This window comes from Ceratotherium simum, chromosome 5 (assembly GCF_057802395.1).
Source record: "Ceratotherium simum simum isolate JZ-2026a chromosome 5, ASM5780239v1, whole genome shotgun sequence".
In the NCBI taxonomy this organism is placed as follows: domain Eukaryota; kingdom Metazoa; phylum Chordata; class Mammalia; order Perissodactyla; family Rhinocerotidae; genus Ceratotherium; species Ceratotherium simum.
The window spans coordinates 46,230,540-46,511,068 of NC_141904.1; the positions used below are offsets into that span (position 1 = coordinate 46,230,540).

The window sequence follows — 280,529 nt, forward strand, 5'->3', positions numbered from 1 at the left end:
TAAAAGTCACACTTCTTAAATGCCACACGACCTGGCTCCCACTCCTCTCAGGCCACAACACTGGCCACTCACACATCATTTGCTGTGCTCCAGCCACCTCCTCACTGTGCCTCGAATAGGAGCGGGCAGGCATATGCCATCTCATCTGGTGCCTTTGTTCTAGCTCTTTCTCTCTGCAATACTGAATTCTTCCCCCAGACAATCCTTTAGCCAACCACTCTCTCACCTCAGTTCTTTGCTCAAATGTCACCTTATCAGTGTGGCCTCCCCCATCCTCTCTACCTCCTTCCACTCTAGAACCTTCACTTCCCTTTATTTTGCTATACAACTTCTTTTTTCCATAAGAAAAAAAAAAAACCTTAAACTTACCACCTTCTAAACATACTACGTTGTTCAGTGGTGGTTTGCCCCCAGATCAATCCCCACCATTCTCCTGCCCTGCTGTGTATCACAGGGAATGATGTGTCCCAGGCTCACTTGTCTTCTGGCTTCTGAGAGGTTCAGCTAATGGGAGGCACTGGCAGAAGGCTGAAGGATGCGAAGAAGGGAAAAACGGATACTTCTCCTCTCTCTGCTTCCTGGCACCTCCAACAGGATCTATGTCCTCTCCATGGCTCCATCTCCCTCCTTGTACCCCCTCTTTGTGGGATCCAGTGCCTTCCAGGCTGTCCCCACTGAGACTCTAGCCCCCACCAATAGCCTCAACTTCCAGGTTCTGGTAAAACTGCCTCTTCCTTTTGACCCTGTGGCCCTAGAGGTGGCAGCAGCTGTTAGCAACTGTTAACAGTAGCTTAGATCCCATTTGGTCCCCCAATTCTCTCGATACTTGTATTAATCCCCTGTATAAAATTCCTTCTGTATGAAAATTCTAGAGTGGTTTTGATTTTCTTGGCAGAATACTGGTTGACACTCAACTGTATAACTTATTTATTACATTTATAATTTGTCTGCCCATAAGCTCCTCAAGGGCAGGGATATTCATTTATTTTGCTTACTGATATGCGGCAAGTGCCTAGAATGGCCTGGCACGTAGTAGATGCTGAATAAATATTTGTTGAATAAATGTTCAGCTCTGTGCTGGATGCTGGGATGTGACCCCCAGATCCCTCCGTCATGACTGAAGAACTTACTCCCCCAGCAGCTGGCGCTGCTGGCAGACACATCTTAGCTTTCAGCCTTCTCCAGAAATGGCCCTCAACTAGAAAAAGCTGCCTCATCCAAGGCTGCACCCCTTTCCTGGGGGCATCCTGCATCTGATGACTGGTCCACGTGGGGTAGAAAGACCCCGTGCTATGTGGGACAACTCTGAAGGCCATCCCACCTCAGAGCTCCCCTTGGAGTCATCTGAAGCCTTTGCCAGAGCTTCATGGCAGCCCGACTTTTTCTTTCCCTAATCTTGCTTCCTTCCCTCCCCACCTCCCCCAGGTGTTGATCCCTAATAAAACTCTCTTATGCTAAGCTCCATCTCAGCATCTGCTTCCTGGTGCATGACCTGGGGCAGTTTTTTGGGGGTTTGAGTCTAGGTAAAAGTTCGTTTCTTTTACCACTTTAAAGCTGTGGTCCTATTGTCTTGTTTCCAGAGATACCGACTAGAATTTTAAAGATTTTATTTATTTAATTTTTTCCCCCCAAAGCCCCAGTAGATAGTTGTATGTCATAGCTGCACATCCTTCTAGTTGCTGTATGTGGGACTCGGCCTCAGGATGGACGGAGAAGTGGTGCCTCGATGCACACCCGGGATCCGAACCCGGGCCACCAGCATTGCAGCGTGCGCACTTAACCACCAAGCCACAGGGCCGGCCCCCGACTAGAATTTTAATTCCATCTGATTCTAGCTCTTTGATAGTGTGGCAAACGTTCAGTTGCCTTTCCCTTTTCTTTGCTGATAGAACCAGAGTGTTGCTCAGGTTTCTGATGGCCAGCATACCTTGGTCTTCTATCTGGCCCCAGGGGGTGAAGGTGAATTACTCTTAGCCATTGCTTCCCATCCTTTTTCGCATCAAGGCCCACATAGGCTATGCTTTTTATATGGCATGTTTTAAATGCTTCTATTTATCCTGGAGGCGACTAGCCTGGGAGGCTCTAGGCACTCCAGGTCCCACCCAGGCTGCCCTAAGGACTGAGAGGATCAAAGTCTCAGAACTGTCACTCACTTTCAGCACTGGCCCACTAGCTACAACTCTGGTCCAAGCCAGTCATTCAATCATGTAACTCCATTCCCCTGTCAGGATTGCTTTGGTGTGGAAGACAGAGTTGCCTTTTCTTGCCTTTGGCCATCGTTGTATAGATAAGCGATGTGTGTAGCTGTACCATCTTGTAACCATGGGGTAATAGTCTAGTAACAAAAAGCAAATACTCTATGGGAGGTAAAGCCAAAAAGTGAAAATAATCTGGAAGTCTGATAACATTGAGCCACTGAATTAATACTGGAACTTTCCTGCTTCGGGACTTATATGTAAAGAATTTTCCTCATTTTTTAAAATTTTCTTTCAACTGAGTCTTCTGTTGTTTGGACCAAAAGGCATCCCATCTGATACAGTAGGCAATCTTGTTTGTTTCCAGTAGCTTTTTAGATAGGATATGAAAAGAAGTCATTTGGCTAAAACCAATGACAAAATCCTTTTTGTACTTTTCCTGCCGTCTCCTTCCTGAGGCCAAGAATGTGCATGTCTTCTCTGAAGTTCTAGTAGCCATTTGTAACCGTAAGACAAAGGCCAAGCAAATGAAGACAGCTCAGCCCTGAACCAGTGCCAGCAACCTACTCCCTCTGGACCTATTACAAAAGCAGACAAACTCTCAAGTCTTTGAGTCACTACAGGCAGGTCTCTGTAGCCAGCAGCCAAAAAAAGTCCTGACTGATTCAATATCCTTTGCGTATCTGCCTAGCGCATTGTCTATATCTTGTCAAATTTTACGAGCTCTTTACATATTATAGAGATTTACCCTTAGCTGCACTACATTTTCTCAAGCTGTCTCTTGCCTATTAACTTTTACAGTATTTTGCCATGCAATGTTTTATGTTTTCACATAATCAGATTTTTCTTTCTTTTATAGCTTCTGAGACTGTCCTCTTGGTTGCTGTGGTGGTGTTAAAGATGTGCCCACAAATTCTGTGATAGTCCTCCCATCAAGAGGGCAAGTGCAATTCCCTTCCCCTTGAGTGTGGGCTGAGCTTAGTGATTTGTTTCTAATGTATCGAATATGGCAGAAGTGATGAGATGTCACTTCTAAAATTAGGTTAGAAAAAGACCGAGGCTTCCATCTTGGGTGCATTCATTCTCACTCTCCTTCTCTCTCTCGGCTCTCTCACTCTGGGGGAAGCAAGCTGCCATGATGTGAGCAGCCCCGTGGAGAGGTCCACATGGTGAGAAATGGAGGCCTCCTGCCAAGAACCAGTGAGGAACTGAAACCTGCCAAGAACCACAGGAATGAGCTTAGAAGCAGATTCTCCAGGCCCAGTGGAGCCCTCAGATGACTGTGGACTGTGACCTCACAAGAGACCCTGAACCAGAACCACCCAGCTAAGCCACTCCATGATTCCTGATCCTTAGAAAGTCTGTGAGATAATAAATGTTTGGTGTTTTAAGCTACTAAGTGTTGGAGTAATTTGTTATACAGCAATAGGTAGGTAATACAGTTACAAACCATTCCCGTTATCCCAGATTATACCTGTACTCTCCTACATTTTCTTGCAAAGTTTTAACTTTTCAAAAAAACATGTTTTGAGTCTTGACTCTATTGGATTTAATTTTTTTATGTGGAGTAAAATAAGTCCACACACTTTCTCCAGTGTGAGCACCATTTATTATAACTTATTATATAAATCTATTAACTCTTCAAAATATTAAATTTTTATAGAAATAAGGATCTCTTGATGAATTTTCTCCTGGAACAGAGAGAGAACTTGTATATTTGTCAACCCCTAAACCAATAGAAATTATTTGATTACAGTGGCCATAGGTTGGAGCTAAAGGCTCAGCAGGGGCAGCCTAGAGGGTACTGGACCACAGAGAGAGGGGATATATTGCATGGAGGGAGATAGAGACATGGAGGTGCCACAGGAAGCAGAGAGAAGAGAATAAGGACCCTGGACTTTCCCTTCCTCTCGTTCTCTATTATTCTGCCAGTGCCTCCCATTGGCTGGACCTTCCAGAAGGAAAGAAAGAAGGAAAGGAGGAAGGAAGATTGGGGAGGAAGAGCCTAAGGCTGCAGTGTAGTTCCAAGAAAGTTCCGGCCAATGGGGAGTCCTCAAGCAAAAGCTGTCAGTTAGAGAAGCCCCACACCCCATTAGGATGCCCTCCGAGTGTGGTTATTGGCTGGGAGCAGCCCAGGGGAAGCAGGATTTCTGTGCAAACACGGTGGTGAATCCGGAAGAGTAGCAGCTGGAGCTGCCAGTCAACTATGTTCCCCTCGGCAGGAGGTCTGAGAGGCGCACTTCCACAGTCACCGCCTTTGGTTTTAAAATTCAATATACATTTAAATCACTAGAACAGAACCACTGGTGGTCTCTAACTGCAAAGCATAGGATATACTCTCTGGCTATATAAATACTTGGCATCGTGCATTTGTCAAAATATCATGTTACAGGAAAAATGCATACCATACTCCAGTTTTGTCAATTGTCACAAAATAACTACCTTTTATATCTGAGGGAAAGTAAAAATATATTTGATATGTTCAAGTTGAATGGCTCTCATGTTCCAGGCAATGTTCTTAGGCACTAGGGGGACACAGTGGTAAAACAAGAGAGATCCTGCCCACACCAGCTTACATTCTATAGGCAAACGTGGGGTGCAAAATAAAAGAGGGTAATAAGGTGGAGATCCCTGATTTGTAGGGTGGAGGATACCCAAAGGGAAGGAACCAGGGGAAGACATTAGACATTAGATAGAGTTCAGGCAGGCCCCTGAAGAGGTGACAATTGAGATGGGACTTGAATGAAATCACTTTTGGTGTCTCAAAATGTTTCATAACTTATGTTCAATCCTTCACATGCTTTGGGATAGTCTTGATTAGTGACAAATAGAAGTCAAGATACTAGATGTTTAGAATTCTTGTATTTTGAAATAAAAAACAACTGGCTTCTTTTTATAATATTCATGATTTTTTTTAAAGGACAAATTTAGAGAGAAAGTTTTAGGCTGCTATTTGCAAGCATTGCTCTACAAATAACATTACAGATGTGGATAGTATTTATTCCCAATAAATAGGAAGCCAAATTGGAGTAATTTTCACCATATTTTCTCTTTAACACCGGTTGCTTAAGTAAGAGAGACATGTTGATCTTCTATATAAAGATCTCGATCAGATAAATGCAACTTACAGATCTGGGAAGAACATCTTGAGGCAAACGAGGAATTATCACTTATCTTCTTAAATATATATTTCAACATCAATGTTCTTCATTTTTCCTACCTCCATCAAGTGTCCATCACGGCTGTGAATTAAACACTATGACTTAGAATAAAACAACTTAAAACATATAATGGTCGGGCCGGCCCTGTGGCTTGGTGGTTAAGTGCGCGCGCTGCGATGCTGGCGGCCCGGGTTTGGATCCCGGGTGCGCATCGAGGCACCACTTCTCCGTTCATCCTGGGGCCGAGTCCCACATGCAGCAACTAGAAGGATGTGCAGCTACGACACACAACTATCCACTGGGGCTTTGGGGGGAAAAAATAAAATAAATAAAATCTTTAAAACATATAATGGTTAAGGCAATTGCAATGTCCACTGTGCTCTTCCAGAAACAGTGGACTTGGGTTCAGATGGACAATCAAATTCACAAGACACAATAGGCCCCACCCAGCACCAAGTTTACTCAAGGACAGAGGACATACAATATCCTGGCATGCACAGCAATGGCACAGCAGAAGTCCCACAACTCCCAAGCATAGTCATTCTGAACTTGGGACATGTGCTCTCACAAGACACAAGACTGAGTACAGATGCCCTTAGCTGAAGGAAGCCATCAGATCTGAGCCCCCTTCAGATTTATGCCAGCTGGCCATGTAGCCCCTCAGGCATGTGACTACCCGCCCATTCTTCAGGGCAGCTGCATCTCATCAATGTCAATTACTCATTACTCAATAACCAGTTTTGACAACAAGCATGTACAGACTAAGCACATGTACATAATCCTCAACCAGATTCTATTTAATCAATAGCATATCATCCCAATAATCCTTTGAGTTAATGTTGCAAAGAGAAAAGACCAAGAGGCAAATCCTCAGATATCCCCGAGGCTAGAGAAAAGACCACAGAACCAGCTGTTAACCACTTCCTTCCAGTTCACCTCCTGAACACCATTAAAACCTCCTTGATACATATTTGAGGCATTTTCTTATTCTTGGTACAGCTATTTCTACAATATTTGTTGTACAAAAAATAAATAAATATGCTAAAATATAGACAACCACCAAGACCTGTATCCTCCAATAAGAAGTTAGAATTCTCTCCGCAAAACGAGTTAACAAGATTCTGCCCCACTTACGAGTTTCTGATATATATTCCTTTACCAATTCCTCCATTCCTCCCTCCTCCATTCTCCCCTCTCCTTTCCACTGTTTGCCCCTTTTTATAGATGTTGATAGAAGCCTTGAAATCCATAGTGTCCTCTGGCAAGTTTCCATGAGAATTACATCAATTGAGGGTCTTCAGTCAACTTCCCAAAACATCTTTTCATCTTGAAGACCATCTTCTACGTTGGTTTGATTTTCATTTAACTCTATACGTGAAGCTAAAAATCTTGTATTATACTCTGTAACTATGGCAGAGATTAAAGTAATGCTTAACACATCATACATCAGTTAATATTATGGTGTCATTTTTCCAACTTTTCAAGCAAAAATATCCTTTTTCTCATATACTACTTATTTCCCTTAACCAAGGTGGTCACTAGAGGCCTCTACTCAGAAAACTCTGGGTTCCATCTGGTGTGGGGCATGAGCACATCCCAGCCACCAGGAAACAAGTTTCCACTAACCCAGGCTTCCAGGTTTTACTGAGCAGCACCGCTCATCTGCCTTCCCAAATTCCAGGGGAATCAATGGGGCACGGCCACCATATCACACAGATATTCACTCTCTTGGACATGATTCTGCTTCCACGAATGCTTTCATCCACATTCACATCTGGTGTAGTCAAACAGAAAAGCAGATTCTGAGATACTGTGTAAGCACCAAGCAGCTCCTTTTATAACTTTAACACGATGCCACCCTGGCTCACAACAATATAATGTATCAGCTACCAGGCACAATAAGACAATGTGTCCATTGTGAGTTCAAAGACAGGATTTCTCTCAAGGATAAAAAAGAACCAATATTACAAATATAACCAAAACAAACAAACAAAACAAAACAAAAATCACCCAGATCCAGCCTGCTGTTCAGGTAGGTTATCAGAGGGCACTGAGTGATGTCATTTCTCTAAATCAACCGAGTAGAATTTAAAGTATAGCTTGTATTCTGACTTCAGTCCAAATCTCCTTCCCAAGGAAAGCAAATCCAGAGGTTTCTCCCAGCATCTGCCATGGTTTGGCACCACAAACATCTAAGAGTATTATTCTCTTGCTCCAAGATGCAATCTTGGGAAAATATGACACTATCCTTTCCCAGCATCGTTATCCATTTGTGTGCTCCATTTCCATCTACCACAATTACTCCTTTCATCCATTCATTATCTGTCTCAAACCAGATAATGAACCTGAATCTCTGGATTCAGCCATACTGCCCACTCACAGGGCAGATAGCAGGATTAGTCTTGCCATAATTTCCCCTTCTGTCCATTCCCAGGAAGGAGGAGGAATAGAATTAGAGAAGCAAAGGATGAAAGAACTAAACCAGCAGGCAGCTGGGCAGCACTCGGAGTCAGTCCTAGTTTAGACACATGGTGAAGTCACTATCCAGCACTTGTTGCCTTTGGAAAAAAGCACAAATTCCAAGAAACTGAAATAGTATCCTGAGCAGCAAAGTCTCTTGTCTCTATAGTCTTGGCCCAAATTATTCTCAAGGATTGAACTGATTGGGCCCTGCATTTTAGCCAGGTGAATTAACCATCTTTAGCTGGTCATATGTGCTATTGGAGTTCTCCAATCTTCCCCGCTGCTTCTTCTGAAAAGGAGACCATCATAATACCAATGTGAAAAACAACTTAACTTTTGATGGCCGTCAAATCCAAGTCTCTTCTCATGAGGCTGTGATCATCTCCTGGAGACTTTGCGTACCCTTGCGGGAAGATTGAATGCATTCTGCCTTCCTTCCAAAAGAAAATGAATTGTGCCTGGCTCCCTTCCAAAATTCATATAGAAAAGCAAGCATTAGTCAAATCTGTCAAATTTTAGCCTGTTGGACTTCCTAAACAGTTTTACTGTGTCTGGCTTGGGGAAAAGCCATGATAGCCAACATTTAGTCTCCAGGAGCCACCTGCTTTATTCATAGGCCAAATAGGACAATTATGAGAGTGGAAAGACTATCACTCCTGCTTCTTCCACTTATTTTATTAAAACTGAAATGTCTTAATGCCTTCCTGTGATGCAGTACTGTTTAATATTCAGTTTAAAGTGGGTATAGTGAGGGGGGAGGGGGGAACCATAGTATACGGTGTGAATTGCCAGGTCTGCCCAATAGCAGTATATTCAATAAGCTAACAAGCACATTTGATCTCCCCCGAGGTAGGAGCACACTGGAATGGTCACTGTCAATAATTGTGAAGGGTCTGAGATTTTCTCCTTCTTGTGAGCTAACAAATTAGCTTGCTAGTTTTATGGTGGAAGATACAAGACTCTTGGATGAAAGGACTTTATTACTAATGGAACAAGAAGCATAAGCTGCAAGTTTGCATGGTTCCCCTGGCACCAGGTGGATGCTGCACTGCAGGTATCAAAGTCCCAAGGTGGGAAAAGCATTAGCATGTTTAAGAACAGAAAGGATACAAGTGTGCCTGGAGTCTGGTCATCCAGGGGAGAAGTAGAATGAAGAGACTAGCAAGGTAAGGAGAAGCCAGATTGTCAGGGCCTGTGGATCATGGTAAGAAGTCCTGAATTTTGTTCTTGAAGAATAGGGAGCCATATAACTCTTCAAAACAGGAAATGCCATAATCTTATTTATGCCTGAAGAAGATCATACTGGCTGCAATGTGGAGAAAAGATAGGAGAAGGTCAAGAGTGAAAAGTTGAGTCCAAATGAGAGATGAAGATGGCTTGATTAGAAGAAAGACAGAAAGTTGTAGATAGATTCAAAACAATATGGAGTTTGAACCAACATGTCTTGCATATGGATTGGTGGGGAATGGCTCTGTTTTGCGGGTAAAGAACTGAGGATGATGTCTAGGTTTTTGGCTTGAAGGAGAAACAAGCATACAAGAGGTAGGTAGAGAGGAAATGAGGTTTGGGCAACCAGAGAGGCACCATAAGAGCTCCTTTTGAACAAAAGTGACTTGAAATGTACATAGATTTTGGATTGTTAGTATCAGGATAAAGGCATGACTAAAGGCATGAGACCAGACAAGATGACTCGGTGAATAAGTACAGAGAAAAAAATCAGACCAATACCACGGATGTGGGCAAAGATTTAGCTACAAGAGTGGACATCACGGTATTTATTATAAGAGAACAAAACAGTAGCCCAAAACCCATTAATGGGAAACTTATTAAATAATACTATGCCGTCAACTAAAATTGTGTTCTAAAATGTATTTTCTCATGTGGAAAGAGGTTCTTGATATTAACAGAAAAGAGTTATGAGGCTACACATATCATAATCTCATTTTTATTCAAGAAATTCCCCGTACATGTGCATAAAAATAAGAGTAAAAGAAATATACACTAAAATATACATAAATTGTTAATAGTGGTTCTGAGTGGCTAGATTATAGATTTTTTTGTCACTATTTTCTAAATCTTCTTCAGCGAACACGTATCACTTGTATAATAGGGGAACGGCTATGAAAAAATAATCTGATTTCTCACAGATATCTTTGGGACTAAATCCTGCTTCTAGAAACTCACATGTGGGCATTAAGCTAACCCCAGTGGATCAGGACACTCAAATGTATGTTATTTCTTAGCATCATTTCTGTAGCCAGTGGTTCTGAACCTTGGCTGCACATTAGAATCAGCTAGGGAACTTACATTTCTCTGCCAGGGCCCCACCCCTAGAGATTCTGACTTACGTGGTCCGAAAGCGGCCCAGCTGTAACTATTTGGGGGCCCAAGGTGATTCCGATAGGCAGGTAGTGCTGGGAACCACTGGTAAGCCCCGGCTTGGTCTCCAAAGCACAAGTTGTGAACATTTAGAGAGGAGAGGAGAGTAAAAACTAAGCTAAAAATGGGGGAACTGTGGAAGAAAGGAGACTTGGAAATAAAGGATTAACGAGAAATTAATCAGGACACAAAATGCAAAGACGAAAAGGTTGAGAACTCCTCCCACCTCAAAATAGCTTTTATTTCACACCAGGCACTAGTTAGCTGCAAAAATCTGATCCCTGCACAGAAGTTGATAATAAGAGGCCGTTCCCAAAGCTGCTGGAGCAGGTGTTTCCTCCCGAAAGAGGGCGGGCCAGAACTGTAAATCTCATTTTGGAAGTTTCAAGCCCTGGGGATACTATTCTGTGTCGCTGCCACTCTCGCTGCCATCTGTACCGAATCTCAGCTCCCGTTTCTGGGGCAGCCCTCGATCCAACTGGCAGCCCCATGGTTTGCATTCTTGCACAGTGTGTGAATGGAGGGGGAGAGCCTTTGGCAAGCCAGCCCCGGGGTCTCTTTCCCTCAAAAGATTCGTCAGTGATCCTTGCCCTGCTGGCTTCCTCTTTAATTGGCCCACGCTGTGGGGAGCAATTGAGATTAAATGGCCGCTTGCTGGGTGGCTGTGCTGTGCTAGGCGTGCGTGGACCTATTTGGAGCATTTGTTGTATCCAGGATTGAATGAAGCAAGCGCTGCTGCCGAAGCTTGCGGGGTGTTCCTTGAAGCCATGTCAAAGCAGGCTCTTAATTTTGCAAAACAGCCTCCAAAGTCAAACTGGCTCTGTACCGGAGCCATTCTAGACAGAGGGATGTCACGAGCAGAAGCCAGAAGGCACAGAAAGAACTAGGCAGAAGGAAATTTAGGGCTATGAATCAAGAAAATAGGTTATTGGACAATTGCCAGCTTGCCTTGACTAGCCAGCAAGGAACAGGGAGGGATCCCCCTCCATTCATAGAGGTAACACATTTCTCTAACAATGCTGGGCAGCCTCTGGGGCAAGGGTCATCCCAAGAGAGTCCAGCAGTTCTGCATTTTGGGTGCTAAAGGCCAGAGCAGGGCACTACTGACTCTGAACTTGGGCAAGTTGCTGAGCTCCCTGAGGCCTCAGATCACAGGCTCTGCAAGGGGGTGACAGGAAAGCACAGGAAATCAAGGTGTGTTTACATCTTGTCTTGGGAGTGTTCTCAAAGGTGAGCTTTGAGCCCTGTTTAGCCCCATCACGCAGGATGGACTGGGGACCTCATTTAGATTGAGCCAATGCAAATGCCGATCCCTTGGCAAACCCAGAATCTGACCATTTCCTATCACCTGCAGTCACACCCCAGCCTCCTGTGAGTTCTCTGGTGTCATCGCCTGCTAATTTTCTCTTTGCTTACTTTGCCACCCCCCCACACACACACTCTTGCCCCAGGGCCTTTGCACTTGCTTCCCTAAATCAGATCCACATTGGAGAGTAAATTGAACTTCTAGTAGAGAAAACAAGCATTTCCATCTAATAAGGATTTCTTTATCCCCTACTGAAATTACAAAATGTATATATCAAGACAGACTAACCAGGGAAATTGCTGCCTGGAATTATTAACTATAAACCAACTATAAATTGGGAGATGTCTACCACACAGAAGACCTTGCTTACTTAGCCCTTGGATTCTGGGTGAAATTAGCTGACAGGGCCTATTGTTTAGTAAGGCCCTTCTTCGTTTTTAATATGTGGATGACATGGTTTTAACTTTCTTCTGCTTGTATTCAGTTCAGCCCAACGTGCTAGGCAATCATTAAATGGAAAAGAAGAGCATCCAGGACAATCGGCCTGTGAGAGGTGAGGAAACTACCCAAGAAACCAGAGCACGAGTCACAAACACAGGTCTAGCAAGTGATGAGGAAGGGCGAAGTGGGCAGTTGCCGACTGGAGAGAGCAGGACCATCAAAAGGGGCAGCTGCTGCTCAGGACCCGTCGATTGTTATTCCATGGGAGTGGGAGCCTGGTGCTACCAGATATGATTTTTCAGTGCAAGCCAGAACCCAAGTTTATGTGAAACCCCTCTGTTTTTATATGTTGGCAACTCATTCAAATTAAAAGCAAAAAGTGGCATGGGCCAAACTACATTTTTGGGACAGATTCAGCAAACAGACGACCAATTTGTGCTCTCTGAATTGACACAGAGAACGTAACAGCAAATAAGGAATGAGACCAAGAGAGCTCTAGAAAATGCAGAGTGAAGAGTGATGACCCCTGAGCTTGAGGTCAGGAAAGGAGTGGGAAAGCAGACAAGTCTTAAGACGGTGCCTGAAGAACATGACTCAGAGAGAGTTGCAGGCAGGCGTGTATGATAAGCCTGCTAAACTTCTAGACAGCCAGCAAAGGCAGGCAGGTGGGATGGATGATGTGGAGTCCAGCCAGCTGAAGTACAGGGGGCATGCTGGTGTGGCAGTGTATTTAATCTTCCCCCTTTCTTCCTGTATTTTCACCTTTCAAAAATATAGGCAGCCCTGTGCTCATCACCTCAGGGCAGAAGTCACAAGCAACCTGGAACTCCACAGGGCTTGTTTCCAAAGTCTGAACCTCTTGCGTCTAGGGTAGAATTCTCAAGAAAGGTATTTTGATCATAAAATGAAGAGACTATCCTAGAAAGAGCTTTCCCTGGGTTGTGGAAGTGAAGATAAGCAGAGAAGTTGGGGGTCCCATGACAGAGGCTGTTCATAGCCTGCTCCCATTTCCCAGGAAGAACCACCTGGAATCCCAGAAAGGAAAGGGACATGGTACATTCAGGCAGATGAGATTCTACGTGGCTGCCCAGATAGATTCCCAGCTACAGTCTGGAAGCAGCAGTGAGTCTCCGGGAAAATGGATATCATTGTAGGAACAGGTGTTGACAAATGCTTCATAACCAGGGAGGTCCCTCCCAATACTTTGACTCCCCTGAGAAAGAGTGAAGTTAAAGTTTCCTAAGACCCAGTAAAATGGAGGCTCAAAATAAAGGTGGTTTTATTTTTCATACACCTGGGTTTGTGGACTGAGATTCAAACTGGCTGCCTTACAGAGGAGCTAAAGGTGAAGGCAGATAGGTCAGAAGCAGTGTCTGAACTTGAGTGTAAGCTCTTTTGCCAATGGTCACTGTGGTAGACGGTTTCCAAGATGGCCCCCAATGATCCCCACTCCCTCTTATTCATACCCTTGCATAGTCCCCTTCCACATGTACCAGGATTGGTCTGTGTGTGACCAATAGCATACAGCAGAAGTGATGTCATGTCACGTCCAGAACTAGGTTATAAATAGACTGCAGCTTCTGTGTTAGGCTCACTCTCCCTCACCCCTTGCTCCCCACATCAATCTCTCTGGGATAAGCAAGCTGCCATGCTGTGAACAGCTCTAGGAGAGGCTCAAGCTGTAAAGAACTGAAGCCTCTGGACAACAGCTAGTGAGGAACTGAGGGCCTCAATCCAACAGACTGCAAGTAACTGAGGCCTGCCAATGACCACATGAGCGAGCTTGGAAGCAGATTCTCAAAGAGATGACTGCAGCCTTGAGGTGACTGCAGCCCAGGGGACAGCTTGACTGCAACCTCATGAGAGACTCTTAACCAGAACCCCCTAGCTCAGCCATTCCCAGATTGCTGACCCTTAAAAACTCTGTGCGGTAATAAATGGTTGGTGGTGTAATCTGTTAAGTTTTGCGTCAATTTATTACATAGCAATAGATAACTAATATACCCCTACCTCAATAGACAAAGTAGATGCTGAACCTAGTATATTAGGAATTTGATGATTGGCCAAAAGCTAAGTAAAGAAGTGTTGTCTTTTTCCTGCCCAGATGGTGCTACCAGCCCTCTGCCTAGGTAGACACTCAGCAATGGATCATGACCTTGATCTGATTCAAGAGAGAGGAGTCAGGCAGACAGTCAGTACAGATGCTGAGCCATTCTCTGTACTAGGCACTTCGGAGTATTATAGAACAAATCTTGTACAGAAATTGTATGTCAACAAAGAGAAGTTTGTCATCATGGCTTACGCCAGTTGAGAAACCAAGTGTTCTCAGGTGTCCTGGCAGCTTCAAGTCCACGTCCCACAGGCTGGGCAGCTCAGGAACTCGTGTTGGGTGATTTAAGGTGAAGAGTAATTTTGAAGAGCAGCAAATCTTTGCAAATCACTTCTTTCCTCCCACTCATTTTTCACACAGAAGGGGAACATTTGCTGTTTTTTTAGTGCCTAGGGCCTTAGCATCTGCCCCCTTGTCATTGGGAATTGGGTATTACGGCGCTTGCTGATTTTCAAAGTAGCCATTAATCACTGAGCTCTGCAGTCCCTCTGATGACAAGCCAGAAATGGTTAAAACTGGAGCATTGAAGGGTTAACCCAACACTTTCTCCGCTGACGTGCCTGACATTTGTTATCTGTGGTCTAGGAAGCTACTGGGTGCAAACTGGAGACCCTAGAACCCAGGAGAGAAACGGGGTGGGAAATCCTGGAATCCAACCATCTCTGGAGAGAATTCCCGTGGTCTTTCTTCCAGTACCTAAGTCTTTGCCCATGTACCCTTCTGTCTTGGAAGACATCCCACAGAAGGATGCTTCCAGATGGTTCCAGTGAATTCCCTAAACCATGGGTTGTAGGCAGCTCCACCACTACTAACTGTTTCCATTAGAAAAGTTTACAATTCTAAACAAATTCACTTTGGATCCTGAGACTTAAAATGACTCCTCTAAATTAGCACAGGGCTTTCTGTCAAGAAGGTGTATTCACATCACCTTCATACTGATAATTTTTAATTTTGTGATAAGGCATCCTCTCACAAAGGACTGAGTTTAATTTTAAACTCTCTTATCTGGAGGCTGGAAAGTAGAGAAGTACTGAATGTGAGCTTGTAATATCAGGAGAAGGGCAACTCCTAACGTGCAGCCTCTGTCAAGTGTTAAGAAAAGGTCAAAGTGAATGACCAGTGGCCTCTATCACCGGGCATTTGGATGGGCTGAACTGGGCTAACAGCCAGAGCAAAGCTTCTTTGCTACCTTCTGTCTCTCTTTGCATCCATCGACATGTAGGGTCTTCTGCTTCCTAACCATAGGAAGAAGAAGAGGTTTGGGCAGGCAAGGAAAGAGTTGAGAGAAAGCCAACCAAGGCAGGGGCTGGTGGTGGTGTGGAGACAGCTCTTCTCTTGGCCCTATGGATGGATTTGAACACCTGTGTGTAGGGGCATAAGGGCCAATGAGAGTAGTTCATGAGAAGCTTGATGACACTCTGGACACAGAGCTGATTCAGGGGACAGAGGATGGAGTGGGACACGGATGTTGGAGAAGGTCATTCTCAGCAGAGCTGAGCTTGGCTCTGGTCTCTTAAGGAAGGGGAATTCCGGAAACCATTTGCATCCCTAACTCCATCTGCCTCTCATAGAATCCAATCTGTGATTTGTACATACCGGCCTTGTCGCACAGAACCTTGTTCCACACAGAATTAGAATAATTGCAAAAGATTTGAGAAAAATGAATTTCTGTCCCACGCATGAAGACAAATAGAATGGTTTCACATCACTAGAGCGAGTGTAGGGTCCTGAGGCTTTGGAAGGTTGATTCTCTAGAACAGCTAGTCCCTTTCCTTCAGTCTCCTGGTGTGGTGTCTGCAACCTGTTTCTTTAAAGTTACCATGGGCACTTTAAAGACTGGGAGGTGGTACTTGCTTAGCATGAGGCTTAGGCGGGCTGTCAACAGAGGTCATGGGCCGTTTCAAGTCTTACCTCAGCAATAACATATCAGGAGGTTTCCAGAGGGGCCTCTTCCCTCCATGGTCTGACCACACATTTGGAAAGACGTTTTCAGGAGCCTCCTGTAGATATCCATTCCAGCCTCTTGACACTTGAAGATGCTATTTCTACAGGGCAGTGGTTTCTAAGCTTATTCTAAAGATGAGATTACAAGACTCCCAATGTATAGAAGAGGTGAAAGTAGAACTTTTGATTAAGTGAGGGGACATGGCATCTGGAGTCCCACAAAATATGCTTAGAGACCATGTGGTAACATTAAATGGTATCTTTGAATGTGGCCAAATGGGTCCCCTTTGTTTTGTTGCCCACTCTGGTGTCTATTTTGTTTTTGTAGAATGATGGCCAATTGTAGGGGACTCTACAGCTGTGCTAGGGCAAACAGTGCTGCTGGGGCCAGCTAAAGCACCATGGGGAAATGCCAGCAGGGACCCAGCAGAATTTATTCTGATGCTGATACTGGCAGCATGGCAGTGGTTTAAGTGGCTGCAAAACTCAGGGTCTGCTGCAGTGCAGTTTTACACATTGCCACTTGTGTGTCCTTCAGGGGACCAGTTCTATGATGTCACTTGTATTGTTCCTGACTAGGGAGCCTCCATTCAGGTATCTGGCTTTTCATCTTTCCTGCAAATTACTTTCTTTTCTGCTTAAGTTAGCTAAAAACCTGACTTTCAATAGCCTCCAGCAAGAGACAAAGGAAGAAAGGTTATTTCAGTAGAAAAAGACTCAAATGTCTCCCAAAATGGAATTTTACATCTACTTGATGAGTTCTTTCCCCCTGTTGGGTACCCTCCATTTCTGGTGGCTTAGGGTACATTTGGTGTGTTGTTCTTTTCCTTTGAGCCATGAGGATGGGACACAAGCCTGGAGGAGGTGCTCTGGCAGAGACAGAAGAGCCATGGTCCCTAGGGGCTAGCCGAAAGGTAGAGGGTGAGCCCCCTCGATTGCTAATAAAACTTCAAGAATGGTACAAAATAGCCATTTCCCTCCACACAAACAGCCTTCTGCATTAAGTACCTCAGGTGGACCCCGGCCTCGGTGCTGCTCCCTGGAAGCAGAGCCTGACACAAAACTTGCTTGCACGTACTTGGCTTGACAAGGCCTCCCAGGGAGCAGCAGGGAGGGAAAAGGGAGCAAGAGCTAGAGAGGAGGGAAAGCTATCACCGGATGCCTTGTCATCATTGAGGTGGTCACCACTGTGGGCCACTGGGGGTCAGCCTTCTGAGAAGGCGAGTAAAGAGCACCCCAGAATTGTCCACCTGAGGGACAAAAGAGAGAAGCATTGACAATAAGCTCCTGTTGTCCACTGGCTGAGGGCTGCCCCATGGGCCCTCACCCCTACACATCCGGATTGCGCACGCAGCCGTGTGAGGTGGGCTCCCTCAGCCGCCCCACCTAGGGTGGAAGAGCAGCCCCAGGGCAGGTGTGGCCCTGCCAGTGGAAGGTGTTGACACCTGGGAACTGTGTGCTCTAGGCATGCCTGGAATCAGAGGCCAGACCCAGGGGATGTGAGGCACTGTGCAAGGCATCCGCTCCCAGTGCTACCCTCTCACAGCATAGCACTTCATGCTTTCCAGGAGGTTAGTACCATATTGCCTGCCTGTTTAAAATGATTGTTGCCCAAGTTTGGCCACTTTCAATGTTATTTTTGAAACATGCCCCACATCACTAATGGAAGCAAAAATGTGGATCCCTCCAGGTCTTGGCCTCTCTTCCTTGCACACACTCTTTAGCCTATGCATCATTGCTTTGGATTTGTTACCATGAGGCTGGGCAAAGGGAACAGGTTCCTGAGATTTGAGTTTTGGGCTTAGGGAAGAGACCGTATTCAGGCCCCAAGCATGAGTCTCAGGCTCCAGCCCAGCTCTTTCAGACCCTGCACTGGGGGCTGGGGAGTGTACGTCACAGACTCAGCTAAAGTGGCGTGCCGCTCTCCCATGTCCTATTGTTCCTTGTGTGTGGAGCTTCCTTGAGGATGTCTTAGGAAAGGTGAGACTGAGCTAAGGCATGACGCAGCGTCCCTTGCCACTTTGATGGCAGCAAACACCTGCCTTCGGCCATGACATTTACCTAGACAAAGGCGTGAACAATGCATTTATCCCTGATAACCTGAAGCTCTTCTTTAAGTTTTAGCTTTTTCCAGTTACCAGAACTGTTTATCTTAAGTTATTTCCAAATATATTGAAACCCATCTCCTCATCCTCTCCTAGGGAATGCCCTTTATCAAAATTTCCAGCACGTAAAGCAGTAGCAAACAAAGCCTGGGGCGGGGTGGGGCAGAATTCTGGCATATGTAACAACATCTCTGAATATATTATCAACAGAGTGTGGATGGATGCTATGAATGAGGTAAGGAGTTTTAGATTCATTTGTTTCTTTCTTATAAACTCAAATTTATATTAACTTAATTCTTCATTCCTAGTGAAACTGTAAACTTACAGTCACTAAACACTTTGTCAGCAAAGAATTTATATGTAAGTCTAAAACAAACCTTACTCAGTTAACTAATTTCTTTCTCAAATCCATTAAGTGAACATGAGCTGCTACGGTATTTTTTTTCCTACAAGGATAGTGATTCAAAGAGCATTAGTGAGTCTGAAGACATTAAAGATGCTAGCTATTAAAGTGTATATCTGTGTCATACATCCATTGCATATGCAAAGGTTATAAGCTGGTCTCAGTATAGGCTAAACTGTCATTGGCAAATAGTGGTTCTAACTCAAGGAAGAAGCAGCCTAATCCAGTGCAAGGGTCAGAAACCGCCCCTCACGTCACCCTGAAATTCAGCCCACCCTGAACTTCAGCCCATGTACTCTCTTCCTTCCAATTGTTCTTTTGCCCAGAGAGAGCTCTTCAAGCAGCCATACTACAACATATCAAAGCATCTTGCATCCTAATTTCAGCTTTGATATAAGTGGTAGCAAACGCCCAATGTTCACATCTGTACCAGAATTAGTTGGTCTTTTTGACACTCATAACCTTGTTTTCTCAGAGATTAAAATTTAGTTAGGGGAAATAAAATTACTCCATGTCAGACTTTAAAGGACAAAGGCATATTCTGTATTACAGCACAAACATACGATACAAAAGAGTACTACGGGAAACATAGTCAGGCCAGTAGATTTGGCAGTTGCCAGAAAAGGAACAACGACTGTGTATTGATATTTTGTTACAAGTAGTCACCTCTCTCCTCTCCTTGTGGGAGATTGCTCCCCCACCCGCTCCAGCCATACTGTTCTGGTCAGCCTGCCAATCACAGGCTAAGCTGCTCAGTGATTCGTCACATGTCCTTGCCCCGACCAAGTTCAGGGCAGTCTGAATCCCTCCCTGGGATTCTTCTTACTGAAGTTGTCAAAGAAAGGCTCTTTTTCCTCTTTGATCACATGGCTGTAAACTATGTAAGTCTGGAGCTGTGTGATGCTTCAGTTCCAGCTTCCTCTACATGGGAGCCTGGGATAACAAGATCAGCATGCAAAGAGAGGTAGGTATAAAAGCTGAGGAGTACCAATGACATCCCAAGTCCCTCAGTCTAGTTATCCCTGAGATCAGCTCCACCTGCACCTCTTCTTGGGCAAAGGCTGGCACTTGCACCTGACCACGTCCTAAAATAGAGTGCTTCACAAATGGAGATGCAAGTTGAGTCTTGAAGGCAGGTTAGGCCTTGGGTTCATGTTAAGGAAAAGGAGCACAGGGGGAAGATAGAGGACAGAGGGAGGTACAATGATCAGACTAAAGGAGAAACTGTGCTATTCAGGAATGGGAGAGACAATTAATCAGAAATGGGGACAGGATTGTATACTTTAGGGTACTGTTGTTGCTGGAATAAATACATTCTAAATTGATTCAAATTTGTAAAGTGAATGTTGAAAAGTTTCCCTCCCATGCCTGTTTCACAACCATTCAGTTCCCATCCCTAGAAGAAATCAATACTGTCAGTCTTTTTTATATCCATACAGCAATTCTTTGCATATATATGCAACATGAATAACTATTTTAGAAAGCTTCAAGTGCTAAGATAAGGCATTTGCTCCGTATTTAGTAGGCAATAGGGAGCCACTATAGTTTTTCTTAAGGTATAATTTATATATAATAAAATAAAATGCATACTTTAGATTCTTAAACAAAAGACTTAAACAATGAGAGTCGTGTTTTAGGATGATTTGGCTAACAGGAGGGGTCAGAATTTCACCTGGTCGTCTTAATAGCAGATTTGAGATGACAGAAAAAAAGATGACCTTTGGGGAAAATGTCAAAGGTCTAACATTGGTGTGATTGGAGTCCCAGAAAGAGGAAAGATAGAGACAGGGTACAAAATATTTGACAAAATAATAAAACAAACTTTCAAACTTAGTGGGAAATGTGACTTTATAGATTGAAGAAGTTTATTGACTCCTAAGCAGGTTAAATACAAACAAACCACACCTAGGCACATCATAGCCAACTGCTGAAAACCAAAAATAAAGAGAAATTTTTGAAAGGAGCCAGATGAAAAGGATGCTTTACACATAGAGGAGCAAAATTAGGAATTATGGTTGATTTCTCATGAGAAAACAATGGAGGCAAAAAGCCAGTGTAATGATATCTTTAAAAATGCTGCAAGAAAACTGTCAGCCTAGAGTTCTATATCCAGCCATAGTACCCTTCAATAATTAAGGCAAAATAAAGACATTTTCAGACAAACAAAACCTGAGAAAATTCATCACCAGCAGACTTGTTCCACAAGAAATGTTAAACAATGTTCTTCACACTGAAGGAAAATAATAGCAGATGGAAACTTGGATCTTCAAGATCTGTTAAAAATAGAATACATGGGCAAACATGAAATAGTATATTTTTCTTAATTTTTTAAAAATACATATGACAATATATATAAAGCAATACCTATTACACTGAATTGTGGGGCTTATGATATATATATCCATTGTATATATAAGGTATATATTATATATACATATATTACATCCACATATATTATAAGCCCCACAATTCAGTGTAATAGGTATTCCTACATTATATATGTATATATGAAAGGAAGAACAGAGGAACAAAACACAATTAAGACAATTAATGAAGAACAGAGGAACAAAGCACAATTAAGACAAACAACACAATCAGAAAAATGGCAGACCTAAATCTAACCATATCAATACTTACAATAAATGTAAATTGATTAAATGTTCCAATTAAAAGGCAGAGATTGTCAGACTGGTTAAGAAAACAAGACACACCCACGTGCTATCTACAAGAGACATACTTTAAATATAAAGATATAGATTAGGTTTACTTTAAACCTATGCAAGAGCATATACCATGCAAACAGGAAGCTAGAAAACTAGAGTGGCCACAATAAGATTGGATAAGATACTCTAAGACAAAGAATTACCATCAATAAAGAGGGACATATCAAATTACAAAAGGGTCAATTCTTCAGGAAGACAAAACAATCATAAATATGTGTAAGCCAAATACCAGAACTTGCAAGTACATGAAGCAAAAATGGACAGAACTAAAGGGGAGAAAGACAAAAATTTCCAACTGCAGTTATGGATTTAACACTCTTCTCTCAGTTATTGATGGAAAAAATAACCAAAAGCCAAAAATCAGTAAGGATAGAGATTTAAAAAATACTATTGACCAGCTTGACCTAAATAACATTTATAGACTACTCCACCAATGACTGCAAAATACATGATACATTTATCAAGATAATTTATGATCTAGCACATGATCTGAGTCTCAATAAACTCAAAAGATCAAAATAATACAATATATTCTCTATACACAATAGAATTAGGAATCAATAACAAGATATCTAGAAAAAAAGAAAAATATCTGAAAATCAAACACACTTCTAACAAGTCAAATAAATTGAAGAAAATTATAAAATATTTTGAACTAATTAATAATTAAAATAAAACATTAAAATGTGTGAGATGCAGCTAAAATAGAGCTCACAGGCTCAGAAGAAAATTATAGCTACAAATGTTTATTTTAGAAAGGAAGAAAGATCTTAGATCAATAATCTAAGTTTCTATGTTAAATAGCTAGAAAAAAAGAGCAAAGTAAACCCAAAGCAAGTAGAATATAAACAGGAGAATAAATCGATGAACTAGAGAAAATTAACAGACAAGAGAGAAAAATACAAACATAGAGAAAGATCAAAAGTTGGTTCTAAGAAAAGATCAACAAAATTGATAAAACTCTAGCTATCCTAGTTAGGAAAATAAAGAGAGAGGACACGAATTACCAATATCAGGAATGAAAGACGTTTAAAGGATAGTGAATATTACGAACAACTTGATGACAACAAATGAAACAATTTAGACAAGATAAACAATTCCATGCAAAATATAACTTTTTTAAGCTGATGCAAGAGGAAATAAGAAATTTGAATGCTTATGTCTATTAAAGAAATTGGCTATTATCAAAGTTCCTCTCACAAAGAAGACTCCAAGTCCAGATGGTTTCATTAGCATATTCTATCAAACATTTGAGAAAAAAATAACACCAGTCTTACACAAACTCTTTCAAAAAATAGAGTAGGAAACACTTCTCAACTTATTTTATGAAGTCAGCATTTCCCTAATACCAACGCTAGATAAAAACAGTATAAGAGAAGAATACTGCAGACTAATACCTCTCATGAATATCTCATACATGAAAATCCTTAGCAAAATATTAATAAATCTATACACTGCGAACAAATGGAGTTTATGCCCAGAATGCAAAGTTGGTTTAAGATTTGAGAACCGGTCAACAAAACCCTCCATATTAACAGAATAAAGGAAAAATTACATGATTGTTTCATAGAAGCAGAAAAAGCATTTGTCAAAATCCAACATTTATTCATTGTAAAAACACTCAGCATACTAGGAATAGAAGGGAATTTCCTCAATCTGATAAAAGGCATCAACAAAACACCTGCAGTTAATATCATACTTGATGTTGAAATACTGGATGCTTTCCCCTACAGTTGGCAACAAGCAAAGATATCCATTCTCACCATGTCTATTTTAACATTGTACTAGAAATTATAGCCGCTGCAACAAGGTAAGAAAAAGAAAAGCCATAACAATTAGAAAGGTAGAAGTCAAACTTTCTCTATTCACAGATGACATGATTGTTTATGTACAAAATTTCAAGGAACCTATAAATCAATTAATAGAACTAACAAGTGAAGTTAGTAAGGTCATAAGATACGAGGTCAACATTGAAAAATTAATTGTGTGTCTATATATGTTTGAAAGACTGAAATTTAAAAAGCAATACCATTTACACTGACTTCAGCCTCCCGGGCATTAACTGTGGCCTGTGACCAAGCTCTGGTCAATGGAATGTGATAGAGGTGATCTGTACCCCTCTAGGCATGGCCCAGAAAATCCTCCCAGCTGCAATCTTCAGTCCTTTCTCCCCCTCCTTATTACTGGAAACCTTGGTTTGAAGATGACAGAGCTACAAGATAGGTGCCTGGGTCCCTGAAGCTCTGCTTTAGAAGAGAGATGCCTGCTTTCAGGAATAACTGTTTTGATACTCCTTGTAATAAATTTATCATGTTTGATCTATTAGCTAATATTAACTGATAGAGTGACCACCACTAGGGGATCGGATAAGGAAAATATGGTGGATGAATACTCTAGAACACCATGCTGCAGTTAAATGCCATGAATAAAATATATCCACATAGCCGTGCATACGGCTTAAACAAGCATTGAGTGGAAAGACTGAGATCCATAATGTGGAACCACTTATGTAAATTGGAATACATTCCTTGTACATTGAAGGAATCATACGTATGTAAGGAAATATTATTAAATGCATTAGAAAGGCTAGGGTAGAATGGGAGTGGATTTTAGGGACAAGAGGGAAAAAACACATGGCCATGAAGTGATTCTCAACTCAGCAATTGCAAGAACATGAAGACACAACATATTGAAAGATGGGGAGTCTAAAAGTAGATGCTCTTAGGAGAATATGTATGAGCAGCCCACAATGTTAAGGATTCTAGACATTTGTTTAGTAGGAAGTCCGGTGTCATAGTTTGCTTCCCAAAAATAGCAAATAAAAGTATACTATACTTAGTGGAGGAAAGCACTTTAATATTCATCATCACATCTTCAAAATGGGATGGTGGATATTTTCTGGTCAATGCAAAAATGTAAGATAACAGTGCTTGTCCGTGTTTCAAAGGAAAGGTTGTTGGAAACCGAGTCATCTGATAACCCAGGTGCTGTTAGTGGGAGCCTCAAAACAGGAATGTTGGAATTGAGACTTTCTTCCATTTAACCAAAAACTCTGCTACGGATCTGCAAAGGAATTGCAAAGAGCCCTGAACACACATCACATGCAATGATTCATACTTGGCCTTTAGTTCTTTTCTAGAAACAGACAGCTCAAGACTGTGGGACAGTTTCATCAGGTACGTGTGAGAAGGAAGAGTATCTGACCACTTAATAATCCTATTGTTTTAATTTCCTACGTAAGAGAAGAGGCACAGTTCCAGTTTCACCACTTAGTATGTGAATTATATATGATTTTAGATGAGGCTCTGTAGACTAGAGACTCATTTCAGTGTCTAACAGCTGGAAAGAGAGCAATAAAAATACATTTAAGGCCCCATAGAAATAGCAACAGCCATTAAAGTTGTACTACTACTTAAAGAAAAATTCATAATTGAATGAGATTGCTTTGGTCTCACTGTAGTACTCACATATAGCTTGAAAAGGGCCAGCTCCCAGCGATACAAAATGCATTTTGGTTGTGTACCTACATTTGAGGAGGGGTCTACTGATTACAGCAGGATTTCATTTAAGAGGAACATGATAGAGGATGATAGAGGAACATGTAAAGGATCACAACGTTCTTGTCTCATTACTGATTTCAGCAATAAAATGTTTTTCAACACATGCTTGTGGGCTCTGCACTACTGTGCATCTCAACATTTCAATGTATTAGAACCTAAGAACTTTGTAAAGATGTCCTCAAGAGGTCAAGATAAAATGCCTTAACCATCACCACAAAACTTTTATAACTTGCAGAGGATACTGTCATCAAACCTGATGCAGATGCTCTGCAGATGAAAACCCAGAATTATGCCAGGGGACAGAGGCAGGTAGGATACATTATTTAAGAGATGCATTATTTAGCCAAAACGTGAAACATTCCGTTTGAACTGTTCTGGAGCAAAGTGGGTGTGCGGGGAAGAGTTTAGGGGAGGGTCCCAGCTCGCTTCTGAACTCTTCTTTCAAACCATTAGGCAAATTTTTACACCCCAGAGCAAAACTTATATGCATTCCTTGGCAGTTAGCATCCTGGTAGGAAATAGCCTTTGGCACACCGCCATCTAGTGGTGTCCCAGAAGAACTCGAAAAGCTCCATTTACTTTCTTTCAAGTCATTTATGTAGCATAGGAACCTCTTTTCTTTGCATTCTAGTTTATTCTAGAGGGGGACTCCCTCTGGACTTTAATAATGGCAGGAAATCCTGCTGCCGTTCATCATCTCAAGTGAGGATAATAGTATCTATTCCTAAGTTTGTTGTGAAGCTGAAAATGACTCACATATGCAGTGCTCACAACCATGCCTGGTGCAGAGTAAGCACCATCTCAAATATCTTAGATCCAATGACATTCCTTCATTTAAAAACTCAACTCACCACTGCTTACAGTTAAACCCAGCCATCTAGGCTTACCAAGTTGCCCTACCACAAGCATCCACAAGTATAGGTGGCCAAAAGCAGTAGACAGAGGCCGCAGCTCTTCCATCAAGCAAGGATAAAAAGTAGATGAAGAAAAAGCTTCCATTCTTTCCCCTATTTTTAGGACCATTATTCTTTTCATGACCTCCAAATAGAATTATAATTTTAACCATTTTTGGTTTCACCAACACCTCTGGGAATCTGGTAAAACATGGAGTCACCAGAAAAATGCACACAAAACCTTACATTTGATTTTGGGTGGGCCACTGACCCCCAGAGCTTATTCCCTTGGACCCCAAGGTTAACACTCCTCATTTAGAGACTGCAGGGTCATTGGAAACAGGTGAGGAGGGGCTTTTCCTCCAGCCCCTTTTTAAGCCCCTTGCTTCCAGCACTGGGGAAGAGTTATTGGTAAATACAGGGCCTGCTCGTATATGTGTTCTCATCTCTGCCCTGCCACTCACTCACTCACTGAGAAAAAGCTAACTTTGATTTTTCTTTTTCCCTGTTTAAGGTCGCAGTAGGCATTTAGGAGTTTTCTCAAGGTTTACTCTCTCCTTCCTCCAAACCAGGAAAAGGCATTTGGGGGCTGCCCTAGGGCAATATGACAGCTATAAGCAGAGGATGAAAGGTCTGTGAAATACACTGACGTTAAGACTTCAGCCATCTGTTAGGTAATTCAGGATTTTAAATGATAAAATTAAAACACCGGCTACCCATATCTTCCAAAAGCCATACCTTCTAAAGAAGTGCATAAGTAGGGTGACCAGAGTTCTTGCACACTGGAAACCACAGGGCTCTCTCTACTCCTATCAACAATCATTCTTGGACCATGACAGCTGTTTGTTGGATCACACTATACCTTCTCCAAACTCAGAAGTTGTGCATAGTCCACGGTGCGGGGGATGTCATCTAATAGTTTTATCTCGTTCAATAATTTTAGAGAGACATTATCTAGTCTGGATGGGGGATATGCACAAACATTCTGTCCTTCCCAGGTCAAATATATCACATACCCAACTGGGCTGTAGGATGAAGCAGAAAGAATAAAGTTGGTTTTAGTGGAGGTCTTTTGATTTTCTTTTTCCCCCAAGAGAAGCTACAATTCCATTTTATAATTTTGGTCTCAATTTTCCTAAAATATATGCAAGCCAAACTATGCCTCTGTGGATAGTCATGCCACACTAAGCCTAGCCTCCTCTCTGATCAGCCATAGTTCTGCCTTTTCCTTTTGTCTCCCAGACATCGGAGCCATCTTTCATATCTTGCTTTTCCTTTCATGCTTTCTTTATACTTTTCTGTTGCTTTCATCTGCTCTTTCATCTTCTTGATTCATTCTTCAGCTATATCAACTGTCCATCCTATATATATATGTGCTCTTTATCTGTACTTTTATCATATTTCTACTTGGTTCTTTTATTTCTTGCTGTTGCTGCATGTCGTTAACACTATTCCTTATCTCAAGCTTATTGATCATCCCTATTTCAAGTCCTTGACCAATCTGTTCCGATAGTTCTGCTTCAGAGGGTTTGTGTTTTCAGTTTGTGGTCTTTTATGCAATGGCACTCTTCAAGTGTCTAGGTGTGGAGACTGTGGGCTTTTTCCTTGAGGGTATCTGCTACCCTGCCTGGTAATAGGTCCTGGGAAGGGCTGAGAGTCAGGTTCTCCTCTGTTTCATTTCTGATGAACAGGGGAAGAACCCCAGGCACCACAGAACTACCTTTAACCTCTCTGCCAGGTAATTCCCACCTTTGAACTCTTAGAAAGACATGGTCTTGGGGGGATCCTCAGAGCCCCCACCCCTGGGGTTAGAGGTGGGAGAGCAGACACAGGACCGCCTGTGGGTGACTGGTCAGCCCTCTTCTTATTTCCTGAACTCACACCAGCAGGGATTTTTGTCTGTTTGTTGTCCTGATATTATGTGGCCTTCATGGGGGCTGGGTTGCTGCTCCCAGTTCCAACAAGGAAGGAGCAGGTGGTGACCATCACCAGGCAATGTAGAGAAAATGCGCGAACAGAACCAAAAAGTCTTTCTTCTCACAATGACCCCCAGCCACCTCACACTTGCCAGCTGGGGCTGCCTTTCTCCAGGGGTTTCTCAATTGTTTTGTAAGTTCCCAGATTCTACTCTTCCTTCTTACTTCTCTGGGGTTGATTTTTCTTGAGGGGCCAACAGCCCACATTGTTCATCTGGATTTGACAGGAATCACCTACTTATTGTTAAGCAAGCCTCCTTCCCACACTTGCTACCTGCTTAACTCCTGCAGGCTCTGCTCTGGATGACTAAACAAAATCTTGAATAAAAGGCCTCAGCAAGAATTTAGAAAAACAAGCACCATTGTTTCCTAAAGGTAGTGAAAATATGATTTTTAATCTAGAAAAATAAGACCTTCGCCATCCCACCACGACCCCAGGGTTGTTCTCCTAGGATTGTAGAATGGAAGAACAGAGAAAGGAGATCAGATACAAGGGTGCTCATCTAATCTGTGTCTTTTTAAATTAGTCTCCTCATATTGGAGAAATTGAGGGCCTCGGTGGTCAGCAGAGTGCAGAAAATGAATACCGACACACATTCTATTTGCGGAAGAGGTGATTCGTATTTTGATTTAAGAATATTGAGAAGACCCAAAAATCCCAAGTACTCAGGAAAAATCTAATGTTTTTGAAATAAAATTTCAGTCATTGACAGATTTCCAAACACCTTTTGGATTCTCCAAAAATTTAGTCTCATTTTCTAAAACATTTGATAAGATTTAAGGAAATTACAGACAAACAGCCAATACGGTGACTGTATTGCTGGCTGGCTGTGACTCTCAACAGCCTGCCCACTGGACAAGAAGAAGGAATGTGACTTCCTACTCTCTGGCAGCAGGTGCCAGACTTTACTGAGGGTTTCCTCCAGGATGCAGTAACTGCCAGTGTGTGAGTACTTCCACACAGCAAATTTCTCTATCCTGGAGGTTTACCGGGGTACCAAAGAAGTGGTGTGAGTACTACCAGCAGAAGAAGAAAAAGAGGGAAGGGAGAAAGAACAAAAGAAGAGAAGAGGTGAATACGCAGTCTACTTCTGGGGTATGCTTGGTTACAAATCCATCTCCCATCAGGGTGTGAGAGTCTTAGGAGCAAGATAGTCTTAATTTTACGGCTCCAGGCTCTGCCACAAAATATACGCTCAACATATGCTTGAATAAAGGATCCAACCAGTGCATAATGAATTGAATCAGTAACTCAACAGTTTGCTACAAATTCTAGTGCCTTCCACTCCCTAGATTCTAGTTTTGACCAGTTGACAAGCCTCAAAGTTCACTCAACTTACAGTCTTGATCTTAATGAGACTTACGGCCCCCGAAACTCCATTTCAGGACCAACATAGCCACAGCCAAGGATTTTAAGCTCAGCTCTTGGTGAACAGATCGCCAGTAAACTCAACTTTAAAACCAGCAACCCTAACAGTGTACCTCTTGAGAAAAGAGAAAGGAGATAAGTGGAAAATTTGGTTTCTATTTTATGTGCTCTGGTAATAATCTAACGTTTTCCCATAATCAGTTTTAGAAATGCAATAACTACAGGTAGACAAAAACTACATATATCATATTACACTGTTCCCAGAGGGATGCCATGAAAAGAATGTGACTCTGGATGATTCAAACCTCTATGAGCCATAATTGAGAAGACACGTCAGACAGGGTTGTAAGGATTAAAGAAAATGTGTCTAGTTTAGCACAGTCCTGGCAGAGAGTAGGTACTAAACAAGGAGTTTCCTTCCACAACCTGCCTCAGTCTTCTTACTCATGCTATTCAGAATGGCCTATAGATATCCAGAAAAAAATACCCAAGGATCAATCCAATAGTAAAAGGAAGGGTGAGGACTCTGTCATTAGCAGTTCTATGTTACAGAAAAGGAGATGGAGAAAAATCGTACATCTCACATGTAGTGTTCGCCATCTTCATGGATGCATAATTCATAAGGTTATAATTAAAAGGTGATGGAGGTAGATTGAAGCTCCCCATAGAGGTGCCACTCAAAGCACCTTGGCAATGGTCATAGGAACCAATGCCAAGAATGTGGTCGAATGCTTTCTGCCAAAAGCAATGATAATGTAATCAACATGGAAAGGCAGACCAAGCTGGGCTCCTCCACCAACGCAGCCTATGGGATCACAAAGGAGTCTTTTAGGCTTTTCTGAACATGTGCCAGGTAGAGACAAGAGAGATAGACGGAGCCACTGCTGGAGAGTGGCCAGAAGGAAATGACTACCTCTGAAAGAGAGACGATGTGGGGAAATAACCAGCCAGTTGGGCCCCTACCACCTATATCTGTAGATGAAGCATCTGATTGTTAAACAGCATGAAAGTACACAAGCTAAGAATTGGAAATAAAATCCAAAAAGGACTGTTCCCACAGTCCAGGTTGTTGGCAACCTTCTGAAGGAAGGTATGAAGGAGATAAGCTGAATAGCTCCCTGAACTCATCACAGATGTCTCTGCCTTAGGAAATGGACGAGATGGAATGGGCAACATGATCAGTATCAGGCCAGATCCCCCAATCTCCCACTACCCTTAACTAGTTATGGAAAAGTCTAACTTCTGGTTTTCAATTGTAGAGTCTGTGAAGGAAAAGAGTATTCTTGTCACTTGTGAAAGAATAAACATTGTAGGTTAGACTAGATTATCACTAAGCCCCTTCCAGCTCAGTTTCTCTGGGGTCTCATTCACCTGGCACCTTAAGCATATTTTAGCTTCTTTTCAATCAGGATCATGCACGGTCTACATATTTGCTGTAGCAGTCATCATAGATTAGGGTCCTCTCACAAGCATACCTGGAATTTTTTGAAGACTTTCAAATGCCAGAGAACCTGCATTTCATTTTCAATCAACACTTTGAGTAGCTACTTCACGCTAGGCACTAAGTTCATCAGTATGAGCCATGGGAATGTACGACCTGTTCCCTACTGTCAATGCATTTGGCCATCTGAAGGAGGAGGAGTCACAGTGAAAGAATTAACTATAGATTAAAAATTAGTAAAAAAAAATAATTCCCTTTATCAAAATCAAACAGCATTAAAGACTTTGGATCCATATCCTAAGTAAACGCGGGAAAAGCCAAGTTCTTTGGCTGCTTCATTCCCACCCGCCTTTTCCTGGATTGGGTACAGCCTCATAAGCCAATCCAATACTGGTATAAAACAACAAGGACATCTCCAGGTTCAAAGTCAACAGGGTTATCTCACTGTACATTTTCTTCAGAGCAGCAGTGGCCTACCACGGCCAGTGAGGTCTTATATGTAGATGGAGATACAAGGCAGGACTTAGACAAGGCACAGTGTCATCTTGGTTTGGGTGCCTTGGCAGGCTGCACTGATGACCCAGGCTGGGTGGCCAAAGAGAGAGGTGTTCCAGAGCAGGTACCCAAGGAAGAACTAGCTTTTATTTAGTAATGCTTACATTTGACAGGGCTCAATCCTGGCTTGTCTTCAGATACATTATAACCATGAAACAGAATCAAATCCCAAGACCTGAACTGAGTTGAAAACAAAAACTCAAGAATTTACTATAAATTAAAATAGCATACATCTGGCCTCTTCATAGCCACAACCAAAATTAAAACAACTGGCTGGTGTTGTCATAGCGATTCAGTTGTTACTATTGCAGACTGGCCTGTCCCTTGGGTAGGGCAACAAGGTCTCTGTCAGCCCTACATGGTCCTGTACTTCTTTTTTTTGATTATTACAATTCAATTTCTAACTTCTGTTTCTAACCAAAGCCTCAAGGACCCATGAAATATACCAATAGCCCAACCTCCTTTTAAGTGCTATTATCTTGGGTAGCTGCATGGCTTAAATAACCCCGGGCCCTACACCCTTCTAGGGATGATCCTAGTGTTAGACGTGGGGTTTCCATTTCAAGTCCTAAGTAGGACTTGAAAACAAAGCTAAAGTTCAAACTCTCAATAATTTTAGAAAAACCATAAAGCTAAAATAGAAAAGAATAGCTTGGAACCAAAAGTTACTCCACTAAGGCAACTGCGAATTACCAATCCCTAAGGTGGGGTTCCTCAGACATCCCACAAAAACAACTGTTGGCTTAGGACCCTGCTCTTCCCCTTCGCAACTACATAGAAAACCATGGTTCTTCAAAGCAAAGTTTGGATGGATGGGGCGGTGCCTGGAGGCCGTAGTCTCCAGAGAGCAGATTAAATGCAGAGAGGAATTCATCTCTATGGAGACAGGGAGGCACATAGCTGACCTTGGTTCTCCTCCACTGCTAGAGACTCAGCTTTTTTTTTTTTTTTTGAGGGAGATCAGCCCTGAGCTAACATCCGATGCTGATCTTCCTCTTTTTTGCCAAGGAAGATTGCCCTTGAGCTAACTCCTGTGCCCATCTTCCTCGACTTTATATGGGACACCACCACAGCATGGTGTGACAAGCAGTGCGTCGGTGCGCGCCAGGATCTGAACCCGCGGACCCCATGCTGCCACGGTGCACTTAACTGCTTGCGCCACCAGGCCGGTCCCGAGACCTCGCTTTTTTTACAAGCCCATTTTTTCATCCTGGGCTTACCTTCCAGAGGTCATAAAGCTCTCGTCACAGCTACCCAAGCAGCAGGTTTCAAAAGGACTCTAGGCACAGGCTGGATTCCCAGTGAAGGCAGAGGCTACTGGCCCAGAGAGAGCTTTCAGAGCCTCTGGCTGGATTTCCTGCTCAGGAGAACCTGAGAGAGAGGGGTTCCATAATTCCAATCAGCTGCCTCACACGAGAGAGGCTTCATTCGAGTAACAGTACACTATTTCTAACCAGCAATCAACACTTCTTATAACTACAAAGAATATGCTGGGTGGGTTCTTAAGAAAACTTGGAGTGGCTGTATTTTTCGGGAAGTACGGGGTCATTCCCCAGAGTCTAATGTGCCATTGGGAGAAACTACAGCCCAAACAGCATTTGGAAGCATGGGTTAAGTAGGTGGTTCTCAGACCTCATGGTTCAATGGGACATACCTGGGGATCTTATTAAGGTGCAAATTCCTGGGTCCCACCTCCAAGAGATTCTGAGTCAGTGGTTTGTGACTCTACATTTGTATCAAGCACCAGCTAATAACAATGTAAGTGTTCCATGGCCCACACACCTGAAGGAGCAACATGCAAACCCTCAGTCAGGGCCAAGGTCCTGCACAGCCCAGCTGGACCTTACACTTCCAAGAGTCCTTTTTATGACTCCAAACACAGGTAGTCTGCTCCCTGATTTGTCTGGGATATCACCCTACACTCTAACTTCAAGCCTATGTCTGCGCTATGAACAGTGGCAGCTCCAGAACCTCACCATAGGGCAGGGATTCTGGATGCTGTTTGCAGGGACTGGGGAACACTGTTTGGGCTCAGATAACGTGCTTCTTTGGGGCAGCTTGGGAAGGGGCTGGTGCTGATTGTTGGGCAAAAAACCCTGACTTTATCATTGAAATGGCGATAGTCCACAAAGATGGCTGAATTATATAATAGTTGTAAGCATTGATTTGTCCATCTCACACTGGATTCTAAGCTCATTGACGACAAGGACTATGTGTTACTCATCTTCATGCCCCCAGAAGAGCATTCCATGCAGTATGTGCTCAATAACTTATTGTTAAATTTAATTGCTGCACCTGCACATCCCCTAAATCTCACCCTAATGTCTACAGACACGTGCAGTGGCTTGCACCTTAAAAGGCACATCACAAGTATTTATAGATCTGACTTAATACTAGGCTCTCCTAAGTCAGAGCTGCCACACAGGATTGCATAGGGTGTGCACTGCAGAGAGATACCACACTGAAGAGGCTGTCATCCACACTACAGCCATCAAAGACCTAAGTGTAAGAGCTACAAACTTAAAAGTCAAAGGAAAACATAGGTGTAAATTTTCATGACCAGGGATTAGATATGTCACCAAAGGCACAAGAAACAAAAGAAAAAATAGAAACATTGAACTTCATCAAAATTAAAACTTTTGTGTTTCGAAGGACACCATCAGAAACTGAAAAGACAATTCTCAGAATGGGAGAAAATTTGTGTAAATCATATATCTGATAAGAGACTTGTATCTAGAATATGTAAAAAACTCCTACACTTCAATAGTAAAATGACAAATAACCCAGTTTTTTAAATGGACAAAGTATCCGAATAGACATTTCTCCAAAGAAGGTATGTAAATGGTCAATATGCACATGAAAAGATGTTCAACATAGGGGCCGGCCCGGGTGGCACAAGCGGTTAAGTGCGCGTGCTCCGCTGCAGCAACCCTGGGTTCGCCCATTCGGATCCCAGGCACGCACCGATGCACTGCTTGGCAAGCCATGCTGTGGCGGCGTTCCATATAAAATGGGGGAAGATGGGCACAGATGTTAGCCCAGGGCCAGTCTTCCTCAGCAACAAAAAGAGGAGGATTGGCAGATGTTAGCACAGGGCTGATCGCCTCACAAAAAAAAAAAAAAGATGTTCAACATGATTAATCATTAGGGAAATGAAATCAAAATCACAATGAGGTATCACTTCACACCCACTAGGATGACTAGAATCAAAAGGACAGATAACGAGTGTTGGCGAGGATGTGGAGACATTGGAAAACTTATACACTGCTGGTGGGAATGCCAAATGGTATGGGTACTTTGTAAAACAGTCTGGCACTTCCTTAAAAAGTTAAATATAGAGTTACCATATAACCTATCAATCCCACTCCTAGGTATATCCCAAGAGAAATGAAACACATGTCCACACAAAAACTTGTGCACAAATGTTCAAAGCAGCATTATTTGTAAGAGCCAAAAAGTGGACACACCCCAAATGTCCATCAACTAATGAATGGATAAACAAAATGTGGTATATCCATGCAATGGAATACTATTTGGCATTAAAAGAAATAAAGTACTAATACATGTTACAACATGGATGAATCTTGAAAACATGCTAAGAAGCCAGACACAAAAGATCATATATTGTATGATTCTATTAATATGAAATGTCCAAAATAGGCAAATCCATAGAAAGAGAAATTGGTAGTTGCCTAGGGCTGGGGTGATTGGGAGGAAATGAGGAGTGACTGCTATGAGAATAGGGTTTCTTTTGGGCGTGATGAAATGTTCTAAAATTGATTGTGGTGATGGTTGCACTACCTGAATATATTAAAAACCATTGAACTGTACACTTTAAATGGGTTAATTGTATGGTATGTGAATTATATCTCAATAAAGCTTTATTTTATTTTTTTTAAAACCCATTGCAATAATACTGACAAGAAAAGTTCCAAGGGAACAAAGTTGTTCTACATTTTGAAAATCTTTCTTGGTAGACTTGTTTACAATCAGATATATTCAATAAGAAATTCTGCCAAGTGATTTCATACAAGTCAGGCCACTGGGTATGGCTGGACAGGTTGTACACTCAGCAACATACTCGGTAGTATGTAGCAGCCCCACCCAAGGGGAACACCATCTCAGACTGTGTGCTTTCTATCCTGGGAGAGTAGAGCTGACCTGTGCCCTTGACCCTTCCTTGTGTCAACTGTCAAACAGTGGTTATTCTTCATTTCCACTCATCTTCCCCCCTTTGAATGGCCTGGCTCACCTAAATTCCCAAAATAATTCCCTTGAAATGCATGGCACACAAAAGAAAGCCAGAGCCAAGAGCAGAATGGATGTGAAGCTCTGGCCTTCCTCCTGGTTGGGTTTGAAGCATTTCTATTTACTTCCTGAGACAGCACTGACCATCTGGGGACTCCATCTGTCTCCTCCCGGGCCCTGCAACCCTGGATTGTGATTCTTGCTAACAATTGAGGGCTATGTTTCCATTTCAACAAAATGATTTGGAGTTTTACCTTGAGTGCTGAAGAACTCTTAATTATTCCCTAACTATTCCTCAACTGCTAAAGAAAATTGAACACTGACTTACTGACAGTTTGCTACAACATTATTTTGAGAATAAAATGAGATGATACGTGGAAAAAACTTGAATGTTTATAGAGAACAAATGATTTGTAGCTAGAAAGAATTAGGGAGACAGTAGTAAAACACTTTAAGCTGTGTCCTTAGGCTAATTATTTTACCTCTCTGGGCCTCAGTTTATCCATTTGTAAAGTGGGCATAATGGTAGTACCTTTTTCATAAAGTTGTTGTGGGGATTAAACGAATTAATATATGTTAAGAACTTTAGAAAAGTTCTAGTATCTAGTTCACACTTTGCTATTATTATAGTGTTTGCTATTATTATCATTTTTGTACATTCCAGATTTTACTTTAAATGAATTTTGGAGGGATCTACTCCAATGTGTTGGCCAATAGCTTATGGGTTTCCTCTTATCCTGATGAAAGCTATATTCCAGTTTTTCTAAATAAATAGTAGTTGAACAGCATAATTTAGTGGTTAAGAACCTGATTCTGGAGCTGGGCATCTGGATTTTGAACCTGGTTCTGTCATTTTTCTATGCCTCAGTTTCACCATCTATTAAATGGGGACAATTGTAGCACCAACCTTATAGGGTTTTCGTGAGGATTAAGTGAGTTCTTACATGTAAAGACTTAGAACAGAGTCTGGTACATAGTAAGCACTGCATAAGCATTTTGCTATTATTATTGTTAGATTAAAACATGAAAATGTTATTGCCGGTTTTGTGATCAGAATTCCTTACTTTTTAGGGTTGCTGTTAAAGTAAAAAAAAAAAAATTTTTTTTAAAGATCTCCAATGATAATAGGGTACAAACTAGGTCCACCCTCTTATGCCAAGGCAGATCTCACTACAGAGAAGAATCCCAGCGTATCCATTCTGAGTTTAAAGCCCAGAATTTATATCAGGTTAAACATTTAAACAAGTTAAGCACAAAAGAAAACAACTAATAGGAACCATTCAAGGTGATTATTTCTTCATGCAAATTCAGATTTCAGGAAGAACACAAATGACCCATGCATCTGACAGACAGAGAATACAATTTGTGCCCTCTGCAGTAGGCCAGTAAGTTTGCTAGGAATGTGTAGGGAGGGCTGCAGTTGATGACAAAACAACTGAAACAATTTATCACACTTTTTTTTTTGGCAGGGAAAGATTCACCCTGAGCTAACATCTGTTGCCAATCTTCCTCTTTTTTTGGTCTTCCCCAAAGCCCCAGTGCATGGTTGTATACCGTAGTTGTAAGTCCTTCTAGTTCTTCTATGTCAGCCACCACAGCATGGCAACTGACAGACGGGTGGTGTGGTCCTGCGACCGGGAAACGAACCCAGGCCGCTGAAGCCGTGAGAATGCCTAACTTTAACCACTAGGCCATCAGGGCTGGCTCATTAGTCACACTTTTAGAACTGCCCAATGACTGCCATTTTTCCCATTTGTGCTTTCCAAGGACCTGTTCACACTGTGGTCAGGGTGAAATCAGTTAGCTGCAAGGCCGTAAAGTCCAGAGCTGTGAGCTCAAGTGCTATTGGGCTAGTCCTGACCTGAAGTGCCACTAGGGAGCAAGCTGAAAAAGTACACTTGAAAGCAGATTATTTTTAAAAAATCTTCATGGTATTGTGCTGACAAGTCCTAGGAATAATGATTTCTTACCATAAAAAATGAATGACAACAGTCCATATTAAAGCCCAAGCCAGTGTAGGACCCCAGTCCTACCGGAGTATGGTCATGAATCCTGCACTTCAGATCCTAAAAATAGGCAATATTCTCTTGTAAATATTGATTAGTTTGGTTAGATTAGAAGTCAAAAGATCAGTGGGAATTTGATAGAATATGCACCTTCAAAGTGTTACCTCTGAAGAATTTCTTACTGATTCACATAGAAATTATTTAACCATCTAAAAAATTCAGTGAATCACAAAATCAAATGATGAATGCTAATGTCAGCTGATGATGAGCAAAATGTATATAAACATAAAAAAAATTAATCTTGACATGCTATTATGTGTCTATAGCACACGTATGAGAATTTGGACCCCCAAATTAAAATATATGGGAAAATTCATCACCATCCTACTTAAGGTCCTCTTTATTAGCCATAAAATAACTATCTCTCAGAAAGGTGGCCTCCTTCCTCAAGATCTCTCTTCTCATAGGACGGGGGTTCTTATTAAAACCAAGTGTGGGAAGGAAAACACTGACAGATTGAACACATAAAAATCCAAATTTTTTGCTGAACAAAACAGAAATAAAAGACAAGTTACCAATGGGAGAAAATACCAGTAATATACATAAACAGGAAGATAGTAATATCCACAATATAGAAAGAGTATCTACAAATGCATAGGAAAAAAAAAAAAAAAAAATTGGCGATGAATATGAATACAAATTCACAAAAGAAACAATAACTAAAAATTCATGAAAATATGTTGAACCTCAATAATATTCAATGAAGTACAAGTTTGAGATAGAATATGACATTTTTGTCAATCATAAGATAAAAAATTAAAATATTAACCATAACACTAAGAATATAATTTTATATTGTAGTTTTCATTTTCATTAAAATAAAGAGAAGTTGAAAATCTCTTCATGACTAACTCCATTTATTCAACCAGTATTTATTGAGTGCTACTAAAGCCAGTCACAGCGCTAGACCATGTAGTAGTTACTAAAATGAATAAAAGACACCTACACATAGACTGTAGTCTAGGGAGAGAGATCAACATTCAAGCAACCAAATGAATACAAGACAGAATGAAGCAGGTACAAGGGCGATTTGGAAGATCAGAGGATTCCCAGTGGGAGATGTCCTCAAAAAGGGCTGGCGTTTGAGCAAAACTTGTAACACTGAGCTGAAATAATATAGACAGAAGAAGGAGGAAGAACGTTCAGCCAGAGTGGGGAAAATAAAAAGTGAAATCACAGAAGTAAGAAAGGTCATGAGGAAGTCTATAAATATTGAGGCTGCTGTGAACATGGTAGCCAAGTTGCTAGTGGTGAGACTGGCAAGTAGAAGATGGTTCAGTAGTTTCCAACCTAGAGTCTACAAGCCCCCAACAAATCATCCTCATGTTTGTGCAAGTATTTGCTTCCAAACTTTTATCTAAACAATGATAGAAGAGGGTTATATCATCAGGGTAAGAATGAACTAGCCATCATTTGGATATGCAGCCCACGTTGCTATAATCTGGATTAAATGGACAAATTGCTAGAAAAATATAATTTACCTACTCAAGAATAAGTAGAAAACCTGAATAGTTCTATGACCATTAAAGAAATGGACTCAGTGGTAAAAAAAATTCCCCACACTATGGAGGACATAATCATAATCTAGCCCTAACTATCCCAGAGTATAGAAAAAAGAAAGTGCCTAAATCATTTTATGAGGCAAACATAACCTTCACACCAAAACATGGCAAGGACTATACAAGAAAGCAAAATTATAAGCCAACCTCATTCATGAACATAGATATAAAAATCTCAAATAAAATACAAGCAACAAAAATTAAGGAACATATGAAAATGATAATACACCATGACCAAGTTAAGTTTATCCCAGGAATGCAAGTCTGTTTTAATATTTGAAAATCAATTAACTCATCACATTAATAGATTAAAGGAGAAAAATGATGTGATCATTGCAATAGATATAGAGAAAGAATTTGATAAATTATTTTGTAAAATATATGAAAATGTAAAAGCCAAGAGGATCCAAAACAGGCTTGAAACAGAAGCGTGTGATGAGTGGACTTGCTCTACCAGATATCAATTCTTTTTATAAAGCTATAGTAATGAAGAAAGTGATATTGATACAGGACTAGACAAGTGGACCAACGGAAGAAAATAGAGAGCCCAGAAATAGAGTCTCAAATATGAGGACACTATTTATAATAAAGGCACATTGCAGAGTATTGGAGAAAGGGTGATTTTTGCAATAAATGGTGCTAAAACAACTGAGTACCATATGGAAAAAAATGGTGTTGGGACCTATATATCATGAACCTAAATGTGAAAGGCAAACCTAAGCTTTCAGAAGATAATGTAGAATATCGTCCTGACCTTTGGGCAGGGAAATATTTCCTAAACAATACAAAGTACAGTGACTTTTAAGGAAAAGCTTAATGAATTCATTACATTAAATTTAACAACTTCTGTTTATCAAAAGACACTGTAAAGAGAGTGAAAAAGCAAACTAGCCCTAAAACTCAAATTCAGAATATATAAAGAACGTCTACAAATCAATAAGATTAAGATGGCTACATGTCATTATAAATTTGTCCAAACCCATAGAATGTACAACACCAAAAGTGAACCCTACTGTAAACTAAGGACTTTGGGTAATGATGTGCGATGTAGGTTCATCAACTGTAACAAATGTACCACTCTAGTGGGGGATGTTGATAATGGAGGAGGCTATGCATGTATGGGGGACATATGGGAAATCTCCGTACCTTCTGCTCAATTTTGCTGTGAACATAAAACCACTCTAAAAAACAAAATCTATTTTTAAAAGATTGTTATGAGCCAAGAGAATGTTTTTTAAAAAATGGCCAAAAGATTTAACAAGCACAGCACATAAGAGGATATCCAAATAGCCAATAAATACAAAACAAGTGCCTCAACTCATTAGTAATGAGGGAAATATAAACTAAAACCTCAATAAGATAGCATTGTAGATCCACCAGATTGGCAAAAAAGTGGAATGTCTTACAATTCTAAATGTTGAGCATATGTTATGATGGAAACACTCACATTCTCCAGGTGTGAGTGAAAATTGGCACAATCACTTTGTAAGTTCACAGCTATTGAAAGTCCAGCTTTATCTAATAATGTAGAAGATACATATACCCTATGACCCAGCAATTCCACTCTTGGATCCTGGAGAAATTTGTAGACATACGCACCCAGAAGACAATGTTCGTGGCAACGTTATTTATAATAGTCAAAACCTGGTTGCAAACCGAATGTTCATCAACAATAAAAATGGATAAAATTGGGGTACATTAATGCAAAGAAATATTATGCAGCAATCAAAATGACCAAAATGGAGCAACAGAATGGATGAATATTGGCGACATACAAGTGAGGAAAAACAGAAAAATTCATACAGTATGACTCATTTAAGTAAAGTTCAAAAAGAGCCAAAACTTTACTAGGTCATTTAAGAATAGATGCATACAGAGGAAAAGGAAACAAGAAATGGTTATCGCAAGAGGCAAGAAAGGACGGGAGTGGAGGAAGCGTCTCATAATCTGGCTGTGTTCCCTTTGTTGGCCCCCCACAGTGGTCACGCAGGTGCTAGTTTTACAATTGTGGAATAAAATATTCATTTTATCTAGGAATGCTATATTTCACAATTAAAAGCATAATTTTAACAAGTTTTTTAAAAATACAGATTTGGTTCTCCTTTGTTTTCTAAACTATTTGAAAAGATATATCTTTAGGTATTCACATGAAATAGTTTATGACAGGTAGAAATCAGTCCTTCTGCCTTTATGAGAATTTCAATATTAAACTATGGAACGCAATTCAATTTTATGGGTATCAATACTGAGGGAAGGAGAAGGGGGAAGAAAGATGAGCTCAAAATTATGTACAGAGCCTCTTCCCCCTTAATTCTTAATCACTTCAGTCAAAGCTCACAACGCCCAGCTGCTTTCTTGGTTGGGACACTATGGTATTAATAGTCTTTTTTCTTTAATGGACTTTGCTCTTTGTGAGGTATTTTGAGACTTCTCATATTCCTCAAAGTGTGATCAGTAACCAAAAAGATGTCTATCAAAAAGCCTAGAAAGTGGACAAAAATTTGTGACCAAAAACAAATAAATAAAACCCAATTTTGATCTGGGTTCTGGCAATATACTGTACTTAAGAACTTGTCATCTCTATGCCAAGTTGTCTTGAATGTAGAGCTAACACTAGTGTGAGGACTTGCCTTTTAAACATCCCTAATGTTCTATGCACTAAGGGGAATCACTTCTCTAGTCTACCTTCTTCCCGAATCTTCTCCCACTGATGGTATGTTCTTGCTCTATATGCACTGATTCTTCCTTTTGACGATCTCCAGCTTCTCTTATAGGGGCACCTGGACAGTGGTGGGTGTAGATGGATAACAAAAGTGTCCCATTTATATCCTTCTGTGAGTACTGCCTTTTTGTAATATTCTCACTTCAATAGATGAGGGATCATTATAAAAAAATAATACAGGATGGGGTAGGAGAGAGTTATGGAGATTTTAGGGCCTCTTCAGATTTTTGGAAGCAACACTTGCCATGTTTATAAAAATCATAGTATCCAATAATGAAAACTAGATTTCTTTCTAAGAAGTTTTCCTTCATAAAATCTTGCTCAAAGGAACCAGATGCCAGAACTCTTCATTTCCTTTTTCTGAGAGGGAAAAAGTGATTCTTAGGGAGGAGATGTCTGTCTTGGTTTCAGGATTTCCATGGGGAAGGATGCAAAATGCTGCCTGAAATGTCCATCTCGCTGAGCTATGCTGAATTGGAGGTTAACTAAGAAATCTAGCAGGTCAGGACCTGTGGGGTGGGGGAGGCAGATTGACAGGTAGGGGCCGTGAAATAATTTTCTCCTCCCTTTAGGAGCCAGCTGTTCCCCCATGAACCCTAGCTGAGCCCAGAGGTCTAGGGGGCAAAATCTGGCAAGATGAAAGACACCACTTCTCAGGCTTTCTAAGAAGATAAAGAAGAGAAGATATAAACAAGTAAGCACCTCCAAGTTATTCCAGTTTGAACCCCAACTCCCCATTCCTTTGGAGTTCCTAATGAACAATGAGATGACAAGGAGAAGGCAGATCTCCGAGGAAAGGACCAAGAGCAGGGATAGGCTGGAGGGCTGGGATGCAGAAGCTGATGTTTATTTACAGGAGCATGTGCTTAAAGCCTGCCGTGTTCGGGTCACAACTTGCCAGCTGCATGTGTCTCTGCCCCTCCCAAAACTTCTACCATTCTTTCATTGATAAGACAAAGAGGGCATAAAAGTAACTTCAGGATAACCACCTGGGAGTCACAGGAAATAGGAAGAAAAGTACACATCTTATGACAACCTTTGGAGTTGCTTCCCTGCTGCACGTGCTTCCCATTTGAAGGGACTGAGAAGAAAAATTGGTCGGGGAGAAGGCACAGCTGGTGAGCTCAGGGACAATACCTGATGTAGCTTGTTGAATGGGGTTTGAAGAGCAATAAGGCCAGGTGCCCCTCTGTTGGTTTCCTGTTGCACTGGCCTCTCTGGCAGTAACTGAGTAGGTTCAGTGTTCCCCCCCAAACTTAGAAGTCTACTTGCCTCACTACTTGAAACCAGAAGCTTGGACATGTCATGCTGGGGCAGATGAGGGCTTTGGGGGCAACTGCAGCAGATGGCAGAGAGTCACTGAGGGATGTGACTGTGGCTGCAGTGGCTGTGGGGGAAACCAGGTCACGCTTCTTAGGAGATGTCTCCTAGCTGCACGGGTAAGCTATGCAAAGGGGAGCAATTGCTAAATGATTTAGGTTTGGTCTGTATTTTCCTCTGGTCACGGCTCCAGCTGACTTCAAGGTGAATCATAGGGCGGGTAAGCAGTGGAGACTGGGGTCCAAGCCAATCTTGGGAAAAAACCACAGACCCACAAAGTGTGGATGTAGCTTATCACCGTGACAGTGCAGTGGATAAAAAACTTTCTCTGGATTCTACTCAGAGAGGTGAACAAATGCTTCTGGAGCATATATATGCCAAGCATCCTACAGAATCTTACCTCGTTTCATCTCCCAAGGAATGCAGGAAGGGATTTGTCACCCAGATCTTAGACCATGGTTCTCAGACTTGAGCCTGCATCAGAATCCCCTGCAGGGTTTGTTAAAACACAGATGGTAGGGCCCCATCCCGGAGTTTCTGACTCAGGAGGTCTGTAGTAGGATCTAAGAATTTGCATTTCTGACAGGTTACCAGGTGAGGATGATATTGTTGGTCAGGGACGTTTCTAGATATTTCTCACTGGCAGAAATACTGGGCATAGGAAAGGCTAGTAGTTTAAGTAGTGGCTTGGGTAGGGCTGCGAGTGAATACAGGTTTCTTGCTAAATTTTAGTGTCTGCAAAGATCATTATATCGCTGAAGCCACTGATTATATAATAGGCAGAAGACTTCAGTTTTAACAAATCCCTAGCTCTCTGAGGTGAACTGTGTGCCCCCCTCCATTGTGAATACATCTGATGAATGTTGTGGTTGTGTCTGCCTGAAGTCAGAAGTTTTCTATTAACTGGAATTGCTGACCTTTTAGGTGAACAGTTGTTTGGAGAAGTCAGAGCAAGTACTAAAGACTCTGTAGCAGGTGTTTAAGAATGAGAACTGCTGAGCTGATCTTTGCTTTGTCTAATTGATGTAATAATGAAATGAACGAAGGACCCGTGTCAGCACCACATAGCCGAATACATCTTAGGTAAATAAGGGGGTTTTGCATGATTAATTGATCTCACTTCCTGAACCTGATTGCCTGTTTCCCTGCCACTTATACCTGCGTAACCAAATGCACCGTTGTGGGGAAATTGTTGCTTTGCTTCTCTACAGGTGGAGTTTGCATTTGATGACCGCATTGTATAACTTACAATACTCCAGTAATATCCCGACAGCTTCCACTTGTGGAATGCACCACTATATTTACCAAGACATCTGAGTTGCATTTTCATGGTTCCAAGTATAGCTTGTTTGTTTCTTCTTTACTGAAATGACTTTGAGAATGTTGGAAGTTGTGGTGGAAGTTATGATAAAAAGTAACATAATCAGAACTGAAGTTTTAATTGACAGTATGGAATTCCAACTTTAGGAGTCCTCTGGGTGATGTGAGTTTGAGTAATTTTTTTAAAATATATTTCTATATTGATGGAATGTTTAACAAAAGACATGTATTTTTTTTTCAAAAAAAGACACCAACTTTGAAAACAAGATTTTGAAAGTAAATCTTGGTGTACTTCCTCCAAGAATTGCCTTTCATTTTGTAATCCTCCAAACTATAGAAGCTTTCTGTATATCTGTTATTTCTATGCTTCAGAACCTGGAAACAGCCATGACTGTTACCTTACTTTCTCGTTCTTCATGCTAACAGATCATCTAGTGAGATTATTAGAATTAATTGCATAACCCAAATGTCAGTTAAAGGGAGGAAAAAGTGTACATGTTCACAAAGATGAAAATACATGTATACAACATGTGAGCTTGGTTGAGTGTACTTCTCTTTTCTTTCATTTGAAATCTTTCTCTTTTAAATATGCGAAAATGCACTACAAAGTTCTTGTACACAGGAGAGGCTCAAGTGTCAGTTTTAGCCTAAGCAACCCTGGGTAAGCTTTTGCTTATGGAATCAGGACTATAAGGGAGAGAATATAATGTGTAACAGCTATTCACTCTGACACTATAGATACACAAACCATTAAAAGCAGAGAGGGGGCTGGCCCAGTGGCTTAGCAGTTAAGTGTGCACACTCCGCTACTGGCGGCCTGGGTTCGGATCCTGGGCGCGCACTGAGGCACCGCTTCTCCGGCCATGCTGAGGCTGCATCCCACATACAGCAGCTGGAAGGATGTGCAACTATGACATACAACCATCTACTGGGGCTTTGGGGGAAAAAAAGGAGGAGGAGGATTGGCAATTGCTGGTCTTCCTCAGCAAAAAGAGGAGGATTAGCATGGATGTTAGCTCAGGGTTGATCTTCCTCACACACAAAAAAATAATAATAATAAAATAAAATAAAAATAAAATAAAATAAAAGCAGAGAGATTGAGGAGAGCCCAGGGAAAAGTTAGCTGTGCCTATCATTTTGGTGGTGGTAGCAGCATTGGTTTTATAGCTCTGAGTATAGTGTGTGCCATGTGGGAGAGCAAATGGGAAATTCTAATCTATCATCCTGTATTCTTGAGAACCAGGATTCTCTATACGGAAGAAAGGAGATAACAGACATAAGATGAAAGAAGTTAAGTAAAAATCCTGCAGTCAGGAATTTGAAATAGAAGTATTAGTATGAACTCAAGGTATTTTCATTTAGCTTCCTAATTCTGTCTGCTGAAGAGGCCTAGAAACAATGACCAACCTGTCAGCAGTGAGCACCGCTAGCACCCAGACTATGGTCTTGAAACACCATTTCCTGTTAAAAGAAACCAGGGTTTCTGGGAGAAATGGATGATTCCAGGGGCAGGATGGGAAATTTATGAGATGAGCCTGGGATATCTTGTCATGTCAGAAAGTAGGGAAGCTATTAAAGTTATCAAAGATTAACAAGATTGTATTTCTAAGGACTTGATGAGGCTCCCACCAGCCAGGGGTGAGAGAATTTACACACTAATAAAAAAAGATAATGGTATAAACAGAAATACTCAAATATGTAAGTCATCAGTAAATCCACCATGAAATGGAAAATGGAAGAGAAAAGTCACCTCTGGAGCATATTAGAGAACAAACTCTTTTTAAAAAGTAGTAAAGTAAATTGAGCCAAACAATTTCCCTGATTTTGCTGTACAGATGGAATCGCTAGGTAACCAACTAGTAGATGAAGGGAAGTTTCTCCGTGTAGAAGTAACTGTGCAGCTACTATATGAAAGAATGGTAGATTAAGAATGTCACCATTTTGCATTCCCTAATGAATTAATGCATGTAGTCTTTGAGCATCAGGGGCTAATAACATCACAGAAGGAGAGATGACCAGATATTATGTGCCTCACAATGCAAAAACACATCAGCACCTATGAAATTATCTTGCAAAAAAAAGGAACCTGAATAGGATCAAGTCTCAGAAAATCCAGAGGACAGAAAAAAATGACAAACTGCATTGTAGAGATGTAATCACTAAAATCCAGTCTATGGGAAACTTTAGAGGACAAATGACTCAATTTCTTCAAATTGCCAAAGAAAAAGGGAGGAGGGGGAAACCTATGGATTAAAAGACTCTGAAGACATTTATTTTTAAGAAGCAAACCTAAGCTATTGCATCCAAGAATGCACATTTCCGGGGTTAAAACTATAAAGATAAGTGAAGAAGTGATGACTGTTGAAGTCTGGATGGTCATTACTTTTAAGAAGGAGATAAGGGCCTGTGATTGCACACGGCACAGAGGGGCTGCCAAAGTGGTTAGCAAAAGTCTATTTCTTGACATAGATAATGACTGCAAGGGTATTTGTTTTATAATAATTTATTAAGCTATATTTTAAGTGGTTTTCTATTCTTATTTTACAACAAAAAAGTAGTGGGAAGAAGAGTGAAAAGTCACGGAAGATATTTGCAACACACGTAATCAACAAAGGGTTCATATTCTTTGTCAGAGAAAATATCTCCCAGAAAAGAATAAGAAAAAGACAGCCAACCTAACAGAAAAACGAGCAGAAGACGTGAAGGAGCACTTTGCAAAAAGAGAAAATTCAAATAGCCGATAAGCAAGCCAAATACTAAAGGGAAATGCGTTAATTAAAATAAATTAAAACCACAGTTAGAAACCACTATATGCCGACCAGAATATAATTTAAGTGTCGGCAAGGATGTACAGGAACTCTGAAATTGCAGGTGGGAATGTAAACTGGTACAACTACTTTGGAAAACAGTTTGGAATTATCTGATAAATTTGAAGACACACATCCATTGAGAGCTGCTAACTTTTTAACAACCAGCTCTCTAGGAGGAAATCCCAGATTTGTAGTGTTTGCTGATCTCCATGGTATAAAATCTAGGAAGTGATGAGTCTTTTTAAAAAATATAATTAATTACAAGTTTATATAATTTAATTTTTCATAAGAGCTGTGTTAATTTACTTATAAAATTCCTGAAGATTTAATGTTTGCCTCTCAGGGGCCAGCATGAGCCAGCTCTAGCACATGTACTCCCGTGGCCACATCCTATAACCCAGAAATTCCGTGACACCCTAGAGAAATATGTTCATATGTGCACATATGGAAACATTCCCAGTCTTCTCTGTAATAGTCCAAAACTGAAAATAACTCTATTACCCAATAATAAATGGATTAAATAACCAGTAAGCTCATACAATGAAATTTATTATACAGCAATGAAAAAAACTAGAGCTACATGTAGCAATTGAATGAACTTTTAAAACAACCTGAGTGAAAAGTAGACACAAAAGAATACGTCAATACAAGTCAGTCAATATAAAGTTTAAAAACAGGCAATGCTATAGTGTTTAGAGACATACACATAGGTAACAAAACTGTAAGGCAAGGCAAGAAAATGCCATAAAATACAGGACGGTGATTACTTTTGGGCAAAGAGACAGGGTTGTGTTCAGGGAACACAGGGTTTCTGGGGTGCTGGAAAGTTGCTTCCTGAACTGATGGTCGTTACCCAGACCTTCTCCTAAGCTAAACATATGTTCTAAATACTTTTCTATATGTGTGTTGCATTTCACAATTATAAAGTTCAAGTCAATAGAAAATTGTCTCAGAGCATAACTTTTAAAGTGCAGCAAAGTTAGTATCTTAAAGATGCCCTAGAGAAATGGAGAAGGCCCAGCAGAGAGCAAGAATCCAAAACCTGGCCATAAAGCCAGGGGCCATGAGCAAGACTTTGATTCTCTACAAATCATTTCCCTTTGTGAAACTGGGTCTATCACAACCCACTGGCCCACTTCATGGCATGACCATAAAGATAAAATGTGCTGATGCCTTAAGCCCCAGGAAGCACTAGAGAAATGCATTCATGGCAGGCACTGTGGTGCAGTGATGAACTTCAGGGGCTAAGGAGCTGGGCAAACATTATCTAAAATTCAAATTTAACTGGGTGTTGTTCAACATAAGCATAGACACAAACTCTTCCCAAGTTTCCCTTGAATATCCATAGAGCCACCATAAATGTTAACTGACCCTTATTTCTAAGGATTGACCGGTGGCCAGGCATCACACCAGGTGCTGGGAGAAGAGAGAGCAATAAGACACTCTCTTGGCTGTCCAAGAGGGATTTTTCTTCCTCAAGGTCTCTTGAATCTGTCGCTTGCTTTTCCAGTGTTTCACTTTAACACAGGGACTGTAGAGAGGGCCCTCTAGTTGGTTTGCTCCTTCCTGTGTTCCTGCATAGCCCTTCCAAATCAGCCTTCCTGAGCCTCAACTCTGAGAGTCCTACAATTCTACAAGCCCTAAAAAAGAGAATTTCATTCCCTGTGCATCCAATAAATGTGTACTCAGCACTTGCTCTGTGCCAGGCACTATTTTCAGTGTTAGAAATACTGCTGGGCATGGAGAAACGCCATGCTCTAGCTAGGGGTTGGGGAAGACTGATAATGAACAAGTACACTGTATGGCACATGTTGAAAAGTGCCATGAGGAAAATTAAACCAGGGAAGTGCATGGGAGGAATCTTCTGTCTTCAAGTGGTGACATTGTTGAATTTTACCTGAGCCCCTGTGATCCTGGAAAATAGACAAGGTTAAGAAATTCCCCTATCCTTTGTGTTCCAGAAAATAGCTTCCTGCAAAGAACCACCTTTTCCTATATAATGAGATAAGACTCACTGGTACCTCTCTTATTCACCCATGACAAGGCGGCACACAGGCTCTCAAAATTTTCTTTTTTTGCCTCATAAATGATTAGCTGAACTGCTTGCTCCCACTGATCGATGGGCACAAAATGCTTGTTAACCAAACTTTGGTTAAGCTTCTCTCCTTCCTCCAGGTTCCTGAACTTTAGCCTCACCCTGGGTCGGCATACAACCCCCTGCGAAGAGGCTGGCCTCGGGGTCAAACATTCTCTGATCTGCTATCCGATCACACCACCCTGTCATCCTGCTACCCCACACCTGATTCTTCTAGCTTTATTTTCTCCTCTCTATAAAATAAAAACTCTTTTTGCCTAACTCGGTCAGTGCTTATAGATCTTATGGTCACAGCATTCTCCCTATGGCAATAGTCTCTTTCCCCCCTTGCATTAATCCTTTTAAACAGAAGTCTCTCCTCACTAAATCCAGATTTGTTTTTTATTTGACAGTGGTCAGGGAGGGTCTCTCTCTGGAGGAACATTTGAGCAGAGACCTGAAGGAGGTCAGGGAGTGGAGCATATGTATTCTGGTGGGAAGAAACGTTCCAGGCAGAGGAACAGCAAATGCAAAAGACTTGAGGAGAGAGCATGCTTCGCATGTTCAAGTGACAGGAGAAGACCAGTGGGTTGGAGCACCATAAGGAGGAGGAGAGTGATAGAATATTAGGGCAAAGAGATTCCAGGTACACGATTATTCAGGGCCTGTGGACCATCAGAAGGAATTTGGATTTTATTTTAAATGAGAGGGGTAACCATTGAAGGGTTTCTGGGCAGATGCAACTGCAATTTAATGAATCAACTTGACTATGTGTAGAGAATAGTGGGCTAAGTTTAGAAGTAGGGAAATCAGTTAGGAGGATTTTATAATCGTCCAGACAAGGAAGGATGGTGGCCTGTCTAGGGGACAGAAGTGGTAGAGATGATGAGAAATGGTGAGATTTAGGATATGTTTTTAAGGTAGAGCAGACAGAGTTTGCTGATGGGTTGGATGAGGGTGGAAGAGCAGACTGGTGAGAGAGAAGATTCCAGACTGAGTCTAAGGTTTTTGACCTAAGTTACTGGAATTATGGAGTTGGCATTTACCGAGCTGAGGAAGCTATGGGAGAATTGGGGGAATCAAGAGTTATATTTTGGGCGTGTAAATTTAAAATGTCTAATAGATATTGTCTTAGCTTGGACAGAGCTCAAGGCAAAGTCTACATGTAAGTAGTTTATTTAGGAGGTACAGGGGCCAGCAGTAAGAATAGGGAGAGTGAGACCAGGAAGGAGGAAAGGCCAATAAAAAGGTATGTTATCAAGGTTGCTGCCATGTGCAATGAGGGCTTAAATCTTCAGAGATATCTGATAAAATATACAAAATGCTTCCAGGATTGTCTGTCTAAAGGGCAGGAGGCAGGAGCATTTATCCACTAGCTCCCACACCTGCTTGAGGGTTTCTCCAGGCACGCTAACAACACTGCACTTTCTAGTTGTCCATGCCCTGAATGAAGCCAGCTGTTGATTCTGGGGCATTGGGGGAATCCCTGGGGCAGAAAGGGAAAACTCTCAGTGAATGCTCTCTGCTAAATGAGTCAAAGCCTGCAAGGAACTGTTTATCCCAGTGACTTGGATCAGAGGTATGGACAAGTAGCTACAAAGCAGGACATAGGGTTGGAGATATAAATTTGGAAGTCATCAGTGCATATATCTTGAGTAGGAAAGAGACTAAATAGGAGGAAATTTTCCCTGTCACACTTCAAATCAAATCATTTAGGCAACCATCCACTTATCCCTTGGTAAGCTAGATTTTGATGTAATAGCCACTAGCACAACCCCCTCCTCTCTGAGGTTATCCTGTATTGGATAGTGAAATGGGGATTCCCTCCTCCACAAACAAAATAATAGACTGCAATGATACCCCTAATTCAACTGGAAAATTTGAGAGGCATGAATATAAGATCCCTTAGAGATGCCAGAGAGTGGGCACATGCACCATAGGCATTCTCAGATAGGTTTGCTGCTGCACTCAGAAGAAGCAGAATAAATTCGTGCTTGTTTCAATCTCTCTCTCAGGATGGTCACTTGGAAGTGCAGACAATTAAGTAGCAACCAGAGGAAACACAGGAAGTGATTGATTCACAGCACTTTTAAATTCCTTAGCTTCTCATGCCTCTCAGTAAAACAAAGAGGTTAGACTAGATGATTGCTAAGATCCTGTTCTGTTCACATATTCCTCTTGTATTCCATTTTGGACTTATTACACTGAGTAATTGAGTTCTTCTGACTCATTGACACAATCAAAGGCTCTTAGGATTTAAGAGCATGGAGTTCCTGGAGTCAGAGGAGAGAGTGGTGCCTTTCATCCTTGGCTGCTCTAGATCTGGGGCCCTCTAGTGGATAGAAAGTTAATTGAGAGTCTCAAGTCTGAACTTTAATATCTGAAGTAAAATATTTGGGGCCAGTGGCCGATTTTGATACCTTTTTTTTTTTTCTAGAGGTAAAATAGGATCATTGATTTTTAACACTTAAAGGGCACCAATATGTTATTCTTTGCTTAACATCAAATTAGATGATATTCCTGGGCAGAAGATTTACAGTCTAAAATTGAATGAGAAGCTAACCCTGGAGAAAATATTGGAAATACTTAGGAGAAAGAAAAGTGACCATGTCTTGGGAGAATATCAAATTTATTCTTGCTTTATTTAGGCATTCATTTCAAGATTGTTAAAGAACATTTCTTTTTTTTTTTTTTTTTTTTTTGTGAGGAAGATCATCCCTGAGCTAACATCCATGCTAATCCTCCTCTTTTTGCTGAGGAAGACTGGCTCTGAGCTAACATCTATTGCCAATCCTCCTCCTCTTTTCCCCCAAAGCCCCAGTAGATAGTTGTATGTCATAGTTGCACATCCTTCTAGTTGCTGTATGTGGGACGCGGCCTCAGCATGGCCGGAGAAGCGGTGCGTCGGTGTGCGTCTGTGTGCGTCCGGATCCGAACCCGGGCAGCCAGTAGCCGAGCGCACGCACTTAACCAGTAAGCCATGGGGCCGGCCCCTAAAGAATATTTCTTGACACTGGTAGAATGGAAGTCTTTCCTTTCTTCCCCTTTTCTTCCTTCCATCCTCACCCTTAGTTACACAGGGGGTCTTCTATCAGGAAAAAATAAATTACTTTAAGCATTTTAAACAGAGGAATGTAACGCAGAGGATGGGGTGGAAGAACTGAGAAAACAAGGTTTGGTGAGGTGCCCAGGGATTAGTAACAGCAGAAACCCACTGCCACCCCTAGGCTGGAAGGACAATGGGACCTCAAGGCACCTGGCTGAAGCTGCACCACAGTGAGCCTGGCCAGCAAAATATGGAGTCCCAGAGGAGATGCAACTGCTGTCTGATAGGCATCCTGGAGCAGAGAGAGATCTGGAGAAAGTCTCCCTTCTCCGTTCTCCTACCATTGTCGTCCATTGGCCAAATCTTACCCAAAGCCAAATGACCCAAGAGCACAGCAAGTACAGACTGCAGGAGCTGGCCCCCATGATACAGAGCAGGGCAGAGGAAGGGCGTGGAATTTCTCTGCATGCAAACTGGCGAAGGACTGGCACAATAAAGAGTAGAAGTTAAGATATCAGTGCTGATAAATATTAGCAAAAGAGAGGTTTGTTGGTCTTACAGATGTTATAGAAGTAGACCATGGATCTATAGGGCCGGCTTCATGGGCACACAACCTGTGTAGTTGTACAGGGCTTCATACTTGGGTTAATGCTCTGCTATATCTGTCTCGAAATCCTTAATTTTAAAAAGGGCCCTGCATTTTCATTTTGCACCGAGCCCTACATATTATGTAGTTGATCCTGTGCATCAATAATCTACGATTTGTAGTCGTGGAATATAGAGAACATGGTTCTACTGTCATCTTTCCAGGATAGAGCTAGGACCTGCCATGTACAAGGGACATTGGAGAAGGGGTGACCCTGAAGTTGACTTCAAGGGCTGGGCAATAGTGTTAGCCGGGATCCAAGGGCAAAGGAAAGGAGTGGAAAAGAAAAAGGGAGGAGACTAGTGAAGAAGGGAACTCCCAGGCACCCACATAGGGCCGACTGTGTGTGGACTGAGGTGCAACCCAATAGGTATGGGTAAATAAATATTCTCCTCCATCTTCTGGACTCCCAAGTGTGTGAGATCTGCCACTGGGAAGATTGAGTCTCTTCTGGTAAACAACTGTGCCTGCCCTTTCCAGACATTGTCAAGCACAATAGTAGAATTATGATAATCATTTCACGGAAGAGAATAGAAGATCCATAAAAACTTGTATAAACATACCTAATCTCTTTAATTTTTCCGTGAAAGCAGTTTGGTATGGGGAATTTAAAATCTGTAATAAAGATTATAATTTTCTTATTCAGAATACTCAACGTGCTTGATTTTGCAATTTCCTATGCTACTAATCTCTTCCCATTCCTCTTTTACGCATTGCTCAACAGTTTGGGGCACAAAAGTTTTTAAATTCCTGGGCCTGTAGCCAACTTGAAGACCATCTGTTTTCATTCAGACCAAAGAAGCTGGACTGAATTTTTATCTTTACTTTACTAAGACCTTAGTAGCAATGTTTATTTTGAAGGGAGTAAACGTCAGAATTATGTAGAGTTTATCTTTCAATATACATTGAGGTTTCTATTTAACAAATATACTTAGTACTTACAATCTGCTAGGCATTGTTTTAAGTGATTTACAAATATTAGCACATTCTCATGAGAACTCTATGAGGAAGTAGGGGAGGCAAAACTTTACCTCTACCCATCTTAAGTTCTCAGCTGGGGCTCTTTAACATAAAGACAGATTAACAAGAGAAAAACAGTTTGTTAATGCATACAGTGCACATCACACAAGAGAAACCTCAAAGAAGAGTAACTCAAAGCGATGGCTTAGAACTCCAGATTATATAGAATCTTGAACAAAGGACAATAAAATTTGTGTAGAAATGATAGGACAGAAGAAAGCGGTTTTAGGCTTCCAAGGATGGCAAAGTGCGAGAGGGAAATATATGGGAGGAAACTAATGGAGTAAGGTTTATTTGGAGATTCCTCTAGTGCCATCTCTAGGCTTATAGGAGTCTAGAGTCTTCTCCTGTAAAGGAGAATTTATCTCCTGACTCTAGGCAGAACAGGGCGAGAGGGTAGAGAGAGCTTTTCCTGCATTTTCTGCTTCTTAATTGCCTTCAGCTCAAAATAATTTTTATGTCAAAAAGGCATATTTTGGGGTGACATATTCTAGTTTCCTTCAGGAGATACTGTTATTATTTCATTTTACAAATGAGGAAACTGAGGCATAAAGTGAACTTGGAATGAGCATGTAGCCTGAAATCCCTAAAATAACTTTTTCTAAACTCTGCTATTCTTAAACTTGTTTCCCTTTTACTGGGAGTATTTACAAGCAGAAAGAAACAAGAAACATTTCTAGATTCTTTACACCTCCTTTATTTACTAAGTTCTGTTTTATAGAAGCTCCTAAGGATACTTCACTTAAACTGCTCATCTAAACTGCCGCAATACTCACTCTCCATGCATCATACCTACCATCCTTTAATGCATAACACACATTGTGTTCAAATCACCAAGTTCTTCTTTAAACACACAAAACACAAAGATTAGCAGGAGATATCTGCCCTAAGGGAGACACACAAGTAAACAACTGAAAGGAATGTGTTAGCAGACAGGCAGGAACACCTGACCAAATGTAAACACAAGGGTAGCAGGGAAGCTTCCTTGTGGGGTCATCCCTGCACTGAATCTTGAAGGGGAATATGTAGTTCACCAAGCAGACAAGCAAAGGAAGAATTTCCAGGACTAGCATGTAGAGAGGCACAGGCATGACAGAGCATATGAAATCTGGAGAACTCTAGTCCAATGTGGTTTAAGTGCAGGGTATGTGCAGTATTAAAAGACAGTTTTCCGAAAAAAGATAAAATCATGACTCTTACATAGAGGTAAAAATGAACATGTGTTAAAGATTTTATTTCTCTCATCAGGCAGATTTTATAACCACCAGTTCAAAGGATAAGTCCAAAGAACAGATACATTTATAGATCAGGAATATTGAAATGAATATGCAAATAGAGGCAAAACTGGCTGCTTCCATAATGGGAGTGGGAAGTCAACTGAACTTCTATAGGACAGAATTTGTGTGTCTACAAGCCATTATTTTGCACTGCTACCACTTATTTATGACTTAGAGTTGTAAAATAGCTCCCACAGAATCAGAACCAGATAATGCAGAAAGGTGACTCCTATACATAGTTTTCCATTGAAGCACAACTTTTCTGCTACAGAGGCCATAAGAGACAAAATTAAATGTTTAGGGGCAACATCAGAAAAGAGCTGCAAATACTACCCTAAAGAGTTTGGACTTTCTATTAGTTTTAATCTTTGAGCTAAGGAGGTTCCTGAAGGGTCAAGCTCGCAAGTGCCAGGATCCCTTTTCACTGGAGGGGCATGGCCTGGCAGCAAGTGGAAGCTTGACTGAAACAGCATAAGGAGGAAGGCATGAATAAAATTTAGGAGGCTGATGCAGTAGGTCAGTCAAAGTCTGAGAGCCATAGCCAACGTTATGGCAAAGAGGAATGTGGCTGACAAACACAAAGTAGAATGAAGCAAATCTTAATGACTGTGGATGTGGGGGATGAAGTGGAAAGAAGTTGTGTCCCTGATGGTTTCTAGGTTTCTGGCTTAAACAATTGGGTGAATGGCGGCGCATCCAGCAACACAAGAAGTGCAAGCCTGTGAAGAGAGACCAGCTCAGTTTTGCACATTCAGAGTCTGAGGTGAGTATAGGATATCCCGGTGAACATACGGGGAAGGCAGTTGGAAAAGGATCCCAGGAGATTTGGGGTGGAGTTAGAAGCCCATTGTCCGACAGTGGTCTTTGCGAGCAACCAGGAGTGAGGGGCAGCAGGTGGGAAACAGGGCCCTGAAACGTTCTGGGAGGTTCCGGCCTACAGGAAGGCGCGACGGCGGCCCGGGGAAAGCCCCACCACAGCCCTGCGCAGTGACTCGCCAGAGGGCGCCAGCGCAGGGGATCGCGGTCCTTCCGCCCGTTGGGCGCCGCTGTGCCCTCCCGGGCCCGGCCCGCAGGCCCCACTTCCGCTTCCGGCCCCGGGCTGAGGTGGCGGGCGGCGCCAGGCGGGGCTGAGGGCAGCAGGTTCCTGACAGCGGGAGCAGCCTTCGTGTGGCTGGTGGGCTCCTGCAAGCGGGCACGGCGGCCCCCGGCAGGCAGGGCGGTGGGCCCCGGGCGGATGCAGCGGTCGCCGCCCTCGGGCCTGGGGCGTGAAGGCGACGCGCGAGGCCCGAGGAAGCGAGGCCAGCGGCCAGGGCCTGGCGAGGCGGGAGGCTGCGGCCCTGAGGCCGGGGGGCGCGAGGAAAGCAGGCAAAAGAGGAGAATGGTGGCCCGGGCGTCTGGGAGAGAAGAAGTGGAAAGTGACCAGTCGGGTGAGGCGTCCGGGGCTGGGAAGGCCAGGGTGAGGCAGTGTGTGTGGAGGGGCCGGGGGGTCAGACGGGTATCCGAGGGGCCGGGCTTGGAAGCCGCGAAGGAGGCGGAGTTCCCTTTGCAATCCGGAAGACACAGTGAGAAAGCGCTCAGGGGTCACTCCCTTTTCTAGGCTTTGCACCTCAGCCTGCTCCACCGTTGTTTACCAATAGTTTTTAACTTGAATCTGCTTGTCTGGGCTTTACTGATGTACGTGGTTGATCAGGAGAGGGGAAAAAACAGGAATTCTCGTAACAGGTGTATGCCCCGTTAGGAGCCCTTGCTTAGAATTACGGATAAAAGGAATTCCTACTAGTGATCCATTGTGGCTAGCGTGAAATGAAGATGTTAGAGGTTATTTAGCTGCCTTAGAATTTACAGGTTTGTATGTAGTTCCCTAATAGAAATTAGGTCTTTCATTTAAAAACAAATGTATATTTCCATGCAGCTATTCAGGGAAATAAAAATGGATGGCTTCACAATTTTTTAAGTGATAATTGCTTTTTCCTCCTCAATATAAAATCTTTTCCGGTATGTTTTGTTATTTTGACCAGCCAAGGAAAAAAGAAAAGTTACTGAAGCCTCAAGTGAAGATCCACAGCCAGGGATTGACCTGGTAAGAAAGGAATCATTAACCAGTTCGGAATCTTTCCAAACAGTGGAGTGTGGTGAATTTCAAAGTATGGCTTTCTTGCACTCGTTGGGTAAGGAAGGTTTGGTAGAAGGTATTAAAAGAAGAATTCAAATTAAAAGCTTAGAAAGCCCACCTTCCAAAATAACTGAAAATAAGGCTACACAAAATATTAAGGTTGAATTCCAAGATGAACTGTACAAGAATACTTCGAAATATTCTTGTAACAGCTTGTCACCTGGAGTAGAAAATAATTCCATTTTACAATTACATGATTGCAATTGTTTCCCCCATTCCAAGGGTTGTAATGATGAAAATAACCTTGCATATAAACCAGATGGTGGATGTGTGCATGTACCAGAAAACTCTTTGAAGATGAAGAAAGAAAACCTTAGAAGTCTTGCAGATACGAGTGACACAAATAATATTCCTCAGCTTTTACAACCTGAAGAAAACTCAATGGGAGTAAATAAGTTATTGCTTGAAGGAACTGATTTATACCAGAGTAAAAATAATGGCTTGCTTTCCTGCCTTCAAAGTGAAGAAAATAAATGCCCAGTAGAGGAGAGTGATGTTGAGAGAAAACTCAGGAAAAGGATGAAAGTGTCTGAAAAAGGAGATGAAGTGCTTATTGGGATGAACTTCTCTAACGTGTATAGCAAGTCTGAGTTGGTGTTACAAGAAAACCAAACAAGTGCTGAGGGCAAAGCAGCAGAGACTTTAGAGGATAAAAAAAGTCCTTTAAAAGTTTCGAGAAAAGTAAACCATAATACCCTCTCTCCAATGGATCATTTATCAAGTCTTCCAGAAACAGGAAAAAAAACAAGTCCTGAACATCATATAAATACTATGTTTCAGACAGCTCCTGAGCCACTTTTGAAAGAAGAAACAAAGAATGCTTCAGAGCCCCTAGGTTGTAAAAGCCTAGAGCCGGAAGAGTATTTTAAGTCGATGAAAAGCTCAATAGTGAAATCACCTAGTGATTGCCATTCTATTGAAAAGAAATCTTCTCAAGAAGATGTAAGAAATGAAGCTGAAGAATCAAAGTTAAGCTGTCGCCGAACAATACCAATGACTGGTAAAAGAACTTGGCCTTGTTATTCATGTGCTAGAATATCTGCTCAGTGTTGGAAAAAGGCTTCATTGCCGCAACCAAATTACTTTGTTCCGAAGTCTCAAGAAAGCTTTAGGCCGGGTGATTTTCTTAAACACCAAACGAATCACACTCATTTAACTGACTCCAAATTATTGTTACAAAGTTCTATAACAGAAACAAACAGTGAATCTTCAAGTAAAGAAAAATTGGATTCTAATTTAAATTGTCTGTCTTCAGTCTCTGCAGTAGAACCTACTTTAATGGTTGTAAAGGAACCTATAATCAATGATGATAAAAAGATAAAGTCAGAGGAACTGAGCAGAAGTGGGTCAGAGGTAGTTTCTAATACTACTGAAGATACTCAGTTAACTAATGTGACTCAGAACTTAGGAAGTAAAAAAAAAGATAGAGGGAATTTAACAAAACTTAATGTGATGGTGGCTTCCCGGGATGGCCAGGAAGCAAATAACTCTAGGGGCAAAACTATTCATCGAAAAGCATGCGTTGCTAAGCAAACACTTGTGGTTCCAGACTTGGTTAAAATATTGAACACAGGACGGCTCACTAATTTTAAAATTCCATTGCTTAGGAATAAAACAGAAAAAAGAAAAGAAATAAATGCCAAATCATCAGAGAGAGAAGCATATAGTCCCCTAGAGCTTCTGGACAATTTATCTGGAGTGGAGGTAAGACAGAATAGAAGTAAAGAAAATTCCTCCATAGTAACTTCAGGACCTCAGTCTTTGAACATACAAAAGAGTGTAACTCCAGTGCAAGCTAGTTCTGACTCATACTGCAGTAAGAATTCCTGTAGTATTTCTCCAGGCTTTTTAAAGGAAGGTAATAATAAACCATTTAACCACATCTCTGAACCAGGCAATATTGTTGCTAATAAGGAAGCTGTTTCTCTCAGAATTGAAAATAGTGCTTTTTCTTGTGATCCTGGGTGTATAGAGAAAAGTCCTGCCTTCTGCTCTAATGAACAAGAAACATTCAAACGAGTTTCCTCTGAAGTTAATGGTAGAAAAATGACTAAGAACTTTTCAGAAGTTAAAGTGGGGTTTCCAGATATTCTTAAAGCATATGAAGATGATGTCCTCTTAATTGATGTAATTCAAGATGACCCAGACCTCTTTGGAGTCTCCAATGAAGGGGAGCTCTCATTTACTTCAGAGGTCCCCATGATAAGCCAGGAGCTCAATGTTGCTGAAGAGCACCAACCAACAGACTCCAAGCACATGGAACTTCCAGAAAAAAAAGAACCAACTGATGACTTGAGGTATGCATGTTCGAGTATGCCTTTTGGTGCAGATTGTTATTGGGGGTTTCAAAAGTGCTTTTTGCTCTTAGGTATCACTAAATTTATTCAGTAATCATTGAAGCTCCATTATTATTTTAACCCGGTTGTTTATTAAATGTAATATATTTACATATTACAGCATATTATTGCTGAGACCTGGAAATGTCGTTATGCTAAAACATAAGAGTTGAAATAGAACAAATATGTTGGAAATGTTAATGGAGCAGGTTAGCTGTTCAGAATTTAACATGGTGGTTTATAAAGTGGCTTTTTAAATTACTGAGATTGCTTCTTTCAAAAGTAGATTAAATTTATTTTTATATATTCTTTAATTATTATAAATATACATATATGCTTTTATTTCAGGCAAGTTACTTATTAAGAATAGTGCTATAGATTTTAACCCATTTTCTGTAACTTCCTTGTTAGATAAAAAATTCATTTTTCAGGGAACAGAAGAGCCTTGGAAAGGTTTAAAGTAATTAGGACTTGAGAGTAGAATCAAAAGTTAAACTAATTTTCAAAGCATAAAATTTCTTTCATGGTTTTACTTTTAAGTTGATGGTTTTAAGTGATAATTTAGCCCCAAAAGAGGGCAAGTTTGCCTGAGGCAACTTTAAATGGAGCCAAGTAGTAATCTTCATGCTCAGGAACTTGATCTATTGTGGTTGGCCCAAATTTTATTTACTATTTTGTCATATTTTACTAAACTTTTATAATTCTTCAAGCTCTAAGTTATACTTGTATGTTACAATACTTGAGTATGAGAATATTTTGTGAACAGACTCAAAAGGAAACATGAAAACACTTTCTACTAAGATTCAGTGGTACGTGACTTAAATTTCTTTGATATTTATAAATTTTAGTTAACTTTTGTGATATCATATTCTTCTTGATGTTCTTAGTGATTCTATGTGTCAAACGGAGGACTAAGAGCTTTATTATTTATTTTTAACGATATAATGAGGTAGGGTGGTAACCTGCCCATTTTGAAGATGGAAAAAATAAAGATGACGAGTTGTCACTTGTCCAGGGTCATACGGCTAATAACAGAATCTGAATTTGAGCTCAGGCTTGTCTTACTTTAAAATTAGTGGTTAAGAGCTTGACCTTTATCTGACCCAGGTTTTTGAATCTTCTCCTTGCCACCTAATAACTGTGTGACCTTTAGGCAAATTATTTTACCTTATCTGTAAAAAGGGAAGGTACTTGCCTCAGGATTGTGAGGATTAAATCAAAGAGTGGATGGGAAAGGTCTTAGCATAGCACTGGGAGAGTAGTAAGGGCTCAATAAAACGTGGTTATTTAAGGTAATTTTAACTCTTGTTATACCATGCTTCCTTTGAGGAGTACAAAGGGAAATTAGAGCAAATCCTGCATTCAAGAGCAAACATCTCTATTACCTGACAAGATGTTGATAATGAGCTACAACCAAAGGTAGAAAGAGAGAAATGTGAATTGGCCAGGAAGTTTGTTTTTTATTCTTTTTTTTTCTCTTAGAATAATGACTGATTTTGTAAAAACGATACATATTCATTATATTAAAAGTGTAAAAGGGGGAGAATCCCACCACCCAGAATAACAAATTAATTGCTAACAATTTGTATTCATCATTCCAGACATCTACCTAGGTATTTACATGGATATAATTTTAGAAAAATTGGATCATGCCATTTTTTTAGTAAAAACATTTAATCTTATTTATACTTAATTGGGGGGAGGGGAGATAAAAATGAAACTAAAGGAATTGCTGAATCAATATATGTCTCTACCACAAGAAATTAGTTCCTAGAGGGCTCTGTCAAGTTAATAAGAAAGATTATTTAAAAGTTTGAGTTTTGTTATCATGACTTTTAAAAGTTGTGTTCTAACTTCAGACAGCAGCATTTGCTTTCCTGACATGAAAGATGAACATGTCAGTACACATTCCCTTTTTCTCCCAATCTTGCCCCCCACATTTTTGTTAAAATTTTTTTGTTTTATATTGTTAATCCTTGTGCTGTTTATATTCTCTTCAATAATCTGAATTCCCAGAGACTTTTGCTCTTAGTTCTGTATTTAAACTGATTCAGTCCTTACCACCAATCCTTTTTACTTTCCTCTAATCTTGACTATTTTGATTGATTTCTTAGTTGGCTAGATTTCAGAGCAATTTTTTTTTCAAGAAGGGTTCATGATTGCTGTGTTCCCTAAGATCTTGTGTATGTAGAATGACTGTTGTCTAAGGGGAAATTGGGTGTAAAATTCTTAGTTTACATTTTTCCTCCTTAGAACTGTGTAGTCATTCCTCCCTGCTTTCTGGCTTTGAGTGTTGTAAAGTGGAAAAGTCAGGCCAAACTAATTCTCCACTGCCCCTCTCTATACTGCTTTCTTTTTTTTCTTTTTCCTTCCTGCTTTCTGTTTTGGGATTGGGAATTATGTATCAGTTTTTCCTGGACAAGGTGAACCATTTTGGTTTTCAGTATCAAATTTACTTCAGATAATTATTCTATTATTGTCTTTGAACTTCATTTCCCTTCACTTCAAAAGGACCAATTATACTTTTATTGGCTCTTCTTTTTCTTTCCTATCTGCTTCTGAAATTTTGGTTTTTAAATGAACTTGGAATTTTCCTCAGTAGTAATGTTAATATTTTCTTTTTTTTCCTGCACTGGAAATACCAATTTTACAGTCATCCACAGTGCTAGGATAAACCTTAACAGGGAAAAATGGAAGCATGATAACCAGAAGGTCTGCTAATAGTTGCACAGAAAGTTGTTAATGGTTCTAGAACTAAATGAAGCTTAAAATATAATTTCAAATTTCACCTCTGTTCCTTTTACCAATCAACTGCTAGTTTATATATTCCTTTTTCTTCAATCTAAGACACTAAGAGGTTGGAGCCTATTAGAATGAGTTTCTATTTTACAGGAATAGAAATTAAAGATGGGAAGATTAGATATTGTCTGAAGCTCTGGACTGCCTCTTACTGCAAAAACAGGTAGACAAACCTGAGTTGATTTAATTGTTAGGGGAAGTATTCTCAGACCTGGTTAGGGAGAATTTGTAAAGTGGTTAAGTTATGTTAGAATGCTTATTCATTGTCGATCTCCACAGTGGGGAAAATCTATATTAAAATCCAAAGCATTAGAAGCATATTAGAACTAATTCACTAAGACTTGAACTGATAAGCTTAGAAATGTATGATGGGTGGAATTGGTAAAACTTTTGAATTAGCCTGTAAGTATAGTTGGAGATCCAAGAATGTCTCTAACAGTCGGTGCTGGACAGTTCATCTTTACTAGGACATAGGATTATCTTCAATCACAATTTTATTATATGCTAAAACATCAGTTGAGTGATATTATACAGTGGATCATTGAGATTTTAAGAATCTGCCAAATATTCAAGGGAATTACTATATAACTAGGGGGGAAAAACCTAACATGTTGGAAACAAAAATATGTAAACTGAGGTACTAAGAATACTAGTAGTATGTAAAAGAGCGATGAAAGGGAATCTTGGAAAAGCCAAAATTTGTACAGATCCTTGAAATTTGGATTGATTTAGATTGACAAAGGGGAAGAAGGAAAAAAGTTTGGTGGGGGAAGAAAAATAATGAAAATGTAAGCAAAAGATAAATATGAATATGGTTGTGTAGGGCATTTTGATTATGAAGCATTTCCCAACTCCTTCAGGGAGTAGTAGGAGCCCTTCTCTGTTCCCATAGCGCCTTTTGCTGCCTCACTTATGGCACTGATTTCATGATAATATAGTTTACATCTCTCTCACCTGCTAAATTGTTGGATTTCTTGAGGGTAGGAAATGTCCATGTCTCATTTACCTTTGTAAACTCAGTCCCTCATACATTGAGGGAGTGGAGAGAATTAACGTTTCAATTCCTACTATATTGTAGGCTATTTCTCAAGCATCTAGATTAGAATATATGTAAATGGAGACAGTGGATCCTTTCTTTCTAAAGCAAATAAATGTTGAAGAATAGTGGGAAATAAGATTTGATAAGTAGGGTGATGCCAGATTAAGAAAGTTGGAAAGACATCAAAATTTGAACTCAGTACAGAATTGATGCTGGTGATCAGTGAGGAGCAGTTATAGCGCCTTTGCGACTTGGACTTAAATCCATAAAGAGCCATTGTACATTCTGGAGCTGGTAAATAATAAACACAGATTTCTAGGGGGAAAAATTCCTGGCACCAATGCCCAGAAAATAAAAGCCTACCACTTTTGCCCAGGTTTGTGAATCCCATTAGACCCATGTCTAGCATGGATCTGTTCTGGGCAAATTATGTCGTCTCAAGTAATCAACCCCACTTACTTTCTCAGGATCTGATTTAACCTCAGTTTGTTTCCCAAGAGATTGGTCTTCTAGAGTAGAGTCGTGTAATCACCACGAAAAAAACAGGTTTCTTCTAAAAGTAAAGGTCATTCTCCTGCTCTCATGTATTTAGATTCCTTGGCCTGCCTTTCAAGAGGCTTACCTTGCTCCATTCTCCCTTTTCGCAGAATATCTGAGGCACTCTAACTATAGTGCAAAATTTTACACTTAATTGTAAGAACTAATATTTGGTGTCTACCCTATGCTAGATAAATTATTTATATTATTGCACTTAGTGGAACAATTCTGAGGTTGAAACTGGCCCTATTTAAAACTGAGCCAAAGTAATTAACTTTCCAGAAGATACACAGCTAGTAAGTATCACAGCTGGGATCTGAACCCAGGGCAATCTGCTCCAAAGTCTGTCTCCTCTCCCCAAAACAGCATGCTGGAAGAGTGGCATTTTCGTTCTTTGTATAGCTTTAATTTGATTACTCTACAGACTGACACAGAACGTTATTTTACTTTTGATCCCTTTCCTCTCTCATCTCTTCCTCCCCTTTAAAGTAGCAGGTGGGGCAGTATGAACAAGTGTCATTCTGATTTTTACTTTTTTCTCTTTTGAGCCACGTAAGCCGTTGTTTCTTGTCTTTGCTGGAATATATGGTATTGTACTTGATGGAGTAATCATTTGTAATATCAGGAGACCTAGCACCTCACAGCATGGCCTCGGGCTAGGGAAACTGGCCCAGTGAATTGGATACTGCAATATTTCTCTACTTTTGGCCACTGCTGTCTGCAGAATAAGTGCCCTAGTAAATTTGTGGCAGTCCGTTTCAGAAACAGAGTATGTGAATGTGTAAATAAATGAACATTAACCACAGTCAGCTAGTTAGCATCTGAAAAGGAGTAATAACATTCTGAATTTTTCTTGGGCCATAGTTTTCAACCTTGCTCTGCTAGTAATTATTCTAGAGCAGTTATCTTCAAACCTTTTTGTCAATTACCTGTGGTACAGATACATTTTACATTACAGTCCAGTACATACTTAGGAATATGTGAAACAATAGATTTACAAAAACTATATTTTCCTTACTACAGGTGATGTAGTAACATCGTTTGTATTTTATTCTGTTTTATTAAAAAAAGTCCTGGGGCCAGCCCAGTGGCGCAGGCGGTTAAGTGCGCACGCTCTGCTGTGGCGGCCAGGGGTTCACAGGTTCGGATCCCGGGCATGCACCGATGCACCGCTTGGCAAGCCATGCTGTGGCAGCGTCCCATATAAAGTAGAGGACAGTGGGCATGGATGTTAGCCCAGGGCCGGTCTTCCTCAGCAAAAAAAGAGGAGGATTGGCAGATGTTAGCACAGGGCTGATCTTGCTCACCAAAAAAAAAAAGTCCTGGTTGAAACCCATTAAATTTCATCATCCCCTTGAAAAATGCTCTGGTAGAGGATGAATTTGATGTAATCTGTGTAGTTCCTCGGAAGCCTCTTATTCCCCTCTCCTTTTTGCTCGGATCTCTTTGCTTCTCTGTGCTTCTGTAGCCTCACCCAAATCTGTTTCTGTTTCTCTCCTTTCCTCCTTCTACCCTTCATTTTTTTCACTTTTCACTCCATCAAGGCAGAACTAGAATGTTCCACTCCAATACAAAACTAAAATATTTATGTGGATTACAATTTTGCTTACTTTATTATTTTTTGTTTAATTTAGGTGAATTCAACCTCTCTGTTGTCTCAAATTCAAAACAAAACTAAATTACTTCTAACAAGAGTGGCATGTGCAATTTTACCTTCCTTGTAAGTTAGTTATTCATGGTAAAAAGTTTCTCACACTTATAAACTGTACCAGCAGTATTAAAAATACTATCTTAATACTTTGAAATTAAAGCAATACACTTGCTATACCCATTTATGTTTTTTATTTTGTTTTGTTTTTTCAGGAATATCCTCCTGTGTGTCTGGAGCTATACCTATTTATGAATGAAACCACAGAAACATCCCTCAATTCTTCTTGATATATTGAGTCACTTAATTCTATTCATGCTATTACCTTAATATCTCTCACGGTTTTTCCTTCCTCTCAATTCTCACTGCTACTATCTTATTCATCTTTCTCCTAGCATATTGTAATGAGCTCCTGGTTAATCTTCTTGAACTCTGTTAGTATATCCTTCTCCATAGTAATATTCTGAAATAGAAAGTGATCTGCTAGTGACTGCTTACAGTGTTTTAGTCGCTTTTAGCCACCTGAAGATAGAGTCTAAATTGTTTGGCATTGGTTTTTAAGGCTCTTTAGTGGCTCTGTATCCATTCTCTCTTTGACAACTATGGTGGTGGGGGGACAGAGAAAGTGGGGTGAAAGGCTAATAAAAGATAAGCACAGCAAGCAACTCACTGTTTCCATAGTATGTCATGTACTTGAATCCTTTTGCATATGTTTCTTTATCTAGAAGTCCCTTTCTTTTCATTCAGTTATCCTTCAAATCACATCTGAGGTGTTATTCTAGGGATTTTCTCCTTTAGTTCTCTTGGCATGTATCTCAGTATATTATGTCTGCTTGTATGTGAGCCTCTCCCTACACTGGGAGTTACTAGACAGGAGAGAAGCATCTTCATTTGGGTCTCCCTAGTGTCTGGCCAGGAGAATGTTAGGTGCTGAGTATATGGAGAGCAACTAGACACACATGGGCCTTGTCCTCACCGAGCTTTTAGTCTATCAAGGGAGGCAAATAATTAAGCAAATACAATAAAATATGATGGGAGATGTGCAAGATGTTAAAGGCTTCCTGGTCAAAGTGACATTCAGGATGAACACTGAAGGATGAATAAGAATTAGCCAATAGGTGAACAAAAGTGACTAGAATTTTGTCATAGACAGGAGGAATAGGCTATATGAAGGCCCACACGGAAGAGCATGTCACAACTGAGAAACAGAAACAACGTCCCATGGCTTAGAGTTCAAATGGCAAGAAATGAAGCTACAGAATGTGCAGAAAGCTCAGTCATGCAGGGCTTTACAAATAGGATGACCTAGCATTTATCTTCTGAATTGCAAAACTTTTGAGAGAGAAATGGGGAGCTATTAATAATTAATCTGCCAGGATAACAGGCATAAACACCATCCTAGATAAACTAGAATTCATGAGTTTGAACTTTATCCTAAGAGCATATAGGGATTCACTGAAGGACTTTTAAGCAGAGAGAGAATTTGATCAGATTTACATTTTAAAAATTATTACATCTCTGGTGTGGAGAATAAGTTGGCAAGGAGCTGTTTTAATGATTAGACCAAAAGGACATGGTGACTTCAAACAGAAATGGGAGTGGATTTGAGAGAGGTTTAGGAAGTGAAGATTGATTAATCAAATGGAGGGGAGGCCAGAGGTGGGAGTTAAGGATGATACCTGGTTTCTCTCTTATTTCAAAGAGAGGCATTACACTCCTCTGACACAGAGGGGCAGGACTGGGGAGAGGTGCTGGTCATGAGGTCAAATTTAGGCATGTTGAGTTGGGGAGACCTTTGAAATACTGAAATGGAGATATTCTAGTAGACAGATATGAGTCTAAAGAGGTATGAATTGGGGGAGGTATGAATTTGCATATGTATGTGTCTTCTGTTGTATTATTTTCCCATTTAAACTATATACTTCTGATTGTTTGTAGGGTTTATGTTAGGGGAAAAATACCTCATGTTTTCCAAAGACTTCAAAGAATTGTATATATAAAACGTTTTGTTTAGTGTTCCTCTTTCTTGGCTAGGAAGTAAGCCTTAACTAATGAGCACTTATAGAACGGTAACATAGGTTTAATAAACAAGTTTATTAAATGAATAAATGGTGGGATTATGGGTGTTTATTATATTTTATTCTATGTACTTTCATGTATTTTTGTCTAAGTTTCTAAAAATGGAAGTGTTTGGTCATTTGTTTTTGAGTGGCTCCTATAGATGTAGTTTTCATTTGTTGAGCCTATGCTATTGGTTTTGAGAACATTTTATCTTATTTAATCCTCACAATAACCTCGTCGGTAGGTGGTATTCTCATTTTACAGATATGGTTAGCCTCAAAGAAGTTAAATAATGTTGACAAAGTTGACACAGTAAGTGGCAGAACAATATTTGAACCCAGGTTGGTCTAGCTCTGATCTCCATAGCCTTAACTTTTTTTTTTTTTTTTTTTGTGAGGACGATCAGCCCTGAGCTAACATCCATGCCAATCCTCCTCTTTTTGCTGAGGAAGACCGGCCCTGAGCCAACATCTGTTGCCAATCCTCCTCCTTTTTTTTTTCCCTTTTTCTCCCCAAAGCCCCAGTAGATAGTTGTATGTCGTAGTCGCACATCCTGCTAGTTGCTGTATGTGGGACACGGCCTGAGCATGGCCGCACAAGAGGTGTGTCGTTGCACACCCAGGATCTGAACCCGGGCCGCCAGTAGCGGAGCACATGCACTCAACAGCTAAGCCACAGGACTGGCCCCTCCATAGCCTTAACTTTTAGACCATGTGTTGTCTTCAGAGACTACAAAAAAGACCTCACACTGCCCTCAAACTGTCTTCCTTTTGCATTGGCAGTAAGACATACACATACATGCTTGAGAGTAGAAATTAAACATTATCTTGTATTGGTGTAATACTTCAAAATTTTTTTAAATGCTTGGTGTGGGTCATCAGGCTCTCTCTGAAAAACAAAGTTTGAATGGCAGCACTCCCTAACAGTTGTGGCACATGTGATTAAAGAACCAAATGAGGAATCTACTTGAGTGTGCTGTGTTCTGAGTCCCAGTACAGTACTGTGTCCTTGGAGGACTTGAGCTGATGTTTACCAGCTGCTAAAGCTGGTATTATATAATGTGTAGAGAAGCGATAGTTCTGCATAGACTATGTTATAATGTTTAAGCTCTGTTTGCTTTATAATAGAGAACTTCCTGTACTGGATCCTGGATTCATGAAGTCAGAGATCTGTGCTTTCTTGTCAGCAGGTAAAATTTGACATTTTCAGAATATGCAATATAAAAAGAAGTATCTTTTTATATCTCTATTCAGGCCTAGTCAAAATAAATTCATTAAAATAGGAAGCTTTTCATTTTAGAGTCTGTTAACCATATGTTTTACAGTTTGTCAGTTTTTCTCAGTTTTAATTGCCTGGTTGGCAGATCAGATTTTGAGAAATTTTCCATTTGATTATATAATAAATAACTTTGTTAAGCTTTATCTACAAAAGATAGATAATTGACGGCAATTTTTATAGCCTTATTTTGAAATTGAAATATATATTTAAGCTTTACCACATGTTAAATCTGAGTCCTTTTTAAATTTTTTTTATAATTAATAGCTAATCATAAGTTTAAATATATGGATCTTTATTTCACAGGAAATAACTTAATTTGAAAGTTAATTTTACTTTGGCTTTTGAGTTTTAAAAATATATTGAAAGTAGCTGGATATGGTCAAGAAATTTTCTTAAGTTTATCTTGATATGTCGTAGTTTTGCTTTACTACCAATTCTTTTTATACTATATAATGGAGTTATTTTGATAGAGAGGGAGGAATAATTGTGTGATTTGCTGAAAACTCTATTTCATATTTGTTACATTGGACTTTAAAAGAGTCTCTGTATTCTAACTCATTTTTAGAACTATCTTTGAATGACTTGGTTATTTTGTTGTTTAAAGTTTCTACAGTTGAATATTATTTCTTTTCAGCAAATGAGATAAAGCATGATTTCAAAGGTGCAAACATTTCTTTAGGAGAAGTGACTAATGAGATCTCTGAAAATGAAAAACTGGGAGACTTCAGTGAACACATAAAAAGTTCAGACTTGGATGAAAAGGTACTAGGGAATCTTTAGCATTTTCTTGTTTCTTGGTTTATAGTGGTAGTACAGAAATTCATCTCAACAGTGCTGTCAGGTGACAAGTGTTAACTCCTTTTTATTGAGTAAAAGAATCACACAGTCCTGGCTCTGGGATATATTGCTTGATGCTTTGCATAAGCATAGTATTAACAGAGTTTCCCTTGTCTAGGAAAACAGGGTACTGTTTAATTATATATTTAGCATTTTTTTAGTATCCTGAAAAATTAAAAAACCTCAAACCTGTATAAGTCTTTCTAAATTGTTACATATTTTCCTGCCTCATTAAACACAAAGTACTGAATATCATTGGATCTTTGAAATTTTAGAATATCATAGTACCTTAGGGCTATGAATATAAACATCAGTTATTCAACCACAGACGTAGAAGGCATAGGAATTGTCACTAAACCTAACTTGATGGTGGAACATACCACTGGTGTATGATATGGGGAAAATTTGAGGTATCAAGTTTGTTCTGTCTTCTGCCAGATAATGTGTATGATTGTCTTAACCTTTTGCATAATTAGGCAACTATTTAATATTTTCGTCATCCTTATTCCTCCTGATTCATCCTCACAGCTAACAACCTAGTTTCCTACTTCACCAAGAAAATTGAAGTAATTAGAAAGGAACTTCTTAAGTTCCCACCAATACATTAGCTCACCTACCTGCATCTGCTCCCAAAACTCCAGCTTCTCTTCTATTACAGTGGATGAACTAGCCAAGGCTTTTCCCTCCACCTGTGTGCTAGAGTCCATCTCCTCTCTCTCTTAAAATATTACTCCAGTAATTTAACATATTTAACATATAAATGTGCATTTCTCCCATCTTCAAACAAAAAAACCCTTTCAGGTCCCATGTTCCTTTTCAGCTGTCATCCTATTTCTCAAAAGTCTTGTCTGTATCCACTATCTCCCTTTCTCTCCTCCGGTTCTCTTGAACTCATTCCAAAGATATTCACCTTCACCTCCACCAAAACTACCCTTCTTAAACTCTCCAATGACCTCCTTGTTGCTGAATCTAATGGACATATCTCAGTCTTAATCTGACTTAACCTATCAACCGTATTTGACACAATTGATCACTCTTTCCTTGAAACACTTTTTTCACTTGACTTCCATAAACATGCTTGCCTGGTTTACTTTCTGCCTTTCTGTCTGCAACTTCCCAGTTGATTTTGCTGGTCTCTCCTGATCTCCCTGACCTCTACATATAGGAGTGACCCAGAGCCTAGACCATGAATCTGTTCTTTTTTCCTCTCTAGATTTGCTCCTTAGATGGTCTCATCTAACCTCATTGCATTAATTACCATCTGGGTGCTAAGACTCTCAAATTAATCTCTCCAGCTCAAGCTTCTTCTCTGGCCTGCAGACCTTTATGTCTAGTTGCCTACCTGATTTTTCCACTTGGATGTCCAATTAGGCGTCTCAAACATAACATGTTCAAAACTGAACTCTTGTTATATGTTGCTACCCCTACCACAGACCAGCTCTTTCTGTCATCTTCTTCTTCTCTCTTAATGGCAGCTCTATCCTTTATAATTACTCAGGCTCAAAACCTTGAATTTTCTTACATTTTCTCACACTCCATATCCAGACGTAAGGAAATCCTGCTGGCTTTACCTTCAGATGTTGTCTAGAAACTGTCTATTTTTCATCACCCGCACCAACACCATACAGGCCCAGGCTAATATCAGCTCTTGCCTGAATTATTGCAGTAGCCTCCTGACAGATCTCCTGCTTCTAACCTTGTCCTCTTGTAGTTTATTCTCAACACAGCGTAAGTTAGACCGTGTCATTCTTCTGCTTCAAACTCTCCAATGGCTTCTAATGTCATTCAGATTTAAAGCCAAAGTCCTTACCGTAACCTCCAAGACCCTGTATCTGTTCCCTATACCCCTTCCCCCCTTGTTACCTCTCTGATCTCTTCTGCTACTCTCCTTATCCATTTCACTCTGACTGCACTAGCCTCCTTGCTGTTCTTGGAACATACCAGACTTTCTCCCACTTCACAGCCTTTGCCCTTGCCATTTTATCTACCTGGAATGTTCTTCTTCTGAAAAACAGTACGGCTGGTTCTCTTATTTCCTTCACATCTTTACTCAAACTTTATGTTCTCAGAGAGACCTTCCCCAGCCATCCAACCTAAATTTTCAATGTTCTCCCTTCTCCCAACATTTCATATCCCCCTTTCTTGTACTTATCATGATCTAACATCCTGTATATTTACTTATTTATGTTTGTATCCTCCACTAGAATGAAACTCCATGAAGGCAAAGATTTTTGTCCATTTTGCTTGCTACTGAATCTCTAGCACCTAGAGCAGTGGCTGATACAGAGTAATAACAAATAATTGTTGAATGAATATTGAATGTGAACCTCATTTGAAAATATTCTTTGAGTGCTGGAAGTGTCCTGTAACACGAATAAAAATCTCACAAAGTGCTTACTTAATGGTTTGATGATGATAACAGCCATTGTGTATTGAGCCTTTATTAAATGCCAGCTGGCCACTGCTGAACACCTAGCACTGGTTATCACATTTTATCCCTATAATGTAGTGAGTGCTGTTCAGGAGTCCCCAAGACTACCCTCAGGTTCAGTGATTTGCTAGAACAACTCACAGAGGTTAGCAAAGCTGTTATACTGGAGGTTACAGTTTGTTACGGTGAAAGAACACAGATTAAAATCAGCAAATGAAAGAGTCACATAGGGCAGGGTCTAGGAGAAGCCAGGCACAAACTTCCAGTTGTCCTCTCCCAGTAGAGTCGTGTGGACTACTTGCTTCACCCAGCCATGATGTGTGGCAACACACAGAATATTGTCAGCCAGAGGAGCTTACCCAAGCCCTGGTCAGGGTTTTTATTGGGGTTGGTCACATATGCATGGCTGAACACCTGCATGGCTGACTTTAGTCACTCAGTCTCCAGACCATCCAAAGGTCAAGCTGATACCACATGGCCCAAGGCCCCCACCATAAATCGCATTGTTAGCATAGGTCCTCTGGAGTGGCCAAAGACCCCCTACCATAAATTACACATTGTTAGCCTACACTATCTGGTCCCAGACCCCAGGTAAACAAAGACACACTTATCAGGCAGCATATTCCAAGGGCTTAGAAGTTACCTCCCAGGAGGAAGTCAGACGTTTAATGTATAGTTTGTAGACAACCCGGACTTGCTGAGTTAATCCTTTACTGCACATGAGATGTGTACTGTTATTTTCTTTTACAGATAAAGAAACTGAGACTTAGACTCAGTATCTTGTCCCAGGTCACACAGCAGAGTCCCTTAACTCTACAGCAAAGGTCAGCAAGCCTTTTCTTTAAAGGACTAGATCATAAATACCTGTATGGCTTTGTAGGCCATAGGGTTGCTATTGCAACTGTTCAACTCTGCCATTGTAGCAAGAAAGAAGCCATACACAATATGTAAACAAATAGCGATTGCTTTGTTCAGATGTCTTTATTTACAAAAACAGGCAGCCTGCAGGCCGTAGCTTGCCAACCCTTACTCTAAAGTATTAAAAAAGAAAAGAAACAGTTTGTACTCTATTCTGCTTAAAGCTGAGGAAAAGATTTAATCCATTCACTCCTGCAAGGATAGATTTTAGGAGATGTTTGTCAGAATTCACTGAGTTCTTAATACTATAAATATTTTAAAGATATGGACTATTTTCAATATTAGCTCTTTTAAAAATAATCCAAAAAATTGTTCAGCTTCTTCCTACTATGGTAAGATTTCTTGGATTTGTTTAAGGGGAGAGGGATGATACATTTTTACTTATACCATGGTAAGCTTCAAAGTACCAACTCTTTAGAAAATACATGACCTAGTCAATAATATTTGTCTTAAGATATCTGTCCCCCAAATTTGGGAGTTAATAAACTTGATCCATTTCTCTCCTACCTTACATTTTAGTAATAACTTTTCTGCATTTATATATGGTTTTCTGTGAATTTGTAGAAATGCTTCCTTATTGATCTTTTTGATCTTTATAATATAATAAAGATCTTTTTAATCTTTATAATATAATCAAATTGATCTTTTATATATATATTATATATATTCTATCTTTTTCAGAGACCTTATTTTTTCTTTCTTCTGTGTATTAGTTATAGCCAGAATCCATACATAATAATTTTTAGGTTTATCATGGTAGTAATTGCTTAATGATTCTAGTTTTGAGCCCCAGATAGTTTAAATACAAGTGTACTTTTTTTTTTAACTTTTTATTCTGAAATAATTGTAGATTCACAGGAAGTTGCAAAAGTAGTACAGAGAGGACCTGGGTACTTTTCGCCTAGTTTTCCCCATGATTACATCTTTTTTTGTGTGTGAGGAGGACTAACCCTGAGCTAACATCTGATGCCAATCCTCTCCTTTTTTCTTGAGGAAGATTGGCCCTGAGCTAACATCTGTGCCCATCTTCCTCTACTTTATATGGGATGCTGCCACAGCATGGCTTAACAAGCGGTGCGTTGGCACGCACCTGGGATCCGAACCTACGAACCCCGGGCCACCGAAGCGGAGCGCACGCACTTAACCGCTTGTGCCACCAGGCCGGCCCCAACCCTATGATTACATCTTAAAGTACAATATCAGAAGCAAGAATTTGATATTAGTACAGTGAGTGTATGTAGCTCTGTGTATTTTATCAAGTGTGTAGGTGTTTATAGCTACCACTGTAATCAAGATAAAGAATTATTCCATCACTATAAAGATCTCCCTCTGCTACCCCGTAGTCACACCTCCCTCCCTTCCCCTAACATCCCTAACCTTAACAATCATTAATCTGTTCTCCATCTCTGTAATTTTGGTATATTGAAATAAATGTAGATTCACGGGAGGAGGCTAGAAGATTATTAAGATTATTACTATTCCAAAAGAACTGGCTTTGGATTTTATTGATTATTTTTCTCTCTTGCTTTGTTGTTTTCTATGTCACTGATTTCTGCTCTGATCATTATTTTCTCCTTTTTTCTGCTTACTTTGTATTTAATTGGCTTTTAATTGTAGTTTCTTAAGGTTGTAGCTGAGGTCATTGACTTGAAACATTCATTATTTTTCTAAGAGTCATTTAGTGCTATAAATTTATCCATAAATACTGCTTTAGCAGCATCCCACGTTTCTTTTAATTTTGAGATAATTATAGATTCACATGCAGGTGTAAGAAATATAGAGAGAGCTCATGTACCCTTTACCTAGTTTCCCCCAATGGTAACATTGCAAAACTATCATACAATATCACAACCAGAATATTAGCATTAATACAGAATAGATACAGAACATTTCCATCGCCACAAAGATCCCTCATGTTGCCCCTTTGTAGCCATGCCTACTTCCTTTCCTCCTACCCCTTATCCCTCCTTAACCCTTGACAACCACTAGTCTCTTCTCCATTTGTATAATTTTGTCATTTCAAGAATGTTATATAAATGGAAACATACAGTATGTAACCTCTTCAGATTGGTTTTTTCCCCCCAGCATACTCTTCTGGATATTCATCAAGTTTGCTGCACGTATCAATAGTTAGTTCATTTTTATTGCTTAGCAATACTCCATGGTATGGGTTACCACAGTTTATTTAGCTATTCGTTCGTTGAAAAACATCGGCATTGTTTCCAGTTTGAAGCTATTACAAATAAACCTGCTATAAACATTCGTGTACAAGTTTTTGCATGAACCTAATTTTTAATTTCTCTGACATAAATGCCCTGGTATGCAATTGCTGGGCTATATGGTAATTGCATGCTTAGGTTTTAACTTGGGTGAACTCAGCCTCCACAGTACTCCCCTGCAGTAGCAAGCAGTTGAAATCTTTGTTCAGTTCTTTTAGTCTTAGCTAGGCTGTTTGGAGTCTGCCTTACGTAGGTATAGTTCAGGGGTCAGCTAGAGATTTAGACCAAGTTTATAAGCAGATTGGGGGGTTTCCTTTTTTTGTTGTTGTTGAGGAAGATTGACCCTAAGCTAGCACCTGTGCCATTCTTCCTCTATTTTGTATGTGGGACCACCTCAGCATGGCTTGATGAGGGTGTGTAGGTCCACACCCGGGATCCTAACCTGGGAACCCTGGGCTGCCAAAGCAGAGTGCGTGAACTTAACTACTATGCCACTGTTTTCTTGGTGTTACTATGTTTAAATTTTTTTATCAACCTAAATCTGAAATTTATTTTGGGACAAAAAATGTAGAAATAATGTAACCTTTCTTTTTTAGTTTTGACAGATGGCTTTTGTGTTCTTTGTATTCTCTTGGCATATGAAAACATTTAAAATGTTTGTATTCAAACTTGTTGATACTATAATTCATAGTTTCTGCCATACGTAGGCTTTCTTCACCCTCCAAATTATATAAATACTCACTTTTATTTTATTTTTGCTACTTTTGATATTTATTTTTTACATTTAAATCTTTAATGAACCTAAAAAGTATTTTGGCATATGGTGAGTTGGTACCAAGCTTATTTTCAATCCAATTGACCAGCCTGTTGTTCTACTACCATTTATTGAATTATTTCCTCACAAATTTCAAATGCCATCTTTAATATTTTCAAATTTTTATGTATGGAGCTATTATTCCTTTACTTCTTTTTTGTTTCATTGGTTGTTCAGGTCCTGTACGAATACTACACTGACAATTATTTGAAAAATAAAAATAGTAAGGAAGGCTTGCTTCAAAAATTACTAAGATGTATTGTATTTAAAATATTTTTAGCTATTCTTATAGTCTTCTAAGACTGCTTTAAACTCACATTGTAGTCTTTAAAATGTATAAATTAATTTAGTGGGAATTAACATCTTTATCTTTAACATTCTCCTGCAAGAACATGGTATATCTTTTTATTTGTTAACGTTTCATGTTTCTTAGTTGATTTTTGTGGTTTTCTTCCTAAGAGTTCTAATAGTATATACAGTGTGTACCATTATTGTAAAATATGGTTATTTACTTTATAAAAGGCGAGTTGAGGGGCCAGCCTGGTGACGTAGTGGTTAAGTTCATGTGCTTCACTCTGGCGGCCTGGGGTTCATGGGTTGGGATCCTGGGCATGGACCTACACACCGCTCATCAAGCCATGCTGTGGCGCCATCCCACATACAAAAAATAGAGGAATATTGGCACCGATGTTAGCTCAGGGCCAATCTTCCTCACACACACAAAAAAAAGACTAGTTGTTAATCCTAAGAGTTCTCATCACAAGGAGAAAATTGTTTTTCTTTTCTTTTCATTGTATCTGTATGAGATGATGGATGTTAGCTGAACCTAGTGTGGTAATCATTTCATAATATATGTAAATCAAGCCATCATAGTGTGTACTCTAAACTTATACAGTGATGTGTGTCAATTATTTCTCAATGAAACTGGGAAAAGTTGTGGTTTTTTTTTTTTTGTGAGGAAGATCAGCCCTGAGCTAACATCTGCCAATCCTCCTCTTTTTTTTTTTTTTTTTTTTTGCTGAGGAAGACTGGCCCTGGGCTAACATCCGTGCGCATCTTCCTCTACTTTATGTGGGGTGCTGCCACAGCATGGCTTGCCAAGCGGTGCGTCAGTGTGCGCCTGGGATCTGAACCGGCGAACCCTAGGCTGCCACAGCGGAGCGCATGTACTTAACCGCTTGCGCCACCGGGCCAGCCCCCATGGAAAAAGTGTTTTAAATAATAAAATAAAATAAATACAAAAGACTAGAAATATACAGAGTAAAATGTTAAGTGGTTATCTCTGACTGCTCAAGTGATGTGTCATTTGGGGTTTCTTTTGTTGGTGCCTGTTTTTTCAAAAGTTTAATATTTGAGCATGTATAGCTTTTTCATAATTGGAAAATCACAACTCCCAAAACACTAATTGTGAAATGTTTTAAGTATAGCAATGTTTTAAATACGTACGTATAAATATTTCTAATGAGAAATAAATTTATGTTCATAAATACCACCTAAAAATAAGAACCACTCAAAGCTTTTTTTTTGAATGAAAAGAAACATAACTTTAATTGTCCATAATAATTTGAAACATTGGCTTGTATAATTAAAAGTGATATCAAAAAGTGAGAAAATGTATTGATTTATATTAGTTTTTCTCTTAAGCAACAGTAGAAAATTTTAAGTCAATATTCAATATTTTAAATAATGTAGAGTAGAATTGTTTTCCAGGTTAGCCATAAGCTAGTTGTTTAATTAACATCTTATACATTCTAATAAATCTGGTATGCCTCATAGCTTAATATGAAATACAGAGATACTCACTTGTACTTTTTAACCATATTCTCTTCACAGTGTACATTTTCAGACAAAGTGACTATTACAGAAGAAAAAGAAAATATTTATGAAGTTTGCAAAAGGTCTGTAACAATTTTTAATTATGTAACTTTAAAATAGTCATTCATATAATTGTATAAAGTCATTCATATAATTTGTATCTTGAGTATGTTTTTCATTCTCTGCTGTATGTGCCTGGGCTATTATGTGGTAAGCCATACATGAATATTATTTAATTAATGTGTCAGGTATATGCAGATATCAGGGATATTATAAGTTACCTTAAAGCTGTCACTAACTTTTGTTTTTTTTGTGTGTGTGTGAGGAAGATTAGCCCTGAGCTAACACCTGTCACCAATCCTCTTCTTTTTGCTGGAGGAAGACTGGCCCTGGGCTAACATCCATGCCCATCTTCCTCCACTTTATATGGGACACCGCTGCAGCATTGCTTGACAAGTGGTGCGTCGGTGCACACCCGGGATCCAAACCCTGGGCCGCCACAGTGGAGCCTGCGCACTTAACCACTCCACCACCAGGCCGGCCCCTGTCACTAAGTTTTTTAAGCCATTAAAATATTTTTTGAGGAAGGAATAAGAAACAGTGATAAAAGAAAAAAGAATGTGTACATGACTTTTATGAAAGTAAGAATGGCTGAAATCAGATGAACATTGCAGTTTGCAGGTATCTTAGATGGCTGAAGTGATTACTAGTGAGAATTACAGTACACTCACTAGAACATATACAAATACCAAACTTAGAGTTGCAGGACAGCTTAGTGTCATTGCAGTATACAGAGTTGTATCTTCACCTTGGCTCTACCATAATGACCAGGAGTTTGACATTGGGCAAGTCATTCTATTACCCTGGGCTTCAGTCAACCAATTAAAAATAAAAGAATTTTACTAGGTAATCTCTTCCATCTATAATATTCCATAATTGCTATTTGTTTGTTTTATGTTACTGCTTTTGTTTTGTTTTATTTGGAGGGAGGTTATGCTGATTGCACATATCAGTGATGTCCCAAGTTGGAGAGAGAAGTGAATATCCTTATTTTGTGTGTAATTTTTAAACTTCATCAGTGCTACCAAGTTTCAACTGTTATAAATGTGGGACCCTCTTCTTACTATTTTTACTCTTCTCTGACCCAGGGAACCCCAGCTGAAAAACCTTATTAGAATTGTTTTTAAGGTAAAATATTATAGTATCTGAGTGATCTTTCTCCTAAAAAGTAAATTCATTTATATGTATTAGTCAGCTCTGAGTTACTTCCCACCCTCCCCCTTGCTTAAGTTATTTATTTTTCCAGATAAGTGACCTCCAGATTAAATTTTTCTAGAATTGGTTATATAGGATCTCACATATTAGAATGTAATCAAAGCTGTTTAAATCAGCAACCTAGAAGAGTACATTTTATTTATCCTTCTTTCCAAAGGAAGCTCTCAAGTACATGTGTAAATTTATTCTATATACTTGTCCTAAAGAAGAATTTATAATTGATTTATTTCATTGCACTATCAATAGAATAATTAGATGATCTTTTCTGGATTAGAACGCTAGCTCAGTTCCTCCTCAAACCTTTCATCTGGCATGATCAAAAATATTTTGCTCTGGTTGTAACCCCACCACCTCACTCCTACCCCTACCCCAGCCATTTAACATGTATTGGTTTCTATTTAAGAAGGCAGGAACAACCTATTGAAAATACTGAAGAATCATAGTATGATAATAGTATACAGCATAGCATATAGTATATACATACATTAGGTTATGTTTCTACTTATTTGATTCTCATTACTTTAATGTTTTTAGAATAAATTTAAATTCTGACTTTGGTTGTTCTGTTCACACAGCAAAGATTCTAAAAATGCAGAGATTGTGGTTGGTGAATGTCAGTTAGCAGCTCCGGACCCAAAACCTCTGTGCCTATCAGTGCCACCTTTGAATCTAAGTGCTCAAGAAGACACACTACTAAAGCCCTGGATGAATGGTACTATTCTCTTAATAAAATTCTGTTGGCCTGTGATAGTATAGACACTATATAGGAGATTTTTCCACCAAATACAAAAAAGGTAAAAAAAAAAAAATCAAAACAAGCATAGAATATGTTCAAATTAGAAGGTTTGTATACCTTTACTTAGTACTTTTGATGGAACGATTTCTGAAATATCTGTATTTATGTGATAGTGGTAGTAAAGGTAAATTACAGGTTATACCTAAAATATTTATATTTCAGTTGAGTATTTTAGAATATATTTTAGAATTTGTGTCAGTTTTTTTGATAATTCATAATTCTTTGAACAAAATAAGCTAGATTGAAGAATAAATTTAGAAACAATAAAATCCCTTTGTGTAGCTCACACCTAACTCTGCTGTACCTTCCCATTACTGACTTCATGCCACCTGGTGTTGTGTACTATAGCAGCAAACCCGTGATGGTCACGTGTTTTATCTTTAAAAACCTTGCAGGTTCATAATGAAAATTACTGCAAAGCTATGCAGCAAAAACTTCAGCTTGTTCTAAATTATATCTGGATGCTGCCAAAGTAAAAAATGAAATTATTTAAAATAAAAATTTTTATTACTTTATCTTGAGAGAAAAACATTTTTGAATCTCCTAATTCCCATTTTTAAAAACCAGCATTGGGGCCGGCCCCGTGGCCAAGTGGTTCAAGTTCTGCGTGTTCCATTTTGGTGGCCCAGGTTCTTGGGTTCAGATCCCTGGCGCAGACCTACTCCACTCATTGGACATGCTGTGGAGGCATCCCACATGCAAAGTAGAGGAAGATTGGCAATGGATGTTAGCTCAGGGCAAATCTTCCTCACCAAAAAAAAAAAAAGAAAACCAGCATTAAGGTGTATGGTGCCTGGTATATTAGTCAGCTTGGGATGCCAAAACAAAATACCACAGACAGGGTGGCTTAAACAACATAAATTTATTTCACATGGTTCTAGAGGGTAGAAGTCCAAGATCAGGGTTCAGGGTTCAGTTTCTGGCTCTTTTCCTGGCTTATAGATGGCTGCCTTCTTGCTAAGTCCTCACATGGCCTTTCCTTGGTGCATTTGCATGGAGAGAGAGAGAGAGAGAGAGCAAGCTCTATGGTGTCTCTTCTTAAAGGACACTATTTCTATCAGATGAGGGCCTCACCCTTATAATATATATATATATATATATATATATATATATAAAAAATCCCTCTTTAGCCTTAATTACTTCTGTAAAAGGCCCTTTCTCCAGATAAAGTCACACTAGGGGTTAGGGCTTCAACTGTGAATTTAAGGGAAGACACAGTTCAGTCTGTAGCGCCTGGGTTTGTCAGTAGTTTTCTTCCCTCAGAAAGCTTTATTGTGTGTAGTATTTGTCTGTTTAACTTACAGTCATTTGAATGCCGTGCTCAGTGCTGCTATGTAAGGCTTATAAGAAAACATCTTCAGCCTATAATGAATTTAAAAATTTAAATGCCAGTCTAGAAATACTTAATGAGCTCCCAAGATGTAAATCATTCTGTATTTCACAGGAACACACCATGCAGCACAGTCTGTGAATTGAGCATGAATAGTCCAAAGTGAAACTTTAAAGCAGTTAGTAGTGGTCATCTTTCTCATTGTCATGAAGGGAATAAGCTGTAACATATTGGTGTAACGTCATAATTGTCTCTAGATTTCAGATTTCCAGGGAAACATTCTCTCCTAAAGCTGCAGAATCCTGAAACTTGTGAAATATTTAAGAGGGAAAAAAACGTAGGGGTAAGTTCACCATTTAAAAATATATTAATAATCTTATAAAGCACATACTTTGGGGCTTTCTGATTGTATTTCCCTGTCATTTTTTAAGCAGTTCAAGACATTATGCAGATTTTGAATGGGGGTTGGTGGTAAGAGGCAGGAAATGAGTAGTGATTCAGAGGATTTTCACAAATAACAGGTTGAAAGCAGAAGAGGGGGAGGTATCCAAAACAGAAAATACAGGGTGAATAGTTCCCTATGATGAAAGAGAAAGCTAGTGATATAAAGCAGTTTATAGGAAAAGTTTGTTATAAAAAGCTTTGAGTCTGTCATTTGCCTTTTTCTGTTAATCAGAAAAGCTAAGAGAAACTTTGGTTCTAATAAATGCATCTGAATTATGATGCATATTATAATAGAACTAACTTTTTGTAAAAGCAAAAAAGGCAGGTGTGTGAGGAGGAGTAGGGAATGTATAAGCTTTTAAAAACATGTAAAGTAAAACAGTAGTAACTTTGATGGAATATTTTACACTAAAGGAAATTGCAAAAATTCAGACAAATCACTTTAAATTGTTTTAATTATTTTTAAAAATATAAATTGTTTGGAGTTTTGGTTTTTATCAAGTCAGCAAGCAATTTATCTTGATACTGTTGGGGGTATATAATATTTCTGGTTGCTTCAAATACTTTCTCACTTGATTATAGTGTTTTACAATTAACACAGAAAGGGAATTTTTCTAATTTTCTAGGTGTTCCAGAAGCCCCTAGGGTTGATGATACCCCATAAATATTGCAAATTTCATTTTAATACATTACGAGGCTGTGAACGATCACAGTGCAAGTTTGCTCATGTGCCTGAGCAAGGGAATGAAAAGGTAAAATATGTAAAGTCTTTGAAGTAGAGATTGTTTTAATAACCACCTCAGTCATACATTTTAATTTATATTTTCAGTGACTCCTAATAGCATAGATGAGCTTTTCCTGGTTTTATGCTTTACATAAATGAAATCATACAATCTATATTCTTTTGTTTCTGGCTTCTTTTCTCAATATTTTTGAGATTCATCTTTTTTTTTACTTAATTGTAGACGGTTCTTTCTCATTGCTGTATAATATTGAATATTCCATTGTGTGAGTATATCAAAATTTATTTTGTTGACAAATATTACTTTTGATGGGCATTTTGGTGCTTCTAAATTTGGTAATTATAATAGTGATGTTATCAGTGTTCTGCATGTCTTTTGGTGAACATATGTACACATTCTGGTGGGTTATCCTTAAAACTAGATTTGCTGGGTCATAGGGTCTGCAGATGTTCAACTTTAGTACGTACTGCCAAACAGATTTCCAAAGTGGTTTACCAAATTACACTCTCACCAGCAATGTCAGAGAGTTCTAGTTGCTTCTTATCCTCACTTGCTCTTGGTATTATCAGCGTTGTAATTTTAGCCATTCTGGTGCGTGAGGAGTGATGCCTTCCCTGATTATTGATGAAACTGAGCATTTTGCAAAATCATTATTGGACATTTAGATATCCCTTTTTTGGAAATATCTAAATATTTTGATTATATTCTATGAGATTGTCTTTTTCTTATCCATTTGAAGAATTCTTTATTCTGAATACAAGTTCTTTGTTGGATACGCATATTGCAAATGCCTTTTACAACTTTACAAGTTACCTTTTCACCCTCTTAAAGCTGTCTTTTGTTAAACAAAATTTCTTAATTTTTATATAGTCCAATTTTGTCGAATTTTGCTTTTGTGGCATTAACTTTTGCATCCTATTGAAGCAATCTTTCCCAAGATCATGAAGATGTTTTCTTATGTTTTTCCTTTAAGAGTTTTGTTGTTTTGTCTTTTGCATTTAGTACTTTAAACCATCTAGAATTGGTTTTTGTTTATGATGTGAGAAGGTCAAGATACATATTTTTTCCCATGTAGATCCCCAGGTGACCCAACACCAGTTAAAAAGACCATCCTTTCCCCATGGCACTGCAGTGTCACCATGTCATAAATCAGCTGATTGTGTATGAGTGAGTCTGTTTCTAGGCTCTCTGTTCTAATCCATTGGTCAATGTGTTTATCCCTGCACCAATAAATGGTTATTTTTTAAATGACTTAAATAAGTTGTTTTTAATTATAATATTCAAGGATTTCCTCCCTTCCCCAATTGCTTGCTGATCTTGACTCTGTTTCCTTATTTCTTTGACATAGCTTGCATTTCACATCTGTGAGTTAACCTAATATCAACTTTAAGTTTTAAGTTTAAAAGTTTTTAAGCATTAAGTTCACTTTAAAAAATTGGAATAAGCAAAAAGATAGGATTGAAATTTGTTTGGTTTTTATGAAATATTAACAGGTAATTTTACCTTTTTCTGACTTTTGCAGGTTTGCATGGATGTGCTTAAGAAATATATAAGTATCAACGAACTGTCTTTGCTACAACGTGCAGGTATGAGACAATGGAATGATTACTATAAATCATTAATGTGAGTGTTTCAAACAATGTGCTATTGTGTCTTATAGTTTGAAAGTAAACTCAGTACTTTAAGTATGAAAACTGAATGCCTTAGAGTTGCTTTGTTGGTCTTAGAAAGGATTAAAAATGTGTGGCATTTTGGTTAATAAAAAAATTATAATCCATCTAACACTATATTCCCTTACATACTAACACTTTCATGACGTAGAAATTTTATTTACAGGTTAAGACAGAAAAAAGGATATTGTTAATGGGCTTAAAATCTTTCTGAAGGGACCTTTCAGAAACTGGATCTTCCCTATTTCTTCATGCTTCTCTTTTTACACTTACCCCTTGTAGCCGTACCATCCATACTGAGTTCTGTGCAGTTCCCTAAAGAGTCCAGGCTGTGTTATAATATCAGTGACATTGCTGCCACTGCTCTCTCTCCTGGAGATGCCTTTTTTCCATCCCCCTTCCCCGTAGCAAAGACCTATTCACCTTTCAAGTCTTAGTGATAGGAAATAGGATTACCTCCTCTATTAGACCCTTATCTGACTCCACAGCCTCATCCCATTCTCTGCCCCCATATCCCCCACTACATCATGAATCCCAAGAGGAAGGGACCAAGCTTTATTTATATTTGTCACCCTGACACAGCTACCAAAGCCACATTGTATGTTGGTAATAGAGCACTTTAGCTTCATATTCATCTGCTTGAGATCTCATTTGGCTAAAAATGAAATCTGCAACATGTTTATTATTTGTTTTGCTGATGATATCATCTCCCCAAGGATTAGAGAAAGCATCTGAGGGAACTGCTAGTCTGGACTTAATCTATTAACTATGACAAGGAGGAGGTAGTTAAGGTAGAAGTAATAGGAGCCTATATAGGAAATACACTCGTCACCTGAGGGGTTGTGATAGCCAAGGAGGAGAAGCTGCATATGGGTAGTTGTAGGTGAACATTTATACTCCAGAAATAATTCCATAACATGAGATGTGGAAGAAAAGAGGATGATGTGGAAAAAATGCAAAACTCCCAAAAATGCAGTTCTGATTGTGTAAACATCCAGTGTGGTAACAGGAGAAACATCTGAATTTAGTTTTAAAACAACAAATACCTGGGGCTGGCCCAGTGGCATAGTGGGTTAAGTGCGCACACTCCGCTTTGGCGGCCCAGGGTTTGCAGGTTCGGATCCCAGGCCCTCACTGATGCACCACTTGTCAAGCCTTGTTGTGGCAGCGTCCCATATAAAATAGAGGAAGATGGGCATGGATGTTAGCCCAGGGCCAATCTCCTCACCAAAAAGAGGAAGATTGGCATTGGATGTTAGCTCAGGGCTAACCGTCCTCACAAAATAAATAAATAAATAAATAACAAATACAGAAAACAAAAATAAAGCTCTGTAATGAAGAATGTAGGAAGTTGGGAAGAACCTGTGGAAATTATGTTTGGTGTGAAAATGGAAACTTAGATCAGTGGAACAGAATAAATAGCTCAGAAAAGACTCAATATTATGTATGTATAAAGAGGTTTAGTGTTTAGAAAGACCATCGGGTTTAGGAAAGGAACACTGGTTTAATGAATGATGTTAGGATAAGTGGATAGCAACTCAGAAAGAAACTGTGAATAACACTGGTGTAAGGTATAGATCTAACTGCTCAGCTCTACAGAGAGGTCTCAGGGACCACCCTGGTGCACAAGGGGAGGTACTGAGTGAGTGGGGCTCTCCATCCCCCAATTTATCCTTAGGTCCTCTTTTATTTGTGTTATATTTGAATTTACACATAAAATTCTCTTTCCAGAAGCTTTTTAAAATTTTTATTTAGAAATAATTTCAAATTTACAAAAAGTTGCAAAAATAAAAATAATACAAAGAATACCCATATATTCTTACTTTATTGTATACACTCATTCTCTCTCCCTATCTCCCTGTCTCCATACATGTGTGTCTGTGCATGTGGGTGGCTTGTCTTTACACACATGCACACACACACATTTTTTTCCCTGAACCATTCAAAGGTAAGCTACATACGTCATGGCCTTCAACCCCTAAATATTTCAGTGTATATTTCCTAAAAATACCATATCCTTCTATATAACCATGGTACATTTATCATCATCAAGAAATTTAACATGAGTACAATACTTTTGTCTAATCTACATTTGTATTCAAATTTTGTCAATTAACCCAATAAGGTCATTTATATCATTTTTCCCTCCAGTTCAGGATCAGGTACTACATTTAGTTGTCATGTCTCCTTACCCTTCTTTAACGTGGAACATTTCCATAGTCTTTGACTTTTGTGTGTGTGAGTGTGAGATAAAATATGCCTAAGATAAAATCGACCATTTTAACCATCTTTTAAGTGTACAATTCAGTGGCATTAAGTGCATTCACAGTGTTGTGTAGCCATTCCCATTGTTTCAAGAAGTTTCTCATCATCCCAAACAGAAACTCTGTATCCATTAAATAATAATTTACCCCTTCCCCCAGCTTATCATAACCACTACTCCATTTTCTGTCTCTATGAATTTGCCTATTCTAGGCATATCATGTAAGTGGAATCATACAGTCATTTGGCCTTTTATGTCTTGCTTATTTCACTTAGCATAATGTTTGCAAGGTTCATTCATGTATCAAAATTTAATTCCTTTTTATGCTGAATAATATTCCATTCTATATATTTACCATATTGTTTATTCATTCACCTGTTGATGAACACTTGGGTTGTTTCCACCTTTTGGCAATTGTGAATAATACTGCTATGAATATTGGTGTACAAGTATCTGTTTGAGTCCCTACTTTCAATTATTTTGGGTATATAGCTAGGAGTAGAACCATAGGTCCTCTTTTATTCATTTTATATTTGAATTTCCACATAAAAATTCTCTTTCCAGAAGTTTTGACTAAAAATATTTGGAAACCTACTACTGCTTAGCTTATGTCAAAATGAATTAACATCATATATTAGCAATTTAGTAGAAAGAATTCAGTTTTCTATCAGATTTTTTTGAAACGTGATGATTTCTGGGGTTTAAAATAATCAAAGGAAGCACAAAAGATATAAATATGATCATATAAATTTAAACGGAAGAAAGCTATTAGCTTCAAATATTTAGGTTTACCCTTGGTGATATACACAACATATTCCAATTTTTAAGAATAACAAAACTTCAATCAGCTATTTACAAAGGCATGAATATTATTTCTTCTTGTGAGAATTAGAAACAGATCTGGAAAAGAAAATCCAGCATTACTGGTTCACCAGAATTGTATGCGCCTAATCAAATAAAGTAGTAAAAGTACCCAATCTGGTAAGTTATTGAAGTGGCATTATGAATTGACAAAGCCCTTTTAAAAAGCAGTGTAGGGGGGCTGGCCCGGTGGCGTAGCAGTTAAGTTCACATGCTCCGCTTTGGCAGCCTGGGGTTTGCAGGTTCAGATCCTGGGCACAGACCTAAGCACCGCTTAGCAAGCCATGCTGTGGCAGCGTCCCGTATAAAGTAGAGAAAGATGGGCACAGATGTTAGGCCAGGGCTGATCTTCCTCGGCAAAAAAGAGGAGGATTGGCAACAGATGTTAGCTCAGGGCTAATCTTCCTCCAAAATAAATAAATAAATAAATAAATAATAATGATAAAAAGCAGTGCAGGAAGATGGCAGAGTAGAAGCACCAGGAATCTGTCTCCCCTCCTAGACAGCAATCGCACTGGCAGAATCTGTCTAGTACAACTATTTTGGAACTCTGGAGTCTATTGAAGGCTTGCAACTTCCAGGGGAAGACTTGAAACATAAATTGTGGTTAATTTCAGTCGATTACAGCTCTTAGCACAGTAGCAACTACCCATCCCCCACCAGCCAAGGGGCAAGCAGCTGTGCATGACTTCCTGAGCAGCTTGCACACAACTTGTGGGAGTCAAGGTGAGCAAAAAGGGTCCTGTCCTCCAAATATCAGGGATCTGTGCTCTGATTGCTGATTCTGATTGCCGAAGTGCAAAGAGGTGGGCAGCCATTGTTGTTGAACTTCCCCCTATTGTTGCAAGCCCCTCTCCCTCCTGCTGAAGTGACTTCCAGAGGATTTAAAGGACTAGTGCCCTTTTTGCCCTCCCCTTCATTTTTCTTTTTCCCTTTTTGGGTGCCAGACATTAGAGACTAGGACATTCAAAAACAACTGTGTATAAAGAGACAATTAAAAAGTGACCACACATGGCCCGGGAAAGGCTGGGAAAAGACCTGAGAAGACCTTCAGTTTACACTTCAGGCTGATCCTCCCCCCAGAGATAGACTACAACACTCAAAAAAACAAAAGCAGTAAATAAAAACAATAACATAAACCAGCAAACCCTGAGGAAGGGAGAGAATCTGAGCTCCATAGTTACCACATTATTAGATTCAAATGCTCACTTTCAACAAAAAGTCACGAGGTATGCAAAGAAACAAGAAGAATGTGGCCCATTCAAAGGAAAAAATAAATAATAGAAATTATCCCTGTAAAAGACCTCATGGCAGATATATTAGACAATGACTTTAAAACAACAACTGTCTTAAAGATGCTTAAAGAACTAAGGAAGATGTGGAGAAAGTCAAGAAAATAATATAAAGAACAAGATGAAAGTATCAGCAAAGAGATAGAACACCTAAAAAGAAACCAAAAAAATTCTGGAGCTGAAAAGTACAGTAATTGAAATGAAAAATTCACTAGAGAGATTCAAAGGCAGATTTGAGCAGGCAAAAGAATCAGTAAACTTGAAGATAGAAAAATGGCAATTATCACATCTGAAGAACAGAAAGAAGAAACATTAAAGAAAAGTGAACACAGCCTAAGGGACCTATGGAACACCATTAAACAGAGCAATATACACATTGTGGGACTCCCAGAAGGGGAAGAAAAAGGAGCAGAGAGAATATTTCAACAAATAATGGCTGAAAACTTCCCAAATTTGATGAAAGTCATAAATATAAATATCCAAGAAGCTCATCAAACTTCAAGGGAAACGAACTCAAAGAGACCCACGCCAAGACACGTTATAATCAGACTTTCAAAAGACAAAGAGAGAATCTTGAAAGCAGCAAGAGAAAAACAAACAAGCAAGTACAAGGGATCCTCAATAAGATTATAAGCAGATTTCTCATCAGACACTTTGGAGGCCAGAAGGCAGTGGGCTAATATATTCAAAGTGCTAAAAATATCTGTCAACCAAGAAGCCTATATCTACCAAAACTGTCCTTCATAAATGAGGGAGAAATTAAGACATTCCAGTTAAACAAAAGCCAAGAGAGTTCATTTCCACTAGACCTGCCCTGCAAGAAATGATCAGGGAAGGCCTGCATAGTGAAATGAAGTGACACTAGAGAGTAACTCAAGGTCATATGGAGAAATAAGAATCTCAATAAAGGTAAATACATGGGAAGTTATAAAAGTTAGTATTATTGTAACAATGGTTTGTAATTGTACTTTTTGTTTTCTACATGATTTAAGAGACTAATACATTTAAAGGAAAAAATTATTAGTGTAAAAACAAGTGTTATTGTAAATTTGGTTGGTAATTCCAAATCCTCTTTTCTACATAATTTAAGAGACTAAATGCATTTAAAAGAACTATTAGTTAATGTTTTGGGGCATACAATACACAAAAATGTAATTTTGTGACATCAACAACTGAAAGAGATGGGGATGGAGTTGTAAAGGAGCAGAGTTTTTGTATATTATTGAAATTAAGCTGGCATAAATTCAAATTAGAGTGTTGTGACTTGAGGATGTTAAATGTAATTCCCCATAGTAACCTCAAAGAAAATAGCTATAGAAGATACGCAAAAGGAAATGAAAAAGGAATTTAAACTTTCACTACAAAAAATCAAGTAACTGCAAAAGAAGACATACAGGAAATGAGGGACATAAAAGCTATAAGACATATAGAAAACAAATAGCAAATGACAGAATTAAGTCGTTCCTTATCAGTAATTACTTTTAAAGTAAATGGATTAAACTCTCCAATCAAAAAACAGATTGGCAGAATGGATAAAAACACATGATCCAACTATATGCTGTCTACAGATGTTCACTTTAGATCCAAAGAAACAAATGATTGAAAATGAAAGAATGGGAAAAGATATTCTATACAAATAGTAACCAAAAGAGAGTAGGGGTGGCTATACCAATATCAGACAAAATAGACTAAATCAAAAACAGTTGCAAGAAACAAAGAAGGGCACTGTACAGTAATAAAAGGTTCAATACAGCAAAAAGATATAATAACTATAAACATTTACACACCTAATGACAGACTGTCAAAATATATAAAGCAAAAACTGACAGAAGTGAAAAGAGAAATAGATGGTTCTACAATAATAGTTGGAGACTTCAATTTCCCACTCACAATAATGGATAGAACAACCAGATAGAAGATAAGTGAAGAAATAGAGGACCTAATACAATATATCAACTAGATCTAACAGACATATGCAGAACACTCTACCCAACAACAACTGCATAGACATTCTTCTTAAGAGCACATGGGACGTTTTCCCATATTAGGCCACAAATTAAGTCTCAACAGATTTTAAAAGATGGGTATTATACAAAATATTTTCTCTGACCACAACAAGATAAAATTAGAAATCAATATCAGAAGGAAAACTGGAAAATTTACAAACTGTGGAAATTGAACAACATGCTTTTAAACAACCAATGGATCAAAGAAGAAATCACAAGGGAAGTTAGAAAATCTTGGAGACAAATGAAAATGAAGCACAACATACCAAAATTTATGGGATGCAGTGAAAGCAGTGCTAAGAGGGAAATTTATAACTAGAAAGGCTCACATTACAAAACAGGAAAGGTCTCAAATCAACAACCTAACTTTACCACTTAAGAAACTAGAGAGGGGCCGGCCCCGTGGCTTGGTGGTTAAGTGAGCGCGCTCCACTGCTGGCGACCCGGGTTCGGATCCCGGGCTCGCACCGACGTGCTGCTTCTCCGGCCATGCTGAGGCCGCGTCCCACATACAGCAACTAGAAGGATGTGCAGCTATGACACACAACTATCTACTGGGGCTTTGGGGGGAAAAAATAAATAAATAAAAATCTAAAAAAAAAAAAAAAAAGAAACTAGAGAAAGAAAAACAAACTAAACCCAATGCTAGCAGAAAGAAGGAAATGATAAAGATTAGAGCAGAGAAAAACAAAATAGAGAATAGAAAAACAGTGAGAAAAATCAATGAAACCAAAAGTTGTTTCTCCAAAAAGACCAACAAAATTAACAAACCTTAAGATAGTTGGACTAAGAAAAAAACAGAAGATTCAAATTACTAAAATAAAAAATGAGAGTGGGAACATTAATATGATTCTCCAGAAATAAAAATGATTATAAGAGAGTACTATGAGTAATTGTACACCAAATTGGATATCCTAGATGAAATGGACAAATTCCTAGAAACACAAAACCTACCATGACTAAATAATGAAGAAATAGAAAATTTGAATAGACCTATAACTAGTAAGGAGATTGAATCAGTAATAAAAAATCTTACAAAGAAAAGCACTGCACTCAATGGCTTCACTGGTGAGTTCCACAAACATTTACCAGTCCTTCTCAAACTTTTCCAAAAAGTTGAAGAGGAGGAAATGCTTGCTAACTAATTCTGTGAGGTTGAGGCTACCATTACCCTGGTACCAAAGCCAGACAAAGACACTACAAGAAAAGAAAAAACAGATAAATATCCCTTATGAAAATTCTCAACAAAATAATAGCAAACCAAATTCAGCAGCATATTGAAAGGATTATATACCATGACCAAGTGGGATTTATTCTTGGAATGCAAAGATGGTTCAACATACAAAAATCAATCGAAGTAATACACCATGTTAACAGAATGAAGGAGAAAACCCACATGATCATCTCAATGCAGAAAAAGCATTTGACAAAATTCAACACCTTCTGATGATAAAAACACTCAAAAAACTAGGAATAAAAGGAAACTACCTCAACATAATAAAAGCCAAATATTAAAAACCCACAGCAGACATCATACTCAATGGTGAAAGACTGAAAGTTTTTTCTCTAAAATCATGAACAAGGCAAGGATGCCTACTCTCACCACTTCTATTCAATATAGAACTGGAAGTTCTAGTCAGAGCAATTAAGCAAAGCAAAGAAGTAAAACACACCCATTTTAAAAAGGAAGGGATAAAATTATCTCTGTTTGCAGATGATATGATCTTATATGTAGAAAACCCTAACAAGAAAACTGTTAGAATAAATGAATTCAGCCAAGTAGCAGGATACAATTCAACATCCAAAAATCGGTTGCATTTCTATACCCTGACAATAAACAATCTGAAAGGGAGATTACAAAAACAATTCCATTTACAATAGCATCAAAAAAATATAAAATACTTAGGAATTAATTTAACCAAGGAGGTGAAAGACTTTTATAGTGAAATCTACAAAACATTGCTGAAAGAAATTAAAGGCGGCATAAATTAATGGAAACATTCCACATTCATGGATTGGAAGACTTAATATCGTTAAAATATCAGTACTACCCAAAGCTATCTACAGATTCAATGCAATTTCTATCAAAATCCCAATGACATTTTTTGCAGAAATAGAAAAACCCATCTTAAAATTCGTATAGTATTCCAAGGGATCCCAGAACAGTCTTGAAAAAGAAGAAAACTGGAGAACTCATACTTCCTAACTTGAAAACTTACTACAAAGCCACAGTAATCAAAAAGAGTGTGGTACTGGCACAAAGACAGACATATAAGCCAATGTAATAGAATATAAAACCCAGTAATAAACCCTCACATATATGGTCAAATGATTTTTGACAAGGGTACCAAGACCACTCAATGGGGAAAGGATAGTTTCTTCAACAAATGGTGCTGGGAAAACTGGATATCTACATACAAAAGGATAAAATTGGGCCCTTACCTAACACTATATACAAAAATTAATTCAAAATGGATCAAAGACCTTAATGTAAGACCTACAACAATAAAACTCTTAGAAGAAAACATAAGGACAAAAGCTTCACAACATTGGTTTGACAATGATTTCTTGGATTTGACACAAAAGACACAGACAACAAAAGAAAAACATAGGCAAATTGGACTTGAAAATTTTTGAAGTTAGTGCAGCAAAAAACAGTATCATCAGAGTAAAACAGCAACCCACAGAATGGGAGAAAATATTTGCAAATCATATATCTGATAAAGGATTAAAATCCAGAGTACATAGAGAACTCCTAAAATATAACAACAAAAAGACAACCTGATTCAAAAATAGGCAAAGAACTTGAATAGACATTTCTCCAAAGAAGATATACAAATGGCCAATAAGCATATAAAAAGATGCTCAGCATCACTAACCTTTAGGGAAATGCAAATCAAAACTATAATGAGACACCACCTCACACTCATTAGGATGGCTACTATTGAAGAAAAGAAAACAAGTGTTAGTGAGGATGTGGAGAAACTGGAATCCTTGTGCACTGTTGGTGAGAATGTAAAATGGTACAGACACTGTGAAAAACCATATGGCAGTTCCTCAAGAAATTAAAAATAGAATTACCATATGATCCAGCAATACTTCTGGGTATACATTCAAAAGACTTGACAGCAGAGTCTTGAAAGATATTTGGACACCTATGTTCATAGCAGGATTATTCACAATAGCAAAAATGTGAAGCAACCCAAGTGTCTATCAACAGGTGAATGGATAAAGAAAATGTGGTATATACATACAATAGAATATTAGCCTTAAAAAAGGAAGAAAATTCTGACATAGGCTAACACATCGATGAACCTTGAAGACATTATGCTAAGTGAAATAAGCCAATTACAAAAATACAAATACTGTATTATTCCACTTATATGAGGTTGCTTGGAGTAGTCAAAATCATAGAGACAGAAAGTAGAATGGTGGTTGCTGGGGGCTGGGGGAAGGGATAAACAATAACTGTGGGGAGTTATTGTTTAATGGATATAGAGTTTCACTTTTACAAGATGAAGAGAGTTATGGAGATGGATGGACAACATTATGAGTGTATTTAATATCACTGAATTGTACACTTAAAACTAATTAAGATGGTAAATTTTATGTTATGTGTATTCGACCACAATAAAAAAATTTGAAAAAAAAAAAACCAGAGCCAGCCCTGATGGCCTAGTGGTTAATGTTCAGTGCTTACTGCTTTGGCGGCCTGGGTTCATTTCCCAGTCGTGGAACCACACCACCCGTCAGTCAGTTGCCATGCTGTGGCAGCGGCTCACATAGGAGAACTAGAAGGACTTACATCTAGGATTTACAACCATGCACTGGGGCTTTGGGGAGGAAAAAATTTAAAAAAATAGGAAGATTGGCAACAGATGTTAGCTCAGGGCGAATCTTTCCCTGCAAAAACACACACACACACACACACACACACAATGTATCAGTTCATGTCAAAAACTATTAAAATATTCAAACCTTTTTCACCCAACAATTTAACCAGTGGAGATCATTTTAAAAAGAGAAATTATATTAATATTTTAATAATTTAAATTTAAAAAGTACTTAATGACAAAAAGAATGGTTGCATATCAGTTAGTAGACTACTTAAACACTAGCTAATGTAAATTCTTTCCAACTATGCCTTTTTTTAAACATCTGCAGTTCAAGTTTTATTAATAAGTTGTAGCAGACGCTGAATTTCCTATGTTATCAGTTGATCTGCTTCTTATGTAGGCAGCTATGTGGATAATGCAAAGTGAATAGCAGAAGAAATTTATCTGTATGTGCCCAGGACAAACTATTGTAGTATATAAAGAAGCTTTAGATTAAGTTGAATATTATTATGCTGTATTATTAAAGTTGTTAAAAGTTATTATAACTTCAATATTAATTTTTCTGTTATGCTATTGAATGTTATCAGTAGCTACTGACTTTCCCAAGCAACACCAAGTAATCCAGATAGTATTAAGTATTTTTTGCAGAAATAATTAACACAAAAATAAAACCCAAAGTAAGTTTTACTAATGTAGTTTCTGCTAAGGTATATAGATTTTGACCTGGGAAATTTTGGAATGGAGAAAAAAATCAATGAAGTGATCTCAATTAAAATAATTTTAGTAAAATTAATGGGGAAAAATTGGAAATGGTTTAAGTGCTGTATAGAAAATAGATGAAGAAATTGGAATAGATATTAAGAAATTACTTTATCAAAGGAAATTAATCAGTGTTTTAATTTTTAGTAGAATGTTCATAGTCATAAACTGAAATAAAAAGTATCCCCAGCTTTACCTGTTGGTGGGGTTAAAACAAGAAGAACAGGTATGTGTCAAAGTCTGCATCCATCCCCAAATTATAGTTTCTCTTACATGACCAGGCCACTGCCTGAAGACTTCCTGGGAGTGTGGCTCTCTAGGAGTTCATATTGAGACCGTGATGTATGAGGCAATTTGGACCTATTTTTTGTGGATAGCATATAAGTTGCTCCCAATGCATAACATCCCTGGTTGACTTCAAATGTTATTGCCATTAACTTTTGCTTTAATTTATTTTCGTCAAATATTTCTGATATTGAAAATATACCTTTCCAGACAATGAATTTATTACTCGATCTTTAAATATGGAAAAATGGTCTAATTTAGGAAAGATGAATATCTTAAAAGCAGCAAATGACTTTAATGTATATTTTTTCATTTTCAGTAAACATGTTTATGGAGTACTACAGAAAGTTTCCCCCGGGTATACACTTTGATTTACAAGTGCTAAATGACTTTTTAAATTCTTTACTCAAACATTGTTTATTGAAAGAAGTATTTCAGGTAGTGAACCTCAGCGTAATGGTTAAAATGTTGGTAAGTAACCTGAAAATATATATTTTTTAATATTTTAATTTAATTTCTCTGTTATATTTCTCATTTGTATAATTAGCAGTTAAGTGTCTGTTTGTTGAATGCTTTCTAGAGAACACTTGTGTTTTTCAGCATAAACGAATTTGAGAAACTTACTATACTAAAAGAAGATATGAAAATGAGTGTAATTTTTTTGTTTTATCCAGCCTGCTCTGAAAACATTGCTAAAGATATTTGAGCATGTGGCAACTATGAAGTTAAGGAATGCTGTACCTGTTTTAATTGATATCTTTTGCAAGGTATGATTTTATCTCTTTTATTCTCTGATAGTGAATAACCAAGAAAAATAATTATTTCCATTTGCACTCTTAAACTGTCCACATTCTTGATGCCAAAAAATTCTGTTTTCAGAAGTGTTCTATTTTCTCCTGAAACAGGGTTTATAAACAGACTCCAGTGACTGACAGCCCTTCCCCTTAAATAAATAATTCCAAGCGCTCCGGGTCTCTTCTTTCTGGTTCGTGAACTATCATCATCTCTACATCTTAAGGATGATTAAAGAAAATTCTCTTTTTCAAAAAGATTTGAGATCATTTATAACAAAAATAAATATTCAAATCAATATGTAAATAGAAAATCATGACCAAAACAAAGAAAGTACATGGGGAGAAATATGGTGGCTAGAAATTAATTTTATATTTGGCACTAAATAAAAAGAAAAAATAATTTTTATGGCTCTCTAAAAAATATATTAAAATTTTTGCTTTTGTTGAATACTTCCTAGTATTTGGTACTACCCAGACATCCATTTCAGAATAGGCCTAATAGCAGGAAAACACCCCCATTTTCTTTAGGAAGCAGCACTGGAACCACTCTAGCAGATGAACAAATATTTCAGTGAATACTTCTAGTTCCACATTACAAAACTTAACAGAATTACTTTCCTTGAAGTGTTTTGAATCAGAAATTACTGATCCCCTATAGTAGTTGTAGAAAACCTCAGTTTGATACTTCTCAGGGAATTTACAAACAGGCATAAGGTATAAACACCAGTGCTATACTAAAAGATGTGTATAAGTGGTTGAGATATCTTGGAGAACAAGAAGAATATTCAAGTTTTGAATTCAAAATTATTATTTTTATTTTAGCTTTAAATTCTTGAAGTAGGATGTCTTATTGTGGTTCTCAAATATTTGAAGAAAATCTGCTTCAGTTTTGTGTGTGTGTCTGTTTTTCAGCATAAACAAATTTGAGAAACTTAGTATACTAAGAGAAGACATGAAAATGAGTGTAATTTATTTGTTTTATCCAGCCTGCTCTGAAAACATTGCTAAAAATAGCAATGATTTTTGGTGAGGAAGATTCACTATGAGCTAACATCTGTTGCCAATCTTCCTCTTTTTTGGTTTTTTTTTTTTGCTTGAGGAAAATTAGCACTAAACCAAAATCTGTGACAGTCTTCCTCTATTTTGTATGTGGGTCACCGCCACAGCATGGCTTGACGAGTGGTGTAGGTCCATGCCCAAGATCTGAACCCACGAACCCAGGCTACCAAAGCAGAACACGCCGGACCTAACTACTACACCATGGGGCCAGCCCCTCAGATTTTTTAAATGAATTTTAATTCAGCTTGTCTTCATGTTTCACTTCTTCCATCAGTCTCTTAGTTTCACATACATTGGTTTTCAACTGTTTCATGTATTTTTAAGAATGACTCCTTTTTTTTTCTTCTACAGCTTGTTGAAGCTGGGATGGTGCTTGACCCAGAACACTTGAACTATATTGTTAAGCTCTTAAACCAAGTACAGGCTTCCAAACAAGAAATAACTGTAGTTCTGGAAATGAAATCCAGGTAAGAAAAATCAGTATAATTAAGGCTATATATATGTTTGGTGGGGACTTATAAAGGATGAGGCAAAGCACTTATCCCTGTTCATGTGTCCAGGCAGGAAGATAGTTGCCCACCATAAGCTCTTCTCCCATCTCTGGCTGTGTCCTAGTCACATTGTCATTAGTTAGGCTCCCTCTAGCCAGCCCTCCTGGCCAGCCTCCCCAAATCTTTCTTGGTGCCTGATTTCATCACAATGCCTGGCGCATCAAATGTAAAAGAAATCTCTCTTATCTTCTGTTTCACAACTTACTTAATTCCATTTAATGCACTCTCTTATACGTATATAAATTACCTAATTGTTTTTTCTCTTTCATTCACTTCTTGTTATGTTAGCTAGATCAAATATTTAATGTCTCTCCTTCATTCGTTCTCTCACTTGCTCACTTTCTCTGTTCAGCTTGTGGGCCTCCAAAGGCCTCTTTTTAAAAACCTGTGATAATTGTAAGAGTGGTACCATAGTATACCTGTATTGAGAAAAGGGAAAGCCATGAGTTTTACAAAAATTTTATTCAACTGTTATGTACATAGAGAAAAGTACACAAATTATAAGTATTTAAATGAACCATAACTTTTTAATGAAATCAGATTTGATAAAGTGCAAATGGTGTCAACCACCAAAGTCCTTGCGAATGCCCAGAAAGCTCCTTCAGAAAGCTTCCACAGCTGTTAATCTCATTTCTCGTTATCCTCTAATACAGAGGTTTCCAAACTTTGCTGGTTCACAGTGTCTACAGGCCAAAAGAAATACGTTAACAGTCCCATTTATTAACTAGTTAGATCCAAACAAGTTAGTAGTAGTTCGACAGTGTCTATCAGAAGCTGCTTGAAAATTTAAAACAGCCTGTGGGGTCCTGTGAGTTTGCTCTAGTGCCCTGGATGAATGGCGCACAGTTAGGGAATTGCAGTAATTCTACTAAGTAATTCTACTTCCCTCCAAGCACCAGCATTGAAGATGCATTTCAGTTCTTCGAGTTCTGTGATTCTTTTCATTTCTTTAACTATTGATAATTAATAATATTTATGTTGTCTGTGAAAACTATGACACTGTTTAGATTAACATTGTTGGGACTACCTAGGAAATAAATTTCTTTGAGAAAAATGCAATTTGTCTAGCATAGAGTTCTGGGATATAATCCATTTATAAGTAGGGTGAGTTGATATTTTCTTCCAAACATGAAGTCCTTCTTCCCCTGAGCTATATGCTAAAAACTTCACATTTTGGGCAGTGGCATCTATAGCAGAGAGCTCAAATGGGTAGCAGATGTTAGTCTCCTGCCAGAGCAGCATGCCCTTGTGCCCAGGATAGCTGCACAATTCCACCCTTCATGCAATGACTGGGAAAAGGATCTCTTGGCATAGGAAGACTCTGGAACAAACCAGCCTTCGTTTTCAAATTTTCAAAGTCACATAATCACACAAATATTTTTACAGCTCATTTTACACCCCCTGATTTTGAAAATTGTATCCTTATACATTCTGCACCTGCCTATGCTCCTGCTTCAAAACAATTATCTAGTATTTTTTAAGAGGTATTAATATTGGTGACCTATGATGAAGGAGAGAATAGGAAAATAACTGGGTAACTAAAGGGTGTGGATTGTGGTTGAGTATGTGGACCTGGCCTCAAGGCAGAAAGAAAAAAAATTCAGTATTTATTATTTTATATTTGAATTTTCCTGATACTCTTTGAAGTAATTACCCTTTTCTGGACTAGGGAAATGAGTTTCAGTGGACACTCATACTTTGATTTTGATTATAGGTTTTAATTAGGTAGTTTTTAGTTTGTTTGAAAGGCTTTTACTTTCAGTAGATAAAGCTGCAACAAAGAATTCTGATATTTATATTCAGGACATCAGTGAGAATTTAGGTATGTCTATAATCTAGGAAATTTGTTAACATACATTTAATGACAAAAAAATTTTTATTTTGAAATTTTTGAAATAAATTTATAGAAATGTTGCAAAAATTAGTATAGAGATTTCCCATGTACCCTTCATCTAGCTTCCTTTCATATTAAGAGCCTACATAATAATAGTGCAGTTATCAAAACCAGGAAATTAGCTTTTGAACGAATCTATTAACTAACTACAGATCTCAGTGCATGGTAGTAGGGGGTACATGGTGTCAGTATATCTTATTACTGGTTAAGTTAATCTTGATCACTTAGTTAAAAATGTTATCTGCCAGGTGTCTACACTATAAAGTTACTGTTTATCCCTTTGTAATTAACAAATATCTTGGGGAAGAGAGTTTAGCATTATGCATTATCCTGTTTCTCCTCAAACCTTCATTTGTTAATTTTAGTGTTCTTCAGTGGATCTTTCCTGCAAAATACTACTATGGTATTTGCCAAATGGTGATTTTGTATTTTCTCCATTTCTTCTACATTTATTAATTGGAATTCTTCAGTAGAGAAGAGCTGTCCCTTCTCCTCCATTTACTTAATTATTTATATCAGTATGAACTCACGGGTATTTATTTTATTCTATGGCTTATATATAATCTGATACTACCATTATTCATTTTTTTGCTCAAATTGTTCCAGATTTGACCTTTGGGAGTTCCTTCAGGTTGGTTTCTATATCCTTTCATCATGTTCTCTTCATTTTTCTACCATTTTCTTATTTTTTGGAGCCACAAAGTTGTTTAAGTCTCATCTTCTGTTTTCTCTGCCACAACATTGGCAACAACCACTTCTCCAAGGAGCTCTGGTTTCTTTTATAGGAGAATGGTATCTAAAAATCAAGATCTGAATGTGTTCATTGCTGCTAGAGTGTCATTACAGCCAGGTCTTCTCAGTGGACAGGGCTAGGAAATATATGTATTATATATGTATATGAAAATATATAAATACAATATATATATAGGAAATATATGTATATATGTATACAAAACACAAATACACAAAAATATATTTATTTCTCTATTTGTATGTATATTAAAAATACATGAGGGACCGGCCCGGTGGCGCAAGTGGTTAAGTGCGTGCGCTCCGCTGCGGCGGCCCAGGGTTCACCGGTTCAGATCCCGGGCGCGCACCGACGCACTGCTTGTTAAGCCATGCTGTGGTGGCGTCCCATATAAAGTAGAAGAAGATGGGCGCGGATGTTAGCCCAGGGCCAGTCTTCCTCAGCAAAAAAGAGGAGGATTGGCATCGGATGTTAGCTCAGGGCTGGTGTTCCTCACAAAAAAAAAAATACACGAGTTCATACTGATAGCTTGATTCTAATTGAACACCACAGGTTCATTTTAGCCTTCTCTTTTTCTTAAGTTCTTTCTCTGACAGTGAGAAACCTGACTCTCACTATCTACAATATGTTAACTCATTTATTCAATCCTATTACCCACATAAAGTAGTTTCAGAACTGCTAACCCATACCGCTGTGGAAAAAATTTGTCCAGTATGGTAATAGTATAAAGGTGTTTTTTTCTTTGGCCTTACGGTATTCAGCCAAAACACTGTTTCCTAAGTTACTTAGTTCTTTTCTTTTCCCACTCCCATTCAATATAGTTATTTATTTGTAGACCACTTAGGTTTATTTGTTACTTTTTGTATTATATTTCGAGTTCCCCCACATCCTAGTTGGTTTTAATTATTTATTTAGGGAGATATATGAAACATTATTGTTTGTTCTAAGAGTCAAAGCTATACTAAAAGATTTGCAATGAGAATTGTTACTCCTCCTTATCCCTATTCCTGCATTTCCATTCCCTCCTTCTTTCTGCTCCTTTTCCACCCACACACCGGAGGTAACCAGTCTTTTAGTTTCTGGTTTATCCTTCTTATAAGGAGCAGATGTATATTTTTTCTTATATTTATTTCTTACATAAAATGTAACTTACTATAAGTACTCTTCAACTTTGCTTTATTCACTCAAACAGTATATCCTGGAAGTCAGTCTAAATCAGTTCATAGGGGGCCGGCCTGGTGGCACAAGTGGTTAAGTGCGCACGCTCCGCTGCAGTGGCCCGGGGTTTGCTGGTTTGGATCCCGGGCGCGCACCGACACACTGCTTGGCAGGTGGCATCCCATATAAAGTGGAGGAAGATGGGCATGCATGTTAGCCCAGGGCCAGTCTTCCTCAGCAAAAAGAGGAGGATTGGCAGATGTTAGCTCAGGGCCGATCTTCCTCACCAAAAATAAATAAATAAATCAGTTCATAGAGAAATCATCATTCTTTTTTATAACGGCAAAGTACTCCAATGTGTGGATGTACTATAGGTTTTTCAACCAAGGTTTGGGTATTTAAGTTGTCCCCAATATTTTGCAATAGAAACAATGCTGCAATGAATAACCTTGGGTATGTGTATTTTTGTATTGTGGGAGGTATATTTTCATGGTACATTTCTAGAATGGAATTGCTAGGTCAAAAGCTTGCACTAGAGCAACCACTAAAACAAACTATACAAAGAGAGATACTCAAGATACTATAGATAATCAAAATGGAATTCTAAAAATGTTCAAGTTACCCTAAGGGAATATAAAGAAGGAGAAACAGAAGAAACAAACAGAAAACAGATAATAAAATGGCAGACTTAATCCCTAACATATCGATAATTACTTTAAATATAAATGTTATAATTACAACAATTAAAGGACTAACTATAGGATCTCTACAAGAAAAAGAGCATGAGTGGCTATATTACCATCAGATAAAGTGTACTTAGGAGCAAAGAAAATTACCAGGGACAAAGAGAAATATTGCATAATGATAAAATGGTCAGTACACCAAGAAGACTTAGCAATCCTAAATGTGTTTGCACCAAACAGCAGAGCTTCAAAATATGTGAAGCAAAACTGATAGAACTAAAAGGATAAAATAGACGAATCTGTAACTATAGTTGAAGACTCTATAAAATCAAATCACAGAGGAAGATAGCAAGAGAGGAAGAAAGGAACAAAGGAACTACAAAATAGCCAGGAGACAATTAACAAAATGGCAGTAGTAAGTCCTTACCTATCACTTATTACTTTAAATGTAAATAGATTAAATTCTCCAATCAAAAGACATAAAGTGGCTGAATGGATAAAAAAACAAGACCCAACTATATGCTGCCTATAAGAGACTCACTTGTGCTATTAAGGACACACATAGGCTAAAAGTGAAAGGATAGAAAAAGATATTCCATGCAAATGGAAACCAGAAGAGGGCAAGCTGTACTTTTATCAGAACAACTAGACAAATAAGAGACAAAGAAGGTCATTATATAATAATAAAGTAGCCAATTCATCAAGAGGATATAACAATTATAAACATATTTGCACCCAACATCAGAACAGGTAGATATATAAAGCAGATATCAACAGATCTGATGGGAGAAATAGACAGCAATATACTAAAAGTAGAGGGCTTTGACATCCCACTTTCAGCAATGGCTATATCATCCAGACAGAAAATCAATAAGTAGTCATTGGACTTGAACTACACTTTTGACTAAGTGGACCTAACAGACATACAAAACAATTCCATCCGACAGCAGCAGAATACACATTCTTCTCAAATACACTCAAAACATTCTCAGGATAGATCATATGTTAGGTCACAAAACAAGTTAACAAATATAAGAAAATTGAAATCATATCAGATATCTTTTCTGATCGTAATGATATGAAACTAGAAATCAGTAACAGGAGGAAAACTGGAAAATCCACAAATATGAGGAAATTAAACAATGTAGTCCTGAAGATCCAATGGGTCAAAGAAAAAATCAAAAGGGAAATCGAAAAATATCATAAACAAACAAAAATGGAAACACAACATACCAAAACTTATGGGATGTGGCAAAAGCAGTTCTAAGAGGGATATTTATAGTGATAAATACCTATGTTAAAAAATAAATATCTCAAACAACCTAACTGTACATACACGTCAAGGAACTAGAAAAAGAAGAACAAACTAAACTCAGTATTAACAGAAGGAAGGAAATAACAAAGATCAGAACAGAAATAAATTAAATAGAGACTAGAAAAACAGTAGAAAAGATGAACAAAACTTAAGAATTGGTTTTGAAAAGATAAACAAAATCGACATATCTTTAGCTAGACTAAGAAAAAAAGAGAGAAGGCAGAAATAAAATCAGAAATGAAAGAGGAGACGTTACAACTGGTAGCACAGAAATAAAAAGGATCATAAGAGACCACTGTGGACAATTATATGCCAACAGATTGGACAATCTAGAAGAATTGGATAAATTCCTAGAAATACATAACTTACGAAGTCTGAATCATGAAGAAATAGAACATTTGAACAGACCAAGTATGAGTAAGGAGATTGAATTAGTAATCAAAAATCTCCCAATAAAGAAAAGCCCAAGACCAGATGGCTTCGCTGCTGAATTTTACCACCAGTTAAAAAAGAATTAATACCAGTCCTTCTCAAACTCTTTCAAAAAATTGAAGAGGAGGAGACACTTCCAAACTTGTTTTTCAAGTCCAGCTTTACCCTGATACCAAAGTCAGACAAGGGCACTACAAGATATGAAAAATTATAGACCAGTATTCCTGATGAACATAGATGCAAAAATACTCAACAAAATATTAGCAAACTGAATTCAACAGTACATCATACACCCAGATCAAGTGGGATTTATCCCTGGCATGCAAGAATGATTCAACATATACAAATCAATAAATATGGTATACCACCTTAATAGAATGAAGGATAAATATCATATGAGCCTCTCAAGAGATGCTGATAAAGTGTTTGACAAAATTCAGCATCCTTTTGTGATAAAAACTTTCAACAAATTAGGTACAGAAGCGGGCCGGCTCCGTGGCTTAGCGGTTAAGTGCGCGCGCTCTGATGCTGGCGGCCCGGGTTCGGATCCCGGGAGCGCCCCGAGGCACCACTTCTCCGTCCAACGTGAGGCCGAGTCCCACGTACAGCAACTAGAGGGATGTGAACCTATGACATACAACTATCTACTGGGGCTTTGGGGGGAAAAAACTGAATAAATAAAATCTTTAAAAAAAAAAAAAATTAGGTACAGAAGGAATGTACCTCAACATAATAAAGGTTATATCTGACAAGCCCACAGCTAACATCATACTTAACAGTAAAAAGCTGAAAGCTTTTCCTCTAAGATCAGGAATAAGAAAATTATGCCTACACTCACCACTTCTATTCAACACAGTACTGGAGGTCCTAGCCAGAGAAATTAGGCATGGCAGAGAAATAAAACACATCCAAATCAGAAAGGAAGAAGTAAAATTGTCTCTGTTTGCAGATGACATGATCCTATGTATAGGAAACCCTAAAGACTCTACCAAAAACTGTTAGAGCTATAAATGCATTAAGTAAAGTTGCAGGATACAGTATTAACATACAAAAATCAGTTGTTCTATACACTAACAATGACATATTCAAAAAAGAAGTAAAGCAACCCATTTACAACAGCATCAAAAAGATAAAATACTTAGGAATAAATTTATCTAAGGAGGTGATAGATCTGTACACTAAAAACTATAAAACATTGATAAAAAGAAATTGAAGAAAACACAAATAAATGGAAAGATATCCTGTGTTGATGGATTAGAAGAATTAATATTGCTAAAATGTTCATGCTACCGAAAACAATGTATAGATTCAGTTCAATCCCTATCAAAATTCTAGTGACTTTTTTCACAGAAATAGAAAAAATAATCTTAAAATTCATTTGGAACTACAAAATAGCTGAATAGCTAAAGCAATCTTGAGCAAGAAGAACAAAGCTGGATGTGGTTTATATATACAATGGAATATCATTCAGTCTTTAAAAGGAAGGAAATCTTACCATTTGCAACAACATGAATTAACCTGGAGGACATTACACTAAGTGAAATAAGGCAGACACAGAAAGACAGATCTGCGTGATCTCACTCATGTGGAATCTAAAAAAGTCTAATTCAGTAACAGATTCCAATGGTGGTTGCCAGGGGCTGGGCAGTGGGGCAAATGGAGAGATGTTGGTCAAAGGGTACAAACTTGCAGCTGTAAGATGAATAAGTTCTGGAGACCTATTTTACAGCATGATGACTATAGTTAATAATAACGTATTGTGCCCTTGAAATTTGCTGAGAGTAAATCTCAGGTGTTCTCACCACAAATGAAAAGGTAACTAGGTAAGGTGATAGACGTGTTAATTAGCTTGATTGTGGTAATTATTTCACAATATATACATATATTAAAACATGTCGTGTATCTCAGGCCAGCCCAGTGGTGTAGTGGTTAAGTTCACATGCTCCACTTCGGCGGCCCAGGGTTCACAGGTTCAGATCTGGGGCGCGGACCTACGCGTCGCTTGTCAAGCCATGCTGTGGCAGGCATCCCACATATAAAGTAGAGGAAGATGGGCACAGCTGTTAGCCCAGGGCCAATCTTCCTCAGCAAAAAAGAGGAGGGTTGGCAACAGGTGTTAGCTCAGGGCTAATCTTCCCCACCAAAAAACAAAACAAAACTGTGTTGTATATCTTAAATATATACAATATTTATTTGTCAGTCATACCCCAATATAGCTGGGAAAAAGGTGTCATCACCAGTGCTGGCAAGGATGTGGGGAGTGGATCATACATTGTTGGTGGGAATGTAAAATGGTACAGCCATTCTGGAAAACAGTTTGGTTGTTTCTTTAAAAACTGAATATTCAAATACCAAATGCAGGTATTGAACTACTGGGCATTTATCCTGGAGAAATGAAAACTTTTGCTTACATAGAAACTCACGCACAAATGTTCATAGCAGCTTTAGTTATAACAGCCCAAAACTGGAAAAAACCCAGATATTCTTCAACAGGTGAATGAATAGTTAAACTGTGGTACATCCATACCGAAGAATACTACTGAGCAATAAAAATCCACAAACTGTTGAAACATGAAACAGGTTGAATTGATCTCAAGGGAATTGTGCTGAATTTAAAAAGCCAGTCTCAAAGGCCACATGCTGCACAGTTCCATTTATATAACATTCTCAAAATGACAAAACTATAGATATGGAGAACTGATTAGTGGTTGGCAGGGGACAGGGACGGGTTGGGGGATGGGTATAAGGGATAGTATGAGGAATTTCCTTTGTGGTGATGGAACAGTTGTGTGTCTTTATTGTGGTGATGGTTACATGAATCTGTACATGGGATAAAATTGCATAGAACTACACATACACACACACACACACACACACACACACGAATGAATACATGTGAAAGGTGATGAAAACTGAGGAATATCTGTAGTCTAGTTAACAGTATTGTACCAATATCAGTTTCCTGATTTTGCTGTTGTACTATAATTATATAAGATGTCATCATTGGAAGAAGCTGGATGAAGGATACACAGGACTGTGTAATATTTTTGCAACTTCCTGTGAGTCACTAATTGTTTCAAAATAAATTTTTTTTGAAAGTAAGTACATATATTAGATATTGCCAAATTTCCCTCCAGAAGGGCTGTACCAATTTGTATTTCCCCCAGAAATATATGAGACTGCCTATTTCAGCACAGCCTTGCCAACATAATGTGTTGTCTTACTTTTTAATCTTTTCTAATTTATTAGGGAATAAATGGTGTTTTAGTGTTAATTTGCATTTTTTTCCTTATAAATGAACATTTTCTTTTCGTATATTTGAGAACCGTTTTTACACCTTTTGTTGTGAATTGTCTGTTCATGTCTTTTTCCCGTTTTTCTATTGGGTTTTTAGTTCTTTGTTTCTTAAGTTTTACGAGTTCTTAATATATTATGAGTGTTAGGCCTTTGTCTGTAGTATATATTGCAAATATTTTTTGCCAGTTTGTCAGTTGTCTTTTGAATTTGTGTATGGTGTTTTTTGCCACGCAAAAACTTTTATTTTTATTCAACCTAATGTATCAATCATTTTTTTATTGCCTCAGATTTGAGTCATAGTTATTTTTTATTGCATCTGGATTTTGAGTCATAATTTCCCTACACCAAGGTTTTAGAGGAAGTCACCCATTTTTTCTTCTATTAATTTTTTCATTTTTTCAGTTAGGTTCCTAATCTATTTGGAGTTTATTCTTGTGTATGATGAGAGATATGGATCTAGTCTTATCTTTTTTGCAATGGTTGTCCAATTTTCCCAGCACCATTTATTAAAAAGTCTATTTTTACCTCCAGCAATTCGAGATGCCACCTTTATCGTATACAGAAATACCTTGGAGATATTGCAGGTTCTGTTCCAAACCACCACGATAAAGGGAGTATCACAATAAAGCAAGTCACACAACTTTTTGGTTTCCCAGTGCGTATAAAAGTTTATACTATACTGTAGTCTATTAAGTGTGCAATAGCATTATCTCTAAAAACCAATGTACATACCTTAATTTAAAAATACTTGATAGCTAAAAAATGCTAACCATCATCTGAGCCTTCAGCAAGTCGTAATCTTTTTGCTGGTGGAGCGTCTTGTAAAAAATGCAGTATCTGAAGCACGATAAAGCAAAGCACAATAAAATGAGGTATGCCGCACTAAATTTCATATGTACTTGGGTTTGTTTCGGGACTTTGTATTCTATTCCACTGGACTATTTGTCTATTCCTGCACCAGTACCACACTATTTTAATTATAGAGGCTTTAGTAGTATGTTTTAATATTTAGTAGGGATAATTCCCCACAAAGTTTTTCTTTTCAGTGTTTTCTGGCTATTCTTGCATGTGTGCTTTACTACATGAACTTTAGTATCAACTTCCTAACCCTGTATATAGTAGCTTGTTGGTATTTTTATTGGAGTTTCATTAAATTTATGAATTAACTTTGCAAGAACTGACATCTTTATAATGTTGAGTTGTCCTTTTAAAGAACAGGGAATGTCTTTCTGCTTATTCAGATTTACTTTTGTGTCTTTCAGGGGTGTTTTAGAATTTTCCTTGTATAAGTATTTAATTTTTGTTGCTATTGTAAGTGAAGTTTTCTGTACCGTTATGTACTCTATTTCTTATTTCTTTATTTTTTGTATATATAAAGGATATGGACATTTGTTTATAAATTTTGTATTCTATATAAATAAAAAATTCTATGATAGGTATACTATCATATCATCTGCAAATAGAGATAATTTTACTTCTTCTTTACCATTATTGTGCCTCTAAGTGATTTGTCTTTTCTAATTGCATTGGCTCATACCTCTAGTACAGTGTTGAATAATAGTGGATATAGTGGACATCCTTCCATTGTTCATGATCTTAGTGGAAATATCTCTAGAATTTTCTCGTTAGATACAATAGTGGCTTTAGGACTGAGGTTTATATATTTAATCAGTTTAAGAAAGTATCCTTCAGTTCCTATATTCTTAAATGAATTAATGTTGAATTTTATCAAGGGCTTTTTCAGTATCTGTGGAAATAATCATGATTTTTTTTTTTAAGATCTGTTAATATGGTATATGATGTTGATGGATTTTCTAATTTGAACTTACCTTGCGTTCTTGAAATAAATACCACTTTATCATGATGTATCATTTTTTTAAGGTGGTCTTGGATTCTATTTGTCAATATATTTTTTTAATTTCTTATTGTGGTAAAGTACGCATAATATAAAATTCACCATCTTAATCATTTTTTTTTTAGCATTTATTTATTTATTTTATTTATTTTTTGTGTGTGTGAGGAAGATCAGCCCTGAGCTAACATCCCTGCTAATCTTCCTCTTTTTGCTGAGGAAGACCAGCTCTGAGCTAACATCTATTGCCAATCCTCCTCCTTTTTTTTTCCCCCCCAAAGCCCCAGAAGATAGTTGTATGTCAAAGTTGCACATCCTTCTAGTTGCTGTATGTGGGTCGCGGCCTCAGCATGGCCGGAAAGCGGTGTGTCAGTGCGCGCCCGGGATCCAAACCTGGGCCGCCAGTAGCAGAGCGCGTGCACTTAACTGCTAAGCCATGGGGCCAGCCCTTAATCATTTTAAGTTACAATTCAATGGTATTAAATACATTCACATTGTTGTGCAACTGTCACCACCATCCATCCCCGTAAATCTTTTCATCTTGTAAAAGGGATCTGTTTGTTAATATTTATCTAGTTTTTTGCATCACCATTATGAGTGATAATGTTCTGTGGTTTTCTTTCTTTGTCCTGTCTTTATCTGGTTTAGGTATCAATGTTATACTTAACTTCATGAAAGGAATTAGAAAGTGTCCTTCCCTTTTAATCCTCTGGAATAATTTATAGAGCATTGGGACTAATCACCAAAATTGACTCCAGAGTTTGCTGTTATACAGTATTCCTAGTTTAATGGCACCCTCTTCTTTCCCCTTTCTCTTCTTTTCCTCTTTCCAATTGCCAAAAGGTGCTTCTGCATTCATCTTTGTCTTTTTTCCTGTCCCAGAGGCTATGCATTTCACAGATTGCCTTCTTTAAATCACACAAACTTTTAAGTTCCTTCTGTTTGGTTTGTGTTCTGATCTACCTAGACACTTTTTTTTTTTTTTTTTAGCATTTTCAGACTTAGTGTGGACTCAGTCTTTGTGGTGGTACTTTTTAAATCAATGTTAAGTCCCTCTGGTAGTTTCCCTTTCTGGTTCTCCCTTCACAAGTTTTTTTGCTTTTTTTTTTTTTTTGTCTATCTTTTCTTGCCTCAAATCCTTGTGGAGCAGTGAGAGTGGAGTGGGAGCAGTAGCGATCAAGTGCTGGAATTTCATGTTTTTTCTCTTTTTATTCACAATTATTTTGAAGCTTTGGCATTCTCTGTCTTCAAATTAGGCTGAAGGTATAGTTTCATGTGGAATTTGCTTTTCCCTTGTTGCCTACAGTTTGGGTTAGAAATAGTGTGAGGTAGCTATCTCTGCAGTTGCCATTTTTGTCAGCTCTAAAGAATATTAGCACATTCCTTTTTCTCCAGTCTCTTAGGTATACACTATAGAACAAATGAATTAGGAACAATGGTAACTTTTGGGGGGGTGAACACATTAACCCTTTTCTATTATTAAAGGTTACAGATGAGGCAATTTAAAAAGAACTGGAAGTGTGATGTAGATTCAGCCTTGAATGAAATAGAGGTATGACACTTATTTTTTAAATAAATTGCTGGGATCTCTGAAAAACAGTAACAATAAGGAAACTTTGAATAGTAACCCCATTTTAGGAAAAGTTTTAGAAATGTGGCTATTACACAAAGAAAGCGCTCAAGGAAAAGAAGTTTAATTTTTTTTATACTTTGAGATGCAGACGTAATTTCTAGAGTTGTGGACTAGTCTAAAAATAATTCTAGAAATAATTGTTTAGTTTCAAAATTAACTTATATTAAGGTATAATAATCTAAAGCTTAGCCTTTAATTCTTGTTGCTGGGAAGACCCACTCAGTGCATAAGAAAGTTGTCTTTCTTTTCATGATCCATGGATGGCTGCAGTACATGAAGTGATATGGGAAAGTCAAGATCAGCATGTACTTTCCAAGCATTTACAGTATAAGAAACAGAGGACTTTCGGGATGCTTTTACTTTTTAATTTAATATCATTTTTGTACTCATCTAATAATTGTTGGTCTAGTCTTAATTAGTATTTATAACCTTGAAACAATTTTTTGTTGGTGTGGAAAACTATTTCTTAGTTCATAATAGAAAATAATAGGAAGATAGTAAGTTTATTGAAATGTACTTTGTAGCCCCTTTTGTAGAAGAAATGTAATACTCAAAAGGATATGTGGGCAGGCACCACATCATAAATGGCCAAATAATAGTAAAATGCAATCTCTAAAAGTAATAAAATAATGTACTGCTGTGGAGACAGCTCAAATCATGCTGTTAATCATCTGTTTTCCATAAAATCTGTCTCCACTGTCTAGTTCAGGTTTGGAGGTGACATCATTAAGTATGTTAGGAACTAGATAATTAAAACAAATGTACATTGCCATCTGGAACTTATAGAGGCTTTGCTATAGTCAGAAAAGCAAATTTTACAATAGCATGTTATTGATGTTGTAACATTTATCACTAAGTTTATAAGATTTGCAGAGATTATATCTTATTAATTTCTGTATATCTAATGCCTGCATGTGCTTACTTCATGTTTGCAAAATATGTTTTTATAAATGACAGCTTTCTTTCTTTCTTTTTTTTGTTTTGTTTTTAATAATTCTGAAGCATTGTAAAGAAAAAGGTGACTGGACCAAATTGGGAAATTTATACATTAATGTAAAAATGGGCTGTGAAAAATTTGCAGATTTCCAGAGATTTTGTGCTTGTATTGCTGAAGCACTAACAAAAGACTATAAAGAAGAGAGACTAGCTGTTCCATTTTGTGAATTTGCTGAAACAGGTAAAATACCACTGTTTTGGTCTGAGTATTGTATGTTATGGTGATGCTCTGTTCTTAACAGGAATGTAAAGCTCTTAATATTTTCCATGTTGGGAATAAGTTAATAGTATTGCAGGTTTAAGATACTTTTCTTTCCCTTTATAAATTTTTCCATCTATTATTCTTAAATTACATTATAATGATATAAGGTCAAGAGTTGGTGTTTTAATATCAGATGTTTCATATTCTTATTCTTCTTTTCATTCAGATTGGTAAAACTATTACTAGCAAATTATACTGGAGCACCTGAATTTTTGAATCATTAAAGTTGTTACTGTCTTCACTATTATAAGTCAACAAAATTCATATGTTTTTGAGACTTTTTTTTTTGACATGAGCTCTTCACTGTTATATTCTTTATCAGGAGTCGGCAAACGTTTTCTGTGAAGGACCAAATAGTAAATATTTTAGGCTTTGTACACATCACATATGATCTGTGTTGCATAGTTTTCTTTTCTTTTCAAACAACACTGTAAAAACAGAAAAACGAGGGGTCAGCCCAGTGGCACAGTGGTTAAGTTTGCGCGCTCTGCTTCGGCTGCCCGGGGTTCGCAGGTTCGGGTCTTGGGCGTGGACCTACGCACTGCTTATAAGCCATGCTGTGGCAGGCGTCCTACCTATAAAGTAGAGGAAGATGGGCACAGATATTAGCCCAGGGCCAATCTTCCTCAGCAAAAAGAGGAGGATTGACAACAGATGTTGGCTAAGGGCTAATCTTCCTCATCAAATAAATAAATAAATAAATAGAAAAACTATTCTTAGCTTACAGGCTATACAGAAACAGGCCACAGGCCAGATTTGGCCAGTGGGCTGTAGTTTGCCAACACCTGGTCTTTGTGGTAGTATCAATAATTCCATATTAATTTTCCTTTTCCATCATTTTAAGTGACTATTTCACTTTCTTCTATATGCCTACTTTGTGTTTCAGTTAGCAAAGATCCACAAAATAGTGAAGTAGATAAAACTTTGCTGGGAAGAATTGGAATCAGTGCTATGTACTTCTATCACAAGCTGTTGCAGTGGTCCAAGGTACTTGTTTAAATTTTTGTTTTGGCTTCGTATAGAGAGTGTTAGTTTTAAAATTTTGAACAGAGTATGGGTTAACCTTTCAAATTAGGAATTTGCTAATAATCATTACATGTGGCAAAATGAGTCCCAGAGTATTAAGTGAATTATTAGGTGGTATATTAGGCAAATGTGGAAAGGAGGTGGCATGAGACTGACTACTATGAAGAATCTCAGTATAGGGAACACTTAGGAAGCTGTGCTAAATGTCATATTTACTTGAAGCAACTGTCAATTCAGAATTTATTTTGCCAGCTCCTGAGTATTGGTAGCATTGTAATTTTGGAAGAGTTCAAGATACCTTTTTTAAGATGAACCCAGGATATTCACAATTATCAGAACTCCTTAAAAATCACCTCTTAGAATGCTCTGGAACACTATATACCATATATCTTGATGTCTACCTTTGAGGTTTAGCTCACCATAGAAGTGGTTTAGTGATTCTAGACCATATTGTACTGCCATTCTTTAGATTTCCCTGAGGTGGCGGGTGGAGTTATAGATTCAGTAAGGTTAAAGTACAGGATAGGAAAATCCAAAATAGGGAGGAAGTGCTGAGGGATGGAATAATACAGAGATTGGAACAGTTGAGAGTAAGGTCACTATTGAATCAACTATTAAAATGTATCTTTTATGACTTCCTTCTTTTTGTAAAGAGGTTATTTCATAATTGAATGTGTTCAATAACATTTAAGTACATGGTCACTCATAAACATGCAAAATTCATGATTTTTTTTTTAATTAAAACAACAACAGAATCATTGTACAGAAGGTCTCCAGTCTCCAAGGTCTCCAGGAGGTTTAGCACTTACTGTGTGGTAGGCCTGGGATGGGCAAAATGTACCTTGCCCCTGGTCTCACAAGCTAGGTGAATGTTGGTCATAGCATTAATTTCTTGGATATTTAATGCTTGAGAAATTGAGGACTGCCTAACAAGATGACCCCTTTTGAAAACTCAGACTGATTTTGCTGAAATTTTAGAGTCTGTCTTAATTTTATTTGGTTATTATTTCTTAAGAGGTTGGTGAATTTGTGCCTGTATGTTAATTTAAAATTTTCACTACCTTATTTAGGACAAATATTTTATTTATTATCTTACTTAGTATGAATTTTTTTAATGATACCTATTCCCTTTTGAAACACAAAAGTAAAACCACTGAAATTAAACTAAAGCTATCCCTTGAAAAATGCACTCATTTATGCAGTCAAATTGAAAGTATCTTGACATCATAGTATGCACCTGACTCAAAATAGTACAGAATATAGTATAAAACAAGGGTCTGCAAACTAAGGGCCAAATCTGGCCCACAGCCTGTTTTTGTACTTCTCAAGAGCTAAGAATGTTTTTTGCATTTTTAAGAGTTAGAAATTAAAATCAACCACCAGGGGCCGGCCCAGTGGCATAGTGGTTAAGTTCGCACCCTCCACTTCGGCAGCCTGGGGTTCGCAGGTTCGGATCCTGGGCGCGGACCTGCACACTGCTTATCAAGCCATGCTGTGGTGGCGTCCCATATAAAGTAGAGGAAGATGGGCACAGATGTTAGCCCAGGGCCAATCTTCCTCAGCAAAAAAGAAGAGGATTGGCAACAGATGTTAGCTCAGGGTTGATCTTCCTCAGGAAAAAAAAAAACAACAAAAAGAATGTGCAACTAACCAAATGTGACCTGCAAAGCCTAAAGCATTACCTATCTGGCTGTTCATACAAGAAGTTTGCTGACCCCTGATATGAAATAATAATAAATGTCCAATTTCTGATGTCCAGACTAGAGACAATCTCTATGTAGATTATGTGAAATAATTAGTCTATTGAATCAAAGAAACAATTTTCAGCCAACAATTTATTCTTTTTTCCCCACTATCATTCTTTATCTAAATTTGATAACAAATTATCTTCAGTTTCACTTGTCTCTTCCTCCTGGATCTCAGGGTGATCAACAAAAGAAGTGCAAAAATTTATAATCAGTATTTTTCCACATTAAGGCATAAAATCCTTTTGCCAAATGACATCTTTAGGGGAAGCTCAGTGTATCAAAGGAGAACTGCTGAAAGGGGCCCGGTAGTGGGGGGTGGCTAATATGAGGCAAAGCCCTTCTTGCTCCACTTCCCCTTCCATCTTTGTAGCTGAGCAGGAAAGGGCTTAAGGAGAGAGTCTTGGAGCAGTTTGAGAACCATCAGTCTAGAATGATGATTCAAATTGGATAATTGGCTTCTACATAATTATCACTGACTTTGTATCTCTATAATACTCTAAATAATTGATACTCAATTAGTGTTCTTTATTTTTACTCTAGGGAAGGAAGGTCTTAGATAAACTGTATGAATTAAAAATACATTTTACAAGTTTAAAAGGCCTTACAGGGCCTGAGAAGTTAGCACCAAGATGTCAAATTGTGAATACTGCAGCAGAAATTTTTCTAAAAAGTGGAAGCCTAGATGGTGCCATTTGGGTATTAAGGGGTAAGTTCTGGTATATGCAACCATAAAATAATTTGTTGTTATAAATTCTTGTCCATGTAGTTACCTTAAGTTGATATTGAATTGTGGGTGATAATTTGTTCTAAACCCTAGTGATCATGTGGGTAGGAAAGGTGGTTGTTGTATAAAATGAAAGGAGAAAGTTAACCTAGCTTTAAAGAAGAAATTGTATGAAGCTTTATTGAAAAGCTAGTTCTTATTTTGGCCTAGGCAACACACTAATTCCTTTACCTGGATTATCTCAATTAATCTTCATAGAAACACTATGAGTTTAGAATTATTACAATCTTCATTTTATAGATAAAAAATGTTGTCAGAGACATTAAGCAACTTGCCCAAAATGAAATAGCTAGTACGAGGGCCGGCCCTGTGGCTTGGTGGTTAAGTGCGCGCGCTGCGATGCTGGTGGCCCGGGTTCGGATCCCGGGTGCGCATCGAGGCACCACTTCTCCGTTCATCCTGAGGCCGAGTCCCGCATACAGCAACTAGAAGGATGTGCAGCTACGACATACAACTATCCACTGGGGCTTTGGGGGGAAAAAATAAAATAAATAAAATCTTTAAAAAAAAAAAAAAAAGAAATAGCTAGTACTGAGTAGAAGCCAGCTTCAAACCCAGACAGCCCAGCTTCAGAGCCCAGGCTTCAGCTGCTCTCTGAGACAGGGAAATCCTGATTGCATAAACTCAGTCTTTGCATATACAGGCAAATACGACTTCAAACCAAGACAAGTAAAGCTTACTTTCCCTAGTAAGCCAATCCATCTAGCAGAAATTACAATGAAATTAAGCCAGCAGAAGCAGTTGAGGTTAGTTTGATATGAGGTAAATAAAAGTTTAGGGAGCACAGTAGTAGCACAGCATGGTGTCTAGTGGTGGCTCTGACTACTTGGACCATGAGGCAGATTTTATTTGATAAGATGGGGTAAGAATGAAGAAACCTCAAGAGTCTCAGAGTTTAGGTGGAAAGATGGAATATATGCACAAGTAAAGCAAGTAGATAACCTTTACACTAACACACAAACACATACTGATACACATACATATTCATATATATATATAAAATACCTCATATTTGTGCAGTGCAGAGAGTTTATGGAATACAGAAGTTGTGAGTGGAAAAGATTCTTCTTCAACTTAACAAACATAGCCAATGAGGTTTGCTAAGTGGGGAAGAATAACCAAGAACAAAAATAGAAATTAATGAAATGCAAGCCAGAGCTCACAGCTCTGTTAGCAAGAAATGGAAAGGTTAAAATAGTTGATAAAAATGTGCTTGGGTCATCTTGTGACAGGAAACTTCTGGCTAAAAGTTTCTGGCAAAACTAGTCTTTCTTAAACTAGAGATTGGGGGAGAGTTTGTGGGAGAGACGTGGAGTGGTCTACGGAGATTTAAAATTTTTACAATTTTGACATTATCTTTAAAAATTCTATAAGTTATAAACACAAATTCTCTTTTGCAGTGACAGTTTCAATTGAAATTCATTTTTATAAATTTTATTTCTTCCAAAGAACGGCTCTGGAGCTGGTCCAGTGGCATAGTGGTTAAGTTCACGTGCTGTGCTTTGGCAGCTGAGGGTTCGTGGGTTCGGATCCCAGGCACGAACTTATACACCGCTCATCAAGCCATGCTGTGGCAGCGTCCCACATACAAAATAGAGGAAGATTGGCACAGATGTTAGCTCAGGGACAATCTGCCTCACCAAAAACAAAAAAAAAAAAAAAAAGGGGGGGCTCACAGAAGTATGCTAAGTTCTCCCCAGAATTTTTTTGTTCACTAAAAGGGTTCTGCAGTGAACACGCTATTCTCAAGAAAGGAAATACAAATGGCTCAATCTCACTTGTAATAAGTATAATATGCTTTGCATGAGGGTAGAGAGAAACAGGCATTCATGTACATTATCTGTAGGGGCTTTTTGGCAAAATATCTTTCAAAATTTAATAACGCATTTTCCTTTCATCTTTTAACTCCATTTCTAGGAATTTCTCCTATGAACACATTTATATCTATATACAAGGGTATGTGCTGTAAGTTATCTGGAATCTTTTTTTTTTTTACCATCAACAATGATAACGAAGGATTCCAGAGAACTTAAGTGTCCATTAAGGGAGTACCAGTTAATTAAACTGTGTGATAGCCATATGATGGAGTAGAATGAGGCAGATCTACAGAAACTCATTTGGAATGATCTCCAGGATCTATTGCCAAGTGAAAAAAGGAATGTGTAGAACAGTATACAGTATGCTACCATTTGTGTAAAAAAAAAATAAAATGGATATATACATATTTGCTTATATACCCTTAAAATATTTGTAGAAGGATGCACAAGAAACTAGTAATAGTGGTTGCTTCTGGGAAAAGGAATTGAGTGCTTGGAGTATAGGGATGAGAGGCAGATTAACTTTTTACATATGTTTTTTCTATATTTTTTCCCTTTTAGAAAAATGTGCATTTATTACCTACTAAACTTTTTAAAGAAAGGGTTACATACATTATTCATGTCTGAGAAATGCAGAATATTTTACACATTTTTGGTTTAGTGGGTGGCAGACTTTATAGTGAGAAGAAATCTATTGTTTTGGCTTTTCACTTTGACATTTAAAACTCTTTCTCAGCACTAGTAACTTGTATCCTGGCAAATGAGCAACAAATTCCTACCCTGCCTTCTCCCCTTACCAGCATAAAAAAAGCCTTAAACCATGATCATGGTTTGGAGGCTGAAAAATAAGTGTCTTAACACTCTAGAATATAAATTTTGTAAAAAATTATGCCATTTATTGAGAAACTGCCCTTGAACTTAAAATAACTTTTATTGCCTTAATATAAGGAATACATATTCATTATAGAGAAATAGGAAAAGGTGGATAAGCAAAACTGATGATAAGAATTCCTTATTCAGTCACCCAGAAATCACTATTATCCTCCTTAATGTTACTATACAGTGTCTTTTTGTACCTTGCATTTTTTTCAGTGAACAGTCTTTCTGTAGACATCTTTCTAGGAAAAGGAATATTCTTATACAGCATTACTTAGTGGGTTGCATAGTTTTCCATCTTATGAATAAATAAATATCTATAAATATAATCTATATTTAAATACAGATACATAGATATATCCACGAATCCACTTTTCTTGAACCAGCTTGTTTTCAAATGTCTATAAGAGTTTTTGTGAGAAAATCCTAGAGAACTATTACACAGGTATATCTTCTATACAGACATTGTCCTTTTAAGTGTCACAGGTGCATATAAACAGTCCAAGTGTTAGTGAACAATATCATGGTTTTTAGTTATCAGACAGACTGGTGCATTCCAGTCTGCATTCAGTTTGCATTCAGTTTATGCAAACCCTAATCTGGCTATTTAATACATTCCATTCCAGGTCTTATATCTGTAAGTAGAATACAAAAGTACTCTACACCTTTAGAAAGGTTGTACTAATTATAGTCTTCTTACTAGTGTGTGAAGATGCATGTTATGAAACACCCTCCCAATGTTTAATATTATTATTTTTCTTATCTCTTTGCTAGTTTGATAGGGCAAAAGTGATATTCACTGCATTACTTTGCATTTAATTGCTTATTAGAAAATTTAACTATTTTTATTTTTTTTCCATTTGTACTCATTCTTATGTGAATTACCAGTTCATGTTCTTCGTCTGTTTTCGAATTTTAATATTTCTCTTCATTATTGTTTAACAATAATGTGAGTATTCGCTGTATACCAACCATTGTGCTAAGTGTGTTAGTTGTGTCATCTCATTTAATCAACACCAACCCCATGAGGTAGGTGATGATATCCCAAGATGAGGACACTGAGGTTCAGAGAAGATCACACAACAAATAAGTTTGGAACAAGAATTTCATTCCAGGTCTGTCTGATTGCAAATTCCCTATTTTTAAGCCCTACACCAGTACTGTTATTTCCCTAGTCTTTCCCTTAAGTAGACTTGATAAAATTGCAACTAGAGCAGAAGCACAAACCAGACAAACAGATCCAGGTCTAAGCTGGTCAACCACCTGAGCAAAACAGTGATTCTGATCTTGTTTTCGTAAATCTATGACAGTGGTTCTCAAACTTGACCGTCAGGATACTCTGGAAGGCTTGTCTTGGCCCACCCCCAGATTTTCTGATTTATTAAGTCTGGGATGGGTCCTGAGAGTCTGCATTTCTCACAAGTTCTCAGATGTTGCTGATAATGCTGCTGTTCTGGGGACCTCACTTTGAAGACCACTGCCCCATGGCAGTGACTTCTCACACCTCACCTGTGTCCCTAAACCACACTTCCTCAAGTCACTCCCCCAGTTTGTTAACCACTGCTATAAGCATTACCATTTTTATTATGGATTTTCTCCATTTAACTATCTTGACACCTTGCAAGGGAGGAAATGACTGGAGGGTTTTTGGGTTTTTTAAGATTTTTTTTCTAGTTTTAGGATATAATTGACATATAGCACTGTATAAGTTTAAGGTGTACAGCATAATGACTTGACTAACATATGTTGTAAAATGATTACCACAGTAAGTTTAGTTAACATCCATCATCTTATATAAATACAAAAAAAAAAGGAAAAAAAAAGTGATTTTCCCTTGTGATGAGAACTCTTAGGATCCACTCTCTTAATAAATTTCAAATATACCATACAGCAGTGTTAACTATAGTCACCATGCTGTACGTTATATCCCCAATACTTATTTATCTTATAACTGGAAGTTTGTACCTTTTGATGACCCCCATCCAATTCCCCCACCCTCACATCCCACCTCTGGTAACCAAAAATCTGATCTCTTTTTCTGATCTCTTTTTCTATGAGTTTGGTTTTTTTTAGATTCCATATACAAATGAGATCATACAGTATTTGTCTTTCTCTGTCTGACTTATTTCACTTAGCATAATGCTCACAAGGTCCATCCATGTTGTCACAGGCTGGAGTTTTTGAAAGCATGTATGTGTGTGTGTGTTTTGTTTTGTTTCTTTTTTTAGAAAAGTGTTAACTTTTTTATACTAGAAAATTTAACATAAAGGTTAGCTGAAACACCTGGCCCAGTGACTGACACTATAGTACTAATATAAGCATAAGCAATTTTAATATTTAAGAAAAACTGCATTCATTTTCAATCAGTGGATGGCTCTCCTCAGCACAGTGTTGTGTTAGGCCAGGTCATCTTCAGCCTCTGTTTCAATACCACAGTTGCACTTATATTTACTTACCTGGGCATAGCCACTATTTAGGTCATTAACACCTCTTTTCCAAATAATTTTCACCAAATATGAGCACTGGTCATTTTCAGTGATGGGATATTAGATTTTTGTTAATTTCTTCTTTGTACTTTTCTATTCTGCTTGTGTTTTTTATAGTGATCGTTTATGTTTTAAAAAAAATAAAACATTATTTTAAAAGGAAATCAACCAACTGGGCCTCATCCTAAGCAATAATATCTATGAAATCACAGGTTTAATGTTATTTTTATATTTAATGTGATCTTTATATTTTTATAATACACAAATTAATTACTAAAATTATAATGTAACATCTAAAATCAGTTCAGGTACCATCAATGATGTAAGTATCACAATTAGGAAATATCACACTGTAAATTATGCCCCTTTATTTTATAATAGTTTTATATTAAAGATATTAGTTCTTGATCTGTTGGATATTTGCAAATTTTTTCTTAGCTTTTAATTTTCCTTTAACCTTATGATTTTTTTGCATTTTTGTTCATTTTCTTCTTTTGCTCAACTGACATTTTTTTCTATTTAACATAAACTATTTTTTAAATCTTTAATAATTTTTGGTTTTTTCATGCTTTAGGCAGTCCTTAGCTATCTCAAAATTACATATTCACCCATTTGTTCTTCAAATTTTTGGATTCATTGTTAGTTTTAAATTTTGATATGAGGTGGGAACCTGACTTTATTTCCCCCAAATGTTGTCCCAACTCATCCTTTACTCACTTATTTTAAATGCCACTTTTATCATATATCAGAATCTTGTATCTGCTTGGGTCTGTTTCTGTACTTGTCTTCTCTCCCAGGGATCTCTGATTCTGTGCCAGCACCAATACCATTTTAGTTAATGTAGCTTTAGAATATGTGATAATATCTATCTATTTAGGCAAAACCACCCTTTCTCCTCTTCTTTTCCAAACTATTTTGTGCTATTCTCAAGTGTTTATTTTTTTGGATGAATTTCAGAATTATTAAGTCAGGTTTTAATACAGTTCTGTGGGAAATTTGATTGAGATTATATTAAATGTATACATTACAGGGAGAACAGATATCTTGAGATATTCCCCCATCACACTATTCACTATGGTAAATGATAGTTATTTGCTGGTCTCACTGACTAGCCTGGAAATTCATTCACTGCACACTGTCTTAATAGTCTTTATATTCTCAGTGCCTACATTCAAAATCGTGCATGAGTAATGACTGAATATGCATATGTTGGAAGGTAAGTGGATAAAGAATGGCTGTTACAGAAAATTTGCTTGCCTTTTTACTCTGAGATTTCTAGACAAATGGAAAATATTCCCCAACTGTGAACAGAGAAAAATAGGAGGATTAATGCAAGAAGAACTTTTATTGCCATAAAACTCTAGTATTAGGGACACTAGTAAACTGGTTTTTATTCTTGAGAATTTAATTCTCATAAGAGTTCTTATAAAATTTCCATAAAAGTATTTATGTTGATAGAATTGTGAACTGGTTGGATTAGTTAAAAGCTATTAATTTCCAAATGACTTTCCAATTATTAATTTCAGTTAACTTTGGTACATAAAATAACCAACTTATTCAGATTTTTTAATATATCTACACAATTTGGTAAGATTTCAAAACGAATCTCCTAAAATAGGATATATTCTTTCAAAAAATGCAACCATTGTTCTACCTTAACAATAAAGAATGAGTACTAAAGAACAATGCAATTTTTATGAGAAAAGCCTACATAGTCTACTTTTTATGTGTGTGGTATATCCACCAGATATATGATTAACAAAAAAATAGAACTTATTTGATCAAAATAAAATTCACTTTATAAGGAATGTTCATTTACTTTTTATGGGAAGTATGTTTAACAGATGATTCATGCAGTCTCTCAAGACCTTAAGTTCATTTAAATTTCTCTATATAGTAAAATTTAAGCAATTTAGGAGTAAATTAATGAGGGTATCTGTCTAAATATTCATAAAGCACTAATATTTGTAAAACATTGCCTACCACCTAATATAAATCAATTCAGTCAATCAATCGGGCTCTAGTAATTTAACAACAAGCTCTTGTTTTAAAGTTATGTACTAGATACTTTAAGGCTTTATTTTAGGACTGTGTACTTGAATTATCAAATCTTTTCTTTAAGACTTTTTGTATTCACTGTGCTGGGAAGGCCACAAAAGAAAAAGATTACATGACTTCTGCACTTAATCCACTTGAAAAAGAACATGGAGATGATTTGAGTGTTCTATAGCAGTGTTTCATTATGTGTCTCATTATGTGTATGATGATTGAGGGCCTTAGATAAATGATAAAATGTTGACATTTCTAACATTTTATCACCTCAGTGTTCTGTACTACAGTCTCCTATTGTTTTTCTCAATGTGAAAATCAGGGCAAAAATTAAGGAACTTCAGCATTATAGGTAATATTCTCTTTTTTTTAAGCTGTGTCATGGGTACATAAGAGTTCACTTTATTATGCTTTTATAACCTACATATGTTAGATATTCTTTGGTACATATCAAATATTTTATAATAAAAATTGTTTTTAAAATAGTAATTGGAGGGAAAAGCTGCTCCCCAAGAATACCAAAACTAATTATGTATTCTTTATTATAAAATTGTTGAACTTGTCCACACAAATATTTTACCTTATAACAAATACTCATGATAATTGAACATTTTTGTCATATAAAGAGAAACATTAACTTCAGAATCAATGACTGATTAATACACATAGAAAAATGAAGAATTAATTTAAAAAATAAGTATAACAAAGTGGTCATTAGTTTGCATCTTCTTAGGATGATGATCATCACTATACAAGTTGTTTCTGATAAATTGAGCCATGGTTATCTTTTCTGAGTACACATATCTAAGTTTTGCCACTTTCCAAAAGATATTTCAAAACATTAGTTGTGATTATACTGTTAAGTGTAATTTTTGTAGTGTAAATAAAGTATTAGTACTTTTTTTTTTTTGGAAGAGTCAGAATGGATAATCAATACACCACTGTGGCCTTGTGATAGACTGGATGTACTCAATCGACATAATCTGCTCTGTACAATTGCACATGAAATCTTAGCCAAGAGCCTTTACAGACAGACATTTGAAGTTTTGCAAAATCTACCAGGTTTTCAAAATTCTCAAGGTATGTTTTTTAAAAGTCTAGCTTAATTATCTGTTGCCCATCTGGTGTTTAACTGTTAGTAAGACACAGTTCTCTACCTGTTTTGGTTGAGTTTTGTATTCAGCATATATTTGTAATGAAGTTATTTTCTGTAAAAGGTGTTCTCTGCAAATTGAATATGCTTTCCTGATGGTTTAAAAGAAAATCAGAGATGCTTGTCTTTTAGGTTGTTTGTCAGCAGTTCCTAACAGAAGCATTTTCATCATTCCCCTTTCCCTACCTCTATCAAGTCATCAGCAAACAATATGTTAAGTGCCCCAGCAAGCTTCATATCTTAAAAGAAGTCATTGCATTGGACTAATGAAGAATACTTTTTCTTTTATCAATTAACAAATATAGAACGTAGTTTCCATTACCTTGGAACATAGGTAAACATGGAATAAACGGAGGAAATTAAGCAGATGACAAGTTCAAAGAAGGAGAATACTAATATGGAAAATGGTAGGGAGTGCTCTAAATGCTAAAGCTCAAGTCATATATGGACAGGAAGAGGGAGTCTATGTTAGGGAAACATGAACAAAAGCTTTAGGTCAGAAATGAGCTGAGTGGTGAGTTCAGAGGGATGGGTTAACATTTAATGAAAACGTTAATCTTAGGGCTTCCCCTTAGTGCTTTATCTATCCTGGTGTTTTAGGAAAGTTCCTCTGGAGGTAGTGTTTACGGAAGAGACTAAAGGTAAGGAGATCGATTTCCTGATAAGGCCTGGACCACTAAAAGATCCTAAAGTGATAAAGGCCTAGGGTCTAGGTCCTACATCAAACTGACTGAATATAGGAAATAAAATACTTGGGAATCTCCAAGGTGACTTCACTTTCTTCTAAGTGAAGAATAGAAATACCCAATAAAGGATTTTTTTAAATTTGAGACTGAATATTTATGAGGGGATGATTTATTTTGGGTCATGGGAAATATAAGTCTGAGGTCCGAACTGTAGCTAGAATGCAAACAGAACCATGCAGTCATTCATGTGAGACACTGACATGCAGTCACCTGTGGGGATCATAGACAGATGTGTTAATGCAGCCTCTGAAATCATTGTCAAGCTTCCTTTCATATTCTTCATTACAAAGTAAATCAACTGTTCTGCTTTTGTTGAATGCTTTTTTGTTTGTTCCTTAGAGAATATGTAAGATGATTGCATTTTAGTGACTGTGACTCCTATAGTGGGTAGGAAAGTGCCAAGGGGAGCAGAGGGAAAAGGAAAGTAGTAAGAGAGAGAAGTTTGAGAGACTAAGATAGATAAATTTCATTATATAAATTATTTTTTCTTTTCAGAAACTGTGGCGGTCTCACAGTATAGCCTTCTTTTTAATAAACTTCTAGATGCCTGTATAGAAAGCAACAGTCTTGGTATGTCATCCTCCGTAGCAGAATTTATGATTTCAAAGAGCATCCCTATTGATTTTTCTTTTCTTAGAAGATTAATTACTTCTTTAGGAAGGAGTTGTTTATGGCTCAAAGCCAGAGCCCACTACAAAAGTAAGTTACATTTAAAAATTTTTAATTTAATATATAGTTTTGACTTTGATTTTCTAACCCTGAATTCTTGTGTAATATTTACAACTAAGCATTTAAATATGTAGAAAGAGCAGTTGATAACACATTCAAAGACAGTGGTCTAAACAGATTTGTGCTCTCTTTTGAAACCTTATTTCTCGTTTCTAATTACTATATCTTTATTTCTTTGCACATAAGCATGTCCACTGGAGGATGCACAAAAGAAATAAAAACAGAATTGGAACCAGTTTGGCATATCTTAAATATATAGGAGTAAAACAATTGGGTAGAATGAAAGTTTAAGGAATATTTACATATTTTATTTATCCCCACTATATCCCTGATCTTTATAACTTAGAATATTTTATAGCAGGCCACATAGGAAGTACAGAGGCTGCCATCACAATGAACATGATACATAACAGTTTTCACATGGCTCCTAGTAATAGAACTTTGTTAATCTATTTACAGCTGTTTCTAACAAGGAAGCCTGGAAAATTAATAATTTTTCTAGTCCCAACCACCTCACAGTTTTTTTAATTAGAAAGTAATTCCGTATAGAATCTACATCTAGAAAACAATTCTTTTCTGCCTTCCTGCAGTAATTTGTCTTAAATTTCCATTTCTACCATTGTCATGTATATAACAAACATTTGAGTGCCTACTATGTGTCACCACTGTGCCAGATGAGTCAAACATTCCAGCCACCCCTACCAACACAAAAACCTCTCTTAACTTGGAAGTGAGAGTTTTCACATTACCAGCTATGATCAGTTTAGCAGGTGGAAACTTTTTTTTCCCAATCAAATGAGAAAGAAAATATTAGCGTGCATTCAGATAGTAATGTTAAGTATGATTTGATAAAATTTTCATTTCAGTTACATATATACATATATGTTTACTGGGACATTATGTAAAATTATTTCTTATTGCAGGTTACAATCAAAAGAAGTTTTGAAAGCAAAATTTTTAAAAAAAGGATCAGAAATTTAGAGGAAAGGTGGAATTGTTCATAACACCTCATTTTGATTTTGTGGTTGTGTTTCAACTCTTTATACTATTTCCCTGCTATAAATCACACACACAAAGTATATATGTACTATTTGCTATAACGTCTCGATTTTAGTGTTTAGAATTGATTTTAATGGGGTTGTTTTTCAAAGAATTGTGCAATTTGAGGAAAATGCCATCAGAAGGTTTTTGTATGCCACAGGGAGAAACTACAAACTTGGAAACATTTAAATGAGATTTCTATGAATCTTTCTATTTTTAGTTAGAAATAAAATTTTGTATTAAAGCAACTAAACTTAATCATTTATTTTAAAAATTCTTATTAACGGCCTTATTGATATATAATTCAAATACCACACAGTTCACCTATTTAATATGTACAATTCAATGGTTTTAGTATATTTACAGAGTTGTGCAACCATCACCACAATCAATTTAGAACATTTTCATCATACCAAAAAGAAAACCTATACCCGTTAGCAGTCACTCCCCATTCCCCCAAATTCTTCCAGCCCTCATAATAATTTAAAGATTTTTTTTAACCATGTGTTAAAGTAATTAATGCCGAGGTACAATTCAGTACCTTTATTATTAGCACTTTCCCTTTTATCTAAATACATCTATGCCTGATTTCATACACAGTGAAACTTCTGGGACTTTTGCAAGTGAAATTATAGGGTAAAGAGTATTTTTATTTTTTTTTTAAATGTACCTGAATTATGAAATGAAATGAGTTATTTATAGTCACTGATCAGTCTTCAGAATATCTCATTTCCTGACAATGTTGACATTTAAAATATCATTGGAACTCCCTTTAGATTTATCTTCACACACAGCTTAATGCTTGCTAGAAAAGCCTTTAAATGCCTTATAATCACATCCCATAGTACTCGATTCTGGGCTTACAGCTAATTTTTCATCAAGGCACTGGTTTAGGCTGTGCTGCCAGTGCCTTTGTTTTGCTTTTTTTAAAAATATTTTTTACAGCTTTATCGAGGTAATTTCACATACCGTAAAATTCATCCATTTAAAGTACAGTGCATTAGTTTTCATTGTATTCACAGAGTTGCACAGTCATCACTACAATCTAAATTTTAGAACATCTTCAGCACCTCCAGAAAAAGAAACCCTAAACATATTAGCATTAATTCCCCATTCCCTGGATGTCTCCTGCCCAGGCAACAACTAATCTACTCTCTGTTTCTATGGATTTGCCAATTCTGGGCATGTCACATAAATGGAATCATTCAATATGTAATTTTTTGTGACTGGCTTCTTACACTTAGCATAATGTTTTCAAGCTTCATCCATGTTGTAGCATGTAACAGTACTTCATTCCTTTTTATTGCTGAATAGTATTCCATTATATGGAATTTGTTCATCCATCCATCAGTTGATTTGAGTTGTTTCTACTTTCTGGCTATTATGAAGTACACTGCTGCAAACATTGACATATAAGTTTTTGTGTGGACGTATATTTTCTTTTCTATGGGGAGCAGAATTGCTGGCTCATATGGTAAATCTATGTTTAGCATTTTGAGGAACTGCCAATCTGTTTTCCAAAGAAGCTGTACCATTTTATATTTATATTCCCACCAGCCATGTGTGGGATATCTAATTCCTTCACATCCTCGCCAACACTTGTTACTGTGTTTTTTATTTTAGCCTTCCTAGTGAATTTAAAGTGATATCTCTTTGTAGTTTTGATTTGCTTGCTCCTAATGATGTTGAGCATCTTTTCATATGTTTATTGGTCATTTGTATATCTTCAGTGGAAAAAATCCTTTACCCACTTTTTTTCTTTGCACATTTTAAATTTTTTTTTATTGTTGAGTTGCAAGAGTGTGTGTGTGTGCATACCTATACACACACATATGTACATATACACATAGTATACATACATATACACTCTGGATACAAGTCCCATGTCAGATATATCAATTTCAATTTTCTTTTTCCATTCTGTGAGTTGTCTTTCACTTTCTTGATGGCTTTGCTTTTGTTCCCAAACTAATCAGAAGGAAATTGTCCAGGGACAGTAAAGTTGCCTTCCTGATGCTCCTAATTTGCTCTCCCTAGTCCTAAAAATACTGCTTTTCTCTCAGAGCTGAAAAGTCACAAAGGGAAGATATTATTAGTGTGTCTTTCTATTACTTTCCCCCTGTTAAACCAAATGGGAGTATTTTTCTTTTCATGTTTGATTTTAGGGAGAAAAAGTAATGTTAGTAAATTTCTATTCAATTTGTTATTTTTTGTTTTCCTCTTCTGGTCAGAAAAGTAAAACAGGAATGCACATAAATTGTACCTACCAACAGCTAGGAAAGTGAATGAGTCGATAGTTTGTTGTTAGTCCTGGAAGTGACCTAGGGAGATGGGACTACCTAGTGGTTAGGAATCCGAAATCTGGAGTCAGAAGGCCAGGGTGCTTACCCAAAGCCCCTCATCTATAATATGGGAGTCGTTGTACCTAATTTCAAAGGTAGTGAATCGCCAGGTTAAAATTAGATAAAATCTATATGTTTAGCACAGGTACCTAGCTCATAGTAGGTCCTCAAAGATTAGCCATCATCATCCACATTAGAAAGATTTCTTGAAGAAACATAACAAAACATTTTAAACACATTTTACAAATAGATTTAAATTGGTTTCAGTAAAATAATATGCAATATAATATTGCCTATACACAATTTGGATGGCCTAGGACTTAAGGGGATTTCCCTATTTATCACTTGTAATGAGCATTTAAACAGTTTAAAAGTTAAATCTCTTCTCTTGAAAAGTAAAAATCTTAGAACATGAGTTGGTGAGTACAGCTACACAACACACTGAGCACCTACAAGATGGAAATGTATTTTATTCACTTTTATATCTAGTGCTTAGCTCAATGCCATAGTAGGAACAGTAAATATTTATTGCACAAACTAGAAATGAGTGCACTCAAATATACAACTATGTGATACAAAGTAAAATCTTCAAATTATAATTACTATTTTCTTTTCCTACATTTTGGATTCATAATTCAAGATAGGCAATAATTATAAATATATTAGTTGCTATTAGACCAGATCCCATTAAAATAAAACCCAAGTAGCCAGTCTGTTTTTTAGTTATTCTGAAATTACGTTGTGTTGACTACGGCTAGAAATAAATGGGCAGTTGCCGCACTGAGGCTCAAAAGTCATTTCTCAGAGAATTTTTAAAATATATTTCTCACTTCAGGGCCGGCCCCATGTCTTAGCGGTTAAGTGTGCGCACTCCGCTACTGGCAGCCCGGGTTCGGATCCTGGGCGTGCACTGACGCACCACTTCTCCGGCCATGCTGAGGCCGAGTCCCACATACAGCAACTAGAAGGATGTGCAACTATGACATACAACTATCTACTGGGGCTTTGAGGGGGAAAAAAGGAGGAGGATTGGCAATAGACGTTAGCTCGGAGCCAGTCTTTCTCAGCAAAAAGAGGAGGATTAGCATGGATGTTAGCTCAGGGCTGATCTTCCTCACACACACACACACCCAAAAAATATATAGATATATATATTTCTCACTTCATATTTAATGTTTTAAAAGCATTTTACAAAGAATAATTTCAAATGTACTAGGATAAGCTCACTACCATTGAATTTGTGTAATTTCTGTAATAAATCTGCTTCTAATATGAGGAATTATTCTGTAATGTAAGTAATTATCACCTATGGATATTTTGGAAGTCTAGGTTTTCACCTATTGTGGTTTCAGTAAAGTTCAATCTATTATTTGATTTTCAGGTGCTCTTTCATTGGGTTGCTACCGACCATTGGAGGGAAATTTATACCGAAAACTTCTACTGATTCCTTCTTATTTCTCTGAGATTGAAATGCTTTTAGCTATTGAAATCTTCCTGGTATCTAATGCTAGTACTATTCAGGGTCCTGGAACTTCTACACAGATGCTACAGATAGTTTTGAAAAGGTAGGTTGATATAACTTCTAATTGCATCCTGAAAGGAGATTATGGTACCCTACACCTGCCCTAGGACATAAATGTTTTATATATTTATATATATATGTTTATATATATGTTCTTATGTATTTATATTTATAAACCCATGTATGTGTGTATTTACAAATTTTGGTAACATTTAAATTGAGAAAGGATTTGACCTATTGGAGACTTAAAACCAAACAAGTTAGTAGCATTCAATAAAAACTTGAACAACTTTGAAGATGCTGTTAGATGTTCAAAGAGATGGGTCCTCTTTAGGTATCCATCTTTTTTGTGTACTGATAGTTTTTAGATAGCTACCTAAAAGTTTTTTTTTCTTTTTGGTCAACAGAAGATCTAAGAACCAAATCTAAAATGGAAATATGTGATAGTTTATTAGGTTCAGTCAAGAATCCTATTGAAAATAAAGCCATCAGCCTAGTTTCTATATTTTAAAATGTTATAAATGCATAAATATTATAATGTAGCTGTTAGACCAGAGTGGCATCCCTTCAAATAATTTTGTTCAAAGTCCCAGAACGTAGGCTTATACTACTCCACTTTCTTGTCAGCCTTATCCAGGCAACTTGTGACATAAGGTCTCATGGTACTCCTGTTTTAAAGCTTCTTGACAAAAATTTTGGTTCAGTTTACTGGTGTTACAAAGCAGATCCTCAGATTGAATATTCTATCAGCTATCTATTATTGTGTATAAATTATCCCAAAACTTAGTGGCTTAAAACAGCAAATATTATTTTAGTTTCTGTGGGTCAGGAATTTTGGAGTAGCCTAGCAGAATGGTTCTGGCTCAGGTCTCTCACATTGTTGGAGTCAGAATGTGGTGGGGAGCTGGAGTCACCTACCTGATGGCTTGACTGGGGCTGGAGGATCTGTTTTCTAGATGGCTCACTCACATGCCTGTTGGCAGGAAGCCTCAGTTCCTCGCCATATTGGCCTTTCCATAGGTTCCTTGAGTGTCTTCATGACATGACAGCTAACTTCTCTGAGTCAGTCATCCAGGAGAGAAAAAGCAAGGAGGAAGCTATAGTGCCTTTTATGACCTTTATCAAGAACTGTGAAAACTCTTGAGATTTTACCCTATTTGCAGGCTACAGGTCAGCCTGCCACAGTTTCATGGATCATAGCATAAGACACAAGACTCCTGTGTGTGAGACAGAGGGCTTTATTACTTATGGTACAGCAAGCACCATGACTGCATATTTGTATCTCTTCCTCTTGCTCCCAAGTCTCACAGATGGGCCCACATGGACACCTGCACATGCAGTGGGTTCTATTATAAGAGAAGAGTCCTGAACTTAGGGAACCCAAATCTCTTATAATGGGTAATAAGCATGCCTGCCTTTGTGCTGCCTGGAAACACTATCTCCATCTCGTAAGGGTGTAAGCGAACTCCCTTTGCTCCAGAAGGAGAAACTATCTTTGTCTTTCAAGGTTGTTCACTGTATAAACATCCTTGAAATCCAGAACAAGGGGTAGTCAGTGTCTCAGCTCTCAAAACTTCCAGAAATGCAAGAGACCCATGGAGAATTATGATCTAACAACTTAGTGTCCAAAGTTGCTCACTGTCATTTCTGCTCTATTCTATTTGTGATAAATGAGTCATTTAATCCAGCCCACACTTAAGGCAAGGAGAATTAGGAAATAATTTTAGGTCTACCATTTATTTATTTATTTATTTATGTATTCATTCATTCATTCATTCATTTATTTTGGTGAGGAAGACCAGCCCTGAGCTAACATCCAATGCCAATCCTCCTCTTTTTTTTTTTTTTTCTGAGGAAGACTGGCCCTGGGCTAACATCTGTGCCCATCTTCCTCTACTTTATATGGGACGCCACCACAGCATGGCTTAACAAGCAGTGCATCGGTGTGAGCCCGGGATCCAAACCGGCAAACTCGGGGCTGCTGCAGCAGAGCACATGCACTTAACCACTTGCACCACCAGGCTGGCCCCTACCATTTTTTTTTTAATCCACTAAAATTAGCTTTTATAGCTCAGTTCTTTTCTGAGGGCTTCCGTATTTACCACTGTGCACTACAGTGGCATGAGGCATTTGGGCTCCCCATCATCCTGATGAGGGTTTGGTTTTCTCATAGCTTTCCATTCTCCACACATATGCAGCCTCTTTATTCACTATTGAATTTGGGGGGTATTTATGATCCAACTGCATTACTAGTGACATGCCTAGATCTTTGATTTTGTCCAAGCCAATATTATTATCATATGGAGCCCTGCCTTGTTACATTAACCTCTATGAGAGAGAATTTTATTCATCTTTAGAGTTTTAAAAACTGCACATAGTTGACATAGGCCCATTCTACCAGATTCCAGGCACCAATTCCTAAGCCACAATGTACTAGAAGGTGCCTGACCAATCTTTCCTCTCTCTGACCACTGGTTCCTGTTCCAAGTGGAAGTCCTCACTCCCACCACTCTGTGGACCCCACGTTGGTGTTAACGCAGGTAGGCTCATTCTTGGGACTTGCTGCTGGGCTGTACAGGTGCCAAGAACAGGATGCAGTGAACACAAACAAAAAGTGATGCTTAATATTATAACAGCCACATTTCTATTTTAAATACTTCCCACTCCCTATCCTATAGGAAAAACAGCCATGAGGTATGAATTTTATGATATTTGGAAACTAGTAGAAAAGTTATTGGAAAAGTAAATTCTAGCACTTAGTGAAGTACCTTAAATCAGGACTGAATAACTGGAAATTCAGTAAAGGCATATAGCTACAATTCCTACCAGATGTTAGCTACATGTTAAGTGTATGCTTATAATTAAAAATAGCCAATATCAAAGTAAAACATGTGAATGTTAGTAACTCCAAACTTGATTAAATTCAGTATTCTTTTATGCATTATAATGAATAATTATGCACTTATTAACTTCAAAAATACAAAGATAGAGGTTATTAGCTGTTCTAGATCAGTGTTTTTCAAACTGTGGCTCATAGCCCCTTTGTGTGGTGAAATCAATTTAGGGGGTTGCAACCACATTATTCAAAAATGAAAGACAATAGAAAATAGAGTATGTTTCATAAGGGTTAGTCTTGTTTTGTGAAACTTTTATTTCCGTTTTTATGTGAGGGTGTATCCTGGGTCACAATATAAAATGTGTGTCATGGTCAAAAAAGTTTGCAAGCCACTGTTAAAGACTTTGACACTTAGTACCAATAAATGTAAATGGCTGTCTTTTGAAGAAACTATATAGCTGTTTAGAGTTTCTGACTTTGTGAGGTGTTCACTTTGTAGATGTGAAGAAAACAAATCTCGGAGCAAGGATGATTATCAAGCTGCAGTAGAAAGATTAATTATGGCTGCTCGTATATCGGATCCAAAGCTTTTCATTAAGCACATGACCGTCAATGTTAATAAGGAACAGGTTTATAGTTTGGAACAGTGTTCTGCCCTGAAATGGTTGAAAGAGAATATGAAGTGGGCTGGAAAGGTTTGGCTTTTCAGTAACCATTAGTTAGCTAATAAAGGATTTTTTTTTTTTTAAGTTCAAGTAATCATTGTTGAAAATAAAAGGCAATAAAAATAAAGGCAGTTTTCACTATACTCAGCTTTTGCCCCTTTATTGACTTACAGTAAGTAGTTTTCAAACACTATTTCAACAAAATTTCAAACAAAATTTTGATTGTATCCAATTTATACTGGTTTTACCCACACTGAAAAGTCACTTGTCAAATTACTTGACTTCTCTTTAATTTAGGTAAACCTAAGTATAGTAAATCCCTATGTATTCTGAAATCCAAACAATGAAAAATCACAAACTGAATATTGTGCAGCATTTAATAAGAGGGAGACGTAAAAGGGAAACTATACAAGGAGGTAACTGGAGTTTTCAGAAAAACCTTTAGGGGTATGAAATAGGTTTAGTGTATACTCAGTCCATTTTCTAATGTTTATTCTACATCTGTAATCTAGAATAATATAATATTGAAAAATGACTCAAACACTAAAATTCCAGAGTACCTTCTGAGTTATACCAAAAAATTTTAAATTACCCTCTGAATAGTTTTCCTTTAGTGTATTTTAGAATACAATATGTATTTTGAAAATTTGTAATTTATGAATGTTAGATTAGCTATAACTAAAGAAAACAGTATTTTAAACAAATATACCAGAACTTAAATGTCCAAACAAGGATGTCCCTTTCAAACTACCTTAAGAAGTTAAAAGTCCTTTTTTGAGGTCATCTCCAGAATCTGTAGCAGTCATTCTCCAAGCTGGTCATCCTCAATCCTTAAGAAAAAAGTCTGACTAAAATGAGTTAACAAAAGAATAAGTCGTGACTAGGGGGACTGAAAGTATTTCTTAAAGGAATTCCCCAAATATGGTAATGGCAGCATCACTGGAATAAGTCTATAACCTCACAAGTTAGCGCTTAGCAAACTGCCTTAATATGATGAAATGTGGAGTGAATACTATCATGAATGGGAAATGGGAAGTGAGGGAGAAGGAGAAGTCGAGAAAGATGCCCAGTTCTCTAATATGAACAAACTGGGTGACTATAACTGCCATTACTTAAATGTGACACCTAGGAAATTTAGGTTTGGAGATTACTACCATCAGTTTGAGGTGCCTTTGAGGACAAGTGGAGAATGGTGAGTTATGTCTTTTCTGTAAGTGGTAACTGAAACCCAAAGAAAGGAATTAGAGAAATATGAGACTTTAGATGCTGGTGGCAAGGATGCATTTGAAAGGATGAAGATGCGAGAAATGATAAACTTTTAGGAAAAATGGGATTGGATGGAATGAATCACAAGTGACCACACTGTTTCTAATGAGAAGAGCCTTTAGGGCTGGAACAAATAGAGGCTTTTTTTTTTTTTTTTGCCTCAGTCAACGGTGCCAAAAGGTAGAAAAGGGAAAAGAGCAGTTATTGTATTTGCCTAATTTCATGTGTGGCAGTTTCTGGGGGTAATCAATGTCACAGAAGGAAAAATAAAGCTAACAGCAAAAAACCCAAGCTGATATTGGAGAATACTCAGGGTTTTGCAAATAGCCAGATATTGAAGGGGCCGAAGTCAAAAGGAAAATGCAAACCGGAGAAATTTCTAAAAATCAGCTCTATTTACGTAAGCAAAACCAAAGGACATACTTCAACAAGACCTTTAAAATCTGTAGTTCTCAACTGGTTCTCAACTGAGAGTCGTCCTAAGGCGTAAGCTCTGCGGGCGGATCCGCTGAGCCAGCCTCGCCCCCTCCCAGGGCGCGGGAGTCCGGGGACTGGGGATATGGGACCGAGGCGGGGGACAGCCCGGCGCATGCGCGCGCCCTCCAGCCGCCCTCTCTCCTCGTCCCCCAGCTCCAGGCTCCAGCGCGTGCTCAGTCGCCCTTCGGTCCCCGCCCTCCCCACTGACCCTCGGGCCAGGCTCCGCCACTTGCCGCCTAATCATGTTCCGACTACCTCCGGCCTAGTCCTTCATATCTTGGAGTGCTCATTCGCGCCTCCGACAGCTCTCAGCGGAGGGCGAGGAGCCCACTCCGGCCGGCGGTAAGGAGGCGGAGGGACCGGGGCTTCAGAGCTGCGGCGAAGAAGGGGCGGTCACCTCGGCGCTGACGTCAGCGCGGGCGGAGTACTGCCAAGGCTTTTAACCCGCGTCTCTGCTGCGCGCAGGCGCTCCAAGGAGGAAGGCCTGGCACGCTTCAGCCAATGAGCCGGTTCCGGTGCCCGGACTCACCTCTAGCGACCCGCCGCGGGAGGCGGCAGATGGACGAGAGGAGGAGTGCGCGCCCGGCTGAGATTTCAGGGGTGGGGGCTCAGAGAGCACTGCGGGTAGGAGTCTCCCAGAGCCTGTCTGCAAGCGGGGCGAGCGCAGGCGGGAGCGCCGAGCCTTGTGGCGCGCGCGCTCCCTGGCCGAGCCGGCGCCCCGGTGCGCATGCGCCCCCACACCGCTCTGCGGGAGGAGTGGCTGTCCTCCCTCCCGGTCCTGGGTGGGAGGTGGAACAGGTCGGAGAAAGCCCTCGCGGCGGACCCTTGCCAGAACTGTAAGAAGCAGGAGGGGAGGGGCTCCAATTGTGCCTTCAGGCCGCTCGGGGCAGAAGGGGCGGTCGGGACGGGCCGCGCACGGAGTCACCTTAGCTCGACGTGCTAACTTTTGAACTGAGGGGATGCCAGGGGCCGGAGGATCCGCATCGCATCTGTTTTAACTTGAAATGAGAAACCAAAGACGATTTCGGTTTTATTGTTTCCGGCTATAATATTTCCCCGAAGTCTTTGACTTATCATAGGAAATTGTTATAATTTAAGTCTCATAGCAAAAGATTTAGAAAAGGAAGCTAAAGAATCTAGCTACTTTGCTCTAGCTATAATTTATTGATTTATCTAATAGGACTTCCTGCTTTTGCTTTTTCTTTGCCTTTTTCCTTTTCCTAAGAAGTATTTAACTGAAAAGCAATGAAAAATTGCCTGCTTTTATCCCTCCTTGATGGAACAAACTGCTTTTTAAAACCTTACAAGATAGTTACTAAGAGAAGTCACAGTTAAAATGAGAGTAGCCTGAGGATATTAACTTTGTTAAAATAAGTTACTTTCAAATAAAAATTGTGCCAAATGGCCAAAGATCAGTCCTAGGACCTCTGTTTGGCAGACACTGTTTCTGTATCTATCAAAAGTAGTTTAAGCAAAACAAAACAGTTTTTCTTAACCCATAATTTGGCTTTTCCACCAATTTAGATATCTCTACCAAATTTGGTTTGAAACTGCACAGAAGATTTAATGCCTCGCTTAGCACAGAATTTAGGTTAAAATCAGATATTTTCATTTTATGAAATAGAAGCTAACATCACTGTTACATGGATTACGCAGCCATTTACAATGGTTTGTAAATGAATTGTGTCCTTCCCTATCTTCCACCCTCCATCCAAAGAGGACACCATCTCCTTGGAAGAGACCTTCCAGAGCCCCCTATTCTAGATGTAGCAGCTGGGAGTTTCCCATAATACTCTCTGCGTGGCTGTGTCATTTCATTTACTGCATTGTTTTATAATTTTCTGCCTGTGTCTGGTTTTCCACTCCCTCCCTCTCTTCTAGACTGTAAGTTTTTGGAGAAGTGGAATTGTCTTAATGTTTTTCTATTCCCAGTACTTTGCATAGAGCTTGACACTCAAGTGGTAAATGCCTGTTGATGAACAGGGTGAATTAAGGACCCAGAGTGCCTCCCAAGTCTGATAAGACAGTATAACCTTTTTAGTTATTTTGTAGCATGCCTGAGGCCTTTTCTCCGCGGAAGGATAGGGGGCTACCTGTAATGTGTACAAGAACCACTCATGTAAGAATTTGTCTGAAGACAGGAACCTGCAGTTGACCTAGGTGCCCCGGGCTTTCGCACTGTTTCTCATTAGCGAATGAGAGCACTGTACTCTCCTCTGAAGCAGCGTGTCTTCAATCTGGTGGTAGCATTTGATTTTCTGTCGCTTCTCCTATAAGGGAAAGAACTGCAGATCTGAATCTTCTAGTCTTCTTAGCAGTTATATTTCTCATAGTAAATTAAGAAGTTGACGTTGTAGTTATCACTCAGGCCCCTTATGATTTCGTTTTCCCAGTGCCTGTTTATTTCTGCCTGAAGTGATAAAATTGGGTTCTTGGTCTTGCAGTGATGAGGACTGAACTGACCCCAGGATCCGTGCCACATGAAAGGGCAAGCAGCTGGCTGTGCTTTAACCTTGTTTCCACTGAGAATTTTTTTTTTTAATCTCAAGGATTGGGTAAACCATACAGGAAACAAAGAAAGCTAGTTCCAGCAAAACTTAAAATCTTCATGTGATTTTTAGCATACAATTGAGTACCTAAAGATCATTTCCTAAGTTTGTATTAAACAAGTATTTTTAAAGAATTAAAGCTTAAAAGTTTCCTAACAGACCCCTCACTCCTGTAAAATGTAAGGAAATCAGGATTCCCTAAAGCAGTGGTTCTCAAGCTCGAGAGTGCATCAGAATGTGGAGGGTGTTTTAAAAGATTGCTGGGCCCCACCCAGTTTCTGATTCTGCAGGACTGGGGTGGGCCTGGTACTTTACATTTCTCACAAGTTCCCAGTGATGCTATTGCTGTTTTGAAAACCACTGCCCCAAAGGTTGTTTTCTGTTTTTTTTTCCTTCTCTTTCTTCCCTTATCCCTTTTATCTTTTACAAAGCTGGATCCTGATCTGATCATGCCTTCCCTGTCACTTAGTTGTCAGATCCTACTCTTAGAGGAGAGCTTAAGGGAAAGACTCAAAAAACTCATAGGACTCCAAGGGGAAACCATCCATTTAAAAATTTGTTCAATTTTCTCCAATGATTTAAGTAGGAAATGATCATCTTAGAACAATAATTTGGTTGATAGAATTAGTCACTGAATATCTTTTTTATGTATGTAAGCATTTTCGAATAGAAATAAGAATTGGCCACCATTGAGGAAGAGGGAAGGATTGTTGGCAAAAGGAAAAGAAGTCACATTCCCTCTCATATTGTGCCTCCACCTCCCAGTTGAGAAGCACTGCCTTTATTAATTCATAAAAAAGGCAATTCCCACAGCACAGTATAACCGTATTATACCCACTTCAGTTCTTTTTTTTTGGAAAAGAAATGCTACTGTCATGAAAACTCGTCTTTTTATTACTTAGCAAGTGCTGACTTTGTCTTTGAATAATAAAAATAAACACCATGTTTATTTGTTCTGATAGATTCAATTTTTCCCTAAAGTTTGTGAAATTAAATCGTTCATTTGTACTTTTGACTTGCCCTGTATTTTTTAAGACTTTGAGACATTGATCCCTTATTGCGAAATTCTGAATTTTCCAATCACAAAATTTGTTTTCAGTTGTATTTAATTGCGTGTGCTAGCTATATGTAAGTCCTCAGTAGGAGGGGAAAAAAGAATTCTGCAGTATTCTGTACATCCTGAATTACATAATGATAATAGTTGCCACTTTTACGAATTTTCTATTTGCCAGATGTTGCTAAATCCCTTATATACATTATTTTACTTGTTTCGCAAAATCCTATGAGATAGGTAGCTCCTGCTTTCATACATAATGTATTCCTAAAAACATGTACAGAAGTCTGATGTGGGATTCCATATCCAGAGAGCTAAAAATAATTATAATGTTCTAGACTACATTTCACCTTCTAGAAACAGTCTTTAATGAATATTTCCAGCATTTTATGTGTCTTTCAACATTTTTTCTTAAATACAGAGTGCAGATAACTTCAGTCTAGTGAGCATCAGATAAAAGCCAAACAATGATACATATATTTATTGTTTCGTTTGTATTAACTTTGTCGGTCCTTATTGCTAATATTAGAATTGTAATTTTTCCTTTTCTATAAAATAAAGACAACTCAATAAAATGTTCTCTAACTGAATAGACATTTTCTGTAATAAAGATAAAGCTTCTGACTAACTACTCTTGTCTAGCAGATTGTAGCATCATGTTAGCTTAAAGTATTCTCTCAGTTAATGAAAATTTTTAAATTCCGAATTAAAGGATAAAGAGGTGACAATACATATTATACAGGTGTTTCTGCTATAATGACATATATGCATTCCAGGAAATCCTGACATTCTGCAGGATAATACACTAAAATAACAATGTTTATGGGGAAAAAATACACTCCACTCTAAACAAGATGTGGAAATCTCTAGCATTTTCATCTGCACTAGCAGCTGCCCGGGTTGCTTGATGTCATGGAAAATGCACTTGAAGCCACTGACCATCTGCTTCTTAAACCAAAGGAAGGAAATATTGGGAGATTTTCAGGTTTTTTCCCTAAGGTCTTTACATGTAGCTAAAGCCTTCTTTGCAATTGTAGAAAGCCCACTTCTGGTCACTTAGAATCATTAACATGGTGGGGCAAAAATGCATGTGGTATAACATCTTTCCCCTGTTTACGGAGTGCACATAAGCTAAATCACATTAAAGAAACTTTTTTTTAGCAGAACAGATTGCTCTTGGACCATCTGTGTTACTTACTAGATGAGAAAACAGACTCAGGAGGGTGAAATAACTTGCCCTTGCTCACACAGCTACTCAGTGCTGGAGTCAAGGCTTGAATACAGATCTCAGACACTCCGGCCTCCCTTCCCTCACCATTGTACAGGCTGCCTTCTCCAACAGTGCCATGTTCCCTTAAAGCGCTTTTGCCTTGCGTTGACTTACATCACCGCAGTCCTATGGAAATATAATGTGAGCCGCAGATGTAATTTTTAATTTTCTAGTAGTCAGTTGCAAAAGACCATTAAAACCAGGTTGTCTTTTACTTTTAAAAAAGCAAAAAGACATGAAATTAATTTTAATAAATTATTTCAACTTCTAATCAAGATAAAAAAGTATTAATGAGATACTTTGTATTCTTTCTTTGTACTAAATCTTTCAAATCCCATGGGTACTTTACACTTAAAACACTTCTCAAATGTGGAGTAGCGGCATTTCAAGTGCTCAGTAGCCACATGTGGCTAGTGCTGCCTTACTAGACAGCACAGGCATAGATTCTAATTCTCCTCCTCTACTGCCCTGTGAACCTTTTTAGGAAAGAAGACTACTCAGAAAAAAAGCTGGCAGAAAACACCTAACTCTTCACCTGTAAGAGCCTAATTTTTTTTTTAGAGTCCTCTCTAAATCTAGAAACCATGATTTTATGCTCAGACTTGTATTCGAGAACATTTTATTTCCGCTGGGAGAAATCTGTTGTCACTGTTCCAAGTATTAATGTCCTTTATTAGTCATTGCTCAGTAGTGGTTTAGTTATACCCTATGATTACAAGTGAACAGTGAATGAATAATTTTCGTAAACAACTGAAGATCAGTACTATTAAGTACAGCAACTTTTTGGGGGTGGGGCTTTGATTATTGTTGATGGAAACGTTTCTAAAACGTGCCACATAATTCTCTGCTCAAGGTACTTTATTTTCCATGTTTGAAAATCATTAAGGATACATTCTCTAATTTCTGCAGTTTTGCTGTGGGTTATTTGGAGACTAATTCTAGACTAACTCTTAAGACAAATCCTATAAGCTGCTTTCTTGGCTAAATCAGCTTCTTTTCCCATCAATTCTTATTCGTAAATGTTTAGATATGTAAACTCGAACAGTGTAACTTGGCGGCCTGCCTCTAAAATTCTTTATGAATCACATTTGAAGCAGCTAGTCTTTTCTAAATTGCTTTCAATCGAATTATCTTTTTAGTATGCTTTAACTTTCAAACTTCAAAACATTTATTTCAAATCAGTTATCATAACAGTTTCTTTTCAGTGTTTGGTTTGTGTTGATGTCTTGCTTCTGAAAATGTGGAGCAGAGCGTGTCATTTGGATCACCTACATTGTTCGTCAGTGGATGACATTTAGATTTTATGAACTTCTAAGACATTACTGGAAAAGACAATTAAAACAGGTTGAACTGTTGCAATCGTAGGCCTAGGTGCTTTGCACTGTTCAGTAATTCTGGCTTTTCAAGGCCCCCTTTAGGATCATTGTATGTTGGATGATGGATGTTGGTTACAGCATGGCTGCATATTATTTCATCTATTTCCCATTCGTATTCTTGGATGGTCATATGCCTCTCAAGTATTATTCCTCATTTCTTATTCACAGTTTTAGCTCCTTTATTAGTATCTTTGCAGTTAAATGGCATAAATTTTCTTAATAATATAAAAAATGAAGTTTCATTATGTGTGTGTGTGGAGAGCTGTTTCTTATTGAGCTGGATTGGGACCACAATCAAAGACTGTCTTTGGACAGGGCTAGGGGCCTGTCTTAAATACTGAGTGAGCAACACTCATTCCTGCTGTATTCATTCTCTTCGTTTAAATTGTATGCTAAAAGCATTGATTTTTTTTAAAATTTTTAAGAACATATGTCAAATGTTTATTGTAAATAAACTAGGAAATAAGAAAAAAATTAAAGCACTTAATATCCTACCACCTAGAGATAGCCAGTTGCAAGTTGCATATGTATGGGGGCCAGCCCCGTGGCTTAGTGGTTAAGTGAGCGCGCTCCACTGCTGGCGACCCGGGTTCGGATCCCGGGCTCACACCGACGCGCTGCTTCTCCGGCCATGCTGAGGCCGCGTCCCACATACAGCAACTAGAAGGATGTGCAACTATGACACACAACTATCTACTGGGGCTTTGGGGGGAAAAAATAAATAAATAAAATCTTTAAAAAAAAAACAAGTTGCATATGTATATCCTTCTAGTCCTTTCTTTGCAAGCTTTGAGCCTTGTATCTGCTATCTTAACTAAGTCTAGATTATTCTCCTTACTTCATGAGGAAGTTTGGTGAGAATACAGTCCATCACAGGTAGCAGATACCCTTTAAATAGTCCAGATGTGTCTTTTTTCCTCACTGTATCTCTATTTGATCTCTCTTCAAAATGGTAGGAGTATTTCCTCTATCTGTGTATTTGTCTCAAACAAAATATCAAGGTAAATGGTTAAATAAAATCACCTTTTTAAACATTTAAATGAATACATGTAAACACATTCTGTATCCCAGAGACTCTTGCCACACCATTCAACCAGAAAATAAAGTGAAGTATCCATTGTTGTTTGAAAATGCACTTTTTATAAAGGTAATTCTTTTTATTTTTCATTTATTTTTTTACTACAGTAACATTGGTTTATAACATTATATAAATTTCAGGTGTACATCATTATATTTCCATTTCTGTGTAAATTACATCGTGTTTACCACCCAAACACTAATTACAATCCATCACCATACACATGTGCTTAATTACCCCTTTCACCCTCTTCCCTCCCCCCTTCCCCTCTGGTAACCACCAATCCAATCTCTGTCTCTATGTGTTTGTTTGTTGTTGTTTTTATCTTCCGCTTGTGAGTGAGATCATATGGTATTTGACCTTCTCCCTTGGACTTATTTTGCTTAGAATAATACCCTCAAGGTCCATCCATGTTGATACAAATGGCCAGATTTCGTCATTTTTTATGGCTGAATAGTATTCCATTGTGTATATATACCACATCTTCTTTATCCATTCGTCCCTTAATGGGCACATAGGTTGCTTCCAAGTCTTGGCTATGGTGAATAATGCTGCAGTGAACACAGGGGTGCATGTGTCTTTATGCTTTCATGTTTTCATGTTCTTTGGATAAATACCCAGCAGTGGAATAGCTGGATCATATGGTAATTCTATTCTTAATTTTCTGAGGAATCTCCATACTGTTTTCCATAGTGGCTGCACCAGTTTGCACTCCCACCAGCAGTGTATGAGAGTTCCCTTTTCTCCACATCCTCTCCAACACTTGCTATTTCCTGTCTTGTTAATTATAGCCATTCTGACGGGAGTGTGGTAATATCTCATTGTAGGTGTGATTTGCATTTCCTTGATAGTTAATGATGTTGAACATCTTTTCATGTGCTTGTTGGCCATCTGTGTATCTTCTTTGGAGAAATGTCTGTTCAGATCTTTTGCCCATTTTCTAATTGGGTGGTTAGTTTTTTTGTTGTTGAGTTGCTTGAATTCTTTACATAGTTTGGATATTAACTCCTTATCAGATATATGGCTTGCAAATATCTTCTCCCAGTTGTTAGATTGTCTTTTCATTTTGTTCATGGTTTCCTTTTCTATGCAGAAGCTTTTTAGTTTGATGTAGTCCCATTTGTTTATTTTTTCTGTTGTTTCCCTTGCCTGGTCAGACACGGTCCTAGAAAATATGCTGCTAAGACCGATCTTGAAGAGCATACTGCCTGTGTTTTCTTCTAGAATTTTTATGGTTTCAGGTCTTACATTCAAGTCTTTAATCCATTTTGAGTTAATTTTTGTGTATGGTGTAAGATAATGGTCTACTTGCATTCTTTTGCATGTGGCTGTCTCGGTTTCCCAGCACCATTTATTGAAGAGACTTTCCTTTCTCCATGGTATATTCTTGGCTCCCTTGTCAAAAATTAGCTGTCCATAGATGTGTGGGTTTACTTCTGGGCTTTTGATTCTGTTCCGTTGATCTGTGTTTTTCTGTTTTTGTGCCAGTACCTTACTGTTTTGATTACTATAGCTTTGTAGTGTATTTTGAAATCAGGGAGTGTGATACCTCCAGCTTTGGTCTTTTTTCTCAGGATTCCTTTGGCTATTCAGGGTCTTCTCCATATAAATTTTAGGATTCTTTGTTCTATTTCTGTGAAAAATGTTGTTGGAACTTTGATAGGGATTGCATTGAATCTGTAGATTTCTTTAGGAAGTATGGGCATCTTAACTATGTTAATTCTTCCAATCCAAGAGCACAGAATATCTTTCCATTTCTTTGTATCTTCTTCAATTTCTTTCACAATGTTTTATAGTTTTCAGTGTACAGATCTTTCACCTCTTTGGTTAAGTTTATTCCTAGGTATCTTACTCTTTTTGTTGCAATTGCAAATGGGATTGTATTCTTGATTTCTCTTTCTGTTACTTCATTGTTAGTGTATAGAAACAGAACTGATTTTTCTATGTTGATTTTGTATCCTGAAACTTTACCATATTCATTTATTATTTCTAAAAATTTTTTGGTGGATTCTTTAGGGGTTTTCTATATATAAAATCATGTCATCTGCAAATAGTGACAGTTTGACTTCCTCCTTTCCAATTTGTATCCTTTTTATTTCTTTTTCTTGCCTGGTTGCTCTGGCTAGGACTTCCAGTACTATATTAAATAGGAGTAGTGAAAGTGGGCATCCTTGTCTGGTTCCTGTTCTTAAAGGATAGCTTTTGGTTTTTCTCCATTGAGAATGATATTAGCTGTGGGTTTGTCATATATGGACTTTATTATGTTGAGGTGCTTTCCTTCTATACCCATTTAATTCAGAGTTTTTATCATAAATGGATACTGTATCTTGTCAAATGCTTTCTCTGCATCTATTGAGATGATCATGTTATTTTTATGCTTCCTTCTGTTAATGTGGTGTATCACCTTGATTGATTTGTAGATGAACCATCGCTGCATCCCTGGAATAAATCCCACTTGATCATAGTGTATGATCTTTTTAATGTATTGTTGTATTCAATTTGCTAGTATTTTGTTGAGCATTTTTGCATTGATGTTCATCGATGTTCATCGATATCGGCCTGCAATTTTCTTTTTTTGTGTTGTCCTTGTCTGGTTTTGGTATCAGGGTAATATTGGCTTCGTAGAATGAGTTAGGAAGCTTCCCCTCATTGTCAATTTTTGCAAGAGTTTGAGAAGGATAAGTATTAAGTCTTCTTTGAATGTTTGGTAGGATTCACCAGGGAAGCCATCTGGTCCTGGACTTTTATTTTTGGGGAGATTTTTTATTACTGTTTTGATCTCCCTACTGGTGATTGCTCTATTCAAATTCTCTATTTCTTCCTGATTCAGTTTTGGAAGGTTGTACAATTCTAAGAATTTATCCATTTCTTCTAGATTATCCAGTTAGTTTGTGTATAGCTTTTTGTAGTATTCTCTTAGAATCTTTTGTATTTCTGAGTTGTCTCTTGTAATTTCCCCTCTTTCATTTCTGATTTTATTTGAGCTTTCTCTCTTTTTTTCTTGGTGAGTCTTGCTAAAGATTTGTCAATTTTGTTCATCTTTTCAGAGAATCAACTCTTAGTTGCATTGATTTTTTTCTATTTTTTTTCTTTCATTTATTTCTGTTCTGATTTTTATTATTTCCTTCCTTCTACTGATTTTGAGCTTTGTTTGCTCTTTTTCTGTTTCCTTTAGGTGCACTTTTAGATTGTTTATTTGAGATTTTTCTTGTTTGTTGAGGTAGGCCTGTATTGCTATAAAGTTCCCTGTTAGAACCGCTTTTGCTATATCCCATAAATTGTGTCATGTCGTATTTTCATTTTCATTTGTCTCTAGGTATTTTTTATTTCTTTATTGACCCAATCGTTGTTCAGTAGCATTTTGTTTAATCTCTACAAATTTGTGGCTTTTCTGATTTTCTTCCTGTAGTTGATTTCTAGTTTTATACCATTGTGGTCAGAAAAGATGCTTGGTATTATTTCAGTCTTCTTAAATTTATTGAGACTTGTTTTGTGGACTAATATGTGATCTATCCTGGAGAATGTTCCATGTGCATTTGAAAAGAATGTGTATTCTGCGGTTTTGGGGTGGAATGTTCTGTATATATCTACTAAGTCCATCTGGTCTAATGTGTCATTTAAGGCCGATGTTTCCCTATCTATCTTGTGTTTGGATGATCTATCCATTGGTGTAAGTAGACTGTTAAAGTCCCCTACTGTTATTGTGTTCCTGTCTATTTTTCCTTTTATGTCTGTTAATAATTGCTTTATATATTTAGGTGCTCCTACGTTGGGTGCATAGATATTTACAATTAAAATATTAAATTATTTTAAATTATTATATTAATTATATATATTAATTATATTTTAATTGAAATATTAAAATATACATTTTATATCCTCTTGTGGGATTGTTCCCTTTTTCATTATGTAGTGCCCTTCTTTGTCTCTTGTTACAGTTTTTGTTTTAAAATCTGTTTTGTCTGATAGAAGTATTGCTGCTCCAACTTTCTGTTCATTGCCATTTGCATGGAGTATCTTTTTCCATCCCTTCTCTTTCAGTTTGTGAGTGTCTTTCAGTCTGAAGTGTGTCTCCTGTATGCAGCGTATATAAGGGTCTTGTTTTTTTATCCAATCAGCCACCCTATGCCTTTTGATTGGAGCATTTAGTCCATTGACATTTAAAGTAGCTATTGATAAGTATGTACTTACTGCCATTTTGTTACTTTTTTCTGGGTGTTTAGTAGTTCTTCTCTCTTCCTTTCTTTTTCTCTTGGTCTCTTCTAAAGGTAATTCTTAATTTTTCTTTAAAATACATATTTCTGTCATTCTAGTAATGACATTTATGCTTCTTTACGTTACCTTGGTTCAGATATGTTAACTGCATCATGAAATTTTTTTTTTACATTTTTAATGCTTAAGATTTGACAGAATAGGACTTTAGCCATGTAGTGGTTTGTTTTGAGAGAATATGCTGCTCAACAGATCTCTGTAAGAATGGAATAATGGAGAGGAGCAAGCTCACAGCTTGCTAAGTAGGGGGAAAAAGAATTTTTTACCTGGTCATTATTGTGTGAATAATGTGGCATTTCAAGACTCTAATAAAGGACTGCTCATAGGATTTTTTAACTCATTATATCAGTTGACATGGAGACCATACTGTAGTTGAATATTTTGATAAAACCTAAATTATTGGAAAAGTTCATGTGATTCAAATCTTTTCCCCCTTTTATCTTCTTAACTTCTTAAAAACAATAGACTTTATGTTTTAGAACAATTTTAGGTTCACAGCAAAACTGAGCAAAGTACAGAGAGTTCTCATATACCCCCTGCCCCACACAGACACAGCCTTCCACACCTGAGTGGTACATTTGTTAACAATCAATGAACCTACATTGACACATCATTATCACCCAAAGTCCATAGTTGGCATTAGGCTTCACTCTTGGTGTTGTACATTCCATGGGTTTGGACAAAGGTATAATGACATGTATCCACATTGTAGCATCATACAGAGTAGTTTCACTGCCCTAAATATCCTCTGTGCTCTGCATATTCATCCCTCCCTCCCCTCTAACCCTTGGCAACCACTGATCCTTTTACTGTCTCCATAGTTTTGCTTTTTTCGGTATGTCATATAATTGGAATCACATAATATGTAGTCTTTCCAGATTGGCTTCTTTCACTTAGTTATATGCATTTAAATTTCCTTCATGTGTTTTTGTGGCTTGATGGCTTTTTAAATTTTTTTTATTTAATTTCTTTAAACTAAAAAAAAAAAAGAAAAAAACAGTTCACTCATTTCTCCCACCTCCCACCTCCTGCCTTTTGCAACCACCAGTCTGTTCTATGTATCTATGAGCTTGGGTGTTTTTTCTTTTGTTTGTTTTATATCCTACACATAAGAGAGATCATATGGTATTTGTCTTATTTCACGTAGCATAATGCCCTCAAGGTTCATTCATGTTGTTGCAAATGGCAAGATTTCATTCCTTTTTTATGGCTGAATAATATCCCATTGCATATATATACCACAATTTCTTTATTCATTCAAAGACCTATGTCAAGGAGCTTATTGCCTATGTTTTCTTATAGGAGTTTTATGGTTCCAGGTCTTATATTCAAGTCTTTAATCCATTTTGAGTTAATTTTTGTGTATGGTGTAAAATAATGGTCCAGTTGCATTCTTTTGCATGTGGCTGTCCAGTTTTCCCAACACCATTTATTGAAGAGACTTTCTTTTCCCCATTGTATATTCTTGGCTCCTTTCTTGTAAATTAATTGACCATATATGCATGGATTTATTTCTGGGCTGTTTTGTTCCATTGATATAGGTGTCTGTTTTTATGCCAATACTATACTGTTTTAATTACTATAGCTTTGGAAATTTCCTCCATGTCTTTTTATGGCTTGATGGCTCTCTTTTTAGTGCTGAATAATATTCCACTGTCTGGATGTACCACAGTTTATTTATCCATTCACCCACTGAAGGACATCTTGGTTGCTCCCAAGTTTTGGCAATTATGAATAAAGCTGCTATAAACAGCCATGGGTAGGTTTCTGTGTAGACATAAGCTTTCAGTTCATTTGGGTAAATACCAAGGAATTTGATTGCTGGATCGTATGGTAAGAGTATGTTTAGTTTTGTAAGAAATGCCAAACTGTCTTCCAAAGTGGGCATACCATTTTGCATTCCGAATAGCAATGAAGCAGAGTTCCTGTTGCTCCACATCCTCTCCAGCATTTGGTGGTGTCAGTATTTTGGATTTTGGTCATTTTAATAGATGCATCGTGATATCTCATTGTTTTAATTTGCAGTTCCCTAATGATATATCATATTGCACATCTTTTCATATGATTATTTGCCATCTGTATATCTTCTTTTGTGAGGTGTCTGTTCAGGTCTTTGGCCCTTTTGTTTTTTTGTGTGTGTGAGGAAGATTGGCCCTGAGCTAACATCTGTGCCAATCTTCCTCTACTTTATATGTGGGATGCCAACACAGAATGGCTTGATGAGCGGTGTGTAGGTCCGCGCCCAGGATCCAAACCCATGAATTCCAGGCCGCCGAATCAGGGCGTGCCAACTTAACCACTACGCCACCATTTGGCCCATTTTTTAATCAGGTTGTTCATTTTCTTATTGTTGAGTTTTAAGAATTCTTTGTTTATTTTGGGTAGCAGTCCTTCATCAGATATGTCTTTTGCAGATATTTTCTCCCAGTCTGTGGTTTATCTTCTCATTCTCTCTGCGTTGTCTTTCACAGAGCACAAGTTTTCAATTTTAATTAAGTTCAGTACGTTAATTCTTTCTTTCATGGATCATGCCTTTGATGTTGTATCTAAAAAGTCATCAGCATACCCAAGGTCATCTAGAGTTTTTCTCCTGTTGTCTTCTAGGAGTTTTATAGTTTTATATACATTTAGTTCTGTGATTCATTTTGATTTAATTTTTGTAAAAGGTGTAAGGTCTGTGACTAGACTAATTTTTTTGCATGTGGAAGCCCAGTTGTTCCAGCACCATTTGTTGAAAAGATGTTCTTTGCTCCATTGTATTGCCTTTGCTCCTTTGTCAAAGATCAGTTGACTGTATTTATGTGGGTCTGTTTCTGGGCTCTCTGTTCTGCTCCACTGATCTATTTGTCTGTTCTTTCACCAGTATCACTCAGTCTTAATTGCTGTAGCTTAAAGTTGGGTAGTGTCCAACTTTGTTCTTCTTCAATATTGAGTTGGCTGTTCTGAGTCTTTTGCCTCTCCAGATAAACTTTAGAATGAGTTTGTCGATATCCATAAAATAACTTCCTGGAATTTTGATTGGGATTGTGTTGAATCTATAGATCAAGTTGGAAAGAACTGAAATTTTGACAGTATTGAGTCTTCTTATACGTGAACATGGAATATCTCTCTATTTATTTAATTCTTTGATTTCTTTCATCAGAGTTTTGTAGTTTTCCTCGTATAGATCTTGTACATATTTTGTTAGATTTATAGCTAAGTATGTCATTTTGGGGGATGTTAATGTAAATGGCAATGTTTTTAATTTCAAATCCCACTTGTTCATTACTGGTATCTGCTTAACTTTTTAAGCTATTAATGGATGCCTGGAGGTTGACGTACATATATATTCAGAAATGTTTTGCCACCTGAGACCTGTGAGGAGGTAAGCTTTGTGGTCCAATCTGTATTTAGTATTGGGGGGGAAATCTGTTATGGATTTGGCTAATTTTAATTTATTGTTATTTTTTAAATTCTAAAGTTATTTTATATTATGGTGGAGGGCAGGAACAAAAAAAGAAAAAGGAAATTTGTATGAACATCCAGGTCCTCCAAGAATCCATTCAGAGCAGAAAGTGAAAAGAATATCATCTTTTAAAATAGTTCAGTGCGAGGGGCCGGCCCGGTGACGCAAGCGGTTAAGTGTGCGCGCTCTGCTGTGGCAGCCCGGGGTTCGCCTGTTTGGATCCCGGGCGCGCACCTACGCACAACTTGGCAAGCCATGCTGTGGCGGCGTCCCATATAAAGTAGAGGAAGATGGGCATGGATGTTAGCCCAGGGCCAGTCTTCCTCAGCAAAAAAAGAGGAGGATGGGCAGATGTTAGCACAGGGCTGATCTTCCTCACAACAAAAAAAAAATAGTTCAGTGTGAAAAGTTTAAGAGGAAAAAAGTTAAATTTACTCCTTAGCACAATTTTTATCATGTTGCCCTCAAGTCTATTGCTGTCATGTGGAAGACCACTTCACATTTAAATTGTATAGTAAGGTCATTTGACTACCATATTTGCTATTTATTGTATGTATAATCTAAATCCTGTCAACTTGAAGAAAGGATTTAAAGAGTTCAGCAGTATAAATTTAATTGGCATACTATAATAGGCATATATAGGGTAACTGAAATAGAGATCAGAAGCCATATAGAGAAGGAAGTCATTGTGTTAAAAAGCAGAACTTATTAAACAATTACTCAAGCTTCAAATTTAGTCCTGGCTTCTTGGTAGCCAAGTAAAAAAAATGGGAAATGAAGTGTTCATTTGGCTCAAAATATATAACTAAAATACAGTTGGACTTGTTACATAAAAATTATGTGTGAAGTTTTAGGTTTCTAAAACATATTTGGCAATAATTAGTGCCTTTAAATAACTATTCTGTACGTGGTAAAGAGTCACTGTTAAAAGGAAGTTCTTCAGGGGAAACAGACTTTCCACCAACTCAGTGTGTGACAAGGATTATCAAACACAGGGAGACTTTCTTTGATTGAATTTATGACACAATTGTTAAAAAAAAAAAAAACAGAGAGAGAAACAAAGAAACTGTGAAATACTGGACAATGCCCTAAAAACTTGTTCTTCTGCAGATATGGAGACATTCTTCATGTTGTGGTATCTTTTAATAATGTTCAACCACAGTAAACCAGGCTAAAGTGTTGTGTTCTTGTGCTCTAATACAAGGAGAGACCGCGGGAGCCTGGAGGACTGAGTTTTATAACTTCTAGTAGGCTATTTCCTTCAGCGATGCTTGCCTCCTCACCCCATGCCACTGACAGGCAATGAATAGTCATCATTGCATGATAGAGCCATGCTTTTCCAGCTCATTTGATCCCAGCCTTCAGAAAACTATATTTTAATCATAACCCACAAAATAAAAGTTTCACAACAGTAGTACCCTTGCCACACACACTGTGCAATGATATTTTCTGTTCTGTGTCTTTTTCAGTGTTGGCCATGGCCTAGTAAGTTGATTTCACAACACTATGGATCATGAAAAACACTGCTCTAGAGTAATTGCAGTGCAAATTGTTTTGTTCTTAATTAGAAATCAAGTCATATGCTTTAACCAAAAAATAGATACCAGTAGTAACATTCTTACTTCTCTCTGTAAATCCCCTGGAGTGTTGCTAATGGCTGTACATTTGATTTAATTCAAGGCAATATTGCTCTTATCAGTAGGATAACTTTCTTTTTGGAAAAATCCATATTATTTGACAAATTTCTGACTTTACACAGTCTGTGTTCTACAAAAATTAGAATTAAACTGTACACATGTTTTAAATGTACTTGAAATGTTTATTATTTAAAGAAATCCTCTAGTGCAAGGATCAGCAAACTGATCCTTGGGCCAAATGGGCCCACTGCCTGTTTATGTAAATAAAGTTTTATTTGACCGCAGCCAGCCGTTCATTTGCTTATTGCCTGTGGCTGCTCTCCCACTACAACAGCAATGTTTAGTTGCAACACAGACTGCATGGCCCACAAAGCCTAAAATATTTACTTTATGACCCGTTACAGAAAAGTTTGCTGACCCCTGTTCTAGTGATTCCTTTTTCAAAAATCTAATCCTTTGGTAAATCCAGCTTTTCATGTGCTGAATTTGCTCAATTTAAAGCAACACGATGTTGTTTTGGATTTTGTTTTCCTTGGTTTAGTTTTCCTTGATTTGATTCAGTTTCCTTTCATTAAATGCTTACCTTCATTTAACATACATTAACAGTAATACCTGTGCCAGACCCTGTGGAGTGGCAGCCATAAGACATTGAACTCTCCTGCCCCTCTGGCTCCACCAGTGGTTTGCCCAGAGGCCACACTTCCTGGGCTGTCAGTGACTGAGCAGAGCAGGAGTACTAAGTGGCTCATTCCAGCTGGACACAGGACTCCTCCAGTGGGTGATGGGCTAGAGGACTCCCCATTGGCATGGCTGAACCCGTCTTGGAACTCTGCTGCAGCCCAAGACTTCCTACCTAATACTCCTTCCTTCCCTCTCTCCTACAGATGTCAGGCCTGAATCGTGGTCTGAAAGTCTCCCTACCTTCTCCTCCCTCTCCCAATAATTCTCTTTCACATCTAACCCTGTCTTGGCCTCTGCTTTTCAGCAGACCCAAACTAACACACTCAACAACAACAAATACACGTTTACTGCTCTAAAAGATGCAGTGATAGTTGAGGAGGATGGGTAGGTAGAAGGAGAGAAGAACAAATGAAAATATATCATTTACACATTATGGTATTGTGTTCCAAATATGTGGGACACACAGTTTATATTTTTAGGGTTTAAAAGAGGGAAAGACTGTTTATAATGAGGATACAAAAGGGAAGGTTCTGAGGGAAATGGGTACATTGCCTCCTGGCACATAGTAGGTATGCAGTATGTATTGTGAGTGAGTACAATTTGGATAGGTGGAAGTGGGGGACAGGGAGGTTATATTAGGGCTTAGAGATCATGTAGAAGAAAGGGAGGAAGGAAAGATCACTGGGGGCTGGAACTGAGGGTTGCTATAAGGACTGCTTGGAGATCAAGTTGGAAAGATAGATTGGCAATGATTATAGAGCACTTGAAATACCAGACTAAGGAGGGGATTTTATTCTACAGGAGCTGAAACACCATCCAAGGTATTTTAGTAGAAAATACAGTAATAGTGGGATTTTAGGAAAATTAACCTGTATACAATATGGTTAGGTAAAAGAGAGAGGAGAGCAGACTGATTATGAGGCTGTGCAGTCCAATTTTGAGGATAATTGGTAGCAGAGAAAATGGAAGGAAGGAATGATTTCAAGGGACATTGATTGTAAAGTGAGAAGAAACAACAAGACTTCAAGACTCTGAAAATAGGGTGGGGATGGTGAGCTACTTTGGGCAGTGGTAAATTTGAGGTTTTGTGCTTTTGCAGCATTGAGAAAAGTAGTACCACAGAGACAGAAATAAGGAAGATAATCCTGGATTGAACTAACCACTTCCTTGCCTTCTGTATCCAGGCCGAGTTTAGAAGGAAAATAATGACCTCTGCTCCTTTTTTTAGACGTGTGAAATTTGAGAGCTGCCAGGACAGCTAAGTGTCTGCCAGACATTTGGAAATGAGAACTGCAGCTCAGACGGGAAATAAGTGGATTGTCACTAACATTGACTTATGGCTGCCGCGTATTGAGGACTTCAATACCTGGCTTATTGTTTCCTTTATTGTTCAAAGTCCTGTTATAATCCCTAGTGCACCACCTATATATCGAGTTTATAAAAGGTTCAGATACATGCAAAAAACAAAACAAAAGGGAATCTGAAAATATGTTGATGGGCTCCAGATTGTTAAAAAATCTCGAGAAATGATTCTATAATCTCTACCGTTTTAAAAATATAAAACCTTCCCAAAGACTCGGTACACCTAATGTATGAGACAAAATGTGCACAATGTTTAGACTTCTTTATAGACCATTATAGAATGGAAAAGGTAAATTATAACATTCAAAAACAGATATCATGGAAGTGCTTCCCCAAAATTGCAAATAATTTCACTTGGATTTAAAACTGGACTTTAAAAAACACTCTCAGGGGCCGGCCCGGTGGCATAGCGGTTAAGTTCACACACTCCACTTTGGCGGCCCCAGGTTCACAGGTTCAGGTCCCAGGCACGAACCTACACACTACTCATCAAGCCGTGCTGTGGCGGTGTCCCATATACAAAATAGAGGAGGAAGGGCATGGATGTTAGCTCAGGGCCAATCTTCCTCAGCAAGAAGAGGAAAATTGGCAATGGATGTTAGCTCATGGCCAATCTTCCTCACCAAAAGCAAAAAAAAAAAAATCACTCTCAGGTGAGTTATGCCAAAATTTAAGAATGAGAATGTCAAGTTATCCATATAGAATAATTTTAGCATGCTCATAATGAGGAAATAAATTGAGGTGTCTTGCATCTCTTTTTAAGCATTATAATTCTCAAACTATTTCTCACTGTAAAGAAAAGATTACACTATTGGATATTGAGATTATTTTTAATCCGAAGAAGAAAATGATATAGAAAATTGCCATCATTTGCAGTGAAGCCAGTTGGCATTTCAAAGTAGGATTTTTGAGGGGAAATTTTATTATTATTTAATATTATTTTCTTATAATGCGTCAGAGGAGTTTATAACCACTGTTTTTAGAAACCATGTGATGCTTTCTGCTTGTTAAAGCTTTTATAGATTTCAGATAACCACCGAGTATTGAGTATTGGTTTGTATGGTATTTTTCATACATAATTTTAATGTTACTGTCACTTTATGCATTGGGGATTTGTGTGTGTGTCAGTGCCTCATGAATAATAAATCCACATCTTTTTAAAAGGTTATGTCTAGAGAAGATATTCCCACACTGGTTTCTCTACTCAAGAGCTTTATCAGGAGCTGAAGCAGTCAATGCCTTGAGGCCATTCTATTTTGCAGTACATCCAGATTTCTTTGGACAGCACCCCAGAGAAAGGGTAAACATTTATTTATTTTTTTAAGCTTTAGTCTACATTTCTATTTAGTTTATTCTTCTTTGATACTATATAAGACAGAGAGTTCTATAAATTTGGATTGTTCTGTCGTGGTGATATAATCAGTGTTTTGAATTAATTTGAAATATAGATACTGAAAATTGAAAATATAACTATTGTTTTTTATGAAATGTGAAAGAATAGAAAAAATATATATATATCTGTCTCTGCCCCTGGTTCCTGGCACAAAGCTCCTAAAATCTTTCTAATTTCCTAAGTGATCAGAACACTAGGAGCATCTGCTCTTCTAATATTTGTCTTTGATCCTGTCTCTGACACAGGGCTCCTAAAACCCTTGTAAATTCCTAAGTGATAAGAGCACTAGGAACATCTTTTGTTCTAATGGGATGACTCTGGATGGGTTCCTGGATGGCTCCTAGATGAGGGCTGGTCACCTAAGCAGTGATTAGGAGCTTGGAATTTTCACCTTCATGCTTCATCCTCCAGAGAAGGAAGAAGGGTTGGAAATGGAGTTAATAAATGATTGTGCCTAAGTGAGGAAGCCTCCATAAAATCCCAATAGTACAGGGTTTGAGGAGCTTCCAGGTTGGTGAACCCATACACATCAGGGGGGTGGAACACCCCAACTCCATGGAGACACAAGCTCCTGTGCTCGGGACCCTCTCAGACCTCACCCTGTGTATCATTTCATTTGGCTGTTCATCTGAATTCTTTATCGTATCCCTTAATAAACTGGTAAATGTAAGTGTCTCCCTGAGTTCTGTGAGCCGCTCTAACAAATTAACAGAACCCAAGGAGGAGGTCGTCGGAACCTCTGATCTATAGCCAGTTGGTCAGAAGCTCAGGGGATAAGCTGCGCTTGCCAACTGGCTTCTGAAGTGTGTGTGTTTGGTGGGGTGGGAGCAGTCTTGTGGGACTGAACTCAACCTGTGGGATCTGACGCTATCTCCAGGTAGATAGTGTCAGAATTGGGTTAAATTGTAGGACACCCAGCTGGTGTCACAGAGAATTGCTCGTTGTGGGGAAAAGCCTGCACACGTTTGGTGACCAGAAGTGTCAGAAGTGAAGTGTTCTGTGTGAGTAGTAAAGAAACCACACAGGAGACAGACTGAAGTGGGTTTTTCCTTTATATGAAAGCTGTCATTTTTATGCAGGCAATAAAGCTATCATGTAAACTCTTTAGAGTATTAGTAATCATGTTTTTTGTACCAAGTTTTAGAGTAAAATTGAAGGCTTGAAAGAAAATTTATGGCCTCTGTTACCATGCTAAATCCCTTTTTTAAGGATGATACCAGGAAGGTTTTTCAGTGCCTTGTTGACTCAAGTCTATAACCAATCTGTAGATCAAAATTGGGGTGAGTTTATTATGAGCCAACCCTGAGGACCACATAGCCCAGGGGAGTCCTTCCACAAAGGAATGGAGCACTCCAAAGAAGTGGGGTGTGCAGAGTGGTTATATACCGTCAAAGAGCATGCATCACATGTGATTGGAATGTCCCTTTTGCAGTAGTCACGAGATTGCTTTGCCAGCACAGCAATTCAGTGAATACAGTGGGTTGGTATGTCGCAAAGTAGATGGTCACAAGGTGAGCACGGCAGGTCAGCAATCAATCCTTAGTTTAGGGAGAGATGCTTATCCTTAAGGAAATGCTTGTGCGGGGGAGTTACATCCTTATCTTTAAGGGCATTGTTCTTGTCTTTGGGACATAGTACATACTTAAAGCAGATATACAGTGTGTGCTCAACGGCCACGTCAGGCCCTTTTGGAAAAACAAATTCAGGCCGAATTAGTTTTACACCAAATGGCTTCCTCATATACTCCAATATATCCTATTGTTTGTCATTTATTTATCAGCCCTAATGGTTTTGCTTTACGTTGCATGCTCCTGGTCCACTTCCATACAACATCAGTTAATGTGTGCTCAAGGAATGCCAACTGATAGGAAAAGTAACTTAAACTTAGTTAGGAAGGTCAATTGTTTTTTAACGTTAGATAATATATTACAAAGCCAAATACTTTGGAATTGTCTCATCGCTTCCTTTTATCTTCCTTAACATTGATACCTGGTTTAACACAAAAAGGAATTTAAAACTCTTGAAAATTAGAACATTATTTTATTACTTTTTTTCTACTTGCAGTGGAAAAAAATCAATTTTGCTTCCTTGCTCTAGGAAAATATTCTGACTATGATATTTGGTATATATTTTGACTATTCGAAGTTGCATCCTTTCTAAGTAATTGGTAAACTGAATCAACAGAAAAATATCCACTACCTTGGGGATGTATTAATAACCTAAAGTTTTTAAACCCAACATGTATGGAAAAATTAAATCTCGTAATAGGTGACTGTTTTCCCTCCTCTACCAATGTATCTTTTTTTATTAAAACTTCTACACGCTGTAAAAGGTGAACTCAGCAGGCTTGGGTTGCTTAAACCCTGCACACTCCAAAGAAATACCTGGCTTTGATACTGCCCCTTGACTGCCCCCTGGGAGATGAGCTCTGAGCCCTTAAAATATCCTGCCTGATAAGAACGTCTTTGTATGCCTGAGGCCTTGGGCCACAGGAGAGAGTTTCTGCTAAGGATGTGATTTAAGGTGAACACCTGTTTTCGCATGTCTGAGGCCCTCTGGGGCACTGGAGACTGAATAGCAAAGGTCAGGCACATGGGTGCCACATGCCTACATGACTGAGCCCCAGTGAAAACCCTGGACACCAAGGCTTGGGTGGGCTTCCTTGGTCTGCAGCACTTCTCATATGTTGTCACACATCGTTGCTGGGGGAGTTAAGGCCTGTCTGTACAACTCCATTGGGGAGGACAACTGGAGCCTTGCGCCTGGTCCCTCCTGGTCTCTGCCCTATGTGCCTTTTCCCTTTGCTGGTTTTAATCTGCATCCTTTTGCTGTAATAAACCATAACCGTGAGTGTACCAGCTTTTCTGAGTTCTTGTAAATCCTTCTAGCCCATCATTGAACCTGAGAGTGGCCTTGGGGACCCCCAACGCAATATTCCTGGGATGTAATTGTTCTGGTAAATTTATATTTTCATTTACTCTTTCAGCTTGTGTTTGAGTGTCTACTCTGTGCCAAGCTTTTCCACTAGCTGCTTCCTCTGCTCAGATCATCCTTCCCCCGGAAGCTCATCCAAGCCTTGGCTTCCAGGGTTTTATTGGGGGTCAGTCACGTAGACGTGGCTTGTCCTTTACTTCCTTGTTTCAGTGTCTCTTTTCGGGGAGTCTCTTCCAGAATGCCCTATTTAACATGGGCACCCCCACCTTCCTTCCCAGCACTCCCTGTCCTCCTTCTCCCGCAGTACTTTTCTGTTGTGTTTTTCCCTTTCCAGGGACCATTTTTCCTTGCGTGTTAGATTTATTGTTTGTTTATTTTTCTCCCCTCTCTAAGATGCAAGCTCCATGAAGGCAGTTCACTCCTCTTGTCACCACACACTCAGTTCAGTCTTGTTCCCACTCTTACAGGACACACTTGCTCTTTTCTAAGGGAAACAGACTTGAAGTCCCATCTGGTCATGACATTAGGCCAGATCTCGGAATGAAGCACAGTTGTTTTTTTATCCTCTTCCTTTTAATTCATTTTTAAAATATGCAAAACATTTATAGGTTCAAAAACCAAAACTAAATACAAGGTTTACTCTGAAGTCTCCCTTATTTCCTTTACCCCATGCCTATTAACTTCCTATTATAGCTGCTTTTATTCGTTCTGGGTTGCTTTGCCTGTTTCTTTTTGGCAAAAATAGAAGCATGTATCAAAAAATAATTATGAAGATTTAGTCCTACACTAGCAGGAAAGGAACCTCAGCTGCTCACGAGACTGTCATGGCCAAGAACAGCACACTATAAATTAACAAACAAACAAAAATAAACTGTTCCTAATTTCAGATCACACTAAGTGTCTGAGAAGAGACCTAGAGTGATAAGAAGCAGAGTTATTTATGACATTCGGTGGCTGTTCCTTCTTTTTTCACTTAATCCTGAAAATCACTCCTTGTCGGTTCCTAGATAACTTCTACATCACATTCTTTCTCTTTTTTTTTCTTTTTGGTCATATAGTACTGCACTGAATGAATGTACCATAATTCAACCAGTCTCTTCTGGATGGGCATTTTAGGAGCCCTTTATATAGAGAGAAATTAGCCCTTTGCTATGAAATAACTTGCACATATTTTTCTCTCAGTTGCTTATTTGTCTTTAGACTGCTTATTGTGTATATGTATATGGTTTTTTATGTGGTTTCTTTTTTTTATTTTTTTCTGAGGAAGATTTGCCCTGAGCTAACATCTATGCCAGTCTTCCTCTATTTTGTATGTGGGTCACCACCACAGCATGGCTGACAAGTGCTGTAGGTCCACATCCAGGAACTGAACCTGTGAACCCTGAAGCAGAATGCACAGAACTTTAACCACTAGGCCATGGGGCCAGCCCCAATTTTTTTTTATTTTTTATGTTGCTGGATTTATCAATCATTTATTACTTTGAATAGTCATAGGCTTTTTCTACACCAACGTTATAAAGGAATTCAACCATGTTTTCTTCTAGTATTTACATGGTTACATTTTTTTTTTATATCTCAGCCATATGGAGTTCATTCTGTTATATGTTGTGAGATGTGGATTAAATTTTATCCTTTTCCAAACAGTATCAAATCCCAGTATTTTTTAATACTAAATTTTTTAATACCCTCAATAATGTGTTTAAAAGGTCAGGATATAATTTGTTGTTTCCTTGTTCTATTTTGTGTGTAAATGCCCCTTAATATTCTTTTCCAGGAAGTCAATGAAAATTCTCTTAAGAGATTAAGTGTCTACTTAGAAAACCTCCAGAAACCAGGCTTCAAGTCTTTGAAACCAACTCAGCTTACCTTTTATGTAAGAGAAACAGACCAGAATTCCTCTGATGGCCAGGAATCCTTTAGTACTGCCGGTATGTTTTCTTATTTCTCGTGTGTCCCTTGCAACAAGCTTCCTGTTTGAGTGTGTTCTTTCCATCTGACATTGCCAGAATACCTTTGGATTGAAGCCTTGGTTATAGAAAAACAATATCATTTAATCGAGTGATTTTCCTAGAATTAGGAATTTTTCCTAGAATTAAATGATTTTCCTAGAATTAGATTCTTTTCCTGACTGCATGTGTGTGACAAGCCATTTTTTGTGTTTAAACTTTTTTGTCGTTAAAACTCAAGTGTTCCTATTTGTCTCTTCCTATTTCAGTGCTGTTTTAAGTGTTAAACATGTATATAACAATTACTTTTTTTTAAATACAGCCTCCATTCTCTTATTTAGTCCTCAAAGTACCCTGTGAGTTAGGTGGTATTTGCCCGGTTGTAGCTTAGTAATGTCTGGTGACTTCCCCAGGCCTGTGAAGATAGAATATGGATCTTGAACCCAGGGCTTTTTAACTCCAGCCTTACACTGTTTCTGATATCTAAACAATCTTACTAGACAGGCTTCTGGTCTTTTGTCACTGCTTTAGCCATGATCCAGTAATACTTAAAATTAATGGCAACTATGGGTCTGTTACTTCTCTAGGTATACCTTTTGGTGATCCTCGAGGAAATGACTTTACTTTTAGAATGAACTTTAAAACAATTTAAAGATTTACTAAGAGCTTTCTGTGAGTTAAGGCTAAAATAATCAGAAAATACACTAAAATTTCTTCTGAAACAGACTATTATAAGACTCAAAATTTGATAGGTCTTTTGAGACCTAGAATCTGTTTCTAGCTGTGCCAGTGACTAGCTATGTGACCTTAACTTAATTTCTGGTCCTTCATTATTAAAATGAAAGAGGTAAAGTGCTGTGTGTGAGTACTGAGGTGCTCACACTGAAGGTCCCTGACTTATACCTAATGCTCACAAGGCTGGAAGGACCTTGGATGGAGTGAGGAGGAGCCTGATTTAAAAAGTACTAAAAGAGGATCTTTATGTTGAAGACAACTTCCCACCCAGTCTCTCTAGGGACGAGCAGTTGATAGTATATTTTCTCCTCTCTTTTATTCTCCCGTGATTGAATATGGGAGATCAGGAATCACAAATTCCTTTCTTTGGCTGTTTCTCCATCTACCTCTGATTTGGAGTTATATTGAAAATAGACCCTATTCGTCATTATTCAGAGACAAAAAGTCAACTCAGCCCTATTGTGAAGGAACAGTGCTTCTGAAGAATGCTATAAATAATAATAATAGTAGTAATATTAATAATAAATAATTACGTTGATCACTCTAAATGACACAGTTCTCTTTGGATGTATAAGTAATAATTATGAATGTGCTGTTCTTAGCCATGAGAGTCTTGGAAGCAACTGAGATACATTCTTTGCTAGAATAAGAACAAATATTCGTAGATATTTTTTAGTAGATACATGTTCCTATTACCCAGGGTCAGGATTAGGCTAGGAATTGAAAAAACATCATACTTACACATAGTGGTCTACTTAGGTTTCATGATTTCTCTAGGACAGATGGAATTTATAAAGGCAAATTACATCCTTTACAATTTTTAAAATAAAAATATTATCACCAATCTTTTTATTTTTATTTGTTTGGGAGAGTCAGGCTCATTTCTACGGCTACAACTACCATTTCCACTAGCACCATCAGCTGGGTTTGTCTTGAATATACTTGGAGTTAAAGAATAAACCAAGTTTGAAAGCTTAGAGGGAAACTTAGAAAGTTTCACATAGTAAATTTAGGGACAGAGCTGGTACTAGAACTAATGTCTCCTTATTCCTAGTCCAATGTTTTGATTTATATACCACATTATCTATTAATTCTTCTTTAAAAATATTGTTAATAATCATTTTTGCCTTTGCCTTTATGACAAAGATTGGCACTCAAAGATTTAAAATTTTTTTATGTCTTTATTCTTTTTATCTGATTATAAAATTAAGATCATGTCTTTTTTTTTTTTGTGAGGAAGATCAGCCCTGAGCTAACATCCATGTCAATCTTCCTCTTTTTGCTGAGGAAGACTGGCCCTGGGCTAACATCCGTGCCCATCTTCCTCCACTTTATATGGGACACTGCCACAGCATGGCCTGACAAGTGGTGCATCGGTGTGCGCCCGGGATCCGAACCCGGGCCGCCAGCAGCGGAGCGCACACACTTAACTGCTACACCACCCGGCCGGCCCCAAGATCATGTTTTTTTAAGTTTTTATTTTTAGAACACTAGAAATCATTAATCACCTTTTCATTAATAATTAAGATGGTAGTAAGGTAGAATGTTTACTAGTGATTTTCATTGCTGAAATTAAAGACCTAAATCATTTCTTCAGCCCTACATCTTTTTGATGGTCCAGGAGGAAATAAATTTTATTATTAGAATAAATTTTAAAACAAGTTAAAGATTTACTAAGAGCTTTCTGTGAGTTAATGCTAAAGCAAATAGTTGTAGTCAGCTCTGGCTGAGTAAGGAGAAAAGTCCTCTACTTTCAGTTAATGGTTAACTTTGAGCCATTCATAAGTAAAAATAGATTATAGGAAAAAAATAAATTAGAAATAAGAGAAAACATACAGCATATATGACAAAAAGATAATGTTAAAGAGTTCTAAGAAAACAAAGTAGCTCTGATATAAAAATAGGTAAAGACAATGACTAGACAATTCAGGAAGTAATACATACAAATAGCCAATAAGCATATAAAAATGTTTACCTTCAGTAATCAAACTAAATTAATTAGGTACTATTTCCCAGTAAGGGATATACAGGCATTCCACACTGTATAGCAGCCCTTACATTGGATTAAATAATTAATTGAATTGATAAATTAAGATAGAAACTGAGATTTGTTTCTTGACTTATCTCTTCTAAGGATAAACTATTTCTTCCTAACTTCAAATGCAAGAATTTGGATTTTCCTTTCCTCTTTCACTGACTAGAATAGTTCTCCTGCAGTATTTCTCACTTTACCATCAAATGAGTCAACTAAAAAATCTTTCTTAATGCATGTTCTGGATTCCATAAATCTGTGTGCCAAGCATAGTATGTATCTCTGAGAATGATTTAAATTGTCTTATCTGTCATCAGTGGCAAAGACAAGAAAATACATTTCAGCCTTGTAAGGAATGGTATAAAATTAAAAACTTTTACATCCATCAGTTTTGGAAATGTTAAATAAATTATGCTACATTCATTATATGGGCTAGTATATGGCTACTAAAAAGAATGAGGTTGATTTGTACATATAGATATGGGAGGGTCACCAAGGTGAAGTAACAAAAGCAAGTTCAAAGTAATAGACCCAGGATGGTACCATTTATTTATTAAAAAGAAACAATCAAAGCTGTAGGTGTGTGTTTGTGTAAACACATAGACACAGCATGGCATATTATATATAATTATACACACACAAGCACATAGAAAAGGTCTAGAGCAGTGCTGTCCAAGAGAACTTTCTGCAGTGATGTAAAGGTCCTCTATCTGCACTAACACAGCAGGCACTAGCCCCGTGTGGCTGTTGAGCACTTGAACTGTAGCTAGTGTGACCAGGAACTGAATTTTTAATTTAATTTAATTTAATTTTAAATAGCCACATGTGACTAGTAGCTACCATATTAGACAGTGCAGTCTAAATGCATATGTACCTAACTGGTAATATTGGTTATCTCTAGTAAAGGTGTGAGGTTGTGTGCCTGTTCACAGGACACTTTTATTTTTACTATATTTCTCTTTCTAATTTTACAATAAGGATATATTTATATAGTACTTGTATAATTTTCAAAACCAATTTAAAATATTTTTTCAAAAAAAGGAAAAATAAAAGAGTTAGCATGTTGTGGTAGTGAAGAAAATACTTGGCTTGATGTCAATTCAGATTTAAGCCCTCACTCTATTTTTCTTAACCTCCTTGAGCCTATGCTTCTCCACATTTGAGAAGAGAGATAATAATGGCACTGTTGGTGAGAGTGTTGATTGAAAATTACATAAATTCCATGCTAACACCTAATAAAGGGAAAAAAAACAAGCAGTAGATTTTCTATTGATGACTTAAGAAGTGAGATTACCAACCTTATCCCAATGACTACCCAGTATCAAAATCAGATTGTGAAGCACTAACCTTTAAACAGTTAAAGAATTTTAAATCACTTCTGAAAATACTGAGTTATTAGCTTGTTGGGTGGGCAAGTATGAGGACCGTCTCTTTCAGTCACCAAGAAAATTCGAGATGGGTTTCTAGGACCACTAAGACTAGATTGTCTGGCCCCTCTCCTGTCTGAACCACTATCACAGGGCAGCCTTCCCCACTTCCCTCCCTCTTCGTCTTAGTGCTAGAAACGATCTTTGGTGGACACTTGCTTCCCCAAAGGAGAGCTTTTCCATCTCTAGACTATAGAGACCAAATTTATGGGCAGCATTGAAAATATTCTGAATCCTCTTCTTGGGCTGGGATGGGTTTGGTCAATGGTGCCAAACTAGAAAAGGGAGCTGACACTAGAGGAATTCATGAAGGTAAAGAGAGCATGGTCTAGTTTTGGAGAAAGGAAGTAGTTTTCCAATTACAGATGATTTGCCAATGGGATGAATTTTAATCAGTAATGGAATGTTGTAAAAGATTTTGATTCTATAAATGTTGTATGAAAAAATTTTTTTAAAGTAAAGCAAGTAATCATCTATATTAATTGTTTGGGGGAATTATATTCTCTAGGATTTCGAGCAGTCAAATTTACTTTGCACACCAGAGATCTGCTAAGCACAGTGTTATATATTCTCAACTCCTGCAGTTTATCTATTGAACATATCCAAAGCTTGAATACTAATGTGCATTCCCAGCCTCTCAAAGAGGCTAAAAGGATGCCTGACAGACCCATCAAATGGGACAAGTCTTATTACTCCTTTACTGGATTCAAGGACCCTGATGAAGACCTCGAACAAGTCTCGAGAATGGAAACAACCCTAACGTATGTAAAAGTTTTTATTTAACTAAATTTATTTGTAGTTCATGTTTAAAATTAAAGTCTAATTTTCCAGGAAAAGTAATGCTATCAATATAGTTAATCCAGTAACCATTATAAAAAAGATATTTCATGTTTTTTACTTAAAGTTGCCAGACTACTTAAAATTATATTTGATTTTTTGGTCTTTTGATACCAAACACATACAGGAGATTGTTTTGTTTTGTTTAAGTTTTTAAAATTCTACTCCTAAGGTTACCCCTGGTATGTGGAGAAAGGATATACCTAAGACTATAAAAAAATTTTTAAGCTTCTTCATATGTTAAACATTTCCAATTTCTTCAGAGAGTTCAGTAGTAATGTACTTTAGTGTAATACTCCATACATAATAAAAATACGTGTAGGCAACATTTAAAGATATCATCTGGAACAGATTGAGAAAGAATAATTTTTAGTTATAAAAACCATGTACAAAATATTTCTCTGTCATTCATCTCGTTTGTAAAGTCACCATTAACATATTTAGAGTAAGTCATTTTTGGACTCCATGAAGACCAACCACATTCTGTTCCTGTGTCTAAAGAGCGCGTGGCTTACCAGAGGATTCTCCCTCATTATATATGGTAAATTATCCTTAATTATCCACTGGCAGAGCATTTGCTTTGTGGGTTATCTATACTAACTCAGGAATTCCTCCCCTTGTTATCTAGCTAGATCCCAAATAAAGCTGAAGAGACAGGAAGGTAGCAGAGTCCAGTACCGAAAGGGAGATGTATCTGTCTGAAGGCGTGTGTGTACGTATCTGTGTGTATATATCTGTGGTGATGGTCTCTCTCTGGTATGTCTACATGTGTAACTGATAGATAATAACCTCCTCAAATATGTCAGTTTTAATTGTTTAGATTTTCTTCTGTAAAAAAAAAAATGAGAGGAAAATGTGGCTTTGGGAATGATAATTTAGTAATAGACCAGAAGTAATGAGACAGTAAGTAGTAGGGGTAAAAAAATAATGAAGAACAGTCACAGTGGGATAGAGTTTGATGAATTTAAAAATTGGTTTAGAAAAACAGAAGAGATAATTGAAGGTAAATTACCCACAGAGGCTGCAGTGGGAGTTAGGAAGATTGCTGTGAGCATGAGCTATAAGAGGGATTCTCAGCCTTGCATCCACTGGGATACAGTCTGTGAAACTTCTGCTTACACCCTCAAAAGGATATTGCTCTAATTATCTCACAGTGTGTCCTTGTGAACAAAAGATTGGGAACGCCTGGCCTAAAGGGTATAGAAAAAAAGTGGTATTGGATAAGTCAAGGCAAAAAAGCAAAAATGAAAGTCATTGGACCTTGACTCAAGAGACTTAAGAATAATGTGTTAAGGAAATTCAGAGAAGCAGTTAGTCTATGGTTCTGTTGAGTGTTTCATAGGGTAGTTTTGGTCTGGAGCTGGATGTGTGCCATTGGGAGAAGATTGTCCCAAGGACCCAGAACTCTGAGTTAGCCAGCTGGCAAACTAAGGAAAACAGATTAAAACTATGAAAAACCAATTCAACAAGATAAGATAGTTTGAAAGCTTTCGTATCTCTTATTTCCCTTACTTAACCCCGTTTCCCTGTTCCAGCATGTTCATATAGGCCCAGAGCCCCTTCAAACCCATCTTGACCTTTTCCCAAATGTGGGTATTGCTCAATTTGAAGGAACCTCTGCTGAAGGTTTGTCCAATGTTTTGATTCATGTTAGTTTTTCCCAGTAAGGATTCTAGGAGCTTATATCATGAAAGCCAGAATGGTACCTGTATCAATTTCTTGTTCAATAATTAATTTTTTTAAATTTGCAATTATTTTGCAAATAAGTATAAAATTGTTGAACCATTTGAAATCTTTCAAATTGTGTGAATGTAGCAACTGCCCCCTAGTGAGGAATTTTAGGGTACCTGTACCTCAGCCAAAAGTTGTTAGCCACTACTGTCCTTTTGGCCATATACAGTTTAAGTTTTTATTTTTATTCTTGTATTGTTTAATTCATCTTTATTATCTATGTAGGTTATAGAAGAGGGATTTAAGGAGCACGTGCTGAATTATATAGTTCAGAAGGAGCATAAAAATGATAATTCTGCAAGTTTACATCAAACTGATCTTCACCTGATTTACAAATGGCATTCACCTGATCAAAATTTATTCTTGAAATCATGTTAAGATATTTCTAATATTTCAGAACATAATATTAAAAAGAGAAAATATAACAGTATTATTTAGTCTAGACTTTTAATTTTTTAAATAATTTTGTTTTTGTTTTTGCCAAGAAGTGTAGGCTGAAATTGTCTCACCATTTTGAAGTAAAACACAGAAATTGTGAAAACGCATCAGTTGGGTTTTTTAAAACACAATGTAGAAGAATTATGAGGTTGTAAAAGCTCCATTTAATCTCTTTTCATATTACGTGTGGTAATTACATTTCAGTCTACAGTTTAGGACATACTATGTAATTTTGAATTTCTCAGCAAATTGTGCTTTATCTTACTTTAAAATCACTTTACTATGTATCATATAAAAAGAATAAAATGCAATTTTTAATACCTAAGGAGTTTTTTTTAATTATATACTATAAAAAAAGGAATTTTCCAGTCTAAAAAAACTAGGAAATGCTACTCTGTCTTGTAGATTTTAGTATTTCTGTATTTTGGATATAATATTATAACAAAAATACATTATAGAATTTGTGTTTGGAAGGAAACAAGAGGATCCATTTGTATCTAAACAAAATAATCCCATATGTAACGTCTGTCCCACTGAAAAAACATGTCACTGAACTATAGAAAGACCGTTGAATTGCTATTCTGTTAGCTACTAAGGTACTAGTAAATGTCAGACTTCCATTTTTTCTATTTGAAGTTTGCTCAAGTAGTTATGTTTCACTTTCGGGGTCTAAGTTCAGAATCAAGCTTTAGTGTCCACGAAATGGCACATTGGACAACTATAACATTGGAATTACTTCTGTAGGATGTTTGGGAATTTTATAGTCATGATTTAACTCATATCATGCATTTATTTACTCTTCCCTGGTTTATAGGCTTGAGTCACTGTGTTTCAGATTGTAAGTCACAGCATGCAATTTAGTGGTTTGGGACTGGCAAAGTTGTTTTGCTTTGCTTTGTTCCTTTTTTACGTTTGTTAAATATATATTGTCAGTAATTTTAAGTATTGTTTCTCAAAATACTTGTTTTAGTTACACATAAATATACGTGTGTGTTTGTGTATGTGTCTATGGGTATACTGGATCACCATTTAAAATATTTCTTACCGTGGGTTGCCATCAAAGAAGTTTGAAAAGCTATTGGTGTAAATGCTGTACTTTGTTCCATGCCGTTTGAGGCCTAGGAGTATGAAAGTTATGCCATTTTAACTTTACTGCACTTTGATTCATGGCTCTTCTTTTCGTTCTCTTAAACCTATGAAAATCTGAACTTCTCTTGAGTTACTGAAATATTTTTATCTCAAAAGCATCACGACCCTAGGAACTAGACCAAATGTCTTCAATTTATAGTCCAACTTTAGACCCTGTGCATGATATTCCTGCATTCATTTTTATGTACCACTTGCCTTTAGCTTCATTTTCAGCTTTTTTTCTCTTTACCCAGATCTTATAACAATACATGTATTATATTTATTATTATAAGGGTAATAAAATCATTTTTGAACCAAGGCAAGGTCTAATAAACAAATTAACCACCATGAGATACCACTTCATACCCTGAGATGGTTATAATCAAAAAGAGAATAACAAGCATTGGCAGGGATGTAGGGAAAAATAAACGTCCACACAAAAACTTGTTCGTAGCGGCATTATTCATAATAGCCGAAAAGTGGAAATAACCCAAATGTCCATCAACTGATGAGTAGATAAACAAAATGTGGTATATTCATACAATAGGGTAGTATTTAAGCCATAAAAACAAAGCACTGCTATATGCAACAGCGTGGATGAACTTTGAAAACATTATGCTAAGTGAGAAAAGTAATCACAATGGGCCCCATATTGCGTGATTCTGTTTATGTGAAATGTCTAGAACAGGCAAATCCTAGAGACAAAGTGGTTGCCTAGGGCTGGAGGGGAGGATTGTGGTGACTGCTGATGGATATGTGATTTCTTATTAGGATGATAAGTGTGTCCTAAAATTGATTGTGGTGGTGGTTGCATAACCTACTGAAAAGGTTAATGAACACAAAAAATAATTCTGAAAATTTGTCTTATGATGACCTTCACCTGACTTGTTAGTTGCATTGATTTGATCAAAATTCTGAAACACATGCTGGTGTCTCCTGTACATCAAGCACCAAAATTATAAAATTCTTTTTTTTTTCCGATTTGGTTTTTCATATATTCAAGAATAAAGATATTCTATACAGTTTTTTTCCCTCCACAGAAGTGCTTGAAAATACTAGCCTGAAATTTATACTTTCTTTTTTATCTTTTACTTCTATTTTGACATAATTTCAGACTTATAGAATACTTACAGGAATAATACAAAGAGTTATATACCTTCCATGCAGATCCCCCCAAATGTTAACCTTTTACCACATTTGCTTTATCATTGTCTCTATATATAGACATATTTTTTTGGAACCATTTTAGAGTAAATTGCAGCCACAATATCCCTTTACCCCTAAATACTTAGTTTGTATTTTCTGAAATACAAGGACATTCTAACTATAGGCTAACTGTAAAAATCAGGAAATTACCATTTGATAACAGTACTACTAGCTAATCCTTAGAACTTACTCAAATTCACACACTCATTTTCTGAGCACTGCCCTTTAGTAGGAAAAGAAAATCTCAGATCCTGAGTCGCATTCAGTTAGCATGTCTCTTTAGTCTCCTTTAATCTAGAATGGTTCCTCAGTGTTTGTTTTCTTTCGTTACCTTGGTGTTACCTTATAGACAGTCCCTCAGTTTGAGTATATCTGATATTTCTTCATAATTAGAGTCAGGTTATTCATATTTGGCAGGAATACCCCAGAAGTGATGTTGTATTGTTTTCAGGAATATATAGGAGGCAAATGATGTTGATTTGTCCCGTTACTAGTGATATTAACTTGGATCACTTGATTAAGTTGACATCTCCCAGTTTTTTCTACAGTAAATGTACTATTTTTCCCTTCAATTAGTTTCTTTTGAGGAGATATTTAGGGCTATGTAAATATCCTTTTACTCACCAAATTTTTACCCCCTGGCTCTGATGTTCATTGATGATTCTTGCCTGAATCACATATTACTATGATGGTTGCCAAATTGTAATTTTCTCATTTCATCATCCCCTCAAGTTGGCTCCTGTGTCCCCATCATTTTTTGAAAACTCTCCTGCTTTCTGGTTCATGAAAATGTTTCAGGATCCTCCGGCCTCTCCTTGCCCCAGTGCTTGACTCAGCCTTTTTGCCAAGCTCTGGTTCTTTCTGGTAGGGAATGGTTTTTAGAAACCAAGATCTGGGTGCTACATGTGCTCAGTAGCTACTGAAACTCTCAGTGGCCAGAGCTAGATATCTTTATATCTATCTATCTATCTATCTATCTGTCTGTCTATCTATTAAAAGCCATGTTTAGAACCTTCATTTTTATCTCCGTGTTTAGAAACAAAACACAAAAATTGTTAAACTAGCCTAGTTCATTTCTATACACTAAATGTAAGAATTCCAAAAATCAAATCATGAATATATAATCATAAGATGATATTCCAATCTATATTTTAAGACATTTGGTCCCCAAACCAAACATGGTATACCATTTAATAATTCATTTGTCAGCGAATCATGCTGTCTCTTATATGGTTTAAAGTAAATTGAATAACATGTATTACTTAATAAATGAGGAAAATATTGAAAAATTGTAATGCAATAGCTAATAATACTAATGTAAAGTAAGATATTTACTTATTTTCTTATTTAGCACACACTATGCAGAGATGACAAAATTTTTACCAATGTTCTTAAAGGAGAAGTAGGAAGGGTCATTAATTACTGTGCAAAGTTAATAAATTAAAAAATGTTGAACACCTTTACCTAGAAGATAAGGTCCCAATTCCTTCTGGTGTGCAAAAACCCTTTATGGCCTGTCCTCCTCCACCTTCCCCAACCCTGCCTCTCCAGTCTCAGCTTGTGCCTCCCCTCCCTCTAGGCATCATATGATCTGGGCATATTGGTTCATCTTATCATTCCTTATGCACTAGCGTGATTGGCATGCCCTTCCTTCTCACTAATCTGCCTGGAAAAATCTGATACATCTCTCAGGTTTCAGGTTATATATCACCTGTTTACAGAACCTTCCAGGCAGAATTAATTAACTCTTTCTCTGTTCTCTTAGAAGTTCATATATTCTATTCTAATAGCTTATCTCTATATCCCATATTAGATGTGTCTTCCTTTGCACAGTGAATTTATCTTCCTTATATCCCAAAACACACAATATCAGGCATTCAGGATAAATATTTGATAAATGCCTAATGATTTGATTGGTTCCAAGATTATCAAACTGATAATTTTTAAAATGTCTATTATGCCAGCACCTGTTAAATCATATTCTAGCTAATGACAACTTCCATTGTATATAAAAAAGTTAAATTTAATTACACTAAAAAATTAAAGATACTTCAAAACCTTTCACTATGTTTATTACAGCTTTCAGTAGGCTATGCCGGATCTTCACTTACATCAGTCATATACATGTGAGGGTAGAACTACTACCACTATAAGAGCAAATGAGCAAATAATGTTTGCTGCAGCTAGTAAGGTGAAAAAGTCAAACTCAAAGACACATCCATTGGTACCAGTGACATTTAAAAGGCAACGCATCCTGATGAAGGAACTTACAAATGTTACTTTGTGGATTCTAGCTGGGTAGACTGCAATTGCTTCTTTATTTTAATCTTGGTTATTAGTACCCTGAGTTGTCAATGCTTATTCCCACATCTCTCTATCCAGGCCTTTCCATTGGTCAGACCTTACCAATCCAGTCTTTTCACCACAGAGTTTCCAAGAACACCTCCCCCTTGCTGGCTGGTCTGTTGACTACCTTGGTGCTCGTTTACACCTCCCTTCCTCTCCATCCAACCAAATGCCTAGTTTCAGTTTCATCTCAACTACTTCCGTCTACACTTACCTCTCCCCGCCTTAGTTTTGTACTTATAATTTGGTAAAGGTTTGACTGGAAACTCAGTTTAACATCGGGGCTGCTTTAAGGTAATGCATGTCTTTTAATAGTAGGAATGTTTGCATTATAGTTAGTATTAGAAAGTGTGTATCTCTGTTTTTTTTCTTTCTAGATCCTGGTTAGATAACAATGGAAAAAGTGCTGTTAAAAAGCTGAAGAATAGTTTGCCACTTAGGAAAGAACTAGATCGTTTAAAAGATGAACTGTCTCATCAGTTGCAGCTCTCAGATATCAGGTAATACAGAGAGAACCTAATTTAGAGATTGAAATAAATATGTACTATCTATTGGTAAAGCTTTCCATCAGTTAAATATTTGCATCTTTAATCATTTGATAACTAAATATTCTTCAATTGTCTTTCTATGAAAGTAATCAAATGTTCATGTATGTTAGAAAACTATTATCAATTTCTTGTTTAAAATAGTGAAGTAAAGTTTAGATATTGATATTTTTAGCATAATTGAACTTTTTTTACATAATGAGTTTGTAAGGAAAATATCCTTTTCCATATACACATAATGTATAAAAAATAATATTCCAATTCAAGTAAGATTGGTATTTGAGTTTAAAAAGGAAGAGAGAAAATGGATGTTGTATTCTTAGTACTATGTCACATAGCATGACTCTTTAAGTTTTCATAAACTCGGAAATCGCAGTTAAATAAAGATACATGCTGAAGTTTATTATAAAAGTAGATTTAACAGCTGTTAAAACTATAAGGAAGGGAAAAGGAGGGAGTCATGTGATTCAGTCATGGGACTTCCCATTACAAGAGCCCTGAAAACCTGTCACCCAGTCTCGTGCTTAAACATTTCTGTGACTGTTTGCTGTAGCCTGTTTTGTTGTTTTCAACCCTCACTATCAGGAGTGTTTTCTTATATTGAACCAAATGACTATTTGAGGACCATAGTAGCACCTTGTTCCTGTGCTTACAGAGTACAGATAGTACTTACATGTTCTGTTCTTGTGTATTCAAATCATTGTTTTCTAAGATAATTCAAATATCAAAGGAAAGTGTTTAGACTTGGATTATGTGGGGTGTTTGGACTTGTGCTGATAGCTGCTCTTTTATCATCACATCAATAGTTTTAGGCCAAGCTTTGATTATAGGGGTTCTTCCAGTTCCACAGTCTAGTAACATAGACTTTCCTAACTAAAAACCAAATAATAAGATGCTTTTTTTGTGTGTGTGAGGAAGATTAGCTCTGAGCTAACATCCGGTGCCTATCCTCCTCTTTTTCCTGAGGAAGACTGGCCCTGGGCTAACATTCGTGCCCATCTTCCTCCACTCTGTATGTGGGACGCCTGCCACAGCATGGCTTGATGAGCGGTGCATCGGTCCGTGCCCAGGAGCTAAACTTGCGAACCCCAGGCCGCCAGAGCGGAGCCTGCAAACTTAACTGCTATGCCACTGGGCCGGCCCCCAATAAGATCCTTTATAAAGTTTATATGATAAACAAATTCATGTACATAAAAATAACTTTTTCTGGTATAAATATTAAAAGATCTGTCCAAGAGACTGGGATTAGGAAAATGAAAGAATTTCTTAAACACAAAAAGAAATAAGCATTATTTTATAATATTGTGGAGAAATTTCTCAGCTTTAATTTTTACTATGGTAAATATCAATAGATATTACCCACATAAACAAAAGCTCTTTGGGGTTCTCAATTTTTGAGTACAAAGGGGTTGTGAAACCAAAGCATTTGAGGACCGTGGACATGGCGACTTCTCCACTTATTGGAAAATTAGTCACGTCTCCAACCAATGCAGATGTTGTGACTGATGACATTGTTTCTAATTCTGGGCAGCCTACATGAAGAACCATTCATTAATAAGACAGCATTTAGTAGCTTTATCACAATGTTAATTCTTTGAAATTATGTCTTAGTTTTTCAATTGTGGGTTAAAGGAAAAATTTTAAAAACTAATTTCATTTGACCAGAAATGATACTCATCAGAATCAGCGTTAGGATGAAGAAGGATTCTAAGTTTTTTGAGAGCCTGTTTGAGTGCCTCACTCCTTCACACATGTTATCCTCTTTGATTTATACCTCCTGTGCTGTAGCAAATGTCCCCACTTTGCATGTATGCAAGAGAAACCTTAGGAAGGCTAGAAGCAACTTGTTCAAGGTCACAGAACTAGTAAGTCACAGAATTAGAATTCAGAGGTGGCTTTTCTGATGCCACTTCAGACTAGTGCTCTTTACATTTACACAGTAGTGCCTCTGTGACATCATATGAATATCAGATTCCATTTTGTCACTAAGATTTAATGTTCATTCGTAAAATCAGCAGATGACATGATGTCATAAAAATCACTTTCTCTAGAATAAGCTAAAAAAGATCTCATAAACCTGACTGGAATTCCTAATTAGAACTTAAATCTAAAACAAAATCATCATCATTGAACAATGTGGGAAAGAAAAAGATTTTTCTTAAAGTTTTCCCATTTCATTCTCTTATTTTATTATTTTTTTTCCTTTTTTTTTGCTGGGAAAGATTCACCCTGAGCTAATATCTGTTGCCAATCTTCCTCTTTTTTTTCTTCCCTCCTCAAAGCCCCAGTACATCATTGTATATTCTAGTTGTAGGTCCTTCTGGTTCTTCTATGTGAGCCGCCGCCACAGCATGGGTACTGACAGACGAGTGGTGTGGGTCAGTGCCTGGGAACCGAACCTGGGCCACTGAAGCAGTGAGAGCAGGGAACTTTAACCACTAGGCCATCAGGGCTGGCTCTCATTCTCTTATTTTAAAATGGAAACAGCGTAGCGTGTTTGCTTGTTTTAGGTCTTTGGATACCTGAACACGATAGTAACGTTTTTACTCGCTGGTGAACAATTCATTTTCCATTTGGTTGCTTCACGAAAAATGAGCTAGTTTGGAAACATGTTGTGTGCCTACTTGAGAAAGAAAGTCATCGACTTTCCCGGGAATGGAGCAGCTAGGGTGAATGCACGCTCCCTCCCACAGGGATGCGGTGTTAATGCGCCTGTGTGCTCTGTTGGACTAGGTGGCAGAGGAGCTGGGGCATTGCCCATCGCTGTAGCCAGCTGCATAGTTTAGGCCGCTTAGCGCAGCAGAACTTGGAAACACTTAAAAATGCAAAAGGTAAACACTTTTCATTTTCTTTAAAATGTCACTTGGCTGCAATATATACCTGTAAATTGTAGAGGAAAACTAAGTGTTAAAAGTCTTTACAGATGTGACTTTATCACAGCGAATTTTTAAATCTATTCCTTTGAATAAAACAGTGACATAAATTAGCCTCTAAGCTTCTACTGAATTTAATCCTGAATTTATACATTACATTTAAGTAATTATTTGCACAATGCTAAAAGAATGAAGCATCTCTGGACAGTGACCAAAGAGTTTGTGTTTTATCATCAGGCTGTACACTAGTATTTACAGACCGTTCCGGGATGAGTGCAGTGGGCCATGTGATGCTAGGAACAATGGATGTCCATCATCACTGGACGAAAGTAAGGAAAAGCTTAAAAGCAAAAAATCTCTGATTTGTCATCCACATACTTTTGTTTCAAACTATGTTATCATGTCAATGAACTAAAAAAAATTTAATTGTAGTTTCAGCTGTTTTCAGCTCAGATGCTTAATCACATGTAGTTGAGATACTTAGAGGACTGATTTTTAAGTCAATTTTTATTTGGAAATTTTCTTTTCTGAAGCATAGCCTAAAGGCCTGCATTCTGTTGTTTTGTTTTTAACTGATTTCCTGTGGTCTAGTTCACATACAATAAACTGCATATATTTAGTGTCTATAATTTGATGAGATTTGATATATGTAAATACCCATGAAACTATTACCACAATCAAGATAGTGAACATATCCATCACCCACAAAAGTATGTCATATCTTTTGAAAACCCTCTCTTCCATCCCACCACCCCTTCTCCAAGCAACCACTGGCCTGCTTTCTGTCACTATAGATTAGTTTATATTTCTAGAGTTTTATATAAGTGGAATCACAGAGTATGTACTTTTTTTTTCTTTTTTGGAGAGGGTTCTGATTTCTCTCACTTAGAATAATTATTTTGAGATTCATCCATGCTGTTGCGTGTAGCAAGAATTTATTCCTTTTGATTGCCTTATAGTATTCCATCCTATGGATAGACCACAGTTTGTCTATCCTTTCACCTATTGGCGGACATTGGGTTATGTCAATTTTTGGCTATTAGAAATAAAGCTTCTATGAACATTTATCTACAAATGTTTGTATGGAGGTATATTTCCCTTTCGCTTGGGTAAATACCTAAAAGTGGAATGGTTGTATCATATATTAGGGTATTTTACCTCTTGAAGAAACTGCTAACACTTGCTATGGTCATCTTTTCATTTTAGCTATTCTGATAGGTCCGTGGTACTGTCTCAGTGTGGGTTTAATTTGCATTTCTCTGATGATGAATGATGGTGGGCATCTTTTCATGTGCTTATTTGCCAGCTGTGTATCTTCTTTGGTGAAGTATCTGTTCAAATCAAATATTTGGTAGAAAATATTTGCAAACCACATATCTGACAAAGTCTTTGTATCTAAATATGTAAGGAACTCTCAAAATTCAATAGTAAAAAAAACCCAGACAATCCAAAAAGACAAAAGACATGACAGACATGTCACAGAAGAGAGCATACAAATGACAAGCACATAAAAAGATGTTCAACATGATAAGCCATAGGAAAATGCAAATTAGAACCACAATGAGCTATCACTACACACTTATCATAATGGCTAAAATGAAAAATAACGACACCACCAAATGCTGGCAAGGATGCAGAGAAACTGGATCACTCATCCATTGCTGGTGGGAGTGTATAATAGTACAGGCACTTTGGCGTAGAGTGTGGCAGTACAAAACTAAACATGTGCTTAGCATACAGCCCAGCAATTCTACTCTTGGGCATTTAGACTGGAGAAACGAAAAATTATGTTCACACAAAAACCTGTACACACATGTTTGTAATAGCTAAAAACTAGAAAAAACCCTAATGTCCTTCAGTGTGTGAATGCTTAAACTGTGGGACAATGGAATTCTACCAGCAGAAAGAAGGCATGAACTACTGATACCTGCAACAGCTTGGGTGGGTCTCAAGGGCATTGTGCTGAGTGAAAAAAGCCAATCTCAAAAGATTACATACTGTATGATTTCATTTATATAACATTCTTAAAATAATAAAATTATAAAAAGTACAGATAATGGTTGCTGGGGGTTGGGAAGTGGAGGGGCAGAGGTGTCAGTGGCTATGAGAGGGTATCACGAGAGATCCTGGTGATAGAACCTGTCTGTATCTTGAGTGTGGTCACGTCACATGAATCTAACACGTGATAAAATTGCGTACAATTTAATACACACAAACGAGTGTAAGTAAAACTGATGAAATCCAAATAAGGTTAGTGGGTTGTATGCCTGTCAGTTTCCTGGTTGTGATATTGCACTGCAGTTTTGCAAGATGTTAACATTGGGGAAACTGGGTGAAAGATGTGTGACTCTGCAGTTAGCTCAAAATAAAAAGTTTTTAAAATATAGTTGCCATTTATACATGAATAACCCATTGAGAGAAAAATGGAAAAAGTAGGTAGTGAAATTATTTTTCACAAAGTGTTAGAAGTACATTATAAATAATTTGTAGAATTTTTATACTGCTGTTTCTTTTATTACAGCAGAGTTGTTGATGCCTTTCAGCTCCTCTGAAAGCTGTGTAACGGCAGCTCTCTGTGTAAAATCTGAGTCCTTAGTGGAGCACCCCGGGCCCTCCCTGACCTCGCCCACCTGCCTCTGCAGCCTCTTCTCTCCATTCCCCATAGGCATGCATGCTCCGGCCGTACCAGACTCCTTGCTTTTGAACCTGCTGTTCCTGTTCATGCTTCCATGTGTGCACATGCTGTTTTCTTCCCCTAGAACATTCCCAGGTGCATGTAACCTTTTCTGAATCCCATTTATCTTTTTAGATAGGTCACCTTAGACTTCCTTAGAAACCTTCGCTTGAACCTCCCCTCTGTATGCATTCACCCAGCCATGGCACCTAGTACACTGAATTCCGGTTTTTGTTTTGTTTCCTTGCACCCTGACTGTGAGCCTCCAGTAAACAGGGACAAACTCATAATCTGTACACTCGAAGTGCCCAGTTTAGTGCTTAAGGACGTGGTGGGTGCTCAATAACATTTATTGCATTTAATTGAATTTAGTTGCATTAAAGTAAATTCTGAAGAAATAGACTTGGAGTTGAGATACATATACTTTATTTCTAAAACTTTTTTAGTATACCATTTAATCATTCTAAACTAATTTAAGATTTTTACCTAAATATTTAAATATTAGTACTTAGGACTTTTTTATTTGGAACATATTTCTTTTTTTCTGTGATCTCTTCAATTCCTATCTAAAAATCCCTAAGATTTACAGTGGTTTGTTTTGAATATTCATATTTCCAGCATTATATTAAGTCTTTTTCTTATTGCTTACTTGAACTTTCCTTCTAGGAAAATAATTTTCTTGTTAAAATTTCTCAATATCATTTATTGGAGTCCTAAAATTGAGCTATTAAAGTAACATAAAACTAAATATTTCTTTCCTTTTTTTTTTTTAAATACTGTAGCTTTTTGAAAGATTACCAAGTTATTTTGACCTTCAGAGGAGGCTGATGCTCTTAGAAGACCAAATAAGCTATCTTCTAGGTGGCATGCAAGTTGTTTATATTGAAGAATTACAGCCCATGTTGACCCTTGAAGAATATTACTCTCTTCTTGATGTGTTCTATAATAGACTGATGAAAAATAGAATACTTTTTCACCCTCGAAGTCTGCGTGGTTTACAAATGATCCTTAACAGGTAAATATCTAAAACAAGAATGACTTTTATTCATTCACTTAGATGGATTGTTTGTGTAAGGGGATTAAATTGTTTTGTATTTCAGTGTGTGACTCTTAGGAATTAAAGAAAAGTATGTCACTACTTCTTAGTAACACTCTTTTACACATTAGAAAAACTAGCATGAGAGGATTGAAGAATTGAATCTCTAAAACGTTCTGTAAATATATTGCCACTTACAGGGCAAAGGCAATTATAGGATTAAACTAATGTAAGGTCAATAGCCAACGTTGTTTGTGCGTAGACTGTTTTCCAGGCACTGTGCTTGGTGCTTAAGTGCATTATCTCTTTCGTTCTCACAACCTCACCATGAAGTGGCTTACTACCCCATTTTATGGATAAGGAAGTTCTCAGGGCTGGTGTTCATCCTAATAAAGTGTATCTCTTTGGGGACAGCAAAACTTTAAGTCAATTTTGCTATACTTTTAAGGTGAATTTTCTTGATGAATTCCTTTTGTGTTAATCAGGGGAGGCGGAGTAGGGGATGGAGGGATCAATGATTTTTCCTTTTATGTATGTTTCATTACAGTGACAGATACGCTCCAAGCTTGCACGAACTCGGGCATTTTAACATCCCAACCCTCTGTGATCCAGCAAACCTCCAGTGGTTTATTCTCACCAAAGCCCAACAGGCAAGAGAGAACATGAAAAGAAAAGAAGAGTGAGTATTGTTAGCCCTCTGTAACGTCTTATCATTCAGTCTAACGTCTAAAAATTTAGGTATTCAGAACTCATAAATATGGGGCATTAAAACTGTATTAAACTTGGGAAATTGGCTGATTTGTGGATATACTGTAGTTATATACTCCCCACCTTGTTCTGCTAGGGAGTGGATGTGGCTGTTTTCTAGGTATGATAACCTAAATTACATTACCACCATGTACCTCCATTTGAGAAGCAGGGCTTGTTAATATAAAAGTCAACTCAGGAGCAGAATGAAAGGTAAGAATACCAGAAAGAAATTCTCCAGATGGAAAAGGGTGGCAACAGGGAAAAAATAAGTTATACTTGATTAACAGGAATCTTCTTTGTTTAAAATTTTGAAAACTACTGATATAAAGCAAGCTTCGTCTGCATTTTTATTAAGTTGTGAAGAAATTGTAAAGTAAAAAATTGTTGTAGTTCGTAAGTGGTGCTGTCTCTGTGCTGTTTGTATCTTTGAGGGAATCATATAATAGCCACCAGTTTCCCATGTTGTAGGTGGTAAGATACTGCTTGATAATGTTTTATGTATCTGCTGTGAAGAAAGGGGAGAATAGTATATTCAAAAGAGGGTTGTTTTCCTAAAGACATTGCCTAAGGAGGTTTGGTTACCAAGGGTTTATTCATTCTTTCATTCATTTAGCCATCATTTGCTATGACTTGTGTGCCTGAAGCCATGAAAGGTGCCATTGATAGATGAAGGCCTGCTCCCTGCCCTCCTGGAATTTGTTTCTGGTAGGAGACGTGAGTGCTATAAACATGTCTGTGGTGGCCGGACCACAGAGTGGAGCTGAGCAGGAAGAGCCAAGGCTGACACTCTGGGAAGAGAACCCGGAGCATTGAAGGGAAGGCGATGGCCGAGGAGAATGCGATGGCACATGTCCAGGGAGGGGGTACAGAGGACAGGGACTGGAGCCTGGTAGGTGGAGGATGGTGGTGATGGTTCTGCAGTGTGCTTCTGAGGCCCTGGGTTACTTGTTTCTCCTGCCTTGCTGCCCATTCACTCCTCCGTCCCCACAAATTGCTCATTTAAAAAGCCAAAGATATGAAATAGAGAGAAAGGGTGGCAACGGAGGAGAGCCATGGAATTCATCCCTTTAATAAGAGATAATGGGATCATTTTATGTATAAAATAAGTGAAGAAGCTGCATCTCTTTGTTTTGCTTGTGGAATTGGTGACAACTCTGTTGACCAGATCCTATTGCACGAATATCCTATCTCTTGATTGGTTGGTAAACATTTGTGTTTGTGATGTTACTTTTCTAAATTATCAGTCTGTTGCCAAAAAACCAGGACCTTGTCACCATAGCCGAATCAATGAACACAATGACAAGAGATTGAGGAAAAGAAATTTTTAATTTTGCTAGCAAAATGAGGACGTGAGAGGCCAGTGCCTCAAAACCCACTGTCCTCCTGAAGTGCTAATAGTTGGGTTTTTAAAGGGAAATCCATGGGAAAGAATGTGTTGCACAAGGTTTTAAATGGGGGAGAGGGACCTGTGGCTTCGTAGGTTGGCGCCTTCCCATCAGCCTGCATTTGGCCTTGTGCAGCTGTCTGCAGGGAGGAGGATGGTGAGATAGGGGAAGCCACAGGTGGGTGTCCTTGGTTGTCTTGCTCTGTGGTGAATGGTGGATTTCAGTGCCAGGAAGCCAAAGAGATGGGGGCTAGGAAGCCTCATCTTCTTGATATTCTCTGGATATCAGTTTCCCTGTAACAAACCTCAAGAACTGGTAATTAGCCAAAACTTCAGTGTAAGGCTACCTGGGCTTTTGACAATTTGTAATTTCTATTTGCCTTGCCAAGTTCAGGGATACAACGGTTGAGAAAACTGATATTTACATGTGAATGTAACTTAGAGAAGCAGGGAAAGGAGATGAGTGCTTTTGGTTTTAACCCTGTATATGCTGGGTTTAACGGAAGGGAACTGATATAAGGGCCGGCATCCAAGTCCAGCCAGCCTTTGGTTGTGAGGGCTGATGGTTTTGTTTGCTGCATCATAGCAGCTTTTTCTATCTTCTGTATGGCCATTTTATGCTTTGGAATATTGCTACTAGATTCTGAGGAAAGAAAATAAAAAGAGATAAAATTCCCATAGTTTGGGTTTTGAAAGTTCCATCCTACAGTTGCCCAGGTAAACAGAAACCCTTGAGTCATCTGATTCCTCTCCCGACTTCCTCACTCCCCGCCTCCAGGCCACCAGGACCTCTCAGCTCCACCTTCTTAGGCTGCCCAGAAGCTGACCACTTGCCGTGTCCTTTACTGCTGCGCCCTTGACCATGTTGTGATGACCTGTCTGGTCTCCAGGCTTCCATTCTCGTACCCCCACCCCATCCCAGTCGCTTCTCCTCAGAGCAGCCAGAACCCCAGTTGAGCGTGGCACTCCTCTGCCCGTCATGCCTGCAAGGCCCTGTCGTCTGCCCGCTGCCTCGTGAACTCCTCTCCTCACTCTCCCCTCGCTCATTTTGCTCCAGCCAGGCGGCCTTTTATCTTCTTCAAGCACACTGTGTGCTTTTCCCCTGCCCTCCCTGGAGCACGTCTTCCCCAGACAGCTTCGGGTTTGCCCCTCACCTCCCCCAGGTCTCAGCTTCCGCCTTCTCTGTGAAGTCTTCCCTGAGCACCAACTTTGAGTACAGAGCCACCCCCCACTGCGCTTCCTTACTCTCTGCCTTCCTCGGGCGGCCTTTCCCCGTGGCACTCACCCACATCTGACAAACTGTTTCCCTCGTTTATTTACTGTCTGTCTCCCCCAAGACAGAATGTGAGCTTCGTGAGGGCAGAGACTTTTGTCTGTTTTGTTCCCTCCAGTGCCAGGATCAGTGCCTGGCACACAGGAGGCCTTCAGTCAATACTCACTGACTTTCACGTGTTTCCCTGGCCCCTTTCTGGCTCTGGACTCCGGAGCCCTCATCCCTGTGCTTATCCCCCACTTACCTTCCCTCTTAGTTGGCGCCTTTGCCCCCTGCCGCCCTCTGACTGGGCCCAGAAGTTTCCTCCACATTGCCGTCTTTCCTTCCCTTTGGCTTGGCCTCCCTACCCTTTTAAGGTCACCTTCATTATAATCACGAGGGAGTGGTTCAGACGACCTTCTTTCCTTAGATGAAGCATGTTCTGGATAGTAGTTTTCAGACATTTTTTAGCTGCCTATCCTTTATAAAGTAGATTCTTATGTGGAGATCCAATTTATAAAAAAGATAAAAGCTCCCAGGTGCTAGTTGAAGAGGAAAAGAACTAGAGGCCACCCACACCCATGCGGCCCTCTGAGTGCCTCTGCAGGACCCTTGGCTTGCTGAGCAGTTCTGAACTACTCTCCAGGTCCTGTCTTTCTGGACCCCACATGACCTCCTCAAGACCATGACTTGTAGCCCCTGTTTCTTAACAAGGCCTGGCTGACAGGTGGAAAGTGTGCCCTCTCTGCAGAGCCCCACTCCTTGGGAGGCTGGTCATAACCTACTCTCAGCTCTTACAGAGGATAGTAATAACCTGGGGTAACCTGGGCCTAGAGGTAAACCAGCTCTCCCCAGCCGGGCTCTCCCCACTCACATCTGCATGTGGAAACTCCCTCAGATGTTCCCTCCACCCCTACACCACATACTACAAATTTCGAAATCACTTAGACAAATTGGAAACAGTAGAAATGTACAATTATAGAGGAATGGTTAAATAATTTCAATACTTGCATATAATGGAAACAACCATATAAAAGAATGTTCATTTGTTCAATTAATCTTTATTAAAGACTTAGGTGCCTGGCAGGCCCTGTGAAAGTCACTAGCGGGATACAGTGCAAACAGACAGATACCCTTGTGGAGCTCACACTCGGCCGTCAAAGGCAGAGTGGTTCAACTTTGTATTAAAAAAAATAGACATAATTTTTGTCAGAGAGAAGGGTCATTTCTCCCTAGGAAATGTCTGGCCTATTTCTTAGCATTAGAAGAAAAAGAACAGAACTTCCCACTAGCCATACCCACCATGTCATGACGCTTCTCTTGTTTGTACTATGCCTCCCTTTTTCCTCTATTTTTTTTATTTCTTGAGGTATGAATATAATAAAGCAAAGAAACTATGAGGGGGGCCAGCCCAGTGTTGCAACAGTTAAGTTTTCGTGTTCCGCCTTGGCGGCCTGGGGTTCACAGATCCCAGGCGCGGACCGACACACCGCTTGTCAAGCCATGCTGTGGCGGTGTCCCATATAAAAGTAGAGCAAGATGGGCACAGATGTTAGCCCATCTTGAAAAAGAAAAAAAAAGAAATTATAAGGAAAGGAAAAAAAAATTTTTTTTTTTGTGAGGAAGATCAGCCCTGTGCTAACATCCGATGCCAATCCTCCTCTTTTTGCTGAGGAAGATTGGCCCTGGGCTAACATCTGTGCCCATCTTGCTCTACTTTTATATGGGACACCCCCACAGCATGGCTTGACAAGCGGTGTGTCGGTCCGCGCCTGGGATCTGTGAACCCCAGGCCGCCAAGGCGGAACACGAAAACTTAACTGTTGCAACACTGGGCTGGCCCTGGCGAAAAATTTTTTGAAAATATTTTTTAAATTAGTCTGCTGTGGACTACAGAGGCACCCAAGGAGGGAAAAGCTGTTCCACGTTGTCTTCCTTTTGGAGGAGACAGCCCTGGATTGAGCCTTAGCAAGGGCTGTCTCCTCAAGACTCGATGCTCCCCCAAGATTGCACCCCAGAAGGACTGATGGGCTCTCCTGATTCGAAAGGTTGTGGCCCAGCGGTGAGACCAGAGGCTTCTCTTAGCAGGAATGGGAATGCATGGCCCTGCCCAGAGATTTGTATAAACATGAGTTGTTGGAGGACGACCCAGCAGCCTGGCCATGCTGCGAGGCTTTTCGTTTCTAAGCCAGATTATTAATATCCTTTTTTTTTAAGCAACTGAAAAAAGCCCTTCACAGAAAAAGTTTGTCAACCCCTGCCATCAATTCCTGTCTAATCATGGAGAGAGTAGATGCAGGTCCAGCTGGAACATGCTGAGAGCCCTGTCAGTCCTAACCGCTGTCCACCGTCTTGAATCTCTAAACCCTGTCTAGAAGGAGAGATCTCAAAGAAAAAACTCACAGCACCTGCGAAAGCGTTCTGGGGCTTGTCAAAGAAAGGGATTCGGTGATTACGGACCACTGCTGCTAACTGCCCACCCGCCACAATGACCGTTTCTGTTTTCAAGTATTTTTCTAGCTTATGGATATTTTATGGTTCTTACTTTACTCCTTTATGCAGAGTATAAGAGTGGGTAAAGAGAGGGTAGTTGGGTATTTTGAACCAGTGCATTTAACCCTTGGGAACCCTTGACCATGCAGTTTTGCTTTACTCACCTTCTCAGGTGGGCTTCGTGTGAGCTACGTGTTGGTCGGTGCACCTGTGAGGGCCTGACGTGGAGTCCTCTTTCACACGCCCCGAGATTTGGGGGATGGAGACTATTTACTAAAACTTCGTGTCCATAAACATTTGCCACCTGTGGGAGAAAGGAGTTAAGACGCTGAGTTCTACCCTGAGCTGTTTACATTGTAGCCTCAACTCAAGCCCTTGATGGACCGGAGCCGTTGTAGCCTCAGGCACAGGGAGGGGCTGATGGGCTTAGACGAGTGAGAGTGGAGAGAACCTGTTCTCCTCAGGCACCTGGTCTCTAGAGAGCCTGCCGCTTGTTTGGGAATCTCTAAAAGTCATCACTGCCCAAGGGTGAGAGTCTGGGCAGCTCCTAGAGCTAGGGGTTTCCTCCACTTAGCTCTCTGCCTTCTTCAGTCACTAACAGCTGCTACGGGAGGCAGAATAAGACCTTTTTAAATTATGTATTAATTATTTTTACTCCATTACTGCTGAAAAGATTTAACAAATACTTTTAGAAATACATATGGAAATAATAGGTACTGCACAGCAACTGTTGGCGTGTCTTCTTAGCGTGTAATTTGGCCTGTGTGGATACCATTTTCATTGTTGTGAATAGAAAGTTGCAGCCCCAATTTATAAAATTATATTTACGTTTTATGTTCCTCTATTTGGTTACAGCTTGTGGCAATGTTATTTTTATTTTCAATATAACAGGTTAAAGGTTATCGAAAATGAATTGATACAGGCTTCAACGAAGAAATTTTCTCTGGAAAAGTTTTATAAGGAGCCCAGCGTTTCTAGTATACAAATGGTGGATTGTTGTAAGAGACTTCTAGAACAATCACTGCCTTATCTACAAGGGATGCACCTCTGCATTTCACATTTTTACTCTGTTATGCAAGACGGAGACCTTTGTATTCCTTGGAATTGGAAGAATGGAGAAGCCATTAAGTAACAGAAATCTGTATTATTTTTTAAAGGATAAGAAAGAAACTGTTAAACTTATTTAAATCCACAATTTGATATAACAGAATTATTTACATATTACAAGAACAAAGTTTCTAACTATACTTTAAAAGTAGACATTTTTTAAAAAATTAATTTCTGCTAGGAAACTTGTTTTAAAAAGGTCTTATCTCCCAATCTTTTGGTGTTTCTTATCTGATTGGCAAGACTAGGTAAAAAGATGTTAGAACGAAAGAACATTTTTGCAGTGGTGTGTAAATGAGGGATTCTACAGAGTTAAAGATATATATTTTTATATGAGTGGATGTTGATAAGTGCACACAGGCCTCATTCAGTATAGCTCTGAAGTAGTGGAACTCCTTTCCACGTGTAACACCATACAACGGGCAACTCTGTAGTTGCATCTCATGTATCAATACACACCTGTATTTTGCAGCCAGTATGGACAGTTGATGTCCAAAACAGATGATTGAGGGGTAGCAAAAATTAGATAATCAAATTTTGCCCAAAAGAAAGAATAGAAGGCAAAAAGGCGATTGAATGAATATATGATATTGACGTTGTCATAAGCAATCTGATACCAGTTTGTTAAAACATTCTTCAGTGACATAGAATTTAGTTTTAAACCCATAAGTTTTCCTACCCATTAAAACATTGCACCTGTTGGGTAGCATGAAACCAACAGACAGTAAGTGTTTTTGAATCATTAATGGGGTGACTCATTTGTTTTTGTGGACAAACACTATGCAGGAAAATCCTTCTTGTTTCCCAAAGAGTTCCAGCAAGTAGGGTCAAGTGTAAAATGGTTCAGACCACTCAGGACTTGTCACTGCTCTCAACCCTGGTCTTCCTGTCCCGGCCAATGTTTGGAACGCTGGTTACAGCCCCTCTGAGGCGCCCCTCATCCGTAGCTGTGTGGGCCTCCCTGGAGCCACACCACAACGCAGCCCCAAGGGGCGCAGTGTGCACTCTGTAGACACAGGGCTTCTCTCTCGGCAGACATTTCCTTTAGGATAATATTTTTAACCAGACCCAAAACCTCTTCAGCTTGTTTCCCAAGAGGACACGGTGAATCCTTGTTTGGGACACCATTTTTCTGACTTTTACTGCTCAAGAAAGGAGAAAGGGATTTTTCCACAATGCACTGGAAAGGAAAGGAGATGTTAAAAACCATTCTTGAAGCATGTTTTAAATATATCTAAAACACTGGTTATTTACATTGTTTAAATTCAAATGTGTGTTTAAAAGAAGTATTGGTTGTAATTATTATGGTTTGTGCATATCATCCCTTTTAACCTGTGCCTAACAGCCAAACTTAAATTTTTCTTTCTAATGTAATAAATGTTGTTGCCTATAAATATTTTCCAGCCAGATGATGGGAGTGAAATATTCCTTAAAGGTTATTTAAGAAAATTTATTGGAAAAATAGATTTGGATTATGCTATTTCTAAAATCAACTAATATAGAATCCTCAGTGATATATTTTGAATTGGACTTTGTCTCAGAACTAATTGTTACATAATAAATAATACATTAATCAGATAATTGTTTTTCTTGTTAATCAGTTATTAATAGTTTTACAACTATTGCCACATAATAGGAAATTACAAGAAATGGTGACCTGTATGTCTGTTTGACTTCCTCTCCCAATCTAACATAACAGGGAAAATTCTGTCCCACGACTGAAAACTGGCACAGGATCAGGCCCCTCTAACTACCAAGCCTGGGGTCAGAAAGGGCCTCCACAGGGACCTGAGCCCCAGACCCAGGCCAGAGCTCTCCCAAGGGAGAACCAGGCCCTGAGCTCGCCTGGGGGCTGCGCATCTCTGCCAGGGCTGTCCAGTGCGGGAGGCGTATATCCAAAGACACATCTGTCCACAGGCCGGATCTCCCCAGGCCCTACTCCCTCCTTTCCCTCTCCCAGGCCTCCACCTCCAGGCAGCCTGAGCTAACGAGAGGGTGGTGAGCCTTGAGGAGTGGACAGGTGGAGCGAGAGAGAACAGGGCTGCCTCAGGGACCAGCTCACCTTGGGAACCTCTAAGGACTGTGTGCACATCCCAGACAGAGGTCTCTGAAGTGAACCCCTCCAGCTCAGGCCACTGTCCCAGCCTCCCGGTGTCCCCACATCTCCTGTACTAACCCAGCCTCTGTCACAGAGGCTGCCACCCCACCTCCAGCTGCCCTGGAGGGATCTGTCCGTGCTTCCCTGGAGCGAGCCAGTCAGACCAAATCAGTCCTGTGGAGACGGGTGGCCCCAAGGCTCTAGGCTCTTCTGCAGGGGTCCATGGTCCTGGCAGCCTTCCACCACAGGCCCTATAGCTGGGAGCCCCAGCTCCCAGGGGGCTAGCACCCAGACCCAGGGTGCAGGAGCCATAGATGCATCGGGTGAGCCTGGCAGCTGGCTGACCACAAAGTGACTCCCTGTTCCAAGACTGCGTCCGTCCGACCTGTGCTGCCAGGCCACAGACCCCGACCTCGGGCCCTCTGACATGGCAGGGTCACCACATGCCAGTCCCATGGGTAAGAACTGGCACAAGCCCCAGGGAACCTTGATCGGTCTCCCCGTTGCTCTCTGTGCTGGGTGGCCCTCGGCAAGACCTACTCCTCGCTTGGCCTCAGTCTCCCCATCTGTAAAAGGAGGCACCAGGGCATGTTCTAGGAGGTTCTTTCCACCCTCAATGAGTCTGTCCCAGGAAGCCAGAGTCCTCCCATGGGTGGTCCTTAGCCACCAACTCAGGCATCCCTCGCTCTTTAGCAGTTGGATGAGGAAGAGGAGGAGGTGGAGCAGCCAGTAGACAGATCAGAACTGTGTCAGCGCCGTGGGACCCTCTTCTTCCCCCCGACACCCCTGCCACTGCAACGTAGTTCTTCTGGTCACTCAAAACCCTTCCTTTCTGGAGACTTACCTGTTACGGAGCATTTTAGGGATTTTTTTCCCCTAAGCTGACAAATGTTGCACATGGGGAAACTGAGGCCCAAAATAGGGAAGAGACTTTCCCAAGGCCCTTCTGCCTGCTGCAGACAGGAGAGGTGGGATTAGACCCCAGGTGTCCCAGGGGCTGTGAGGGGTCTGAGGAGACAAGAGCGCCCTCGGCTCTGGTGAGCCCACCGGCAGGTCAGCGCCAGGGGTAGGCGGGACCACGAGTCCAGATCAGATGGGCCCTTGGAGCAGTACTGCCCCACGGGGGGTGGGGACAGAACAGAGACAGCGACCTTGGATGGTCAGTCCTGGCCACGATGGTGCCAATGGGTCCGACTTTGGCCCTATAGGACTGTTGTGCAGAAGGGGGTGGAGGGTGGCGCGCCTCCTACTCCTCCTGAGCGAGGCCTGGCAGTGGCCTCAGCCCTCACCCCTCTCCAGCCAAACTGCTCAGGCCGCCCTCCTTCTCCCTGTTGCAGCCAGGCTGGAACGCTGGGACCCCACCGGTGCCTATGAGTGTCGCTCTTGGAGTAACGTTTGCACACATCTCCCCCAAAGATGATCACAGCAGCTCATCTGGGGGAAACCGGCTCAGCACAGGGCGTGGCCCACGCTGGAGAAGGCTGTCGGTTTTCACCCTCAGGATCTTTGGCAGCTGGTCAGGTTTCATTTTCATTGTCTCTGTTGCTACCACAGGTGCTGGCATTAGGCCTGGCCTGGTGTCCGCGTGCATGAGCCGGAGATGTCAGGTCCGCAGGATGAGCAGAGAGGCCTCAGGAAGAGCAGTGTGATTGGGAGGCAGGACAATACAATCCATGTGGACACCAGCCCCGGCACCTCACTTTTATCCACACCCAAAAAAGCAGGATTTTTAAACTTTGGGGTAAAATGTTCCCTGAGAGATTTCCTAAGAAGACCTTTCCCTTTTTTTTTTTTTTTTTTGGGAGGAAGATCAGCCCTGAGCTAACATCCGTGCTAATCCTTCTCTTTTTGCTGAGGAAGACCGGCTCTGAGCTAACATCTATTGCCAATATGCCTCCTTTTTTTCTTCCCCAAAGCCCCAGCAGATAGTTGTATGTCATAGTTGCACATCCTTCTAGTTGCTATATGTGGGATGAGGCCTCAGCATGGCCGGAGAAGTGGTGCGTCGGTGTGCGCCCAGGATCAGAACCCGGGCCGCCAGCAGCAGAGCACGCGCACTTAACCGCTAAGCCACGGGGCCGGCCCAGACCTTTTCCTTTCTTATTAGTCATTCAACAAACACCCAAGAAGCACCTACTGTGTGCAGGTGTTGTCGTAGGCACTGGGGACACAGCAGGGACCGAGCAGAAGAGGTGCTACCTTGGAGGAGCTGACATTGCGGACCCTGTTGTGTAGCATTCCCTTGGTGTATTAGTTGCCTGTGGCTGACATAAATTACAAACCGGATGGCTTACAACAACAGAAATTTATTCCCTCACAGTTCTGGAGCCTGAAGTCCGAAATCAAGGTGTCATTGGGGCCACACTCCCTCCAGAGGCTCCAGGCAACTTTCCTTTCTTTGCCTCTTCGGGTTCTGGTGGCTGCCTGTGTTCCTTGGCTTGTGGCCGCATCACTCCAGTCTCTGCCTCTGCAGTCACATCACCTCCTCCTCTTCTCTGTGTCCTCTGTGTCGGTCTCAAAACTCTCCGTCTCATAAGGAGGCATGTGACTGCACGTAGCGCTCGGCGGAATCCAGGACAAGCTCCTCTCAAGAGCCATAACTTAACCACGTACCTTGCTTTAGAAGGTGATATTCGCAGGCTCCGGGGATGAGGACACGAATGCGTCCTTTGGGGACACCGTTCACCCCTGCATTGGTGATGGGATCACCGTTACAAACCTGCTCTGTTTTCGTCTGCCCTTGGATGACTTTGCAAAGAGAACCCCCCACTCTGGGGGCATCATGCCTTGTCCACCGGAGACCCTGGCAGGATGCAGGCTCTCTCTTCCTACCTGAGCGTTATTGCACATCCACTCACACTCCCTAAGTTAGGGTTTCCCGTGATTCCAGCCTCCACTTAACCTGCCCTATTCTTTGGGCATTTGGGTTGGTCCAGCCTCTCACTTTTCTAGTTCACCTGCTGTGAGCTTTTCCGGGCATGGTGCTTCTCTGTTCTCCTTGGGCTGCTGGGCTCCAGGATAGAGCCTGTTGCAGGCCTTCCATGCCAGTGCCCGTTTATTGCTGCTCAGCTCCCAACCCACCCTACATATGCACTCTGCAATAATGAACAGAATTCCTTCAAGCTTCTCTCCTTTAGAGCGAGCGCAATGGTAAGCTTTCTCAGTAGAGGGCGCTAGAGGGACACTGCAGGAGGCGGCGGCCCTCCTGCTGGTTCTAGAGGCTGCAGGGTTGGTTGCCCAGAACACATGGCCCTGGCTGGGCCTGGTGGCCCTCTCGACACACTATGAGCTCCACACCTCCTGCCCACACTGGCGCCCCAACTTCCTCTGCTGGTCCACAGGCCTGGCCATCAGCTGACCTGCCTGCACCCCATTCATGCCCAAAGGGTTGCTTTCTCCTTACCCAGTGCCTGGAGAGCCATGGCCCAGCCAGCTTCTCTGCCATTTGGTGGGCACAACCTTGCCTTTTCCTCAAGAGGGGGCCCCCTTCCTATCTTTCCCTTCCTTGAGGGCTCTCCTTCAGTCTTAGGGTAACATGTAGAGTTTTACCACATTTTATAGTTTTTCTTTTATTCAAGCTACCAATCTTTCTATTCAACTTTCCCTGTTTAAATCACGGTGTGGTTTCTGTCTTCTGATGGACCCACTGATACACTGATTCAGCCGTGCCTCCGGCCTTAGGGATGAGGCCAGGCTTGGCTCCTCCTGGGTGCTCCCCTGCTAGCAGCCCCTGTGCCCGGCATGGATGCTCCAGCCTTCTGAGTCCTGCTAACATACTGCTCATTTCTTTTTAAAAAACTAAAATTATTGACTACCTCCTTGGTGCTCAGACAGCAGCCTCGCTCATCATGAGCGGGGCCTGAGCAGCTCACCTCTCCCTCATAGTAAGAGTGTGGGCTTCATGACTGATGTTTCTCCCCCACGGGGGCACCTGGATGTGTTATGGAGGGAAGAGCTGCCGCCGTCCTGTTGTCTGCATGATGAGGCCTTGCAGTGTGGACTGGCCTAGGTACAAACTGGCAGGTGAGGAACACTCAGGGCTTGTGCCCACCCCCAGCTACACAGAGGAGGGTACTGTGCAGCCAAGGGAGGTGCTGAGCGGGCATGTGGGCCGGAGCCCGTAGGGGTTAGGATCTGGGAGTGCCCTGGGCTGCCCTGCTCTGGTTATGTCTCCCACTCCCATCTCGGGCCCACAAGGGGCGATGTCCAGCTCCCCGTGGCTCAAGGTGCAGCCTATTTGGCCAGGCCCCCTAACCCCCACTCTGTGGGACCTGGGAGCAGTGCCCATGTCCCATCCTAGGGCTGTGTCCCACCCAGCCAAGTCCAAGGTGAGTCCAGGAAGGTGTGCTAGCCCTCCTCATGTGGGCCTGGAATGGGAGCCGGCAAGGGCCCAGGGCTCGGGTGGGAGCTGTAGTGGTCTCCCTGGGTGATGCGGTGGGGGGAGAACACAGGGTAGGACCCTGTCCACGGGGGTCAGGGCAAGACCCCCCTACTCCACCCAAACAGCTCTCAGCCAGCAGGACAGGCAGGGGATTGGAGGGCTGGCCTCGAAGGAGCCTCCAGGAGGCCTCTTGCCAGCCTGATGCCACTAAGGAGCCTGTAAGCAGGGAGGCAGGCCCTCTGGGCGAGTGGTCTCAGCATAGAGGGCTGTCTGCAGAGAGTCCCCGGCCCCTGGAGTCTGTTTCCCTCCTCCGCCAGGACTGGGGCTCTCGTCCCACGGTCTTTGCTGCAGCCTTCCGAGTGGGGGCAGGGCAGGGCTCAATTTGCCCAGAAGTGGAGAGGCCGGGCCTCAAACCCAGACCCACTGGCTCCAGAGAGCAAGCCCTCTATGCTCTGCCCCCCTATGGTGGGCACACCCGGCCACGGCCTTGGGCAGGGAGGTCACCAGGCTCATCACTTGTCACCACAGGGTAGAGGGCAGAGCTGGCTCTGGAACGTCCATGACCATATCTTCGTGGAAGCCACACAGAGGACCCTGTGTACCAGACCAGCAACACCGACATCGCAAGTGCGATGGGGGACGGGGCCGAGCCGAGGTTGCTTGTGCTTCCCACGTCCCTCCAACCCACGGCCATGGGATCATTGTACAAGGGAGTCAGTGAGGCCATCCAGTGCGTCCCAGCTCAGGACCCTCCTAATCGCCCCATCTGCAGAGCCAGCTGTCCAGGCCTGGGGCTCACCCTCTGTCCCCAGGCCATCACCTGGGGTGGCCGGATCCCTCTTCTCTGACCAGAACCACTTCCTTGGGGAGAGATGAGCTCTGCAATGGGCAGCAGAGAACTTGACCATCCATGGGGCCATTTTCCCCTGAACAGCCAAGGTTAGCGTGTTCTTCATCTACAGGCCTATCATCCCAGACAGTTAACCTGCTGCCCTGGGATTGGCTTAAGTCAAAGCAGGGGAGACAGTGGTTAGACAGAAAGAGGAACTTCCTGATTGTCAGAGGCCTCACCAGAGTCGGGATGTGGTAATTCCATCACTTGAAAAGCAAATAGGCCACCACAGAGCATCTCAGAGCCTCAACAACCGCCAGCTGGGGCCGCGAGGAGAGCCCTGACCGTCTATTTCCTGCACATAGTCGGTGCCCAGTAAACACGTGAGATGGGCTCACAGATTCTGTGCCTGGGGGCTGTGCAGGCTCACGAGGGCCGCTTGCCCACATCCATTCAGCTGGTAACCTGGGTTCCCCAACCATGCAGGTCACCCTCGGGGATGTGCAGGCCAGGGGGCTCATGACTTAGTGTCAGGCCATCAGTAAAGGCAACGTCCAGGTCGCCTCCTGGCACGGGCAGGCTCCGGATGCCGAGGGGGGCCCACCTACAAGGGGAAACAGACACTTTACAGGGGTCATGAAATCCTTTGTCGAGTGTTTCCAGTGCCTTCTCTGAGCCAGGCCTTGGGCTCAGCACAGCAGGCCCTGGAAGATTCACTCGGTGAAGGGGTCATGGGGTTCCCAGAGTGGGCTGATGGCTCCTTGAAAGTTCTTGAGCACAACAGAAATAAGATGTCCTGCTCTGTCAGGCACATTCCCCTGGGAGCGAGAGGCAGTTCCGAGCTGAGGCTCTCTGGGAGTCCTGAGGGGCTCCTGGCCCGCCGTCCTCATCCCCTTACCGCCACCAGCAGGCGCCTGAGCACCAGCTTCCCCAGCTAAGCCCCCACCCACACCCACAGGCCACTCCAAGGCCTGTAGTCTCTGGTCCACCACAAGACAGGACAGGTCCGTGGTCCTTGCTCCCTCACCGTGGGCACAGGTGCCCAGGGACAGGGACCAGGCCAGTTCCCGCCACCCCAATATTTTCCTTGAGCAGAGTCCCAGGCTGGAAGGCCGTTAGAGAAAAGCGTGGTGACAGAGGTGGAGGTGACTGTGCCCCATCCAGCTCCCTGCCCCTAGCTCCAGGCCTCCATGTCCAGCTCTCCCTCCCTCCCTCCCTCCACCTGCTCAGACCACCTGCCCTGCGGATATCCGCACCATCTCAGCCTTAGACTGGCCCGTCCCCCAGGCCTCACCTGAGCCAGAGCATTGCCACGCCCTCCATGCCCTCCACGCCCTGCTCAAAGATGCTTTGTGGCTCCCCAGGACCTAAGAGGCTGTCGAGGCTCCTCAATGGGTCCTCAAAGCCTTTCCAGTCCCAGCCTCACCTCGTCCCCCATAGACTGCAGCTGGGCCAGGTGGGCCAGCTCTCCGATCTGCTCAAGAACCCATTTCAGCTTCCCGCCTCCACAGCTTTGCTCAGGCTGTTCCTTCCGGCCAGGATGCCCTTCCTCTCTCCCTCTGTGAGTGTGCGAGCCCTCCCCATGCCTCAGGGCTCCAGCTTTCCAGCTCAGCCCTCACTCACTCCTGGGCACGCAAAGTCGGGACAGCCTGCATGGAACTCTGACCTGAGGGACTTGTCCTAGGCTCTGAACCTGGAGGGGAGAGCGGGAGGCAGCACTGTAGGTGGGAGACGGCGTGAGGTGGGAAAGAGCTGGCCTGGAGTGGCCCTTGAGCTGAAAGGCACTAGAGCCCAGTGGGAACGACGAGGTGGGGCAAGGGGTGGGGGGTGGGTAGAGGGCCGGGGTCTATCACTGAATGCCCGGCCCTTTGGCCATACATGAGGATATGCATCCAGCAGCTGGGGGAGGGGTGCAGCACTGGCATGTTAGGGGCATCCTGCTCCTGGATGGGAGGGCTCTTGGACCAGCTGCCCCCCAGTCCCAGTGGCACTGTGAGGTAGGCGGGACCCTGTGGGCACCTGAGGGGTAGGTAGGATGCTGTGGGCACCTGCAGGCTGGGAGGCTTCAGGTTCACCACTTCCAGCCTCCCTGGCAGGGCTTGCCCATACTCTGCTTGCACACCTCCAGTGATGGAGAGCTCATTACCCTCCCAGGTAGCCCCTCGAGTTAGGGTGCAGCTTGAACAAGCAGAAGCTCTCCCCAAATGGAGCCAAAATCTGCCCCATTTTCTCCACTGAGCCCCACACTGGCTTCATGGTCCCTGTGGGACAGCCTGATAGACCCATGTCCCCTCCTCCAGACCTGGCAGCCCCAGGACCCTCAGCTCTTCCCCAAGAATCACGTCCTTAGGGCATGACCCTCAGACACCGGGAGCCCCTCACCTACTGCCCCATCTCTACCCTGACAGGCCACCCCCACCCTGATGTGCATTCTGCTCGGGAGACAGGAATATCGGCAATTTGGGCTTTGCCCAAACATCAGCCTGTCAGAGCCACAGTCCAGCAAGTTAGGCCCACCTGAGTGGATCGTGGAATAGACCCCAAAAGTGAGGCGGCTGAATGGGCACCCTCGCTGCCCGGGGCCAACAGGTTTTGTCTCTATGGTCTGTAATCCCCAGGGACGTTCAGCTCCCAGGATCCCCCCACCTCCCTCTCCTCCAGCTATCAAAGAAGACGGCGAATTCCATCAGCAAGTCAGCAAACAGCAAATTCCTGCCAAGCTTTTTTCACCTTACACTGTCAGAGTGGCCCTACCAGGTCACGAGGCAGAGGACCAAGCAGTGCTGTCCCAAAAGGGCTCTGGGTGGTTTGTCCAGGGGATTTATAACAGTCACTGTTACCCTGTTACTCTGCTGGTATAGACTGAACCCTTGTCCCTGCCCCAGGCTGAACCCAGATCCCTGCCGCAGTCTGAGCTTGTGTCTCTCTGAGCATCTCTGAGACACTTTTTGGGTCTGGATGAGAGTGAGGCTAAAAGCTCATGGAAGGCCAAGATGGGGGCCCTGGCCCCACCACTCTGCCCGAGAGGCCAGCACCTCTGCCCTGGCAGCCTTTCCTGCCAAGGACCCAGGGATCCAGACTGCCTCCGAGGCCAGACCCTTCCTCTGCCTTTCAGCCTGATCTGCTCATCATCGTTTGCTGGCTGAGTGGCCATGAAGGAGGGTGGATGTCTGGAACAAAGACACCAAACAATGACACAATAATGGCCTGGCTGCCTACCAGCAACGACAACAAGGACTTTGTCAGTGCCATCCTGCAGGGAGCCCAGAGAGAGTGCGCGCTGGTCTTCCCACCCGCCCTGTGGAGCTAATGGGCCCTGCCCTCTGCCCCTCTCCGAAGCAGCCATGCCTTTGGGATCATCTGACCCCACCCCAGGCCTAACCTCCAGGCCACCTCATGTCCGCAGGGCCTCACTCTCCCCTGGTTCCTGGGAACACAGTCACAGACTGTGAAGTTGAGCAGGCTGTCTGCCAGGCCTGTTCACCCCTATGTTGTGCAGGGAGGGAAACTGAGGCCAAGAAAGGTGGGGTTCTGGCTGGGTCACAGGGCACACTGGCCACAGAATCAAGGCTGGACACCAAGCCTTTGCTCCCCAGCCCAAAGAACTGGGGTCCTCAGGCTGAGACAGAGTGTTTCAGAGCCCCCACTTACTGCCTCCTGTCGCGGCATGGCTGGAGGCAGTAGGGACAAGTCACTCCCTTCCTGGAAGGCCAAGAGGCTGCCCACTGCACCAGGAAAGGACAGAACTGGAGGGAAGCTCTCTGCCCAAGGCTCCTTCAGCCTCAGGCCTCCTCAGAGAGAGCTCCAGGGAGGCTCCAGCCCCTTCTGGTCGGGGCCCAGGGCGGCCCTGAGTGTTGCTCCCAAGCCCAGGTGGCCCCAGGCTGTGCCCAGGGTCACTCGGCCTTCAGGTCCCACCCATCCTGGCTTGCTCCTATGCCAACCAAGGAGGCCTCCTTCTGGCTCTGGCTGGGAACTAAACATATTGCTCTGACACCAACATCAGAACCAAATTATTGAACCCCAAAGAGTTAAAATACCAAGATGGCTTGGGAGGTAAAGGAAGTTCTAGAAAACGTTATGTGTCAAAATCTAAGTTACATTTATATTGGTTTTGAAAGCATTCGGCACGTTCCTGTAAGAACTCTGCAGAGAGTCCTTTGTGCTTCGGAGGAGGCAGGCGGGTCCTCGCAGAGCATGAAGGTGTGTATGTGGCAGGCCGCTCTGGCTACGGATGACTCAGAAAGGTGCAGGCAAATACTCTCAGGTTTAAAAGGAAGAACCATTATTCATTCCCCGTGAGGACATTTTTCAGCTCGCAGGTGAAGGTCCAGGGCGCAGACGGGCTGGGAGGAAAGGTAGAGGCTGGTAGGGGAGGGGCTGGTCCAAGGGGGCCGAATGCTGGCAGAGCGCCTCCTGGTGGTGAGATGGTGACGGGAATTGCTAAGAAGGGCGGAGGGCTCCTTGCTCTAGCGTTAGCCAGGCCTTGGTTCCATGTAGATGGCAGGGAGTTTCTTGAGCCGGGGTCTTTCGGTGAAGCCTTAGGAGGGGGCGGCGGGGCAGCCCTCTGTGCAGGTATGCTGGACGGGCCCTGCGCACTGGGAGGAGCCCCCGGCACGCTCCCACGCTGAGATCTGGGCTTCTCTTGGGGCTTCTCAAGAAAAGCTGGAGAAGCCGCAGGAACATCTGCCTTCGGTGAGGGGTAAGTGATTTCTCCAGTTATCTCGTTTACCCAGAAAAACGTATCGAGAGGTTTCTTCCCCTGTCCAAACTGACCCTTAGACATAGCTACAAGGGAGAAAATTGAGACAACACAGGTACAGCTTCAGTCGTCCACAGTCCACCTACACAACCAGGGTCAGAGGGAGCCACCAGGCCCTGCCGACAGCCTGTGCTAGCCCTCTGTCAAGGAGACGCCTTCCAGATGCTCCAGAAATCTTCCCGGGACCAGGAGCAGGCCTGACTAGAGGCTCCAGATGAATTCTAGGGTCTTTTTTTCTTTTCAAATTCTTTAATCTTAACCAAGCATACTAAGAAGTATACTTTACATCTCGACCTAGTTCAGATAGATTTGTGCTGTGTGTGGTGCATGTGCGTGCCTCTATGAACAGATGCTAACAAGTTCATAGAATGGAAATGGTTGTGGGCAACAGTCTCTGACATTTTCCATTCTACTATATTCCCCAAGAAAATGCTGGTTGCCACTCCTTAAACTCATTCTATAAAGAAAGCAACAGTGATTAATGAACCATAGCTTGAAAAACACTGTCTTAGATTAAGAGGAGAATGGAGAATGCTGGATCTTCTACAAAAGAAAACAAAAAATCATTCTTGCAAATTTTACCAAAACATGACCGTGTGTGGTCAGCAGAATGGTCGCCCAAAGGTAGCCATGCCCTAATCCTTAAAACCTGTGAATATGTTTCATTACATGGCAAAAGGGACTTTGCAGATGTAATTAAAATTATAGACCTTAAACTAGGGATATCATCCTGTATTATCTGGGTGCCTCAATGTAATCACTTGAGCTTTCTCTGGCTGGGGCTAGAGATGCAGCAGCAGGAGAGTGAGAGAGCTCGTAAGCATGAGGAGGACTCGCCTGCCGTTGCTGGCTTGGTGATGGCAGGGGCCGAGTGGAAATCTCGAGAAGGAAATAAACTCTGTGATGAGCATGGAAGTGGATTTTCCCCAGAGCCTTTGGGTAAGAGCTCAGCGTGGACAAAACCTTGATGCTGGTCTTGTGAGACCCTAAGCGGAGTACCAAGCCACACTTGCCAGACTCAGGACTTACAGCTCTGAGAGATCCTAAATGGCTGTTGTTCCAAACAGCTAAATTTGTGGTCATTTGTTAGAGCAGCAACAGGAAACTCATATACCATGTGAACACTTTTTCAGAACTGGTGCAAGAGAAAGGCTGCGAGGCTGAAGCTCCCTGAGCTCAGGGTAAGCCCACCTTTGGTGCGGGCTAGTTAGCCAGTCTGGGGGACTCTTCCTATCTTCTTTCTGTCAAGCTCCATAATTGCTGCACCCTCTTTAGAATGGACACTGACTGTCACCCTGAGAAATGTCAACGTGCACCACCCAGAAGGTCAAGCAGGTCAACGAGTGTTCGAGGTCCTGACACCTGCATCCTACGTGAAGCTCCGACGTGCCCTCAGGCAGAAGGGGTTTCCCCACTCTCCCCTGGTGCCCACGGGCCTTGGGGAAGTCAGCACATCCTGCAGGGATTCCCAGAATCGGGGTGCCCCATGGCGAGGGCACGGTGGGTTGAACAGGTAGGCTGGCCAGGAGCTGGGGGACTGGAAAGGTATGAAAGGTGTGAAGCTCACCTGTCAGAAGGTGCTGGGGTGGAGGGAGCTTCTGAGAGGAGAAGAGCATTAGAAGACTGGGGGCTCCTAGCAACCTGGTCTTTATTGCGTAAAGCGTTCCCCACCCTATCCCAGCCCGGGTTCCGCCTGGTGCTCTCAGGCTCTCCAGCGCAGCCACACACACCCCTCACCCCTCCTCCGGTCTCTTCTGTCATAGTGCCCGATACCCCCAACCTGGAGGTGTCCCCGGCATCTGCCCTTCCCCTTCCTGTAGCTCCTGACTTCTGCCAGTCCCATCACATAGCTCCACAAGCAGCATCTGTTTTTTCTGGAACACAAACTTATAGACAAGGGGGATGTCCCCCTCTGGCAGGGGTAGTTCATTTTCAGCGTAGTGGACACCAGGGGCTCTTGGGTTAGGAATTTCTCACAGATCCGCTCCCTACTTGGCTGGGTTTGGCTCACCCTGGGCCTCACACCCTCTTCAGGGCCTCATCTCCCTGAGAATTAGACCGGTTCCCTGTGTTACCATCTGCTGAGATTCTGCTCCAGCCCAGGCCCACCTTGAATCCTCACCAAGCTGCCTCTGACCTGGGATCGCTGCTGACCTGGGGTTGCCCTACTCTGGGTCATAGAGCACTGGCCCATCGTGCTGACAGGAGATGGAGTGGCCTCCTCTTAGACTGGCCCCAGGTCACCCAACAAGGCTTTTTTCCTCTGTTCCTCTGCCCCCTGATGTGGGCAGTCCATAAGCACTGCTGAATCTAAGTGATAAATTAATCTCCTCCGCGCCCCCAGGTGTTCTCCACCCGGCAGCCTGCCACTGGCAACTCTCCTGCCTCGGTGTTCGTGGCCTTGAATCTTCCCAGGGACTGCCGTCAGCCTGTCCCTAGCACAAGGCCATTGCTAAGATGAGGGAAAAGCCCTCTGTCCCTCCCTCCCTGCTCTGCCGTCCCCTCCTGCTACTTTTCTAGGCCTAACTGAGCCTCCCATCTTCCTTCCCCAGCACCTCCATCTCTGTCCACACAAGGGCAGCTTCCCTGGGAATGAACTCATTCCATCGCCTCCTCCCACCTGAGCTTGGAAACTCAGCTTGCTGTGAATATTACCAGGCTTAAGATTTCACTTGTTCCCACCACAGTGTCCAGCTCTTGAAAAATGTGCTCTGAGGGCTTTGTCTTCCATGCATTTGCAAACTCTGGTGATGACTGGCCTTTGACGAGCTCCAAGACGAAAAGTTACTCGAGTGCCGACCTATGGACACATCCAGTTCTCTGGGGTCTTATCCGTTGAAACTCTGCCTCTTTCACACCAAATACCTGTTCCCTGTCTGTTTTCTCACTATAATGCTGGTGCCTGTGCGTAGCTTTCTAACTGGCTCCATATCCCCAAAAATAATTTGGAATCATAGTGGCTTTTTTTTTTTAATAATTTTATTTATTTATTTTTCCCCCAAAGCCCCAGTAGATAGTTATATGTCATAGCTGCACATCCTTCTAGTTGCTGTACGTGGTACGTGGCCTCAGCATGGCCAGAGAAGCGGTGCGTCGGTGCGCGCCCAGGATCCGAACCCGGGCCGCCAGCAGCAGAGCGTGCGCACTTAACCGCTAAGCCATGGGGCCGGCCCCATAGTGGCTTCTTTTGAGGAATTTTGATACGGACAAAATTATTCATCTGAGAGGTGTCTTCAAACAACAAACAAAGGAAAATTCTTACTGTCCAATTGTTTGCTTTCTTTAATTGCTATGAGAAGCATTCTAAACAAAATTTGAACTCAAAAATTCCTCCCTAAAAATATCCTCTAGCTCCTGAAAAAGAAGAACAAGGCTGGAGGCGTCACAATCCCTGACTTCAAAACATACTACAAAGTGATAGTAATTAAAACAGCGTGGTACTGGTACAAAAACAGACACACAGATCAATGGAACAAAATTGAAAGTCCAGAAATAAAACTTCATATCTATGGGCAGCTAATCTTTGACAAAGGAGCTAAGGACATACAGTGGAGAAAGGAAAGTCTCTTCAATAAATGGTGCTGGGAAAACTGGACAGCCACTTGCAAAAGAATGAAAGTAGACCACCTTCTTTCGCCATACACAAAAATGAACTCAAAATGGATCAAAGACCTGAAGGTGAGACCTGAAACTATAAAACTCCTGGAGGAAAATATAGGTAGTACACTACTCGCCATCAGCCATAAAGGGATCTTTTCGAATTCCATGTCTACTCAGACAAGGGAAACAAAAGGAAAAATAAACAAGTGGGACTTCATCAGATTAAAGAGCTTCTACAAGGCAAATGAAACCAGGATCAAAATGGATAGGGAACCCACCAACTGGGAAAAAATATTTGCAAACCATATATCTGACGAGGGATTAATCTCCATAACATATAAAGAACACACACAACTGAACAACAAAAAAACAAACAACCTGATCAAAAAATGGGCAGAGGAAATGAACAGATACTTCTCCAAAGAAGATATACTGATGGTGAATAGGCACATGAAAAAATGCTCAATGTCACTAATCATCAGGGAAATGTAAATCAAAACCATACTAAGATACCATCTTACACCCATTAGAATGGCTATAATCACCAAGACAAAAAACAACAAATGCTGGAGAGGCTGTGGAGAAATGCATTGCTGGTGGGAATGCAAACTGGTGCAGCCTCTATGGAAAGCAGTATGGAGATTCCTCAAGAAATTGAAAATAGAAGTACCTTATGATCCAGCTATCCCACTACTGGGCATCTACCCAAAGAACCTGAAATCAACAATCCAAAGAGGTTTATGCACCACTATGTTCATCGCAACATTATTCACTCTAGCCAAGACATGGAAGCAACTCAAGTGTCTCTCAACTGATGAATGGATAAAGAAGATGTGGTATATATATACCATGGAATACTACTCAGCCATAAAAAAAGACAAAACCATCCCGTTTGCACAATATGGATGGACCTGGAGGGTATTATCTTAAGTGAAATAAGCCAGAAAGAGAAAGACAAACAGGGCATGATTTCACTCATATGTGGAAGATAAACCAACACACAGACAGATAGAACTATTTGGTGGTTACCAGGGGTTAGGGGGGTGGGGAGTGGGCACAAGGGGTGGAGGGAGGCACTTATGTGGTGACTGATAAACAATAATGTACAACAAAAATTTCACAATAAAAAAATTTTTTAAAAAGAAACCAGACACAAAACAGTACATACTAAAAAAAAAAAAAAAAAAAATTCCAGCTAAAATTAATGTAAAATATGAGAATCTTGTCCCTCATCAGCACCTTTAGACAATATTTAGGATTAGCTTCTGATGTTGACATTCCCAAAGCTCTTTCCACAGTTTGTTAATGGCTTAAAGTCAGAAATCGCAGATAAGTTGGATAAACAAAAATGTTGGCTGGCAAATCACTCCACTGCATAAACATCACATTTGGCCATATATTTTAAGACTTTAGATACCAAAAAACAAAAGAAATCTAATGAGGAAATTATTATTTGTCTTGTTTGCCTAAACAACAGATCATTTTTCTCATGCAGGAGACATCACTTCCTTCTTTTCCACACATCAGGAATTAATAAATGCTGGCTTTAAAAATCTTATGGCTTGGGGGCTGGCCCAGTGGCGGAGTGGTTAAGTGTGCCACTGCGGTGGCCCGGGGTTTGGATCCCGGGCATGCACTAATGCACCATTTGTCAAGCCATGCTGTGGCGGCGTCCCATATAAAGTGGAGGAAGATGGGCACGGATGTTAGCCCAGGGCCAATCTTCCTCAGCAAAAAGGGGAGGATTGGCAACAGATGTTAGTTCAGGGCTAATCTTCCTCACACACACACACACAAAATCTTATGGCTTGATAGCATTGTCCAGGACCCAAATTACGTCAAAATCAGATATAAGACGTTCTCTTTTGCGTGTGTGCATTTAAACTTTCTCCTCTTTCCTTACAGAGAAAAATCATTAGCTATTTGTCTAAAGCCAGTTTCCTCTTATTTTTTTCTATCCCTCTTTCCTTTTTTCTCTCTTGAAAACTTGAAAGATTTGCTCATCAAAAAATGCATTCAGTTGTTATCCATATACTCTAGGAATATTTAGTTCAGATGAAGCCAAAATTGTCTAAATAATGAAAAAGAAACGTTATTAAACTATGGACTTTAGAAAGTATGTTGAAGAGCTTCCGGGCTGGTGAGCACATGGAGGTGTGAGGAGAGTGTTGGGGGTGGACTGGGTGTGGAAGCTCCCGCCCCTTCCCCTTCCTGTGCTCTGTGCATCACTTCCATCTGGCCGTTCCTGAGTTATAGGCTTTTATTATAAACTAGTAATCTAGTAAAAAAAAAAAAAAAGGAAAGTATATTTACCTACTAGCCTTTGTAACTAGCTATGAGATAATAAGGCATCAAATTCAAAGTAAAAAACTTGAGCATGATTCAGTCTTTATTAATTTAACATTTTAAGAAAAAGTTAGTACATATTTTGGTTTGTCTAAGACCAAGATTAAATTTCTCATGATTCAAACTTCCTAAATTTCCTACATTGGTTTTATGAGTTAAATACATTTCCAGGGGCCGGCCCGGTGGCATAGCAGTTAAATTCGCGTGTTCCACTTCGTGGGCCCAGGGTTTGCCGGGTCGGATCCTGGGCGAGGACGTACTCACTGCTCATCAAGCCATGCCGAGGCAGCGTCCCACATAGAAAAGCTACAACTCTACAACTATGATATATAACTATGTACTGGGGCTTTGAGGAGGGAAAAAAAGAAAAAGAGGAAGTTTGGCAACAGGTGTTAGCGCTGGGCCAATCTTCCTCAAAAAAATAAAAAATTAAATAAATTAAATAAATAAATATGTTTCCACTATTTCCATAACTAATTTAAAATTAAAAATCATATGCATAAAGTTGTATTTAACTAAAATAGTTAAAATAATGGATGTCTTTTTAATGGGTTTAATTTTCTAAATTCCTTACAATGCTACATTTTATAAAGATTTGATTGTTAGCTAAATTGTAATTTCCAGATTTTTAACTATTTTTTAAGAACTTAGAACTAAATCAATTAGTAAGTAATCTTTAAAGATCTATATGTACACCTGAAATTTTTGCAATGTTATAAACCAATGTTACTGCAATAAACAAAAAATTAAAAAAAAATAAAATAAAATAAAGATCTATATAGTTCTTAAAAAGAAAAATATACAAAAACATTGGTTACATAATTTGCCCTTATTTCTTAAAATGTCAGTAAATTAACAAAATATTCAAATACCTTTGGATGTTAATGCATATATGTTTGGTTTTACCTTCCCTAATTTTTAAAATAATATGAGATAAATGCTCAGAAATATACAGCTGCACAATATTTAATTTTGTCCCTTGAGTTTCTTTTATAAAAAATTATTGGTTACTCTAATTAAAGATAGTAATTCATATAGATGGCTAATTGTACAGGATACAGTAATTGCAAAGGGATACAGGTATGTAGGTGTGATTTTCTGTTATTTCAAATGGTTGTTACAGTTCATTCAAATGATAAGTTTAATATGATATATATGTTTCATTAACATACAGGTAAGCTAATTCTATTTTAAGCTACAGTTAAAAACTTTAACGTATTACCTATGTATATATTTATATATCTGTATATGCCTAAATGCATACAAACAAAGGTAGGTGAATTGTTTCTTACTACAATTTGTTACACAATGTGCCAAAAGAGTAAAATTAAAGGTTGAGTCCCTGTGATGGTTAATTTGACATGTCAGCTTGACTGGGCCACAGGGTGCCCAGATATTTGGCTAAACATTATTTCTGGATGTGTCCCTGAAAGTGTTTCTGGATGAGATTAACATTTGAATCTCTAGACTGAGGGAAGCAGATTGCCCTCCCCATGTGGGTGGGCCTCATCCAGTCCACTGAAGGCCTGAACATTATGAAAGCTCTGCCTGCCTGTCTGTAAGCTGGGACGTTGGTCTCCTGCTCTGACCTCTGACTTGGATCATCGGCTCTCCTGGGTCTGGACTTCTCAGCCTTCATAATCACGGGACCTATTCCTTATAATAAATCTCTCTGTATGTATGTATATACATACACACATATTCTATACACATCCTGTTGGTTCTGTTTCCCTGGAGAACCGTAATATAGTCTCTCATGAAAAATGACTGTTTTTTTATGGCCAAATTAGTAGAAGTTCCTTTTTGTCACCAAATTATTCTGTTAACTCTCAGTGATTTTCACATACTCTTAAATAATCTTGTTTAGCGATTCCCTTGGATAGCTCTCACCTAATTTTTTGTTTATATTTTTAAAGGATATCACAGAAGTAAATTCACCCTTAAAATATAGACCACTCCCAGAAATTAAATTTCCCATAAATTAAAGTTTATATGACTAAAATAATTGCCCTCACCCGGGCATGGCAACTGGCAAAAGCAAAGTACATATTTATACTGGTAGGAGAGGAGCTCTCGTCCACAGATCGCCTGGGAGGGCCCATTGTGACAGAAGAGTGAGCACTGTGATTGGCCAGGGACCTCGATGTCATAAAGGCCTGGTGCTGGTGTCAGAGAATAAAAGGAGAGGGCCGTGGCGTTGAGAGGGGACTGCCGGTCGTCTGCCTCTTCTCCTCGTGGTCTTTCCCTTTGCAGCCTTCCTTCCCCCAAACCCACTGGACATGGCCTTGGAACCCACATAGCTTCCAGTTCCAGGCCGCAAGACTCCCCACTGCTCACACCCACCTTCTCCACCCAGCACCAAACAGCTGAAAAGCTGCTCAGACCTCGAAACCTACTCTAACATAGAAGGTAAGGGTGTTCAGATTACACTGGGCAAGATCACCACTTCATACCTTACCAAGAAACAGGACCCATAAATTCATAGGAAATGCCCTTGGCAAACGTGTGTCAGTTACTTAGAGCAGGAGTGGATGACAGAGATGTCCAGTGTGTTTCTTACTGAAGGTCTGATCAAACCTAAAAATTAACTGAGGACAGCTTATGAGACCTCTCATGCTCCTGGAAAAGCTTCTGAGTGTCTGAGAAAAGCTGCATTCCCATGGGTCATGGAGTAGGTTATTGAAGCCCATAGACCGTGGGTTTCTTGGAACCCATGCTGTGTGAGTGGTGGATCCCTCCATTGCCCACTGAAGGAGAACTTACCTAGCTTTTCTCTCCTCTCCTTTAGATGTCTAGAAGCCAGTTGGGGTCAAGAAACAGGCCTCTACCTACATTTATGTGGGTAAATGAAGTCACAGCACAAATCACCTACCCCACATGGAAGGCAGATCCTCCTGCGCCACCTGCTTCTCTGCTGAGCCTGAGATGTGGACCCCTATCTGGATGTGGGGCTAGGGAGGTGGCTCCTCCCTGTCTCACAGGCCCACCTCTTGTCCCCGCACAGACATTGAGTCCCGCGGCGCCCCCTGCTGCTGCCTCCCCGAGAAATAGTGCTCCAAGGAGCCCTGGCGCTGGCCAGGTGCCTGCTGCTCTCAAGAGCCCTCCGTCTCTGCCAGACACGGGCACCCCACTCTCTCCATTTCCAGGCCTTCCCCCACCATGTAGGCCGTTGGCACCACCCCCTCAGCCACTAAGCTCTCCATTTCCCTCCCCCCAAGGCACACTCCCGGCCCGAGGGCTTTCCTACTTTTATGATTTGTCCACAAAGGTGACATCCTTCAGCCCCCAGAAAGTCGTCTTCCAGGCTGTTTACAGGACCCTACATAGGGTCTTCAGAGGCTTTCAGCCTAACACAAATCATGACCTGGTTTGACCTTTAAAATGTCTCAAAATCTAATATTGGAGGCTTTCTTGGATGTTTATTTTATCATTTTCCATATACATATAATTTTTCTAAACACTTTCTAAAACAGTCATTCTTTGTGCTAACATGTGCTTTTTCCATTTTAAAATTGAAAGAATATGATCATTAGCAATAAGAACTGAATGGACAGATTAAGACAGGACACAGACAGCAGAAGGGCTAAGTGAACTTGAACAAGATCTGCAATGCCATTTTCCTTAAGGAATACAGAGATGAGGAGATAATAAATTTGAAGAAGCGACAACATACAGAGCACAGAGAGAGAAAGCTCTGGGAAGACAGAACAGGGAGGAGGGAGGCCACATCCAAGACAGAAGGCTGAGAATTCTCCAAAGTTGATGACAGACAGGGATTCTGAGTTAGGGATCCCACTGAATCCTAAGTAGGATAATTTAAAACATCCATACTTAGTTACATTGTAGCAAAACCCTGGAACACCAAAGACAATCTTGAAAGCAGCTGAAGAAGATAAATGATAACTGACATCGACAATGATGGAATTTAGTGGAATGATATCTTTAGCATACTGAGAAAAACCAGTCACCTCAGATTCGTGTGCTCAGCTAATTAGTCAAGAATTAGGGAAATATAGACTTTTAAGGTAAAAAGTTTACCACAATCAGACCTAGACTAAAGGAATGTCTCAAGCAGGGTTTCTTAACCTCAGGATTCTTGACCTTTTGGGCCAGATAATTCCTTCTTGGGGTGAGGGGGGCCGGGGGGACAGGGGGAGTGGGAGTGTGTGCAGTGGTGTGCATTGTAGCATATTTTGCAGTACCCTTGTCCTCTACCCACCAAATGTCACCCTCTCCCCAGTTATGACAACCAAAATTGTACCCAGACATTGCCAAATGTCCCCTAGTTGAGAACCACTGGTCTAAAGGGTGTTATTCAGGAAAAAAGAAAATGATGCCAGAGGAAGCCGTAACGGAAACAATGTTAGGGTTCACCGATGTCCATTCTCCACTTTTCCCTAACAATAGAAACCCCGTTTTTAGCTGGACAGAGACTGGGAGGCTGGTGCTTCAGGTAAAATGTTTGGCCAGGTTGCAGTCTTCTTTGATTTGGAGGATAGACCACAGTTTGACCAACTTTGTGGCATTAGGAAAATGGTAAAGAGAATCCAGAATGGTGGTTTTGTTGGCTGCTTTTTGGCTGCTTTTAGCAAAGTCCTGTAAGAAAGGCGGTCTCTGGCTGGAGTTGGCCAGTATGCAAGGAGAGTTGGAAGAATCCAGAGCGTTGCTAATGTAGGTAAGTCCCCTCTGTGGCCTGCCATACACTGACAGTTCAATAATTCAGTTCCTTGCAAGTTTGAAAAAACTAATCACTTCTGTACACTCAACCAAGGCAGTTATGAGCTGTGGCTATGAAGAGGCACCCTTTACAGGAGATAACACTGGTGCTGCTAGCAAAGATGAGGTTGTGTGGCTTTTCATAACAAATCTGTCATATTAGCAAATGTCAAGAAATCTGGCAAAATCAAGCATTAACAAGAAGAACTGCTACAATTTTGCGTTATTTCATAGCGTTGGACGTAGGCATTGCCAGGACAACAACTGGAAAGAGCCCACTGTCCGTCATACCTGTGGACTGGGTATCAACTGTGGTGGTATCATACAGAATACCATAGAACAATGAGAACAAAGCACAGTGACTTGCATAAAACTGACAAACATAACTTTGTGCAAAAGATACAAAACAATTTATGATTCCATTTGTACAAAGTTAAAAAACAGGCAAAAGTAAACTATATTTAAAGATGTCTACATCAGTAGTAAACATTGTATAAAACAATAATAAAAATGTCTAGTTTATGGGATAAAAACCAAATAAAATTAAAATTTTAGACAATGAGATGGAGAGTGTCTATATATTCCTAGAAGGAAGTCCATGATGTATTATTAAATGAAAAAAGGGAGAGAGATTCAAGGAGATCTAGTTGAGCTTCTGATTATTAATTTTTGCTTTATAAAACTTTATATAAGCAATAGTTGCTCATTTTAATTTAATTGGATAAAAATAATTAAAAAATAAAAAGAAGAAGAATGATTAGAGATAATGTTTCAAAGTAATTGAGGTAAAGATATTAACTTTATAAGTTAATAGAAGTATGTGTATACAGTATAAAAAGCATAATCTTTTCAAATAATAGAAAGAGCATACAACTTCTAATGGTATAGAAGTTATCTATACCTAATATGGTATAGAGGAAAAATTGAATTTAAAGGCTTCAATAAATCCAAAACAAAAGTAGAAAAAGAACATCTTAGATAGAACAGGACAAATTAAAACACACATACAATAAGATCGTAGAAATGATTCCAGGTAAAAGCAGGTGTGCATAGGAAAAATGCAATTAAAAGCTGTTTTCAACATATACACTGAAAACATGAGGACACGGGCTGAAAGCAAAAGGATGGAAAAAGATCTACAATGCAAATACTAACCAAAAAATGCTGGTGGAGCTCCCATACAAAAAAAAAAAGACTTTTCTTTCTTTTTGAAAAAAGTGAGAGTATAGATGTATTCCAATGAAACTTCATTTAGGGACACTGAAATTTGAATTTCATATAATCTTCACATGTCATGAAATATTCTTCCTTTGATTTTTTTTTTCCAACCATTTAAAAATGTAAAAATCATTCTAACTCACAGGCCATACAAAAACAGGTGGCAGGTGGATTTGCCGTCAGACCATAGTTTGTCAACCCCTGCTTTAAGGCAAAAAGCATTATGAGGGATCAGAGGTTTCCCACATAATGATAAAAGATATAATTCTCCAGAAATGTTTAACAATCCTAAACGTGTATTCAGCTATTAACATTGTCCTAAATATACATGACAAAACAGAGTGATATACTTACATGAAGAGGATGGTGATCCTACCATCACATTGAGGGGTTTGAAAAATATGTATTGGGCCAGCCCCGATGGCCTAGTGGTTAAAGTTCGGCGCACTCTGCTTCTGCGCCCAGGTTCGGTTCCCGGGCACAAAACCACACCACTCGTCTGTTGGTGGCCATACTGTGGCAGCAGCTCACATTAAAAAAAAACAAAAACGAGGAAGATTGGCAATAGATGTTAGCTCAGGGTGAATCTTCCTCAGCAAAAGAGAAAAAAAAAATATTTCTCAGTAACTGATATATTAGACAGAAAATAATTGTAAGGCTGTTAATCATGTGAATAACACAATTGCTAATTCTGATCCAATTTAGAGAACTCTGATCTTGAAAGCCAGAAAATCTACTTTCATTTTCCTGGGCCAAGGAGAAAACAAATGGAAATAAGAAAATCGGAATTAAATTACAATGAAAATTCTCCAAATCAAAATTTGTAGAATACAGCTCAAATGATACTTACAGGAAAGTTATAGCCTTAAATGCTTTCTATTGATAGGAAAAGGATGAAAGTTAACAGGCTAAGTATCTGACAAGATTTTGTTTTTAAAAAAAGATTAACAATAAACTCAAAGAAAGGGGAAAGAATAATAAGAAATAATAAAGTAAAAACAAATATATTATCGAAGGAATCAACAAAAGCAAATTTGGTTCTCTGAGCAGAAAAATGAAAGTTAGAAAACTGGCAAGATTGCTCAATAGAAAAGAAAAATAAAAAAGCACAATCATGGGGCCAGCGGTGTAGTGGTTAAGTTCATATGCTCCACTCCAGAGGCCCGGGGTTCAAGGGTTTGGATCTCTGTCGGACCTACATGCTGCTCAATGCTGTGGCAGCATCCCTTATACAAAGTGGAGGAAGATGGGCACAGATGTTAGCTCAGGGACCATCTTCCCTAAGCAAAAACAGGAAGATTGGCAATAGATAGCTCAGGGCCAATCTTCCTCACCAAAAAACAAAAACAAAAAAAGCACAATCATGGAAATTAAAAAAGGACATAATCTAGATAGAACAGAAATTAAAATAATGATCACCACCACAAACAACTTTTTGATAGTACAGCTAAAACTTAGATGACATTGTCAGTTTCATAACAGAATTTCATTCTAAAACTTAGATGACATTGTCAGTTTCCTAACAGAATTTCATTTTCCAAAATCTATAGAAAGAAAAATATAAAACCTAGATAGTTCTATAGTCATTGAAGTTAAAAATTATATACACATATATATACACACGAAGCAAGGTCCAAAGAACTTTATATGAAAAATCCAGCAAACACACGGCACAAAAAGTTTCAATCACATTAAGATTAGGTTTGCCTATGAGTAACAGTAAGCTAACAAAGATAGAAGTTTATTTCATGCTCACATAAAAGTCCAGAAATGTGCGATTGAGGTCTAGTGTGCCGTGTGAAATCCTTGGGCATTCATGGTCTTCCCAGCTCACCCTCTGCCATCCCTAAGGCCTGAACTTAGTCCTTCTGGTATAAGAAGGTGATGTTTGCATTCCAGGCCACAAGGTAGAAGAAGAGATTAAGTAGGAGCTGCAGTTTTACGTCTGCTAATTCTTAAGGAAGATTCCAGAAAACACCCACAACACTTATGTTTATATCTCATGGCCATGCCTAGCTTCAAAAAAGGCTGGGACCTGAAGTCTTTAATTTCAGTGGTCCCATAAACAGCTAAGCATTCTATTATTGAAAAAGAAGGGAGACCAAAACATGGGGGACATCTAGTGATGTCTGTCACATCAATTATACATGAAATCATCCAGAGAGTTGGAAACGGAAGATATTTCAAATTATTTTATATGGTGAAACCAAATCCAGGTAAGGAAAATAGAAAATTACAGGCCAATCTCATTAATGAACATAAATGCAAAATTATAAATATTAGCAAATCCAACAATAGATGCTTTAAAAAATACATCTTTGAAATTCACAAATGGTTTCACATTAGGAAATCCATTTAAGTCACCACATTTCAACAGAAGCAAAATAAGCTTGTGATTAAATAAGACATTAATTCATAATTTTTAAAAATATTGGCAAACTAAAACTATAGGGGAGCTTCCGTAACCCAGTAAAGGTGGTATTTTAATCATACAACAAACATCATATTAACAGTGAAAACTTAGAACAATCTCCTTTAAAATCAGGAATCAGATGAGTATTCAATATTGTAAAACTAGCCAGTTCATTAACGTGTAAAAGAAATAAAACTATAAAGATTGGGAAGGAAGAAACAAAATTACCATTAGTCATAGTTGATAAAAGTATCTACATAGAAAAACCAAGGGAATCTACAGACAATGAGAATTGCTACCATTGAACTAGGATTCCTAAATGCAATGCGGATGATGGAATCCTGAGGAGGCAGGGACCATGTGGTAACACTCAGTCTCCAAAGACAAGGTGGGTGTGGATACCGTAAGGAACAGTGGTGTCCAAGCAGTAATCTGAATAGTCTGCCCCACGGAGATCTTTGATGTTAGCTCGTTGATCACAGTGTCCCTAGAACTGAAATGGATGGGCAGCCTACTAAATTTTTACTTGATCTGAGTAAGCGGAGAATCTCCGTGTCTAGTGAATAGAAGTTTTACTTGAATCACCAAAACAATTACAATCCATTGCTCAATTCTCAGACTTCAGCTAGTTCACAGACCTAGATCTGCTTGAATAAAGGGTAGGCAGCTCCCTTTGAAGCAGGATCCCGCTAGAACTGAGAACAATTTATACCTTTAATCTTCCTCATCTTCCCCGAGGCACCCGGGGACATTTACCAGAGTGACTGTACATTGGGAAGGGCAAATAATCAGAATTTTCCGGGATTGCCAGAGACTGGTTCTAAACTGACACTAATTGCAGGATTCTCAAAATGCCACTATGGTTCCCCAGTCAGAGTATAAGCATATAGAGGACAGATGATCAATGGAGTTTTGGCTCAGATCCATCTCACAGTTTAGGCCCATTGGGTTCCTGACCCCACCCTGTGATTATTTCCCCAGTCTGGAATATATAGTTGGAATAGACATACTCAGCAATGGGCAGAATCCCCGAGTTGTTTCCCTGAACTATGAAAGCTATTATGGTAAGAGAGGCCAAGTGGAAGCCACTAGAACTGCTTCTACCTACAAAAATGGTAAATCAAAGCAATACTGCAAATTCCTGGAGAGATTGCCGAGATTAGTGCCACCATCAAAGACTTAAAACCATGTCCCCATTCAACTTGCCTATGTGCCTGTGCAAAACACAGATGGATCTTGGAGAATGACAGTGGATTGTTATAAACTTAATCAAGTAGTGACTTCAAGTGCTGCTGCTGTTTCCACATGTGGTTTTGGTGCTGACCAAATCAACACATCTGGCACCTGATTTGCAATTAGTAATCTGGTGAATGTTTTCTCTAAAGCTGTTGGTCAAGACCATCAGAAGCAGTTTGCTTTCAGCGGCGTACACCTTCCTATCCTACCTCAGGGCTACATCTGCTCTACAACCCTAGTCACTGTCTAGTTCACAGTTGCTTTGATCACCCTTCCACCCACAGGACACCACACCGGGCCAATATATTGGTGATATCATGGTAATTAGATCTGCTGTGTAGGAAGTAACAACTACTCTAAATGTTGGTTACACACATAACATGCCAGAGTGTGGGAAATAGCTCAACTTGGCTAGGGTGAACAAGGTTTTCCAAAATTCCATTCTTTGCCATGTTTCCAATATTTATGTTCTATATGTTTTAAGGGGCTACAAGAGACCATTTTACATGGGATTTGCTGGGTCATGTGATAACTGTATGTTTAACATTTTGGGGAACTGCCAAAACGTTTTCCAAAGGGGCTGCCCTTGAGTCTCAGATCATTCTCAGCTCATAATAGTCACGCACCCCCTCAGTGGGGCTTCAGTGCTGGCCTTCCAAGTACTGGTTTGGAGCTGCCTTGAGATCTCATCAGGACCAACTACATAATGTGCCAGGTCAAGTGCAACATGTTCAAAATTATTCTGAATTTCAAGACAGTGACAGCAGAGCATTAAAGCAAGTGTGAGGCTCTTCTCAGCATGGGCCTGTGCAAGCGCACAAGTTGCACACCCACGAAGCCAGCACTGGACTCGTGGCAGATCCATTTGCTACGGTGAGGAGGGAAATGAGCTGATGGTTCTTGACTTTCCAACCCTCTCTCCCCAGGTCTGGCCCCTCTGAGATCAGGATCCAGAACTTGTTCCCTGAACTCCCGAACCTTCCCCACTCTCCCTCCCTGGGCATTTCCCTTGTATCCCCAGCAGACCCCACAGATATGGGCCTGACATGGGTTCTAGGAGTAGTTCCTAAGACTCCACTGAGTTGTCTGTCCTATTTCCTTCTTCAACAAAATTTCCACATCCAAATCCTCTCCTTCTATCTCAGCTGGAAAGATAAAAACAACTATGAGGCTTAGCTTCCTAGAAAGCTTAGGGTGCTGAGTGATGGGGAATATCAACTTCCCTTCTTGTGGCACTTTATTTTCTAGTCTTCTTGTCAGAATTTTGAAAAGCTAACCTGCTGAGATCTGTTATCACTTGTGCTACCTACACTTCCATGAGAAATGAACCAACCAGAGTACACAATAGGGATGAACCCCACAAACAGAAGTCGAGATGAAAAGGAAACAGACACAAAGGAATACAAACTGTATGATTCCATCTATTTAAAGTAAAAAACACTCAAAACAAAGAACAGGAAATATTGTGTTTAAGGGGAGTGTGCTTAGGTGGTAAAAAGGTAAAGAAAGAAATGCAAGGCAATGATTATCATACATCAGAATACGGCTTACTTTGTAGGAAGGGAAGGGAAAGTGACTGAGGAGGGAAAGAGGAGACTTCTGAGTTTCCCGTAAAGTCCTAGTTCTGAGTCTGGCTGGTGACTCCAGGGGAGCTCACTTTATGAAACTTCACTGAGTTTTACATTTTGGTTTCATATACTTTGTTACATTTCACAATAAAGATATTTTAAAAATATTGTTACTTATACCATACTTCAAGTTATTACCCAGAGCTGTCTTCTAAGCCTTACAATTTTCCTTCTCCGGGGCCCTCCAAAACTAGTAGTTCTCTAGGTCAAATCATTTACAATCTTAAGGCCTCCTCTCATTGAGAAAAATAATTATCTGTTCAAAACTATTTGGATTTAACTCTGCTTTGCTGTTAATTCTGATCAAACTCAAAATAGGAAACTCAAATAATTCAAACTAAATTATGATTCATTGATACTTTTCATGTTCTTCCCAACTGTTAAAAAACAAAGTAGATAGGAAAGTAATCTGTTCTCAACTAAACTCAGACCATCAGCACCACCCAAGAAAACAGTTTCAGTTATTAAATGTGTTCAGTGCCTAAGAACACGGATCAAGCTGTCTCTTGTCAGTGCTCAGCCAATCTGAGACCAGACCACATGGGTTACTTTTATATTTAAACTCATGTTTCAAAGATTGCCAGGTCCAGGGGGCCAGCCCCATGGCGTAACAGTTAAAGTGCCCGGGCTCCACTGCTGGTGGCCCGGGTTCGGATCCCGGGAATGCACCAATGCACCCCTTGTCAAGCCATGCTGTAGTGACGTCCCATATAAAGTAGACAAAGATGGGCACAGATGTTAGCCCAGAGCCAGTCTTCCTCAGCAAAAAAAGAGGAGGATTGGCATGGATGTTAGCTCAGGGCTGATCTTCCTCACACACACACACACACAAAAAGATTGCCAGGTCCAACTAACGTGACAGGCCCAACGACAGGTGAAAAGTCATCCTAGGGTTGAAGCCTCGTAGTGTGTGAATGACGCATTTGAGGACAAGAAAACACCGTCATTGGACATTGGATTACTCCAGTACTGGTGACCAAGGCTTATCAACTAGACCATTCTTCTACAATCCACCTCATACAATTGGAATCACTGTAGTAAGACTTTCTACTTACCTCACATAACTGCTTCCATTGACAACGCAGCCACCATGCTTGCTCTGGGGGCTCCAGCCAGACTTCCTTAACTGTAACTACCACTCATTTCTCTTTTTTAACATATAAAAATTCCTGCTTATGTTCACATTAGAATGCACCTTGGCAGAATGCGCTTCTCAGCTGAGGATCTGATGATAGAAACTTATATGTCTAGAGAGTAATTGTTTTAATTGTAAATGCACCAAAAGGAAGGAAAACTTGTAGATTTTCCTAAAAACTTTATATTTTATTTCTATACAAATAAGATTCATGTGTACGAGTACGTGGAAACGTTTGCATGAATATAAAAGTACATTTCCCTTGGGTTGCTGACTTCAATATTTAGTATTGGTTTATGTACGTAATGACTCTTCAGACTCTTCTCACCAAGGGAGAATCTTCCATGGCCATTTTAAATACTCCTCAATGACGTTTCAGAGGGCAGTCTGTTTTCTGCTCTCAAACCTAAAGTCACAAAGGGAAAATATCCATATTTAAACCAATTTTCTCTCTTTCCAATATATTTATCAGATTCTTTGATTCACACCAATAGGAATCATCTGTTGAAGCCACTTTAACATCCTATGAACCTTACTCAGTAGACCCAGGTGCATACATTCTCCTTGCCTTACCTAGTTTTAAACAGATTTCATAGCAAAAGGCACGAACTAATGTGCTCCCAGATCAGTTGGGCAACAAAGACAGATAGCTCAACCATGGGACATAAATGGAGGTAATCTTGCCTTTTTAATTGGTTTTCTTTTAGAATTCACAGCTACAGGAGTCTGCTGTCTCCTCTCCTCTATGCTCTGCTGTGGGCTGATCATCTAAGTCACAGCTCCATTTGAGGTAAATCAGGATTCTGTGCTGTATTTAATTTGCTAAAGTCACAAATTTACTTTATTAAATTTATTTAAAATTTATGAATTTAATTTTGTTGTAAAATAAATGTTTATAAAGAGAAATACCTTTAGTTCTTAATTTTGAGACATTCTTCTTGGGGCTTTTATTAAGTTTGAGTTCATTACAACAAGATGAGTAAAGTCATAGCCAACAGCTAATTATTACAAGGTCCATGGGTGAAGTCAACTGCTAATGACATAATTTACACCTTTAAATCACCAGTTGTCCACAACTTAACACACATAATTTCCTTAACAAACATCCTAGGAATTTTTAAGATAAAATAATTCCAGAAAGCTGTACCAGTTATTAGCTCGTCTCTCTGCTTCAAATCCACTCTTCTATAGATGTCTTGAGATGATGGGATTGGAACACTTCAATCCACCTCACTTTTTTGCCAGCTGGTTCTCTGTTAGGTTCTGCCATCAAGGATTGTATTTTGTTTTATTTTGTTTTGTGAGGAAGATCAGCCCTGTGCTAACATCCGTTGCCAATCCTCCTCTTTTCGCTGAGGAAGATTGGCCCTGGGCTAACAGCTGTGCCCATCTTCCTCTACTTTATATGGGATGCCGCCACAGCATGGCTTGACAAGCGGTGCATCAGTGTATGCCAGAGATCTGAACCTGCGAACCCCAGGCCGCTGAAGCAGAGCACACGAACTTAACCGCTGCGCCACTGGGCTTGCCCCTACCATCAAGGAATATTAAGAGAGAAGCTACAATGTTGGAGGATCGTGATGATTAATTTTGTGTGTCAACTTGGCTGGGCCATGGGGTGCCCAGATATTTGGTCAAGCATTATTCTGGGCGATTCTGTGAGGGTGTTTTTGGATAAGACTAACATTTAAATTGGTGAACTTTGAGTAAGCAGATGACGCTCCATAATGTGGGTGGGCCTTATCCAATCAGTTGAAAGCCTTACTAGAACAAAAAGACTGGTCTCCCCCAGGCAAGAAAGAATTCTCCAGCAGACTGCCTTTGGACTTCATCTGCAACATCCGCTCTTCCTGGTTCTACAGCAGCTTTTGGACTGGAACTAGAACAATGGCTCTCTTGGGTCTCCAGCCTGCCAGCCCACTCTACAGATATTTGGTTGCCAAACCTCCATAATCACGAGCCAATTCCATATAATAAATCTCTTCCTATATGTATACATACACACATCCTATTGGTTGTTTCTCTAGGGAATCCTAATACAAGGAGGGAAAAGGCACTTGTTCCTTCCTGTCTTGTTTTTTGTGAGCATTGCTTCCTGTTCCTGATGCTTCTTCACCCCAGCAGTGGCAATTCCTTCTGATAGCAGCAATTGAATCCAGTTTGCACTTTTGCCAACACCAGCCCTTCTTCTGAGTTCAGACACCAGTGTTAGCCCAGCAGCGCTCCTCATAGGTCTGAGTTCAGTTCCACCAGGGCTCTCATTCTAACCACTTCTCTTCGTTCCTGGCTTTGTCCCTCGCCCTGTGGAGGTGGGATCAATACCATACTACCACCTCAAACTGGTTCAGGTGTTGACACCGATGACATAACACACATCAAGAGTTTACAAGAAAGTTTATTATTCACATAATGAGGCTCCCTGTGGAGAGCAGGACAGGCACCCAGGCCAGTCGGTTTGCCTTGATTGAAAGGAGGAGCGAGTGGCTCTGGCTTTTAGTGTGGTTACGGGTGAGGGTTCCAGGGCAACAAAAAAAGCCAGGGTTTGCACAAACTTCCCCTCAGGCGCTGAGAGGAAGTGCCTGGGCTTTCTTATCAGCTTGCCCAGATGTGAGGCAAAAAGGGGAGGGAGAGGGCTTGAAAACCGTCAGTGGTCAAACATCAAAAATGTTTTGATGTTTGTGTACAGTTTTCCCAGTCCTGGGGTGGTAGCTGCTTCTCGAAGTTACTGCCTCCATGATACCCTAGCATTTTCTTTTTGCCTTTTTAGTTACTTAGATATATAGTGAACACATTTTTGTAAGTTCTTCTTGTCAAAATAATTGATATCGTTTTGGCCCCAGACTAGAACCTGACTGACACAAAACCCCTTGGCTGTTCTTAACAGGGCTAGCATTAACTTAAAAGGTGTGGTAGTTGGTATGTAAACATTTACTCACCTTTCCTCACCCACCTAATAAACTGGAATGCTGACTAAGCATCTCTGTCCACAGGATCCCATTTCTTAAACTTATGAGTCTATAGCTTCTGGATTCACTTGTTATTTTTAGGCCAGGAGGAATTAAAAGAAATAGAGCTTATAATTTCCTATAAACTGCATGTCTTGGAGATCACATGTCAATACATAGAGAACATTCTCTTTCTTTTTAACGGTTGCATGACATTCTATCGGAGATACACCAGACCTGTTTAACCATCCCTTTACTAACAGCCATTTGGGTTGCTCCGATTTTTGCAGGTGAGGAAACTGAAGCCTAGTGAGATTAAGTGGCTCACTCTAAGTAACGTCACATAAATGGCAGAGCCAGGATTTCTATAAAATCATAAAATGTCAGAACCCAAGCTTAAAAATATTTTTATTTTTAAATATTTTAAGCAAACAGTTAAAAAAAGAAGCTATCACTCTTGTTGAATCAACATGCTGACCCATCTACATCAATTTTAAAACGAAATCAAACACACCTGAAGCCCCCATGTACCCTCCCTGATTCCATCAGCAACTTCTGCCCTAGGAAGGCAGAGCATGACTTTCACACATCATTCCAATACATGATTTTATATAATCTTAGTAGTTCATATAATTTGAATCCACAGGAAATACATTATTGTCAAAACAACACCGTTTACTATAATGCCAACAATGCTTACATGCCAGCCACTATTCTAAGCCCTTTACATGCATTATTTCATTAACCGTCCCCCCGGCCCCACTCATCCTGTGAAGTTGGGACTATTCCGTTTTATAGAAAAAGTGAAACACAAATAAGTTTCCATAATGTGCCCACAGATAAACAGTACATTTAACTTTACATAAACGGTGTATTGGATGTACCTTCTGCAACTTGCTCAGCATCATTTTCCATTTATCTATGTGGAAAGATGTAACTCGAGCTCTTTCATATTCACTTCCAAAGTACCAAAAACAACACATTTATTAATCTGTTTTTCTGTTGATGGAAATTTAGGCTTTTCCCAATCTTGCTACTTACACAGTACTGCAACAGACAGTCTTATACACATTTCCTTCTTCACATGGAGTTCTTCTAGGGTTTATCAGAAGTAGGTAGAATTGTTGGGTGGTAGAGTACACACAACTTTACAAGATTTTGCAAATCGCTTGGCACAGTTGTCGTCATTTCCACTTCCACAGCAGTGAGTTCCCACTGCTCCAAACACTTACCCACACTAGAGCTTTTAAAAATTTGCCAACTTGATGAGTGTGAGACGGTCCATATAAATTTACATTGCCTGTGCTTTCTTCTCTGCACATGACTCTGTCTGGGCTGACAGTCTCTGTTAGCAAACGTGGGGCCAACCACACCGAACAGCTGGCTGACAGACCTTCTGATACCCACCCCTCTCTGTAGAGTCCCAGCTCATCTGGCTCTCTCCAGCCCCAACGTCAGTTACCCCTGGGGAGCGAGAGAAGGCAGGGCAGAGCTGGAAGAAGCCTGCATATTCTCCAGGCCAGGATAGGGGTACGAGGTGAGAACTGGTGGCTGGGGCAGTCAGAAACTGTCACCGGAGCCATGTGGCTCAGAACCACCCACAGCTGGGCTCCTAACTCGCAGGAGTTACGCTTGTGGGTGGCCTCCAGTCTACATTTCACCCAAGGCCCCTTCAAAAAACTCCAATCCTGCCTTAGCTGAACTGAATTCAGTTCTATATTCCTTAACACAGGAGCAAAATCTTTGCACAGATAAATGAGCACCCTACCCTGGCCTCAGGCTGGCTGCAGTGTGGGCATAACTTTCAGAAACCCAGACATCACGTAACCAAGCAAGATCCTGGCACAGGGTACAGGAGTGGTGGGGCCAGGGGAGAAAGCTTAGAGGCATGAGGGTTAGGGAAGGCCAGGCCTGGAAGAGGACCTGGGCCAGCACAGACAGAGGTGTGGCACCCCAGGTGAAGGGAGATGGTACAAGGCGGCCTGTCCAGGGACGTTCAGGGAAGGGCAATGAAGTCAAATCCAACACTGATTACACCAAAACGTTTAGTAGTTAGCTCCAAGTAGTCAGCTTTTCCTTTTTCCTTTTAGGTAATCTGTATTTATGAATATTCCTATCATAATCACATATTATTCATAAAATTAAAATTATTTAAAAACTCAGGTTATCGAACAGACTGCATCAGTACAATCCCAAAATATTAATGGTTTGCCTCAGTATGGAGGGATTTCTGTTTTTATTTCATTCTTCGTACATATTAAAATTTGATTTGAATGTTTAAAAATAAGTGTATCTCATTTTATAAAAATGGCAGTAAAAACTCCCCTATTGGGGCTGGAACTCTTTGAGGTGCCAGGTGGCCTAGGGAGGAGAGGGATGAAAATATGGACAGAAAAGGGGTATTTCTGTGGTTGCAGCATCAACTGACGGGGAAGCTGCAGCTCTGCGAGGGCTCTGGTCCTAGAGACCAGCCACCTAAACAGTAGGAAACCAAGCCCTCTTCTGCCAACCTCAGGAGTCAGGTAGCATAGCCAGTCACTCTCATTTTACACAAGAGGAAATAGGTGCAGATGTTCAGTGACTTGCCCAAGATCATCCTGCCAAGAAAACACACACCGAGCCTGGAATCCAGGTCTGATGACCCCAAGGTCTTTCCCATGACCCTGGGCCCTCAACACATGGGGCTCTTGTCCCTGTCCAGCTACTTCTAGTGCCAGTTTTTGGCACTATTCCAGTGACGGGACACCCAAATCCAGGCCATGGGCAGCTGCTGCTGTAGGAATCAAGAGAGAGGCAGAGCCAAGATGACCAAACCTTCCCAAGTACAAAGCTGAATGGGCATCAGAACACCAACAGGAGATGCTGCCATGGTATCTCTCTCCCCCACCCCCTGCCCATCCCTTGTGACGGCACCACAGTGTCAGAGCCGTCATTTTCACCTGCCCGTGACAATCCAGAGAGAATTAGACTACCTGTACTCTACTGAAGAGGACATTGTCCAGGTTGGTTTCTTCTCATTACAAGAAACAGCCTGCTCCATGAGTTTGCCCCTGCTCACAGCAGTGAAATGTGGTCTGATGTGGTGCTCTACTACTGAGCAAAGCATTTTGCTCTTATGTTTCTAATCTGAGCTCTTCAATAAACAGAGGCAATGACTACTGACATAAACTTTAGACATATCACTGTTTTACCCTTACATCACTGAGGTGACTCTTGCTTTTCACTTCAACACAAGTGAGTGGGCAAGCGAGAGCGGGTGCCTCCCCAACCAGGTCACGTTTTCTTGTGAGGGCCTCAGACACGTGAACTGGTACCTTTGGGGTGAACTCAAGGCCAACACCGGAGCCAACGCATGGAGAAGGCTACGTGGAGGCAACAGGGTGCCGCAGTGTGCCGACATTAGAGGTGCAAGTGCAATAATCAAGTGCTTACATCTGCTGAGAGCTGGAGGTCTTGTACACAATTCAGATACTGACGGGGGCTGATGGGGAGCGTTCCACTCATGGAAACTGGCAGCAGGGATAACCACGTAAAAATCTTTCAGCTGCATAATTTTACTGAGTCCTTGGTTAACCCTTGTAAAATGTAATACAGATTCAGACCACAACAGTCCTCAACTCAAAACTGTCCAAAAGCACCCTACCTCCCTTTGAGGCAGCCCAAGCCCCAGTGAGGACGCATGATCTTCACACGGCTTGGCCCACCACCTCTCTTCCAGCTGGCTCATTCCACTCTAGCCTAGGCCTCCTTGCCACTCCCTGAGGACACCAGACAAGACCCCACCTCTTGTGCCTGGACCTAGAGATCTACAGGGCTTGCTCCCTGACCTCCTTCAGGTCTTTGCTCAAATTTCACCTTCTCAGTTGAGACCCTCCCCAACCAGCCTACTTAAAATTGCAACCCCCCTTCCAATCCAGCACTCCCTCTCAATCTTCTCTGATTCATTTTGTCCACAACACACATCACCATCCAAAATACTACACATATCTCATTTGTTTATTGTCTGTGAAGATCCAAGACAGCAGATTTTTTTGTCTGTTCCAGTCACTGCTGGGTCTCTGGCACAGACAACAGTGCCTGGCATATGGGAGGTGCTCAGCACACTTCTGTTTAACAGATGGACCACTGCTGCCCGTGCACACCTGTAGGACGGAGATGGCAATGGGTAGAGCTGGTAGAGCTCCATTCTCCAGGTGATCGAGCCCAGCACCCTATTCTCCTCCACTTGCTGCTGAGACAACTCTATGCCCATAACAGATATCCAAAGCCAGTTGTGAAGGCTGAAGCCACAGCCAGAACTTCCCCGGAGGCATCTAGGGAGACCTGGAGGAGTTCTTGCTGCTGCTGCTGCTATTTGTAAGGTCAAACAGAATAGGCACCATCACAGGCCAAACTCAAAGGGAAACTTAGGATCCAACTGGCCCCTTCCCAGCAGCCACAGCCCACCATGCCACAGACGTTTTGTCGAACCACTCAGCGCAATGGTCTCTTCTCTTAGAGCTATGGAAGGAGACCTGGCTGGGGAGGCTCCAGGCCGTTGTGCAAAGGCCACTCCTGGGGGCCCAAGCCTCCAGAAGGACCCCAAAAAACAAGCTGCTACTCTTCCCCAGCACTCACTTTCCAGCAGGTAGGATGCAAGATGCCTTGAGTTTTTCAATCCTCAAGATTCTCTGCCACTAGCTTTCAGAACAGAAAGGCCTTTGTGAAGGTTTTCCCAGCACTGCCTACAAGTAAGGGTTCTCTAGCAGGGCAGCTAGGACCCCCACTGCCTCCACTGTCAGGTCCCAAGTTAATCTCCCATATGTTTTTTCATATGCCGAGCCAGATTTGATGACCACCTGAAGGTCTTCCCACACTCTCTGCATTTGAATGGCCTCTCTCGAGTATGGAATCTCTCGTGGTTAATGAGTTGTGAGCTCTTATTAAAAATTTTCCCACACGTGTTACATTTGTGGCACTTTTTCCCAAGGGGTGCATTCTGGAGTCCAGTGGGCCTGGAGCTCTGGTCACAAGCTTCTTCACAATCTTCAAGGGGCTTCTCCCCACTTGATTTTAATTCCTGTACACTCGCCCCTGTGTCCTGGCAGGATGATAACCCAGCCAGGCTGGATTCAGACTGTGCCGCTCTGGTGTGTCTTCTCTGATGAATGCAGAGGGTTTGTCTTCCAATGAAATCTTTCCCACACCACTGACACTTAAAAGGTCTCTCTTTAGTGTGGATTCTCTGATGATTAACAAGGCGGTAATTTCTATCATAAGACTTCCCACACAGATTACATTTATAGCGCTTCTCTCCACTGTGTATTCCCTTATGATCTAAAAGAGATCGTTTACGTGTAAAGGTTTTCCCACATTCTTGGCACCAAAAACGTTTCTCATCAGTGAGGATTTGTGGCTGCTGATCTACAGTGTTTCCACTTTCATGGTACTCGTACTGTTTTTCCAAAGCGTGAATCCTCTGATGTCGGGAGAAGTTAGAACTCCATCTGAAAGCTTTCCCACACTCCTTGCACTTATAAGGCCTCTCTCTGGTGTGAATTCTCTGATGGATGATGAGAAATGAGTGATTACGGAAGTTTTTGCCACACTGGCTACATTTGTAGGGCTCCTCTGTGGTGTTCTGAGGAACTTGGAATGCTCTGTCCTGACTAAAAGATGGCCCATCCTTAGGTTTTCTTTTAATGGCGTGCTGCTTCTTATGAACAATAAAGGTTGACCGATGAGTAAACTCTTTTGCACATTCGCTACATCGGTATGGTTTATTATCTGTGTGAGTTATCTGATGATCAATAAGAGACTTCCTTCGAGTAAAAGTTTTCCCACACTGTTGACACCGAAAAGCTTTCTCCACAGTGGGGGCACTCTGGGGCTCAGTGCACTTGGAAGTCTGCATGAAGTCTTCTCTACATTTGTCTTGACTGTAGAACTTTTCTTCCTGGTGCTGTCTCATATGACGCGTAAAGTTTGACCTCCACCTAAAGGTTTTCCTACACTTGGTACATTTATAGGGTTTCTCCTGGGTGTGAATCCTTTGATGTTCAAGAACGTATGATTTACAGTGGAAGGATTTCCTACACTGGCTGCAGTCAAAGGGTTTCTCCCCACTTTGATCTCTAAAATGATGATCAAATCCTGAGCCATGGGTGAGAGCTTCCTCACACTGATTAGATTCAAGAAATTTCTGCTTAGCATGGGTTTCCTGGTGCCGACGGTAGGCAGACATGCGTCGGAAAGCTTTGTCACATATACTACATTTATAAGGTTTCACTCCAGTGTGAATTTTCTCATGTCGCACACAGTTTGAGCTCCACCTGAAGGCTTTCCCACACACCCTACATTTAAATGGTCTCTCTTGTGTGTGAAGTCTCTGATGATATGCAAGATGGGAGCTATGACGGAAGGTCCTCCCACAGTCACTGCACTTATGCAATGTCCTTGCTGTGTGAAGATTCTGCCCGTGTTGGTGATGAGAGCTAAGGATGAAGTCTTTCTCACACGCATCCTTTGCATTCCCTTTTAGTCCAGCACGAATTCTCTGATGTAGGCTGAACCTGCCAATCGTGAGTCTGAGCCCTTTACCATAATCCTTGTAGTCACAGTGGTATGAACTCCCTCTCAAGTGTCTGCCACGGCCGTGTTTAAGAGATCGCTTCCTTCTGGGAACTCTCAAATATGTAATGTGTTTTAGATTAAGACTATTACTTCTTCCTGATCCTTCAGATTCTCTTCTTGCCCTGTGACTGAAATTGGTCTCTTCTTTCTTAACTCTCACTTGTATGGGGTTTCCACACTGCTCCTTTAAGTTGCTCTTCTGTTCAAAAGATTCTCTGAGCCCTGTTCCCTCAGAAACACTTGCCACATGACATCCTGATGGCACAGCAAAGATTTCTGCTTCTTCCAAAGGCTGATGTTTTAAGATGAACTTGTTTGTTTTAATCTGGAGCTCACCTCCTGACACAAAACAAACAAAAGCGAATGTATTCTTTTCCTATACTTGGAACTGGAGAAAGCACCAAAGGACAAAAAAACGCCATCAACTTGGGTGGTGAGGCTTTTGTCTGACTGACAATACCTTTCCAAAATAGTTAGGGATAAAGCAAAACATGGAAGAGTATCCCAGATTACAGGGAAGGAGGAGGAGGAGAAGCACGATGGGCACAGCAGCTAGACATATACAGAATCACATCCAGTTGAAAAATTAAAAGGGTTGAGAGGGGAGGGTTAAACAGCAAGAGTAGGGAGAGGAATCACGGCACAAGAGCCTGACTGGAAGGTCTCCAAGAACCGAGGGGTGGGGCTCCATGGAGGGCTGGCTGAAAGGGCCCATGAGGGCCCCCTGTCATGGGGAGGGACCAGGCAAAGAAGAGGAGCAGGAATAGGATGAGGGCCCCTAAGAGCAGAAAGGGGAGGGCACGGAGGATTCAGCAAGAGTGCGGCACAGGGCTGAGGAGGAGCATCAATGAATGGAAAAGACAGACAGGGTAAAGTCCTCCAGTGGGCAAGAACTGGTACTGAGAGAGCCGCTGGGGAAGGGGCAGGGCCAGAAATGAATGTCTAATAGGCCAGCCTGGAGGGGAGAAGCCCAGAGGCCCAGCACTCCTTAGCAAGACCATTAAGGATCTTCCTTGTAGCAAACAATGGAGTAAGTTCTCCATGATTTACTTAGTGTAAAAGACCTTAGAAAGAGAAGAGTAGATGCAGGAGGAGCAGGATCTGGTAGGTTCTCTGGAACTCACCTGCAGAAGTAGCACCTGGATTCCCCTTAGGCTGAGCTCCTCGGACATTCAGGCCCCACGGCTCCCTTGTCTCCAACCAGGAGATGAGAGCAGGCTTGGTGAATGGCCCCACTGCAGAAGAGAAGGGGATGGGATGGGAAAGTAGATGAATCATACAGAACTACTTTTGAGGACCCTCTCAGGCCTGAGGTCCTGGTAGGGAAGAGGGAAAGGCTAGGGAGGCAGGTGGAGGAAGCCAGTGCAGGAGGCCCAGACAGCCACTTCTAAAGCCCTGAGCAGAGACAAGTTGCAGCCAAAAGGATCACTAGGACTCTCTGGAGGTGGGAGCCACAGGACAGCTCAATCGGTTAAATCAGCAAACATTTTCTGGATCTTAAATGGACTACGAACTTGACACATATTATTTTTAATTTTTATAATAACCCAGAATGACAGGTATTATTATCCCCATTTTTCCAGAGAGGAGACTGAGGTGATAGATTAAGTGATTTGGTTACTAGTTACAGAGCCAGGATCTAAACCCAGGTCAGGCCCCTTTCTATGTGCCATCAAGAAAACTAAGAAAGGCCCAGCCCCGTGGCTTAGCGGTTAAGTGTGCGCTACTGGCGGCCCGGGTTCAGATCCCAGGCACGCACCGATGCACCGCTTCTCCAGCCATGCTGAGGCCGCATCCCACATACAGCAACTAGAAGGATGTGCAACTATGACATACAACTATCTACTGGGGCTTTGGGGGAAAAAAAAGGAGGAGGATTGGCAATAGATGTTAGCTCAGAGCCGGTCTTCCTCAGCAAAAAGAGGAGGATTAGCACGGATGTTAGCTCAGGGCTGATCTTCCTTACAAAAAAGAAAAGAAAAGAAAAGAAAACTAAGAAGGCAGAAGTAAAGGTGGTAGAAGCATGGGGATAGTGATGCCTTACCCAAAGAAGCCACGTTCCCATAATTCTCCAGCATCACATCCCGGTACAGGTTCCTCTGTGCTGAGTCCAGCCATCCCCACTCATCCTGAGAGAAGGTCACCTCGACGTCCTTGAAAGTCACAGCCTCCTGAAAAAACACAGTCCTACGCCCTAGAGCTGGTCCACAGCTCCTGGCTTTTAGGAGAAGACAGGGAAATGAGGGTGGCTCTGAGTGAATACAGGATAGATCTGGTAAGGGTGAGAGAGAAGACCATTACCCACAAGAAGAGCTCTGGGCTCAAGGGGGACAATGTGGTCTCTGGTACGTGGATCTTGAATGTGAGGTCACTGGACAGAGAGACCCAGGACAAGGGGGAGCTGCAGCTACTCCATTAGGCAGCAACGCTGAGACGTCAGAAAGGACCAAAGGTCTGGTGGCTCACCTGAGGCTGAGCTGTCACCCGGTCTCCTGGGCACCCGTCTCTCTGGGAAAGGGCAGGCACCTGGGCAGCAGGAGGATCTGAAGGAGAGGAAAGAACCATGAGGGACGGCAGCCCAGCTCTTGGCATCCCACTGAGAAGCCCACTCTTCCCCCCACACAGAGGATTCCTGGCCCATGAGCAGGTACGGACTGTTGTTAAACACCCATTTCACATTTCCGCAGTGCCTGCTGAGGGCTGGGGAGTGGGGAGTGGAAGGCGCAAGGGGAGGAGGAGCTAGGCAGACAAGGGTCACAGAAGGGACAGAAAGGACACACAGCTAAGGGCCAGGACAGTAAAAGATTCTCGTGAGAGGACAGATGGTAAAAAGACATTATAGAAAATTCGGGAAGTATGGCATAAGGCTGGGGTCTTAGAGCCAGGCAGCGAGTACCGGATTGCCCAGCCAGGAAGTCACGCACTCCTATTTCATAGGGAGGCTCCAGGCGGTCCCCCAGAGCAGAGCTGCTCCTGAGAGGTGAAGCAGGGGGCCATATCTGTGCGGCTCGCAGGGCTCCTGTACCCATCCAACGCACATCTGGGCTCTGGGCAGGGGCTGGGTCCTGGCAAGAAGAAAATGTGGTGAGAGGATCCCCACGGAAATCAGAAAGCAAACTCAGAGAAGAGGCCACATAGCCAATCCCTAAAGGGCAGAGGCCCAGGGAAGAGAGAGTCAGGCCCTTTACTACCTACAGGCAGAGGGGAAAGGAAGAGGAGAAAGCCCAGGGAGGACCCCCTCACCCCCCAGCCTCCCTGGGCTCTAGTGCAGGCCATGGAGGAAACAAGTGGAGCCAGATTCCAGCTTGACATAAAAAAGCAGCTGGCAATTCAGTAACAGCACTGTTACAGTGACACCTCCCCAACAGCCCTCAGCCCCTACCCCCAGCCTGGAACTTAGAAATGAAAGAGAAGAAATTTATCCCTGAGAGTTAAACTGATAATGGTTCACAGCAGAGACGCAGTTGAATAATGTCTACCAAGTATCAGGCACTGCTCTAGGCACCAATATGCAAGGTGACCTCAGAGGCAGGGTGGCTCCCAGACTAAATCTCACCAAAACAGTGACACGGCTAGAGAGGCAATGCTAATTGTGAGGGTCAGCCAGGGAACTACAGAAGAAAAAGTCTCAGGTACAAAAAATGGCACTGCCCATTCAAGCAGACACCTGGAAAGAGGTGGCGCCTTTGCCTAGGGACTTCAAGTAGTTCTGGTCTCTGAGGCAAGGCTATCCCCGATATAGAAATGAGTAGAGGAAGCTACTGCCCATGAACTTCAAGTTTTTCTGGTCCAGTGGCCAAGACATTCTCTATGCTGATATGGATGGATCTTAGCCTAAGGCCATTAAACATCTGATACAGACTAAAACTACAGACTAAAGATGATAAGCTCATCACAGTATTTTATCTCCTGTTCCTCCCAAACTCTACCAAAGGGAGAATAAAGAAACAACAAGAATACAGAAGCACAGCCAAAGGAATTTACGGACAAACTTTCCCAGGCCCTGGTTTCTCTCATTTTGATAATTTTGATGAACCACAGCGTGATTCTGTAACTTTATATGCATCTTCAATATTTCTGTTCATTTTTCAGAATTTGGGAGGCTTTCTCCCAGCCCATTTTTTGTTTTCTAATTTCTTACTGGATTTCAACCAAGTAGTTGCTGGATGCCTTTCTGCTCACTTGGCAATATTTTCATGGACTTTTAAACCTTACATCTAGCTCTAAATGAGGTGAATAAAACCAAGTCACGGTTTTGTGCCTACTGTGTACCTTATTTGTTTTAATAAATAATTTTTAGATCCTTTTGAACATCTCACTGTTTTGGTAAAAATGATACATGCTCTTTTAGAATTTAAAAAACAGTACCCAATGTTGAGCAAAGAGGTTTTGTTTTTTAATAGTCATACCTTGTGTTGGTTTATTACCATTTACTGCTGGTAATGATACATGATACATTACTGCTGGTAATGGTAATGAACATGGTAGACCATGTTCAGATGTGTTAATTGATTTAATTTTATATTAAATTTGGGGAAGAAGCACATCAAATATGTTTCAGAAACCTTAAAAGTAACTTTGATCTATGCAGGAATCATATATGTAGAATAACACATACTCTTATAGAAATAACAATTTTAAAGAAGCCTACAAAAATGATAAACGCTCTTTTAAAAACAACTTCCACAGATATAGGAAGCACTGAGAAGCTCACCTGTGTCAGGCAGAAGGGGCAGGAAAAGTGCACTTTAACTGACCTGCGCTCTGCTGCCAGCACTGGGACTGCCAGTGCTGCTTCCCAGCACCAAGGCCAGGGCTGGACACATGGCAGGCAGTCAAACAGACACTGAACAAATTCGCATTGTTAGATCAGTTTTGCATTTTCTTTTCTATAAACTGAGGCTCAGAAAGAAACAACAATGTGAGCAAGAACACTGAGGTTGCAAAATGAAGTCTAAAATCAAGGTCTTCCAATTTCCTAGCCCTTGGCTGCCCCTCAGCACTCTTCTTCCCCCCACCCTCAGACAGAACAAATCCTCAAAAGCTTATCGAGAAAGAAGCAATAAAGTACATGTAGACTGCTCTTCTAGGTCTTAACATGTATTCAGAAGCCAAGAGTCCTGACTCGAACTCTCTCCCTTATAAGCAAGAGACATCACTCCTACTTTACAGGTCAGTATCAAGTTCAAACCAGATAATAGGTAGAGATGGACTTTCTATACTGTAAGTCACTGTGTCCAAAAACTTGTTACTGTTACTTATGGATATTTGCTGATTCTCTTCCTGGAGCTAACAGTCCTCTGGGAAGGTGGGACAGACTGCCTACTAAAAGGTCCTTGGCTTAGGGTCCAGTTCTCAGATGCTCAGGTGCCATGGGAATGAGAAGGGAAGACTTCCCCTAGAGTTCTCAACTCTGAGGGTTCAGAGACCCACCCCACCCCGAGCCAAGCTGGCTCACTGGCAGGCGGAGTTCACTGGGCACTGCACACTTGCTCATACTCACCCTCCACAGTGTTCCATCGAGATCCCTCTGCAGCTCCTCCAGCAGGGCCACAGCCTCCCTACCACTCTCAGGGTGATGCAGCTGCACCCAGGTCCGGAGCTCCCCAGGCAGGATGCTCAGGAATTGCTCCAGCACCAGCAGCTCCAGGATCTGGGCCTTGGAGAGAACGTCAGGCCTCAGCCACCAGCGGCAGAGCTCCCGGAGCCGGCTCAGAGTCTCTAGGGGCCCAGAAGATTCATGGTAACGAAGCTGCCTGAAGAGCTGGCGGAACAGCTCCTGGCCAGGACGGTTGAGTGTCTGTGGCCTGGCGGCCTGCACTGAAGTGTAGCCTTCATCCTCTTCTTCCTTCTTCACCATGTGAAGGCGCTTTCTCTCCCTTGAAGCCTGAGCCTGAGCTGGATGGACAGCATACCACCTGCCTGGAGGCATCACTCCCGTTCAGTTTACCCAGCAGAGTGCAAACCAAGTCTGCATTAGCCGTGTTGCTGCTGGGACCTCGGGAGTTATCTTTTCAGCACCATAGTGGACCACGCCATTTGCTGGGACATCAGACATCACTGGCAAGAGACTGAAATAACCAATATTACTGTTCAGGAGGGATGTGAGAATAATGGTGCAGTTAGTTGGGATCATCTTTGGATCTATGAGAAGAGCGAGCTTGAGCATTTGTACAGTAGTGCCTGTCAGTATCCAGTAGACCAGGGTTACACTGCCACATATTGAGGTAAACTAAGAAAATATCCCAGAATACGTAAAATATGTACAGGGCTTGTGTGCTAAAAACTACAAACGGCTGACGAAAGAAGATCTAAATAAATTGATAGACATACCATATTCACGTATTGGAAGACTTGACATAGTAGAGATGCCGATTTTCCCCAAACAGATCTACAGGTTTCATGCTATTCCTATCAAAATCTCAGCAAGATTTTTTGTAGACACAGACAAGATTATTCTTAAATTTATGTGGAAAAGCAATGGAACTAGAATAGCTAAAACAATTTTGAAAAATAATAAAGTGTGAGGAGTCAGTCTATTTGATTTCAAGACTTATAGCTACAGTAATCAAGACTGTGGTATTGGTGGAGGAAGAAACACATAAATCAGTGGAATAGAAAAACCTGAAATAGACCCACACAAATATGCCCAAACGATTTTTAATATCAAATGTCATTTTACTAATATTTAAAAATATCTCAAATAAGCAGTTCAAAAACAATAAATAAAATACTGATTGGGAATCCCGTAAAATTAACTTTGTGACCCACCAATGGGTTAAGAACTATAATTTGGAAACTACTAATCTAGCTTCCCACTCAACTCCTTATTTCCTTTTATAATTCATCATAATGGAGTGTGTCCAAGCGTTCAAGCCTCTTTCGGGAGACAGCAGAGCTGAGCAGAGAGAGTAGAGAACATAAACTAAGACAGACCTGGATTCAAATCCAGCTCCCCACTTATTAACCACATGACTGTGGATGCATCATTTTATCTCTTGACATCTCTGTGGCCCCACTGTATAAAGTCGGGGTTGTTGTGAGGTTTAAATAAAAAACTATCTGGGGCACATTTGCGGCTCTCAATGAAGGTCTGTTTCTTCACCTCCAGGGGAAGGAGCTGGCGCTGCAGGCCACATCACTGTGTAGGAGTCTACCCTGCAGATGTGCGCAACCAATTTTTGATAAAGGTGCAAAAAGCAATTCAAAGGAGGAAGGACAGTCTTCTCAACAAATGCAGCTGGAGCAACTGGACATCTATACAAAAGATAATGAAAATCGACTTAAACCGCACGTCTTGTAGAAAAATCAATTCAAAATGAATCATGGACTCAAATGTAAAACATAAACCTATACAACTTTTAGAAAAAAGCATAAGAGGAAATCTTCAGGATCTAGGGCTAAGCAAAGAGTTCTCAGAATTGATACCAAAAGCATGATCCATAAAAGAAAAAAGTGATAAACTGAACCTCGGCAAAATTAAAAACTTCTGCTCTGGAAAGACTTTTGTTGAGAGAATAAGAAGACAAGCTACAGACTGGGAGAAAATATTTACAAACCACATATCTAACAAAGGACTAGTATGTGACTATATAAAGAACTCTCAAAACTCAACTGTAAAACAAGTGAATAATCCTATAAGAAAATGGGCAAAAGACAGAAAGATACACTTCACCAAAAAGAACATACAGATAACAAATAAGTACATGTAAAGATGTTCAATATGATTAGCCATGAGGGAAATGCAAATTAAAACCACAATGTGATATCATTATACATCTATCAGAATGGCTAAAATAGAAAAATGACAACACCAAACACTGTTGAGGATGCAGAGAAAATGGATCACTCATATATTATTAGAAGGAAAGTAAAACGTTAGACACTCTGGAAAACAGTCTGGCAGTTTCTTAAAAACTAAATATGCAACTACCACACAACCTAGCAACTGCATTCCTAGACACATATCCCAGAAAAATGAAAACTGATGTCCACACAAAAACCTGTACATGATTGTTCACTGCAGCTTTATTCATAATAGCAAAAACTGGAAACTACGCAGATGTCCTGCAATATGTGAATGGTTAAACTGAGGTACAACCATACTGTGGAATAATACCCAGCAGTAAAAAAGAATGAAGAAGGGCCGGCCCACTGGTGTACTGGTTAAGTTCATGTGCTCTGCTTTGGTGGCCTGGCGTTTGCAAGTTCAGATCCCGGGCGCAGACCTATGCACTGCTCATCAAGCCATACTGTGGCAGCATCCCACACAAAAAAAATAGAGGAAGACTGGTACAGATGTTAGCTCAGGGCCAATCTTCCTCACAAAAAAAAAAAAAGAAAAAAACAAGAATGAATACATGCAACAATATGAACTCATCTCCAAAGAGTTATGATGAATGAAAAAAGCCAACGTGAAAAGGTTACATAGTGTATGATTTCATTTATATAACATTCTTGAAATAACAAAAGTATAGCAATGGAGAACAGATTAGTGTTTGCCAGGGTGGCTAAGGATTGGGGGGGGGGGCAGGCAAGAAGTAAGTGTGGCTATACGTAATAAAGAGTCTGACTTCATTTTTGATGTTTGACTACTGACAGCTTTCAAGCCCCACCACTCCTCCTTTCCTTCTTGCCAACATCTGGGCAAACAAATAAAAAAGCCCAGATACTCCCTCCTTCAGTGCTGGCGGGAAGTTCAAAGCACACAAGCCCTGGCCTGTGTACAAAAACCCTCACCTCAGCCCCATTCTCTAACCATAATAAAAGCCAAAGCCAGTCACCTCTCCTTGCTCTCTTAAGCCATTTTTAGACCAGCTCTGGAGCCAGCCTTGCTCTTCCCTGAAGCTTCATTCAGTGGGTAATAAATCACTTCATATCCTTGTATGCACATACACACACATCATCAGTCTCAACATCCAAACCAACTGTTTTTTTGGGGGTGGGGTTGTCTATCCCACCAATAAGGAGTGACAACACTATAAAAGGGGAACACGAGGGATCTCTGTGGTGATGGAAATGTTCGGTGTCTTGATTGTATCAACGTCAGTATCTTGGTTGTGATACTGCACTATAGTTTTGCAAGATGTTATCATTGGGACCATGGAGGGGAAACCAAGTAAAGAATATGTGGGATTTTTCTGTATTATTTCTTATGACAATATGTGAATCTATAATTAATTCAAAATAAGAAGTTCAGTTATTTTATTTTACTTTTGTGAGGAAGATCGGCCCTGAGCTAACATCTGCCAATCCTCCTCTTTTTGCTGAGGAAGACTGGCCCTGGGCTAACATCCATGCACATCTTCCTCTACTTTACATGGGACGCCTCCACAGCATGGCTTGCCAAGTGGTGCGTCGGTGCACGCCCAGGATCCAAACCGGCGAACCCTGGGCCACCGCAGCGGAGTGCACGCACTTAACTGCTTGCGCCACCGGGCTGGCCCCCTTGAAGTTCAGTTTTTTTAAAAAGAGGAAATGCTCCATTTGGAAATATACACTCCTAAATATCTAATGGGTCAAAGAAAAAATCACAAGAAAAATTAGAAAATACTTTCAGGTAAATGAAAATGAAAACACAACATGCCAAAACTAACAGGATGAAACTAAGGGAGTGATTAGAGGGAAATTTATTGCTGCAAATGCCTATATTTAAAAAAAAAAAAAGTTAAAAAAAAAAAAAAACAAAGAAAGAAAAATCAATAACCTAACCTTCTACCTTAAAACATTGGAAAAAGGGGACCAGCCTGGTGGCACAGTAGTTAAGCTTACACACTGTGCTTCGGCAGCCTAGGGTTCACGGGTTCGGATCCTGGGTGCGGACCTACACACCACTAATCCAGCCATGCTGCCACGGCGTCCCACATATAAAGTAGAGGAAGACTGGCACAGATGTTAGCTCAGCGACAATCTTCCTCAAGCAAAAAGAGGATTGGCAACAGATGTTAGCTCAGGACCAATCTTGCCTCACCAAAAAAAGAAAACAACAAAAAAAAACCACCGGAAAACAAAGAGCAAACTAAACCTAAAGCAAGCAAAAGGAAATAAAGATTAGAGTGGAAATTAATGAAATAGAGAATATAAACACACCAGAGAAAACCAATGAAATCCAAAGTTGGTTCATTGAAAAGACTAACAAAATTGATAAACCTTTAGCTAGATTAATAAAAAAAAAAAAAAGAAAGACTCAAATTACATAAATCAGAAATGAAAGAGGGAATATACTACTGACTTTACAAAACAAAAAGAATTATTTAAAAATATAATTTTTGCCAATAAATTACATATTTTAGATGAAATAGACAAACTCCTATAAAACACAAACTATAGAAACCAATTCAAGAAGAAATACAAAATCTGAATAGACTTATCATGAGAGATTGAATTAGTAGTAAAAAAACTACCCAAAAACAAAAGCCAAGGCCCAGATGGCTTCATTGCTGAATTCTACCAAATACTCAAAGAAAAATTAATACCAATTCTTCACAAATCCTTCCAAAAAATAGAAAAGGAGGGAACACTTCCTAATTCATTCTATGAGGCCAGTACTACCATGATACCAAACCTGACAGACCAATACCTCTTATGAATATAAATGCAAAAATTCTCAAGAATACTCACACACTGAATCCAGCAACATATAAAAAGAACTATACACCGTGACCAAGTGAGATTTATCCCAGGAATGCAAGGTTGGTTTAACATAGCAAGAGAATAAAAAACAAAGATCACATGATGATGTCAACAGGCGCAGAAAACTCATCTGATAAAATCCAAACTTTTCATGATAAAAGTACTCACTAAGAATAGAAAGGAACTTCTCAATATGGTAGGAAGCATCTACAAAAAGCCCACAGCTAACATCATATTTAATGGTTAAAGACCAAATGCTTTCCCCCAAAGAGTGGGAACAAGACAAGGATGTCCACTCTCACTTCTTCTATTTAACACTGTACAGGAGGTTCTAGCCAGGGCAATTGGGCAAGAAAATGAAAGGGGAAAAAAAAGGCATCCAGACTGGAAAGGAAAAAAGTGAAACAATCTTTATTCATAAATGACATGATCTGATATAGCAAATCCTACGGACTCTACTAAAAGCTATTAGAACTACTAAGAGTTCAATAAGATTGGAGGATATAAGATCAATATGCAAAAATCAATGATATTTCGGGGCCGGCCCAGTGGCGCAAGCAGTTAAGTGCGCACGCTCCGCTGTGGGGGCCCGGGGTTTGCTGGTTTGGATCCCGGGTGCGCACCGACGCACTGCTTGGCAAGCCATGCTGTGGCGGCGTCCCATATAAAGTGGAGGAAGATGGGCACGGATGTTAGCCCAGGGCCAGTCTTCCTCAGCAAAAAAAGAGGAGGATTGGCAGATGTTAGCACAGGGCTGATCTCCTCACACACACACACACACAAAATCAATGGTATTTCTATATAGTAGAAATGAACAAACCAAAAATAAAATTAAGAAAACAATTTAATTTACAATCACATGAAAAAGAATAAAATACTTAGGAATGAATTTAACAGAAGAGTAAAAGTTATACCCTGAAACTACAAAACATTGTTAGAAGAAATTAAAGATTTAAATTGATGGAAAGACAGTCTGTGTTCACAGATCAGAAGACAAAATATTGTTAAGATGACAATACTCCCCAAATTTATCTATGGATTCAACTCAATCCCTATCAGAACCCCAGCTGGCTTCTTTGTAGAAATTAAAAAGCTGATCCTAACATATGGAAACTCAAGAGAGCCACAGAATAGCCAATATAATCTTGAAAAAGAATAAGTTGGAAGACACACACAATTTCAAAACTTACTTTATAAGCAGCAGTCATCAAGACAATGTGGTGCTGGCATAAGGACAGACATACAGATCAATGAAACAGAATTAAGAGAACAAACATAAACCCATACATCTATGGTCAATTTATTTTTGACAAGGGCACCAAGATCACCAAAGGGGGAAGAATAGTCTTTTCAGCAAATGGTGTTGGCACAACTGTGTGTCCATATTAAGAAGAATGAAATTGGATCCCTACATAATATAATATACAAAAATTAACTCAAAATGGATCAAAGACCTAAATATAAGAGCTAAAATTATAAAACTCTTGTCAGAAAATGTAGGTGTAAAACTTTGCGACACTGCATTAAGCAAGGCACACCAAAGCATATGAAAAAAAGGAAAAAACAGACAAACTGGACTTCGTCAAAATTTAAAACTCTCGTGCTTCAAAGGACATATGAAGAAAGTGAAAAGACAACCCAGAGACTGGGAAAAAATATTTGCAAATCACATATCTCAGAAGGGACTTGTATTTAGAATACATATAAAGAACTTTTACAGTTTAATAATAAAAAAACAAGCCAAAGCAATCTTGAGAAAGAAGAACAAAGCTGGAGGTGTCACACTCCCTGATTTCAAACTATACTACAAAGCTACAGTAATCAAAACTGTATGGGGGCTGGCCCGGTGGCATAGCAGTTAAGTTCGCATGCTCCGCTTCGGCAGCCCAGGGTTCACGGGTTCAGATCCCAATCGCGGACCGACGTAACGTTTGTCAAGCCATCCTGTGGCGTTGTCCCACATAAGGTAGAGGAAGATAGGCACGGATGTTAGCCCAGGGCCAATCTTCCTCAGCAAAAAGAGGAGGATTGGCAACAGATGTTAGCTCAGGGCTAATTGTCCTCACACATACACAAAAAAATTGTATGGTACTGGCACAAAAACAGACACATAGATCAATGGAGCAGAACAGAGAGCCCACAAATAAACCTATGCTTATATGGTTAATTAACCTACAACAAAGGAAGCAAGATTATACAATGGGGAAAAGACAGTCTCTTGAATAAATGGTTTTGGGAAAACAGGACAGCTACATGCAAAAGAATGAAACTGGACCACTGTCTTACACCACATATAAAAATAAACTCAAAATAAATTAAAAACCTAAATGTAAGACCTGAAACCATAAAACTCCTAGACGAAAATATAGGCAGTAAGCTCTTTGACAATGGTCTTGGCAATATTTCTTTGGATCTGTTTCCTTAGGCAAGGACAACAAAAGCAAAAATGAACAAATGGGACTACATCAAACTAAAAAGCTTTTGCACAGGGGAAAAAACCATCAACAAAATGAAAAGGCAACCTACTGAATAGGAGAAGATATGTGCAAATGATATATCCGATAAGGGGTTAATATTCAAAATATGTAAAGAACTCATACAACTCAATATCAAAAAAACAAACAATCCAATTAAAAAATAGGCAGAGGACCTGAATAGACATTTTCCCAAAGACGACATACAGATGGATCAACAGACACATGAAAAGATGCTCAACATCACTAATCATCAGGGAAATGGAAATCAAAACCACAATGAGATATCACCTCACACCTGACAGAATAGCTAATATTCAAAAGGCAACAAATAACAAGTGTTGGTGAGGATGTGGAGAAAAGGGAACCATCGTACACTATTAAAGGGAGTATAAATTGGTGCAGCCATTATGGAAAACAGCAGAGAGATTCCTCAAAAAATTAAACATAGAATTAACATATGATCCAGCGATTCCACTTCTGGGTATTTATCTGAAGAAAATGAAAACACTAATTTGAAAAGATTTATGCACCCCTATGTTCACTGTAGCATCATTTACAACAGCCAAGATATGGAAGCAACCTAAGTGTACACCAATAGATGAATGGATAAAGAAGATATGGTATACATATACACAATGGAATATTACTCAGCCATAAAAAAGAGTGAAATCTTGCCATTTGCGACAAGATGGATGGACCTAGAGGGCATTATGCTAAATGAAATAACTCATAGAAATATAAATACCACTTGACTTCACTCATATGTGGAATCTAAAAAACAAAACAAATTCATAGATACAGAGAACAAACGGATGGTCACCAGAGGGGAGAGGGGTAGGCGGAGAGTCGAAATAGGTGAAGGGGATTAAGAAGTACAAACTTCCAGTTATAAAATAAATAAGTCATGGGGATGTAACGCACAGCATAGGGAATATAGTCAATAATGTTGTAATAACTCTGTATGGTAACAGATGGTTACTGGACTTACTGTGGTGACCATTTCATAATGTAGATAAATGTCAAATCGCTATGTTGTACCTCTGACACTAATATAATATTGTATGTCAACTATACTTCAATTAAAAGAATTCTGAGAATAACTTGCCTCACAATAAAAAATAATAATAATAATAAAAGACAACACAATTAAAATTGGACAAAGCATCTGAATAGACATTTCTCTAAAGAAAATGTAAAAATGGCTGAAAGATACACAGGACACTCAGCAACTAGAGTCATCAGGGAAAAGCAGATCAACACCACAATGAGATACCACTTCACACCCACTAGGATGTCTATAATCAGTCAGAAAATAACATGTGTTGGCAAGGATGTGGTTGGAATGTAAATTGTGAAGCCAATTTGGAAAACAGTCTGGCAGTTCTTCAATAAGTTAAACATAAACAGTTACTACTTGCAATTCCATTCCTAGATAGGTAGATAGATACACCCAAGAGAAATGAAAACAGATGTCCACGAAAAACTTGCACACAAATGTTCATAGCAGCATTATTCATAATAGTCAAAAGGAGGAAAGAACCCAAGTGTTCATCAAGGATTTCAAATTTATTAGCATAAATCTCTTCGCATACTGGTATTCTCTTAAAGTTAAAAAAAACGTCTACTGTTGCTATAGCTTTATCTTCTTTTTGGCACACAATCTTAGCAATCCAGGGATAAAGGGAAACTCTGCCATCTGAGATGGGGAAAAACCAAGAGAAATTTACAGAAAATGTAACACTAAACGGAGAAGATATTAATGGCCTTGCAATTAAAATCAGGAACAATCACACACTGAAATGCTAGCCAATACAGTTAGATAAGAAAAAGGAAATATGCAAAAACCTGTTAGAAAAGAAAGAAGGGTTAAAGCTAATATTACTCATGACTGATATGAACATCCATCTAAAAAATCTAAGAGAATCAACTGAAAAACTGTTAGAACTAACATGAGAGGTCATTAAAGAGGCTGAATATATAATCACCGTATAATCAATAACTTTCCAATAACCAGCAACAACCAATTAAGAAGAGAATAAACATAAGAGCAACAATAACCAAAAAAACATAAAATATTCAGAACTAAAGCTAATAAAAAGTATATAAGACCTTAACGGGTAAACAGAAAAGTGCCAAAAGACAAAATAGATCTGAATAAATCTTAAGTATAAGAAGACTAATATTTTCAAGCCTACTACTTAATACTTCCTAAATTAACATGAAAAGTCTATACAATCCCAACAAAACCCCAATACAACTTTTCTTCAGACTTGATAAGCTCATCCTGCAATTCGCACAAATGAGTACAAGGCCAACAACAGCCAAGACAATTTTTTAAAGGTGGAAAGACTTGTTCTACAAGACAACGTGGCTTATTATAAAAATACAGTCACTAAAACAGTGAGTATTATCGAAGGAATACACAAATAGCAGATAAAAGGAACAGTACAGAATCCTGACACAGACTTATACACATATATAGATCTGGCATATAACAGAGGCAGCATTACAAAGACAGTGGGAAAGAACAGCCAATTCAATGACACGTAAAGGGATAATTGGCTAAGCAAATTAAAATAAAAGCAAAATCATAAGCAAAATGAATTCTAGTCAAAGACTTAACGTCAAAAACAAAAAAAGGGGGTAAGAACCCTAGGGTAAGCAAGAATTTTTTTCAGAAAACAAAAGGAAAACAGTGATATATGACCACATCAGTATTTAAAACCTCTTGTCCAAAAGTAAAAAGAACAAAAACCCTAACCACTGATAGAAGTATAAATTTTTACCCACCAGGAAGGTTTGACAGCCTAGTAGTCTAATAATTGAGTTTTAGTAAAACTAAAAAGTCACATTACTTATGCCCTAGGAATTTCACTTCTAGGAATCTCCTCAGGAACTTTTCTTCTAGGAAAAACACTTGCACAAGTATATATTTACACAGACTTCACACAAGTGATCACCAGAGTACTCTTTGTAGTAACACAATATTGGAAATAATCTACTTGTTCATCAACACGGTTAAATAAAAGGCTAGCACTTTACAGGATAAAATACCATACAATAGTTAAAAAGACTGTGCTAGACCCTTAAGCATCAACATAATTGTTTCACTGTTCACTGGATGGTCAGGCTATGTGGCCAAGGTTAAAAAGCACATAAAGTACAACCCATAGAAGAGACCAGAGCACGATTCTAAGTTGCTGAGAACAGACCACACACACACCAGGCTCAAGTGGTACAGCATTTACTTACAGCAAGAGAGGTGAGAAAGCGCACAAGATTCAACCCCTTGCCATCCATTGGTCCCCCATGATCAACCGATCCACTTCATAGCTGATGCGGTACAGGTGGTGTGGATATAAGCACCACACTTCATGCTGCAGTAGAAGGACATCGACCCCTCACCCGTGGGGTCTGAAATAGAGAGAGCAGAGGTGGGCCTGAGAGTCAACGACACATGCACTTAAGCAGAACAAAGGGGTATATACATTGAGCACTGAACAAGGAAAGATAGTCCCTCACATGGCAGTACGCCCAGCAAAGGCTCTGAGGGCTCTCAACTTTTTTGCAAGATGTTCCCAGGTTAAGGCCACTCACGCCGCTACCAAGAGAGGAGAAGCTGGGCTTGACTGCCCTTCCCAGCAATAACAAAAACATATGCTAAGTTAAATAGAACATCCTACATATAATTGTAAAAAACCCCTAAAATCATATATATGTATATATGTGTGTATGTGTGATGTACACATAATAAGTATGCAAAGGAATTAAATATGGCCTGGAAGGATTCACAAAAACTCTTAATGATTGTAGGGATGGGGAGGCTGGGAACAGTAGTTAAGAGAGACTTCAGTTTCTTGGTAGTGACTTGATTTTTTTAATGTGACATTTATGTACTAGGTCTCTCTCTTTTCCTTTTTTAAGAGTGAACATAAAAACAGATGAATGCAAATATGCCAAAATGTTAGAAGTGGTTATTCTTGTGTTGGAAATATGCCTGTCTGTTATTTTCCCATTTATATTTTTTTGTCTTTTCCCAATTTCCCAAAATAAAAAGTAAACTAAAAGGCAAGTTAGAAATTATAGTTATGAACTCATTTATGTCTTAAACAAAATAAAAATAAAGCACAGTTTGCATATGCACAAAAAAGTTCTGAAGCCTTGCCACCAAAGTGTTTTCAGCCCTCATCTCCTCTGGTAGGTGGGTTAGAGGGCTTCCACACTTACCTGTGTTCCTTGAATTGTTACACATTACTTTTACAATCAGCACAGTGATCAATAATTCTGCTAAATAAACAAAGCAACTGAGTATCAGCTCCCAGGAATGAAGAGGTCAGCACCAACCTGGAGGGGCTGCACATCCTTGAAGGGGACTGGGATGCAAACAGTGGCAGCAGTTCAAGCAACTGCAAATGGAAAGAGAAATACAGGTGACCTTAGTTCTGATGTAGCCACTGAGTCAGCAACCAAATCAGAGAAGCCTAGATAAACAAAGAGAACTAGCAAGGTACGACAGAAACCGGCAAGGCAGGCAGAGAATGAAAAGAGCAAAACGCTGCCAAAAAACAGAACATGCAAGGGAAAAAGACAGACAGTCAGAGGATGTTAAACAAAACACGTCCCTACAAAGAAGTGTGAGATGGACAAGCAGGTCCTGGCGCCTGTTGCAAAGCAGCCCATTACTCCACACACCAAGTCACAGACGATGGTCGCCTTCCCCTGAAACCGGGGCACCCTCTGTCTCCCACCACTGTTAACCAAATTTGAAGGAATCACAACCTTCACCCAGAAGCCATCATCTCCTACGTTTGCTACAAACATCTGGACTCAGCAAGTGCTGCTGGGACTGACAAAAAAGAGATGACTGTAAACTGAGATGGGAAGAAGAAAGCACCAGCTTCCATCATCCAGCTAAAAGAAACTGCAGTCCTGCCCCAAGGGCATGAAGAGTCAAGTGAAGCACTACACTAGGGACCATGAGTCTGAGGACGCTGCCCTAGTCCGGGCAGACAGAAGAAGCCTTGCTGTGAGAACAGGGGAACAGGGGAAGAAGAAGTATTCAGAGAAAGCAAAAGCAAAGGAGAATCAGAGAAGTGATAAAGTAAATCACTGAAGGCCTAAAAAAGAGACTTGAAGACACAACCACAAAAGAAGGCTGAAGAGGAAAGCATGCTTTAGGAGCCAGAGGGGCAGGCTCCAGCCTTGCTGAGCTCCAGCAGCACAAACAGGGAGAAGAAAACTGCTCAGGAGGAAGTTGAACGTCAGAGAGGGAGAGAGACTTCCACACACAAACTGGCACAACAGACTGGAGAAGAGAAAGAAAACTGAAGTGTGAAAAGAATTAGAATGCTGCTAAGGGTGAAGACAAATCTGGCAGTGAGCTTCAAGAGAATGAACTGGAGGCCACAGAGAAATATTCTGAAGAAATGCACACAGTCGGAAATATAAATGGCATCCACCTATCTCAGGAAATTGAGACCCACAGTGAAAGTAGCACCAAAAATGAGCCTCCAAGCTGGTCTGTTCTGGAAGCAGCTGTGGCAGAAATGTCCAAAGAGGTCACTGAAGTATTTGTAAAGAGGTGGTGACAAGATTGACACAGAAAAATGAGGGTGACTGCCTGTGAATATGCCACAAGATTCCAGGCCTTCAATCAAAGAAAGGGTGAGCCCGGCCTCTGCAACCATGAACATGGATAAGGCTGAAGACCTCCTGGGCCTTTCAAGCTCTGAATGAAAGACCCAGAGCAAAGGAAAGAGATGGGGGCCCGTCAGCTGAAACTGCCCAATTAAATTCAGGTCTCCTAATGCCTCAGGTTCCTCCAGAGTCCCAGCTAGCTTTTGAGGACTGAAAAAAAGGTTCATTCATCAACTTGTTAAGATGATACCACAGATGTGAGCCCCCAGGCCTGGGGAGCAACCTGAGCTGGATCAGGCCTCTTCTCCAGACCCTCCTTCATGCCTCAACCCAGTTCATTCCCACAATGAAAATGGCTTTGAAAAGAACAGGGAAAATCCCAAGCGATCATCTGGGCATTTTTCAGGGACATTTTCTTCTTTCTGTCATTTTCCTCCTTCATTTCACATGCAATGTAATTTTATTTGTTTTCCTTTTTAAATCCTCATTAAGTAGTCTCTTATTCTCATGTTCTCCCTACCAGTGTCAGGGGACATAAGTTTTACTCCATACACCGATAATAAGCAAACAAGTTTCCAACACAATTGCTACTGAAGGAAGATTGCTTCCAGTACGTTTTAAAAACGTTAACATAATACTTATACCAATAGTTCAACTAAGAAATAAGCTCAAATCTAGTACCCAAAACTTGCTTTCTAAATACCATTCTCAATTAAAAGGCTCCTTGGAGAAGTGGTTGATTCCAGGCCTGAAGGAGGGAAAATACAAGACGACTATTTCGTGGTGCCTAAAACTCAGGGAAAGACACAAAAAAGGACGGGGCCATGTCAAGGGGAAACAGGAGCCAAGCTGAAAGAGCTCCCGATGGCCAAAGCTACAATAATTGAAGCAACAAAATAAATAACAATAGCACTGCATTATAGCCCAAAGAATAAACACCCAACATCACAGTCTGATATCACTAATTGAATAAATAAACAAAAGGGGGAGAAGGCCTCCCTGTCTGCCTCACAACTCTGCCTCACAAAGAATTCCAGTTCATAAATGTAGAAAGAATGACAGAAATGAAAGGCACCATTAGAACCTCAAAGTAATAATTGCTGCAGGCAAGATCCACCAAGGAATGCCAATTAGTGGGTGAAAGTTAAGGAGAAACAGGATATTTCTATGCAAAGTCTCCAAGTACCTTGCCCTAAATAACTACTAATTACAAAGGGAAAGACAGTAACTTGACAGTGGTGACACCTGGCAGACACCACTGGATCAAGATTACCATCACCAGTAATAAGACATATCTCTATCATCCTCAATCCAAGCAGACAAAACCAAACTGAGGTCACTCTAAAACTACAAATACAAAATACTTCAAAAGTGTCAAGGTCACGTAAAACAAGGAACGACTGAAGAACTGTCACAGACTGAAGAAGAATAAGGAGACATGACAACTAAATGGAATGAGGGATCTAGACTGGATCCTGGAACAGAAAAAGAACATTAGCAAGATACTGATGAAGTCTGGATAAAGTGAGCAGTTTAACTAATAGTATTATGTACCACCGTACATTTCTTAACTTTGACGCCTATACTATGGTTATGCAAGATGTTAACTTCAGGCAAACTGGGTACAGAGTATAAGGGAACTCTGTACAGATCTGCAACCCTCTGTAGGTCTAGAATTATTCAAAATAAAAAGTTTTGGGGCTGGCCCTGTGGCATAGCGGTTAAGTGCGTGTGCTCCACTGCTGGCGGCCCGGGTTCGGATCCCGGGTGCGCACCGACACACCGCTTGTGAGACCATGCTGTGGCGGCGTCCCATATAAAATGGAGGAAGATCGGCATGGATGTTAGCTCAGGGCCAGTCTTCCTCAGCAAAAAGAGGAGGATTGGCATGGACGTTAGCTCAGGGCTGATCTTCCTCACAAAAAAAAAAAAAAGTTTTTTAAATCGAAAAAGTTTGAGTTGTTACCATTTTTTTCTGATTTATTTCTATCTAGATATTAAGGATTAACTTGGCCATCGGGGATATTAAATACCGTCAACTCTCATCTCCAATCTGGATTCATTCTTTCACTGATTTAACAAATATTTATTGAGCACCTACTATGTCCTAGGCACTAAGGTCTCAGAGGTGAATAAAGCAGACAAAAAGCATTGCCTTGAGGAGCTTATGGGAAGGCAGACAATGAAATAAATAAAACATATGGTATGTTAGACAGCAACAGGTGCCATGTAGTATAATAAAACAAGGAGGAGGGTGAGAGATCAGGGAAGGAAAAGTATAAACTCAAAAAAGCAATCTTATAGAGCACATAAGGGTTCACCTGAGGGAGCTCTTTCAGATTGTTTCTGACATAAAAATACTGAAGATTGCAAAATAATGTTATGTTTTATTATATTTTATGTATTTTTTCCTAAAGCAACTCTCTGACATCATAGAATGCTTATGCACTAATACTTCTTGGATACCAGGAGCCACAGAAAACTAAATGGTGGCATAGTTACTCTTTTTCATGCTTTGTGAGTTTCCCTTATAAGTACATAGAGGTTTATCTTCAAAACATTCCCATCATTTCAGCTACAGTAAGAACTTTTTCAACCAACATTTGTCTGCCTTTCTTCAGCATTAACTGGTAAGAGCAGCCTCATTCATCTGTCCTTGAATATGCACACAGATATACACATGTACATAACCGATGGAAGTCCCTGAAATCTTGAATCAAAATATGGCTAAAAACACTCGTTGACATTTCCTTGCGAAGTAACTGACCTAGTATTAGTGAGTTTTTAGTTCTGAACTGCAGTTTGAAACAGGAGGGTGTTCTTTCCTGGCCACTACTTTTAACTTAGGAAGGAGAACATTCTCTGATTTCTTAGGCCAATGTAAGTAAGAGGACAGTACAGTGGTTTTAGGTTAGAGCTGTACCTTCTATTTAAGCACTGCATTTTACGTACTACTCTCTCATCTTGAAAATAAACACCCTAACAAACAGGATTTTGCTTTTTTGGTACAAACATCACTTGTTGAGCATTTACAGCTTCATGTAACACGTACTATGGGAAATAAATTGCAAACAAAATGTTTTCTTTTAATTATACTTGCAAAAATATGTCTTGGTGGTGTCATAAGGCTGGCACCAATTTTCACCAATATATGAACAAATGCATTTCTCGAAAGCTGAAGATATAACTTTCAAAAAACAATAGTATGAACGTACTTAATGTCACTAAACATTTTAAAATGGTTAAAATGATAAATTTTTATGTATCATATGGTAAATGTTATGTGTATTTTATCACAATACTAAAAAGTTTTTTAAAAGCGATAGTATACAAATATAGAATTATGTTGTACACCTGAAACTAATATGTCAATTATACCTCAATTTAAAAAACTAAAAAATATATAGATCACATATTTAAAAAGGCAATAATACGATCCCATTTCATAATTATATATGTGTGTGTATATATATATACATGTATACGAGTTTGCATACTTATACATAAATTTGAAATAGGAAGCCTCCAGAAGAAAACATTCGCGGATTGCGGTTACTTTTACTTTTCTTACTCTCACCCACCTCATCTAACTGTCTGTAATGAGTACGCTTTGTTTGCATAATTGGGAGCAGTGATAAAGCACAGGAATCCCTCCCTCCGCCCCCCTCAGGCGCCCCGGGCGCCGAAGCATTTCCAGCTAAGCCCTCACCACGGCGGGGACGGGATTCCCGGCCCGACCACCCGCCCCGGGGGCGGCCCCCAGGCCCGGCCTCACCGCCGCCCTCCGGGCACAGCCGAGCGCCCTGCCGCCCCCCGGGAACGCCGCGGGAGCACAGCAGCCGCCGCCGCACCCCGCGCCCCGCCAGGACGCTCACCAACTCCAGCGACCGCCCGAGACTCTATCGTCTGCCGCCCCGCCAGCCACGCGCCCGACTCCCCGCTGGCCCCTCGCGCACGCGCGGCACCGCCCCGGGCCTCGGCGGCCTCTCTAGGAAACTGGGAGGGCCAACGTCTCGGCTTCTCCCCGGCCCAGGGCCTCGCTAGCTGAGGGGCTCGTCCCCAACCCCGCCGCCTCCCCCACTGGACGTCTGCCCTCCACTCTTCGATGCCTTTTCGAGCCCCGGAGCTCTATCAGTCTTGGCCTGTTTTCCCACATCCCTCCCGGTGTGTGCAGGGCTGCCCTCCAGGCCGCCATCCCTCCAGGGAAGAATAGGATCCAAAGCTAGGGGTCAGAATAGGGACCAGCAAGATCTAGCTGACATTTTCTTGTTGGGCAGAGCTATTAGGGGGCTACTCATTATTCCCTGGGGCCTCCTCGTAAGAGAGGCTAGTTTCCAGGACAACCTCTTCCCCCATCACCACGGACTCACTCATTCCCAGCCATAGGCACACGAAACTACCTTCCCACAGCCTCCAGCTGTTTTTTCGTGTTAAAGAACAAAATTCAATAGAGTAAATTTTAAAGATCTTATTGGCTTTTATTCAGCAATTCATGAATTGGGCAGCATCCAATCTAGCAGATACAAAGGAGCTCTGGAGACCTATAGAAGGCAAGAGATTTCATAGGCAGAAGGGAGTGTAACCAGGGAACCAGGCAAAGAAAGGGTTACTAAGGTCTATCAAATGTTTTTCAGACAAGAAGAAACCATGTGTTCTGTTCTGCAGAAATTGATGTCCCCCTTTTGCAGATGTTGCTATTTTGCAGACAAACAGGTTTGCAGCAAGACCCCTGCAAAATGTTCCAGCACCAGGTGTCCTAAAGTTACCTTAAACTCATTAGCATCTTAAATGCTGCTCCTCTGGGAGGGTCCAAGCAGCCATTTTCAGATCATGAGATGTACGTAATAGCATGTTTACCTGCAACGTGTGCGCCCTAAATGAACACTGTTGTTACAAATAAACCTGTTATCCTCTGCTCTCTTGCATATAAAGTCTCCATCAGCTCTGATCACGGGGAGACAGCGCATTGGGAACTACCCCCGGTGTTCTCCATTGCTTGTGCAAGCAATAAACATTTTCTTCACCTACTTCTGCCTTGCTTGTGTTTTTTGGCTCTGAACTCACCAAGAGATGAACCTAGTGAGTTCAGTTACAGCAGCAGGAAGGAGTCAGTTATACTAGGCAAAAAGGTGGATTGGTTATTGCAAGGTTATTTTTCTTATAAAGGATGGCAGGGGTTTATCAGGGTGTTTACCTAACTAATGCTGATCAGGAAATTCTTGATTGACTTGTTCAGGACAAAACAACAGGCCCAAAATGGACTCACTCAGGCTAAGCCCCACATAACCAAACCAAAACCTAACTTAGTTATAGTTTTGGCTCTCCTAGAAATAGAATCTTAAACCGGTCAATCAGGAATCACCTAATCAGTATTAGTTAGTAATTTGCCTGGTAAACCCTGCCATCCCCAATAAGGAAAGTAACCTTGTGAGATAGGTAGCTAGGTAGACATGAGCGGGGGATCATGGCTGGAGACCTTGCTGCATCAGCGAAGTGTCTTGCTGGTATCCTACAAGGTGCTGCCTGGCATCTGAGACCCGCCTGGTGCCACCACCAGAGTCTGAGGCTGTCAACCAAGATGATAAAAATAACGAGTGCACAAACAGCACATACAAAGCCTTGGGCTATACACCTCTAGAGGACATTGACCTTTCTTTAATTTACATACAAATTCCATATGCATTAGCCCCCCTTCCATGGGGGATGACTGCCATGACAGTTCCAGAACAGTCAAGAACTCCCCCTCCCAAAGTGTGGAGGAAAAACCATTATTGGCGGATAACCAGGTAATGCTAATTCCCTCTAAACAGCCCAAATGAAAATAAAACTATCCCAAGACACAGGGCAGATGCATTCTCTGGCACTGCCCGCTCCTCACTTGGAGTATACTGGACCTTTCCTCTAATAAATCTTTGCTTGCTTGCTGTTGCCATTGTGGCGGCATCTGAATTCCTCTCTTACACTGACCATGAACCTGGGCAATTGGACTCTCCAGTCCGGTTACACTTGCAATAACCAATCCACCTTTTTGCCTAGTATAATTTCCTTGTTTCTCCTCCCTTCTGCCTATAAAATGTCTTGCCTTGTATAGCTCTTCAGAGCTCCTTTCTATCTGCTCGATTGGGTGTCGCCTGATTTATGAATCGCTAAATAAAGCCAGTAAGATCTTTAAAATTTTAATTTTGTTTTTTAAGAGACTAGTTTCAGATTCTATTTCTAGAAAAGCTGAAACTGTAACCAAGTTAAGCTTGGTTTGGTGACTTGGGGCTTGGTATAAGCAACTCCATTTGAGCCTATTGTCTTATCTTTAACAATCCTCCCCTTTTATAGGCATTAGCCCTACTCCCAGCTACCACTAGGGAGTTCTCACAGTTTTTGCTGAATCTCTGTGTGGTAATCACAGGTCACAATGTTGAGTTCACATTCCTTAAGTTGGTCATTCTCTTCATTACCTTTCTGACATTCTAATCTTAGGGAGATCATTTGCTTGGTGATTAGCAGCTGCAAACATGCATTTAAAGCTTTTGAAAGAATACAGCACAGCAGGGAGACTACTATGATTATCATAAGCAGGCTAATTCCCAATGTCTGGAGTGCACTTCGGAGCCATGGTCCCCAAGACCCAAACCAATCAGAATCAAATAAGTCAAAGAAAGATCCCATTGAAGAAGTCACTTTCCCAGGCCAACTGGCTTGTTCAGGGATCTTATGTAGCTGAGTCTCAACTTTCCCTGAAGTGTAGGTATAACAAGTGGTATTGGCCACAGCACAGACACCTCCTTGCTCAGCTAAAAGATATCAAGTGCTATTGTATTATCGAGAATAACTTTGGCCAGAGAGTTTAAGAATTTTTGTTGGGAAGTTACTGCTTCAGCAGTAGATTCTGGGATATCTCCAAGGGTTAAGGAAAGGTTCCTAATCATAGCCTCATTTGCATTTACTCCTAGGCAGAGGAGTAGGGATCTGCCAAAAGAAGTGAATGTTGAATCATGAATGCCTCCTGGTAATTTCATTTGGTTCGATAATGCAAATTGAGGCGAGTTAACCAGTGAGATGTCTCAGTTTGATTGTGGGCAGTTAGGGGTACAGTTATATAACCCAAAAGGCACTATCAGGTGAAGCGCCAACCATCTAGGTATTCATTAGCCCAAGAAGTGTGTTTTCCCTTAAAACCACCACAGACAAAAATAAACCCTGCTGGGGCACACTACTCCCACTAAAGCATTGTTATTAATGGATTCATTCACTGAGATTTTTTCTTTTACCCAATTAAGCCATGGATCAGTTAGGTTTTCATCACACTCAGGAAGGTAATTTCCTATCCTAAAATAAAAGGTAGTTCTAAACTCTTGGCAGAGGTGAGTGCTTGTGGAAAAATTTGCAGCTCCACGTCAGGGGCAGTCTGTGTTTAGATAATCATAAAAAACATGTATTCCTGTGTGTCTGAGTTCATACAGTTATTGTAACTGGGAGCCAGGCAAAGAAAGGGGTACTGAGGATCTGATAAAAACTAACATTATCTATTGAGTGTTTTGTAGACAGAAAGTTTCAGGAAGAGCCTAACCATGGAAGGTAGCCACAAGCAAGCTAACTGAAGCTGGTTCTAGCCACCTCAAACTGCTCCAGAATGAACTAAAGTAAACTGTCCTCGTTATAATCTCATTGTAATATTAAACTCTCCATCCAGGGCTAGATTTATCTGCCATTTTCTATACATGCGATATATGAAGAAACATGATCAATGATTGTGCTTGTGCCGAAATCCCCTCCCCCTACATGTGATGACGAGGGCTTCCACAATGATTATGCATGAACACTCCCCATAAAAAGAAGCCCTAAGCTGTGCTCTGGGAGACACTGCTTTGGGAGCTGTCCCCAGTGTTCTCCATTGCTTGTGCAAGTAATAAGCCTTTCTTCACCTACCTCTGTCTTGGTTGTGCTTTTTGGCTCCGCAGTTACCAAAAGATGAACTCACTGTGTTTAGTTACATTATGACAGGAGAAATGTTAAAGCAAGCATTGAATGTTCTGGCTGTAAAAGTTGGACTCTGTAAGTGACTTCTAAGGGGGGGTTGATTATAGTTTACAGTGACACTGGGAGTGGAAGAAAAATTGGTCACAGGGAGGACCCAGGGGGTCTCTGGCATCATGGACAGATCAGAGTTTTTGATGATAAATCCAGCAGTTGGAAAGGCTATCCCTCTTAGCAATGGGAGACACATATGATGGCATTATTTTTCCAGGCCAACTCCAAAGTGAAAGAAAGAAAGAGAAAAAGAAAATATTTCATGTTTGAGATTAGTTAAAGCATGAAGTCTTGATCTGGCATCTTGAGTGGAAGCTGTCTACCACATGAAGTCATCAGTTTCCTGGTCAACATGATTTTAAGGTCACCAGTGCAAAAGGACCAAGTGTCAGGAGAATCGCTTTCAAGCTGGGAGATGTGCACCCAAGGTTCAATGCCTTCTAGTTTTGCAGCAGTGTCAGTGGTCAGGAGCACTTGGTAAGGTCCCTTCCAACAGGGTTCAAGGCCCATCTTCCTCTGGTGGCATTTCCAAAATACCCAGTTGCCAGGCTCCAAACCAAGACCATAGGATCCTTTGAATCGGGATCTGGAAGAGTTTATTTAACCAGCTGATGATAGACTCTGGCATAAGACACTAAAAACTTAAAGTAGTTTGTCATATTAGCATGAAATAACAAGGGATCAGCAGAAGGTTGTATACCAAGAGATATTGGCCTACCAGTGACTATCTCATGCAGAGTGAGTTTGTTTCCCAAAGAGGGTACCGCAAACAGTCAGCAAGGCCAGAAGCAATATCTTAAGCTAAGGGAGTCTAGTAATTTCAGTGAGTTTAGACATTTTGAGTTTGAGGATTCTATTAGTTCTTTCAATCTTGCCTGATGATTGAGGGTGCTAGGGACAGTGATAATTCCAAGAAGTTTGCAAGGTTTTCATTAAAGCTCATATGATTTTCCCAGTGAAGTGGGTGTCTCAGTAACTAGATATTGTGGAGGGTATACCCCAAGTGGGAAAACACATTTTCCAATAGTTTCTTTGCCACTGTGATGGCATCAGCCTTGAAGCAATGAAAGGCTTCAACCTATCCAGAAAACATATATATAATAACAAGAACATATTGGTAACCCATACTAGGTGGCAGTTGAATGAAGTCCAGTTACGGGTGCTCAAATGGTCCAGAGGGAGGAGGTTTGAGGCCTCTGGAAATGAAAATAGTTCTTCCAGGATTGTGGACCTGACAAGTCAGACATTGTTGGTAAACAGTTTTTGCTATTTTAGAGAAGTCTCCTTACCAATATTTATTTAGAGTTTGACCCATCTTAGCTGTACCATGGTGGGTGAGTGAATGCAAGAACCAGAAGATGGGGTTTGCCAGGGAGCTAGGAAGAGCCAAGGAGCTGTCTTGGGTCTCCCATAGACACAACTGTTCATTGAATTTACAACCATATTTGCCCATTATGATCTCTCTGATTCCGGAGCAGACTGTTGCCATGTTGCAAGGACCTCAGGATGACAAAAGGCAAAATATGGCAATAAGGGGTCATTTTTTGCAGAAGAAGGATGGACTTCATCCGCATGCCACAAAGTTTATAGTTTCTGTTGCTGCTGCCATTGCATGAAAATCAGTCAGGGAATTTTCCTGATATTCAGTCTCAGTCCTCTTGGTGTGAGCCTCAGTTTTGATGACAGCAATTTTGGAAAGTAAGGGAATAGCAGCAAGAAGGTCATTTACTTACTGTCCATTTTTTATTTGAGTCCCAGTGGATTTGAGAAAACCCCTTCGTTTCCATAACATCTGAAAATTATGGATGACCCCGAAGGCAGACTGGCTGTCAGTATAAATTTTAACAATTTGTCCTTCTGATAATTGGCCTTCTCTTGTAAGGGTGCAGAGCTCTGCTTGTTGGGGTGATTTAGCTGGTGGAAGTTTTGCCCTCTCAGGTAGTTCATATTGGATAGTAACAGCACAGCCAGCTTGGAAACTCTCTTTTTCATTTTTACAGTGAACAAAATTAGATCAGGATTAGTCAAAGGAGCATTTCATAAATCCAGATGTGGTGTCACAGAATGGGATGTTATTACCTCTCAGTCATGGGGTTCACCTTCATCAGGCAGAGGTAGCAACATAGCAGAATTAAGAAGGTTGCAGGGCCGGCCCCGTGGCTTAACGGTTAAGTGCGTGCGCTCGGCTGCCGGCGGCCCGGGTTCGGATCCCGGGTGTGAACCGACGCACCACTCCTCCGGCCATGCTGAGGCTGCGTCCCACATACAGCAACCAGAAGGATGTGCAGCTATGACAGACAACTATCTACTGGGGCTTTGGGGGAAAAATAAATAAATAAAATCTTTAAAAAAAAAAAAAAAGAAGGTTGCAAAGTTTAAGATGCAGGTTAGGTGGTGAAAGCAGAAGGACCTCATAGGAGGTTAGTCCACTTGCAGAGAAATGCTGAGTCAATTCAGAATTAAGACAACTTTGGACAGCATGTGGAGTTTGCAAATAAATGTCATTTCCTAGGCTTAAATCAGCTGAGGCTTCTACTAACTTTGCAGCTGCACCTATAGCCTCAAGGCGATTGGGATAGGCATAAGCAACTGAATCAAGTTGTATGCTGTAATAGTAAATAGGCCTGTGCTTATTACCATGTTCTCGTGTGAGCATTCCCAGGGCTTGATTATCTCTCTCATGCACAAATAAGGTGAAAGGCTTTGTTAGTTAGGTAGCCCCAAGTTAGGCAGTTCTTGTAGTGCTTGTTTTAATCTTGCAGTGGCCTGCTCATGTTTATCTTCCCAAGGAAGGAGTTGAGGGACTGAATTTTTAGTAAGTTCATAGAGTGGAGAAGTCGATAGAGAAAAATCAGGAACCCATAGTCTACAATATCACAACCAGGCCTAGGAATCCATGAAGCTGTCACTTAGTAGTGGGTCTAGGGAATTCTTGAATAAGCTTAAAATTCTTTTTGGAGACAACAGGAGTCCTACAGCACTTAGATTATGACCTAGGTAGCTAACTGCAACAGTTAAACAGAATCCTTTTTGGATGCTTTTTTGGTAACAGCATAACAAGAGGTGGTCTACATACTATAGAAGGGTTGATTTCCTAGGGAACTGGAGGGTACTTAAATCTTGGGGAGCACTTCAGAGAAATAAGAAGGGGCCTCAGTGAACTCGAAGCACGACTGTCCAGGTATATTGTTGATTATTCCAAGTAAAAGGAAACAGGTATTGACTGTTGGGGTCTATGGGGATGCTGAAGAAGGCTGAACACAGGTCTACAACTGTCAACCATTATGAGTCTGATAGGACTTGTGACAAAAAGGTGTTCCGGTTTGGAACAACTGGGAAATGGGGAATAACTATCTTGTTATTAGCTCTCAAGTCTTGGACAAATTGCCATCCGCAACCATTAGGTTTCCAGACTGGCAAGATTGGCGTGTTACAAGGGCTGGTACAGGGAATAATTAGCCCCTGGGCAATTAGGTTTTCTACTATTGGTATGAAGCCTTGTATAGCCTCAGGTTTTAATGGATATTGAGGTAATTTGGGAAGAGGTTTAGTTACGTCTATATGAATTTTTGTAGGTTCTACACTTTTGATTCTCCCAGTGTCAGTATTAGAGGTTGTTGTTATATGCTGTCAAGTCGGCTCCAACTCCTGGCGATCCTATGAACAAGCAGTGTCCACAAAGTCCTGTCCTCAACAGCCCTATTCAGCTCCTGTAGACTCATGCCTATGGCTTCCTTTATGGAATCAATCCATCTTGTATTTGGTCTTCCTCTTTTCCCTCTGCCTTCTACTTTTCCCAGCATTATTGTCTTTTCCAAAGAATCCTGCCTTCTCATGATGTGCCCAAAGTAGGACAGCCTCAGTTTTATCATTTTGCCTTCATTGATAGTTCAAGCTTAATTTGCTCTAGGACCACTTGTTTGTCTTCCTGGAAGTCTGGGCTAACTGTAGAGCTCTCCTCCAACACCATATTTCAAAAGAATCAATTTTTTTCCTATCAGCCTTCCCCACAGATTTTCAGACACTTTGACTAAATTAAGGATCTTTTGCTGGAATTCTTCCTCTTCTATATCAAGGACAGATTGTAAGGAACATAAAAAGATCAGGTTCAGGTTGGTCAGGAAATTCTCAGGTGAGGTCTCCATTAAGGGCAAAATGTATTAGCCCTTTTGATTTAGAAAGGAGATCTCTACCTAATAGATTGATTGGAGCTATATCACATAGCAAAAAGGAATGTTTTCCACTGAAAGGTCCCAGAGTCATTTGAACTAGCTGAGATAGAAACTCTCTCTGAATTTTATTAGATACCCCCACTATAGAGATTTCTCTTTTACTCTGAGGGATTTGTCGTTCTACGAGAGTAGGGTTTCAAGTAAAGAGTGTAGAGTGACATCAGCATCATGGTGGAGTGAGCTTCCCCCATTGAACTCTCCCCCTCTACAACACAACAAAAAGGACATTCATATTCCAACAGAAGCTATTCACACAACACAGGGGATGTCTGAGGCACCAAGGCAGCGGTACACCTGAGAACTGAGGTGCTGGAATCTCCAGAGTAAGTGGAAGGAGGTAAGAGGAGCTCCCTTCCTTCTCCAAGGACCATGACGGAGAGACAGAGACCATGCGGCTCTCAGAGGAGGGGGAGGGGCGGCTTGCCAAAACGGCACTCTCCAAGACCCCTCACAGACCCAGGGGATCCCCCTACAGAGGGAGCGGGACTGTTGCAATGGTAGTTTCAACAAGCTAGCCCCTCAGGAGAGCAGAGACCAACAACGAGGCGAGAAACCTCTAAGATCGGGGAGGGGACAGTAAGTGCCCCTCCCCCACCCAGCCTGCCCAACTGGTGCTTCAGCACAGCAGCGCTTCAGCTCAGCCCCAGCCCCAGAGGCAGTGACCCCCAGGCGCCCAGCCAGACCAGCAGCGGGGTGAGCCTGCACCCCCGCACCAGAGGCAGCGGCAGCTTAGCCCCCACCATGCCACAGCCCCAGCTGCTCCAGCTGGACCAAGCCACAGCCCTAGCTTCCCTGGCTCCACCTGCCACGGCCCCAGCTCTTTCAGCTGGAATGTGCCCTGCCCCCAGCTCCTTGGGCTTGACTGTCGCCCCTCCCCCTGGCTCCAGCTGCTTGGGCTTGGCCAGTGCACAGGCTCCAACTGACTTGGCACCAGCACCTTTGGCCCACCGCACTCCAGTTCCAGCTTCTCTGGCCCAGTGGTGCTGCAGCTCTCCCTTCTTTGGCCCAGCACACTCCAGCTCCTCCTTCTTCGGCCCAGTGCAATCCAGTTCCAGCTTCTTTGTCCCAGTGGTGCTCTAGCTGCAGCTGCCTCAACCCACCCACACCCGAGCCCCAGCTGCTTCGGCCTAGCTGCTCTCCAGCTCCAGCTGTTTCCATGCTTCCCCTCAAACAGCCTCCACTCAGCCACACCACAGATCTGCCAGGGGCCAACAAGAGTGCCCATGGATTGAGGTGGGCCAGAATACACAGCCCTTGACCCTCACCCAGTGGCAGCAAGAGGAAACTGCGACCATATATTTTCACTATGAGGAAAGGTAAGCCAACACCAACAGGCACCATGCAAAAATATATTAAATCTCCAGACCAAAAGGAAAATGACAAGCACCCAGAAGTCAACCCAGAAAGCACAGAAATGTATAACCTTAACGACAGATAATTCAAAATAGCCATCATAAAAAAGCTTAATGAAATACAAGAAAACACACACAGACAATTCAGTGAAATCAGGAGTTTCTTCACAAAAGAGATTGAAACTATAAAAAAAAAAACACAATCAGAAATCTTAGAGGTGAAAAACACAATAGAGCAGATAAAGACAAATCTGGAAGCCTTATGCACCAGAGCTGACAATATGGAGGAAAGAATTGGCAATATTGAGAACGGCAATGTAGAAGTGCTCCAGATGGAGGAGGAAAGAGAACTAAGACTAAAAAGAAATGAAGAAACTCTCCAAGAAATATCCGACTCAATTAGGAAATCCAACATGAGGATTATAGGTATTCCAGAGGGAGAAGAGAGGGAAAAAGGAGCAGAGAACTTGTTCAAAGAAATAACATCTGAGAACTTCCCAAACCTGGGGAAGGAGCTGGAAATACCAGTGAATGAAATCAATAGATCTCCTAAATATATCAACACAAAAAGACCCTCTCTGAGGCATATAGTAGTAAAGGTGGCAAAAGTCAATGACAAAGAAAAAATATTAAAGGCAGCTAGACAAAAAAAATAATAATAATAAGATATGAAGGATTTCCTATCAGGCTCTCAGCCGATTTCTCTACAGAAACTTTACAGGCTAGGAGAGAGTGAAACGATATATTCAAAATTCTGAAGGACAAAAACTTTCAGGCAATAATACTCTATCCAGCAAAAATATCCTTCAGATATGATGGAGAAATAATAACTATCCCAGATAAGCAAAAACTAAGGGAGTTCATTGCCACAAGACCCCCACTTTCACTTCTTCTTTGGCCCTATTAACAAACCTAAAAAGAGATATTAACAACAACACAATAATAGTAGGGGATCTTAACACCCCACTCTCATCAATGGACAGATCATCCAGACAGAAAATAAATAAGGAAATAATGGACCTAAATGAAAAACTAGATGAGATGAACTTAATAGACATATACAGAGCACTCTATCCAAACACAGCAGATTACACATTCTTCTCAAGCGTGCATGGAACATTCTCAAGAGTAGACCATATATTGGGAAACAAGGCATGCTTCTATAAATTTAAGAAGATTGAAATCATAACAAGCATCTTTTCAGACCATAATGACATGAAGTTAGAAATCAACTACAAGGAAAAGACCAGGAAAGTGACAAAGCTGTGGAGACTCAACAACATGCTACTAAACCACCAATGGATCATTGATGAAATTAAAGGAGAAATCAAAGCATATCTGGAGACAAATGAAAATGAAAATACACCGTACCAACTCACGTGGGATGCAGCAAAAGTGGTGCTGAGAGGGAAACTCATAGCAATACAGGCCCACCTTAACAAACAAGAAAAAGCCCAAATAAGCAACCTCAAACTATGCCTAACAGAATTAGAAAAAGAGGAACCAAAAAAGCCTAAAGTCGGCAGGAGGGAAACAATAAAATTCAAAGCAGAAATAAATGAAATTGAAATTAAAAAAACAATAGAAAAGATCAATGAAACAAAGAGCTGGTTCTTTGAGAAGATAAACAAAATTGACAAACCCTTAGCCAGACTCACCAAGAAAAAAAGAGAGAAGGCTCAAATAAATAAAATTAGAAATGAAAAAAGAGAAATTACAACAGATACCACAGAAATACAAAAGTTTATAAGAGAATACTATGAAAAACTGTATGCCATCAAATTGGACAATCTAGAAGAAATGGATAAATTCCTAGACTCATACAACCTTCCAAAAGTGAATCAAGAAGAAATAGAGAACCTGAATAGACCAATCACAAGTAAAGAGATTGAAACAGTAATCAAAAACATCCCCAAAAATAAAAGTCCAGGACCAGATGGCTTCTTTGGAGAATTTTACCAAACATTCAAAGAAGACTTAATACCTATCTTTCTCAAACTACTCCAAAAATTAGAGGAAGATGGAATACTTCCCAACACATTCTACGAGGCCAACATCACCATTATACCAAAGCCAGACAAGGACAATACTAAGAAGGAAAACTACAGACTAATATCCTTGATGAAAATAGATGCAAAGATCCTCAACAAAATATTGGCAAACCGAATACAGCAATACATTAAAAAGATCATACACCATGATCAAGTGGGATTTATACCAGGGACACAGGGATGGTTCAATATCCACAAATCAATCAATGTGATACACCACATTAACAAAACGAGGAATAAAAACCACATGATCATCTCAATAGATGCAGAGAAGGTTTTTGACAAGATCTAACATCCATTTATGATAAAACCTCTCAACAAAATGGGTATAGAAGGAAAGTACCTTAACATAATAAAGGCCATATATGACAAACCCACAGCCAACATCATATTCAATGGGTAAAAACTGAAAGCCATCCCTCTGAAAACAGGGACAAGACAAGGGTTCCCACTCTCACCACTCTGATTCAACACAGTACTGGAGGTTCTGGCCAGAGCAATTAGGCAAGAAAAAGGAATAAAAGGAATCCAAATAGGCAACGAAGAAGTGAAATTCTCGCTGTTTGCAGATGACATGATCTTATATATATAAAACCCTAAAGAATCCATTGGAAAACTATTAGAAATAATCAACAACTACAGCCAAGTGGCAGAGTACAAAATCAACTTACAGAAATCAGTTGCATTTCTATATACCAACAACAAACTAACAGAAAGAGAACTCAAGAAGGCAATCCCATTTACAATTGAAACAAAAAGAATAAAATATCTAGGAATAAATTTAACCAAGGAAGCGAAAGACCTATACAATGAAAACTATAAGACATTATTGAGCAAATCAATGATGACATAAAGAAATGGAAATATATTCCTTGTACTTGGATTGGAAGAATAAACATAGTTAAAATGTCCATACTACCTAAAGCAATCTACAGATTCAATGCAATCCCAATCAGAATCCCAAGGACATTCTTCACAGAAATAGAACAAAGAATACTAACATTCATATGGGGCAACAAAAGACACCGTATAGCTAAAGCAATCCTGAAAAAGCAGAACAAGGCTGGAGGCATCACAATCCCTGACTTCAAAACATACTACAAAGCAATAGTAATTAAAACAGCATGGTACTGGTACAAAAACAGACACACAGATTGATGGAACAGAATTGAAAGTCCAGAAATAAAACCTCTTATCTATGGGCAGCTAATCTTTGACAGAGGAGCTAAGGACATACAATTGAGAAAGGAAAGTCTCTTCAATAAATGGTGCTGGGAAAACTGGACAGCCACTTGCAAAAGAATGAAAGTAGACCACCTTCTTTCGCCATACACAAAAATGAACTCAAAATGGATCAAAGACCTGAAGGTGAGACCTGAAACTATAAAACTCCTGGAGGAAAATATAGGTAGTACACTACTCGCCATCAGCCATAAAGGGATCTTCTTGAATTTCTTGTCTACTCAGACAAGGGAAACAAAAGGAAAAATAAACAAGTGGGACTTCATCAGACTAAAGAGCTTCTACAAGGCAAATGAAACCAGGATCAAAATGAATAGGGAATCCACCAGCCGGGAAAAAATATTTGCAAATCGTATATCTGACAAGGGATTAATCTCCACAATATATAAAGAATTCACACAACTGAATAACAAAAAAACAAAGAACCCAATCAAAAAATGAGCAGAGGAAATGAACAGACACTTCTCCAAAGAAGATTTACAGATGGCCAATAGGCACATGAAAAGATGCTCAACATCACTAGTCATCAGGGAGATGCAAATCAAGACCACACTAAGATATCACCTTATACCTGTTAGAATGGCTCTAATCACTAATACAAAAAGCAACAAATGCTGGAGAGGCTGTGGAGAAATGGATACCCTAATCCACTGCTGGTGGGAATGCAAACCGGTGCAGCCTCTATGGAAAACAGTATGGACACTCCTCAAAAAATTAAAACTAGAAATACCTTATGATCCAGCTATCCCACTGCTGGGTATCTATCCAAAGAACCTGAAATCAACAATCCAAAGAGGCTTATGCACCCCTATGTTCATCGTAGCATTATTCACTATAGCCAAGACATGGAAGCAACCCAAGTGTCCCTCAACTGATGAATGGATAAAGAAGATGTGGTATATATATATACCATGGAATACTACTCAGCCATAAATAAATACAAAATTGTCCCGTTTGCAACAACATGGATGGACCCTGAGGGTATTATCTTAAGTGAAATAAGCCAGAAAGAGAAAGACAAACAGGGCATGATTTCATTCATATGTGGAAGATAAACCAACACACGCACAGATAGAACTGTTTGGTGGTTACCAGGGGCTAGGGGGGTGGGGGTGGGCATAAGGGGTGGAGGGTTACATTTATATGGTGACTGATAATAATTTTCAACAAAAATTTCACAATAAAAAAAATCTGAAAAAAATAAAAATTAAAGTAGAGAGTGTAGCTCAGTATCTACCAGAATTTGGCAAGATTTTCCTTTAATTTTAATTTTAGCTTTCTCTTGGCTGTTCAAGGGAATAACTGGTAGCAGTTTACCAGAGAATCCCTCAGAGTCCTGTCACCCCCTGGGAGGGGCCCATGTGGGGGCCCTCCTTCAAGGTTAGATGTGGGGGCATTTGAGTTGGTGTCGAAGGATTTGCACAAAACCTTTGAGGACAATCTTTTTTCCCAGTGTCCCAGTTGACTGCAAGTGAGACACCAATTTCAGAGCCAATGTTTTGATGACGGATCCAGAGGAGGGTGAATCGGAGGAGGCACAGGTGTTGTTTTAGGTTTCTGGCCTTGGAGCTGTTGCAGCTGTAAGGTTATTAACTTGGATGACCTTTGTTTATGGTCTTGTTCTAAAGTGCTTTCAAAGTGCTCATCTGTGGTCAAGAATTCCATCATACCCATGGCTTCACATTCTATTTTCTGCCTTTTAACAATCCACTAATCTCAGCAGAAAATACATTTACAAATAAGGCAGCTAGAGCAGGTCGCGTAGCATCATCTATCGTATGGAAACCAGAATGCCGTAGGAAGAGAGCTTCCAGCCTGCCACAGAGTCATCTTTCTTTTGTTTTGCAGGTTTGAATAATAGACCAATCAGAATGGGCAGGGAAGACTCTAGGTACAGCTTTTAAAAGATCCGTTGCTATTTTGTGAGCTTTTTCTGGTCCTTAAGGGGACCCCGTTGGAGATAAAGGATCTCAAATATCATTCTCAGGGATATGCCATTCTGCTTCCTCCATCCATTTTTTGGCTTCATCAAGGTCCTACCAGTATGCATAAGCTGGTAAAGATCTGGCAGCCCAGGGTCATAGGCCCTGATGAGGACTCTAAATTCTTCAGAAAACTTTTGAGAATCCTCCCTGAGTTTAGAAAATTCTTTAACTATGGCCGTTAGTTCAGTCTTTGACCCAGGAGTGCAAGTTACCCAAAGAGGATCATCAGCAGTCTTGGGTGGTCTTATATTAAAAGGTAACTGGTTAATAGTCTCTTCAGAGTGGAAAAGCAGTTCAGAGAGAGGATTAGTAGACAGTGAGTACTCAGGTAAAGGAGGATAATGGGGAGCAGTAGGAGTCACGCCAGTCTTACAGCCTTTGCTTTTGGGTGCCTCTTGTGTCTTTAATTTCTCGTTAGCTTTTTGCAATGAATCTTTCAATGAAGCTATTTTGGAATCTTGAAGCCTTTTGGAGCCTTCTGTTTACCAATTAAAATAGGTATCCCATTCTGTTTGTTTGATTTGGAAACCCTTGCTTTCAAGTGCACTTAAATGAATGACCTTGTCTAACTGGAACATTCTCCATAATGGTCATTGTAAATCTAAATCTATGTTGTCTTTAGTAAGATTTTGCCATTTTGGCAGATATCTACAGCTTCCAGGACCACAGTTCTTAGATATAAAACAAACAGGTGTACCAGCAGGTGGAGCACTCAATTCTTTGGAACTTGAGGATCCTATTTCTTTAGTTAAGCCTTGGGTCTCTTGGAACCAAATTAATACCTAAGAGGGATGTGCCACTGGGTTGGGGATTTTGTGGTGTTTTCTAGGGTACCTCAGTGCACAGAAATTTTCTTGAGGTTGGTGGGTGACCTAGTATTGATCTAACCTGTTTTGTGACCAATTTATCCTAGCACAGGAGTCTTACATTTAGATGGCAAGCACTCAAATAGCTATTCAGTGTTTGACATATGCCCACCAATTTTGTGGCTTTGGCTTCCAAGATTCCCACTAATAATAGATCTATTATTCCTTTATCTTACGTGCACATTAGCAGAAACCAACAGTAACTGAGGAAATGGAACTGTGGATGCCAGCAGTAACCAAAGAAATGCTACGGTGGACTAACCAAGGGCTAAAGACTAGCAGTCTGTCAGAGCCTCCTGTCAGTCTGGAGTGACCCACTAACCCTGCACTGGGAAGCCAATAAGAGTGGAGAGCTCAGATGCGGTGGAAGCAGAGCTCAGATCCAAGAGAAACTTACCCATGACCTTTTGAAAAAGCAAGAAAGACAGAGAACTAAAAGGGTCCAGTGGGCGCCAAGGACTGTGCTTCCCATTGTCCATGAGGCTGTAAGTAGTCTCCTTTGGAACCCATCCTCATTGCCAAAACTTAAAAAACAAAATTCAACAGAATAAATTTTAAGGACCTTATTGGCTTTTATTCAGCAATTCATGAATTGGGCAGCATCCAATCTAGCAGATAGAAAGGGACTCCAAAGATCTACACAAGGAAAGAGATTTTATAGGCAGAAAGAAGCATTAACAAGGAAGTTATACTAGGCAAAAAGCAGATTGCTTGTTGCCAGGTTATTTTCCTTATAAAAGATGGCAGGGGTTTATCAGACAGATTACCTAATTAATGCTGATCAGGAAATTACTGATTGGTTTAAGATTCCACTTCTGGTAGAGCCAAAACTGTAACTAAATTAAGACTCGGTTTGGTGACATAGGACTTAGCATAAGCAACTCTGTTTTGGGCCTGTTGTCTTGTCTTTAACACTCCTATCAATGAGTTCTAGCAAGGCTCACCTAGTGGGTGAACAATGGGGCCATTTGCCAACGCATGGAATCCTGGAGGAGTAGGTTTGGGGGTAGAGAGGTTGCTTGAAGCAACATCAGGAGACTGCGCAGCCCCTGTAAGAGCAAATGTCTTCTATCAACAGTGCCAGAGAATCTGGGGGTGGGGGGTGTGGAGCCAATGCCACGTAGACCATCTGCTGCCACTGGAGGGCATGCTGCAACCTGCTGTGCCAAGGGGCCAGGCAGCTGTCTTGGTTGCCCTCTGGTATAGGCTTCCTAGCTGCAGGCCTCAGCATGTTGCCAACTGATCTTTCAGTGGGGGGGATGCCCACTGTGCCCTGAGGCTCTGCTCTACTCATCTGAACCACCCTAGGTTCCTGTTCAACCCCTCAGTCACCAAGGATGGAAACCGAGAACGGATCCTAGCACCAGAGAGATGGTGATGAGGTGGAAGAGAAACCGATGGCACATTCAAACAGGATAACTGAGGAGAGTTCAAGGGGTGATTTGTAAAAAGTGTAAGGGTTAAGAAGACATGACATGGGGTGGTACAGAACCGCAGGGCTAGGAATATTTGAAAGCTATTACCACCCCTAGGAACGGGCTACCTGACAGAAGCTATCTGTGGCCTTCAGTGGAGGGACACAGCCAACCCATGGTCTAGTACAGAGAGAGATGGGGATTAAGTACTGTACCCGACTCTCCTTCTGATCTCCTGCCAGGGCCTGCCAATGGCCCGACCCAACTGAAAGCTGGAGGGCAGTCCGAGGTCAGCCTCCCAAGTCTCAGAGCAGGTGCTCAGAGAAGGACCAAGAGTGAATATGGAGGGGCAACTCGTAAATATCCAACATACCCAAAAAGGAAAGTGGGAACTGGTTGTCAATGCTTAATTTCTCCATTACTTTCCTTTTGAAATAATGTTCAGAGATGGGGCCAGCCCCATGGTGTAGCAGTTAAGTTTGCTTGCTCCACTGCTGGCGGCCCGGGTTCAGATCCTGGGCACACACCGATGCACAATTTGTCAGGCCACGCTGTGGCGGCATCCCATATAAAGTGGAGGAAGGTGGGCATGGATGTTAGCCTAGGACTAGTCTTCCTTAGCAAAAAAAAGAGAGGAAGATTGGCATGGATGTTAGCTCAGGGCTGACCTTCCTCACCAAAAAAAATAATAATAATGTTCATAGGTAACTTAACTACTGTGTGTGTGGGTGAGGAGGATTTGAACATTCATAACCACGCATAGGAAAGAGTTTTCAGTTTTGTCTGTTGTTTTTGTTTTTTCCTGAGGAAGACTCTCCCTGAGCTAACATCTATGCCAATCTTCCTCTATTTCGTATGCGGGTCACCGCCACAGCATGGCTGACGAGTGGTGTAGGTCTGCACCCAGGATCTGAACTGGCCAACCCGGGCTTCCAAAGCAGAGTGCACTGAACTTTAATCACTATGCCACAGGGCTGGCCCCTGACTTGTTTCTGTTTGAGAACAAAATTTTCCCCACCATAGAGGAACTTGAGCAGGTTCTCTGTGTTTAGGGTGTGATCACTGGTTGTTTTCCAACACAACAAGCAGCTAACATGGATTGCACCCAGATTGGTGTGGTGGAACACATCCATCAGATCGGTGCCCCCAGCATTTGCAAAGCTGCAGGAGTAGCCACTAGGAGAGCAGCTCTGTTTTGAAGTCCTGCACAGCTTCTTGAAGCTCAGCCCACCTCTGCCAATACCACCTGATTTCTCCGAGAGCCACAGCACAGAGCCTGTCACAAGGAGGTTTCTTCCCTCCTCTGGTGGGAGGCCTATTCTTGTGAGCTCTGTTTCCTGAGTGTTCACCTCCTTGCAGGTTGGGCCAGTTTGCTTGGTTTGAGCCCTAGGCAGAGCTTCTCCAGCTTTACTGGGCATATGAATACAAATCACTTGGATTAAACTGGTTTAACGGGTTAAACTGCAAATTATAATTCAGTAGGTGTGGGGAGGGGCCAAAGAATAGTTCTGACAAACTCCCAGGTGTGCTCATGTCTTGTTCCTGTACCAGCCTTTGAGTAGCAAAGAACTGTGGATATAAATCACTGGCTCTTAACTTTGCTGTACATTATAATCCCCTGGAGAGCTTTTAAAGAGTCCACACCCCTGTTAACCTAAAAATAAAGAGCCAAAATGAGAGGCAGAGAGAGGTTTATTTTGGGATCAAAGAATTGCAATTCAGGGAGCACAGATTCAGGTAGAAACCCAAATAGCGTCCCACTAGGGAGTAAAAGTCAGGCATTTTAAAGGCAAAGAAGGGAGGTTTGCCTTACAAAGAATGTTAATTGAGGTTGGTGGCAGAAAACCAATCTTGGCTAAAAATAATTGATTGCTAAGTCTAGCTAGAGAGAAGCAAAGTCTATCACTGTGATGAGCTGCAGATTTCTTGCAGTGTTACTCAGTTCAAAAGTTCATATTCTGCTGGATGAGGCCAGTGCATAAGGCCCATTTCCTTAATGGCTTCCCAGCTCCATTTTAAAGCCCTTAGACATAAGTGACTCTGTTTTGTCTCACATTTCACATTTTCCCTATTTTGATTGGGATCTTTCTGGGAACCATCACTGATCAACCACAGACTTGTTTAGTCCAATGTTGCTGGGATGGACCTGTCCAGAAAGTCACATCCCACAATGGAGTGGAGGGGACTTTTTTTTCTGATGGTTATCCCAAGTAGCCAGTATCGTAAGGGTTAGGCCACATTTGACCAACAAGGAGGAGGTCAGGAAACGACTCTTAGGCAATTTCCTTGCCCAGGACTTTCATCTGGTTACCTGAAATTTCAGTGAATAAGCCTTATCTGTCATTTCAATATGTTGAGTGGCCATAATTTTGGTGTTTGTAGAAGTTCTGGAGCAGAATTGAATGAGTAGTAGCATAAGAAGTTTAAATAAAAGTTCACATAGCAGAATTCCAATAATAATCATAAACAATATTTGAAGTCCTTATCTCATCCAAGCATCTACACCTGAAGGAATCCAGCTGAAAACATTGATAGCGAACCTGAGGGTGTCATTAAAAGACATTGGACCGGAGAGATCCTGTGCTATTTTTAAAATTTTTCCTAGTTTTAACTCAACTTCACCAGAAGAGTTGATCCAGGTACAGCAGGAAGTGTTGGCTATGCACAGATGCCACCCTGTTCTGCAAGGAGATAATAAAGGGCCATACAATTATCTAATACAACCTTCTCTAGGTAATCCAGGGATCATTGTTCTTGAGCCAAGGCTCTGTTACCGCACAAAATTGGGGTTCTCCTACCCGATACAATAAGAAAGTCAATTAATTATGGCATCAGCTTTTGGGAAAAGAAAATAGCTTTATTGCTAGATCAATCTGCAAGGATATGGGGGGGGTTGTGCCCTCAGATCTGGCTCCCTGATTCGGGATTTGGGGTGAAATTTAAGAAGTTAAGGAGAACAGACCAGCACACAGAAATGCTGACAGGACAGATTGTGATTGGTGGGCTTCAAGCATTTATGGTAAGGTTCTAAACATTTATGGTAAGGTAGGGAAGGAATTTTTAACACTGTACCTTCCTGGATAACAAACCCCTTGCTTCTGATGAGAGTCCAGCTTTCAAGTTCCGGTCATATCCTGGTCCTTTGGTTCTGTGGGGAGGAGAATCTTTGGTTCCGCAGTCATTTCAGGTCAAGATTTCTTCTTCTGTGCGTGCTCTGGCCATGTGACTTTGTAAATTTTCTAAAAAACAATTCTTAATCACTCTGTTGATAAGAGATGGATTCTGTTTGAACTGGCTCTAGTGAGCTTGTGGTTATAGCTCAAGTGGTAGGATTTGCCAGTTTACCTATGGTTAGGGGTAAACTTTTTTGTCAACAGGTCATATGAACTACACCAATCTAAAGCACAAATCCTTTGGCAATGGTAATCAACGGAGAGTAGATGGGGTGTAAATAGGGGGTCACCAAGTCTCAGCTAAACCCATGAGATTGAGTTTGGGCTTCTTCTCTATCAAGAACTTGAAATGGAATACTATGGTATCCTAAAAGGCATTGTCCTGCCATATGCCAGCTGTCTAGACATTCATAAACCCATGGTTCCCCATTGTAATAACACACAAAGGTGTACCCAGAAGGGGCACATAGTATCCAATGCCTTCCAGTTATGTAGCAGTGTCAGTGGTCAGAAGCACTTGGTAAGGTCCTTTCCAATGGATCTCAAGGGCTGTTTTCCTCTGATGACACTTCCAGAAACCCAGTCACCAGGCCCTAGACTATGACAAACAGGATCCTTTAAATTGGAATCTGGGAAAGCCTCTTTAACCTGTTGATGATAGGCTTGAGCATAAAACATTAGAGACTTATAGTAGCTGGTCACACTAGCATAAGACAACAAGGGATCAGCAGAAGGTTGTACAGCAATAGATAATGATCTGCTGGTGACTGTCTCACGTAGAGTTAGGTTATATTTTCCAAAGAGGGCACTGCAAACAATCAATGAGACCAAAGGCAATAACTTAAGCTAGGGGAGTCCAGTCTATAGGTATATAACAAAGCTCAAAGACGATTAACAGGACTAGAATCTAATACCTACAAAGGTGCAAACATAATTTTTCTCTCTACAATTACCCTCATTTTTTTTTAACCAAAGATAATCAGAATAAAATTGTTTATATTAAAAACTTGGCCCGGGGCCAGCCCCGTGGCCTAGTGGTTAAGTTCAGTGCACTCCACTTCGGCAGCCTGGGTTCAGTTCCCAGGCATGGACCTACACCACTCATAGGCAGCCATGCTGTGGCGGCAACCCACATACAAAATAGAGGAAGATTGGCACAGATGTTAGCTCAGGGACAATCTTCCTCAGGAAAAAAAAAAAAAACCCACTTTGCCCAGGGGGCCAGCCCTGTGGCGTAGTGTAAGTTTGGTGTGCTCTGCTTCAGCAGCACAGGTTCATGGGTTTGGATCCTGGGCACAGACCTACACTGCTCATCAGCAGCCATGCTGTGGCAGTGACCCACAAACGAAATAGAGGGGGACTGGCACAGATGTTAGTTCAGGGTGAATCTTCCTCAGCCAAAAAAAACCAAAAAACAAAAAACAAAAAAAACCAAACTTAGCCTGATTATTTATATAAGTGAAAATAAGAATATTCACCAACAGTTTCTGAATTCTGGAGGGATCAGGTAAGGAGAGAAAGTAAATGTTTCACCTTTGTTCACAAAGGTATTTCTTACCAACTTGTTGATAGCTGAAAAGAAAAGATTTCTTTAAATCTGGAAAAACAGAACATGAGAACATACTCCTCAGTTCATGAAGTCACATATAATTAATATTTGTTCTGAGTCCAGTTTTTCCATTAGTTTTATTGACTTTACCTGATGATTGAGGGTGAGAGAACAGTGATAAGTCCAAGAAGTTTGCAAAGTTTTCATTAAGGCTGGTATAATTTGCCCAGTGAAGTGGGCTGGAGATTGCGGAAGGTACACCCCAAGTGGGAAACACATTCTCTAACGGTTTTCTTTGCCCTTGTGTGGGCATCTGCTTTGTGGTAAAGAAGGGCTTCACCCTTTCTAGAAAACATACATACAATAACAAGAACATATTGATAACTCATACTATGTGGCAGTTGAATGAATTCCAGCTGCAGGTGCTGAAACAACCCAGAGGGAGGAGTTCTGAGGCCTCTGGGGACAGAAATAGCCTTTTCCTATAGTGGGTGAAGGAATGTAAAAACTGAAAAATGGGGTTTGTCAGGGAGCTGGGAAGAGCCAAGTGGCCATCTTGGATTTCCCATAGCCCTGACTGTTTGTTTAATATACAGCCATTGTTTACCCATCTCAATTTCTCTGATTCAGGAGCAGACTGTCACCACGTTATAAGGACATCAGGATGGCAAAAGTCTGGCAACGAGGGGCTATTCTTTGCAGAGGCAGAATGGACTTCATCCACATATGCCAATCTTCATAGATTCTGTTTTTGCCTTTAAGTGAAAATCAGCTAAGGCACTTTCCTGACATTTAGTGTGAGCCTCAATTTTGATGACAGACGACATTTTATACCAGGACATATTGACTTCCAAGAATTTTACATAATTTCTGGGACTCTTATAATATATACTTATAAAGACATAACATAAAAAAGACTTAAGGTTATTTCTTATTTGTCAATGCTTCCCATGTAATTTAACATATCAGCTAAGCCTAATTAGTTTAATACCCCTCTTTTTATAAGGGGAGAAAACAAATCTTTTGAGATGTTTCAGGGATCCCTGAAAAATCCCAAAGTTAGCTACAGGTCAAAAAAAGACTTCATTTAGAATCTGATTTGGGGAAGTTTATCAAAAATATCAAAGGTCTAAAAATACTTGCCTAAATAGGATCACAGATCATTATATCATTATGAAACTTAATATTTAATTATCTATTTAACCAAGGTGACAAAAAATTTCAAAGACAAATATAGAAGGTTACATAGCTGCAAAACCTTAGCTCTTTTTAATAGAAAAGACTCAGCTTTTAACATAAAGCACAGGAAATTATTTTCATAAAACACAAAATCTCTGCCTTTTAGGCAGATTACTCAAAGACAAAGAAAAGCTTTTCATAATCTCTTTATCAAGAGTAGAGTAAAAGCCCAAGAAACCTTGTCCTTATAACAGAGAGAAAACCAAATTCTAATTTTGCACCAGCTTATTTTTGATATTAAAACTTATTTACTTAATTAAATTCATTCCAATCTTAGCCAGCTCAACCATGCACAAAACTCTTTTCTCAGGGTTCCTCTTCCACAAACTTTCTTTCTTTTGTTTTTGTTTTTTTTTTTTTTGGTGTGAGGAAGATCAGCCCTGAGCTAACATCCAATGCCAATCCTCCTCTTTTTGCTGAGGAAGATTGGCCCTGGGCTAACATCCATGCCTATCTTCCTCTATTTTATATGGGATGCCACCACAACATGGCTTGACAAGCGGTACATCGGTGCACACCCAAGATCCGAACCTGCGAACCCTGGGCTCCTGAAGCAGAGCATGCACACGTAACCACTGTACCACTGGGCCGGCCCCTACAAGCTTTCTTTTTTACATTCAGAATTTGTTCTTTCTTTTTTCCCATAACAAAGTTTCACTTTAGGACAAATTTACTTTCTTTACAAAAACATCTTCATTCTTACACCTTCTTTTATGAAAACATACATTTTCTCATAGCTTAAATTTTTTAATATGGCACAAGACATGTTTGCAAATAGACCCAAACATCTTTTAGTTTTTCTGGAATAAGAAGCCAAAAGTAGAAAAACCCCTGTTCAGTAATTAATGTTTTATTATTTTATGTTATCTGGAGATGATCTAGATATTCGATGAATTTTCCATCATTTAATTTCATTTAGCACAACTCTAATGTTTCAAGTTACCAAAGATTTAAGGAAGATATTTTAAAGTACACATACCATATAACATAATTTTTGCACCTAAAAATCCTTATTTCATTAACATCTATATAATTCATTTGTTCTTAAGAATCATACTTAGATTATTCATGAAAATTTCATGAGACATTAAAGCTGTTATCTTAAGTTAATCTTTTTCTTAAGTTAATCTTAAGTTAATTTTTTTCTTGTGACAAATTTTATAACAGTAATAACATGAGCTTATTTGATTAATAACCCAGGTAGAATAAAAGTTGCATGTTTGCATAATATCCAATGCGATAACACTGAAGACATGCCTATTTTAACTAACCCAGCAAACTTAAGCAAGCTTTTATTTACCAAAGATTACTTTATATCATGTTAACTTGAAAAATATTTGGGTTTGTATCTGTTATATTTAGAAATAATTTATATAAGCACTTACCCTAAGTTTATTAAATAAAACTCTTTTTAGAAATTAATTTTGTTAATACCATCTGGAGGTAGAAAAATATCACACACATATAACATACGTACATATACATAGACAGACACAGACAGAGATCTTATAGCTTTGATTTAAAACATTTCAGCCATAAATCAGGTACAATACAAAGCTCACTAGTTTATAAATGTGTCACTAGAAGATGAGACAAGTTAAGGCTACCTGCTTAAAAGTTTTGGTTGTTTGTGGTGTTAATATTTGTGGAGAAGACTTTTAAGATTTATATTTCCTATAGACAAGGAGGCAGTGAATTAGATTTTGGTGGACAGAGCTTCTCTAGAAGGCTGCATTTAAAACAAAACATTTTCCCCCTTTTTTTCCCTTTAACCTCAGGCTTTACTATTTGAGCCAGCCAAGTTCAGTCTCAGGTGATTGTGGGCAGTTATCTCCTGGGGTGTTTACATTCTAAAGACATCGTAAAATTTACAACTTCAAAGGACAGAGAGAAAAAAAATGCAAGTTTTTTCCTAAGAGTTTCTGGGTAATTGCAATCTAAAATTTTCCTTCAGTCTTAGGAATTGGGGATGGTCTCAATAAGAGTTCCCATAGAAGTTACAAGCCTTTTGAGACAAATAAGGGAGGTTTTATGATTGGTGAAAGAGAATGGGTGCAATTGACCTGCCTTTAAAGTTGCATTTTCAGTTTTGCAAAGATTTGTAAGACAAGGACAGTTGCTCTCAATTCCTTAGAAATTGGGTTGTAACCTAAACGACATCATAGGTTGATTTATCGGTCCAATTACATTACCCCTAATTTGCTTCTTTCCCTCTGGGTACATAGTTTTATTTTAACTGAGGAAAGAAGGCCTAGAAAAAAAATTCCTATCAGGCTCTGAATATCAGCTTTTAATATGGCCAATTTTGGTCATAGAGCTACTGAAAAAAAAATCCTTCTAAATATCTTGTTAGTTTTCAGCCAGGACAAACAGTAAATGTTTCTGTCAATATTAAATAACCCCATTAATTCTAGTTTTAGTTTCCCCTAGGCTGCTTAAGGGAATAACTTAGCAGTTTACAGGAAAACCCTCGGAGTCACGTCAAGTCTAGGAGGAGCCCACGTGGGGATACTCCTATGAGAATAGATATGAGGGTATCTGTAAGCCCATTAACTTGGTGGACTTTCATTTCCAATTGTGTAGTCTTTTCTTTTAGGTACTTCTTATATCTTTAATTTTTATTAGCTTTTTTGCAACAAAATTTTCAATGAAGCTATTTTAGAATTTTGAAGCTTTGCTTTTAAGAGCACCTTTTAAATGATCTTATCTAATTAGAATCTTCCTTCTACAGGCCATGGTAATTTTAAATCATCCTGAGTAATTTTGTTAGTGCTCAAAGGTGGGGCTCTCCACCCAACGCCCATAAAAAGCCAGTTATTATGCTACCGGCTTTTGAGAAAAGAAAAGGCTTTATTGCAACATTGACCAGGAAGGAGACAGAAGGCAAAGCTGTCAAGTCTGTCCCCCTGATTCAGGGTTTGGGGTGAAATTTAAGAGATTAGGGAGAGCCTGCTGGTACTGGGAAATGCTGGTGGGGCAGTTTTTAGTTGGAACGCTTTAAACATTTATGGTAAGGTTTTAAACATTTATGGTAAGGTTTTAAACATTTGTGGTAAGGTGTGGAAGGGGTTTTAACACCAGATCTTTGTAGACAACGGACCCCTCGCTTCTGATGAAAGTCGGAATTTCAAGTTCTGGTTGTGTCCCAGTCCTTTGGGTCCATGGGGGTGGGTGGGGAATCTTTGGTTTCAGGTGTTATTTCAGGTCAAGATTTTCTCCTCTGCACATGCTCTAGCTACATGATTTGCAGTTTTGGCTTTAACCTTCTGTTGATAAGATGGGGTCAGTTTGAAGTGGTCCTAGAGGGCCCCTGGTAACAATTTTGGTCCATCGAGATAGAAATTTACAAGAGAAGAGGTCATAGTTCTTAAACATAAAACCAGTTGGAGTTCCCTAGGGAGAAACTCAGCAAACAAGAATAATAGGGAAATCCCCAAATTTAGTTACTCATGACCTGGGAATAACTCCTGCTGAGGGACTCCCCTCCTGTAGCAATGGCCACCATGCCAGCACTGAGACAATCATCTCCTGGGGAGTCACCCCCGATCCTCAAGAAAAGGCACTGACCTTGACCAAATGGAGGGACGTCAGAACCTGAGAGGACCCATAATCGGAAGAGTTGGCAATCCGTGGAAACAGTGAACCCAAAGTAGCTCGTGTGGGTACTGTACCGGGTTCCAGAGGAGGCCAGTCCACGAAGGTAAGATCACTTCAGGTCCCACTTTCTGACACCATGTATGTTAATCTAAAAATAAAGAGTCAAAATGAGAGGCAGAGACGCATTTATTTTGGGATCAAATCATTGCAAATCTGGTAGCACAGATTTAGGTAGAAACCCAAATAGTATTCCTCATTCTTTAACTCCCCAGGTGGTTCCAACATGTTTCCACACTGAGATCCGGGGAATACAGGATTCTTCCTCTACCCTGATTCCCTGCTGCATGCCAAAGTCACATGCTGAAGGTTTTTGTTCATTTGCTTGCTTTTGAATTTAAAATACATCAGCTTGGGCCGGCCTGTGGCTTAGCGGTTAAGTGTGCATGCTCCGCTACTGGTGGCCCAGGTTCGGATCCCGGGCGCGCACCCACGCACCACTTCTCAGGCCATGTTGAGGCTGTGTCCCACATACAGCAACTAGAAGGATGTGCAACTATGACATACAACTATCTACTGGGTCTTTGGGGGGAAAAAAAGGGAAGGATTGGCAATAGATGTTAGCTCAGAGCCAGTCTTCCTCAGCAAAAAGAGGAGGATTAGCATGGATGTTAGCTCAGGGCTGATCTTCCTCACAAAAATAAATAAATAAATAAATAAATAAATAAATAAATAAATAGATAGATAGATAAATAAATAAATAAATAAATAAATATAAATAAATAAATAAAATGCATCAGCTTTCTCCCTCTGATAAAGAAGGGAGAAACTTCCCCTTAATTTTTTTCCTCCTATTTTGAAATGCACAAGGGGCTGGCCCGTGGCTTAGCGGTTAAGTGCTCGAGCTCTGCTGCTGTGGGTACGGGTTTGGATCCCGGGCACGCACCGATGCACTGCTTCTCTGGCCATGCTGAGGCCATGTCCCACATACAGCAACTAAAAGGATGTGCAGCTATGACATACAACTATCTACTGGGGCTTTGGGGAAAAAAAAAAAAAGGAGGAGGATTGGCAATAGATGTCAGCTCAGAGCCAGTCTTCCTCAGCAAAAAGAAAGAGGAGGATTAGCATGGATGTTAGCTCAGGGCTGATCTTCCTCACAAAAAAAAAAAAAAAGAAATGCACAAGAAATAAGTTTGGGTATGAGGTGTGGGGATGGGGGTCTGGAATATGACCAGAGAAAAAAGATAAGAATGTAAAACTGAAGGGCCAGCCTCGTGGCGTAGTGGTTAAGTGCTCTGCTCTGCTTCGGCAGCCTGGGGTTCGCAGGTTTGGATCCTGGGCTCGCACCCACGCACCACTTGTCAAGCCATGCTGTGGCGGCATCCCATATAAAGTGGAAGAAGATGAGCACAGATGTTAGCCCAAGGCCAATCTTCCTCAGCAAAAAGAGGAGGATTGCCATCATATGTTAGCTCAGGGCTAATCTCTCTCACAAAAAAAAAAAAGAGAGAGCATGTAAAACTGAGAATCATCTGTTGCCAGGTGACAGAAAGCCAACTGTCCTGCTGGGATCTTTCACTCCTTCAGACCACAAACTCTGAGCCTCTTCATTGTGAGGGAAAACAGGAAATCAAAAATGTGTTTCCTCTTTTAGAAGGAGTTCCCCATCCCCGCCCCACAGTTGTACCTTACTTTATACCATAGACTTCAAATTCTTCAACTACAATGGATTTGTACTTAATTTCAAGTAAAATCTGCAGCTGTACATTACATTATATTGTCATATATTATACTTGTCTTTAAAATGGAGTTTTTTTGTTTTGTTTTTATTGTGGTAACATTGGTTTATAACACTATATAAATTTTGAGGGTACACCATTATATTTCAATTTCTGTGTAGATTACATCATGTTCACGATCAAAGACTAATTACAATCCATCACCATACACATGTGCCTAATTACCCCTTTCACCCTCCTCCCTCCCCCCTTCCCCTCTGATAACCACCAATCCAATCTGTCTCTGTGCATTTGTTGTTTTTATCTTCTCTTTATGACTGAGATCATGCAGTATTTGACTTTGTCCCTCTTAGTTATTTCGCTTAGCATAATACTCTCAAGGTCCATCCATGTTATCACAAATGGCCAGATTTCATCCTTTTTTATGGCTGAGTGGTATTCTATTGTGTATACAGACCACATCTTCTTTATCCATTCGTCCTTTGATGGGAACCTAGGTTGCTTCCAAGTCTCAGCTATTGTGAATAATGCTGCAAGGACCATAGGGGTACATATAATCTTTATGCATTCTTGTTTTCATGTTCTTTGGATAAATACACAGCAGTGGAATACCAGGATCGTATGGTAGTTCTGTTCTTAATTTTTTGAGGAATCTCCATACTGTTTTCCATAGTGGCTGCACCAGTTTGCACTCCCACCAGCAGTGTATGAGAGTTTCCTTTTCTCCAAATCCTCTCCAACACTTGTTATTTCCTGTCTTGTTAATTATAGCCATTCTGATGGGTGTGAGGTGATATCTGATTGTAGTTTTGTGTTGCATTTCCCTGATAATTAGTGATATTGAACATCTTCTCACGTGCCTGTTGGCCATCTGTATATCTCCTTTGGAAAAATACCTGTTCAGATCTTTTGCCCATTTTTTAATTGGGTTGTTAGTTTTTTTGTTGTTGAGATGCATGAGTTCTTTGTATATTTTGGAGATTAACCCCTTATCAGATACATGGTTTGCAAATATCTTCTCCCAACTGTTAGGTTGTCTTTTCATTTTGTTGATGGTTTCCTTTGCTGTGCAGCTTTTTAGCTTGATGTAGTCCCATTTGTTTATTTTTCCTATTGTTTCCCTTGCCTGGTCGGACATGGTACTTGAAAATATGGTGCTAAGACTGATGTCGAAGAGTGTACTGCCTATGTTTTATTCTAGAAGTTTCATGGTTTCACATCTTACATTCAAGTCTTTAATCCATTTTGAGTTAATTTTTGTGTATGGTGTAAGATAATGGTATACTTTCATTCTTTTGCATGTGGCTGTCCAGTTTTCCCTACACCATTTATTGAAGAGACTTTCCTTTCTCCATTGTGTGTTCTTGGCTCCCTTGTCAAAAATTAGCTGTCCATAGATGTGTCGCTTTATTTCTGGGCTGTCAATTCTGTTCCATTAATCTCTGTGTCTGTTTTTGTGCCAGTACCTTGCTGTTTTGATTACTATAGCTTTGTATTTAATTTTGAAATCAGGGACTATGATATCTCAACCTTTGTTCTTTTTTCTCAGGAAACCTTTGGCTATTTGGGGCCTTTTATTGTTCCATATAAATTTTAGGATTCTTTGTTCTATTTTTGTGAGAAATGTTTCTGGAACTTTGATAGGGATTGCATTGAATCTGTAGATTGCCTTAGGATGTATGGACATTTTTAACTATGTTAATTCTTCCAATCCAACAGCACAGAATATCTTTCCATTCCTTTGTGTCTTCTTCAATTTCTTTCAACCATGTTTTGTAGTTTTTGGTGTATAGGTCTTTCACCTCGTTGGTTAAGTTTATTCCTAGGTATTTTATTCTTTTTGTTGCAATTGTAAACGGGATTGTATTCTTAATTTCTCCTTTGCTATTTCATTGTTAGTGTATAGAAACACAACTGATTTTTGTATGTTGATTTTGTATCCTGAAACTTTACCATATTCATTTATTATTTCTAAAAGTTTTTTGGTGGATTCTTTAGGGTTTTCTATATATAAAATGATATCATCTGTAAATAGTGACAGTTTCACTTCTTCCTTTCCTATTAGGATTCCTTTTATTTATTTTTCTTGCCTGATTGCTCTGGCTAAGACTTCCAATACTACGTTAAATAAGAGTGGTGAAAGTGGGCATCTTTGTCTGGTTCCTGTTGTTAGAGGGATAGCTTTCAGTTTTTCTTCATTGAGTATGATATTAGCTGTGGGTTTGTCATATATGGCCTTTATTACATTGAGGTATTTTCCTTCAATACCCATTTTATTCAGGGTTTTTATCATAAATGGATACTGTATCTTGTCAAATGCTTTCACTGCATTGATTGAGATGATCGTGTGGTTTTTATTCTTCATTTTGTTAATGTGGTGTATCACGTTGATTGATTTGTGGGTGTTGAACCATCCCTAGATCCCTGGAATAAATCCCAGTTAATCATGGCGTATGATCTTTTTAATGTATTGTTGTATTCAATTTGCTAGTATTGTGTTGAGGATTTTTGCATCAATGTTCATTAGTGATATTGGCTTGTAATTTTCTTTTCTGTGTTGTCCTTTTCTTG

The 280,529-nt window shown here is 39.9% G+C and overlaps 4 protein-coding genes across 16 annotated transcripts; 2 read left to right on the forward strand and 2 right to left on the reverse strand.

Moving 5' to 3' along the window:
* Positions 1-56,278: 56,278 nt before the first annotated feature.
* On the forward strand, positions 56,279-134,269 carry TOPAZ1 (testis and ovary specific TOPAZ 1). 4 transcript variants are annotated; one of them, XM_004419583.3, is made up of 20 exons: positions 56,279-56,559; positions 57,151-59,602; positions 68,853-68,914; positions 69,638-69,765; positions 78,056-78,120; positions 79,888-80,024; positions 81,696-81,781; positions 82,509-82,634; positions 84,148-84,211; positions 95,917-96,068; positions 96,272-96,364; positions 97,802-97,917; positions 110,869-110,935; positions 112,019-112,193; positions 113,161-113,261; positions 115,589-115,754; positions 123,976-124,140; positions 125,455-125,658; positions 130,453-130,636; positions 133,929-134,269. In XM_004419583.3, the coding sequence occupies exons 1-20, from the start codon at positions 56,367-56,369 to the stop codon at positions 134,146-134,148; spliced, it is 4,956 nt and encodes a 1,651-aa protein (XP_004419640.2). In that variant the 5' UTR covers positions 56,279-56,366; the 3' UTR covers positions 134,149-134,269. The 4 variants fall into 4 exon arrangements, with proteins under 4 accessions (XP_004419640.2, XP_087286939.1, XP_087286940.1 ...); XM_087430813.1 differs by having other exon boundaries at positions 56,367-56,559; positions 125,455-125,529; XM_087430814.1 differs by lacking the exon at positions 125,455-125,658 and having other exon boundaries at positions 56,367-56,559.
* Positions 134,270-136,012: 1,743 nt separating this feature from the next.
* TCAIM (T cell activation inhibitor, mitochondrial) lies at positions 136,013-188,400 on the forward strand. Of its 5 annotated transcripts, none has more exons than XM_087430816.1 (12): positions 136,219-136,461; positions 141,195-141,247; positions 150,728-150,800; positions 155,726-155,861; positions 160,663-160,816; positions 165,537-165,789; positions 173,092-173,214; positions 175,993-176,090; positions 176,370-176,461; positions 179,589-179,821; positions 180,390-180,521; positions 186,613-188,400. In XM_087430816.1, exons 3-12 carry the CDS (start codon positions 150,772-150,774, stop codon positions 186,851-186,853), a joined length of 1,491 nt encoding a protein of 496 aa, XP_087286942.1. In that variant the 5' UTR covers positions 136,219-136,461; positions 141,195-141,247; positions 150,728-150,771; the 3' UTR covers positions 186,854-188,400. The 5 variants fall into 5 exon arrangements, with proteins under 5 accessions (XP_087286945.1, XP_087286942.1, XP_014646609.1 ...); XM_087430817.1 differs by lacking the exon at positions 136,219-136,461 and adding an exon at positions 136,591-136,673; XM_087430819.1 differs by lacking the exons at positions 136,219-136,461; positions 141,195-141,247 and adding an exon at positions 136,013-136,179.
* Positions 188,401-198,421: 10,021 nt separating this feature from the next.
* LOC147917021 (uncharacterized protein C3orf86-like) lies at positions 198,422-198,922 on the reverse strand. The gene has a single exon (XM_087431668.1). It carries the CDS (start codon positions 198,920-198,922, stop codon positions 198,422-198,424), a length of 501 nt encoding a protein of 166 aa, XP_087287794.1.
* Positions 198,923-220,525: 21,603 nt separating this feature from the next.
* On the reverse strand, positions 220,526-249,434 carry ZNF445 (zinc finger protein 445). 6 transcript variants are annotated; one of them, XM_087430821.1, is made up of 10 exons: positions 249,369-249,434; positions 244,201-244,262; positions 243,109-243,270; positions 233,853-234,004; positions 232,251-232,818; positions 229,644-229,812; positions 229,214-229,290; positions 228,792-228,918; positions 227,872-227,982; positions 220,526-227,086 (listed from the first exon to the last, which is right to left on the reverse strand). In XM_087430821.1, the coding sequence occupies exons 5-10, from the start codon at positions 232,677-232,679 to the stop codon at positions 224,925-224,927; spliced, it is 3,075 nt and encodes a 1,024-aa protein (XP_087286947.1). In that variant the 5' UTR covers positions 232,680-232,818; positions 233,853-234,004; positions 243,109-243,270; positions 244,201-244,262; positions 249,369-249,434; the 3' UTR covers positions 220,526-224,924. The 6 variants fall into 6 exon arrangements, with proteins under 6 accessions (XP_087286947.1, XP_087286946.1, XP_087286948.1 ...); XM_087430820.1 differs by lacking the exon at positions 233,853-234,004; XM_087430822.1 differs by lacking the exons at positions 233,853-234,004; positions 244,201-244,262; positions 249,369-249,434 and adding an exon at positions 244,084-244,177.
* Between the last annotated feature and the right edge of the window lie 31,095 nt (positions 249,435-280,529).

What these genes read in the sequence shown, in the direction of transcription:
- TOPAZ1 (XM_004419583.3), top strand. Translation starts at nt 56,367, where the DNA reads ATGCAGCGGTCGCCGCCCTCGGGCCTGGGGCGTGAAGGCGACGCGCGA. An exon ending in AGAGGGAAAAAAACGTAGGG is followed by an intron (nt 81,782 to 82,508) that starts GTAAGTTCACCA and finishes CTAATTTTCTAG; the next exon opens with GTGTTCCAGAAGCCCCTAGG. An exon ending in AGCCAGAGCCCACTACAAAA is followed by an intron (nt 125,659 to 130,452) that starts GTAAGTTACATT and finishes TTTGATTTTCAG; the next exon opens with GTGCTCTTTCATTGGGTTGC.
- TCAIM (XM_004419584.3), top strand. Translation starts at nt 136,565, where the DNA reads ATGCGCCCCCACACCGCTCTGCGGGAGGAGTGGCTGTCCTCCCTCCCG. An exon ending in GGCGGACCCTTGCCAGAACT is followed by an intron (nt 136,674 to 150,727) that starts GTAAGAAGCAGG and finishes TAACTTTTTAAG; the next exon opens with CTATTAATGGATGCCTGGAG. An exon ending in TTACAAATGATCCTTAACAG is followed by an intron (nt 179,822 to 180,389) that starts GTAAATATCTAA and finishes GTTTCATTACAG; the next exon opens with TGACAGATACGCTCCAAGCT.
- LOC147917021 (XM_087431668.1), bottom strand. Translation starts at nt 198,922, where the DNA reads ATGTCTAAGGGTCAGTTTGGACAGGGGAAGAAACCTCTCGATACGTTT.
- ZNF445 (XM_087430820.1), bottom strand. Translation starts at nt 232,679, where the DNA reads ATGCCTCCAGGCAGGTGGTATGCTGTCCATCCAGCTCAGGCTCAGGCT. An exon ending in CTTCCTGGCTGGGCAATCCG is followed by an intron (nt 229,291 to 229,643) that starts GTACTCGCTGCC and finishes CCTCTCCTTCAG; the next exon opens with ATCCTCCTGCTGCCCAGGTG. An exon ending in TCCAGGTGCTACTTCTGCAG is followed by an intron (nt 227,087 to 227,871) that starts GTGAGTTCCAGA and finishes GTTTTGTGTCAG; the next exon opens with GAGGTGAGCTCCAGATTAAA.